The sequence below is a fragment of the Hyaena hyaena genome, unplaced genomic scaffold (genome assembly GCF_003009895.1).
Source record: "Hyaena hyaena isolate Hyena2069 unplaced genomic scaffold, ASM300989v1 scaffold_164, whole genome shotgun sequence".
NCBI lineage: Eukaryota > Metazoa > Chordata > Mammalia > Carnivora > Hyaenidae > Hyaena > Hyaena hyaena.
The window spans coordinates 327,979-616,336 of NW_024080796.1; the positions used below are offsets into that span (position 1 = coordinate 327,979).

Here is a 288,358-nt window from a genome sequence, read left to right on the forward strand (position 1 = left end):
GGAGCCTGGAGGCTGCTTCGGATTCTGTGTCTCTCTCTCTCTCTCTTACTCTACCCTGCTCACTCTCTCTCTCATAAATAAAGACTTTAAAAAAATAAAAAACAAAAAGCAAAAAATACCACAGAGAAATCAAAATGGGAAAATGTTCAACTAAGCCAAAAGAAGGCAGAAAAAAGCAAGCAGAGAAACAAGAAACAGAGAACAGATGGAAAACAAAAAACAAAAGACCTTAATCCATAACATATCAATAATTACATTAAATACAACTGGTTTAAAGACATCAATTAAAAGACAGAGATTGCAGATTGGATTTTAAACTATGACCTTTCCAACAAATCTATTTTGAATAATCACATAGGCAGATTGAAAGTAAAAGGATGGGGAAATATATGTCACTCAGGCATTAATAAAAAGAAAGCAAGAGTGGCTATATTAATATCAGATAAAGTCGACTTCAAAGCCAAGAAAATTACCAGAGACAGAAAGGTACTTTCTACAATGATAAAAGAGTTAATCCACTAAGAAGTCATAGCAACTCTGTGTATGTATGAAGCAACAGAGATGCAAAATATGTGGAGAAAAATTCATAGAAATAGACAAACCCAAAGCTGTAGTTGGAGACTCCAACATCTCTAAATAATTAATATAACAACTAAAGTAAATATCAACAAGGGTGCAGAAGAACTTTCCAACACCATTAGCCAGTAGGTCTCGATTGACATTTATAGAACACCTGACCCAACAACAGATTATACATTCTAATGCACATTCTTTTCAAACGCTCATTGAACACATACAAAATACACTATATATTGGACCATAAACAAATTTAAACGAATTCAAAGAAACTGAAAAAATGGAACAAAGATAAAAAATTAATAACAGAAAGATATTAGGAAAATATCTAAATACTTGGAAACTAAACAACACACTACCAAATAATTTGTGGATCAAACACCTCTCAAGAGAAATCAAAAAGTACATTTAACTGGTTAAAAATGAAAATGTAACATATTAAAATTGGAGAGGCACAGTAAAACAGTGCTAAAAAAATGTATAGCCTAAATGCCTACATTAGAAAAGAGGAAAAGTCTCAAATCAATAATCTAAGCTCCCACCTCAAGGACTTAAAAAAAAAGAAAAAGTAAAATATATTCAAAGCAAGCAGAAGAAAGGAAATATAAAGATAAGGGCAAAAATCAGTGAAATTTAAAACAATGGAGAAAATCAAAAGAATTGGTTCTTTGAAAATACCAATGAAATTGACTAACTTCTAACAAGACTAACAAAGAAAAAGAGGGAGAAGATGCAAATTACCAATATTGGGAATAAAATAGGAGATATCACTATAGACCCTGTAGACATCAAAAGGATAATAAGGGAATTCTACACACACAAATGTGATAACTTTGATGAAATAGACCAATTGCTACACACACACACACACACACACACACACACACACACAACACACACTCTACCACAACTCACCCAAAACGAAATAAGCTATGTGAGTAGCCATAAACCTATAAGGAAATTCAATTCATAATTTTAAAACTCAAAAGAAAGAAATCTCATGGGGTGCCTGGGTGGTTCATTTGGATGGGTGTCTAACTCTTGGTTTTGGCCCAGTTTATAGGTTCGAAGTCTGCATGGGGTTCTATCTCTCTCTCTCTCTTTCTGCACCTTCACCATTCTCTCTCTCCCTCTAATAAATAAATAAACTTAAAAGAAAGAAAGAAAGAAATCTCCAGGCCCAGATGGTTTCACTAGACAACTCTACTTAATGTTTAAAGAATTAATGCCAATTCTACACAATCTCTTCAGAATATAAAAGAGGAAGAAATACTTCCTAAAAACAGACAAAGGCAGAAAGCCAGAAAACTACAGACCAATATTCCTCTTGATTATAGATACAAAATCCTTAAAAAATATATTATCAAATAGAATTCAACAACACATAAAAAGAATTATACACCATGACCAAATGGGGTTTATTCCAGGGATGGAAGGCTGTTTCAATATTCAAAAATTAATCAGTGTAATATTAACAAGCTATAGAAGAAAAATTACATGATCACATCGATTGATGCAGAAAAGACATTTGACAAATTTCATCTATCATGGTAAAAAATTTTTCTGAAAAATATGAATAGAAGGGAAATTTCTCAATTTGGTAAGAGCATCTACCAAAATCTTACAGCAACATTATACTTAATGGTGAAAGGCTGAATGCTTCCCCCACCCCAAGATCAGGAATAATACAAATATATTCACTCTCATCACTCTTATTCAATGTGGTGCTGAAAAGTGTTAGCCTGTGCAATAAGAAAAAAGAAAACAAAGCAAAAAGAAAAAATTTCTTAAAACTCATATTATTAAGTTCAGCAAAGTTGCAAGATATAACATAAACATACAAAAACCAATTTTATGTCTGTATATTATCAGTGGACATGTGGACACCAAAACTGAAAATATAGTACCATTTATCAATCACCCCCCAAATAATGAAAACTTAGATGTAAATCTACCAAAACATAAATAGGACTTCTATGCTTAAAACTATATATACAATGCTGATGAAAAACATTTTTAAAACCTAAATAGAGAGACATAGTGTGTTCATGGACTAGAAGATTTAATATAGATGAAATATAGATATGTAGACAAAGACAGATGAACATAAGTATATAGGGATAATATAGATAATTTAGATAAAGATAGATAAACATAAATGGAATATGGAACATGGATAAAGATGCACCATAGATGTCAATCTTCCCCAAGTTGATTTACATATACAATGCAGGTCCTATCAAAATCCCAGCAAGATTTTTTTTTGTAGATATAGGCAGTTATTCTATAACTTAAATGGAAAGGCAAGGAATTAGAATAGCTAAAAAAATATTTTGAAAAAGAAGAAAAAGAAGTGCCTGGGCGGTTCAGTCGGTTGAGCATCCAACTCTTGATTTTGGCTTGGGTCACTGGGATCAAGCCCTGTGTTGGGCTGCACGCTGAGTGTAGAGACCGTCTACTTGAGATTCTCTCTCTCTGCCCCCCTCCTCCACTTGCACCCTCTCTTTCTAAAAGAAAAAAGAAAAGAAGAAAAAAGTAGAAGGAATTAGTCCATAGTAATCAAGATTGTATGGTATCGGTGGAGTGACAGACCCATAGATCAATGGAACACAATGGAGAAACCAAAAATAGGTACACACAAATATGCCAAACTGATTTTTGACAATATGCAAAAGTAATTCAATGGAGAAAAGATAGCCTTTTCAGCAAATGGTGCTGGAGCAATTGTACATCCTTGACCAGAAAATGAACCTCAACCTAAATCTCACCCCTTATACAAAAATGAACTCAAATGTAAAATGTAAAACCATAAAACATTTAGAAAAAATAGGAGAAAATATTCAGAATCTAGAACTAGGCAGAGATCTTAGCCTTGACACCCAACGCATGATCCATAAAAGGTAAAACTAATTCATTGTACTACATCAAAATTTAAAACATTTGTTCTGTGGAAGACCTTGTTAAGATAACCAGACAAGGTACAGAGTGGGAGAGAAATATGTGAAAACCATATACCTGACCAAGGATGAGTATCTAGAATGTGTCAAGAACTTTCGAAATTCAAGGGTAGAAAAGCAAACAATTCAATGAGAACACAGACAAAACACACAAAGAGACATTTCACCAGAACAGATATACAGATAATAGGTAAGCACGTGAAAAGATGTTCTTCATTATTAGCCACTTATTTTTCAGAAGTCTGCAAGGTTCAGCTAATATAGACCAGGTGACTCTATTGATCTTGGCTGGCCTCACTATGCGTGTGGGGTTTAGCTGATCAAGGCTGGATTCCCCTGTGTCAGCTGGGACCCCATTCCATGTATCTCTCATCCTTATCAGCAAAATACGCATTGAAACCACAGTAAGTAATCATTACATACCTCCCAGTATGGCAAACATAAAAAGTGGTGACAATAAATACCAAATCCTGAACAAAGATGCAGAGAAAATGGATTACTAATACATTGCTGGTGGTAACATAAAATGGTTTCTTTTTAATTGAGCCTTGGGCAATTGAGCACTGGGCATTTATTTCAGAGACATGAAGACTTACATTTACACAAAAATAGTACACCGATGTTTGTAGCAGCTTTATTCATAATAGCTTCAAACTAGGAACAATCCAGATGTCCGTCAACAGATGAATGGTTAAAAAAATGTAGTACATCCACACCTTGGATCACTCTACTCAGCAATAGAAGGTAATAAACTATTGACAGATGTGATAACATAGGTAAATCTCCAGTGAATATTCAGAGTGAGGGAATAAAAAGCCAATTCCAAATGGTTACATCCTATATGATTTCGTTCATATAACATTCTCGACATTGACAAAATGATAGAAACAGAGGTAGATTAGTGTTTCCAGGGGTTACGGAGAGGGTAGTAGCAAGAGGGAAGGGGATGTGGCTATAAATGGCAACATGAGGGATCCTTATGGTGATGAAAGTATTTTGTATCTTGACTCTACCAATGTCAATATCCTGGTAATGATACTGTACTGTAGTTTTGCATGATGTTACCATTGAGGAAAACTGGACGGAGGGTGCATGGGATCTTCTTTTTTTTTTTTTTATGGGATCTTTACTATTTCTTACGAGTGCGTGTAAATCTACATTTATCTCAAAATGAAAAGTTTAATTTTTTAAGTTAAAAGAAAAATTTATTTTTTCAGACGTCTGCAAGGTTCAGCTAATATACACCAGGTGGCTCTGTTGATCTTGGCTGGCCTTATTCATGTGTGGGGGCTGATCTTGGCTGATCAAGGTGGGGTTCCTCTGTGTCAGCTGGGACTCCATTCCACGTATCTGTCATCCTCACCAGGCGAGCCTGGACATGTTGTCATGGCTACTGCACAGTGCACAAGAAAGCAAACTCTAATGGACAAAAGTCCCTCAAGCCTGGGCTTCAGTCTTGACTTTTACATTGTAAGGGCTGAAGCAAGTTACACAATGTAGCCCAGAATCAGGGCAGATCATCCTAGTCGTGAAGGGAGGGCACCACAAAGACATAGGGACACGGGTATAGGGAGCCACGAACAGCTGCGGCCATGAAGGGCTCCCCCACATCATCTGGGATCACCTCGGGGACTGAAACTACCTATTTCTTCCTTCTCATCGGCAGACTGTGACTATTCTCTGTTGTTTCCAGGACTTCACAACAGGGTCTGAGGGTCTCTTTGATAATGAACGTGTCATAGCGGAAGAGAATACATGTTGTCTATAACCATCCTACACTGAGCCAATCTGCCTGGGCATGTCCACAGCCACTGGCCTCCACCTTCCCTGGCCCTGACTCAATCTTTACTTCGTCTGCCGCCCCATCTGATTCTCTTCCCACTCCTTCCGTCCTCTGGAATCCCTGTGGCTTTCCTAGCACTCACCAGACTTGACTTTATCAGAATCCCTGTCCAAAGTCACTGAGATCAGTTCTTTTGGCCTCCACTCCCTCATCTGCAAAAGTGGATTAATAGCACCAACACCACTCTCCATCGGTGTTGACGTGAGGATGAAACAATTTAGCTCACATAATGAGTTTACCCTGCCTGGTGCATGGTAATCCCTCACTAAGTTGTAGTGGCTTTATTGTCTTTTAATGTGGGAGCAAACTGTCGGCAGTTAAAGGAATCCCAGCATTCCTTGTTAGAACTCTGAAAATACTTCCCCATAGAAACACTGTTCTACTCCGTGATTGGATTCTGTACAACTATTATCACCCCTAATCATTCTATGGCCCCGGTGGTTCAGCCTAAGCCTGCAGGTTAGATGGGTTCTCTGGGACTGGCCTGGCAAAACTAATCACCATGAAGAACATTACGGCAAGGAAAAAAGGTAAGTTATAAACAAGTCCCTTACCCATGAACTTTTGAGGGGTGCCTGGGTGGCTCAGTCGGTTGAGCATCTGACTCTTGATTTCAGCTCAAGTCATGATCTCAGGGTCAACAGATAAAGCCCCACATCCAGCTACGAGCTGAGCATGGAGCCTGCTTAGGATTCTCTCTCTCTCTCTCTCTCTCTCTCTCTCTCTTTCTCTCCCTCTGCCCCTCCCTCATTCACATTCCCTAAATAAATAGATAAGTAAAATTTTAAAAATAAAAAAAAACAAATAAACTTTGGAAATAGAACCCACTCTTAAGTTTGATATTACCTAGAAGTGAATGTTATGAAGGCAGAGACTTTGGAGATCGCAAATGTACCAGCCTGACGAATGGTAGCTATTCTGCTGACCTGAACTCTTTGAGCAAGAACCTTATGAATGAGGCCAGATGGCAGAGAGACTCAGGGCCAAGGGTAGGAAGCAGAACTGTGTTGTAAAGAAAACTAGGTAGGCCTTGGGGGAGACGGGTCAATGGGAGACCATGGTCAATTCTTGGGTATGCCATGGCTGGGGAGAAGTCTTAGACAGGAGCCTGAGAGCGATACGAGAGGGGTACCTACTTGATGCAGAGAAGTACATGAAAACAGAAAGGTTGTGGCCAGTAGCTTGTAGAAGTCTGCCTGGGACCCAAACAGGAAAGGAATAGCTAGACCGGAATTTGAAAGTGAAACAGAACGGCCAGAAGAAATAGAAAAACTATAGCTCCAAGCTTAAGAGCCTAGAAGAGATAGATTCAGGGCCTTTATGTGGAAGTGCTCAAAAAGGTTTGAGTATCACTATAACCCAGAAGCTAAGCTCAGAGGTTTCAGCACACAACTGTGAGACACTTGGGACTTTTCACTGCAGTAAAGTTCAGCATGAAGCTGACGTTCTAGGTGCACAGGATGGCGATGAGCAGAACAAGAAACGGTGAGAGGGGGGAATATTGCAAGAAACACAGGCAGTGGGGAGAGGGGCCGGCTTTTTATGGAGGTACCGTCTCTTCTGCACTCTGGACTGGTGAGAGCCAAGCCGAGACCCAGCTGTGCCCGGACTCAGGTCTGCTGGACTTGGTCTCAAACCTGTTAGTGCACCAGGCACCCCTCACATCTGCTGTGTCTGGAACTACACCTGGACCCTAACGTGGCACCAAGATCTTTCAGGATGTTGAAATGCCGCTGGCTAACAGGGAATCTCAGGAATGTATCCTATATTCCCGTCTTCCGCATCCCCAATCCTGATGACACCTTTCCTTGAACAACTTCACTGATAGAATCTCACTTCTCATGAGACACCCATCTTCTTATTAAACGACGGTCATGGGGTGCCTGGGTGGCTCAGTTGGCTAAGCGATCGACTCTTGATTTCAGCTCAGGTCATGATCTCCCATTTCATGAGATCGACGCCCCTATTGGGCTCTGTACTGACAATGTAGATCCTGCTTGGAATTCTCTCTCTCCCTCTCTCTCTACCTCTCCCCAGTGCATGCACACACTCTCTCTCTTTCAAAGTGAATAAACTTAAACTTAAAAAAAAATTAAAAATAAATAAACACTTATCACATGAAGAATTCCCCCCAACCAGATAGATCAGATCCACCCCCTGGAGGCTTCTAGTGCCTGGCCCTTTTTCTGTTCTCCTGAACTAAGAAGCTAAATCTAATCATTCCTCCCCAAGACACCCAGTTCCATTCTGCTAAGTCCTCTCTCTTCTAGGATAAATGGTCCACATTACACAACCTTAAAAACCAAGGCAATGAGCATTTCCTGATGGCCTTCATGTAAGCAGACCCCAGTGCACGTGCAAAGTTGAATAAATTGTCTCTTTGTTCTTTAGGCAAACAAGGTGAAGACAGAAGCGGGGATGGTGAACTCTAATACCAAGAAGACTGATAAGTACTGTAAAAAATGTTCAGAACTTGCTGTGGTGTAGCTATGGGGAAAGCATAGACCAGTTCACCTTGGGGATCTGAAAAGACTTCTAAGAAGAGGTGGGAGTTGAGCTGGGGCTTGAAAGCCTTTGACAAGCAGATGCAGGGAAGGAGGCAGGTGGGGAGTGAAACAAGCAGAGGACATGGGCTTGAGGACCTTGGTTCTCAGCTTCCTACTTGACCTTGAACATATTTAAAATGAAGGCCTTACACGCTCTTACACTGTTGGTGGGAATGTAAACTGGTGCAGCCCCTCTGGAAAACAGGGTGGAGGTTCCTCAAAAAATTAACAATAGAACTCCCCTATGACCCAGAAATAGCACTACTAGGAATTTACCTGAGGGATACAGGGGTGCTGATGCATAGGAGCACATGTACCCCAATGTTCATAGCAGCACTCTCAACAATAGCTAAATCATGGAAAGAGCCTAAGTGTCCATCAACGGACAAATGGATCAAGAAGATATGGTTTATCTATACGATGGAATACTACATGGCAATGAGAAAGAATGAAATCTGGCCATGTGTAGCAGTGTGAATGGAACTTGAGGGTGTTAGGCTGAGTGAAATAAGTCAGAGAAAGGCAGATACCATATGTTTTCACTCATATGTGGAACAAGAGAAACTTAACAGAGGACCATGGGGGAGGGGAAGGGGGAAAATAGTTGGGGAGAGGGAGGGAGGCAAACCATGAGAGACTCTTGAATACTGAGAACAAACTGAGGGCTGATAGGGATGGGGGGAGGGGAAGGGGGGTGATGGGCATGGAGGAGGGCACTTGTTGGGATGAGCACTGGGTGTTATATGGAAATCAATTTGACAATAAACTATAATAAAAATAAATAAACATTAAAAAATTAAAAATAATAAAAATAAAATAAAACAAAGGCCCTAAACTAAATGATCTCTAACGTCTAGTGCTAGAAACCCAGCAGGGTGTGAGTTTGAGCATTCCGATTGAGGCAAGAGTCCAAACCTGTGAAGCCCTGGCCTATCAAGGGAGTGGCGTATGTGTTTGGGACAGGCGGTGAGGGGACAAGGGGAAGATAATTTATTCACTATTCTGCCTGTCACACTGATACAGCACCCCCTCACCATTCTGACTGTGTCATTTTGGGACACTGACAATGTCCTTAGATGGTGTCCTTCTTAGAATAGCAGTTACTATGAGCCAGACACCTTTGGAAGCATTACGTATTTACTTCGATTCTGCACAACAGCCCTGTGAGATAAGTACACGTTTTATTATTCTCATTTTACAGATGAGTAAACAGAGGCACCGAGAGATTAAATAACTTGCCCGAGTTCATTGAGCAAAGATTTGAACTCAGATAGTCTGCTTTCTACTTTACTTCTTCAATAAAAAACACAAGGCCAGGGCTCCTGGGTGACTCAGTCCGACGAGCGGCCAACTCTTGATTTTGGCTCAGGTAAAGATCTCCCAGTTCATGGGATGGAGCCCCCGCATTGGGCTCTGTGTAGGCAACGTGGAGCCTGTTTAGGATTCTCCCTCTGCCTCTCTCTGCCCTGCCCCCACTCACGCTCTCTCTCTCTCTCTCTCTCTCTCAATAAATAAATAAACATTTTTTAAAAACACAAGGGCAGAACTGAGCACAGCTCTGTAGGCATGCTCTACCTCACTAGGGTGACAGTACCGCCACACTGTAGCTTCTTTTGCATTCCCATTAACCCAGCCTGAGGCAACATCAGACGCCATGCCACATCAATGATTCACACTGAGCTGGAAGTTACCTAAAGCCCCTAAAATGTGGGGCGCCTGGGTGGCTCTGTCGGTTAAGCGTCTGACTTCGGCTCAGGTCATGATGTCCCAGTTAGCGGGTCCAAGCCCCGCGTCCGGCTCTGTGCTGACAGCCAGCTCAGAGCCTGGAGCCTGTTTCAGATTCTGTCTCCCTCTCTCTCTGACCCTCCCCTGCTCACACTGTCTCTCTCTCTCAGAAAGAAATAAAACATTTTTTTCAAAAGCCCCTAAAATGCTTTTGACAATAACTGCTCTTAAACCAGGTCATTCCCATTCTGTTCCCATGCAGTTGATTAGTGAATCCCAAACACCAGGCTGTTCGTTAAGCCCTTTAGATGCTCGGCTGTAGCTCCTAGTTTCACCCTACAATAATTTTGAGACACGATATGTTATCCAATGTTCTCATTCCCAGCTTAGTAATAATACAACATGAGCAGCTAATGGTTAGTGGAGGACTCATTAACTAAATATGTTGCACATAGTATCTTCTCTAGCAGTTTCGTCGTTACCTGAAGTCTTTTGTGATTGTTGCTGCTACAATTATGCTCATTTAAGGGAGCAGAAAGTCAAGGCTAGTGAAGTTAAGAAACTTGCTCAACATCCAATCAGGAAGTGACAGACCCAAGGTTCATCCCCAGGATCGTCTGATTCGGGGGTCAGAACTGATTGATACACTTTCCTGCCTCTTTGCATCATCTAGAAACTTGCCATTATCTAAGTCAATCACAAAAAAAAAAGGTCAAACAGAATCAAGGACAGAACTCAGAGGTAAATTATATCATTCCAGGCATATAGGAACCAATTATTCATGTAGTCATACATTGATTGAGGCATTTTTTACATAATGTTGAAAGGCCAGAGAAGTTTAGTGATTTGCCCAAGCTCAGACACTTAGGGAAAAAAGGAGATGAAAAAGAAAACCATCACGGGCACATCGGTGGCTCAGGAGGTTGAGCGTCTGACTCTTGATTCTGGCTGAGGTCATGTTCTCGTGGTTCCTGGGTTAGAGCCCTATGTGGGACTCTGTGCTGACAGTGTGGAACCTCCTTGAGACTCTGTCTCCCTCTCTCTGCCCTTCCCCCCGCTCACTGTGTATCTCTCTCAAAAATAAATAAGTCAACTTTAATACAAAAAAAAAAAAAAAAAAGGAAAACAATCCAGAGCGGTCAGGCTGTTCATTCCCTCAGCACACATGTTGAGTATAAATGAGTATAAATATACCCCCAAAGTGTTGCAATTACAGTGTCACCTAGACTGCAATTCTCCAACTTGTTTGCACATGTCTCATGAACATCTTTGTCAAAAACCTTGCTGGAGCAAATGTGCACTTGATCAAAGACACCCCCTGACCCCTGGGAGATGGGATGAGTTTGCCCTGAAGGACTCTCAGGGAACACACGGAAGGAAGCCCCCATTCTAACAGTTCGTAAATCCTCCTTTTAGTAATGAGGTCTAGGGTGTTGCAGGGAATCACCAGAGGTGAGCTTTCAGGGGGCACGCCGGCTCCCGGAAAACTACACAAGTCATCTCCAGTCATCAGGTGCCACTCGACACTGGCCCCGCGTCTCCCCGCCCTGGTCGACACACCTCCACCATCTCCTCTTGACTGAAAGCTTCAATTTTTCTCAGACATTGCCAACTGAGATTCTTTTCCTTGGTAAGACAAGAGAGAAGTCCAACTGAACCAGAGTGGTTCAGTCTTCTTTCGGCTTTCTGTTGTTGTAAGTGAATCTTAAAAAAAAAAAAAAAAATCCTTTCTTTTATAAACTATTTGTAAAAAAAAAAAAAAAAATCCTTTCTTTTGTCGTTAATATTTTCAAGAACTTCAGCAGAGATGGATGCTCACTCCGGGCCCGTTCCCGTTCCCCTCTTTTGTATTTGCTGTCTGTCCTAGCCAAGGACAGAGACTCTCTTCTTGCCTGAACTTCAGCCAGGCTCCTCTGAGCCCACTGAGGGCCCCATCCTTGGGCATTCTCTCCCAGAGCCCAGCTTGAGCAGGAATGCTTTCAGGTGAGTTTAGCCACAATCTCCCTCCCTGGATAGCAGATCACCCTTGATCTCTCTGACCAGATTCTTCCTTGCCAGCCACCCCCCAGGGAATGTCTGGCCGCCCCGGCCTGCCTCCAGCAAGACGCCTTTCAGGTCAGATTAGTCAGATTCCCCCTTATTCCTGATTCTTCTTCTTGGCAATTTTCTATCCACTGGCCCCATCTACTTTGCCTTGTGGTTAAATTAAGAGCTAAGCCCCACGTCCCTCCCCGCTACTGCAAAACCTCACTGCAGCCCCTACACCTCATCCTGAATATCATCTACCTTATCATTTTAACAAGTTATAGAATAACTTTTTTAACACCTCTTTTGCACACCTTTTAAATGTGTTCATCTTTTGTTTTTAACATCAGTTTATTTTTAGAGAGAGAGAGAGAGAGACAGAGGATCCCCGAGCAGGCTCTGCCCTGTCAGCACAGAGCCTGATGCGGGGTTCAAACTTGATCTGTGAGATCATGACCTGAGCTGAAATTTTAGCTTAACTGACTGAGTCATGCAGGCTCCCCTATACATAGGGCACCTGTGTGGTTCAGTCAGTTAAGTATCCAACTTTGGCTCAGGTTGTGATCTCACGCTTCATGAGTTCGAGCCCTGTGTCAGGCTCTGTGCTAACGACTCGGAGCCTGGAGCTTTCAGAGTCTGTGTCTTTCTCTCACTCTCTGTCCCTCCCCCACTTGCACTCTGTCTCTCTTTCAAAAATAAACATTAAAAAAAATTTTTTTTTAAGTGAGAGCTCATGCAAGAACTTCCTTTTGACCTCAAAATCAAATGTCTTCCCTTCTACTTCTTAGCCAGTAAGAGGCAGAATCGGGATACAGCTCCAAACTGTCTGCCTCTACAGCCTGAGCCCTTATTATACTATATTATTTGTACATGAGTTATTAACTAATCCATTAAAAACAACCAATACCAGAACCTCAAGATCTCTATCCCAATGCCTCTCAAGCAATTAGACAATTAAAGAAGAATCTGAAGGGAACATGAGGTGCAGAGAATTAAGTGATTTAACCGTTAGGAGATAATTTTTTTCAAAGGTAAAATAAACAAAGCTGGGCCCTCGGTAAAGTGGTAAGGAGTTTTAAACAGCAATATACTATTGCTATAGGGAAAAGAGTTCATGTGAACTGAACTAAGCTTCGATTCGCCCAGGGATGAGTGGGTACTTTAAATGGGGACTGAGGGAGGAGAGAGCCAGTAAGCAGAACAGAGTGAAAATGACAAGAAAGGAGAGCTGGCCCATGTGAAACTATCTGGGTTTGTCAGGTTCCTATCCTCCAACAGACACTGGCAGACAGGGGCCCAGGGCTCGGATGTTGTCTCGAACAAACTCAGTTCTCTTGTGATCCTTGAGTTTTCTGGGGCAGCCACTTCAAGGGAGCCGAGCTTAAGGTCATTATAAGGATGCTACCATGTGCTGTTGGAGATTATGTTAGTATTCCACTCAAGTCTTTATAGGCCAAGGTTGAGGCCTAGTCAAACAAGGGCTCAAAGGAGCCTGGCTAGAATGTGGTCAAAGAGAATCTTATGTGGGTCAACTCCTACCAATACAAAAGAATGTGTCAAATATTTTATTTACCTCATGAATGGGTGGTGGGACTGGTATAATATGACAACTAGTTCAAAGGAGAACTCAAAATGCCACACATCTATAGTCAGTTAAGAAATGCTGGAACGGGGAGGCCTGGGTGGCTCAGTCAGTTAAACGTCCGACTTTGGCTTATGTCCTGATCTCACGGTTCGTGGGTTCAAGCCCAGCATCGGGCAGGCTCTGTGCTGACAGCTCAAAGCCTGGAACCTGCTTCGGATTCTGTGTCTCCCTCTCTTTGCTCTTCCCCCACTCATGTTCTGTCTCTTTCTCAAAAATAAACATTAAAAACAAATAAAGAAATGCTGGAATAAATTGACAAATAGAGGCAAACTGGAAAAACAGGTCAATATCCACGGGACAATCAGCAACCCCATTCCACAGGAGTCCATCTGCATTTTAATGGAAGGAGCACTTTGCATTACCACCAGTCTCCTGTAAGTCAGCCTTTGTCTCTACAGAGCTGTAAAATAACCCCATCAGAAGCAAGCAAAGGTGTACACATCTGTAAAATCAAGTAATGTCCAAAGGTGCCAGCATTCCATTGAATGGATATCCAATAATGTCTTTCTGTCCCCTCCAGATCCTCATGGTTTTGCCTCCACCTGTCGTCTCGTTGTTCCATATACCAAACCCAACAGCAGTAAAAGTGCATCCAGAAAATCAAAAAGATGATTGAAAAGCATCAATGGTCAGGGATAGAGCCACACAATGAATATTAAGCAGCCAGTCGGTTTCAGTGGTTAGGTTCCTGACCTCTGAAGCCTGGTGGTCTAGGGTCCCTCAGACCCCAACATGGCCACACGCGGTTGTGTTACACTAGGCACTTTTACTCAGCTTCCCTGTGCCTCAAAGTCCTCAACTGTAACATGGGCATAACAAGAAGTACATATTCCATAGCTGAGTTAATCACTCATAAAGTCTCAGTGAATTACAGATGTCATCCTTACACCTGTGGGAGCCTGTGACCATGAAAGCCCGCCTATCTTTAGTCTACAAGGCAATGCTCAGCGAGGCCAGAATTCTATCTTCAGGATCACAAATTCTACACTAAGGTCAACATTAAGTCTTTCGCCCAAGGTTCCCATTGCTTCTAGTAGAGGAACCAGTTCCTGTCTGCCAAGTGCAAGATTCAAGTGTAAGCAAAAGTTATCACCATTGGCTCCTTTGACTGGAGAGATGACATTAGCGTCAAGTATGAGGTTCTCCTTGTTTATGAGGAGTGTGGAGCCAAAGTCAAGGTAGTGTAAGTCTGCTGTCACAACTAGCCTCTGCTTCTGTGCCAGTGTGGTCTCTGTACCAGAAGCATCATCCATCTTCTCTCCGGTCATAGCAAGACCCCCAAACCAGCACTTCAAATCTTTTATTTTGTCTTCACTCAGACATTCTAACCACCACCTACAGGTTCACCTTGCAGGTGTCGAGGAGGGGAAAAATCTCTTTCCTTGGCCTCTTAGGTACTTCACATATGACCCTGTAAATTAGACAAAGGCAGATTAACAACAGAAAAACAAATCGAAGTTTGCTAACAGGTACAGCTTACATACACATGGGAGAAACTCAGTGATGAGTGACTCAAAAGGGTGGCTAGAACTTGGTGCTTGCATAGCATCTCAACAGAAAACAGTACATCTATACAACTACAGCAAACAAAGAAGCAGTTGTTAACAGACGTGCAAGCACTCGCTGAGGCTATCCCCCGGGGCTCAGAGCAGAGGGAAGAGGCACAAATTCTCATCTGTGAGTCTTACCCAGTAGAAGCTTTTGAGCGCACACTTCCCTATCTGCTGCCCCAGGGTCTTGCTTCTAATTAGCACAAACTTAAGTGTTAACTGCAAGCCTTCCCGGAGCCTGAAAGAGCTGGTGGGCACTTCCCCAGCTTTCTCCCTCCTACCGGCTCCAATGATAAAACCGAGATGCTGGTATCTCCTCGGAAGGATCTTGTCAACACATGTAGTGCCCCAACCTTTAAGGGTGCCGCCTGAGGGATGGGACGCCAAATCACCCAGCTCTGATAGCTGACACAGCTTGCCTCTGCCTCCTCCCTCTAGCCCACTCCTGATCACCGGTATCTCCCTCCCTGGAAGGAATTGTACACATGGCTGGTACCCCAGCTTTTACAGATGCCAGCCAAAGGACAGGCCCCCCCAGATCACCTGGTTCTGAAGGCAAACAGGGCTTGCATTCACAAATCCCACAGGACTGTAGCAAACAATGAAGCGCTTCTTAATGGGTTCAAGAGCATCCACCTTCACAGATACACACCTAGGTCCGGTACGGAGGGAGGGAAGTGGGCAAAAGAGCCCATCTCCCAGTTTCTACCAGAAGAGCCCTACTATATACTTTCCCAGCTGCTGCCACAGGGTCTGGCCCCCAGTCAGCCTGTATCCAGATGCAAACTATGATTTTCCCCTTTGAGACGCTGACAGGTTTTGGCATACCGTCAAGTCCTGGGAGCCACGAAGAAAAAAGCATGGGTAATCACAAAGGTTTGGAAGACAACCAATAACCTTTAGTAAAGAGATTGAATCTGTACTCAAAAACCTCCCAGCAAGGGCGCCTGGGTGGCTCAATCAGTTAAGTGTCTGACTTCAGCTCAGGCTCAGGTCATGATCTCGTGGTTCATGAATTCCAGCCCAGCCCCGGGCTCTTTACTGACAGCTCAGAGCCTGGAGCCTGCTTCAGATTCTGTGTGTCCCTCTCTCTCTGTTCCTCCCCCCCTCTCAAAAATAAACATTAAAAAAAAAAAAAAACCTCCCAGCAAATATAATGAAGATGGCTTCCTTGGTAAATTGTACTAAACACTTAAAGATGAATTAATACCTATCCTTCTCAGTCTCCCAGAAAAACAGAAGACAAGGAAACACTTCCAAACTCATTTTATAATACCAACATTACCCTAACACCAAAACCAGACAAGAACCCTACAAGAAAAGATAATTAAAGGCCACTATTCCTGATGAACATAGACGCAAAAACCCTTTAAAAATGTTGGCAAATTCAACAATGCATTAAATTCAACAATGCCTTAAAAGAATCAATTCACTATCACCAAGTAGGATTTATTCCAGGGATGCCAGAATGGTATCCAATCAATGTGATATACCACATAACGAAAGGAAAGATAAAAATCATGTATCATCTCAATAGATGAAGAGAAAACATTGGACAAAATCCAATTTCTTTCATGATGAAAACTCTCAGCAAATCGGGTATATAAGGAACATACCTCAACATAATAAAGGCCAAATATGACAACCCCACAGCTAGCATCATACTCAGTGGCGGAAACTGAAAGCTTTTCCCCTAAGATCAGGAATAAGACAAGGATGCCCACTCTAGCCACTTCTATTCAACGTAATATTCGAAGTCCCAGCCAGAGCAATTGGGCAAGAAAAAGAAAATCAAAGGTATCCAAATAAGAAAGGAAGAAGTAAAATTGTCTCGGTTTGTAGATGACATATTATTACTCTAAAGACTCCGCCAAACAAACAGACAAACATACAAACCTGTAAGAGGGATACCTGGGCGGCTCAGTCAGTTGGGTGTCCAACTCTTAATCTCAGCTCAGGTCTTGATCTCGGGCGGTGAGTTCAAGCCTCACATTGTGCTCCGCACTAGGCGTGGAGCCTACTTAAAAACAAACAGGGACGCCTGGGTGGCTCCGTCTGTTGAGCATCTGACTCTTGATTTCAGCTCAGGTCATGATCTCACAGTTCATGAGTTCGAGCCCCACGTTGGGCTCTGCTGACGACACAAAGTCCATTTGACATTCTCTCTCCCCCTCTCTCTGCCCCTCCCTTTCTTACTTGCTCTCTCTCCCAAAATAAATAAACAAACAACCTGCTAGAGCTAATAATTCAATAAGGTTTCAGATACAAAACTCAATATACAAAAATCAGTTACATTTATATATACTAACAATGGACTATTGAAAAAAGAAAACAATCCTGTTTACAACATCCCATTTACAATGGCATCAAAAATAAAATAGTTAGGCATGAATTTAACGAAGGAGACAGATTTCATTCAGTTTCATCATTGAGCTGACTGCTCCACTCTGTCTTCCTCTGTCTCTCTCCTCACTCGCATGTGCTCACTCTCTCTCTCTGAAAAGAAAAAAAGAAAAGCCATTCTTAATGTTTTAATACCCCTTAAATTGACTAGACTAGCACATGTTATGTGCAATAAATATTAGTTTGCTGGTTAAAATCTACTTTGAGTCACATAGAACAACTTTCCCATAACCACTGTCCATTTGTTTCTCATGGACTTGTTTGCCCAACATCTAAACGGCCAATTCTTCCTTCACTTTTATGAAATTAGCCTTAATTCCTCTTTCTCCACCTCACACTTCCTTCATCTTCATGTTTTACTGGCCAGATCTCAAGGTTTCATGATCACACGGATGGCCGTAAATGTCTCTTTCGGTTAAGAATCTGGAGAGAATGTGAAATCATATTTAACTATCTTCTTTCATATACATAGAGAATTCTATCTTTAAAACGTGAAAAAAAAAAAAGAGGGTCACCTGGGTGGCTCAGTTGGTTAAGCATCAGGCTTTGGCTCAGGTCATGATCTCATGGTTCATGGGTTTGAGCCCCGCATCGGGCTCTGCACTGACAGCATGGAGCCTGATTTGATCCTCTGCCTTTCTCTCTCTCTCTCTCTCTCTCTCTCTCTCTCTGTCCCTCCCCTGCCTAAAACATTTTTAAAATAATAATAAAATTGGTGAGGAGGGAATGAGTTTTGTGGCTTCTACAACTGGGGTTAGAGTCAGTTTTTCAAGGTTTGCCAGTGGTCCCATTTGAATAGACTGAATCACAGAGGAGGGGTAACATGATATAGTGTGAGGGGCTAGGAGACCAGGGTTCGGATCTCAGCTCAACTGACAGGGACCATTAGCAAAATACGCTGTTTCCCTGAGCCTGTTTCCTCATCTGTAAAATGGGGGCCGTAACACCTGCTTCTCAGTGTCATTAAGATTAAATGTAGACAAGAGCTGTCGTATCCATACTAGGTGGTCAGTAAACATTTGCTGACCCAATGAAATGTAAAGAACTTGAAGAACTACCAGGAAAACACCCACCTAATTGTCCCAAAGGGCAGTGAGAGTTTTTGATAAAGGAGGTAGAACTACTTTTAGTCAAATTACATGGGCAAAGGTCAACCCCTCCTTCAGTTAAAAAGCTGGGGGCAGGGCTTAACCAGGAAGTGGGAGTCTTCCCTAAGCCTTACTTCAGCCTTACTGGTCCCAAACCTGAAGCAGCTACAACCAGATGGGACCTTGGATCGCATGAGCCTCCGTAAATGAGAAGCCCAGAAGCCTGGGTGAAAGTTTCCTCTTCAGTTTTGTGGAGAGAGACTTGGGTATAGAAATACCCTTGCTGCCTACCTTGACCCGAAGCAGGAGAAACCACTGACGGCTCTGTTCCCAGGTAACACCAGGGGGCACCAGCGTTCCCAGGAGGACCCAGTTTGGGTCTTCAGTCCCAGATTTGCTAAGGAGACCAGTCTAACCAGGGGAGCGGTCGGCTTGGTTTATGAAAAAGTTCTTATCATGTGAATCTCGGGAAGCCAGATGACAGCGAAGAGTCTAGTTTGTTGGGGTTTCCAGGAAAACGACAGACAAAGATGTATTAGGTTTCTCTTTCATTTCTCCTTTGCCGTAGAAGGTTTACAGCATACAGAACGGGCTGGATCATGGATAATACTATGCGTTCTCTCTCATCGTGCGACAAGCTGTGTGACGACGTGACAGCCCACTAGTGGCCAGGAGCACACGGACACGCTGTCTCCCTCCCCTAGAGCGGGATGGGGCTGGGACACGGAATCTGGGTTTGCACCCAGGGTGCTGAGCACCTCGTGGGACTGTGGTCTAGCTCTGTCTCTCCCTCCCCTCTAGAAAGCTCCCTCCTGAGTCCCTCCCCCCGCCCCCCGCCCTGTGAGAGCCTCAGTCCTTTGTATAACTAAAGTGCTCTGAGGGTCTGTCTCTCAGGCTAGTTTCTGTTGTGGGAAGTGAAGATATTTTTAGCTCGTTTCACCATTAGGATTACAACACGTGTCGTCCTCGGAGATGGCAAACAGGGGAGAGGTGTGGAGATAGAAACATGTCTGGAGTTCAGGGAGGAAGAAAAAGACAGGTTCTGAAGGGCACAGGGAGGGGCACAGGATGCTGAGGGGAGGCTCAAGGCCACCAGACAAAATTCAGCCCACAGGTCTGGGAACTCCCCTCGGGGACGCGTGTGTCTGCCCGCGGCCCCCGGGCCTCGTCCGCACATCAGAGCCGCCGCTGGAAGCCGCCGCTGTGCTGAGCCCCGCAGGCGCCCTGCGTGGCCTTGGCCTTCGCACGGGGCGGACCTGCACCCAGCAAACTGAGCTCAGTGCGGCCCAGCTTGCCTCGGGCGACCTCCGTGCGGGAACCCGGGGCACGAGTGCTTATCCATTACCTTCCAGAGGAAGGGAAGTGAAATCCAACCTCCACGGTGAATCCACTGCTAAAAATCCCCCGAAGTGTGGCTGTCAGGTGATGACAGCTGAGGAGCTTCCCGAAATTTCGGACTTCCCAGCTGAATATGCAGCGGCGCCCACACAGCCCTCTGCGCAGGGGCTCCCAAAGGGAGAGGGGAGACCCGGGGGACTTTGGCCATTTAGGAGCGAGAGAGGGGAGGAGCCCTCAGGGAGGGAAGAGAGGCCAACCCAGCAGCTGTATGACCTTGCTTGGGAAAGTAGGTTCGCCATAGTGTGTTATGGGTCAGGAGAGCAGACGTAGATAGAGGGCAGGAGGAGCAGGGCTGTGTACCCCGAGCCACTGAGTTAGAATAAGCCTCCCCGGTCTTACTGTGCGGCTGATCCGCCCACTCCAGGCTCTGAACCAGCCTGGGGTGGGGGAGGGGCCACCCAGAGCTGCGGAATATTTATGGTGTGAGTTTCCATAAATTCAAAAGTGGGGCTGGGGCGCCAGGGTGGCTTAGTCGGTTGAGCGTCCGACTTTCGCTCGGGTCATGATCTCGCGGTTCGTGGGTTCGAGCCCCGCGTCGGGCTCTGTGCTGACTGCCAGCTCAGAGCCTGGAGCCTGTTTCAGAGTCTGTGACTCCCTCTCTCTCTGACCCTCCCCTGCTCACACTGTCTCTCTCTCTCTCTCCTGGAAATAAATAAACGATTTAAAAAAAAAATTATTGAGGACCCCAAAGATCTTTTGTTCACGTGGACTATATCAATATTCAACATATTAAAATATTCAACATATTTTAAACCAAGAAATGTTTAAAATGTTTACTTCTTTAAAAATAACAAACTCATTAGGGGCTCCTGGGTGGCTCAGTCAGTTAAGCATCTGACTTTGGGTCAGTTCAGGTCATGATCTCGCGGTTCGTGGGTTCGAGCCCCGCGTCGGGCTCTGTGCTGACTGCCAGCTCGGGGCCTGGAGCCTGTTTCAGTCTGTGACTCCCTCTCTCTCTGACCCTCCCCCGCTCACGCTGTCTCTCTCTCTCTCTCTCTCCTAGAAATAAATAAAACATTAAAAAAAAAGTTAAAAAAAAAAAGTTGGGCTTTGACTTTCCACAAGAATAGCTGAGAGCAGAAGGAATCCAACATGCGATAAACTATGGCTGCTTTAAATTAAGCCTTAGCTACAACGTTAACAGCTCTCCCTTCATTGACAATGCGGGTCAGTAGAGGCGAAGACCCTGCCCTTGTCAAACGCATTTAAAGTGTCTGAACGGATACTTTTATGTCTCCACTATTTTATTTTAGCCCAGGGCTTTCCAGGCCCTGGTCACAGCATCCACACACCCCCTCCCCCCACTTACCCCGCTCTAGGGCTGCCTCACCCGGGCCAAGACCTGAGCTCTGCCGTGCTTTCTGCTTCTCTCTCATTTTCAGACTTGCCCTTTAGCTTGGCCAAGGGCCCCATTCCTTTCTAGCCTGTAACACAACAAAAATCCCTTCTTTCACATGGAAAGACTGTATGCTCCATTGTGACCTCAGTAATTTTCCCCTTTTCTGATCATGCTCCTGAGTCAGCATCCAGCAAACTCTTTTCTTTTCTCTTTCTTTAATGTTTATGTGTTTTTGAAAGAGAACGAGACAGAGCATGAGCAGGGGGAGGGGCAGAGAGAGAGAGAGGGGGAGTCACAGAATCCAAAGTAGGCCCCAGGCTCTGAGCTGTCAGCACAGAGCCCGACTCGTGAACCATGAGATCTTAAAGAAGACCCTACTTCTCTCAGTCAGTCACACACACACACACACACACACACACACACATACACTTTTAAATTTTCTTTTTACTGTTTTATTTTTGAGACAGACAGACGGAGCATGAATAGGGGAGGAGCAGAAAGGGAGACATAGAATCGGAAACAGGGCTTGAACCCATGGACTGTGAGATCATGACCTGAGCCGAAGTCCGACACTTAACTGACTGAGCCACTCAGGCGCGCGTGCACGCGCACGCACACACACACACACACACACACACACACACACACACTATTTTAAAGTCTTCCCACTACACTAGAAAGGTTTGGGGTTTTTTAACTTATGTGCAGGTTCTTCGGAAGCACAGTATGGCTTGAGGAGAGGGCTCGCCTTCCCACCCAGGACACGGTTCTTGCAGGACCTGAGTGCGTTTCCTGCCCGGAACCTTCCTCAGCTGCCTAATTCAAAAGGAACCTTCAAATGTAAAACCTGATCACTTCTCTCCTGACACAGTACAGCTCTGGGCTCAGCTCCTGCCACACCGAGTGGGCTGCCCCAGTTCCGGCCGCCTAGCCTGCTCTTGCCTCACTCTTTCTGGCTTCTTCTCTCCCTTATGTCAGGCTGCTCACTCTCGCCCTTGGTCCATCTCACTCACTCACTTTTATCACCCTTCTCAACATCTTACGTTCCTACGGTTGCCAGATTTGCATAAAAATGCAAGACGTCCACTTTAGTTGGCATTTCAGATAAACAACACTTTTTTTTTTTTAAGTATAAGCCTGTTCCATACAATATTTGGGACATGTTTATACTAAAAAATATTTGCTTATCTGAAATTCAAGTTTAATAGGATGCTCTGTATTTTATCTGGCAGCTCTATAATCATTTTTCCTTCATGCAGCAAATATTTATGGAGAACTTACCATGTGTCAGGCATGGTGCTTGGTGCTAGGAAAGCCAGCCAGGTCCCAGCCTTCATTTCTTACAGAATATATACTTTACATACCCACCCACACACATACACACACTATACACATATATATGTAGACAAGAGGGTGGCTTTTGTGCTAAACCAGATATTTGTATGTCACTAGTTTTCTGAATTGCTGCATTTGAGGAGGTTGCTTTTCTAAACATTAATATTTACTTACAAAAAAGTAACCTATTAAAATAGTATAATTGTAATAAATAATGATGCCAATATTTCTTGAGCATTTATCATCTACCGTCCACTATTTTAAGTGTACACACACATTCTTTGTATCCCCATACAAACTTGAGAAAGCAGGTTTTTTGGTTTGTTTTTGTTTTTTGAGAGAGAGAGAGAGAGAGAGAGAGAGAGAGAGAGACCGTGAGAAGGGGAAGAGGCACAAAGAAAATCGTATGTAAGCTCCATGCCCAGTGCAGAGCTCACCTCCATTCCAGGCTTCATCTGATGACCACCGTGAGATCATGACCTAAGCCGAAATCCAGAGTCAGACACTCAACCAACTGAGCTACCCAGTCGCCCCTAAGTAGGGTTTTTTTTTAAATCCCCATCTTGTAGATGGGAAAACGGGGGCACGAATAAATTAAGAAACGTACCTGGTCACACAGCTAGTAAGCCGATGGCCCGGCATGTGAACTAGGTTAACTACATCAAGAGACCAGCATGTAAACTACTACTTTGTACAGACCAACACTTGTTTTCAGTATTTTCACAGGTTGTCATTTAGTCCTCCTACATGGTCAGTGAGTTAGAGAATGTGAGTCACTTTTTATAAATAGGGAAATAACACCTCAGAGGGGTTAGTGATTGGCTTCAGTCCCCTTACCAATAAGTAAAAAAGCAGGCCTTCAACCCATCTTCTTGCTGCAAATGCTGCACTCTCCCTATACCGTCTGGAGCTTAATTGAAGCAGCAGTGATCCCCGAAGTGAGTTTCATAAATATTCCTTAATGGAAAAAAGGGGGGGAGGGGGCGCCTGGATCGCTCAGTTGGTTAAGCCGCTGACTTCAGCCCAGGTCAGGATCTCTTGGTTCCCCGCATCAGGTTCTGTGCTGACAGCTCAGAGCCTGGAGCCTGCTTCAGATTCTGTGTGTCCCTGTCTCTCTGCTCCTTCCCCACTCATGCTGTGTGTGTGTGTGTCTCTCTCTCTCTCTCTCAAAAATAAACATTTAATAAATAAATAAATATTCCTTACTGAAAGACTTATCCAGGCACTCGTTCAAACACTTAAGTTCTATTCTAGATGCTTTACAAACATTAACTCATTTAAGCTCCAGAACAGTATGAAACGGGTACTGTTAGCATGCCCATTCTCAACATGAGAAACTGAGGCACGGAGGCCAGTCACAGAACTGCCAGTGGTGGAGCCAGGATTTGAACCCAGTCTCTCTCCAAGTAGGAAAAAACGTTCCACAAGTTTCCGTCCAGTGCCTTTTTGCTCCCGGTGTTACCGTAGGCACCGGACATGAGGCTGAGACAGAGGAGCACGTGGCCTCATGGGGTTTATATTCGGCTGAGGATATATACGTATACATATATGTATAGGGGGGCACTAACACCATATCTGGAAGAGGCAAATGGTTGACCTTTGAGACCACGTGGTGGGGGGAGGGGAGAATGTGGGGGGGAGGGAGATGCAAAGGGAATCTATCTCATCATCTCAGTCCTTGGATCGACCTTTCCAAAACCTGCCAGCGACTGTATCACTCTCCCGCTAAAACTTGGGAAAGCTCTCTGCTGCCTGCATCGGCGCTCTTCAAATCTGTGAAAATAACGGGATTTTTTTTCAGATGGGATATTTTTTTTTTTAATTTTTTTTTTAATGTTTTTTATTTATTTCTAGGAGAGAGAGAGAGACAGCGTGAGCAGGGGAGGGTCAGAGAGAGAGGGAGTCACAGACTGAAACAGGCTCCAGGCTCCGAGCTGGCAGTCAGCACAGAGCCCGACGCGGGGCTCGAACCCACGAACCGCGAGATCATGACCCGAGCGAAAGTCGGACGCTCAACCGACTAAGCCACCCAGGCGCCCCTGGATGGGATATTTTAAAGTTTATTTATTGATTTATTTTGAGAGAGAGAGAGGGAGGGAGAGAGAGCACACATGCAAGACTGCGTGCACTAGCGGGGGCGGCGAGAGAGGGAGAGAGAAGCCCAAGAAGGCTCTGACGCAGGGCTCGAACTCACGAACTGTGAGATCATGACCTGAGCCGAAATCAAGAGTCAGAAGCTTAACTGACTGAGCCACCCAGGCGCCCCCAGGTGAAATCTTACACAGAATACCAAGATGGCAGGAGATGGAAGCAGACCTGTGCAAGCCAGTGGAGAGGGTCAAGGATGAAGGAAGAGAGGATGGGAAGGGTCAGAGATCCCAGGTATTTCCCTCCTGAGTTAGCCTCCCCCTCTGCCCACCCACCCTCCCCAAGAAGCCCTTCAACTGCCTCTCGAGGTCTCAGGTCTCGGGCTCCTTTGGGAAGTACTGACTGATCAAAGTGAGAAAACGCGGAGGTTTTTAGTCGCAGGTTCCAAGGCCCCCAGAGTTGGCCCCGCTGCCATTATTTCACTTGCTGTCCCTCCCTCCCCCAACCCCGGCTGTTCAGCCCTCTGGCCACTCTTCAGACACATCCCAGACTCAACCACGGTCTGCCCTCTGCGCACCCTGTTCTTAGCCCCAATACCATTCCCCCGGCCTAAACCCTTTCTGTGTGTCCAGGAGGCTTCGCGTGCTCTGACCCGGTTCCTCCTCCTCTGGAGCTGCCTCTGTGCCTTCTCTCTTCCTCTGCGAGGCTGCGCTTTCAGAAGGAACCCTGGGTTTCCCATGTCTGACTACTCCCTGCTTCTCTGCACGAACAGAATAGGTGCTCAATAAATGTTCGCCGTGATCCACCGGTCTCTCCTGACCTACAGAGAGTAGCGCGCCCACAGGTACAAGGACGCGTGTGGACTTTGTTGCTGCAGGCTCGCCATGTGCACCGTCAGTGCCCGTGACCTGGAGGAGATCCCCCTGGACGACGACGACCCGAACAGCATGGAGTTCAAAATCCTGGCGTTCTACGCCAAACACCACGTCTTCGGGAACACGCATGCCGCCGCCTCGTCAAAGCTGCCCAGAGCGAGAAGTTCGTCCCAGAGAGGACTGGGGAGTTGGCCAGCACACGAGTGGACACAGGTGTCATGGGCTTGGAGAACGTCCCCGTCCACCGAGAAGGCCGCGAACCTGGGCAAGAAAAAGTCGTCCTGGAGAACACTCTTTGGAGTGGCGGAGAGGGAGGAAAATGAACAGAGCCCCCCTATGTTGCATGTCCAGGGTCGGACAGTAGCAGAGTTTCAAGGGCCCAGTCAGCCAAGGACTCGGTCCCTTTCCAACGTGGGACCCCGTATAGAGCATGAAGGTAGGATTTGGGGGATCCTGCTCTCCCACAACAAAATCTTCCCCTTCTTTGTGTGCACAGTGGTTCATCTCCTCCCAGTTGGTAATGTGGTCTGAGGGAGGGCACTCCGTTGTGCCTCGGTTTCCCCACTTGTCAATATTCGATAATAACAGCCTTGCTTTTCTGAAGGCCAAGCAGAAAGTAAGAGAATGGCAGCGAAGGGTGACAGGACTGATTGTCCGGCTCCTCTGTCTATAAATAAGTTTGCTGCCCAAATTCCTGATCCTCTGTGCCAGAGACCAGTATAAAAGAAAGAGCCCTACATAGGGGTTCAGGCTGGCACCCTCCTGGAGGTAAGTTAACTCACCTCTCTGGGCCTTTATTTCCATCTGTACATTGGGATGTCCCACCCTCCCGACCTCTTAGGATGGATGGAAAGATCAGGTAGCTATATACAAAAATACTTCTTCAAAGTATAAAGCACTCTAGGAAAAAGAAAACACACAACTGAGAAGCATTTTGTTAAAACCTTCCCTCAGTGGGACAAAATACATTCTATTGAATAAAACATTTTCGCGAAGGGCTTTACCATGGAGACTTGCCCTCCATCGACCAGCTTCTTGCCCTTCAACAACACCTAGGACCCTCTGCCCAGATTTTAAAAGAAACCCCCCACTCCTGCTGGGCTTGGCGGCTGGGGTAGATTGTCAATAATTAGTCAACAGGTGGCAGTAATGTCTCAATTTTAAAATGGTGTGACTGTCCCGGCTTACTTGGAGCAACAATGCACGCCTGGTAGTTTTTGATCCCTCGTGATGATCAAGGAAATGTTGATTTCCCGCTAGACTTGAAAACTATTAGAACCAGGGGGCACCTGGGTGGCTCAGTCGGTTAAGCGTCTGACTTCAGCTCAGGTCATGATCTCACAGTTCGTGGGTTCGAGCCCCGCGTCGGGCTCTGTGCTGACTGCCAGCTCAGAGCCTGGAGCCTGTTTCAGATTCTGTATCTCCCTCTCTCTCTGACCCTCCCCTGCTCACGCTGTCTCTCTCTCTCTCTCTCTCAGAAATAAATAAAACATTAAAAAAATGTGATAAACTTTTAGAACGAGAGGGGAACTCCTCCTTCCATGTACCGTAGCACAAGCTCCCATTGGGGATGGTAGCTTAGCTCTGGAGCATACAGAACCGTGGGAAAGCACCTAAATAGGCTTCTCTGCTTGGCTCTCCTCTGGATTTTTCCGAGAGACAGAGGCAGCTTTTACAAACTTTAATCTTCTGGTTTCCCGAGACAAATGACACTCTGTATTTCGATAACCTGAAGTGTCATTTGACCTTTTTCACTTACTAAAATTCTGAGATCTTTATGTAGACATAGACACCTCTAGAAGAGTAGGAATGACCCTCCCTAGGGAGGTCTCGCTGTAGACACTTGGGTTCCATGTGTCTTCCCTTCCCACCTCTCCGTAGCCCACTCTCTTACTTGGCCGGTCATGGGGGCAGTCTGGTGGTTTTTCATCGGATGTGGCTCATCTCTTTTGCTACGTAAAACTCAGAGCTTCGCAGCCGGTGTCGCCTGAGTTCTTTTACCTGAAGGTCACAGTTTAGCCCTCGCTGCTGTTTGCAGGACTCAGACACCAGGCTTCAGTGAGAACTGTAAGGTCACGTCACAAGATCGAAGTCTAGAAGCGAGAGGTCTTAGGAGGTAGAGAAACAGGTGTCAGGACCAATCTTAGAAACTACCTGTGAGCCCTTATTTGTCCACAGCTAGGATTCGCTACATGTGGAATGATCCTACTCTGCCATCCCTTGGCTAGTAACTTCCAACCTCAGAGTCACCTCATATGCCAAAGTGGCTGCTGAGATGCCAGCCGTCACCTCTCCATTTCAAGCGGGGAAAAGAGGAAGCAAGTGGTGGGAGGAACAAAAGGGTGTCTTTCTAGAGACTTCAGTTCCGTTTTAGAGAGCTTTCTTGGAACTGCACTCAACTTTTCTTACATCTCACTGGCCACTCTTTACTGTAAAGAAGGCTGGGAAATGTAGTCTGTGCAGCTGAAGGCATTGCTGCCTGTGACACTTCAGGGGTCTCTTGCTAAGGAGGAAGAAAATGGATACTGGGAAGGAAAGAGTGGTCTCAACCATGGAGAAATGGTTGCCCCTTCTCTTTAAAACAAAAGCCTCGCACGGGGGTGGGGCAGGGGGGAACGCCCAGGTGGCTCACTTGGTTGAGAGTCTCATTCTTGGTTTTGGCTCCAGTCCTGATCTCATGGCCCAAATCAGGCTCTACACCACACTGGCAGCTTGGAGGCTGCTTGAGATCCTCTCTCTTTCCCTCTCTCTCTGCACTCCCCCTCTTGCGTTGTGTCTCAAAATAAATAAATGCGCTTTAGAATAAATGAATACATACATCCACAAAACCAATGCCTCCAGCCAAAGGCAGAGCTCCCCCCCCCCCCACAAAGCGGTCTCCTGCTCTCCTTAGACTTACACTGACACCACCTCCCCCCCAAATAGACCCCAAAGGATGGGCAGCCTTCCCGTCCTCTCCCCACCCCCATCCGATTTCCCCTTGCCTGTCAGACGAGATCAACTCCGACAAGAAGGGAATCTTTTCTTCCCTCAGGGTTTAAAATTAAGGTATTTAAAATGGGAATCTTATTAAGAAGGACACTTGTTGGGAAGAGGACTAGGTGTTGTGTGTCAGTGCCGTGTCACTAAATTCTCGGGAAACCAATCCTACCCTATATGGTAACTAACTAGAATTTAAATACAAATTGGGAAGAAAAGAACGAAAGAAGGAAAACGGGCATCTTCCCTAGAGCTAGTTCATCTGAGTCTAAACGTACTCGCTTCTACTTTTTCCTGTACGTCCACCCCTGCCTCCCTCCCTCCGTGCCCACCAATCCATAGAAAGCGAGACACTGTAAGCGACGGAGTCAGATTGGGTATTTCCGGGCCTGCCAATGGTCTTCTGATCGCCCTGCCACATGATGGGGGCTGGAAGATGAGGAGGGACAGCCTTTGGGGACTTCACATGCCTCCTTTGAGTGCAAGATGGACGCAGTGTGGCTTTCCGGTGGGACAGCCATGTGCTGATCACCCCAGACCAGCCGCGCAAGGGTACAGAGGGGGAATAAAAATATCCCCATCTTCTGCCGATACAAGGGAAGGCTCCCGCCAGCCCTGGGATCCAGCCTCCTTGTCAGGGGCCATCGGTGGCCAGCTGGCGGGGCTGCAAATAAGATGGCAAGTATATATTTGGTTTGGGTTTTTTTTTTTTAATGTTTTATTTATTTCTAACACAGAGAGAGAGACAGCATGAGCAGGGGACGGTCAGAGAGAGAGGGAGGCACGGAATCCGAAGCAGGTTCCAGGCTCTGAGCTGTCAGCACAGAGCCCGATGCGGGGCTTGAACCCACAAACCGTGAGATCGTGACCTGAGCCGAAGTTGGACGCTTAACTGACTGAGCCACCCAGGCGCCCCTGGTTTGGTTTTTAAAACGGGAAGGAAAAGCATCAATCTTTCTCTCCTTGACTCTCCAATTCTTTTCAATTCACTCCTTCTTATCTCTTTTTGAACCCTGTGGACCAAACATGAACGCTATGGCCTTTTTAAGAAAACCGTTATGTGTTAGTATTTTAAGGAAGGCACTGAGGACAAACCATTAGTTCCCATGGTCTTCCAGTGATGCCCAGAGGGTGAAGGGAGAGCACTACTCTCTCGTTCCCGGAGGAATCCAGGGAGAGACGGTCCGAAGTCACCTTGGCAGCTCCGTACGATGTCAAAGCATGGGACATGATCTGTCCTGGGACCCAGGCTAGGCCTCTCGTAGCCATCCTGAATTCCTCTGGGCACCCCTAACCTTCCGGCCCAAACCCCACTCTGTTGCTTTCTTCAGGTGTGTGAACAGGGTAGTGTTTTTCAAATATTAATCAGGCTTTGTATGGCATCAAAGACACGGTTTGCATCAATTTCTAAAACTTAAGAACTTAGTGACAAATCAACAGTGAAAATTTTAGTCCCAAATAACTCAGCAATACCACCTGCCCCGCAGCACCTGACCCCTCCCTTCTCCCCCCACCCCCCGCACTTGACCCCATCCCCAACGAGAGCAGAGCTGACTTGTCCCTACACAGGCTAGGACATTCAGTGGGCCACTGCCACTGAAACCTTCATGCCCCCACATGCTTTATTCTAGAGTAACGTGTGCAAATACATACCTCTTGTCCTGGATTATAAATTCTCGAAAGCCAGGGATTGCTCTTTCTGTACCCTGGGGTACATATCGGCGTTAATTGGATGTTTCCTGTTAGACGTGGTGGAGAGAGAAGACGTGTCCCTTTAAGAGCAAGGGGAGTTCAGTGTTGACTTGATAATGGGCTTGAGTAATGAATATGGTCTGAGAGCGGGGATATTTCTCTTTCCTCAGTGACCAACCCCCAAAGGCTTGCCAAACTCTTGAATGCCCTCCTCTGCACGTAGGGGCCAGCTCTCCCAAGATATAAAGGATGTCCAAAAAAAAAAAAAAGAAGAATAAAAATAAAAGCATAATGAGGATTCCCTGAAGCAAAGAACTAAGCACTTTCTTTTGTGTTTCTTCCCTTGCAAAGGGGAAAGGGGACCCTAATTTCACAAGACTTCAAAAAGAGGGTGCAGAAGGGCAATTGTTTCAAGGTGGCAGTCGTTCCTCTGTGTGCTCCGCCCCCATCCCGGCCTCTGCCAGGCAACTGCCAGAGCTTTCTGAAGAATGGCCTCCTCCGCACACACGTACAACACCCCCCAGCCCCCCGCCCCCGGGCAGCTTCCTCTCCCTCTAGGCTGGGCTTTTCGTTTGGGGTGACCGTGCATACCAATGAGCTAGACCAAGGTCTTCTGGTAAGGGCCTCTCAGCACCATTTTGTCTCGTTTCAGCCGAGGACCCCAAAGTCGTTTCCATTGCCAACCGCGTGGCCGAAATTGTGCATTCCTGGCCCCCAGCCGAAGAAGTCCACGGCCAGGCGGGAAGCCACGAGGCCAAGGGCGGTCCTGTCCATCAGTTCCTCCAGCGCCAGGGCCACTGCTCCCAGCCTCGAGCGCCCGGAGCTAAGAAAGGTAAACTCGCCTTCCACGTGCTTGGGTCTTCCACGTCCGGCTATGCATTTGTGGGCTCGGCAATTCAGGGGTCTCTGCTGCCCTGGACGAAGGGCAGGACGGCAGCCTCCCGGAGGCCCCGACCTTTAGCTCTGGAGCCCGGCGCAGGCAAGGGCAGCGTGCCAGCAGATTGAAGCGCCGTGCCGAGCTCACTGCTAAGTGCACAGTCTCGGGCTGAGAGGGAGGAGGGGGCACGGAGCGGGCGCTCAGCCCTGGCCACGGAGGGAAACGCGCTATTGGATGTAATCCTTTGGGCGACGGCCACAGGTCAGTTTGCTCGTGGGAGCTCACCAGGTGTAGACGGAGCCTGGGCCCAGGGACGCATCGCATTGCCCGGGGCTCCTGTGAAAAAGCAGGGCAGCGGCGTCGGACGCCAGGTCGGGCGCACTATGTGAAGCAGAATGAAAAGCGGTGACCAGAGGGGTCACGGAAGCCACAGCAATAGCTCGGCCGGTAGTTCCCAGCAGATGTGCAGGGACTCCTGAGGGGTGGGGGGGGAGCACGGCCACGTGCCACAGCAAGGGAAGTTCAGTCCCACTGGCCCTCACTGGTGACTGTCCCTGCTCATGGCTCTCCTTCCCCAAACTCCAGCCCAGGGGTTGGGGCAGAGGCGGCCCGGGGTCTGCAACAGCCCAAGTACAAGGTGCGGGCTGTGGCGACTCGGAGCCCCAGAAGCAGAGCGGTGAGTCCGCCTGTCTCCAGCTGCATTGTGGGGATCACAAGCTCCCCCCACCCCGCGGCTGGAGGGGGCCTCTACCTTATTGTGATCTCTGGTGTGTCTGGGTGGTGGAGCGTGGACTCCTGAACCGGGCTCAGGCTGAGGCTCTTATTCCGTGTGCACATGAGAAACGCCGGCCCTTGTCACAGTGCCCTCAGAGAGAGAGGCAGCAGCGTCAGATAAAAACTCCCCCCCAGCCCCCGGGGCCGTGGAGACCTGCGTTCTGGCTTCTCCCAGGCGACTTGAGTCTCAGACCTGCCACTTCCCTTGCCTTTCACTAGACCTTCTTGGGATGTGACGGGCTGGATTACTTTCCTGGCCCCCCTTTCCCTCTTCTCTGGAACAAACATGACTCCACGACTTCGAAGATCGTGCGGTCAACGAGAAGTGCTGCTGTATCACTAACTGGCTCTTCTCTGTTTGGATCCTGTTCTGTAGCAATGGCCAGTTTCCTCATGCTCGGTGGGTAGCATGTTTTGAGATAAGAAAAATCAAACCCCACGTGCCCTGTTCCGATGTCCGCACCGCAGGCCAGCGGGAGCTGTGTCTCTACCTGCCTGTCACTTTAGCCTTTGGAGTGGGAGCGCTTCACAACTGTATTTATTTATTCCCTTGTTGTGAAGACAGCATGCAAAATACACACGTTAGTAACTAAAATTAATCAAATAAATCAGATTTGAAAGGTAATGTAAAAAGAATGCACTCGTGGGGAAATGAAGGTGGGTTTAGGAATGAGTTTAATTCCCCAAATGCAAGCCAGGAAGACCGTACCCCTCTCTCAGATGGGGCCCACAAATTCGGCTCTATGCTTTCCAGCAGCACAAAGGGGGACTATGACCAACTGGAATTTATCACGTCCCTGTGGAAAAAGCGGGAGAATCCTACCGACAAAAAAGAAGATTCTCCTAAATGTCTTCAGAGATAGGATGATGTGTTGTGGAGCCAATATCTTCAACCACATTTTTTTAAATGTTTAGCTATTTCTGAGAGAGAGAGACAGAGTGTGAGCTGGGGAAGAGCAGAGAGAAGGGGAGACACAGAATCTGAAGCAGGCTCCAGGCTCTGAGCTGTCAGCACAGAGCCTGATGTGGGGCTTGAACCCGCTAACTGGGACATCATGACCTGAGCCGGAGTCAGATGCTTAACCGACTGAGCCACCCAGGTGCCCCTCAACCACATTCTTCCAGTAAATACAGTGGCACATTTCATGGTGAGAAGTGGGGCGCTGAGGGAAAAAAGAAGAAAGGAGAGGAGGGGTCTGCAGGAGACGGTGTCCAGAGTGGTTTGTGCCTCATCAGATGAAGCGAGGTAAGAGTTAAGTTGCTAAGAATTACAAAGCGCATGTCTCCCTCAATCCCTAATCAGGCTACAAGTGTTGTCCCGGGTGGGGGGGGGAAAGCTAAGATTATATTTTTTCTTAAAAGAACTAACTGGAATTTTCCCCCGACAGATGGAGAAGAGCAAATAATAGCCAAAATCGTTGAGCTGCTGAAATATTCAGGGGATCTGTTGGAAAGAGAGGTATGGAACTTCTTGAACTAATGTGATTTGTTTTCTGGGCCCACGCACTGGGACGGAGAACGGAATCGTACTGCAGATTGTATTCCTCTGCAAGTTCTGGTTTCCACTTAGTCCTAAATTTTATTTCCCTTGGACTCCAAATTCTTCATGCTGGCAGCATCTCAAAAATGAATCACTTTGGAAAACATAAGTAAACCTTCTGGAGCCTCCCTGGAATTTTTGGAAATGAAAAATGTAACTTTGTTATTGCAAGCAAAGACACCAATAAATTAAACTTTGCTGAATAGAATGATGAATCTGGTTCCCGGTGTAACTGATCCTCAGAGAAGCTGAGACTCTTGCGTTTGCCCTGCAGTCTGGACAGCCGTGTCCCACGCCTGCTCCGAGGCTGGAGTCCTTCCCGACACCTCCCCCGAGAGTGGCTGGGCTGTTCTCTGCTCGAGGTCTCTCTTAGCTGTTTGGCCAGGGAGGCCGATTAGAGTTGCTTGGAGAACTTTGGACTTCCTGCCATTTAGAAGTCAAGACCCGTCATTCCCGTCAGGAAAGTGTGAGAGAGCTGGTGAGCAGGCCCCCGAGATTCGGTGCCATTGCCCACAGACTGCCGAGACCCCTGTAGGGCCTGTCAGTCAAGGAGTGACCCGTGGACCCCTCGCCCTGTCCTGCCACCATCAGTAGATGGAAGTCAGGCCCCACGTGGCTGTGCAGGAGGTAAAACAGCACTACCCGGCCAGCCACGCTACCCCGGGCCCAGCTTCTCAGTCGGTCCTCTCTCTATGCCTTTGTGAGCTGTGTGCCCAGAGGATGGTAACCGGGAGGGTGTGTGAGCTTCAAGTCCACACGTGCAGAGAAAGGAAATAGGATGCGGTACGTGACGTAAGGGCACTCCTATTAGTTTCTCCGGAATTAACATCATTGGACAGGAGTTATGGGGCAACTGGTTTTCTCCATTTTAGGAATGAACTTTCTAGCACTCAGGGCTGCCTTGTGAGGGAGTGAGCCTCCTGTCACCCGAAGAGTTACCAGTAGATGCCAATAACAAGCCGGCAGTGCAGTCCTTGTCCTGGGAGGGACCGATTCGAATCCTTGACGATTTTTACAGCTTGAAAGTTCTGTGGCTGTCATGGCAGCCTCCTTCCCAACCTTCCTCAGAAGGGACTTGCGTTGGGTCGTGGAGGCAAGGGACAGGGGGTGATATGAAGCCGACCTTCGTGGTTCAAAAGAGAGATGCTTTCCTCTTCATCCCATAAATTGGCACTTTCAAAAATATCCCTCTGCTCGATGCAGTCTCTTGATGATTTGGGGTGACACGTTACGTTACTTATGCAGAAAATGTGCTTGTTTCTCCAGTAAAGGAGTCCAGTAGGAACACACAGAAGCTGGCTTTGCTGCCTGGGTGTGAGTTCCTACCAGAGTGGCACAGTGGCTCTGTCTAGCCCTAACCCTAACCCTAACCCTAACCCTAGCCCTAACCCTAACCCTAACCCTAGCCCTAGCCCTAACCCTAACCCTAACCCTAACCCTAGCCCTAGGCCTAACCCTAACCCTAACCCTAGCCCTAGCCCTAACCCTAACCCTAACCCTAACCCTAACCCTAACCCTAACCCTAGCCCTAACCCTAACCCTAACCCTAACCCTAACCCTAACCCTAACCCCTAATCTCATGGCTTGCAGAGCACCTGCAAAGCACTCATCCCTGAGGCCACATGCAGGTTCATCTGGCAGCTTCCTGAGATGCCAGAGGCAGGTGCCACCTAAGGGAGCAAGGGGGGAGGGGCCAGGGTGCTCCACGGACGTGTTTCTTCCTGGCATTTGATTCTTCTCCCCTTCCGGTGGAGGCCAGGCTCCTGGCTGCCCACTGGGGTTTTGAGTCTAGCTTCTTCAACCGGGTCATGGATCAAAAGGAGTCCATTCTTGGTATAGAGGACACTAGTCATTCTTGCTTCAGATTTATAATTCAGGCAGGACCCTGTGTCCCGCGGCGGGTGGGGGGGGGGCGGGGGAGGGGGCTGGGCTCACATAAAGGACGCTGCTCCACTGAAATCTTTACCTGGCACCTGACGCATCCCCACCACAGGGATATCCCTTTTGGAAGCAATATTTGTTGAGAACCTGCTTAGCTTGTCATTCCTCAAAGACCAGAGGATTCCCAAATAAACGTTTAGTTTAAGAAATTTCTTAGTTGTCTGACTGGAATCCAGGGTTCTCCACTGCAGGGTTCAGTGGCCCGCTGTTGATTCTCGTGTTAGGCCGTGGAGGCAAGGGCCGCTGACCTCACTAAACGCGTATTCTCTTGTCTACAGTTGAAGAAAGACAAGGCTTTAACGAACAGCCTCCAGGACCTGCTGTGCTACCGTGTTTTCAAGAACATCACAGACCAGTTCCTAAGGGGTGTGGATACCAGGGGAGAATCAGAGGTCAGAGCTCAGGGCTTTAAGGCTGCCCTTGCAATAGACGTCATTGGCAAGCTCACCGCCATCGACAATCACCCCATGAACCGGGTGCTGGGGTTTGGAACCAAGTACCTCAAAGACAGCTTCTCGCCCTGGGTCCAGCAGCACGGTGGATGGGTGAGTGCATCCGATTTCAAAATGAATCTTCCCAGCCTTCAGAGGAGATGGAGTGGAAAGTTGTGGGGGGTTTTCTTTTTTCATTTTTTTTCAACCGAAGGGAACACGTCTTTGAGGCAGTTCTCATGGATTTAGAACAGTTGAGTGGCAAGAGATATATCCCAGTGATGGGAACCTATTTTTAGTGATTATCTTCATCATCGATAAATATTTACTGGACTCCCAAAGGGTACATGGGGTATGTGTGTTGGAGAGGAGGGACTGGTCAGATATAACAGGAAATGAAGAGATGTCGAGATATAAAATGTTTAGATATAATTTGTTCTCACACATTTTGCAGGCAGCAGAAGTCTGGCAGTGAGATGAGGAGAGGAAACAGTTCCTTGTTCTCTTAGCTGCTGACAGGCAGGGAGAGGCACAGCGACCATGATATTTTGTCATTGCCGCTTGGACCCAGCCCTTTTAAAAGGGAGATTTTTTTTTTAATGTTTATTTCTTTTTTATTTTTTTAACATTTATTTCTTTTTGAGAGACAAAGAGACAGAGCATGAGCAGGGGAGTGGCATAGAGAGAGGGAGACACAGAATCGGAAGCAGGCTCCAGGCTCTGAGCTGTCAGCCCAGAGCCGGACACGGGGCTCGAACCCACGAACCGTGAGATCATGACCTGAGCCGAAGTCAGACGCTCAGCCGACTGAGCCACCCAGGTGCCCCTAAAAGGGACATTTGATACAAACCAAAAAGCAAGCCATTATGTCAGTATCTTTTTGTTTAGTTTTAAATAAAGTTTATTTATTTATTTTTAAAGCAGTCTCTATGCCCCACATGGGGCTTGAACTCACAATCCCGAGATCAAGAGTCACCTGCTCTTCTCCACTGAGCCAGCCCGGCGCCCCAGACTTGTATTTGCTTTTAACTGCCTGCCATCAGGCGAAACAGACCTTTCTCACCCCCGACCTTTCTCCTCATTCCTTGAGATTTCCTCAAAGCAGCTATATACTCAGACGGACTCATAAGGTTAACCTTTTCAAAATGCTTTAGCCCGTAGTTTAGTTTAGCCCAAATATCAGTAGGCTCAGGGCCCTTTTTCTTTTTTTCTTTTTTTCTTTTTTTTCCGGTCTGTTCAAACCCTTCCTGGAAGCCCAGGCCTTTGTCCCACGTTATCATTCGTCCTCTTTCCACTAGAAGGGAGCCAGCGTAGCAGGTTTGAGTCTGCTCCACGCAGGGTCAGCATGGCCCTGAGGCCTCCAGTCTTGGTCTCTTGGTTTCCAGAAAGGACATAGAGCTGATCTTGCTAAGGGACTGACGTGCCCGCTGTGGCCTTCAGTGGCTGCCTGTTAGCTTACCTCGTCCTCTGTTCCCTTCTGTTTTCCACGCCTGCACCAGGTATGGGAGCCGTAAGTGGCTGATCTGAACAACTGAGGCTCTTCAGTATTCTCAATTTAAGCTGCCTTAACTCGTGCTAAAAGGAGGGTAGACACCTTGATGTTAATTTTGGCTTTAACTGTTCTTTCTTCCAGAACCCTCTTAAGCCCCTCCTCTGCCCCAGAGCCTTTCCTGACCACCCTAGCTTAAGGGCCTCACCAGCCTCTGACTTCTTACAATACTTCATATCTGCACTAGGATTATATACAGGAAAGAATCATCCCTGTGGGACTTGTTAATACATTTTCCCAAAAAGATTGTAAGTATCAACTGGGCCCAGTTCTCAGAAGTCTAGTTAGTTAGTTAGTGTAGCCGAACTGCTAAAAGTGCTCTATAAAAAATAATCTATGCCGAAAGCACAAACAACAAAAGAAAAAATAAATTGGACTACATCAAATTAAAAATTTTTCTGATTCAGGGGTGCCTGGCTGGCTCAGTCGGTGGAGCATGTGACTCTTGATCTTGGGGTTGTGAGTTTGAGCCCCACATTGGGTATAGAGATTATTTAACAAAATCTTAAAAAAAATTAATTTAAAAAATAAGTCATTTTTTCCTGCTTCAAAGGACACTACCAAGAAAATCAAAAGCCAACACACAGAATGGAACAAAATATGTTCAGATCATTTATCTGAAAGAGAACTTGTTTTCAGAAGATGTAATAGACTCTGACAAGTCGACAGTAAAAAGACAAGAGCCAATTTTGAATAGACATTTCTCCAAAGAAGATACACAAATGGCCAATAAACAATGAAAAGATGCTTGCTTAACGTCTTCATTTCAACATTAGGGGAATGCAAATCAAAACCACAATAAGATATTTCACACCCACTAGCATGGTGTGACAAATGTTGGTGAAGACATGGAGAAATTTGAACCCTCATACATTACTGGTTGAGTTCTAAAATTTTTCCTTTGGAAACAATTTGGCAATCCCCCCAAAATATTAAACATAGAGTTACCAATTCCACTCTTAGATATATACTCAAGAAAATTGGTAACAAATGTTCACATAAAAACTTGTAGATGAATGACCATGGCAGCGTTCGTTATGCATAATACCCTCAAAGTGGAAATACCTCAAGTGTTCATCAGTGATGAATGGTGAATAGCAAACCCAAAGGTGGTATGTCCATAAAGTGGAATATTATTTAGCCATAAAAAGGAATGGAACAGATGGATGAACCTTGAAACCATTATGCTAAGTGAAAGAAGTTAAACAAAAGGGCCATATATTATATGACTCTATTTTCATGAAATGTCCAGAACAGGTGAATTTTCAGAGGCAGATTAGAGGGGAAGAGAGAGAATGGGGAGTGGCTGCTAATGGATAAGGGGTTTCTTTTTGTGTGATGGAAATGTTGTAAAATCAGGCAAATGTACACAATTTTGTGAACATACTAAATGCCCCTGGATTACATATTTTAAAAGGATGAATTCTAGGGTATAGTTCAACAAGTCTGTTGTGAAAAAGTGGTCGTTCTAATTCTAGCAAGCACATAAAATGACAAAAGGAAAAAAGAATACATTTTTATTTACTTATTTTTTAATTTGGCTGCTGGTGCTAGAGAGAAAAACAGTTCTAATTAGGGAAGATCGATGGATTTTTGGTGGAAATAATAAATGGAATTTTCAAGGGCTTCAGAATTTGATGGCATTGTTCCTTATCATTTGTAATTTATTAGTTTACTTGTCCAGGTCATCATAAATCTGAATTTTGAGTCTTGGCCGCAGTTAGGTTTAATTCGGAGCATGTGGCTGGAAATTGGGAGGGGGATGAGAGAGAAAGGACTATAATTTTTCCAAGGCTGATAGAGGAGTTGCAAAAACTAAAGAAGGAAGATGTTGATAAAGGCATATTTATGAGTTGATATGAGCTATGAAAGTATGAAGGAGATGTGACATCTGTGCTCAGTCTTCGTGCACAAGAAAGAAGGATGACGCTGGGTGGCAAGCCTCTAGGGACTTCCATTGGCCTCTGTTATTTTGGTGGTGCTCCAGGGTGTGCTTATAATGGTATGGAAAGAGGAAAATGATTCCTATGCACCACCCAAGGTTCCCAACTCTCTCAGTATTTTGCATTTCATGCAAGTACGTCTAACCTTCTCAACTAAAGTACAAACACAAGGGCAGGTTTATGTATTTTATGCTTGTCTCTCAGAACTTCCATTCTTTCTACATACATCATAGATGTTCAGCCAATACTCTGAGCATAATCAGTCAATCAAGCAGTCAAATGAATGAATAGCAACTGTATCTAAAAAGCATGTTAGGGGTGCCTGGGTGGCCCAGTGGGTTAAGGGTCTGACTCTTGGTTTCGGCTCAGGTCATGGCCTCACAGTTCCTGGGTTCAACCCCCGCATTGGGCTCCATGTTTGGCATTCTCTCTCTCTCCCCCCCCCACCACCCCTCTCCCCCACATGCATACTCTATCTCTCAAAAATAAATAAACTTTAAAAAAATAAAATAAAAAGCATGCTAAAGTAGTTCTCGTGAGACTTTAATTCACCCCTTGGCCATTTTTCCTCACTGTCAAGGACTGTTCAAATGTTACCCTCTGTTCCTGGGACCTCATCCATTTCGCAGAGCTTTGTAGGGAGAGGTTGGTGATCTCCATAACCTTCAACCTTCCAGTATCTACTCTTTTAATTTTCTTTTTTACTCTTTTGAATTTTTTTTTTTCTAGGAGAGAGAGTGAGCGTGAGCAGGGCAGGGTCAGAGAGAGAGGGAGTCACAGACTGAAACAGGCTCCAGGCTCTGAGCGGGCAGTCAGCACAGAGCCCGACGCGGGGCCCGAACCCATGAACCGCGAGATCATGACCTAAGCGAAAGTCGGACGCTCAACCGACTAAGCCACCCAGGCGCCCCTCTCTTTTGAATTTTAAAGACAGCATCAAAGGCCTTTCTCATCTAGCCCGTCAGGCCTGGATGTGTAACATAAGTCCTTCGTATATGTTTTCCTTTCAGGAATACCAAGGCCGCTGCTCATCTTTCCAAAGCTTCCCCCAACCCTAACATAGTCTCTAAAACCCAGACCATGCCTGGGACAAGAGAGCAGAGTTAACAGGTATATGTTTTCAGTTCAACAGTGATTCAAACTTGGAATTTTATGGATCTGTTTCTCTTTTTCCCCTGTAGGAAAATGTACTCGGAATATCACATGAAGAAGTAGACTGAAACATCAGAAGATTTGTAATCCGGAACACTCCTTATGCAGCTAGGATCTTGTCTATGTTGGTCTCGGCATAGGCTATGGGAGAAAATAAACATGTGCAAGGCAGAGGGAGCACTGAAGTTTTCAAAGTCATTGTTCCTGTGAATCCAGAGGCCTGAGGGGAGAGGCCGCGTCCGTCTGCGGCTCATAGAATGTAGTAGCGTGGCCAGTGACATCCCTGTTTTTCAGGTCGTCCAGTGAGTGTGGAAGGAAGTCTGGGAAGACAAGTGGCAATTTTCCTTTCAGATGTTCAGAACGGAGACAGTCATCTTGCCTCTGTGGGCCGCTTTAGGGAAATTCTGTTACAGATATTTGCTGATCTCATGAGGGTGAAATGAGAAATCGTGCATGTGTTTACTCTTTGGTTTTCTAGTACCATTTCTTTTTAAACGACACTTGGGATGGCCTACCAATGACTTGTTTCAAGCTTACCTTTAGGAAGATGTTGCTATTCATGTTGGTAGACATAGTTCAAAGAGACTGTTGAGTTCCCTGCTCTATCCACTGGTTTGGAGAGATACTACCATGTCTGCCTTTGACTCACTTCCCTAGAAAAATGCTTTGGCAGTTTGAAAAACTTCCATTTGGCAGAAAATAATTACTCCTGTCTCCCTCGACAATCTCAGAGACCCCACCTTTATTTCTCAAGGACTCTGAAACTTTCTTTGCTGTTTTTTTTGCGGTAGTGTCATGACCAGTAGCTGTCAAACATGTGGAAGGACCACTGTCAAAAGAGTATCACATGAGGCGCCTGGGTGGCTCAGTCAGTTAAGCGTCCAACTTCGGATCAGGTCATGATCACGCAGTTTGTGAGTCTGAGCCCCACATTGGGCTCTGTGCTGACAGCTCAGAGCCTAGAGCCTGCTTTGGATTCTGTGTCTCCCTCTCTCTCTCAAAAAATAAAATAAAATAAAATAAAATAAAATAAAATAAAATAAAATAAAATAAACATTTAAAAAATTTTAAGGAGTATCTTATGGTTAAAACAAGTAAAACATAATAGTACTAAGATTTCCATGAAGATTGAATGAGTTAATTTATAAAAAGGGCTTACAACGGTGCTTGGTATTTAGTGCTGAGCGCTCACGTATGCTCAATATTAATGTGCTGCTCTCAGCTTAAACGGAAATTTCCCCTCCTCTCAGAGCAGTCCCTGATTGTTTTCCTGAAATTATTACTGTTCAGAGTGAGGTTTTATAGTAAGTGAAATATGTGTCACAACTGCTTAACAAAGGGTAATGATTGAAGCAATAATTTTAAGAATACTATCAAATTATAGTCTTACAAATTTCTGTATCTGTAGCACCCAGCATGTAGCGTGATGTAAAACCGGTGTTTAGCAGACCTTTGATGCACCAGTAAATGAATGAGTTAATCAGACATACTTCCAGCTTCAAGGCAAAATGGGCCTCTCTAGTACCTCATCCCCATCACTACGCTACCCATCGCCATAAAAATGAGTTTTTCTCCTAGACTTGGATATGGGAAAACTGAAAGGAAGCCCATGTCGCCGGAATCACAGGCAAAATCACACTTCAGTCTGGTGTCACCACAGAACACGGATGTCCCCGTCTCCACCAGCGACCCAGAAATGGCGTGCCACTGCTGGCCCCGCCGCTACTGAAAAATGCTGCTGCTACCCCCACTCCCATCTGTCCTCTCTACCGGGAAAAATCATCCCAACCTTGCCTCACTGTCCCCAAGGTAAAAATCCCAGGTGGATTATTTCGCTTAGCTGACCCCGGACCATAGGCCTGTGCAACAGCTGTCAGGAGCTAGGACACTGGGCTTGTCCGACGCTTTCAGTTCATTATGGGAAGAAGGTTCTGTTTACCATATTTAAGTTACATAAGGTAGAGAATTCCCTAAAGAGAGGAGGAGGGCTCAATATGGGTCGTCCCCATTTATAGGGACAAATATCCACTATACAAGTCTTTTTCCCCCACTCCTTCTGCTTACCATGGCCGCAAGAGCCAAAAGAATTTTGAGTGAGTAACAATCAGATGTCGCCAAATTCTTTGTCCAACACCTCGTGTGATGTGGCTTTTGTGTAACTGTTTCTGACTTGTTCATTTGAAAGACTGTAAAAACTTTAAAGAGATCATTAATTAAAGGTATTCTGGTACTTTTTAATCGAAGTACACACAAAAAAGATAACTAATGTTAAACAGTGTTTGGATTGCAATTGTTTTGGTTTTCCTTGTGGAATTAATCTATAGAAACCATACATCATAGGGGCTGATGAGGGGGAAGCCTATGTTTGATCTGTAAAGTGTGACAATCTGAGAAATAAACAGCGACTTGACAGAGCATGAAAGAGGAAGAACAAATGATTAGTAAACCCTGATACCACTGTTGATAAATGGCGGCTTTAGACAATGCTGAATCAAGCCTGGAGCTGTGGGAAAGGGCAAATAAAGAAAGTAAATCAGGTAACAGTGGAAAAAAAATATTCCCTTTCACTTCCTGCCCCCACCCAGAAAGTCATAACGGGTAGGGATAAAGGCATTAGGGATAAAGGAGTTTCCTTTTATGGATGGGACAATGGAGATCACCTCTTCTCCCCCTTTGATCCAACCATCCCACATTATCTATTTGCAACCTTGCATCTCTGAGCCTTTATAACCGTATTTTCTTCCTTTGGTGCGTCTTTGCCGCCTGGTCCCCATACCTCTTATTTCCACTAATTCAATTAACTCCAGCCCATCCTTCCAAATTCCCTCCTGTGGTTCTTCCGGGAAGCATTTGCTAACCCTCCCTTGGCTGCCTCAGGGCTACCACTGGATACCTTCTCCACAGCACACCATTTATAGACAGTAATACTTTATGCCATAAGAACTAATCTTTTGCACTGGCTTATACATGCTTTCGTAAACAAAAATGCTTTTGTAAACAAGTATGATGTCTAGTTTAACTTTGTCTACCTAACGCCTGGCATACTTTGAACGTACAATTGCAAAATCATATACCCTCACCTCGTTGCTCTAGCCGGTAAATCAATGAGATTGCAGTACGGTCCAAGATATGTGTAGTGTTAACAAACTCTCCAGATGTTCTAAGGTGAGCTGCAGCTTTCGGCCAAGATGAAGTAATAGAAACTGAGTTTAAACTCCTGCTTAAAACAACTGAGGGGCGCCTGGGTGGCTCAGCTGGCTAAGCGTCGGACTTTGGCTCAGGTCACGATCTTGCGGTTTGTGGGTTCGAGCCCCACATCAAGCTCTGTGCTGACAGCTAGCTCAGAACCTGGAGCCTGCTTCCGATTCTGTGTCTCCCTCTCTCTCTGACCCTCCTCTGCTCACACCGCCTCTCTCTCTCTCTCAGAAATAAATAAAACATTAAAAAAAATTCTAAAACAACTGAAAAAAAAAAAAAAGACAAACCATATGAAAGAATAGTTTTCAGTTTTCAAGACATTGTGCACCAGGTAATGAAGGAGCAGTCCCTGAGAGGTGAGAAACAGAGTGAGCCCTATGACTGTCCGGGAGTACTGCAAGTAGAGTTTCCGGGCTGTGCTGGAAGGAGGGGAACCCACATAGGGGTCTGCAATCTCCTTGAGTAGAGGAGATAGAGCCTAGGAGTCCAGGAAGGCCAGGGAGCTCGAGTCTGCCGGGCAAATAACGGAGAGAAGAGGATGGCACACAAGGCTTCGGAGATCTACAGGCAGATGCCTTCAATGACATGGAAGTGTTGCTCGTGAATACCGATCAGCATATGCGTGTGAAGAAGCTATCAAAGGCTTGGGAAAGAACCACCTGAAGATAGTGAGGGGAGCACTCTCCACAGTTGACGCAGGGCTAGGAGTAGTGCCTATTTCCACCAGCCAGAATGGGAACACCTCCAAGTTTGCATGGCAATAGGTAGAAGACTCAGAATTTTGCCTCAGCAGAGGGAACAAATAAGCTGTAAACTCAACATACTTCTGGTTCTGTCCAACGAAGGTGAAGAGCAAGAGCCAACAGGATTAAGCTGTTATCAGGTAACTTAGCTGGGTTCCAGAACAAAACTCTTGAATCTTCAGAGGATCAGAAAAATATCCAATACCCAACAAGGTCACATTCACAACGCCTGGCACCCAATTAAAACGTTATGAGGTAGGGAAAGAAGCAGGAAAATGAGACCCAGAGTGAGGAGAAAAATCAAGAAAAACCACTCCAGAAATGTTACAGCCGACATAATGATTAAACAAGGACATTAAAACTACTGTAACTGCATATATTCAATAAACTAGAGGAAAGACTGAGCATGTGAAGAACACAAAGTTACACATATGACTCAAGTCAGAAGAAAACTATAACTCAGAGATGAAAAACACACGGATTGAGTTAACAGCAAGTAGGTATTGTAAAAGAATAAATAAGTTAACTTAAAGATATAGCAATAGATCCAAAATAAAACACAGAAATAAGACTGGAGAGAAAACATTAACAGAGCTACAGTGAATTTGGATGACTTCTACTGGCATAATTTATGTGTAACTGGCTTGAAGGTTTTCCAAATTTGATGAAAACTATAAACGCACAGAACCAAGAAAGTCAGCAAATGCCAAGTACACACACACACACACACACACACACACACACACACACAAAACATGTAGAAACCCACACATCATAAGGCACATCACAAATTGCTCAAAACCAGTGATAAAGAGCAAAATTTAAGTAGCCAGAGAAAAAAGGCACATTACATACAGAAAAAACACAAATAAAAATGACAGCAAACTTTTCTTGGGAAACTATACAAGACAGAAGTAGAGTAGCATCTTTAAAACATCAGAGGAAAAAAAAAAACTGTCAACACAGAATTCTATACCGAACAAAAAGGTGTTTAAAAAAAGAAGGTGAAGTACTTTTTGAGATATACAAAAGTGAAAATCTCCACACTAGCAGAACTGAACTACAAAAATACTAAAGGGAGACCTTTAGGCAGCAGGAAAATTATACCAAACAGAAATCTTATCTATAGAAAAGAAAGAGCATTGTAAATGATAAGTATATAAATATAAGACTCTTTTTCTTATTTAAATCTCTTTAAAGTATAATGGATCTTTTAAGGGAAAAATAACATATTATAGGGTTTATAACATATGTAGAATAAAATATATGACAAAAATAGTACAGAGGCTGTGAATAGAGAGACAGAAATATAATTGTAAGTTTCCAAACTATATGTGAAGTGTATAATTTCACTTGAAAGTAGACTGGTAAATTAAAAATGTATACTATAAATCTAAGAAATCACTGAAACACATACCTACATATACACAGTCACACAAGATTTATAGCTAATAAGGCAACAAAGGTGATAAAATGGAATCATGAAAAACAATCCAAAGATAAAGCAGAAAAGGAGGAAAAGAAGAACAATGGACAGAGAAGACAAAAAATAAATAGCAGGTTGGTATATTAAATCAAATCGTGTCAATAATCACGATAAATGACAATGGTCTAGGGGCGCCTGGGTGGCTCAGTCAGTTAAACATCCGACTCTTGATTTCAGCTGGGTAATGATCTCATGGTTTGTAAGTTCAGGCCCCACCTTAGGCTCTGTGCTAACTGTTCAGAGCCTGCCTGGGATCCTTTCTCTCCCCGTCTCTCTCTGTCTCTTTCCTGCTTGTGCTCTCTATCTCAAAATAAATAAATACATTAAAAGAAAAAAAGAAAGAAAATGGTCTAAACATCCCTATTAAAAGCCAGAGACTAGGGGTTAGATTTTAAAAGCCAGACCTAGGTATATGCATACTACAAAAATCCACTTTAAATATAAAGACATGATTGCATTAAATGTAAAAGGATGGAGGAAGCAGCACTGTGACAATTCTAATCAAAAGAAAGATTGAGTGGCTATATTAACACCAGTCAAGTAGACTTCGGAGCAAAGATTATTAATATTGTTAATTGTCAATTAATAATAAAGGGGCCGATTCATCAAAAGGACATAATGGTTTTAATGTTTATGCATCTTCCAGTGTATGTTTTTGTCCACACCACCAAGAATTCTCTGACACCAGCGGGTTATCCTACAATTCATCTCAATTCAATTATCTGCCCAGGGATACTGTCAAGTCCTACAGGCCAAGTGTTCAGTCCCGTTACACTGGTTGCCACAACACAGACTTCAGACCTCACCTGGGCTCCTGACCAATAGGCTTTCCATCAGAAGTTCCCATGACCTCCTCCTTGGGCTCAATGAATTTGCTAGAACAGCTCACAGAACTCAGGGCAACATTTTACTTACTAGGTTCCTTTATTCTAAAAGGATGCAACTCAGGAACAGCCAGGTGGAAGAGATGCACAGGGCAAGGTGTGGAAAGGAGCATATGGCTTCCATGATCTCTGAGTGCACCACTCTGCCAGCACCTACATGTGTCCACCAACCCGGAAGCTCTCCCAACCCCATTCTTTTGGGTTTTTATGGAGGCCTCATCACATTGGCGTGACTAATTAAATCATCAGCTGTTGCCAATTGATTCAGCCTCCAGCCCTCCCCACTCCTCAGAGGTCAGGAGGTGGTACTGAAAGTTCTACGCCTCTAGTAACAAGGTTGGTTTCCTTGACAACCCGTCCATAGGTTACTTAAGGACTTTCCAAAAGTTGGCTCATTAACATAAAAACAAACACCTTCAAGGCTCTCATCACTTGGGAATTCTTTTTTTTTTACTAATGTTTATTTTTGAGGGGGAAGAGGAGGAGGGCAGAGAAAGAGGGAGACACAGAATCCAAAGCAAGGTCTAGGACCTGAGCTGTCAGCACAGAGCCTGACACGGGGCTTGAACCCATGAACTGTGAAATCCTGACCTGAGCCAAAGTCAGATGCTTAACTAACTGAGCCACCAGGCACCCCTCATCACTTAGGAAATTCTAAGGGTTTCCTTAGTTCTGTGCCAGGAGGAGTAGGCACAAAAACCAAATATATAGATTTCTTATTATAAATCACAGTGTCACAGTCTAATAACAGCTTCAAAGTACACAAAGCAAAAAAAAGAATTGCAAGGAGCATAGACTAGTTCACAATCATGGAGATTTTAAGGCCTCCCCAATAACTGATAGAACAGGTAGACAGATACTCAGTAAGGATACTGTAGACTTCAATGCTGCTGACCCACCCGGCTGATTTGACATCGCAGAGCATTGAAACCAACAATAGTAGAAAACGTTTTTGAGATAGATACAGAACACTTATAAACTATCTTCTGGGTCATAAGACAAATGTCAGTAAACGTAAAAGGATTCACATCATACAAAGTATGTTTGGTGATCGTAGTGGAATTAAATTATAAATCAGTAACAGAAAGACATCCAGAAAATCCCTCCAATGTTTGAAAACCAAATAACCCATGTCTAAATCCCCTGTGGAGTAAGGAATGAATTTGAACTTAAAATAAAAGCAAAGCAGACCAAACTTTATGAGGGGCACTAGAGTAGTACTTAGGGGGAAACTGATAGCACTGAACACCTATAATAAAAAGAACGGTCATTAACTGATGACTTCAGCTGATACCTTAAACTAGAAAAAGCAAATGCAGAGTAGGCATGAGAAAGGAAATAGAGGGGGGATATCTGGGTGGCTCAATCAGTTGAGCATCCAACACTTGCTTTTGGCTCATCATGACATGGAGCTGAGCGTGGAGCTTGCTTAAGATTCTCTCTCTCTCCCTCTCCCTGCCCCTCCCCAGGTCACACGTGCACACACACTCTCTCAAAAAACTTACAAATAAAAAAAATACATAAAAAATTTTAAAAGTTATAAAAGAGAAAAAAATAAGGAGAATCAAAGAAACAGAAAGAATAAAAATTGTGTAAACGCAATGAAACCAAAAGAGGATTTGTTGAGTAGATCAATCAAATCTCTAGCCTGATTATCAGGGGGAAAGGCACAAATTACTAAGAACAGGAATAAAGAGAGGGAACATCACTATAGGTTCTACGGATATTGAAAGGATGATAAGAGATAAGAGAATATCATATGCCAAAAATTCAACAACTTAGGTGAAATGGACAAATCTCTTAAAAGATAAACTACCAAAGTTCACTCAAGAAAAACAGAATGTAGGGGCACCTGGGTGGCTCAGTCGGTTAAGCCTCTGACTCTTGATTTCAGCTCAGGTCATGATCTTGCAGTCCATGAGATGGAGCCTGGCATGGATAGAAGGGAGCCTGCTTAGGATTCTCTCTTTCCTTTCTCTCTGTCCCTCCTCCCCACTCCTGGTGTGTGCTCACTCTCTCTCTAAATAAATAAATTAAATTTAAAATATAGAATGCAAAACTATACATTCCCAAAATGGAAAACATTTTAGCAGTTTCTTTTTTGGCTTTTTTCTTTTTCTTTGGAAGTATAGGATTGCATCTCTTTCTCTGCTTTTATTTATTGTGAACACCCAGTGCTCATCCCAGCAAGTGCCCTTGTCAATGTCTATCACCCATTTACCCCACCCCCATTAGCCCTTAGTGTGTTCCCTGTATTTAAGAGTCTCTTATGGTTTGCCTTCCTCTCTGTTTGTATCTTCTTTTTCCTTCTCTTCCACAGTTTATTAAAAATTGAAGCATCTACCAGATGACCCAACCATTTCACTCTTAATGAATTTATTCAAAAGAAATGAACTGGTCTAAAACTTGTACCAAATATAGTAACTATATTTGTGAAAGCCCTAAATGGAAAACAACCCAAATGTTCATCAACAGATGAATGGATAAACAAATTGTGGTATATCCATACAATGAGATACTATTCATAAATATATGAATATGCAGTATAGAATTAACTATTAGCATATGCTGTAACATGGATGTGAATGAATCTCTAAGTGAAAGGAGCTCAACCAAAACCAAAGAAAGCACACACTATATACTGACATAAAATTATAGAAAATTTTATTGTGACAGGAAACAGGTCATTGGTAGCCTGGAACGGAGGAAGGGAAAGAAGGAATTACACAGGGGCATGAGCATTTGGAGGTGATAGAACTGTTGATTACCTTGTCTTACTAGTTTGTGGGTATACACAATACAAAATTACTGCATACTTCAAGTCCATGCAGTTTATTGTATGTCAATTATACCTCAATAAAGCTGTCATACATTGTTTAAGTGAAGACAAAATAGAAACATTTCAGACAATCAAAAGCACAGCCTGTCATGATTAGATCAATGCTGTAAGATATGCCGAAGGAAATTTCTATAGCGTGAGGAAAATTATATTAGAAACCCAGATCTATAAAAAGGAATGAAGAGCACCAAAATAATATGTAGGTAAATAAAAATATTTTTCTCATCTTTAAATTTTAAAAAAGAGAATTGATTAAAGCAAAAACAATGTATCATGACATAACATGCGCAACATGTATGACAATCAAACACAAAAGACTAGAAGGGAAAAACGAAACAGACGGTTTTAAGGTTTTCATGTTATATGCAAAGTGGTGTATTATTTCAAGTAGACTACAGCAAGTTAAAGATACATGCTGTAAACCATACACCAATGACTACATATGAGCATAGCTAGTAAGTCATTTGTGGAAATAAAATGGAATACTAAAAGATACTCAATTCAAAAGGTGGCCAGAGAAGAGTAAAAAGAAGGAACAGTTGGAACAAAGAGAAAATATCAAAATGGTAGACAAATCCAATCATAGCGATAATCCCATTAAATGGAAATGGCTAAATACTGCAGTTAAAATGCAGAAATAGTATTGATAAAAATGAAGACCCAACTATACTCTATATTTTATGTCTAAACATGAAAGAGAGATAGGTTAAAAGTAAAAGAATAGAAAAATAAATGCAAAACTAGGAAGAAAGCTAGAACGGTATATTAATATCAAAGTAGGCTTTAAGTCGAGGAATATGGCAGCAGAGGGACATTGCATAGCGATAAAAAGGTGAATTATTGACAATTCTAAATTACGCAGAGCTCAAAGCAAAAATTGACAAAACTAAAATGGGAAATAGACAAATCCACAATTAAAGTTGATTTCCACACTTTTCTCCCAGTAACTGATACAACTGAATAGAAAATCAGTAAATATACAGAAGACTTAATGACAGTATAAACCAAACGAATCTAATTGACCTTTTCTGAACACTGTATCCAACAACTGCAGAATACTATAGTTAAATAACAAAAAGTCAACCAAGTAAATTTTGTCATTTTTTTCAACCAAGTACATTTTAATTTTTTTTTTTTTAGTGTTTTTTATTTATTTCTGAGAGAGAGAGAAACAGTGTGAGCAGGGGAAGGTCAGAGAGAGAGAGAGACACACAGAATCTGAAACAGGCTCCAGGCTCTGAGCTGGCTGTCAGCAAGAGCCCGACGCGGGGCTCGAACCCACGGACCATGAGATCATGGCCTGAGCTGAAGTTGGACGCTTAACCGACTGAGCCACCCAGGCGCCCCTCAATCAAGTACATTTTAAAGATCTAATTGGCTTTATTGATCAATTCATGAAATGACAGCGTCCCCTGTAGCAAGTTGAGCAGAGCTCCAAAGGGCCACAGAAAAGGAAAAGGTTTTTAAAGGCAGGACAAGGAAGTCATGAAGAGAAGAAAGGATTCTGTCGGGTGAAGTCACTTTCCTTTGGGGAACAAAAGGATTTTATTTGGCAGATTACCTCATCTACCTTTGGGGAAGGCAGAGGGCCCATGTGACAGATGACCTTATTGGTGCTGACTAGAAAATTCGTGACAGGTTAAGACTGTCCCCCTTTCTGGGGGAGGCTGAAACTACAATTAGGTTAAGCATTACACCCTGGTTTGTTGATGTGGCCTAGCATAAGTGGCTCCATTTTGGACTTGTGATTTTCTTTTTAATACCTCTCAAGTGCTTATAAAACTTTCACTATGATAGACCATAGTCTGGCCGGTAAAACAAGTCTCAATAAACTCTAAAGGGTTAAACTCATACGGAGGACCTATGATCATTATGGAATTAAATCTAAAAACAACAAAATGCTATCTGGAAAATCCCCAAATATGTAGAAATTAAACATACTTTTATGTAATCCATGGCTCAAAGAAGTTACAAGTGAAATTAGAAACTGTTTTGAACTGAATGATAATGAAAACATCAACATTTGTGGGATGCAGCTAAAGCATGCATAGAGAGAAACATACAGCTTCAAATATTTTTATCAGAAAAAAAGTCTAAAATCAGTGACTTAAACTTTCACTAACAAATTGAATCCAAATAAGTTAAAGGAAGGAAATAATGAGCAGACAACGATAAAACAGAAAATGAACACACAATAGAGAATTTTAGAACAAGAGCTGATTTTTAAAAATTTGTTACTATTTTTTAGAGAGAGCGTGCAAGCAGGAGAGGGGCGCAAGGAGAGGGAGGGAGAGAATCTTAAGTAGGCTCCATGCCCAAGCACACACAGCCCAGTGACACAGGGCTCGGTTTCACGCACCGTGAGATCACGACCTGAGCCAAAATCAAGAGTGGGACATTTTACCGACTGAGCCATCCAGGCATCCCAGAGCGGATTTTTTTAAAAAGATCAATCATATTGATACACCCTCAGCTTGACTCACCAAGACACAAATTACCATGTCAGAAATGAAAACAGGAATTGAAAGTAGAAGAGACACAGTTTATGCCAATAAGCTGACAACTTAGAGGAAATGGACAAATTCCTTAAGAGACATAAATGACAAAAACTGACATATAAAAAATATAAATAGCTCCAGATCTACATTGGGTTCTTCAAAACCCTGTCATGAGAATCAAGCACTGCATAAAACCTGATCCCCTTAACCCTTCCCAAGTCCTTCCCAAGAACTTGGGAAAATTCTGTGAGAGCCTAATACCAACAAATACTGAGAGATTAAGTGAGTTCAGACGTGCCTTGGCAGTTAATTAAAATGGAACAAAGATTAGAATCTCAATCTCAATTTAGTGTCCTTTTCACTCCACCCACTGCCAACTGCGTCAGATGAAAATTTGCACTGGCGTTTTTCATACTCAAACTGGACATTTCCCGTCAAGCTTAGGTATTCATCAGTTCATTATTTTGAGGGGGAAAAAGTGGGAGGATATTTAGTACCCGGTGCGCAGTAAATGCTGGACGAATTTTAGCAAAATGATCCTTTATTTTTAGCCTCTTAGTTGGGAAAGACTGGCTTTATATGGTGGTGTTATATGGTGATTAAAGCTGAAATGCTGAATTTACAAATGCAAATCCTTGGTAGAGGATTTTCGGGGGTGGGGGCAGGTGGTGGTGGTGGTGGTGGTATGGAGGCTGCATAGTGGTACAAATAAATGGAACCAGAAATCAGAGCACACTGTACGAAAGGAAAGTATCTACTGAGTCCTTGAGTTGGATCCCCGTAACAAAGATTAAATTAACAAGAGAAAAGCATACAAATGTATATACGTTTTAAGGGACTCAGGAGCCCTCATAAAGAAGCGAAGACCCCAAGAAATGGTTAAACCTGTGTTTTCTGCTAGGTTTGATGAGAACTGGAAAGTCATGGAAAGGTATGAGAGAATGAAGAGTATGAGCTATGTGTAATAAGCGAGGGTGAACTTAGTGAGGCCTGTTTGGTCGGGTTCCTCTTCCGTGTCCCTTTGTCTTCTAAGGCTGCCTCTTTCCTCTCAGTACAGGGAGGGCACTTCTCACGTTGAGGTTTGTGACCTGCTTCAGGGGAAGTTCAGAGGGCCCTTCCTGCACCTGCCATTTCTCAAATTCCTTCAGCTTAAAATACTCACTATGCTAAGGTGCCGTATTTTGGGTTATCATGTCCTGGACCCCCCTCAACAGCAATTCATCCTTTCACTTAAATTTGCAGAAATACTGCAGCTGTACACAAAGCAAAATTAAAAAAAGACTTTGTGTATTAACTTAGCAGAAAACCTACCTGAATAGAGAAGAGTCCGAAACAACTTGCACAGTCCTTCCCACTCTCGGGCCTGCCTTTAAATCAGGCAAAGCAAACATGCTTCTGCCTTTCCTTTCTCGGACTCCACTGGGAATGGCCCAACTTGTCATTTTTGTTTTCCGAAGAAAAGAATGGGAGGGGTCAGCGAAGAAGTCAAGGTAAGCTTACTTACTCAAGAAAGAGAGTCTCCAAGAGAAGACTTTACACTAACATTTGTTCCACTTAACGCCCTGATGTTTGAGCTTAATTAATACCAAATAATAATGCTTTCCTCTCTTCCCATCCAACCAGCAAACTTAGATACAAGGGGAGCTTTGAGTTCTCATTGGGTTTTCCACCCACTCTCATGGTAAGTGTTGTAGGGGAGAATAGTTTTCTGTCTACCCTTCCATTCTCAGCTGAGACCCTTGTGATAAAAAACAGCTGAACAAAACAGACAGAAATTAACACATGTATCGTATGCATTCGTGGGATAGTGCCAGGGAAAAGTGAGAAACTCCCCTAGATGGCTTAGAATTCAGGCTTAAATACCCTATGAATAGGAACAGGGGAGGGAAGATGTTGGCCTCTTAGGGAAGAGTAAGTAGGAAGTGATTTTAGGAGATGAATGGGTCCTTAGAAGAACAGGTGGGAGGTGGGACAGTGTGACGAAGTTTGTCTGGCTATTTTTTCTAGTCTCCTCTCCAGTGGGAAGAATCCATTTAATCAAGCTCCCAGGGAAAGGATTTAGGATTTATGACAACTGTGTTCCTTTTGGAGGATTGGTCTTTAGACAGATTGGGGGAGCTCAGAGAAAGCCTCTATCTGTATTGCTGGTTTTAAAGTGCCCACGTGACTCAGTGGTGTATTCTGAAGGGGTATATTCTGCTGCCCTTTCAGCATCGTCGTATCATAGTGGGCTCTGTGTCAGGAAGGGCACTGTTCATTTTTAAAGCAAATTCCGAGAGCAGGGAGGCTCAGAGTCTACAGCGGGGCTCCTTCCTGGAGTATACTGAAAACAGGAGCAGGAAGCTCAAAACGTTTCCTAATCACAGGTATGGTCTGCACGGAACTATGCGTAAACCTCTCTACCAAGGTTGTATTTTATTTGAAGTACAAACAATAAAAGTGGGTTTGTTGCCTCTGAAGCACAAGTCACATCAATGAACAATCAGCTATTTTAATTTCTTGCCGAAAAGAAATGACACTTTTATTTTCCACTGTTTTATTATAAAAATCAACATTTCATTTGTTACAACTCAGCTTACTGTAATAATCAAAAGGGGATTTATACAAGGTATTTTTATACAGTTTACAATTAAAGCACTTATTTTACAAAAAGGGGGGAGTGAAGAGTGGACAAGGGCTGACCAAATGTTGGCCATTTAAATATAAATACATCCTTGCAAAGCACCATCGTACCAAAGTCCATGAACAAGAAACACCAGCTGACTTTAAGACAATAACAAAGATTAAAGCTTAAGAAAAAATTTAAAAACACAAAGGATAAACATCTGAAAGCAGCACCAGATCCTTCACTTGCAAATAAGGCTAGTCCAGCTTAAGCTCTTGGTATCCTCTCAATTCTTTTTACATTTTCCTAACCCCAGATACTTAATTTCATGCAAAATTAGACTTATTCACTTTCTTTTCCTTCTCACTATTCATATTTATGCATTGCATTGATGTATATATATATATATATATATATATCATACATGTATGACATATATATATATATCCCTGACCTGCTTACATTTGTTTTAAAAAATGGACAGTTAAGCATAAGCAAAAAGCACATTGTCTCTACATCTTTGGTGTAAACTTTTGGGTAAATCCTAGGTAATGGTGGAATCTAAACGTTAGTTTTTGTTAGGTCTATACTCTGAGTACAAGAAAACACACTGTTTATAGTTCTATCTGTAAAGTCATGAGAGCTGTATACAGCAATAAACTTAACAACAGCTTAAGGATGCCTTATGAAAAAGAAAAACTGAGGAAAACTACCTGGACTGAAGGAGGATGAGGACTGCCAGTAAGATCAGAGAATCTACCTCCCCTTCTACTCAGGTGCAGGCTTATTAGTGTCATGAGATGCAGAATCAAGTCCAAGAGAAATATCCTGAGTATATGGATTGACAATGCTTATAATTTAAAAACTACAGATGTAAAATGTTATCCCCCTAAAACTGAAAATTTCAAAAGCCAAATTTTGCAACTAGTATGAAATGATGCCATCCCAGAAGTCAGAAACCACACATATGCTCCCGGTACTTTCTAAAATCATGTGATTTCTCTTGGCTCATTTTAGGCTTCGGATAGAGAAAGGAATACCAAATAAAATCAAGTTTGAGTTTAAGAATTCTGAGAACATGTTTTAAACAACACTTGATTATAAACATATGACTCAGGCCCTGTCTACACTTGGTGTATAGTCTCATTTGTGGATGCCCAAGCATTTGCTGGCCAACTGATATTCACCTGCTCAAATCCACACCCCAAACAGACTACGTTATGTCATTATACAGACTTACAGCTGATTAAAAGGACGGTATATGTGGGGTATGTAAGGCCCAAGATTTTTGCTACTGAATTTTGTCAGATGTGTAATGGTAACCAATACGAAGTTCTTACAACATGCAAATCAATGAAGTGGCAAGTTTCCCCCACCGCAGGAGAAAAAACAATTTTAAAAACTCCATTCCTAGGAATCCAATCGAGGCACATGGCTGACTACTCTAGCACAACTATCACAGAGGAGCCAACCTGCCCAAGGTAAGCCTCTCTGGTACCAGAAGTAGTCAACACTAAGATGACTGGTATCAGGCTACATAAACACACACAGAAGCACTTAACAGCCTAGGTAAGCCATAGCTACTAACTCTACCTGAAGTAGTCTTCATCAACAGGCCTTTATGGCAAAACAAAAAGATTTTACCCCCAAACAAATTGCTACCTAACACAGATGGTACATATTTTTATATATTATCAAAATTGAGTTGGCCTTATACAAATTAATGACTTTAGGGTGTTTTAAAATGAACAAATGTATAATCCTCAGTCAGGCTAAAATTCTACTCAAAAGCTCTGCCCCCCAAATTATTGGCCTGTTGGATGAAAATGTACTGTAAAGTCTTCATTTCTAAATATATATCATCCCTTTAGAATAGATGTTCTCAAGCATCAGATACTACTTGATGGTATATCTCAGAGTATTGTTATATTAAAATTAGAAAACTAAAATAACGAATTTTCTGTTACGTAGACTTCTCATGTATGCTACTATAGAAGGGTGGCAGCAAATGTCAATGTTTCCTTTTTATCTTCAGTTTTCCCAATTAAACCTCTTGTGTTCAATAATCAAGACACTTAAGCTTAACTGTCCATGTAGCCTGAGGGCCAATCTTTCCCTGATTTTTGACAATTCTCTCATTTAAAAGTACCCCCCCCCTCAAATATTAAGAATCCATCTCAACTACCAAGAAAGAGGACTCTGAGATTAAGCGGAACTGCCTTCAAATAATTTCAAACAAATTGGCACACAAATCAGTATTTTGCAAGAAGAGGCCATTGCCATCGCAGTACAAGCACTTGGACTGAGATATAACAAGGCAATATTCTTCTTAATTCGTTATAGTGCAAGTTTCCACATGGGAAGCCCACCAGATAAAGATGCACATTAAAAAATGTAAACATATAGAATTCTCAAATTCTAATTGATACCCAGTTATTGCTAACCTTTCCATCTTCATTTAGGCGTCAGAGGCCCCCGTGTTATTGCTAACCTTTCCATCTTCATTTAGGCGTCAGAGGCCCCCGTGTCACAGAATGCAACTCCAAGTATCCATTCTGTTAGACTGTGAGCACTTTGTTCCACCGACAGGAAGAGTTAATGCAGAACGCTGATGGATCACCAGTTATTTATACGCAAAATCAAGGGCACTTGATTCACAGAAGGTGCCCTCCACAATCTAAGCATTATTCTGAAACCACTACTTTTTTCTCTTCAAAAAGCTTCCTTAGGTATTTTTAATTGCTTAAAACGTTACCTCACCCCTGCCAAAATTCTGAATCTTTTCTTCCATGGTTTTTCTCCTGGGCCCTGAAATCCAGAGAGGCCTCAGCAAGACAGAATTAAAAAAAAACGAAATCATTCAAATAACTGACTGACCAACATCTGTTAAGGTAAAAATATATTAGTTTAAAAACACATTCTGTTTTAGCAGAGAAGTGCTGGAAACATGTAAAAAGCAGGAAACTAACTCCTGGCAAGGCGGCAGAGCAGTGCTAGAATCATCCCACACGTCAGCAGCACCGGAGCCACGCAGGTCAGCCGACGACTAAGAGCCTTCCATTACTCCCCTCCACCTGAATTCTGACAGCTGAGAAGTGAATGGCTGGCCTTCTCATTCAATCCCTATTGTTAAATGTGTTAAATCATCTTAATCCATAACAGGATAAGAGAGAACACACAAAAATATATAAAGAGGTGATTATAAGAATAATTTGTGGATAATTTGAAAACAATCTAACATTCACATTGGGTAACAGGAAGATATTAAAGTCACGTCACACATTAAAAGAGGTACATATGTAGACATCACTCAGAAAAATTGGCCTAAAGAACATGAAAATGTCACAAACAGTTAATAAAGGGAAAACCTAATGATAACCAAAAAATTCTCTTTTTAAATAGATTGTCTCTAACCAGAACATATTTAAATGTGTTACTAGGAAAAAAAAAAAATATATATATATATATATAAATGATTTCATATTGTGGTATTATATGCTGAAAGTACTGCAAGGATATATGATTAATTTACAACAAAACATAATGGTTAAATTTGTAATTCTTAAACATTGCCTATGTGTTGTAAAAATATATTTTAATGAGCATTAAAACAATCTTGGAAGAGGAGCAGTAATATGTCTAACCTTTGATCATTATGCAAAAACAGCAGTCAAATTGAAGAGCTAAGCCTACAGAGGAACAGAGCTAGTAGAAATATTAAAATGAAACCTTAATTTAGAAAATTCCATTTTATCAATCTTCAGGTAAAAAGCTTCTTCAAATAAATTGTGATATCTTGGCAAAATGGCCTACAGAGCTGCTTGGGGAGGAAGCAAGGTAAAAACACCCAGAGAAAAAAATGAATTCTTCTGACAGAGGCCGTGAGCTAAGGTAGAGACAGAAGACTTGCACACACAGAGCCCCACACCGGCTTACCGGACAGCTCATCTCCTACAACAGCAATGCTCACAAGGGATTTTTATAAAGACCTATTTTCCTCACTAAAATAATTGGACTCCTAGAGAAAATAAAGCCCTTTGTCCAAAGTTAGTTTTAATACTTTTTTTCCTTTTGTGATTTCCTAAACTTACTGGCCCTCAAATGTTAGTTAACATGAAGGCTATTTGGCTACTTCCAAGTATCTATGGTTTGCTGCTCTGAGATGGACTTAAATTTTTCTTCTTCTTCTTCTCTTTTTCTCTCTCTTTATTTTTGGTATAATAAATCCCAGACATTCCTGGTCAGTGATGCCTTTAATATTCCTGTTTCCTTTGTACTCAGTCACTTCACTGGGTTTAAGGCATGCTTAGTGTATTTAGTTTGCAAAAATAAAACTTTTAGTACAAATTTATTTTTTATACAAATTTTTATGGCACAAGCAGCAAATCTGCTGTTTTAAGAAAATATATAAATATCCTTTTCTTCTGTACAAATATCTCCAGTATTCCCTACCCCATTTATAATTTTTAACTGTACATGGTCTGCCTCATCTTTCTCTAGTAGCTCCCTCCCCCCCTCCAGATCTCAACCAGATTTGTATTTACATTTTTGCGTTGGAGGCAGTCAGAGGAGGAGGGCCCCTCCTCAGGAGGAGTCTGTGCAGGGGGAGGGGGGCGGAGGGTAGAGGTGATGAGAGTAGCTCCTCTCTGTGTATGGAGAGGGTGGGCAGCTTTCATAGTTCTCTTCTGCTGACAAGTACTGGCTTCGGGGGGTGGGAGGCGGGGGCACAGGCTCTGAGTCATAGTTCAAGTCACTAGTGTAGCCCTTGGCCGTTGCCACGGAGGTCATTCTCCGGCTGGGAGCATAGTCACTGTCACAGACATCTGTGCTGCAGGGTGTGGTAGGGGGTGCAAAGTGCCGGTAGCTATATGGCCTGTAGCTGGTAGAGGAAGAAAACCAAAAGAAGCAGATATTTAGTTTTATAGAAAAGCAGTTTCTTCCCTATCAGAATATAGAAATATTAGATGTAAACTTCACTGAGAAGATAATATGCTACTATAATTTAAAAATTTTTTTAACACGTATTTATTTTTGAGAGACAGAGACAGAGCATGAGCGACAGAAGGGGAGAGAGACAGAGAGGGAGACACAGAACTCACAGCAGGCTCCAGGCTCTGCGCTGTCAGCACAGAGTCCGATGCGGGGCTCGAACCCACGAACTGTGAGATCATGACCCAAACCGAAGTCAGACCTTTAAACGACTGGGCCACCCACGCGCCCCAATACGCTACTACAATTTAAATTTGTACAGACCAGGAGGCAATTTTCAATGGCAAATTAAAGAAAGAAGATAGTATATATTTCCTATCAGCAAATAAAATGGTAGTAGGGCCATTTAAAAATGGATAGGGTGGGAAGGCAGAGGTAAACTCAAGCTAGCCTCTGCATGTGTTCTTACATCTTTAAGTTAAATCGTATGACAGAATATATTCAAAGCTATACTTAATGATCATCACTGGATACTCTGTTCTCTAGTTTGCATTTAGCCCACACAGTGGACGGACCTCACCAGCTCCTGCTGTGCCGCAGTCTGTGAGCAGAACGGGCCCCTACATATGTTACACTACACTCCAACATGTCAGGATTCCTTCAACAGTCCTTAATTGCTCTACATAATTTGCCTGACGAATAATTTAATGATGTCTGATGACTTCATTCCCTCTTTAAAACTCAAATATTGTGCAAGCCAGGCTGAACTCTGGTAGACGGCCCAAGGGGCATATCTATCCCATTACTGTTACTATCAGCAAAGGGGAAGTGCTGTGGTTTGGGGGAAAGAGTTTCAATCCCCTATGTACAGATAAGCACACTGTCTCAACAACAAAATGATAAATTCTAAATATGCACATAGGACCAGTGTAATTTCTAATGTGTATTTCAGAGATCTAATTTATTTCTTGTTGTTCTACCTTTTCAAGTTCATCGAGTTTGCAGCATGGCTAACTAATAAAAAAGGCATTGAAAAGAGACGAACACACTGGTGAAAGGAAGAGCTAACTTCAAAGTGCTAGCTTTTCTATCATTTCCACCTCTATCTGTAATTTCATACAGTGTTTATATTCTAGATAGAGTAGAGCTGGTCTTGTTTCATATTTGTCCCAATCAAGGCTTCTTCATATACTGTCACCAAAGTGACAAAGAGGGGCAAGAGCACATGTAAAGCTGAGGTAACAACCCACAAAACACCTAGTGCTACAAGTGGGCCATAAGATTCCATCCAGACATGGAAACTATCCGCCGGGACCCAGGCTTTTGCCTCAAAACAAATGGGCACCGAAGGGCCACAAGTCACACGACTTGCTGAGCAGGTTCTCAAGCGGTTTTCCCGCCAATATTGACAGGAGGCTACTAGCACTTTTTCCGTTTTAGCTTTCTGTCCAACCAGGTTTGAGCTTTGATGAAATTTCGCGGCTCAACATTTAAAGGGCCCAACATTTCCATTTTCATGTAAAATAAACAAATAATTAAAATCTAGGGGAAAAAGTAAATCAGATCAACAAAATTTCAAATCAACAAAATTCTTTTACATTCCAGTTTAGACAAGAATCTCAACAAACGTGAAAGTGTGGCTCAGAAGAAAGAAACTGAACTTGAGACGTGGGAAATGGTCATATAAGAAATGTTTTTGATGTAATTATGTTCATTTTAATGAAACAATGTTTTATTCAATTTAAAGAAATTAAAAATAAAAATTTGGGGGTCTTTCATTTTGTCTTTTCAGTTTTGAGGTTTCTGCTTTCTCTTTTGGCTTTTTAGAACAAACTAGTGGCAAGGAAAGCAATTTACAATAAAACATCAGTTTGGAATTGAGCCTGTCTTAGCCTTATGTATAAACTGAAATGGGAATTCTGAGTAACTAGTGTCAACAGTTTCACCTGATTTCTATCTAACTGTATGGTCTTATCAGGGCAATTTGACTGGAAGCCTAGGAAACCCCTTATGGAGAAGATAACAGGCGCCTGAGGGACACGATAAACACAGCCCTAGGGTCACAGGGCCCCCGCTGCTGGCTCCTGGCGGCCCCTGGAAGCTGGAAGAGTAAGGGCACAGACACCCGCCCTCCTGCTCAACACGCTCTATGGACTCACATCAGCACAAGGGCAACATTTTCCAACCCTTGTGTCTTGCAAATAGATTTCATTTATTTTAGTGAGTTATGATTTATTCCAGGCAACTTTATGAGGAATTTTTCATTCCAGATGGTAATAAAGTATGTGAAGCAAGGGCTGAACTTAAGCTTCTCTCAACTTCTCTCAAATTCTGTGCTCCTGGCACCCCTGCTATTTCACAGCTCTCACAACTCTCTGAACCCCAGTCCTATGCCAATATTCCATTCCCAGGCCACCAATCAAACCTAACCTGACCTGTAACCCATTTTGAAATCAGTTATTTTGGTGGGTAACTTTTCCTGAGACTACTGCCAAAGCACTGGGGGCTGACTCTACTTTACTACTTTAAAAGTCAGCATTTGTGACTCTCTTTAAAAAAATGTATAATGCCCGAAAGAAGAGGATGTGCAGTAGGGACATCAGCATTATGAAGGCAAGATGCCTAGTCTCTCTCAGTGACCATCATCTGTTTATGCAGGGCCACATCAAACCCACTACTTCTTTCTTCTAATAAATACTTCCACGTATCTTACCTGTAGGACCTATGAGTGGAAGGACTATTTGAAGAATAACCAAATTCCATAGTGTAATGTGATCGCTCTGTGGCTGGGGATGGCGGAGGGTTCAAAATCTAATTAGAAAAATAATTAAATTATTAAAATAACAATAGTCTATGCCAGATAAAGACCATTAGACTTTCTTTACAGTCTCCTCCTTCATCTGTATTCCTTTCCATTATACGTTAGCACAATCTTTCTAAGAACTGACCTCAAACAATGCTTCAGGAGTGGGGCTCTTCACTCCCTAAGACACAATTTCATCACGGCTAAACGGTGCAAGGTGATAAGCAGAAAATCTATACTGTAAGTCACTGGTTTAAGTTCAGCACAACAAGCTCTGATTTTTTAAAATTATAAATGTTTAGAGAAAAATTACTGACTTAGGAGAAATAACATGTGTGCTTCCTTTTTGGGAGGTCATAGAATGAAGGTCGTCCTAAGCCTGTCAGGAGATACAATTCAGTAGTTCTACTTTTACCCAAAATATAAAATTACTGTCTAGTGCTTTCAAATATGCTGGTTACTACACAGTCAACTTAAAGACTTAGAAGTGTTGGCATGGTGGTAGCAAACCCTTCCTACGAGCCTATGTGCCTAAATTGTACACCAAACACCTTTTTAGGTTCCCATCACTGAGCACCTGCATTTAAGGAAGTTAAAAATCTAGGATCCTATTTATCTCAGCATTCAAAGTGAAACGAAGGAAAACAGACTGCTTACTGCAGGGAAGTAAGTGCCTTTGGTGCTTGAAGAACTACTCGATGATGCTCCTGTGACATGAGCTCGGTCATAAGGGGGTCCACTGCTTCCCCCCATGATACTGAGGGAGCTGATCATTGATTTACCTCGAGACATTCCTAAAATGAAGGAGGATAAATACTGAAGATGATTAAGATCTATACAAATTATTTCTATGCATAAAATATTTTTATTTAATAGTAGGATTACAAATACAATTACAAATTACAAATACAAATGGTCTGATTTTAAAACAATCTGTGCTCTCTTTTCCTAAAGTAATTGGAAATACTCAGTGGGGAAGGGAAACGAATGTTCTCTAGAAGTGAACACGTCCACTGAGAGCCGGTCTACAACAAGGCCAACAATAGCTCCCATCCTTTCCCCACAAGGATAGAAACAGAGCTCTTCAAAATAAGAAGTTTTCAACCTTCGAGGATTTGTGGAAGAAAAGGCCTACGGAGAGTGGAGGTTGTGAAGCAGAGCAGATTAAACAATAGTTTTACTCAAAAGGAAACTAAATCCACTTTTAAGGGCATGAATACAAAGTATGGGAGATTACTTTTTCATCTAATGTACGCAAATGTTGTTGGAATCACAGCCACCAATGCTAATGAAGAAATTCTATTTTTCCCAAGTGACTTCCCACACTCCAGTAACTGAAAACAGGTACAGCAAAACAAGGAATCATGATCATTAACAGTTTCAAATCCTATCTGTTTACTTAGAGTTATACCCAGAATAAGTTCTTATTTTCTGAGAGCTTTTGCCTGATACTTCCTTCTCCATATTCATTTAAAAAAAGGGGCGGGGAGGGCTTACTTTCACTATGGGCACCAGAAAGCACGGAAAAGAAAGCTGTACTTCTCTAGAGCAATACAGTCTACTCAAGTACGTAGAATTTCTGGCTACTTGGCTATGCCAAAACAAACCCCATAACATAATATAACCCTCCCTGCTATCAACCCAGCTATTTCCAAATCTTTGTTTGCTGAAAAGTAATCTTAATCTGTTTTTTTGCACCTTCAATTCCTGGCCTCAGTAGCACTGAGGTCCCTTGATAGTGCACCTAAAGGAACTATGGTTTATGACTCTTTACCAAATGTCTAGCTTTTCACTTTCAGTAGAGTACATGCAGAAATGCAGTATATGTAGTACATGTAGTAAATGCAGTCAGTACATATAAATGCGTGTATATGTATTTGCTTTATATTTTTTGGACAATTTCTACTAAGATCTAAGATCTTCTGTACAGAGAGACAGTGCTAAAAGTAAAAGAAAATATTTGTTCTTATAATTTTTTAAACCCAAAGGAGTCTAGTTTGAAACCGACTCTAGGCAGTATCCCTTTACTATAAAGGAAACTTGGGAATCTTGCCAGGACCCAAGACTTGACTCTCAGTCCATCAGTCTTAGCTCACCTGGAAGAGATCCTGACAAAGAACTTGGGTGTGGCACATAACCAAGAGGCACAGAAGCTGGTCCATGAACGACATAGTCATTAGTCATGGTTTCCCCATCTCCCTTCATACGTGGACACAACATTCTCTGGCAGATGAAGTATATGGTTCCAGACACAAAAATGGTGACAATTACTCCAATAACTGAGCCAACTGTATTGGTGGCCTGTGGAGCTGGTTCCTCAGTTGGATCTAAAATGAGAATGCAGTCCAGTTATAAAATGGAGAAACAACTGCAGACTCAGAATAGTTATTATGAACATATGTACACCATGCTTTATGGGTATATAAATACCACTCAAAATCAAAATGAACCATCCTTAAGTGAAGACAGAAATAAAATAATACACTGAGAAGTAGATCTGTAAACTGATAAAAACAAAGATGTAAATGAATCATACTTAATTCTTAAGCTATAAATACAGAGACAGTTAAAATTCATCCTACTTTATTTTTAAATTAAATTAAATTATTAATTTTAAAAAATAATCTCTACACCCAACATGGGGCTCAAACTCCCAACCCTGAGATCAAGAGTCACACGCCCCTCCAAGTGAGCCATCCAGGCGCCCCATCCTACTACTTTATTTTGTATATCATAAAATAACATGGTTATTTTGGAATTTCAGAGAAAATTTTAGGGCCAAAAGGGATATACCTAACAAAGTCAATCGAATGTTTTACCTGGAATAATGAAGAAGCCAACAGCAGCACTGAGCTTGATTTTAGGTTTGAAAAGTGACATACAGGCCTGGTGAAGGGAGACTAGAAGCTAAAGACCAGCATTAGCTCTCAGGCCCAATACGCTGGTGCCTTCAGGGTAAGTCCTGTTGCCTGAGGGCAAGAAACATAAGGACTCTGGTACCTGAGTGCATGAGGACTTAGAAAAGCCAGAGCATGAGAGAACCAGAGGAAGACCCTGCCCATGGCATTCACCTTCACCAGATCCCTGAGCTATCTGAGGCTGCAGAAGCAGGTGGCATCAATATTACAGGTAAAGAGAAAAAGCAAAAGGCCTCAGCATATTTAGAGTGTTACTCTTCTATTGAGAAGGAAAATCCTTCCATTCTGAGTAGTCAGACTGTATCTCGCAACTGTAGATCTTTAAAACACCTTCCTGCTGCTTCATTTTACCTTCATCTCCCACCCACATAGCTAAATTCAGCCTCTAAGGGAGTAAATCAAAGAAATGAAAGAAAATGGTATCATTAAATTACAAATTATGCATGGGCTGCCAGTTACATCTTTTGTTGTGGACTCTCGGGTACAGATGTTCCTAATCCTGTGGGCAGCCATGTATCTTACTCCTTTCCAGTGCACGGGCACTGCTTGCTAATGCCAAGCTTCCAGACACAACAGTTCATCTTCACGATGTCCAATTCTTAGACTCTGGGTCACATCCTAACTCACAGAAATCAAATCTCCTATCTTTACCGCCACAGAGAAACTAGTCTGGCAAAAGTCACAGTTCTCCTATTTGCCATTTTCACTAACTCTTCATCTTAGTGACCTCTCTAAACATTCAGTACTGCTGGCTCTTGTTTTCTTCTCAAATAGGTCTCAACAGTATTCTTCCAAGATACCACTCTCTTAACTTTACTGTCTCTTAGGTGCTCTCCAGAGTCCTTCTATCTTCTACTATTTTCCTCCTCTACGTAACTCTCCCTGAGAGACTTCATCCACTGCTTCAGCTTTATCTTCTTTTTTTTTTTTTTAACATTTATTCATTTTTGAGAGTCAGAGAGAGACCGAGATGAACAGGAGGGGTAGAGAGAGAGGGAGACACAGAATCTGAAGCAGGCCCCAGGCTCTGAGCTGTTAGCACAGAGCCCGACGCGGGGCTCGAACCCAGAACCACGAGATCATGACCTGAGCCGAAGTTGGATGCTTAACTGACTGAGCCACCTAGGTGCCCCCCACTTTAATTATCTTTAATAGTAGAGGCCAAATCTCTCTCCTGAGCTACAGACCCGTACAATCAACAACAACTTCCTGAAGAGCTTCAATGGGGTCTCTCATCAGCAACTTTGAAGCAACCTATCTACACTGCAATCATCTTTGCCAATATTTGACATGTTTCCTAGGTTCTAGGGGTAAAGCAGATCATAAATAAATGCTGGCACCTGTGGCAAATCAAAGGCATTTAAATTAAATTTTAAAAATTAATAAAAAACCTGTATCAGGCAAACATTGCATCTGAGACAAGATATGGAATGGTCCTTCAATTTTCAGTCCCTGCTATATATTCTAGTTAAAGACTCCAGTCACTCAATGAGATAATGAGATACCTGTGAGTTCACCTAAACTTATCAACTACATCCAAGTGGTTACAAAATGCTTTTTACTCTTATTTCTGAGATAAATCTGAAATCTATCCCCTCCTTTCCACCACCTCTGCTCCTCTTGATTTTGATAACCATCTTCTGCCTGAACTACAATTGCCTCCTAAGAATATTTAAATTACAGGCTCCAAGTAATCAGATGGTGAAAAAGATTTAGTGGGTTGCAACAAGCATTTTAAAACAGAAAACTTCAGAAGACGTTCTACATAATATAGGTAGATACTATAGTATGACTTTTGTTTATGTGTGCACCCCCATCTTTGTACTCCTCTTGAGGAGACCAAAAAAGTGTGAAAGCAACCAATTTATCATTACCTGCCTCTAATCTTATAATGGCAATGCGTCTGCTTTTACAGCTTTCACAATTACACAGTCATGCAGGTCCTTCCCTTAGGCTGGACAATTGCTCTCCGTTATTCTGGATACTGTCTAGGCTCTTTAGAAGAGAAGTAAAGTCTTCTATGATCTCACCTTTACTTATGTTCTTTTGCTGACACCCCTCCTCAAGACATAGCTTACATTTTGGCATTCCATTTATATGTGGTTTCCCAGAGGTGCCTATTTCACTGTGCTTCTGAATAGCATATTCTCTCTGCTTGGAATACAGTCTCTCCACTTATCTTTACAATTAACACTGTTCACTGATCAACACCCAATCTTAAGCACCATTTTTCTAAGAGGTCTTCCTTGATGAACCCCATCTTTATTCCTGAAGATCTGACCACTCTCTGTTTTGTGCTACTATTTGTACAGATCTCTACAATAGCAGATTTAGTATCACTTACCACACTCCTTTACCAACAGTATCTACTATGAGCCAAGCTATATATTAATTTTCTCACAACCACCAGGCTAAATAAATATTATCTTGATTTTTAAAGATAAAGAAACTAAAGTTTAACAACAAATAATTTGCTGGTAAGAGGTGGGACCAGATTTCAAATCCATCTCTACCTGGCTTTAAAATCACTATTCTTGGGGTACCTGGGTGGCTCAGTTAAGGGTCCAACTCTTGGCTTTAGCTCAGGTCACAATCTCACGGTTTCATGAGTTCAGGCCCTGCACTAGGCTCTACGGTGGTGGCACAGAGCCTGCTTGGGAGTCTCGCTCTCTCCCTTCTTCTCTACTTCTCCCCCACTCATGCTGTCTCTGTCTCTCTCAAAATAAATAAGCTCAAAAAAAAAAAATAATAAATAAATAAAATCACTATTCTTACTACAACCTCCAAACCATAGAGGACTTCGAGATACCTGGTACAGGAACCATGAACCCTCAGCATACAGCAGGTAAAAGTAAAAGTCTGTTGAATAAATGAATAGGCTCTCAAAGTCTTTAGTAAGAATCCCACTTGAATTATTTAAAAATACCAGCTTAAAGTCTTCATTATGAATAAAGAAGTTTTTTTTTAAATGTTTAGTTTGAGAGAGAGGGAGAGAGAGCAGGGGAGGGACAGAGGGAAGAGAGAAAGAATCCCAAGCAGGCTCTGTGTTGCCAGCAGAAAGCCCGACATGGGACTTGAACTCATTAAACTGTGAAATCATGACCTGAGCTGAGATTAAGAGTTGGATGCTTATAACCAACTAAGCCACCCAGGCTCAGTAAAGAGTGACTATAGAGTTTTAAAATGAATTTTATTTAAATTTCATTAAATCAGTCTGACAGGGTAGACCTGATTTATGCTGAATTCCATTCAGAACTAAGTTTACCAATTTGGGACATATTTTATGTCAGGGCACTGGTCAATAGTTATGAACCCTGAAGAAACTATGGGTTATGTTTCCTAGAGTCTTCAGGCCTAAGGGGTATAAGCTGGCCTAAGTGTCCTCAGGCTGCACTTTAAGGAAGCCATTAAAGACACTGAGAGGGGTGCCTGGGTTGCTCAGTCCAACTTTGGCTCAGGTCATGATCTCGCAGTTTGTGGGTTCGAGCCCCGCGTCGGGCTCTGTGCTGAATGCTTGCTCAGAGCCTGGAGCCTTTTTCAGATTCTGTGTCTCCTTCTCTCTCTGCCCCTCCCCTGCTCATGCTCTGTCTTACTCTCTCAAAAATAAATAAATGTAAAAAAATTTTTTAAAAAATAAGGTCACTGAGAAACTGGTGGAAATGTGTCCAGAAAAAAAATGAGAGATGATAAACATGGGCTAACGTTTAGAAACTCTCAAGCTTATGCCACTAATGGGTTTCTACATATCTAAATCATCTGAGAATTTCCTAACTCTCGTTGTGGCAAAATAATATTTATTCTTCTTTGGTGCTTTCCTAAATGTTTCTGTGAAGATTTCTGTGCATAAGAAAACCACGGTCTTTAAGGAATTATTAAAAGCAAAGCATAAAAAATCCTGGTACAAGTAACTAGCTTAACATTAATGCTTATTTCTTAATAAGGAAATACTAATTGTAAGTGAAACCCATCCAAAGAGAAAAGGAAAAAGTATTTTAAAAATTCTCCCAGAAGAGTAATATGTAAGGTTTTAGTCCTACTTACAACAATCCAGTTCATCTGATTTGTCACTGCAATCCACATTATGATCACATTTCTTATGTTTTCCAATGCACTGACCATTGGAACAGCGGAACTGGTCAATTAAACAAAGCACTGGGAAAAAAATGCAAACAGTTTTCTTATTTTGACTATCATGTAAAGAGAAACTCTGGCAAGAGTCAAAAGTCACTTTCTGGGCACAAATGAAAAACCAATTAGACTTTAAAATATAACTTAAAAATTATTCTCTGGAGATTTCCATTGGTAGAGAGAAAAAAGTGGAAAAAGAAATCCTGCAGGAAATTTCCTATTTTGTTCTCTACATTAAATTGCATCTTTCATTAATAATTCTGTTAGGAATTAAAGAATTTTTTCTACATGAATTTCTAGACACTAAAAAAAATCTAGAGCATTTATTTGCTTGTTTTTACCACGTTAAAGGTTAGTGGTGCAAAGAGGAAAGTGTGAAATTATTTTATATTATAATAAATTAATCCACTACTTTAGGGTCCACTGGAAACAAGGACTATCTTTACATACTGAAGGTCTAATCTTTGGACCTCACTTCTCAGTGTGCAAAGCTTACTAAAGTGTAGTACCTTTTGCATGTTAAGTGAATTAAAACAATAATCTGGAAGAGGCTACCAGACTTCAACATAATCAAGCCAAATGTACCTGAAATAAAACCCAAATTTACCACTGAGCCAAAGCAATACTCTGAATTTCAAACAACTGAACATTAATGGGAAAAAAAGGCAGCCAGGCCCTACGACGTCTCGATACCTTCACAGTTCTTCTCGTCGGACTTATCCTGGCAGTTTGCATCTCCGTTGCATCGGAGGGCACCATCGATACACTGCCCACTGGCACACTGGAACTGGGACTCGGAGCACACGGGGCAGTTGAGCTCGTCACTGTGGTCTTCACACTCAGTAAACCCATCACACCGCCAAGCCACAGGGATACAGTCAATTTCTCCCGTGAAACAAGTAAACTGCTGAGGAGAACATGTTGGGGGCTCTTCAAATGACCAAGGGGGAGGGGAGTGACAAAAACATAATAGTCACACAAAGGTACAAACACACCTGAGTGAAGCTCATTTAATATTAACATATGCAAAACACTTTTTAACATATAAAGTTTGTAAACTATCCCATCAATCAGAGAAGAAATACAATTTTTACACTATAATGTTTAGATTCACGAACTTACAAAACTATAAGGCAGAAGTATTCTCATATATTATAATTCAAGTAGGATTATTTGCAGTCCATTATAATCTCACACATAATTTAGGGATAATCACTATAATTACCAACCTCCAAATATTTTAAGTTAGGCTCAAATTCATAAGTTTTCTAGTGCTGAGACTTTCAGAGTGGTCCAGGAACTCCTGGGGAGGGGATCTACAAGGTCAAAAGCGTTTACAATAATACTGAGATGCCAGTTGCCTTTCTCACTGTATTTGCACTGATGTTACAAAAGGAATGGTGGATAAAAGTCTTGGAACCTTAGCAAATTCAAGGGAGTGGGATCAAACTGTACTAGTAGGCATTACAGTCTACACAGCCACACACTCACAGTTAAAAAAAGCCAGTTTTATTTTTAAATGTTCTTAATGACTCCGTAAAGATATTAACTGTATTAAAGTCAACTCTTTGAAAACATGCTGTCTCCTCATAGTGTTTGATAAAATGCAAAGTATGAATAGAGCTCACGTTGCATACCTAAGTATGAGGATTTCTCCAGGGAAAGCACTTTGAGTTGTAAACTCAACCCAAAATGTAACACCATTTTAATTTTAATTTAAAAGAACTAACAAACTTACAGTTATTTGTACTTGGGTATTTGGTAGGAAGTTTTTAAAAAATGAAACAGTGAGCCTGTTACTTCAAGGAAAATCATGGCAAATCAGAACACTGTAGTTTTAAAGCATAATGTAACACTGGAGCTTTCAACCAGAAATTATAATTTTGGAGAATCTGTATCTAACACGGTAAGCTTGACAGATTCCCAGTACTTAAAAGGTTGGTTTTTTTTTAATGTTTATTTTTGAGAAGGAGAGAGAAGAGAGAGGATGAGGGAGGGGCAGAGAGAGACCAGACAGAGGATCCAAAGGGGACTCCTCACCGATAGCAGAGAGCCAGATGCAGGGCTTGAATCCACAAACTGTGAGATCATGATTGAGTTGAAGTCAGACACTTAACTGACTGAGCCACCCAGGTGTCCCAAAAGTTTTTCTAATGAGACTGGTAGTGATATAAACATGTGGTTTTTTATATTGTATAATGAAATTCATCAAAATGTGAAGGTCTGGGAATTTCCGGTTGAAATTCTAGTATTTCCAAATGACCACTGTAAGGTTACAAAATCAGGTCTGGGTAAAATATCCAATGAGAGGACAAAACAGATCAGTGGAGGTTAATTTAAGAGAGTCGGAGAAGATAATGGTTTCCAATTCCACACTGCAACTAAATCTGCAGTAAACTACCACTTGTCAGTATCTGGTGTAGAATTCAAGATATATGCATAATTATCTGAAAAGACTAATATTATAGTTCTCTGTTTTCCAACTACACTTGAGGCTAAATTTTCTCATATATTTCAACCAAAACTACATATTACAACAGATTGAATGCAGAAGTAGACATGAGAATCTGGCCTAACATTAAAGAGATATACAAAATGTAAAAACAATGCCACACTTTCATTAAAATTATTTTGCTTCCAAAAATATTGTTATTTCTTTTTTAAAATAATTTTTAAATATTTACTTGAGAGAGAGAGAGAGCACTCACAAGCGGGCGAGGGGCAGAGAGGAGGAGAGACAGAATCCTAAGCAGGCTCCACACCATCAGCGCAGAGCCCAATGCCGGGCTTGAACGCACAAACTGCTCAAGATCAAGACTTGGGCACTTACCCAACTGAGTCACCCAGGGGCTCCAAGATAGTTAAAACTTTCTTAACAAGTTTAACTTGAGAACATAAGCGTTTATTATTGTTATTTTTAATAAATATTTTTTAAAGTTCTTGATTTTAAATTCTACTACAGTAAATACAGATAAACATAACCCAAACAAAAGCTGTTTGAGGACCTTGATGATTTTTAAGAATGTAAAAGTTGCTAATGCCACTTTGAGAATTGCCATTCAAGCCCAATTTGTTTATTTTGCAAATGAGGAAACTGAGGCTCAGAGAGACTAAGTGGCTGCCCAAGGTCATAGTGCTTCCTACACACAAGGGTTAATTAAAAATAAAAGATTGGACCAAAAGGACAGCCTCTTTAGTTTTAGCCCATTGCCTTTATATCGCAGTTTTGTGGACTTCATTTAAAAACTTGTCTGTTGGGGCGCCTGGGCGGCTCAGTCGGTTAAGTGTCCAACTTCGGCTCAGGTCATGATTCTACAGTTCGGGGGTTCGAGCCCTGCGTTGGGCTCTGTGCTGACAGCTCAGAGCCCGGAGGCTGTTTCAGATTCTGTATCTCCTTCTCTCTCTGACCCTCCCCTGCTCACACTCTCTCTCTCACACAGAAATAAATAAAACATTAAAGATACATAGATAGACAGACAGATAGATAGATAGATAAAACCTGTTAGTAAATTTTCTACATAACATAACTTTATTAATATGACTATGGATCAGAACCTCTTATCTTTAAAGTAGGGCATACTGGGGCAGCAGCTCGGTGGCTCAGTCGGTTAAGGGTCTGACTCTTGTTTTGGTTCAGGTCATGAGCTCACGGCTTCATGGGTTTAAGCGTCACATCTGGCTCTGTGCCGGCAGCTCAGAGCCTGCTTGGGATTCTCTCTCTCCCCTCTACTGTTTCTCACCTACTCATGCTGTCTCTGTCTCTCTCAAAATAAACAAACAAACAAAACACTTTAAAGTAGAGAATATTGCAAATTACAGGTGAACATGTTACATGGGGAATTTGAAGTATTAATTATAGAGGGAATTTGAGCCTATTATGTATTCAGCACTATACTAGATCATGTGGAGAATAAAAATAGGTAAATAGGATCCATGTCCTTAGAGAGCTTATAATTTAATCTGGGCTGGGAAGAAAGAGACTAATGAATATGAAACAAAACATTACTCTGAACTGTATGTCAGGCAAACTGTAGTAACAAGTGCTACAATCCAGAGAATGGAGAAACAATACTGGCTGGTGAAGGTTTTAAAGATCATGAGAAGATGCTCCTTGAAAAATAAGATTTAGGATGGCATGCAAGAAGAGAAACACATCTCTGAACCACCACAAGTAAATTCACAGAAGCAAAACCGAACAGAACATACAACAGTGATCATTAACTCTAAGCAGCCGAACAAAAATAAAGTGAGATACCGAAGGAGGTGGATCGGTAAGACAGCACAAATGAAAACACATCTTAGGGTCAGGCAGAGGAATTTACCTCCAGTGTATAATAAATGTTAAATAACACACACTCTTATAAGATTTTAAGTAATCCCTATACGCAGCATGGGGCTTAAACTCACAACTCTAAGATCAAGAATCACACCAACCGAGCCAGCCAGGCACCCCCACAAAAAAATGTTATATACAAACACTGGCTACAGTTTTATTCTTAAGAACAGAAAAATGAAAACAATCAAAAGCCACTCAACAGGAGAATAAATATATTTTGGCATATTATACAGTGAAACATCACCAAGCAATAAAAAAGAAAAAAACTACTGATATACTCCACTATATGGCTGAAGCTCAAAAATATTAACCAAGAGAATCAGATACAAAAAGCATACATACATCATGATTCCTTATATAAAATACAAGAACAGATAAAGCTAAGTTATGGGTATAAAAATCAGAATAGTGGTTACTTCTATAAGAGAGCCAGCTGGGAAAGGGCATCAGGGTATTTTTCTTAATGACACACTGGATATATCTTGAATGCTGGTAACCCATTTGTTAAAATGCTCTATTAATGTAATACAAACATTTAAAAAATTTAAATACATACATTGAAAATAATCACTAATATGAAGAAAAAAATCAAAGGCCTTTTTAAAGACATTTCCTTTAAAAAATTTTTTTAATGTTTATTTACTTTTGAAGGAGAGGGAGGGAGACAGAGTGTGAGCAGGGAAGGGGCAGATAGAGAAGGAGACAGTATCCAAAGCAGGCTCCAGGCTCCAAGCTGTCACCACAAAGCATGAGGCGGGGCTTGAACTCACGAACCATGAGATCATGACCCAAGCCAAAGTCGGACGTTTAACCAACCGAGCCACCCAGGCGCCCCTAAAAAGACATTTATTTTCTAAATGGAAGATGGTTATCTCTGACTTAGTTCTACCTATGTCATCATTACATAAAGGTAAGCATTTCTAAGATTTGTCTTATTAGAGTATTACTAATCTAGCACCTTGATATGGAAACACTTGCTATTTTTTTTTATTGTGGTAAAATACATGTAACAAAGTTTACCATTTTAACCATTTTAAAGTATATGGTTCAATGGCAGTAAGTACATTCACATTATTGTGTAACACTTGTTATTCTGGGGGGAAGATATTTCAAGTACCAGAGCTTAACTTTTACTGTGTAAAAGTGTACTGTGTACACATTTGATCTCCCCAACTAAACTATACACTCCATCTCAAAGAGCTTCAAATCTCTTGCAGGCAGGGCAGAGCGCCTCACAGGTGCTACTAAATACACTGTTAATTATTTTTAAAAGTAAAGTTAGAAGAATAAAATATTCTTATAATACCATCTCATCAACAATTTTTCTGAGTGTATAAACCAATCTTTGTTTACAGAAACGTGTATTTAAGTAGTTGTTATCATAGCAGAAAACACCATTAACTCTTTTTTCTACTTGAGCCAAATTTGCTACATTTTTATTTGAGCTTATTGTCAAAATGTTTAATAGCTATATAAACTCAGTTACTTAATTTTCTTATCCTTAGAAATTAGACTGCTTTCACATTTCTGCCACTGTAGAGAAAGAATAGTCTTTTTCTTTCAGTTGAGTTAATTTAGAATTATCCCCAAGAGGATTATTTCGGAATCAAGGGAGTGAATATTACTATGATATTTAATGTTACCACAATATGCTTTGACAAGGGAATGTACCAATTTGTTATGCTCTCATGAGTGATTGAACCATTTTTACTACACCGTTATTATAGTGATCCCTTAAAAAAATTTTTTTTGGTAGGCAAATAAGTAAAAACAATAGGGAACTACTGATAGATCTGAATAAAAGAATATTCTTTTCACTGGATACATTCCCAGCAATGATACCTAAACCTGGTAGAATCTAGAATTCAGTAGATGGAGCATATAAGAGCTAGAATTAGTTCATTTCGTTACTTTCTGGGGTGAAAAAAGCTACTTTATTATTGGGAAATACACTCATACACAAGATGAGTTTCTCCCAATAAGGGCACTTCTGCCTTAGTCTCAAGATTTATTACTTGTCATGATGGATTCACTCTCTGAATAACCCAAAGGGCTAGCATAGTGCAGATGAATGGAATACAGATGACTCATCAAGTTAGGAGAAAGGGCAATTTACTGCCAAAGGACAGAATGCTAATTATGGAACATGTTAACTGGCATTTGGACTTGTACAAGAAAATAATGTATTTACCTCCACATGATAGCTCATCCTGAAGCAGAACCAAGTGCATGGGGCAGGAGCACCGGGTAGTACCATCTCCTTTTACAAGACAAATATGTGAACAGCCACCATTATCCTGAGCACAAGGGTGCTGTCCTGAAAAAAAGAGAAGAGAAAAGTAAAGAGAAAAAGGGAACAGGAGGGACAGTAGGAGAGGGAGAGAGAGAGAAAAAGGAAAGTTGAGGGAGGGAGGAAGGGAAGAAAGGAGTATAGCCCAGTCAATATCAATTATTTATGAACTGCCATGAAAACAAAATGTGAAATTACCTTGGATTTATATATAATTATAATACATATAAAATATATATATATATGCAATAATAATACATAATATGGGGCGCCTGGGTGGCTCAGTTGGTACAGTGTCCAACTTCGGCTCAGGTCATGATCTCATGGTTTGTGGGTTCAAGCCCCGCATCGGGCTCTGTGCTGACAGCTCAGAGCCTGGAGCCTGCTTCAGATTCTGTGTCTCCCTCTCTCTCTGACCCTCCCCTGCTCATGCTGTGTGTGTCTCTCTCTCTCAGAAATAAATAAAACATTAAAAAACATAATAATACATAAAAATATAATTCCTTACTCTAATCGCCACAAAAAAATGCAAGAAAATGAGAGCAATTTTAAAATGCAAAATACTTTTATCTAACCACTGTCTTTACATACTCCTATCTAAAAAAAGTTGATTACTGAAACTAAAAACAATGTTTTAGTTTTAGTTTGGGGAGAATGCAGAAACCTGGATAATATTCTATTTAAAATATAAAAACTCTTCTAAAGATTTTAACTCAGAAATTCTACCTTTATAAAAGATGATTTTACTTAAAAACCTTATTATTTTAATGAAATATAGAAATGATAAAATACAGAAAATTTGAGTTGTTACGTTAAAGAAAAAACTTAAGTTCACATGGATGGCAACCACTCAGAGAAAACAAAAACTATTTGATCAACTGCAAAAGTAACTTGCAGTGTTACAAATGTTCAATTTCCTTATATTTGGGTTAAATTAAACAAAGTTAAGCAACTTTTCAAAGTCTGCCTCACAAATTATGTTTAATGAAGTTGTTTTGAATTTTCTACTTAGCCTGTGTTAAAACTTGACATCTGTCATCAGAATACCAACATGTAATATAGCCACCCACTTATTATCTGCCTTCTCAATAACACATCACCCTGTTGCCAGCATGGGCTGATGTGACTAAAGGACCCAGCTATCTATAAATGAGATGTGCTCTACCATGGATGTCTCCAAGCGGGTATCAGCCATACTATAGTAGAATACACAACCTACATAGCACAAACTTTATTCCACGAGGCTTTGATAAAAATCTCACTCTCTTTAATCTTATTAGAAATTTGAAAAAAGAAAAAAAAAAAAAGGTTCTTCCAAATATAAAACCATACTTAAGTGTTGAATTATTAAAAAAAAGACATTCCCCCTAAAATTCTGAAAACCTCCATGGAGATATTATACAATAAAATAATCATTCATCAACTGAATAAATAGCTTAGAATTTATTACCTTCTTTTTCTAAAGTTTATTTTTGAGAGAAAGGATGAGTTGGGGGGAGATGCAAAGAGAGAGAGACAGGAGATCCAAAGTGGGCTCTGGCCTAACAGCAGAGAGCCCGATGCAGGGCTTGAACTCACAAACTGTAAGATCATGACCTGAGCCAAAGTTGGGACACTCAGCCAACTGAGCCTCCCAGGCACCATGAAATTACTGCCTTATTTCTATTAAGTTTTCAGCAATGAGTCACATGTCATAACTTAAGAGTGACAACAATTGTAATTCTCAAATATCCTGAACTTCTAAAGTTCAGGAACAGTGACAACATAATGAAGACATGAACAAGCAAAGGTGCTCTCCTTCTTTTCTCCTTTCATTCTCCAGTTTGATTTGAAAGCACTGTGCTGAGAAGTTAAGGATTTTCAATAGCTCTCTTTTTAATATTTCATTTAACACTAGGGTTCCTGGTACGATCACATAAAACCCATAGTAGTGATTGCCATGAGGGGTCTTTTGATATTAGTAAGAAATCTGAGCAAGATAATGAGCCATATTAAAAAGTTTCCAGTAAGATTTAAAAAAAAAAAAATCATGGTTACTTTTCTAAGCTGAGAATTAAAAAATTTATCTGGGAGGAAAACAAACAAGCACTTGTTAGGTGTAGTCTTCTGTAAGTTCATTTCGAAACTTTTGAAAACACGAATTATTAGTTTATTTTGTTTTTGCTTATTAAAAAGGTTATTCCAAGGTAACTATATTCATCATTATATAATTTTTGCTTTAATTCAAACTGTGAGGGCAAAAGAAATACATACTTTATACCAATACTCTTCATGGGGCTAAGGTGAGAAAGGAGGCATGACAGGGAGAGTGCTGTATCCGGGGCAGTTTTTGAAAATGAGCAAGACCATTTCTTTCCCCACTGTTGTTTTATAGGGAAAAGATGTTTAATTTGAAAAAGTTCCCAGATGAGTTTGAAGTAAGGTTTTAAAAACACAAGAGTATAAAAATCAGCAAAATTAAAAGTGCATAAATATCTGTTATTAAAAAAAAAAAAAGGCAAGAAGGGACAGAACAACATCTTAATCTCTTACGACAAACAGGAATTCTGCAATTAGCAGTACGTCATCAGCACTTACTATATTCCTGAAGGTTCAGCTCCTTTACTGCATGAATGTCACTAAGCTGGGCAATTCGAGCCTGGACTTTGGTTCTACCCTCTCGACCTGTCATGTCAATTTTTTCAATCATTTGCTGCTGCTTATCAATCCAATATAGCCAGTTTTCAAACACAGTCAGTCCCACGGGCTGCAAGATATTGGAGTCTTCTAATACTATCCGGTTGGCACCTTGGAAGGAGAACATTCAAGAGCAATGATTCATTCATGTGGGTCAAGTCACACATTCAACAATTATTGATCGAAGTTCAGTTAGATTCTAAAAGTACTGAAAAGGAAAATATGGTAAGTTAGCTCTTTATCACAAAAAGTAAAAATTACTCTCAGAAGATATATATATGCCAGAAAACAGATTAGACATTTAAGTACCAACAAAAGCAAGGAAGTACCCAATACATAGTAAATACCTCAGTTCATAGAAACATGGACAAAAACTTAAGGGTAGTTTTCAAATATTTTAAAAAGCAGACTCTATGTTTCAAATTAAATTTTATGAAAAGCTGTAACATATAAAACAGATAAAAATCGTACTTCTCTGGATAAAGCAGAAACAAACAAAACAACAGCAACAAAACCCTGAAGAGCAGGATGCTTCTGATGGGGGCAAGGCATTCACAGAACAAAAGAAAGCTGGGAAAAAAAAATTCAACAAGAGGGTTTGAAGATAAATTTGAAAAACTCAGAAAGGAGAACACAATGAAAAAGAGATGGAAAGTAAAAAAAATACTCTCAACATCTGAGTGAAAGTTCCAGAATGAGAAAACAAATCATTAAAGAAACAACATAAAAGAAAAAAGAAAACTTGAACTCAAGATGTAAGTTTCCAGGGGCACCTGCCTGGGTGGCTCAATTGGTTAAGCGTCCGATTTAGGCTCAGGTCATGATCTCACACAGTTCATGGGTTCGAGCCCCATGTCTGGCTAGTTCAGTTCAGAGCCTAGAACCTGAAGCCTGCTTCAGATTCTATGTCTCCTTCTCCCTCTGCCCCTCCCTTGCTCACGTTGTCTCTCTCTCTCTCAAAAACAAACAAACAAACAAACAAAAAGATGTTAAATTTCCAGATACAACACCTAGTAACCAGTTCAATGAAAGAAAGAAGAAGGAAGTCAGGGAGGGATCACACAAAGGCATGTTATCATTAGGTTCTAGAACATTTAGGAAAATGAGAAGATGTTAAAAGTTTCTGGAGGGGAAAATGAAGGATCAAATACAAATAATCGAGAATCACAACGACATCAAACTTCCCAACCTGAGGTGGCTGAGGACAACAGAGTTCTGCCTTCAAAACTGGGAGATAAAAATAGTTATGAAATGGCAATGAGAAAGAATGAAATCTGGCCATGTGTAGCAACATGGATGGACCTTGAGGGTGTTATGCTGAGCGAAGTAAGTCAGGCAGAGAAGGACAAATATCATATGTTTGCACGTATAGGAGGATTAGGAGGAACTTAACTGAGGACCGTGGGGGAGAAGGGGGGAAATACTGGGAGAGAGGGAGAAAGGCAAACCATGTGAGACTCTTGAATCAGCTGAGAACAAACTGAGGACTGATGGGTGTGGGGGGGAGGGGGGCATGGAGGAGGGCACTTGTGGGGATGAGCCCTGGGTGTTACATGGAAACCAACTTGACAATAAACTATTTGTAAAAAAAATAATAGTAAATAAAAATAAAATAAAAAAATAAAAAATAGTTATGAAACATGAATTCTATACATATCCAAATTATCAATCAAAATGTGAGGGGAAAAAATTCAGACAAATAAATGAAAATTTTTAACCTCCTATGAACCCCTTCCAAGAAGTAATAGAGGATGCAATCTACCAAGAAAAAGAAATTGGCCAGAGAAATGGAATCCAGTAAACAGTGTTCAGCACTAAGGAGAATGGCAGGTGCATTCCCAGGATAATAGTGAAAAGAAGTTGGCCTAAAAAAGCAAACGAATCCAGACTGGAGCAAGATGATAAAGAAATTCAAGAGGTATGCTTTCAATTAAAGAGAAAAAAGATGGACTGCTTGATCCATCTGTATGCACTGAATCAATATTTACATTAGACAAGATTAACTTCAGTGGAAAAAAAGCTACAGAGGGCAACATGGCTAAAGGTAGTATTTTCACAGCCATAAATAACAATTAAGTATGAACTTAAAAATTATGATGTAACTATCCTGGGAGGATAGGAGGAGAGTTCATATGAGTATTTTGGGCTTATATGGTTTAAGGCAGCAAAATCTTTATCTTCCACCTGTAAGTCAACTTGTGATGTGTAAAACTGAAAACCTGAGAAATACCAGTTTTAAGCAAGTTATTTAAAAATAGATGCCTCAGAGCGGGAACTGAGAGTAGGCAGGAGAATGGTAGACTTACTTTCTGTTATAACTAAACAGAAGCATCTGATTTCCACAAATATTTACATGTATTACTTTGATGAGGTTAAGATAAAAATAAGAAGAATGAATTAAAAGGATTAGTTGTGTAAGGATGGTCTCAAGTGGACCACTGAGAAAAAAAAGAGCTGTCACCAGTGTCACTGCAGAGTCCCAGACATGAGAAGGTCCTGATCTCCTTTGATGGCAGTGATAAAAGGAGAAGTAAAATACTGGAATCAACAGTGGAAAGACATACTTGTTTATTCAACAAACTATGCATGTACTAAATGCAGCCCAGTGTAAAAGTGTCTGTGGTCTTCCCAAAATATGAAGCAGAAAGAGATCCCAAGATAAAAGTGTATGATTATCTGTGAATATACAAGGAAGGAAAAAATAAAACTACCAGTTTTACACTAACCTTTTTCAGAAAACAGAAAAAGAGGAAACATTTTATGAGGCCAACATAACCTAAATGGCAAAATGCCAACAAGTACATTGTAAGAAAGGAGAATTATAGGGTAATCATTCTCGTGAACAGATACAAACCCTTAAAACATTAGCAAATCAAATCCAGCAATATATAAAAAGGAAAATGTTATCATTCCAAGTTTGATTTACTCCAGCAAACTAGGAACAAAAGGAACTTTCTTAATCTGATAAAAACATTATCTACAGAAAACCTCAGCAAACATAATAGCTAATCATGAAGCACTGAATGCCTTCCTCTAAATCGAGAATAACAAAACAAAACAAACACACAAGGATTCTATTGTTCTATTCAACACTGTCCTGGAGGTGTCAGCCAGGACCTTGTTCCTACGGTAACAAGGAAAAAGTATTGCAAAAGAAGAAACTAAACTTTCATTATTTGTAGACAAATGGTTCTATGACATACAAAATCCTAAAGAAATCACACATATATGAATTTAACAAGGTCTGTGGGAACAAGCTCAATATAACAGAATAGGAGACAAAAGGAAAACATGTCTATATTCCAGCCACAATCAGAGAATAAAATATCAAAAATTTAGAACACACTTTACTACTAGCATTCAAAAGCTTCAAATACCAAGGAATAACTCCAGTGTAGATGGGAAAGACCTCTATGAAGAAAATGATAAAACACTGAGGGAAATTAAAGTTCTAAATAAATGGAGGGATATGTTCATAATTTGGAAAATATTATAAAAATAATTCTCTCTAAATTGACCTATAAATTCAAAGCAACCCCAGTCAAAATTGTACTAGGTTTCTTTCATTTTTGGTGGAAACTCAGAAGCAAATTCTAGAATGTATTTGGAAATGCAAAAAAAAAAAAAAAATGCAATTAGCCATCTTAAGGAAATAGTAAGGACGAACACTGCCAAATAAATTTGTTATAACATTATAATGATTAAGACAATAAAATATCATGTAAGACAGTGACCAAGGGAACATTAGAAACAAACTCACAGAAATACAGTCACTTCATTTACAACAAAGGTGACATTAGAAAACGGTGGAGAAAGTATGGTCTTCTCAAAAACTGGTGTTAAGTCAAATAGTAATGCAGGGGGTGGGGGGCAGATTTTAACCCCTACCTCACCCCATGCACAAAAATAAATTGCCAATGGATCTAAATGAGAAAAGTTAAGCAAAAAAATTTTAAGGAACAAAACCCACAAAATATCTCTGTGACTTGGCAGTAGGCAAAGGCTTCTTAAATAGAATGTAAAACGTACTAATCATAAGGGGGAAAATTAGTAAACGGTACTGCACTAAAATTAATAACCTTTTCATCTAAGGACACCATTGGAAGACTGAAAAGGTAAATCACAAACTGGAAGATTTATGCAATACATTACCTTTCCCTACAAAGGAAAGTATAAAGATGTACTAAAAATTATCAAACAAGACCTAAACAAATGGAGGGATCTATCACAGGGATGAAAAGACTGAATTTCTTTAATATGCCCATTCTCCTCCAATATATATGTAACTTGATAATGGATTAATAGTCTGAATAAAGAGTTTTTAAAAATCAGTGGTAGAAAAACGGGCAATAGCAATTCACAGAAAAAATGTGAAATTTCTGAAAAAATGTGAAAAAGTAATAGCAATTCACAGAAAAATGAATGACCAATAAATTAATATCAGACAGGGAAATGCAAATTTTATTAATGAGATATACTTTTAAACTGCTGCAACAGTAAAAATTTAGAAGTCTAACAATACCAAACACTGAAGGGACAACTCACACACCTCTGGTGAGTATTTTAAATTGACATAATCACTCTGAAGAGCAATCTGGATATATCTATTCAAGGTGAATATATACATAGCACATTAAATAGCAATTCTAGCGGCGTCTGGGTGGCTCAGTCGGTTAAGCATCTGACTTTGGCTCAGGTCATGATCTCATGATTCGTGGGTTCAAGCTCCGCATGGGGCTCTGTGCTGACAGCTAGCTCAGGGCCTGGAGCCTGTTTTGGATTCTGTGTCTCCCTCTCTCTGACCCTCCCCTGCTCAAGCTGTCTCTCTCAAAAATAAGTAAAACATCAAAAAAAATTTTTTTAATAAAATAAGGAATTACATTTCTTGGTTACCTGAGAGATCACTGCTTTCAATTCTCCGGAGATCGGAATCTGCCCAAAAGAGTTTGCCCAATCTGCTATCAAGGGCTAACGCAACTGGTTTACTTAAGCCACTAAAAAAGAGGACCTCCCGTTCTGTTCCATCCAAAGCAGCCCGTTCAATTTTGGGAGACCTTTCCTGAAGATTGGTAAAATACATATACCTGAAAAGAAAAGAGGAAATAGTAAGTTTATCAAAGTAAGAAACCATACAAAATGAGAATATTCTTAAGATACAAAAAGTAGAATATTTTAAAATCTTATTTTTAAATGTTTTAGAATGTATTTTTTTAAAGGCCATGGGATACCTTTATTACTTTTGATAACAGTAACACAGGGTATACAAAAGTTTTTAAGGAGCTAATTTTCATGAATAAAATGAAATGATAGACACGGGCACACCTATTCTTTTGGAATATTACAATACTTAAATAAAAAAAAATAATCAGAGAGACCTGGACTCAAAATTTTAAATTCCTTCTCCAATTAGTCTAGTTCATAACTAAAAATAAATCATATATAAATTATTTCTTATATTCAACTTTTAAAGGTTATCTATTTCCTGTAACTCTTTTGAAGTAAGCTCCTTCCCTCGCTGAATTCCTTATAATTCATTCAGATGCAAATAAGTACTATTTTATGAAATGTAAAGCTCTGTATTGAATGAAACATATTAGTTCTTGTCATAAAGGAACCTAAAGTCTGTAGAAAATATAACACGGAAAAACAATGATTGAGGTAGAGGACTAAGCATAACAAGAGAGAGGCACAGATACAGAGTGCTGGGTATCTGAGGAAAGGGGAAAACCACACCAGGGTGGGCTGGGCGAGATGGAGAAGCTCCCTGCAGTTCTAATGGTCTCGGATGTATGGGCAGAAATTAGAACTAAAGCAGTAGTGGCAAAGGAAAGAAATTCTAGGCAGTAAAATCAGAGAAAGCAAAAGTATAAGAAAATGCAGGGGCAGGTAGATAGGGAATATTCAGGCTTTTCACTAAAGCACAGGATATTCTAAGGTAAGCTGAAAAGAGCTGAAATGAGCTGAAAAGGAAGGCTGACAAGGGCCTCAGATGCCAAGATCTCTAAATGCAACCTGAGAAACACACCCTTTCTCCGGGTTTACCACAATGGCTCGAGGTCGGTCTTGCTCGCCTTTTAATACCACTCCAATTGATCTCCCATCTAATCTTGTTACATTAATGACATTGGTGGCCTCACAAGTCCAATAAATGTAGCGGCTATAAATATCAATGCTGAGGTCATAGGGTTGTATTTCCAGGTTCTGATTTGGAACTGAGCTCACAACCACAGTAAAACCCTAGGGAAAGAAACAGACACACACACACACACAGAAAATTAGACTCCAATCCAGAGAGCCCTGAGGTGATCGCTCACTACTGCTACCTAGTACAAACCTGAGAAGGAACTCTCAAGTCTCACCAGACATTTCTTAATAATAGATTTTTTTTTTATGGGTAATGTGCTTCTTTGTTATCAGGCATTTTAAAGGTTCCCTTTGGCTATTATGACATGTAGCAGAGGAGGGAGCTGGGGCCGCATTAGTTGCTCTAGGAGGCTGGCAGTGCACTGATGAGAGTGGGAAGGTGGCAGCAGCGTCCTGTAAACTGGATCCAGCTGCAGCTAGAACCGTCCCTACAAGTCCTCCAAAGCAGTGGTTCTCGACCAGGGGCCTCTGGCACGATGGGCAGACATTTTTGACGGCCACATCTATATGGGCACAACTAGTATCTAGCGGGTGGAGGTCAGGGATGCTGTTAAACAGCTTACAGTATATGGGTCATCCCTCCACAACAAAGAGTTATATAGCCTAAAAATGTCAACAGTGCTGAAGGTGAGAAACCGCTTACAAAGACAACAGCAATTAGGGCCAGAAACCACATTGACTTGTCATGTCCTTCTCCAATCCTCAAACCACCAAAAAAAAAAAAAGTTTTTAACAAAACGAAGCAAAACAAAACAGGTTCTGTTTATCTGTTCTATGTGAATAAATTATATTTCATTTACCTGGCAACCCTGAGATAATATATTCCTTAATGAGACTATCTCATTTATGTGCTGTGTCCTTGGCTGTGTAATAACAGCTATAATTTCTATTACTTCTCAGCCTGTGAGTCCTGGTCTACATAGTGTAAGGTGCATCTGTGATATACCATTATAGCTACACCCCTCAATGATCCTTCAACAGCCCCTAAATAAATGATCAACTCACCCTTCTAAACCTCTTAAAAATAATTAATAATGATAGAACTGTTATTTACTGAGTCTATACATACTATGTAACAGATACTGAGCTATATGTTTTACATTGTTTTCAGCTAAAAAGTTCCTAAGAATCTTAGTGACACAGATAGATCAAAACCAAGGTCTATTTAATTTCAAAGCTTCTAACACTCCATGTAAATGAAACCATAATGGAAAAAAATAAACAGATATGAGTGAGTGGCGGTCACAAAGTCATTACCAACATAATGAACCTAAGTTTCCTTATACAATTTTTATTCCAACAGCATCTCCAACAATTAAGATCTTTGATAATGATCAAAGATCATTAGGAGGAAAAAAAGCTGCTAGGTCCAGAATTTCAGGCTCCCTCCCCCGACTCGAGAATTAAGAAAAACAGATTGGTTGGTTAGTCCAATTACTGGGCAAAGGAAACAGAATTTGAACTGAGCCCTGAATTACCTGGCTGCCATCTTCTTGTGCTTTTCGGATCATGTTTTGCCGTGAGTCAATCCAATAGAGTTGCTTGTCCAGTGGGTCATAGTCAATGGCCCGGACATTCCGAAGGCTGTGGATAGGAAGGATGATGTCAGGGCTCTGCTGCTCATCAATCACCATGCGGTTGATGGCACTTTTCTGACTGAAGAGCAGGAAAGTAGTTGGTGCTTAAATAAAGAAAAGAGCAAATTTTAAATACAATTACTCTAAATCTTGTATCACTCAAAGACTTGATCAAACTCTGTTGTCTACATTTCACACAAAACAGACCCAGACGTTAAAGAGGTAAGGTTGAGGACAAAACCCTCTGGCACGTCCCTAGAAATTCTCCTTAAGGTGACACTAATGAGCACTGTTCTACCAAACCAGTTATGAATTTACCCAGTGACATAGGCCCCTAGACTATTTTGTTCCATCTTGTCCACAGTGCTATAAAAGTAGACTTGATTTCAATAAAGCATTTGATAAAGATATCAAAATTCTCCTTGTGTGCCAAGTGAGTAACCCTACTCCTCCATAACTTATTCCATGGGTGGCAGGAAACCTGGGTTTCCACAGGTCAAGGCAGAAATTTCAAGACTGATTTTAGTCTCAGCTCTCTCATTATCTAGTCACTTGATCATAACTAAGTCACTGAACCTCTTTGGGTCAAAGTTTGCTCAACTCTAAAATAAGGTTACAGCTGTCTTGTCCTGCTCATTGAGTTCCTATAAGAATTTTACATTTATGAAGATACTTTAAGAATTAAGGGCGCCTGGGTAACTCAGTTGGTTAAGCCTCCTACTCTTTTTTTTTTTTTTTTTTTTTTTTTAATGTTTTATTTATTTCTAGGAGACAGAGAGAGACAGTGTGAGCAGGGGAGGGTCAGAGAGAGAGGGAGTCACAGACTGAAACAAGCTCCAGGCTCTGAGCTGGCAGTCAGCACAGAGCCCGACGCGGGGCTCGAACCCACGAACCGCGAGATCATGACCCAAGCGAAAGTCGGACGCTTAACCGACTAAGCCACCCAGGCGCCCCAAGCCTCCTACTCTTGATTTCGGCTCGGGTCATGGTCTCAGAGTTCGTGAGTTCAAGCCCCGCTTCGGGCTCTGCACTGTCAATGTGGAGCCTACTTGGGATTCTCTCAGGGCACCTGGGTGGCTCAGTCAGTTGAGCACCTGACTTGGGCTCATTATCTCAGTTTCTGGGTTCAAGCTCTATGTTGGGCTCAGTGCTGACAGCTTGGAGCCTAGAGCCTACTTTGGATTTTATGTCTCCCTCTCCGTCTGCCCCTTGCCTGCTTGTACTCTGTCTCTCTCTCAAGAATAAATAAACATTGGGGCACCTGGGTGGCCCAGTTGGTGGAGTGTCCAACTTCGGTTCAGGTCATGATCTCTCAGTTCATGGGTTCGAGCCCCACGTGGGGCTCTGTGCTGACCGCTCAAAGCCTGGAGCCTCCTTCAGATTCTGTGTCTCCCTCTCTCTTTGCCCCTCCCCTGCTCATGCTCTGTCTTTCTCTCTCTCAAAAATAAACATTAAAAAAAATAAAAATAAACATTTAAAAAATGTAAAGCATTACATCATTTATACTTCAGTAAAAAAGTGTAAGGTGTTATATAAACATAAAGTAAAATAACTATTGTTTATTGTATCAGTAGTAGCAGTAATAAAGTTAGTACTAATAAAAATTAAATTCTCATGGATTGTAATTACAGGTTTTATTTTGCATTGTGTGGATAATTGCAAGGAAAGCCAGTAAAAATCTCTCTCTTGTTTGTTCTCACAGACATGCACCTGCATACACAAAACTAGTAATAACAAACACTTTATATTCATTATCTCTATCCTTATTAAAAAAAAAAACCCCTTGTATTTATATTTAAAAAAAAATATTAATCTGATATCAAGTTGATGTCCTAGGTTAATGAAATGGGGAATGCAATAGAGATAACCCTGGGGACTCAGCCACTGATTACTATGTAGGAAAACGTCTAGAAAACATCAACATTTGGGGCACCTGGGTGGCTCAGTGGGTTAAGTGTTCAACTTCTGCCATCAGCATAACGGCTCAGGTCACGATCTCATGGTTGAGATCAAGACCCACTTGAGATTCTCTCTCTCCCACTTTCTCTGCTCCACCCCTGCACCATCTCTTGCTCAAAAAATAAAATAAAGAAACAGCATTTGACAGTGCTACCAACAACTTCAAAGTCTATTAAGTATTTCGAAGATCTTCATTAAACCATATATAAAAATTCCATAGTTATACTCCATTCTCTTGGTATTCAGTCATCACCTAAATTCAGTAGAATTTTTTTTTCATGGACATAAACATAAATGGCCAATCTAGAAGTCCTTGCTGTATTTCCTCCCAGGGCCCATTCTTCACGACTCCATCAGGTGTGGTTCCCTGGTTTACTGTACATTTACATGCAAATGGCTTAAATCCCAAGGAAACTCATTGGTACTCATAAGAAACTTGGTATTTAGAATACTGAAATTCTTTTGTTTTTTTAAATGAAGCATAACTGACACACAATGCTACGTTCACAACACTGAAATTCTGCCTTATGTAAATTCTTCACTGGCGAGAAGCCCATACCTGGCTTGGAAGATTCAGAAAGGATCCCCAGGACTGCACTGGAACCCTCCATTATCTGGAGTTGGCTCCAACACATACTGGTCTAACAACTTTTAGCAATTTGAGTAGAACACCCACCCTAAGTAGTAAGAATGTGTGTCACAACAGGGTAGCTTTTTTTTCAAAGAATTATTTTTTGGCAGTACCACTTTCTTGTAATTGAATAAAAAAGGGGTGGGGGGAAGCTCTAAAGTTTCCAACACAAAAATCACCACTTAGTACTAAGACATACAATGAGGCTTAGACTCCAGAGTTTTAGTTGCAACTTTTTCTGCCGGGGAAACAATCAAATATATATTTGGCTCCTACCATTTTTACTGGGCACTTTTTTTGTTTGTTTGTTTTTTTTGAGGGGGGCAAGTTTTAGCCTTCAATTAGATAATACAATTAGGTGTTTTAGAAATGTAGATTAAGACAAAGTCAAACACAGCTTCAAATAAATGCTTGTTTTGAAAGGTCTACATATGACAGTAACAGAAGCTGATGTTTTCACTTATTTCAATGAAGACTTGATTCACTCATTCAGCGCTTAAGTGACAAAGAATATGCAATTTTGTAAGCCCAAATCCACCCTAATTTATGTAACCCCTAGCTCCCTCATCTCCTGAAGAACGGTACTTTAAAAACTGTCATACAGGCTGAGTTTTACATTCTCACAATGTAGACAGACGTGGTGTGAAGTAGGAGGGAGGTTTTCAGCTCCTTTCGAAGGTATAATTGTTCACCTGCAGCTTACAGGAAGGCGATGCTCTTGTGGAAGAACTTCATAAACTACAAGGCCAAGTCCATCTCACCTGACTATGCCGTTTGTGCACTGTGCCAAGGGCATGAGGAGGGACCAAAGTCCAGTCCACACTTTATCAGCCAAGCCATGCACCTGTGTGGCTGCAACTGCTGAAAGGAAACCATCTTTTCCTAATTTGCACAAAGGTGCCAAAGAGACCAGCCACCTCAGTACTGAACAAGGGATTACACAATTTGGCTTGTTTCCTCCCTGACTTGATCTCTTTATTCACTCTAATCCAGGGACACTGGCCCCCTAGGTGTCCCTCTAACATGCCGGACATGCTCCTCCTAGGGCCTTTGCATTTGCTGTCTCTTTTGCTTAACAGGTCTTCTCACAGATATCCACATAGCTCATTTCCTCACCTCCTTCAGTTCTTGAAATAATGTCATTTTATCAGTAAGGATTCCTCTGATCATTGTATTTAACTTGCAACCCTCCTCCTCACCCCTTCTTGCTCTTAATATTTCTCCAAAACATTTATCTCCATCTAACCCATGATATAGTTTACTTACTTGGTTTGCTATCTGTCCCACTGGACTATTTCATTCACTGCTACATTTTCTACTGGCTCGAATAATGCCCAGTATGTAGCACACATTCAGTAAATATTCATTGGAAGAATAAATGAATAAACACACAAAGAAATAAGCATTAGATCACAATAACTAAGGGATAGCCCTGTAGCCCCAATTTTGAAAGTAAGAGAATATAATTATTTCAGATAATTGGGAAGGACAAGAAACCAACATTTATTTAGGACCTCCAACATGTCACTCATCTTCTAGATATTAATCCCCAAATTATCATCTCCATTTTTAGGTAAGCAAACTCAGAGAGGTTAACTATCTTCCCCAGGTCACGAAGCTGGTGAATGGAATAGCACATGTATTTTTCCATGTCCTTCCCTGCTTCTTCATTCTTTTAATTTACAATGATTTCTTGAATCATTACCATTTACCAAGCATGGTTCTAGGCACCTAAGATCAGTGAAAAACAAAACAAAACAAAAACACTGCTCCAGGGAGTTTATGTTCCAATAAACAGACAATAAGCAATTAACATAATTAAGAAGTTATAGTATATAAATATGAGGGCACATAAATTATATACGATAACAAAGAATAAGTGTTACAGGAAAAAGAAAAAGTACAGGTAAGGAGATGTGGCAATGCTAACTAGGGTGGAAGGATGATTTGCGATTTTAAATAGGGCAGATCCAGTCTCACTGTGCAGGTCACAATTAAGCAAAGACCTGGAGATGAAGTATATCCATGTAAATATTTGGAGGAAAAACATTCCAAAAGGCAATAAGCAGTACAGTAATCCAGAGCTGAGAGTGACTGGCATATTTGAAAGCAACAAGGCTAGTGTAGCTGTCACGAAGAGAGCAAGGGGGAGAATAGTGAAAGCCAAGGTTAGAGAAGCAAAGGGGAAGGATGCAAACTGTAGGGTGCAGATCACGTAGGAACCGGTACGCCATTATAAGAACTAGGTCTTTACTCTGTATGAAATGGGGAGCCACTGTAAGGTTTTGAGCAGAGAAACAACATGATCTGATTTAGCTTTTGAAACACAGGTCAAACATGAAAAGATGCTCAATATCATTCACCATCAGGGAAATACAAATCAAAACCACACTGAGATACCACCTCACACCTGTCAGAATAGCTAAAATTAACACCACAAGGAACAACAGCTGTCGGGGAGGATGCAGAGAAAAGGGGAACCCTCCCACACTGTTGGCGGGAATGCAAACTGGCGCAACCACTCTGGAAAACAGCATGGGGGTTTCTCAAAAGTTAAAAATAGAACTACCTTCCAATCCAGCAATTGCACTATTAGGTATTCACCCAAAGGATACAAAATTACTAATTCAAAGGGGTTCACATGTCCCAACGTTTACAGCATTATCAACAAACAGCCAAACTATAGAAGGACCCCAAATGTCCACTGACTGAATGGAAGATGTAGTATATATACAATGGAATATTACTCAACCATCAAAAGGAATGAAATCTTGCCATATGCAACAATGTGAATGGAGCTACAGTGTATTAGCTAGGCAAAATAAGTCGGTCAGAGAATGACAAACATCTTATGCTTTCACTCTCATGTGGAATTTAAGAAACAAAACAGATGAACATATGGGAGGGGGGAGTAAAAAGAAAAGAGAAAGGTAAACAAACTATATCTTAAAGATAAAGAACAACCTCAGGATTGATGGAGGGAAGTGGATGAGGGAGGGGCTAGATGGATGATGGGTACTAGGGAAGGCACTTGTTATGATGAACATTGGGTGTTATATGTAAGTGATGAATCACTGAATTCTACTCCTGAAACCACTATTGCACTGTAACTAGAACTTAAATAAAAATCTGAAAAGAATACATACATACATACATACATACATGAAACACAGGTCAAGAAGTAATTTATACACAATGTTAGAAAACTTTCTAAAGGCAAGCACTTTGTGTTAAATTTCTCTCATAATCTGCCTTGGAATCTAATATATCTTTACACAAATATTAAGTAGTACTAATTATAAAAAGAGGACACAACTGGGGCACCTGGATGGCTCAGCAGGTTAAGCACCCGACTCCTGAATTTGGCTCAGGTCATGCATGATCTCAGTTTGTGGGTTTGAGTCCCACATCGGGCTCCACTCTAGAAGCACAGAGCCTGCTTTAGATTATCTTTCCCTCTCTCTCTCTCTGCCTCTCCCCTGCTTGCATTCTCTCATTCTAATATAAATAAGTAAACTTAAAAAAAAAAAAAGACTACACAACAGAAAGCCACTTGAAGCCCTGCTGATCTATCTCCAAAAGGCAGCCAAAGACAAATAGATATGGGGACTCTTGGCACCAATTTCTCACGGCCTTCACTCAGCAACTAATACGCACAAATATATGCAGCAAAAACAATAATGATCTCAAAAGGTCTTTCCATATTCCCTTTGTCTCCATTCTCCATCAGTCATTACTTCTATTTTCTTCCTTCCATTCAACGTCAAACTCCTTGAAAAAGAGAACTACCTCCCTTCCCCGTCCCCACTCACATTCTGACCAACTCTAATCTTTAACCAGTACTTCCCTGCAACTCATCTCTTCAGGGCTACTAATCACCACCTTCTTTAAGAATCCAGTGGACATGATTCTGGGATTCCCCTAACTCAGCCCGTCAACAGCATTCAGCACAGTTCTCGGCTTTGGAATGATCTTATTTCCAGTGCTTTTCCTTTTACCCCTCTGGATGCTACTTTTTGGTGTCCACTGCAAGCTCTCCCTCCTCAGACAGACTCCTTAGGTTACCAGGCCCCTTCCTTTCTCTATACCAGGAGCTGGCAAACTGCAGCCCACAGCTATATCTTGCCCTGCTGTTTTGGAATAGTTTTTTGGATTTCAGACACGTTTTAAAAATGTCTTGTCTATGGCTGCTTTGATGCTACAGTAGACAGAGTTGAACAGGTATGAGAAATTATATGACTCACAAAGCCTAAATGTTTACTCCCTGGCCCTTTACAGAAAGTTTGCAAACTCTAGCTCCATACCCTCTCCCTAAGTAATCTTGCCCATTTTAAATACGTTCTGGCAATTCCAAAATTTATTTATCTTCAACCTCATGTCTCCCCTCTTCTATCGAACTACCTATTAAATGTATCTATGTCAATGTCCCATAGGGAAATTAATATAAACATGCCTAAAATTAAACTTCTCACTCTAGTCTTCTCATCTCCTACCTACTTAACTACTCAAACCAAAACTCTAAAAGTCACCCTTGCCTCCTCCCACTTCTTCTTCTTCACATACAACCTATTGTTCTGCTCATTCTAGCTCCAAAATATACCTTCCACCCATCAGCTTCTCTCTGTCAGCACTGCCACGCCCCAAGCAAACCTACCAGATTACCACAGCAGCCTGGCTGACCTCCCTGCTACCGTAACTCTTTCTCTTCATATCCGTTCTACACAACAATCAAATCATATTCTATCTTAATTTTCACAGCAACTTTACACAGTAGTTACTATTATTGTTATTCCCATTTTACAAAAGAGAAAATTCAGGCTTAAAAAATTTATGTAACTTTAGTAAAACTAAGAACTATTATGTGGCAAAGACTCCACTAAATCTTTAGACTATAAAACTTATATCCTTTCTTTTTTACAACTGAAGGTTTGTGTCAGAATACAATGAATCCTTTCCTATATGACTTCTTATACTTTCAGTCACAGAATAAAGTAATTTCAATAGTTAACTGAACATATAATAGCTATTATTATTATATACATTATTTAACATTGTATGTTAGATTTAAATATGTTATCATGTAGAATATATATTTTAAACTTTTTATACAGTATGTATTTCATATATTTTTACATATTACATTATCATGTCATATATGTGACTAATAACTGAATAATTAATAGCTAATCCAATATCCTATAGCAGTTTTGTTACCAGCTACCAGAGTGAACCATATCGTACACTCCTCTGCCATGAATTTATTCTTTCTGATCGAATTCTCTATTTCTTTATCATATCTAGCAATTTGTTCTAGAAGACATGGGCCTTCTCACATACTTGAGTCATAAACCAGGTTTCCCCAAGCCAACAATGTTTGTTATACATTGTGTCTTGTCATTAGCACAGGTGTGTGGTTAACATGTATTTAATATGTAGTATGTACTGCTAATATTTAAATATCAGAGGATATTGCAGCCAAGAAAAATCTGGATGATGAAAAAGATCTGATAAATCCGCTGGAATTAAGTAGTGACCACCCATTATGCTCCGAACATGTGCTCTTTAGTTGCCCATATATTTACAATATATACCAGGATAAATTTACATAAAAAATAGCATTTTCCACCTGGCCTCTTATACACTTAAATTTTTTACCTTTAGTCTATACTATGAACTTCAAAGGACAAGGAGGTTGTATTCTGAAGATTCTGTTTTACTGTCTGTACTTTATAATAAATATAACATAACAAATATATAATAAATTATATATAGCATGCATGAGTGACAGTCTCAATGAAGCTATGCAACTATGCACTAAATATTTTAGTGCTCAAAAGTAAAAGACTTAATTTTCCTGTATTACCAGTTTTTCCGTAAGAGCAACTGGCTGTCATCAAACAGTAAGTTACAAAAACGTGCATTTTTCCATCTTTAGTCCTTTCCTTTTGTTAAATGATCAACTCTGAACTTCTACAACTTCTTAACTCTAGAAAGAACATGAACTACAGTGTTTTCAAAATCCGGCCTTCTCCCCAAATTCTAGTTTGCCCCAGGGGGGAACGCAGCTTACCACTGCACGTCCTGTTGTCAGCATTAAGAGAGTAGTGGGCAGGGCACCCACAAACAAAACCCCCAACTGGCACAGCCAAGCAGAGGTGGGAGCAGTGCCCATTGCTGGAAGCACACTCATTCCACCCTGCCTGCCGAGAGGAGTGAAAGACGAGGATGTCCATCACATAATCCAAATGGCCCTGAATGATGGTGCGGTTTTGGCCACTGGTTTTGTTGGCACGTTCAATGCTGCGTCGGCTCCAGTCCGTCCAGTAGATGTAATCTTGGTACTGAGTTAAGCCAAAAGGATGAGGCAAGTCATCTGCTATAACTTCCCGGTTGAGTCCTATTTTCAGAAAGGCAGTAGACAGGGGAAAAACAGAGGTATGAAACATGTGAGGGTAAAGAGTTTTATTGGCCAAAAGAAAAAAAGTTGTAACATATAAAATATTACATTTGTAAGCAATTTAAAATAGAACAATTTATTTAAAAGCAATTTTAAAACCAGACCAGTCCTGTGAAATCAATCCATCTGCAGTCTGACCCCATGCCTCAAACCTCCATTCTTGCTTTAAATCTCTTGAGTTTGTTTAAACTCCAAATGGTCTGTTTTGACTGTGATCTTATTTTCTCTCCATAAGGGTTGAACTTTTCGTCTTCCTTCCATACAAAGATGGAAATGCATATACTGTATTTTACTAGTATAAAAAGTCACTTCAGGAATACCTAGGGAGTTATAAATTCCACCACAAGCCCAACAATAATGAAATTTCAACAAAATAAGGAGATGCGAATCCAAGAACCTGGCCCACTATTAATAATAATAAACAGGATACAACGTCAGACAGAGAATCTAGACATTCATATGAATTTCTGTTAATAGTATCTAACCAATGGCAAATAGCAGTTATGGATTTCTGCACAGAAAGAATAACATACTATCTACCTGATGAAAAAAAAAAAAAGTACAGCTTACCAAGCATATTTGAAGATTCTATTAAGTTGGTGTCCAGGTCTGTCCAATATAGCCTCCTTTTAGCATAATCAATAGTTAGGCCGTTTGCCCGCCCCACATTTGGAACTAATGTAGTACGTTCACTTCCATCCATGGCAGCTCTGTCTATCTTAGGTTTTCCACCCCATTCAGTCCAATACATAAATCTAAATTCAAAACAACAGATATGTAACAGGTCACTTTTGATTATTTGGGAGAAAGGGTCACATTCATGCATGGTAACTAAATAAATTTAAAGAAAATATACACTAAATCAAGGAAATCGGTGAAACAAAATCACGGTTATGATTTTTTCAATTATTTTGGCACCCTCAACTAAATATTTTCTCTCATATCCTAAAAAGGAAGTGAGTCAGCTTTCTTTAGTCTTTCCAATGAATCTGTTCCATCCAAAACCCAGGAACTGGAAACAAGCCAGTAATATCCATACTGCAGACTTGCATTTATACGACTAATATTCAAGAAGATACCAAAAACTTACTGGACTCAGAATCTGATTCACTTCCTCATAAAATATTTTTATATCTTTACATATTTCTGAACACAAGTAATTGGAGGTTTTAAATTTTTAGACTAATTTTTCAACTTATATAATCATCTCCCCCCAAAAACAAATTGCAGGAGTGTATCAAAGGAAAAATTAACTAGTCTTTAAATGGAGTTAAAAAGCAAAGTTTGAAATGTATTTGGTCACACAGTCCAAAGGAACATACTATGTGTATAAGAGCAGTGAATCACCCCTTATAGTGTCAGCTGGGCAGTAAACACTACTACTATAATTCCTGTAAAATTTTAGAATACTCTCTTGCTTTTTTCCAAGTTTTTCACATTAACCTTAGAGCAGCCCCACGGTATAGGCTGATATTTATAGATGTAAAGAGGCAAAAGCAATAAAAGAAATGTGAATGATCTAATTTCTTTAACTAAGTCACATGGCAGAGCTAGAACAAGAACCTAATCCTTAGTTAAGTACTTTTCAACTAAACTAGTAAGGTGCTAGTTTTGAGACATTCCAAATACTGAAACTAGAAAAGCACTCCACATGCCAACTCTCATCAAATACCTGAGGACAGACATTTACTCATCAGCCAGTCGGCTGACGGCTGACTTGTAGCAATGCATGAACATGCTTTTTTGAAAATTAACGTTAGTCTTGGGCTTTTGCATTTGCACTTGTCAGCTGACAGACACGTGCACACAAGAAGCAGACAAACAACTGTGAGACAAATGTCACAGTTGCCAGCAGCCAAATAAACTGGAGTCCTTAGTCCCAACTATGAAATTTATCTGTTTGGCAACTAATGCTTAGAGTGAAGACCACCGTAATCCAACCACAACATGTCAGCGCAGAGAAACCGTCTCTGCTATAGCCTTCTAACTAGATGGTAACTAAGTAATAATGGAATTGATGTCATTTCAAGCAATCTATTTTTAATTACAGATAGGGTAAATATGCTTCTGTGTTCACATTGTTAACTTCTGCTTTTAGAAGTGGAATTATTCTTCCAATTTCAGATTTCTTAGCTGTTGGCTTTTTAAAACTTGCTAAATCACATAAGAGGATCACCTATCCTTGAAAAACATTGTGTTGTAAATAATTTTTTTAATTGAAAACAGTTTACTATTTAATATCAAAGTTTCTCTAAGCTTTTAACAAAGATCAAACTAACTGTCCACTTTGAATTAATGAATAGTCTAAAATGGAGCTTTTTAAAATGCAGCTATTTCTTAGTACACGGCATAATTTCAGTGGGTTTTGGAATCTGGTTTAACTTCAGACAGGATGCAAGCAAATGCAAACTTGATATCCTTAAAAAGGCTGTTTATTAGCATACAGATATGATCAATAGTATTTAATTAGTAATCTATCTCACCAATCTTCCTTTACCTAATGTTAATAATGACAAAAGACACAGCTAATAATTAGTTCTAAATCAGTGAAATCTCAACTAATGGGTTTTAAAATAAAGCCTACCTACAGTTTATTGATCAGATTCCTAGTAACCATTATTTAAGACATCAAAAATACAGTCCGTAACTAGGCTATGGGCAACACACTTGCAAAGAATGCATCCATAAAAGCTGTTTACCCTTCAGCAGGGTCCAACGCAAGAGCTCTGGGACTATCTAGGTCTTTCCACACCAAAACTTGTCGGTGCTGCCCGTCCAACTTTGACACCTCAATTCGATTCGTTCCTGTGTCTGCCCAGTACAGGTTCTTCCCAAGCCAGTCTACTGCCATGCCTTCTGGATAATCTAAGCCGAATTCCACCACGTGCTCCAGGGCACTGCCATTCATAAAGGCTCTGCTGATGGTCTGTAAGAATAAGATTAATAACAAAATCACTTGGCTTAAGTATAAAGCACTATCCAGAAAGCAGAGTTCTGGTTTTTGTTGGGTGGGAGGATCCAGAAGCATAGCTTCTTAATACAATTCACATATTTTACAGGCACAGAAAAAGCCTGATGTCAATCTCTAATAAATGCAACTGTGACCTCAAGTCAAGCCAAGGAGAAATTTTTGTAATTTCTTAAGGACCAGAAATTTATTCTAATAAGACAGTGGAATAATTTGCTTTTAAAACCTATTAGTAATCAAGTGGAAAAAATATGACCAGAATGCTGTAGACTCAGAAATGGTGGTCAACTTCCTAAAGGTTCCTGAGAGTATGCCATATCATTGTGTCAATCTGAAAAGATCTCAACAACCCTATATATACGTCATAAATGTATATAACCATTATCAGATTATTACCACTGTAGCTCTGGGTTCCCAAAATTTCATATCATAATTCAAGCCATTAATAATGGCTGCTACTTCTTGGCAAGCACTACCTTAAGCACCTTGTGTATACATATTTCCTCATTTAATCCTCGAAATAGCCCTGCAAGATAGACATTATCTCTATTTTCAAGATGAGAAAACTTAGAAGACCATACAGTACAAGCCAAAATATACTTATTTTACTTCATTTATTCATTCATTTAATAGATTTTACTGAACACCATTAGAATCCAACTCTGGCTCCAACACTCCATAATTTTTGCACATTAGACAAATTTTACACAAATTATCTGAAATAAGCCCAAAACAATCTAGAAGAAGGAAAGATTATTCTCCAGATTTTCTGTTCGGGAGCTCCTTTCTCTTATTGTCTCATAATTGCTTTTCAATATTTATTTTAAGAAAAAGAAAATAAAGGTATATTCTAACTCATAATTGGCATTTTCTACCTCAGCCAGACTACAAAATTTTGTTTAAAATAAGTCAAGTCTCTATAAGCCTTTATATGGGACTTCAATTGTTTACTCTTTAACTGCAAAAAATGTCACTCATTATCCTCAAATGGAATAAAGCAGAGAAAGATTATGTCTTGCAGATTAAGAACACTCAAGCAAAGTATCTTGTATTTTTAAAAAAGCACTTATTTAAACACTGAATGGATGTTCTCCTTGATTTCCTTTAAAAAGTAAAGGACTTGGGGCGCCTGGGTGGCTTAGTCGGTTAAGCGTCCGACTTTCACTTAGGTCACGATCTCGCGGTTCGTGGGTTCGAGCCCCGCTTCGGGCTCTGTGCTGACTGCCAGCTCAGAGCCTGGAGCCTGTTTCAGATTCTGTGTCTCCCTCTCTCTCTGACCCTCCCCTGCTCACGCTGTCTCTCTCTCTCTCTCCTAGAAATAAATTAAAAAATATTAAAAAAAAAAAAAAAAGTAAAGGACTTTTGTTGAATTCTGCCTATTAAACAAGGGGGAGTGATTACAGAATGAATACTGAGAAATTTTAGATGCTCTTTTAGTCTCTGGTTTTGACATTCCAATTCTTTTAGCTAACCTTGAGGGATATATCGGTCCAGTAAATACGGTTGTCTGTCACATCAAAATCCAAAGCAGAAGCTTCTTTGACACCAGTGAGAGGAATGGCCACATTATTATTGTTAGTTTCCAAAGAAATTCGCCTGATATCTGCTCTCCGTGAAAACAAAAGGAAAGCCTCTGGGACAATGCAAGTCTTCATGTCACTGATGAGCTCAAAGCCAATGGGGCAGGCACAACGAAGGCCCTGAGGCCTGTACAGGCAAAGATGGCTACATCCCCCATTTTCCTCTGCGCAAGGGTTGGAACCTAAAAGATACGTTAATTATAAAAGGGCACAGGACACACACATCGACACAATCAACTATTTTCACTTTAAAATGACTAGGCGTGTGGTTCACAAAGACCTATGATTATATCTGCTCCTAAATATAGCTTCAATCCTAATCTCATAGATGAATACTGTGAGGATTAATAGAGAATAAAAAGCCAGGTGCAGTGGCACAGGCCTGTAGTCCCACCTACTCAGGAGGTTGAGGCAGGGGGTCTGCCTGGGCCCAGGAGTTCCAAGTTGTAGCGTATGCACTTTGTTAGGTCGGCTGTGCACACTAGTTAGCATCAATGTGGAACCCTCTGGGGAACGGGGTACCACCAGACTACCTAAGGGCTGTGCGTTGGCCCAAGTTGGAAACGGGACAGGTCAAAACCCATTGCTCAGCAACTGGAAATAAAAGACATGCAAATATTTTCCTTTGTACCCACAGTAAGCTTTAAAATAAGTTATGTTATTCATACAATAGGACAGAATTCTTTTAATGAAGCAGGTGTGTGCGTGTGTATATATGCAGCCCTTCAAGCCAAACTATGTAGCCAGAGTACTAAGCCAACATTTAAGAGGCACATTCCTTGTTGAAAAATAATTAATGGATGATTTCTATATTCTCTCAAAACAGCAACAATTTACAGTGGTGCTTTATAAGCCACTATCTATCTATTCTCATTCTTGGCATCCAACTCTGAAGGAATTTTTGAATTACTTACCGATGATTCGATGAACATTTGTGGCCTTTAGGCCCATGAGGTCAGGAAGTTGATCTATGATGATTTCCCTCTCTGCACTTCGTTTATGTACTCTTTCGATGCTACGCCTCTGCCAGTCAGTCCAGTAAACATAGTCACCCAACAATGTAAACCCAAATATGTGAGGAATTTTGTCTTCCACCAGTACTCGTCTCCCAGTGCCATCAATATTCATAACCTTCGAGTTTAAGTTTAAAGACAAGAGGAAAAGATGTGGACTTATTCTTCAAATGTATATAAAATGACAAATCCAACCGCCTGTTATATCAAAACTGAAAAGTGTCATCTTAGTTATTTTTATTACAGTGCTTTCACAAAATGACAACATGCTAATTTAACAAGAATGATTTCAAATGCTCAGTATAAGCTCATATTTTACCTCCTTTTCTCCATCTCTTATTACCCTTCCTTCTAAAACTTCTGGCAATATTAGCTTTAGTATGTGTCTCTTTTATTAAGTGACTTCGTAAAAATTAAAAATATAGTATCATTACCTTAAATTTGCTTGCACATTTGTTTTTATATTATGATGTACCTTCATATACATTATTTGATTACATATCTTGTTTTATAACATACTTTATTTTTCCTGAAAGTTCTGTTTTACATCTATATGGAAACTGAGATTCATAAAAGATCACACAGCTGAAAACATAGCTAATGTCTTGTTTAGGATGTTTTCCACTTACTATATTTTTGTATTTTACGGTTTTTGTTTGAAAATTTTTTGAAAGCCCAAGATGAAAGGGCTCTTGAAACATCTCTCAAGTCTCCTAAGATTATAATTATAAATGTATCTGGAGTTTATACCACTCTCTGCAACTAAATTTCCAGTAACTAGATGTACCTACCGTCTCCAACTACCCCATTTAACAACATTATTAAATTCATTCTGACCCTCTCATAAACTCAGCAATTTCCGTACAAGTGGCAAAGGCATCTTTTCTGTCTCTGCATTCTAGCAACATGTACTAATCTGTTCTGAAAGACGGAGTCAGTCTGTTAAACCACCAAGTTGGAAGTCCCCAACTAAAACAATTTCTACCATTAAAGTGGCCCGTGTGCCAGGCAAACTGGACTTCAGAAATGTTATTCTGGGGGCGCCTGGGTGGCTTAGTCGGTTAAGCGTCTGACTTTCCGACTTTCGCTTGGGTCATGATCTCGCGGTTTGTGGGTTCGAGCCCCGCGTCGGGCTCTGTGCTGACTGCCAGCTCGGAGCCTGGAGCCTGTTTCAGTCTGTGACTCCCTCTCTCTCTGACCCTCCCCTGCTCACGCTGTNTGATTTTTGCCAGCCTTTTGAAATATTTTGTAGGGGCGCCTGGGTGGCTTAGTCGGTTAAGCGTCCGACTTTCGCTTGGGTCATGATCTCACGGATCGTGGGTTCGAGTCCCGCGTCGGGCTCTGTGCTGACTGCCAGCTCGGAGCCTGGAGCCTGTTTCAGTCTGTGACTCCCTCTCTCTCTGACCCTCCCCTGCTCACGCTGTCTCTCTCTCCTAGAAATAAATAAAACATTTAAAAAAAAAAAAAGAAATGTTATTCTGGTACTAAAATTGTGTACGTGCAAACAGTATCTGTTCCTGCCATGCTACAAACAATATTATGATTTATGCAAGTATTAATTTTTTAGCCATAAAATTAGTAGAGAATAGTCCATAAAAGTCAATACGGTGATTGCCTAAATGTAATGACAACCAGATGTTATCTTTATCTCTTAAAAATTCTTGCTGACCTTCCAAGAACAGCCAAACCTTGAAAACAAAGTACTTAAAAAACTGAGTGAGCAAAACTGTGCTATATCCTTGTATTTTCACAGGTAAATATCAATAAATATTTCATTTATATCTGACAGAAGAGATTATAACTGAATGGTTATCTGTTCATATCAGCTACAACAGGACTTCCATTAAGCCAACTGTATAAATCTTTGTTTAAACAGAGTATTTTTAAAGCATAGCTTTTTTAATGTTTATTTTTTTTATGACTTTTTATTTTTATTTTTTATAATAGTTTATCGTCAAGTTGGTTTCCATATAATACCCAGTGCTCATCCCAACAAGTGCCCTCCTCCATGCCCATCACCCCCCTTCCGCATGTCTCCCCACCCCCATCAGTCCTCAGTTTGTTCTCAGCATTCAAGAATCTCTCATGGTTTGCCTCCCTCCCTCTCCCCAACTATTTTGCCCCTACTTCTCCCCCAGAGTCCTCCATTAAGTTCCTCCTAATCCTCCCATACATGCAAACATATGGTATCTATCCTTCTCTGCCTGACTTATTTCGCTCAGCATAACACCCTCAAGTTCCATCCATGTTGCTACACAGGCCAGATTTCATTCTTTCTCATTGCAATGTAGTATTCCATTGTATAGATAAACCACATCTTCTTGATCCACTCTTCAGTTTAATGTTTATTTTTGAGAGAGAAAGACAGAGACAGAGACAGAGACAGAGAGACAGACGCATGCAGAGTGCAAGCAAGGGAGGAGCACAGAGAGATAAGGAGACAGAATCCAAATCGGACTCCAGGCTCAGAGCTGTCAGCACAGAGCTTGAAGTGGGGCTCAAACTCATGAACCGTGAGATCATGACCTGAGCCAAAGTCAGACACCAAACTGAGCCACCCAGGCACCCCAGAAAACATAGTTTAAAAGAATACTATTCCAATTCCCACCTTAAATACTGTTTAAAGTTAATTTCTCCTTAATTTGAGACATGACTCTTGACTTTTTACATTCGTGTCTTCTTGCAACAGATCATTTCTGGATATATTTGATGTTTATGTTCTATCTTAAAATTACTTTGGTGTTTAAAAGCAAATGATCTAAGCAGAGAAAAAGGGTCAATAATTTGTTTACAAAGCTAACTAGAACGTGACTTCTAGAATAGCAGGAACCTAATTCATCCATTTATGTGCCTGCCATATCTCCTATTAAAGAGTCTGACAAAGAAGTCAATAAATATTTGTTAAGTAATTTTTAAAAGGAGGTAGGTTTCCTAAGACAGTCACTCAAGAAACCTTCCTAAAAATGGAAATGAAAATTTATGTAACCATTATTATCCTTAGATCCTACAGCTTAGCCATTTGAATGAAAGGTATTCTTGCCCAAATTTTAAATCCATGTAGAAAATTTAAATCCATGTAAAAAAAAGTCCACACTACTCCCTACTTTTGGAGAATGGATACATTCCTGAACACTCCTAAAAGCAGAGCTCCAAGAAAGAATTTCTGGCCCCACTGTATACTGACTGGAAACTGTGATCAGAGTGAAAAATCTTTCCTTTACAAGACGTATAACAGAAATGTCTTTATTTTAGGCAGGGAAAGTTTATTTTTTAAAACTCTGTACTTTTATTTTACCTCCATCCAAACACAGAGATTATCTCTTGTCTCCAGCATCTTCTTCTACCCCCTTATGAGAATTTCCTTTCAGTACTATTTCCTTCCTTCCCAAGGACCTTCAATATCTCTCTCTTCATAAGGTCCCTTTTTTCTGCCTTTATCACAACACAATTTCTCCCAACTTAGAAAGACACTGTTTAAAAGTTCAATGATTCTGTTTTTACTGCTATATTCTTCGAATATCTGTAACAGCGCCTCTGCATCTTAAAATTCATTCCCTTACTCTCCTGACTTCCAAACTCTGACTCAGATGAAATAAGTCTACTGAAAATGGTCAGGGACTACCTCCTTGCTTTTCCCAGTTCTTGTGCTCTCTTGCTTTTGTGTCGTTGTTGTTTGTTCTTAAACATTTGATACTCGTAACCAACCACTGAAACTATACACTGGATTTTCATAGCACAATATGACCCTTTTCCTTTTTTTATAGCCAGAACAGCTTTTTCTCTCTTCATTTTACTGAAGAGAGTTCTCCCTTCCTTTTTCAGACCTGGTTGGATATTTTCCAAGGTTTCCTAAGTTCTTCTCTGCAAACTACCTTTTAAAGCTCATCAAATCTTATAGCTCCTACTATTATCTTCTGTAAAAATAATTAAATAAATAATAAATATGGAAAGTTCTAGCATAAGGTCTCATCAGTTTCTACTGCAGTATTTCCAACTGCATCTCCTGGAAAATGTACTGTTACGTCATCTGAAATGTCATATACTTAACAGTGAACTTAAGGGAGTTCACCATCCAATTGGAGAGTTACCAACACACACTGCTAAATAGTATGCACTGTACCACTCTAAAATACTACCTTCTCACAAGCTTAGAGTAGGCACTCTACCTAGGTAGAGTAAATTATGTCTGATTTGATTTTTTTCCTAGTTTCAGTATTATCTTAAATCAATTACTCTGCATTATCTTACATTTAACAAACTAACACTAATTTTGCTGTACTATGCCCCAATACTGACTTTCCTATTAAGATTTATTTGCTCATCTAAAGGTACACACTAAATGCCTAATACTGAGCTTCTTTAGAAGAATAAAATTTACGGGCACCTGAGTGGCTCAATTGGTTAAGCATCCGACTTTGGCTCTAGTTATGGTCTCACGGTGGTTCATGAGTTCAGCTGGTGCTGGGCGCACTGCTGTCAGCCCAGAGGTCACTTTCATTCTTCTCTCTCCCTTTCTCTCTGCCCTTCCACTGCTCATGCTCTCTCTCCCTCTCTCTCAAAAATAAATACGTATTAAAAAATGTTGTGTCAACCTGCAACATTTCTGTTCATTCTAATAAATGAACAGCTTAAAAGATGGCTGTGTAAGCATGAATTTGGATAACAGGCAAAGAATGAAACTGAAAATCACAGTAAGAAAAGTAACAAAACCACAATTTCAAAAGATGCTTTTAGTTTACACAATTGAGCATCTTCTATTTAGTGGATGAGTACTCCATCTGCTCTCTAAAAATCTCTCATGGTTGGCAAACAATGTTCTGGCACACTTGGATTTCAAAATATAAGTCCTATCACTCACTGGGTACCCTTAGGCAATTTCTCACAAGTAAAACAGGAAGAGAATTTGTATCACTGAATTATTTAAGGATTAAAGAAAATAATGTTAACTATATAGCAAAATATCAGATGTATAGATGCTCCATAGATGTTGGTTCTTGCCCTTTAAAATTATTTTAATAAAATGCTTTACTCCCTCTTAGTAAACAGGTCTATTTAAATGGCTGGAATTGATTAAAATGTAGTGCTTCAAAATAAAAACTGATACATCAATATAAAAGAATATGTGGAAATAAAAGACCAAAACAACCACTGAAGAATAAAAACAATACAGAGTCTCCTCCGTCCTGGCAACTAGCGGAAAACTACAGGGCTGCAGCCTTATTCCCATTTCCAACCCCAATTCGTACTGTTTGCTTCCCCCACTTAGATGTACATTAACTAAAACAGCAGATAAAAAGGAGCAAACAGTTTGATAATTCGATCACGTGTATTTTGCTGCACCAGATCCTTGCTCCACCCACCTCCCTCCCAGCCCTAAATCAAACATTAACAAACATATCTAATGAACACAAATCTCCATGAAAGACATCATGATGAATGCTAAGAAGGTTGTAACAGGGCAGTTGCAGCTAAGGGATTACAATTCAGTCGAGGAGATAAACTATATTTACATTAATACCATACACATATGTCCCTCTCTGGCCTATATCTTATCAGAAAAAAGTGTAGGAAATAGCAGGAGCTCAAGTCCATCTTGAAGAATTAGAGGAGTTCTGACAAAGGGAAAGAGAAAAGGATTACTTTAGAATAAAAGAAATCACACGTTAAGACACAGTCAAGGATGCCTTGTGTGACTGACTTTGAAACAAATGCTTTGAGGCAGAAAGAACACAAAAAGGACCCAAAGGAGATAACATTAGATCCCACCCTAGAGCAGGTGTGAAATTTCAGGACGAGACCTCTGAGAGCACCTTACAGGAGAGCAACATGACAAGGTTCTGTTTCAGGAGGATCTCATGGACCTCTGTCACTGTGTTCAGATGGTGCTAAAAATATTCACCTTAAATACAGAATTACAGTTAATAAAACATTTTCAATTAGTGCGGGATGGTGATAGAGGTCCAAATCCCTTATCTGAAATTCTTAGGGCCACATTTCAGATTTCAGATTTACTGTGAAATTTAGAAAGGGGAATACAACGCATATGGCATATTGCCTCTGCCTGGCTCCAAGGAGCACTTGGTTACCAAATACATTATTATTTTTGCAGCAAAAACACATACATATTCCCACAAAAAAAGGATAAATAAAGACTATGGATAGTCTTACACTGCTTCAAGTCAGGTTTTCCACCAAATGAACTACCGGAAAGAAGTTGGTTTTGAGAGCTTTTTCCATTTCAGAATTACACATAAGGGATTAAAGATTAGAAATGCTTTGGTCTAGGCCCTTGTCAAAATGGTGTTTGGATCAATGTTAATGCTGCTTTAAGTGCAAGCCACGGTCTCAGGAAGAAGAAAAAAGGAGCAAAGAACCTATTAAAAATAACAGGTTTTTAGCAACATCTGTCAGAACAACAACAACAAATGGTAATGAAAGTCTTATAAAGACCTTTAGATTAGCACAGTGGCCGGGAACTCAAATACAGTTCCCTAAAAGCCACAACTAAGGATTCTGTAGCTTTACCCACTAGAGCATTAGTCCCTTTCAGCTAATCCTTTTTCTTTCACTTTAAAAGCAAAAACCAGAATTGTTTTTTGTGAGGGTAGGGGGGGAAGGAGGTAAATAAAGTGCATATTAAAGCTAGATATATCACATCTATCTCCACCTAAACCATGAAATTAAGATGTGCTACAGATTTTTAAATGAAATTTTAGAAGCACATTGTTTCCCTTAATTCCCCATCTTCCTTGTAGTTTTTACAATAGGGTTGGGTCTAGAATAGTACTGCCCAAGAGAAATATTTAAGCGTTGTAATTTTAAATTTTCTAGTAGCCACATTTTAAAAAGTAAAAAGAAACAGGTAACATTAACTTTAATACTATTTTTTACCTAATCCAATATATCCAAAATATTTTTATTTCAACATGTACTCAAAACTTAAAAATGTATTACTGAGGGGCACCTGGGTGGCTCAGTTGGTTAAGTGTCAGACTTTAGCTCAGGTAATGACCTCACAGTTCCAGCCTGTGTCAGGCTCTGTACTGACAACTAAGAGCCTGGAGCCTACTCTGGATTCGGTGTCGGTGTCCTCCCCCCGCCCCTTGCATTCTGTCTCTCTCAAAAATAAACATCTAAAAATTAGTTTTAATTTATTAATGAGATTTATGGGTTTCTTTATACTAGGTCTTCTCAGTATGTATGTATTTAACACTTCAAGTATATAGATACTTGAAGTTAGAGTAACCACATTCAGAGTAGCCATATGTGACCACTGGCTACCATAATGGACTGCACAGGATTAGAATTTCATGGTGGCAGCTATCTAGCCTACAACAAATTTAATTTACTCCTTTTTTAGATTACACCACTGTCCTCTCTTACACCCACCTCTGACAAAGGTGCCCTATATACCCTTCAGGCTCAGTAAAGCCACAAACAATGAAATGTCTTCCATTTGGTCTTTACTTCCTCTTCAGCTATACTATAATTAATCCTAACACGGGTTAATATTACTTCAAAAAATGATTTCTGAGGAAAAAATTTAATAGAATTCTAATTCCCCCTCCCCCCCCCCCAGCTTTTATCACATTTGCAAATTCACATTTTAAAGCACTATCTGAGACCTGGAAGAGCAAGGACAAAGGCCTGATTCTTTCATTTCTTTTAGGTTATCTCAACATTTAAATATTAAAACTACAGTTATATTAATAAGATAGTTCTTATCTGTCATCTCCTTTGCTCTCCCACTAAGGGTATTCTAGATTGACCATTTACTAATAATAATGGTTAAAGATGGTGGTTCATGAGAGTCTTTGCTTTACTTATGTCTGACATTTTTCATAATTAAGAAAAAAGGGAGGAAAGATAAGGTGCAAGTCCAAGGGCACTTGAATAATAATAATAGTTGTCATTAATAAATGCTATTACCACTTTTGTTGCTGGTATGATGTGGAAAGCAATTATAAGAATCCTCTGAAGAGATTAAGGGATCAACAGCTTAAACAAAATCTGATTGTGAGACTTTACATCTAAAGAACCATATATTCCCCTTTATACATAGTCCAATGATTACTTTCTGAAATTGTTTCTTTACATTACTTTTGCAGAAGTGACACTTCCATTAGAAAATGACATCTCCCCTAAATACTGCTCTTTTATCAGCTACACAAACTCTTAAGTAGACAGAAGCAACACAGTGAAACAAGAACATACTGCTTTGTCTCAAAGAAAATCACTGTTACATTTCTCATATACAAGTAACAGTTTGGGGCAGGTTACTAGGTTTGCAAATATGGTTTTAAGCTTCTTATGTTTAAAATAACAACACAAATCCTGGTTAAAGCTTGCTTGTACATTCTGAACCCAGAACAAATGAACCATTTTAAGTGATTCCAAAAGATTACCCTTATGCTTTCAAAGTGAAGCCAACACTAATTAAATCTTCTGGCAACTCCTGATGGTGTGCTTTAGTGTATTACCTCAGAGTGGCTTAATTAGTTACACTGAAATTGGGCTTCTGTCACTTCTAAAATCTACCTCCCAAATCTGAACCAGAGTCTCCAGTGGTTTTAACTGCTTCAACCACATTGTGGTAGGGATTTAACTATTCTGAGGCATTCCCAAATATTACAAACCACAATGAGAATATAGACTACAACAGGAAACAGATGTGGGTTAACCAGAATAGCTCCACAGAAAGGAAGTAATAGCAAACCTTCCATAGGTATCATATCTGCTCTTTTGAGCAGTTTCATCAGCTTATTAAATGTCAAGACCAGATTACCCATGAAATTTCGGAACACAGCCAGTCTACTACCAAAGCTGTTGCTACGCAGCTCCACTTGACTAGACACGTTCAGAGATGGACAGCAACAGGACAACCAGGCGGCCATCATAAAATGAGCGAGAGTGGGAACATGACCACCTGAAACAGAAACTTAACATTTTATGTTCACAATGAACCCTTCCTCTTTTAATGTTCCGGCCAATGTCCAAAATAAGTAGGGAATTAAAACTTATACATAAAGAGACAATATACCTCACTGGAGGTTCACTGATAATAGGGTATAAAATAGAATTTCACAGAGGTAGTATTTTTAAAAATGGAATACATATCCAAGGAAATAACAGTTCAATCATGCAGAAGCTTCTTGGGGTGACAAGAGAAATGCTTTGAATCTAGAAGGGGAAATAAAGAGACACCATGTACCTGTATGAGAGAGTTAGGTAAAGGAATTACAGTGTTGCATTTTAAAAGCCTTTTAACCTAGTTTAAGATTTATTGTGTCTCAGTAAATACAAGTGATTTTTAATATGAAAAGAAAAAATATCATAGTTGCATTATGTAGTTTTATTTTTTCAAGGAGTCATGCTCAGAATATTAAACATTTGCAGTTAGTATGCTCTTTTACAGATAGAGCTAAGAATTGCTACTGTGGCCAAAGCTTTCTAAAACCAAAATTACTCAGGAATACTAGAAAACTGAGAACAGATTTTCAGTTGAAAGCATTATTATGATCAACACAATACCACCTTGGTCAGTTATACTCAATAGCTTCATGAGACACTTCTGAGAGCCCCACTGTCCTAGGGCCTTCAAAAAACTCTAATGCACAAAACATTAAGGGAAAACTGCTCTGTTTCCTCTCATTCTTTTCAAGCACAACTAAAATAAATTCTATTTGGAGTCTGAGTAGAAATAATACTCAACACCTTATTACCGAAAGACAAATTACTCCAGTTACCAATGAGCATGCCTTATGTTCAGATACTCTTTAGTTCATTTTAATTTTTTAAAGTTTTTTTTTTTTTTAAAGTAATCTTTACACCCAACATGAGCTCGAACTCATGACCCCAAGATCAAGAGTTGCATGCTCTTCCAACTGAGCCAGCCAGGCGCCCCTCCCCCCAGATATTGGTTTTTAAATACTATTCTTCATTAAAAAGAACCATGGATCCTTGGAGTAAGAGTTGATTCTGGGGCTGAGGCAAGAGAAATAGAAGATAAAGCTGAATACACTGTTGTTCCAAAGGCTTTAAAATAATGGGGGTTCCTTGAAAAACTAAAAATAGAATCACTATATGATCCAGCAATCCCACTCCGGGGTATATATCTAAAAGAAATGAAAACGGGATCTTAGAGATGTCTGTACATCCACGTTCACTGCAGCATTATTCATAACAGCCAAAAGGTTGAACCAACCTAAAAAGCCACTGATGGATGAATGGATAAAGAAAATGTGGTGCCTACATAAATTATTATTCAGACTTTAAAAGGAAGGGAATCTTGTTATATGCTACAAAACAGATGAACTGTGAGGACATTATGCTAAGTGAAATAAGCCAGCAACAACACGACAATACTGTATTATCCCACTCACTCCGCTAGATGATTCCACTTTAGGTATCTAAGAAGTCAAACTCTTTGAGAAAGCAACTAAAACAGTCGTTGCCGGGGGAGGGGGGGGTGAAGGATTTGGAAGAATTTCAGTTTTGCAAAATGAAAAGTTCTAGAGATCTTGTCGTACAACAATGTGTATATATAGTTAACACTACTATACTCTCTGCTTAAAAATGGTTAAGATGGTAGATTTTATAGGAAGTATTTTTTAACCACAATTTCAAAAAAAAGAGATAGAGGCTCATGAAAAGGACACAGGAATCAGCTTGAAGGTGTTCCTAATGCCAATTCAGGATTTTTGCAATAATTTAATGATAATGAAAAATAACCTTATAATATTCTATAATTTTACAGAATAAAATAAATATCCATGGTTCCATACTAATATCTACCTATCTATCTACACACACACACACACACACACACACACACACTCTGCATAAATAGAGGGGAGAGAACAGCTCTTCCTTATAGGTGAATTTCAATTAGTAAATATAACAGAAATAATGGAAATTGTATCAATGTTAATTTCCTGGTGTTGATAATTGTTCTAGGATTATGTAAAATCAAACTGGGTGAAATATTGTTACACATATTCTGTAAGTCTGAAATTATTTCAAAATGAACAGTCTAAAAGAGAGGCAACACAGCACAACACAAGAAGTACTGTATTAGGAAATCAGGAAATTGAAATTCTATTTTTTTTCTAAATACAAAGTTATATGACCTTGGGCAAATAAAAGAAGCTAACTAAGCAAAAACCACCAAAGAATGCTGAATTTTAGGAAGAGAAACCTGGGACACAAAGAACAAATGTCTGTGTGAGCACTGTATCTAGAAAACAGCTAATTTTATGAAAACTCTAAATGGTTTCTTTTATGTAAAAACAACTTTGCAAATCCATGAAACATTGTTTACTTACTATCTTTTTAGCCTAATGAAATCTATTGTGGCATAGAAGGGTTTTTTTCATATTTCAAGGATAACACTAAAGCTAAAATATAAAAGCAATTTTATAAGTCTCAACCAAATATAAAAGCCAAGTCATTGTCAATCCCAAATAAAAAATAAACAACAAAAAAACTCTGAATAGGGGTGATATTAATTGCATAAAGCCTCTAATTTCATTCCTACTTACAAACTCTAGAAGCCTGAAAGATTTCAGTAAATGAAATACTAAATAAATACCAGTCTACTGAAAATTTCACTACAACCAAAGAAATTCTTCTTCTTTTTTTTTAAGTTATTTGAGAGAGAAAAAGAGAGAGAGCATAGTGGGGGAGGGGCAGAGAGAGAGGGAGAGAATTTCAAGTCTGCACTGTCAGAATGGAGCCCAATGCTGGCTATGATCTCAGGAACTGTGGGATCATGACCTGAGCCAAAATCAAGAGTCAGATGCCTAAATGACTGAGCCACCCATGAGCCCTGCCAAAGGAATTCTAATCCTTCTCTGAGATTTAGTTATTTCAGATCAAATCTAACAACAACAACAACAAAATATACATACATATATACATATATATGTGTGTGTATGTGTGTGTGTGTATATATATATGTGTGTGTATATATATATATATATATATATATAATACAATAAATTAACTGTGGGAAATCTAGGAGTTCAACAAAAATAATTACAGGGCCTGCATTATAATATTCTTAGAAGGCCTAAATTTTTTTTAAGTTTATTTTCAGAGAGTGAGTGTGTGAGCATGCACGTGCATGAATGGGGGAGGGGCAGGAGGGGAGAATTCTCACTGTCAGCAGAGCCTGATGTGGGGCTTGATCTAATGACCCTGAGATAGTGGCCTGAGCAAAATTAAGAGTTGGATGCTCAACCAACTGAACCACCCAGGCGCCTTGAAATTTTTAAATTGTAAACTACACTTAAAGTGCACAAAAATACTGAAGGAGAAGCCTTTGTTCATTAGGGATAACTTTAGGAATAACTATTATACAGAATCTTTAAATAGCTGGTAATAATTTTAAATTTAAATAAGTAGTTAAAATACTTATCACTTTTAACTGCTCAATGTTTTATAAACTCTCTCCCAAGAAGTCCCAAAATTGTGGTCTTTGCCATTATATGACTATCTACCCTTTCCAAACCTACTAAAAACAGTAAAAATGAGATCTCTGTGACCCTTGTAAAAGTATAGTAGTTTTCCACCTACAGAGAAATCTCCTGAAAAATAATGTTTTACATAGACTCCATTAGTAAAAAACATTTCCATGTTTGGCCAAGTTTCAAAAAACGGCTTTACACATTTATTTAAACCTACCAAACATGTTAATAATGAAGCAGCTGGTATACAGGTCAATACAAAATATAAACGAATATTAGAAGAAATTGCTTTCAGTAAAGCTGAGTTACTAAAGGGGCGACTGGGTGGCTCAGTCGGTTAAGTGTCTGACTTTAGCTCAGGTCATGATCTCCTGGTCCATGAGTTTGAGCCCTGCATCAGGCTCTGTGTTGACAGCTGAGAGCTTGGAGCCTGCTTTAGATTCTCAGTCTCTCTCTCTCAGCCCCTCTCCCCCTCAAAAATAAATAAACATTAAAAAAGTTTTAAAAGACTGAGTTACTAAAGATTTTGAACCCCCAAAGTGCAAGTTTTCTTCAGTTAAGAAAGATCAAATGTGTAATAAATGAAGAAAAATTTAAAGAAAAAAGAAAATACTTGAGTCATCTGAATACAAAGCAATTCTCCCAAGGCAAAATGTATTATCTGTTCTTAATCTAAAATAACATACAGTTAGTACAAAAAAACACCAGAAAATGTTGTAGCGGGAAGAAACTTAAAGATCATCTGGTTCAAATGATCTTATTGGTCAAAAAACAAAGACCAGATTATTATGTGAATTATCTAAAGTTATCCAGTTAAGTGGAAAAATCAAGAATTAAGGTCAGTATCCAATATTATAAAACGTCTCAATAAAGATCTAGAGATTACCACTCTTAACAACTATACGCCATTACAAACTGTAAAGAAGCTGACTTCTCAAGAAAGTAGGATATTAAAATCAGAACTCTTTTACTTCAGGAGTATAAAAACCAAAGGAACAGAAAAGGTAGACTGAAACTAAAAATATCTCTACGCATATTAAATGGTTTTATACTGAAACATGAGGAGAAGAAGAGTAACAGAACATTTAAAAAATGATCCAAGAGCAAGTTCAAACTTGGTCACTAAAATAACAACATGCATCAGATTCTTCTAATTTACATAGATAAAACCATACTAACTCCTAAGGGAGGCAAAGCATCTTATTTGGTGCGGCTCTAGGATTTGTTGTGGCATTTCAGGAAAGCATGATTACACTCATCATCGAGCAAGTTTCTCTCATTATATATGCGCAATAATTTTTTTAGAGCCAGACAAAGTAGAGTGCATAATGGGACAACAGAGCATATAATTAGATGATGTACTATTTTGGCTGCTGTAGATTGTAACAAGTTAAATAATGTTGCTTGAATTGTACATCAAAAGGTAACCTTCAAGTAGGAATTCAAAAATGTTATCATAAGATATACCCCAAACAGATGCAAGGTAATATAAAAGGACAGTGCCATGTTTACAACGCAACGAATATGAGCCCCTAATCCAGGTATTCTGTTGAGCTAAGGAATATAATGATGGTGTTTATCAATATCATTCTTCAGTTATTATATGTCAGCAAAATGTGGCGAAAAAGTATATATTTACATACATATAGTGGTTTAAATAGTAGAAAGGGGCAAAGATTCAGGTATTTAAGCTCATTATCTTGAATATTTCTCTGAAACTGAAAAATAAAATCAATTTTAAGGAACAGTAAATGTTATAAACTGGCAAAGATTCAAAAGGTACTTGTTGGTACTTGTAATATAATCAAAAGAGTTTTATCTCAATGGCAGATGATTACATTATTTCTTAAGGAAGAATTAATCTTTGAAACAAATGACTAAGAAAAATCATCATAAATGGGCCCTTGTTTGTTTTAACAGACTTTCACAATACACAGGCTAAAAATGCCAGAGAAAGAAATTACTTTACAAAGAAATCTGATTACTTAGAAAACAAATTCCCTTATTAGGTTATTGATAAAATAGAGGAAGTAGTCATGAAGGGAAAATGTAGCCCTGCGATTTCAGGCTTAGAATATAAAATAGGTCATTCACCAATTGCCAACTTTTCAGCACACATCCTACACAATAATACCCCCTTTATTCAAAACTTCTTAATACTCCAAGTTCTAATAATCTGTTTCCCAAAGTTGTGCCAGATGTAATTAGATTTGGACAAAACTACCTACAGACACTCTCTAAAGCAGGGAAACTTACAGAAAGAGATTGAAAACAAATCAAGATGCCCTTAAAGTAGATAAGAAATCTCTCTTTACCTATAACTACCAGGTATTGCTGTGTCTGTCAGCAGAAGCTGAGAAATGAAAGAAGAAAAAATAAAACAAAAAGCATATAATAAAAAAATAAATTACGAGAAAAACTGAACCCAACAATGTCATTTTCAATAAAACCAGTGATTTAAAACACAGTGATTTATTGTCGGTTAAGTAGTATGTAATGAGAAAAGCATCCTCAAAAAAACACAAACAAACCAACACCCAAGCTAATAACATTCTTTTTTCTTTTGTAATTTTTTTCCTTTATGTTTATTTATTTTTGAAAGAGTGAGACTGAGCAAGTGGGGGAGGGGCAGACAGAGAGGGAGACACAGAATCTGAAGCAGGCTCCAGGCTCGAGGCTGTCAGCACAGAGCCCAACGCAGGGCTCGAACCATGAACGCAAAATCATGACCTGAGCTAAATCAATTAGACGCTTAACCGACTGAACTACCCAGGCGCCCCCAACATTCTTAACTTTACATAACGGCAAAAAATGCTTTAAACTTAGAAATTATCAATGATAGGCCTTTGCTACCAAAAAGCAGTATTCCAGTCCCTCAGTGCAACAGATGTTTTTGGTAGTGAAACCTGACCAATCCAAATAAGAATGCTGTTAAGACACAATGTGCTTCTGCCTACTGCAGGGTCTTATGAAATAGATACAAAGGCTTATCTGATGACTGTCCTCTACCAGAATAATAGAAATGATCCTTTCTGCTAATACGTTCTTATGTATTATAAGGAAGCCCCAGAACACTATAGCAATACTTGGGTGGGCATAGAGGTATGGGGTGACGGGGAGCTCAGTGCAGACAAGTAAACTAGAAGCTTGTCTGTAAAAGGTGATGAAATGATTTAAGCATAATGAATAAGAAGCATAAACAAGTACCAGCATGTACCTTTAAAATAACACCTACAGGTAAGTGGTCAGTATCACCTGACAAGTAGGGAAATCAGATATATCCTCACAGACACATTCTTATATTAAAGCATCAGGCAATGTTATGACTGTCTTTTAAAAAATGTGACACCATTAGCAATTCCTCTTTGCAGAAGCTGGTTATAAACCTTAGATAAATCTATTTATTTTTTCTGCCAACTCTGTACAATAAAAAATCAAATCTGAAACCTGCAGCTTTCCAATATACCCAACATCTGGTTATATCACCACTCACACAAAACAGGAGAACCTGATCTAAGCAATCTCCACCAAAGGTGCAGGTAGTGTATCCCTAAGACCCAATCAAAACACAAAAGCTTACTTTGCTACTTATCCCTTATAATTGCTACATATATTTACTAAATGACAATCTTTTCTTTTCAAATGTACTATAAACACATATAGGGTAGTCTGATCCCAAGTAAACGTAATCTTCCAGAAGGGAACAGAGCTACACAACTATTATTTAATATTTTCTTACAGTCCTTGGAAAAAGCAGCTTCCATTCTTGGGAATGACAAAAACCTGAGAAGCTTTCTTCCATTCTTTTTTTTCTTCTTACGTTTATTTATTTTTGAGAGAGTGAGTACAAGTGAGGGAGGGGGGGAGGGAGAGAGAGAGAGAATCCCAAGCGGGCTCCATGCTGTTGCCGCAGAGCCTAAAGTGGGGCTCAAACTCTCCAACTATGAGATCACAGCCTGAGCTGAAATGAAGAGTCAGATGCCCCATTGGCGGAGGCACCAAGGTGCCCCTTTTCCATTCTTTCTTTTTAAACTGTAGTTGATACACAATGCTAACTTAGCTTCAGGTGACTGGCGGAGTCCTAACTGGGAGGATTTCTTAAATGGATGGACTGGAAGGGGGTACTGCCACCTAGCCCAGAACAGGATCGGTAGTTAGCATCACCTGCTACATAACAAAAGCAACTGACCTCCTTATGAAAACCAGCATTTAAAAAATTATGTGTTTTTCCAAAAGTTTTCAAGTTCACTATACCTAACCTACTATCAAGGAAAGTGAGATGAAAAGCTGGTTGTGGCAGCTGCTCCTGTAACCACCACTAGTCTCAGAAAGTGAAACGAAGAATTTTTCTCCCCCAATTATGAAAGATTAATTTAGATGGAGAGCGGTGCTGTTTTCTTAGTATGCCATATACCAGAAATTTTACACATCATCATAAAGAAGAGAATAAATAACAATAACTGCTCTCTTTATCTCCCCGATGTGTCTATGAAAAGAAAAGGACAAAAGCACTGATGCTCGGTTAGAGAAACTTCATCAGAACCTCCAGGGCAAAGAAAATGTGTGTATAATCTGGTGGAGGTAGATATACCACTAACCCCCAGTAATCTGTCAAAAAGAGGACAGACAGCAAACCTGGAAGAAGAGAAACAGATCTGAAAGGCAGGTTTTTAAGGATGCTGATACCACTCAAAGAAGAAGGAAAGGAAGAAAGAAGGAAGTGAGGAACAAATGACACCACTGTATACACATGTACAGCTCAAGAAGACAGAATAGGCCTGAATGAATACCAATTTTACAATCTACTGTATTTACTGTAAACCAAGAAAATAAATCCTATTTAATCAATATTACACACTGTTATATGTGATTCATTCTTATTCTCCAACCCTGTCACTTAGAACCTCCAAAACTTCTCACCTCTCTACCTAAATCCCTGCTAAACTATTAGTGATTTTTGAATACATGTCTATATCTAAAGTACGGAAAGTGACCTGAAGTGTGGAAAATTCCCGGTAAGAAAAAATGTTTTATTTACAATCTAATCAGTCACAGTAACCTTAAAAATATAATACCAAGTATAGAATTTTTTAAATCCCTACAAAATAATAAACCAAGTGTTCTTCTCTACCAACATTCCTGTAGGACATAGGAGCTTTTAACTATTTGTCTAAGAGTAGTAATACCGATACCCTCATATACAGTCCACAGCTGATTAACAATATATATATCTGTGAACTGCTAGGGAAAGGGAATCAATTTGTACTCAGGCTGACCCAAGTGAGGCTAACAGCCTGTCTTAAAAAAAAAAAATTGAAATCATAACTTTGGTCTCATTAGCACTGCACTCTAAGCTGTTAAAGATTCAAACCCTAACTCGGAATTAAGGAGGTGAGACGCAGTGAACCACTAACAACAGGGAGAAAATTTATACAGTTAGGTCTATGCAAAATTTTCTATTAACGCAAACCAGATGCAAGAATAAGAGATGCAGTTTGCAGTATTTGAGCCTTGTGGAATACTAATGGGTTCTTCTATTCCAAGTTTCCATTCTGAAAGGAAGGCCCTTTAATTCATTATTCCCTCAGAGTCCCTGGCACTCCTAAGAATTACCTTTCTAAAATAACTGTTCTAGAGTCCAAATTAGCTATCCATCAGGAGATTATGTGCTGTGGCTCTGAGGAGTCATTCCGAGCCATTCCTTCTATAAGAAGTCACACATCCCTCCAAAGAAATACTGTGAAAGGAACTGTGTTTAAGTATGTGATCCATAAGACCTCTAGCACAGCCAAACTCAAGGTTGTGAAATTTAGAGTTCACATTCAACCTCAATGTATATGCCACTTACAAAATACTGTGATAGCATATTCACCACTGGTTAGTTCCACCATAATTCTATTCTGACTGCCACAACTTAATTCTACCATTTGGTAAATATTTTTCTCCAAGTTTTGGTTAATTAATTTCTTTCTACACAGCTCATATATCAATTTAAAAACTGTTTGCATGCAACCATCTTAACACTTAAAATATGATGCCACCTGCCCCCAACACCAGTAACAAAAGAAAGTTACATATACACGTATGGGCTCTGTTCTCCTGACAGGACTAACCAGCACTCTCAGTGTAGGTCTTACGTAATATTTGCTTTGTGCAGAAACTGTCCCTAGGAAATTCAAGCAGTGGCTTTATCCATAATGAGGAAAATCACTCACATAAGCTTTTAGAACTAGAAATAGAGAAATGTCCACTTCTCATACCAGTATAGGTCAGAAATCTCTTAGGGTTCAGTGAAAAAAATACATAATGCCTAGAATCCTAAAGGTCGAGTAAAACTTCCATAAAAGATACCTCTGGCACCCCGGACAAGAGGCAAGAATATCTGCATCAAACTAACATCAACTCAAAAACCATTATAAAACTGGCTTTAAAATGAAAAAGCAAGAAACAAACCTCAATTTTGTCTGTTTTGGCATCTCCCCAGTATATTTTGTCTTCATCATAATCCAAGGCTAAACCATTTGGCCAACCAAGAGAAGTGTTAACCAGCACTACTCGGTCAGAACCGTCCAGAGCTGCTCGCTCAATTTTCGGGATTTCTCCCCAGTCAGTCCAATACATGTACCTACAGAAGTACACAGAAAATGAGCTAAAAACATAATAAACTATAACTTTCAGATATCCTAACGGTGAGGTCCACCCCTACACTTGTATCAGTTAATACCATAGAAGGGAAAAAAACAGGACTTAAACATACTCAAGAGTTATGTTTAAGACATAAGAGCAGTGTATATGCTTGTAGGAAATTTTCAGATCAAACGGTGTTTTCTAGAACTGATCATGGAAATTCCTTCCAATAATAAGATTTCATTTTTAGTTATGTTTTTCCAAAATATTTTGTGCTCCTTCCCATTAATAATCATCTCTTTTTTCTAAATAATTTTTTATTTAAGTAATCTCTACACCCACCAATGGGCTCAAATTCATGACCCAGAGGATCAAGAGTCGCATGCTCTTCCGACTGAGCCAGCCAGGTGCCCCCGTGAGTTCTTTTTCTTGCCGGCTTGTCATCTCTGACACAAAGAGGCTATCCCAGTCGTAATATTCAGATGACAAACTGAATTCCTAGAAAAACGAACTCTTTCTGTAGTACTAAGTAACTGCTGTGGCTCCTGGGAGGTTAAGTAGCTCTAAGGCATTGATACACACTGAAGTGTAATACTTTTGTCGTTATTTCATTATTTCACCCTCAGAATGAGTCGCATAGTAACAAATAACATTGGTGAGTATATAGAAAGCTATGTTTTCCTTGGACTATGGTCAGGGTGTTGTGACCAAAAAAAATTCTTTTTTTTATATATCTTGGGATATATAAAGTTAGATTATCCTTTACCGTATCATTCTAGAAGGACCAAAAATGGGATGAAATTAAATCTAGGGGAAGAGAAAGAGTTCTGAAAACAATTTCTTTCCACATTTTTCATGGTCATGATGCAACCTCGACAAAATCTGTAGCCAACACCCGATGTCAGCAAGCACTGACTTAATTTATAAAGAAAAACTCTCCAAATCATTCAAGGAAAAAAGACTAACAATTCTTTAACTTGAGATTTTATTCCAATCAGTATGTTCTAAAAATGAATAGCCACTAAAGAGCTGTTTATTGAAAACCAATGCATGCTTCATATTGTTTTTGTCAATGCTTTCAGGGACCTGTGGAAAACAGAAACACCAGGCAAAATTTTCTATCAGCAGAGCTCCTTACCCAACCATGGGATCTAACACAATAGCCCGGGGTTCCTCTAAGTCCTCTGAAATCAAGATCTTCCTCATGGTCCCATTGAGCCTTGTCACTTCTATCCGATCAGTGCCAGTGTCTGTCCAATAAAGATTTCGGGCAACCCAGTCAACAGCAATACCATCAGGATGCGCAATCTGCGCAGTGACCACAAACTGACTGCCAGATCCATCTATGAACGAGCGGCGTATGGCCCTCACTTCATCATCAGTCCAGTAGATATAGCCTTCCACGGGGTCATAATCTATGGCAATGGCATGACGGATGTCTTCTAACTGTAAAACGATGTCTGTGAAATCTGGTGTATCCAAAGAAATGCGTCTTAAGTCTGTCCTTCGGGCTAAAAGCAGTAATTCGGTGGCACCTAGAACAACAAAGTGAAATAAAGAAGAAAAAAACTGAAACCCACAGGCAAAATTTAGTCATTCCAAATAAAGAATGCAGAACTTCTTCAAGAATTGAAAAGTAAAGGAGTACAAAAGAAGATACTCCAGGTCTACTTAGAGTGGAAATGGAAAGTAACACAGTGAACTAGGAATATAGCCTGACTATAAGGCCAAGCTCTGTGATGGCTCAGCTCTCCAAATCAAGTTTTGATTCCTTCTCTATTTTCATTTGTTATATAGGCCCTGAAATGAAGAACAGTTACTTAAAGGTATAATGAATAATGACTAAGTAATGACTAAGAAGAAGTTGAATCCTGAAGGAGGAAGGAGTCATAGGATATAGGTCCTTTGTTCAAGAAGTATGTTTAAAAAGGTAAATAAATCCAAGACAAAAGTCTTTTGTATCTGATGAGAATGTTCTAAAATAAGATTGTGATGGCTGCACAACTGTAAATTAGTAAAAAAAAAAAAAAAAAAAAAAAAACCACACCAACTGAATTCTTTACTTCAAGTGACTGAAATTTATGGCATGTAAATTATATTTCAGTAAAGCTATTTTAGCAAAGAGAACTATAGGTAATGCCTGACATAATTAAGAACAAAGAAGGCTATGGGGAAGGAAAGAGGAGCAGCAAAGAGAGGGAATCAGTTAATGTAACATAGCAGTTAAGGATAAGAGCTGTGGATCTAACAGAACTGGATTCAAGCTCCCATACAAACTTAGGGAAACTTAATCTCTCTAAACCTAGTTTTCTTCATCTGTCTCTCACATGGATGCTGGGAGGATTAAACAATATCAGTGTATGGGCACCTGGGTGGCTCAGTCGGTTAGGTGTCCAATTCCAGTTCAGGTAACGATCTCATCATAGTCTGTGAGTTCAAGCTCCATGGTGGGCTCACTGCTGTCAGCCCAGAGCCCACTTTGGATCCTCTGTCCCTGTCTCTCTCTACCTCCCCCACCCCCACTTGCACTCTCTCTTCTCAAAAATAAACATTAAAAAAAGATCAACTTAAAATTCAGGAATGTACCGAACATACATTTGATAAATATTAGCTAATATATTATCAGTAAAAAAGAAAACACTCAAATTTTTATTTCACTGAGTTTTAAATCAAATTTGTTTATGACATGTTTTAAACTCAAAATAGTATTCAATAAAAACATAGCTGAGAATGAAGACACTAAGCTCAATCTTTTTTTTTGTTTGTTTTGATTTTTAATGTTCAAGTAAGGCACCAGCAAAAAATCATCTAACTATAAAAGACAGTAAGCAAGATGACATCTGAAAGACTGAAAAAAGATTCCCAAAGAAGTGAGTCTAAAAGAAAACACTGGTAGGGCACCTGGGTGGCTCAGCAGTTAAGCATCCAACCTCAGCTCAGATCATGATCTTGTGGTTCATGAGTTTGAGCCCCATGTCGGGCTCTATTGTGACAGCTCAGAGCCTGGAGCCTGCTTCAGATTCTGTGTCTCCCTCTCTCTGCTCCTCCCCGGCTCATGCTCTGTCTCTTTCTCTCAAGAAAAAATATTAAGAAATTTTTTTTAATAAAACACTGATATTAGGCAATCTAGAATTAGAGCTGCAAAAAAATATGAAGAGGAGTCAAGCTCTCAAGATCAACTTTTTGACTTGAGAACTAATTATAAATAAATTTGATCTTAGAGAAAATACAGCCCCAAATACCATAGCAGGCACCAAGCAGGCATAAGTTTGTATCATTCACTGCCTCTGCTAACTACCAAAAAGAGCCAGCCCCAAACTTTGCAAAGAAGTCACAGAAAATGAAGTTAATTTGAGCAAGGTGATCAAAACAGAATAGTCAACTTAAAGCAACTAAATGCCAAACATACATCTAAAATTCAAAACACCAGTTAAACATGTACATTTGCACTGCTGTGAGGGAATAGACAGACCACTATTGCTAAAACAAATCCTCTGTTTTAAAGTCAGGCTACATTTTTTAAACAAAAAAGCAACATAACAAAAACCTTTTGTTTTAAATTGAAACGAAATTATTGTTTGCCATGGAAACCACCTGACGAGAGTCAGCCAGCTTCACCTTTGACTAGGAGGGTAATTTATCAATGCCAAGTCATGACAAATATCCTGTACACCAACTCAATTCCATCTCTCTGACTCCCTGACCCCCTTGCCAGGAACTCTCTAACCACTCTGAAATAAAGACTTCTGCTTTTCACAGTTAGATAAAGAAGCCACTGCTAAATATAACAATTTTCTAACCAGGTCTTGCTGGTGGCTAGAAAACCAGATAGTGATCCACAGGGGTAAGAAAGAAGAGTAATGTTCCATTAACAAGAAAAAGAGAAGAACTGGTGTTCTCCCAAACCACAGGTCTCTCGAAATGTCCTAATTAAACATACTTTTCCAATACACCCTCTCTCTATAGGGAATTGAGAGCGTAAGCAGAAGTGGCAGTGGTTAAGTACAGAAAGAGGGTGTTGTTTGCTTTAAACAGGAGAAAAGGGATTTTTTTCTTCTTCTTCTAAAAGCACTTCTGTTGTTAAAAGGCAATTAAAAATAGCATTCAATAAACTTTTAGAAGATATATCTACCCCATGATAGTCTTTATAGCTGGAAGTTTAATAAACACTGTTTCTTTGCACTGAGGTCCTTCATTTTCAAATGCAGCCTACTGTTAAAAATACTTTAAGAAAAGTAATATTCATCTTCACAAGGATCAGCTGTGATATCAATGGCTGCCATTTCATTAAAAAATGAAATAGCAGCTAATCTTTTTCAAAAACACCATGTTAAAAATTTCGTTGAAATACTAACTTATAAAATAGTATTAAAGAGATGCCCTCAAACACAAAACACCCTTGTTATATAACCAATTGTGAAGGCAGAGATGAAGCAACTACTTTCCCCAAACACTGTAACCTACAGAGCTTATTACAGAGAAATAAATCATAAAAAATTCCAACTGCTATCTAAAAATTTTCCTTCTTGGAGACCGCCTTCTTACCATCTTTGCAGGTTTTTCCATTCTCCAGGAGTTTGACCCCAGTTGGGCAAGCACACTGATAGAAAGGCTTGACTGGAGACATCAAACACAAGTGGGAACAACCACCATTATCAATTCCACATGGATTTGTCGCTGTCAAATATAAATCACACTGATTAAAACCAATGATTATAATGCCCTCCCTCACGCTAGGTACACAAAGGTTAACAACCATAACAAGAGCAACTGTGATAAACCAAATTATTACCAAATGTCATCCAGGTAGCTTGACTACCAAACCATCTGCAAGGAAGGAAGTTAATCAGTGAGAACTGACTTATCATTTTGTACCCTAAAGGGAACACACAAGAAATAAACAGGAGACCCCTGCCCTAAAAGAGCTTACAATCTAGTCTGTATGACAAAATTAACAAATTAGGAAACAATAAAAAACAATGAAATTAAGTGCTATACACTATAGACCTTAAATATTATAGAATCAAATGGAAAATAAATTACTAAGGACTAAAGAAGAAAACTTTCATTGAAGATGTAGGACACGAGGAGTCTTGAAGGACAGGAAGGACAGACAGGAAGACATTTCAAATGTGGTAAAACTCTATGAATAAAAGCTTAGAGACTGTACACTGGGTAAGAGATTAAGGCAAATAGTCTAACTGGATATTAAGGTTTCTATTGACTAATAAGAGCTAAACCTCAGTGAGCACAGAAAATGGGAACAAATTGTGGTGGAGGACACTGGAAGCCAAGAAAACTAATTAGAATGTTGAAAAATCATACTGTGGGAATATTAACATGGAAAAGATCAACACAATAGATTAAAAGAGGGAAAACTGAGAAGTGGAGATTAATTAACACACTTGTAGAAACTATGGAAAGGGATGGACTTAAATAATATTCACAAAAAAAAAAACACAAAATGGAGACCAACAAAATATGAAAGATAAATGAAGCAGTAATAACTGCAAATTCTCGAACTAGTAAAGCAAAGGACTAACAGCACCATTAAACAAAAACAACAGGGAAATTCTCTCATATAGGCTAAGGAAAGGAATAAAAATTCATACATTTTTACAAAAGGCCAACCCATACATTTAAAAACATTTTTATGGACTCACGATCACCAGATTCCAATATAACACATTCAATATTTGACTATCTCCCCCTAAACAGACAGAACTAATACAAAGCAATGCATAATCCAAAAACCCTTCATTTTTGGCTTTGGAACACAATCTGAAATATACTCAGACAAATGCCAGACATTTTATTTATATACAAGTGCCAAACACTTAACATTCTCATATTCCTTTTAAACCTAATTCTATTCCTCTTACAAGAAATTGTTGCCAGCAGCCAAAGCTCAAGTCACTGCAAAGGTTGACCAAAAATAGAAGCAAAACTAAGAAAAAAGGAGGAGAGGGGGAGAGGGAGTGTGCATAGCAAAGCTTAAACAGGTATTTTATTAGGCAACCTGAAGTAGTTACATTCACTAGTTAGATTCACAGAGGTTTCTTTTTAAAAGTTTTTTAAACACACCCATATGAACAAAACCAAACACATTAGAGAGAAATAATACAAACAAGAAATGCATTTATGTACATGCTTAGCTATCTCAGTTTCTTATTTTATTTCTCTCTTCTCTACCACCATCATCCCAGACCCAAACAAAGGGCTGAGTTGGCCAACAGTGATAAATAACAAGCTGCAAATGGTTTAGGCTGCTGCTTGACCTGAATTATATTTTGACATTTTTCCTATGTTTTATTCCTTCCCACTACCTTTGGATACGTCCTTTCTCCTCCTGCCCTCACTGAAGCCAGACATCTGAGTGCTAAAGCTATTCCAACTTGCAATTTAAAAATCAAGATCACTTACCATTTGGCTGCCTCTGTTGGCTGAAGGCATGTATATCCATGGGAGAGAAGATGTTAGAATGGATTTCACGCAGACCCTCGCCAGTGTATTTGTTGCAAGCCAAAATGGAGTGTGTATTCCAGTCAGTCCAGTACAATGTGTCCTCAAATAATGTCAAGGCAAAAGGATGTGGAAGGGAACCTTTAACCACTGCCTGCCTATTAACAAGAAGAGAAAAACTCAAACATTTCTAAAATTTCTTTTATCAAAACTTGATCTTGCCCATTAAAACAATCTTACAGTCCACAATAACACATACAGAACCCAAGTAACACATATCTTAAGCTCAAATACACTTATGAAAAATAAGTCCCAGAGTAAATTTGAACATATTCTCATGGTGTCCAAAACCCCCAAGTACTTGGCAACAGGCCCCACGTTCACTACCAGCTAGCAGAGAGAAGCGCCAAGTATTAGCACTGCAGTCAGTTTCCATCTCTGGGCTCACATCTTTCATCCTTCCACAAAATTCATTAGGAGATAGATGGGCAAAATCGTTGGGACATAGGTGGGCAAAAAGAAAAATCCCAAGGGCTTACAGTTGGCCTGGTGAAGCATTTTTCAATGTGCAATAGGTTTCCCCTTCTTGATGTGTAAAAACAAAGAACCTGAGCCTGTTTCTTCCATCATTTATGGTTTTGATAAACGAAAGTAAAGACATATAATTGAAAGGGCTTAGAAAGGTGTTCTGGTGGAGCTGTTTCTGAGAACCCCAGTTGGCCTCCAGCGAATGACCATCTCTGCTGGTTCTCTGCTTCCTGGCTACTTAACCTCTACAAGTGACGCCCAGCACACAGAACAAGTGCTGCCACAGGCATCGTGGTCGTGAGACAAAGTAGAACCCAAAGTTGCACAAGCAATCCATGCTCCATGAAAGCAAAGACGGAGAGCCTGACGGTGCTCACCCACAGAACTTGGCAGTGTCAGGGAGAATTATTAGTATATACTCCTGAGTAATGAACAAATCATGTTCTGAGTCAAAATAATATTCAAGAAAAAATTCTTTCATGTTTACCTAATATCAAATATAATATTTTTATAAATAGTCTGGGAGGGAGGAATGGAAAATATAAGCAACTGAAGAGAAATAAAGAGCATCACATATTTTAGGAAAGATAATCCAATTTTCAGGTCCTGGACATTACATGATGATCTCAAATACTGAAGAGACCACCAGCATATTAAACTAAATTCAAGAGCAGTAAGATCATTTTTATCTAAGCAGAGTTAATATCTGTTTTTGCACATGGAACGGCCCTAGCTGAAGGTGTTTTAAATTCAGGCTAGATTTTTAAAAAAATGAATACAAGATTAGCATGACTAGTTTACCAAACAAATTTTCTATTTTAGAAACTCATCCCTATTCTTCCAGCCCACATCACCACAATTTTCTCCTCCCATTTTTCTTTTTTCTTCCCTAGCACATTACTTTTCTTTCTTACTTCCCCAAAAGAATTGTCACAATATCAACTTCTGAGGTGCCTTCTTCCACTTTCCAAATGAATGGCTTTATTAAGTTTACTATAGTGATATCATAGTTTTAAGTCCAAATTTAAATAGGTCTACACATTTCACACTAAAATCTACCAAAATTCAGTATGGTAAGACATTAAGAGAGTTCTGAGAAGCTGCCAAGAAAGACAAGCAACCCAAATGAAAAATGAATAGTAAAAAAAACACACAAAAAACAACTAAATTGCTTAGCATTTCAGTGACCATCTTAAAGAGCTGCAAATTCTATAATCAGATCTCTGAAAAACTTTGGGAAGAAAAAAGCCCTTCTAAGTCTTGTATATCATTAAATTAAAAGTTAAAATTCACTCTTTGAAGTAAACACAGGAAAACAGGAAAAATAAAAACCTTCCCCAAAAGATACACTCATTTTTATATACTGACTGAAAAGATTTATATACCGGTCAGAAATCAGATCAACGTGAGTTCAATGGCCCTCTGACACTTAACTACTTACCCCATTTCTGCAAGCTTTATTTTCTTTATCTGTAAATGAAAGATAATCTACCCTCACTGAGTTATCGTAAAGACTAAATGACAACATATGCAAAAGCATTTAGCATTATGCTTGGCCCTTTATGAATTTCATAAATAATCCCTCAGTTGTAGGATATATTTTTCAACATTTTAATATTTCTGAGATGGGGTAACATTTTACAACTGAAGTTGTACATTTCATGTGTTAGTTTGTAAACAAAAAGTTCTTATAATCGATATCACATTAGAGTCAAGTAAATACTAGACTGGCTTATTTATATTCCCAGGATCTCACTGTGCACAAATTAGGTGGAATGACTGGACACTCAGTAAATGTTTGATAAAATTAGATATTGTAAGTGATATATATAATTAACAGAGCTGAACAGAAAGCAGAGTTCAGAAGGTTATCACTTTTTTTTTTTTTTTAATGTTTAGTTTTGAGAGAGACAGACAGACAGAATGCAAGCTGCAGAGAGACAGAGAAGAGAGGGAGACACAGAATCCGAAGCAGACTCCAGGCTCTGAGCTGTCAGGCAGCCCAATGCAGCACTCGAACTCATGCTATGAGATCAGGACTTGAGCCAAAGTCGGTCCCTTAACTGACTGAGCCACCCAGGTGCTCCTCACTGATTCTTAACATGTTCACTGGTCATGTATTGATTCATTCAATCAACAGTGACTTGTTACTCAAAGTGGAGGTAATACATAGTAGCTTCACGTTTCATCTCCTGGTTGGAATTACTAAATAGGCCTACCTCTTGGTTTCTCCCTGGAAACGTAAGTTTCTTCAAGTAACTAATCACGGTACCAAGAACAAACATGGCAGGCAAGATCAAAGCCCAGTTCTTCAGCAGTATATCACAACAATAACAGGAGTTAAAAAATGGATCTCTACTATGAAGACCAAAGGAAAGACGGAGACCCCTGCTGATGTTTTGATTCAGTGCTGGCAACCTCTGAGGGTCATCCCTTCCCTGTATCTGTCATTATCAGCAGTGTAGTGATAGGACTCAACCCACCAATACCCCAAGTACGTGAGCCATTTGCTCTCTCTTTCATATTCCATGCCTCTTTTAAATTCTGCACCAACTGGACTTATCCTTTATAGAACACCTGTGCACTTGCATTCACTTTCTCTGTTTCTGGACCTCTTCCCAGAAAGCTGTCCTCTGCCCCTGTCTCAAAAATTCCCCCACCTGTGTGGGTAATAAATCTTTGTTCAGTCATACCAAAGCACTACCGTCATAAATTTTGACATGTGAACCTAACCTTGGAAGGGAGCTTCTACAGGGAGATTGTTTTAACACCTAAGAAAATGACAGCAGTAGGGGAACCCAGATGGTAAGAATATAAAAGCATTAAGGGTTGAGATTCCAACTCTTGATTTCAGCTCAAGTTATGATCTCACGGTTGTAGGATAGAGCCCCATGTCAGGCTCTATGCTGAGTGTGGAGCCTGCTTAAGATTCTCTACCTCTCCCCCCTCCCCTGGTCACATTCTCTCTCCCTCCCTCCTTCTCTCTCAAATAATAATTAAAAAAAGAGAACATGACAGCAGTGGTATCAGCACAGGTTTTGAAAAATCTCCACAAGTTCTGCACATGAAAACACAGCCAACTATGCAAATAAAGAGCTCTGTTGTGAATGGGTTTTTGGCTTTGCTACCTTGTTTTGTGGTGATATACATATATATATCACCAAAATACAAAAAGGCATGGAAAACTACCAAGAGCCATAAGATCTGATTGGCAATTGGCATCAGCACTTCTGCAGGAAGAATCAGAAAGACAACAGGGCATTTGGGAGACAAAACCAGGAGAACACACACGACAGGCAACAACAGGTAACAACGGAAAGGGGTGCAGACAAATCTGAGAATGTCAGCTGACTAGGAGGGGTTCTGGCCACTCCAAGAATGAGTCCATACAATGAATCCATGGTTGGCACTAAAGGGGCCAGTGCACTGTAACCCACTGTGAACTCCCAAAGCTGACCTTCCAGGGGCCCCTTCCAGACAAAGCTCCATACTGGGGATAAATTACTGGTAGTAGAATGAAAAATGAGCAACGATGGAAAAATAAGGCACAGAAAAAAGTGGGAGAAGGAAACAGAGCCAGGAAATCTCAGAAAGCAAGGTGCCTTTTTTTGAAACACATGCAAGAGAGTTCTGTAAAATTACAAAAGTTAGGATGAACACTGCCTTCTTTGATAAGCTTAAGAAAAACAATTACACATGAAAATTAGACAATAAAGGTATTAAAGGCAAATCCCATTTTAAAAGTTAGTATTCAAGAGGCACCTGAGTGGCTCAGTCGGTTAAGCACCCAACTTCAGTTCAGGTCATGATCTCACTGTTGGTGGGTTTGAGCCCCACATCAGGCTCTGTGCTGACAGCTCAGAGCCTGGAGCCTGCTTCGGATTCTGTGTCTCCCTCTCTCTCTGGCCCTCCCCTGCTCACACTCTGCTGCTTTCTCTCAATAAACATTAAAAAAATATACTATTCAGGGGCACCTGGGTGGCTTAGTCGGTTAAGCGTCCGACTTTCGCTTAGGTCATGATCTCGCGGTTCGTGGGTTAGGGCCCCGCGTCGGGCTCTGTGCTGACTGCCAGCTCAGAGCCTGGAGCCTGTTTCAGTCTGTGACTCCCTCTCTCTCTGACCCTCCCCTGCTCACGCTGTCTCTCTCTCTCCTAGAAATAAATAAAAACCTTAAAAAAAATAAAAATTAAAAAAAAATATACTATTCACATTCAGATTATATTATTTATATCTTCAATTTCTATTTAATAGCATAACTGTTGATCATACTCTTTTCTTATACTTTCCATTTTTATTCTTTCCTTACACTCCTCCTCCCTCCTTTTTCGTAGACTTTCCCCACTAGAGTGAATTTACATGCTCCTTTTATGTCTCTAGGGGTTTGGAGGTGTTTTACTCAGTTACCTTTATGTTTTAAAATCATATTTGGTCTTATTTTAGATGATAACTTCAAGAGTAAGACAATATCTACTGACACTGCCATATATAAGGTAAGACGTTAATACAGTTTTATTCCTGCATGTCTGTCTTCTTCATCTGACCATCCAATTATCACTTCTCATTTTTGACTGGTAACGCCTGGTACTTAGATGCTTATTATGTACTTTTTTAAATCTTCTTTTTCAAAATATCTTACAGCTTCATTAAGTTTTAAAAGCACATTAACAACAACTACTAGATTTAACCCCATGTTTAACTGGTTTCATTCTTCACAAATATTTAATTATCTGACTTCCTCACTCAAGGTCTACATTTTAATTCTGAATTATATCAAGTAACTTTTCCAGAAAGAGCAATATACACAGTGTATTTTGATTCCTTGCTAATGTCTTCCTGTTGCAGTAACACTAACAACCCCTGCATCAACCTTTAGATCTCAGATCTTTCATTGTTTTCATCTCTGCTTCTCCACATTGTGGGATTTCTAAAGGTTAAATTCCACTTCACTGATTTGATTCCTTTTTAGTCATCTGTCTAGTCCCTCACTGCTTAAACTGTTTTTAAACAATCATTTTATCGTCATTCTGTTTTTACTGATCTGAAATGTATTCTTTCATACTACTTACTCTATTCTCATGTATACTATGTCCTCTTGAACTCTGATATTTTCAATTTGCAGCTTTAATTTGGAAATCAAGTCACACAAGGTCAGGGGGCAGGGATTTGAGGCTAGCAATAATAGCATATTCATGTATTGTTTTTTCATGTTTCTGGTAGCACCAAGCAGTCTGTTAATATAGTGAGCCTGCTTATTCTCTTGACAACATTGTGCTCACTCACAGCCAGCTGTAACTACACCTCTGACCTTTGCCTAACATGCTCAATCATGTCAAGTATGGTTGCCATAATACAGATGTCCTTCAGTACCTGGTGTGTTTCCCAAAAGTGATAACATAATCCAGATTATCCCTACCTTGTACCCCATCCCACACTTCTTCCTCCTCATCAACCTCACTCCGGTCATTTCTGGAGAGCCATGGTTATTACTGCTTATTTGAGTAAATCTCTTCAACTTGGCTTCCTTGGGAAGCATATTCTTCACAAGCTCAGTAAGTGATGACCTGTGTCAATCTGCCTGGGTCTGAGGGGTTTCCTGAAACCCAGGCCAAAAACGATGGTTATCACACAACAGCTCAGTCAGACTAGGACATCTTTCAATCTTGAACCCTGCAGAAATTCTTCAAGGTTTCTAGTGTGTTGCTATCTTTGCCTAAGTCTCTGGCATTGATGCAAAATTCCCCTATGTTTATAGTTCATGGCTTTAATAATCATTAACTTGATAATAACTATAAATCTGTATCTTCCTCTAAGACTGCTCTGCTGAGCTACAGGCTCATATAGTCAAAGCTCTACAGACTTCATTAACCACAGTTTTCTCTAAGCAACTCAAACATGTCCAAAGCTGAACTCAACTCTCTTCCCACATTAAAGTAAAGAAAGGAAAAACAATCTATCCTATTTTTCTGAATCCATCTCAAGTAAGTGGCACTTTCATCTAACCAGCCATTCAAAGCAAAAACAGGAGTCATCATAGAGATCTTGAGGGAGCAACAGGTAGTTTATCAGGATTGGGCATAGTATATTAGGGAGGAAATGGTGAGAACATTTGTCTAAAATGAGAGAAAGGAATTAGATCATTTAAGTCACAATTAAGAGTTTGTACTTCACCTGAGAATAATGATGATTTACTGGAAAATTTAAGGAAGTAAACTAAATATAACTAATCTTTAAACCATTTTCTTCACAATCATAAAATTGAGATTTCTTTTTGAAAATCTCCAAAGACTACTACTACTTTTCAGGATAAAATCCAAATGCCTTATCTTAGAATATGAGGCCCACATGATCTGGCTCCTATCCATCTTCCTAGACTTGCCTCCAACCATTCCCCCACATTTCCTACTGCTGCTGAATAACGCTCACAAAACAAAGTGTTCTTTAATAACCTTAACTTAAAAACCTGACTCTAGGGGCGGCTGGGTGAGCTAAGTGTCTGACTCTTGATTTTAGCTTAGGTCATGATTTCATAGTTCCTGACACTGAGCCCCATGTTGAGCTCTGCAATGACAACATGGAGCCTGCTTAGGACTCATATTCTCTCTCTCTCTCTCTCTCTCTCTCTCTCTCTCTCTCTCTCTCTCCTCCACCTCCCTCCCTCCCTCCACCCCTTCCCCACTTGTGCTCTCTCACAAAATAAAGGAATAAACTTTAAAAAAACAAAAGAAACAACAACAACTAAAACCCTGACTCTAGCCATTAGGAATTATTTTCCATAGAGAGGGCTTTTATTATTCCCTCAAGATTTTACTCTTTTTCTTCAGTGTCTGTCAAGGAAGGTTAAAATAGTATATGTATACCCTTGATAACATGCTTTAAAGTCAGTTAACTATACATATACCTGTTTCTGAACTGTATTCTGTTCCACTGATCTCTATCCTTAGATTTAATACCTCATTTTTTAATTACTCTAGCTTTACAGTAAGTCTTGAAATCAAGTTGAAAAATGTCACACATTTTTTAAATCTTAAAAAAAATCAACTGAACTATTTTAATGGGTCCTGGGCATAACCATACAAATTTTAGATTCAATTTGTCATTTATTAAAAAAAAAAAAAAAAAGGTGTCCATGCACATGTACACACATACACACTCTCTCAAAACTCTTGGAATTAAAAAAAATTTTTTTTAATGTTTACTTATTTTTGAGAGAGAGCATGTGAGGGGCAAAGAGAGAGGGAGACACAGAATCCGAAGCGGGCTCCAGACTCCAAGTTGTCAGCACAGAACCCAATGTGGGGCTCAAACTCACGAACCATGAGATCATTACCTGAGCCAAAGTGTATGCTCAACTGACTGAGCCACCCAGGTGCCCCCCAAAAAAACTCTTGGAATTTTTGTTAAGACTGTATTGAATCTATAGACCAGTTTAGGGAGAAATACCATCTTACCAATACAGTTGAGCCTGAACAAGGCAAGGGGTTAAGGGGCACTGACCCCGAACACAGTGGAAACTCCAAACATAATTTCTGACTCCTCAAAAACTTAACTACCAATAGCTTACTGTCCATTGATCAAAAGTATTACTGATAACATAAAGAGCCAATTTACACATTTTGTATATGTACTATATTCTTATAATAAAGGAAGCTAAAGAAAATGCTATTCAGAAAATCATAAGGAAGACAAATACATTTATTGTACTGTATTTATAAAAATCTACATATAAGTGGACCTGTGTAGTTCAAACCCGTGTTATTCAAGAGTCAAGTGGATATTGATAATTTTTTCTTAAAAACTAAATACTGCAGACTTCCCACTGCTGCAACTGGAGATGAAAAAACTATGTATTTTATAACTCACAAAGTAGGTAATAGTAGGTAGTAAGGGCACCTAGGTGGATCAGTCGTTTAAGTATCCAACTTAGCTCAGGTCAAGATCTCACGATTTGTGAGTTTGAGTCCCACGTTGGGCTCTGTGCTGACAGATCAGAGCTTGGAGCCTGCTTTGGACTGTGTCTCCCTCTCTCTCTGCCTCGCCCCCGCTTGCACTTGGTTTCTCAAAAATGAATAAACATTAAAAAATAAAATAAAGTCTTACAGGTAACGTACTTTCTGCAGAGTGTTTAGGAGGCATTATTAATGCATGTTAGGAAATGCATATGAGAGCTTTGAGTTATCTATGTCCAAAAATAACTGATATACTTACAACTATATTCCACAGCTTATATGAAGACTGTTTGACATGAGATATACAAATATAGAATAACTAAGTATATGCTATAAATTCCTGTTTATTTTCTGTTAAGGAAGAGAGGCAAGAAAGAATCTTTGAAGCTCATCATGGAAACTGTACAGCTTGTGTGGGTTTTCCAGATTTGGAATCAACAATTATGTAGCTTTCCCCAGAACTGAATGGTAAGACTCTTTTTTACTTTTGTGAGATTTCTTTGCAGAACATAACAGATCTAAGGTTATTATTCTCAACTGATGATCAATTAAGCTTACTCCTTCTAAGATCAAAGTGCAATCATTCAAGTGTTTGGATAGCTTTCTGACAAATGCACTGGTGTTCATCTCAAAAGGAGTTCAGGAAGTGTGAAAGTTTAAAGATAAACCCATTATCAATGGAAGGGTGACTAAAAAGCTCATGCCTTGCTAATGACTAATTTAAAAGAACCATTTTTCATAAAGAATAGCACACAATTATTATTCTATAATAAATAATATCAACTGATACACATTTACTGAATACCTAGTAAGTACTAAGTACTATGGTCTACTACCTGCTCTTATCAAAAGCAACTGATGATTAAAGGAAGACCATTTAAGGGATATAGACTATACTCCTTCCCTGGGTACTCCAAGGCCTATCCTTAGTTTAACTTCCAGTAGATTTCTATCTTGAATAACATTAGCTTACTCATTTGTAGAATCACCTCTACTGAATTTGCCCCCAATTCTAAACAGAGACCACAATGGGACATTAATATAAAACTATCATACACAAAAAACTGCAACTTTTTAATCCATCACATCACTCCATGTGAAAATTTTCTTCTCAAATTTAATCTGATGTGAGGCGCCTGGGTGGCTCAGCTGGTTAAGCATCCGACTTCAGCTCAGGTCATGATCTTGCATGATCAGGTCATGATCTTGTGGGTTCAAGCCCCGCATCGGGCTCTGTGCTGACAGCTCAGAGCCTGAAGCCTGCTTCAGATTCTGTGTCTCCCTCTCTCTCTCTCTCTCTCAGAAATAAACATTTAAAAAATACTTTAAAAAAATTTAATCTGAAGAAAACATTCTCTTGCAAAGAACTTATAAGCTTCCACCTTTCCAATATTGTGTACTGGCAATTAATTTTACTCTATTCTGTTGAGAAGCTTAAAGATGACTTGTTTTTAACCTTTTTATTAGAAGATAAGGCTGATACAGAAAAACCCACAGAAGATAAATGCATAATTTAATGAGTTATTATACGGCAAACACCCCAAAACCTTCACCTAAATGAGGAAATAAATTTGCCAACCACTCAGAAGGTTCTTCATGGACCTGTACCAACCCTTCCCTCTCCTCAAAAGAATCATTATTCTGAGTTTACAGTAATCACTTCCTTCTCTTTACAGTTTTATTAGCCAGGTGTGAATCCACAGGAAAGTGTAACCTTGACCACCTTTTTTTCATTTACTAAGTCTGTTAAGTCGTATTTTTTAAGAGCAGCTTTAGGTTCACAGCAAAACTGAGGGGAAGGTATAGAAAATTTTCCATATACCTCCTACCCCCACAAATGCACAGTCTCCATCAACGTTCCCCAAAGGTACCAGAGTGGTACTTTTTTACACTTGATGAATCTATACTAACATATCATAATCACCCTAAGTCCATAGCTTACATGACGGTCCACTCTTGGATGTTGTCCATTCTACAGGTTTGGACAAATGCCTAACATGTATCCATCATTATAGTATCATACAGAATTATTCTCTCTACCTAAAAACCTGTGCTCGGCCTATGCATCTCTCCCTCAACCCCCTCTTCAGTCCCTTTTAATCTACAGGTTCCATCATCATTCTTCACAGTTCATCTGTTGAAGGACCTGGGTTATATTTGATCTCTATGTCCATATCCACTGATGCATACTCATAGAGCAGTTCGGTTATATTTCTCTGTTTTCTGTTTTTCTGGCAAATTTCCTGCAAACTCAAAGTTCAGTCAGATGCATCCTGAACTGATACCTTTGGCAAAATGAAAGATGGTGCACTTTTCTTTCATGAGCAGGCAAATAATGTCTTTTCCTGGTGGTGATGTTAGCACCCATTGACGTTCACTGCCTACATCCAATATTTCATTGGAAGTTATAAAATGCTGATATGCTAATTTTATCATTTATTTTTCATGTATTACTGGGAATAGCTCTCTCATGTCTACTATTTTGTAAACTACCACTAGCTTCAGGTAGGAAAGGGAAAATAAATTGCTTCTTTCCCTTTATTACTAACATTAGAAGTAATGATGAATTGTTTCCCTGTCATCCTCTCAAACTGATCTCTTCTTTTCTATAGTATCATCCTGAACTCAAGGATTTAAACATACTTGATGAGTTTCTTTCCATCTTTGACCTGAGAGGCACTTGTCAAATTACTTCTCCAGGCTTACTAAAATGACCCCAGCAAAAAGTAATAGACTCTTTGCTATCTGGTACGACAAATGTTCCAGCTTATCTTGTACATTTCTTACCTTAGACAAAATCAACCATTTCACCTGAAAGGTAGGATTTCTTTTAAGGTGGAACAGTTTTCCAAGATTATAATATAGGTACTTTTTTTCCTATTTCTCTTTAGCAGTCATAGTTAGGAAATAAACACATATAAAATACCTATTGAGCTCATGGCAATACTTCCAATTATAATGCAGAATTATCAGTTTTCCTTACTTAACCTCTACAATATTACATTTATTTCACTTCCTCCACACTGAAAACCCTGCCTATGCAAGGGCAACAGAATTAATACACCAATGATTACTCACCTACTTAATCCAAAATCTCAAAAAAAAAAAAAAAAAACAAACCCTCAGAACTGAGCATTAATACCAATACACCAATGTAGTTACTATGAAGAGTTTAACAAAATATCTGCATATAGCACCCTCTATTCTTGCTCTATTTTTTATAGTGGTACCTTAACTATCTTACCTAAACATGTAATTGTTACATACCATAACCCTCTCGATTTCAATCCTCCTTTAGTTTTCATACTACAAGTAATTATATAATTAATACTCTTCACCAAGCCTTTTTTTTTTTTTAATGTCTTGCTCATCATTTTGGTTGTCTAAAGCTCAGTCACTGGCGCATTTTCAAGAATGACTCAGGGAAAAAGTATTTCTTGACTTCCTGCTTGGTGGTAATAGTGTTATCTATAGCTTTATAAGAGAAAGCCAGTTATGATGGATAAAAAAGAAACTGCCTCACATTTTTACTCGAGTATGCTGAAAATATTATTCTACTTAATTCTGACATGAAGTGAAACTGTGAGAAAGTCTGATGCGAATTCAATTTTCTTTTCCTTTTAAATTTATGTTAGAGATCAAGAGAGTATTTTTTCTCTATAGAGTAATGTTACCACAATATGTCCTGGTGTTGTTTGCTTCAACTACTATTCTCAGGTACACAGTGTTCTCTTTTGAGCTATACTTTCATATCTTGTTTTAACTTTTCCTGAATTACAGTTTTTCTTACGTGTTCTATTCCCTTGCTTTGGTTATCTTCCTAAAAGAAGGATCTTTTATCTCTGTTGTTGTTTCTTCTTTGACTGTCTTCAATATTTGTCACTTCTCTCACACCTTTTTAAAATTTTTACATTTCACCTTGGTCTTTAAATTTTTCCTCCTTTTCAACTACTACTTAAAGATCTTTTCTGTTTATTCACTCTTGTGTCCCTTCTAGTTTAGCTATTTTTCTCAAATAACTTTTCTTCACTTATAAATTTTAGTTCTATCATTTCATTTCTGAACTTTCTCATTTTAATTTATTTTGATCTTTGACATGTGACATTGGTGTCTCAATCTGATTGTGCATTTTTAAATGGAGGTTTGATCTGCCCTACTGGCATATCTTTATGGGAGAGTTTTCTACGTAAGGACATTATTCTCTTCCTCATCCTTTTTCTTCGGCTTTATTGAAGTATAACTGACATAAAATTAAAAGGCATTTAAAGTGTACATGAGAGGGGGAAAGAGGTGATGGGCATGAAGAAGGGCATTTGTTGGAATAAGCACTGGGTGTTATATGGAAACCAACTTGACAATAAACAAAAAAAAATAAAGTAAAAAAAATAAAGTGCACATAGTGATGATACAACATAGACACGACATATACATAAATTGTAAAATGATCCCCCACATCTAGTTAATTATCACATCTCATGTATTTTTTGGTTTTGTTTGTTTTTCTTTTTGTTGGGGAGGGAGAAACATTTAGCAAATTTCAATTATATAGTACAATGTTATCAAGTATAAGGACAATGTTATGTATTAAATCCTCAAACCTTATTCATCTTCAATCTGAAAGTTTATATTACCTTTTACAAAACCTCTTCCTATTTACCTCACCCCTCATCCCCTGCAGCCACTTTTCTTCTCTTTGTCTCTATGAAATTAATTTTAGAAAGATTCCACATACATCTGATACCACATACATTTGTCTTTCTCTACTTGGTTCATTTCACTAAGTCTAATGGCCTCAAGGTCCACCCATTTATCAATCACAAACAGCAGGATGTCCTTCCTTCTTGTGGCTGAATGATATTGCATTGGATGTATACATACCATCACCTTCTTTATTCATCCACTGACAAACATAAATATTTCCAATGTACTGGGTATTATGAATAATGCTGCTATGAACATGGGAATGCAGATATCTCAAGATTCTATGTTGACTTCCTTTGGATATACACCCCAAAGTGGGATTACTGGATCACACAGTAATAATATTTTTAATTTTTTGAGGAGCCTCCATACTGTTCTCCATGCTAGCTGTACCAATATACAATCCCATCAACAGTGCAAAAGGGTTCCCTTTTCTTGACATCTTTGCCAATACTTACCTCAACTTTTTGATAACAGAAATTCTAAGAAGTGTGAGGTGATAACTAACTCTAGTTTTAATTTGCATTTCCCTGAGGATTAGTTATGTTGAGCACCTTTTCACATGCCTAATGGCCATCTCCAAGTCCTCTTTGGAAAAATTAAGTTCCTTTGAGCTTTTTTTTTTTTTAAAGTAGGCTTCATGTGCCTCAGGGAGCCAATACAGGGCTTGACCTCAGGACCTTGAGATCAAGATGTGAGCTGAGATCAAAAGTCAGATGCAGTCTTGATAAACTGTATGTTTCTAGGAATTTATCCATTTCTTCTAGGTTATTCAATTTGTCTGGCATATACTTGTTCACAGTAGTCTCCTCTGATCCTTTGTATTTGTGTGGTCTCAGTTGTAATGTCTACTCTTTCACTTCTGATTTTATTTCAGTCTTCTTTTTTGTTGTTAAGTCTAGCTAAAAGTTTCTCTATTCCAAAAGAGCTCTTAACTTGATTAGATAGAGCTTTTCTATTGTCTTTATAGTGTCTATTTCTTGAATTTCCACTCTAATTCTTTGGTATTTCCTTCTAGAAATTCTGGGCTTAGAATGTTCTTCTTTATCTAGTTCTTTGAGGAATCAATTTAGATTGAGATCTTTTGCTTCTTACTATAGGCATTTATCCCTATGAACTTCCCTCTTAGAACCGCTTTTGTTGTATCTCTTAAGTTTTGAGATGCTGCATTTGCATTTTCATTGGTCTCAGATATTTTTTATTTCCCTTTTGATTTCTTCCTTGACCCACAGATTATTCAGCCACCACATATCTGTAAATTTTCCAATTTTCTTTTTTTCAATTGAGGAATAATTGACATACATTATATTAGTTTCGGGTTCAATATAAGCATTCAATGTTTGTATATATTTTGAAATGAGCACCACAGTAAGTCTAGTTAATATCTATCACCACATACAGTTACAAAACATTTTTCTTGTAATGAGAACATTTAAGATTTACTCTTGGGCCCCTGGGTGACTCAGCTGGTTAAACATCCAATCTTGATTTCAGCTCAGGTCATGATCTTATGGTTTGTGAGACAGAGGCCCGTGTTGGAGCAGAGCCCACTTGAGATTCTCTCTCTCCCTCCCTCTGCCCTTCCCCTGCTCACTCACTCTCTCTCAAAATATATAAATAAACATTAAAAAAAGATTTATTCATAATAACTTTCAAGCATCCAATACAGTATTATGAACTGTAATCACCATGCTGTACATTACGTCTCCCTGACTTATTTTATAACTAAAATTTGTACCTTTTTCTTTTGACTCCTGTCATCCATTTTGCCCATGCCCCTCCACCTGCCTCTGGCAACCACCAATATGTTCTCTGTATCTATAAGCTTGGTTTTGTTTTTTTACATTCTACACATAAGTGAGTTCATATGGTATTTGTCTTTCTCTAACTTCTTTCACTTAGCATAATGCCCTTAAGGCCCATCCATGTTCACTCTAATGGTAAAATGTCATTCTTCTTAAAATTGACTAATATTCTTTTTTGGAATTCACCTCATTTTCTTCATCCATCCATCCATCCACCCATCCATCAAAGGGTACTCAGGTTATTTCCATATCTTGGCTATTATAAATAATGCTATAATAAACATGGGGGTGTATATATATTTTAAGCTAGTATTTTTGTTTTCTTCAAATAATCAGAAGTAGAATTGCCGGATCACATGGTAGTTCTATTTTTAATTTTTTGAGGAACTTTCATACTGTTTACCACAGTGGCTGTCCCAGTTTACATTCCCACCAACAGGGCACGAGAGTTCCCTTTTCTCCACATCCTCGCCAACACTTGTTATTTCTTGTCTTTTTCATAACAGCCATTCCAACAGGTATGAGGTGATAATTCTCCACTTTTCTTTTTGTAACTGATTTCTACTTTCATACCATTGTACTCAGTAAAATGCCAGATAGGATTTTAACCTTCTTAAATTTATTAACATTTGTCTGTGGACTAACATAACATCTATTTTGGAGAATGTTCCATATGTACTTAAGAAAAATGTGTGTTCTGGTGCTGCTGGATGAAATGTTTTTAAATATCTCTTAAGTCCACCTAGTCTAACAAGTAATTTAAGTCCTATTGATTTTCTGCCTCAATGACCTTTAAAGCTAAAGTGAGTCTTTTGTAGGCAGAATATAGTGAGACTTGTGTTTTTATCCATTCAGCCACTCTATGAGTTTTCATTAAAGAATTTCTATATGAAGTAAAAATTGATAGGTATAGACTTAATATTGCCATTTAGTTCATTGTGTTCTGGCTGTTTTGTATTTCATTTGTTCTTCTCTTGCTCTCTTACTTTGTGATTTGATCTTCTAGAGCAGTATGCTTAGATTCCTATTAATCTTTTCTCTATATACAATAGATTTTTGCTTTTGGTTACCAAGAAGCTTATGTAGGACATCTATCCCAGCAGGGCTCAGCACAGACAAAATAATCAGAATCACCCATATCCCAATCTTTCCCTGTAGGAAGTCTATTTCCCTGAAAGAAACCTGATGTAAGGCTTCTAATTTAGCAGATATCCAGGGGCTGACAACAATCATCCCAGGAGACCAGGGAGGTCTGCAGACACCACCTCCACCTTTTCTCTGTAGCCCAATCCAAATCTCCAGTATCTCCACACAATCAGCTTACATACACATTTGAAGCCTCAGCTTTTACAGATGCCACCCAAGGGATGGGACTCTGGATCACCTGTCTCTGAAAGCTAACAGGGTTTTACATTTATAAGTTGCACAGGGCTATACCAATGAAGGAGTCCTTAATGGGTATATACACCTGTATACCCAGGCTGTATACCTGGGCCCGATGCAAAAGGAGCAGGCAAAAATGTCCATCTCCAAGTCTCTCCCTGTAAGGTCCCTAAATTGTATACTTTCCCAGTTACTTCCCAGGGGATCCAGCTTCCAATCAGCCTGCATGTGCTGATGATGATCCTTCCCTCTGGAACACCTGATAAATCTGAGCACACTCTCAACTACTGGGAGCCACTAAGAAAAAAGTAGGCAGTTTGGGGGGCTGCCTGGGTGGCTCAGTCAGTTAAACGTCCAACTCTTAATCTTGGCTCAGGTCAAAATCTCACGGTTTGTGAATTCGAGCCCCGCATCAGGCTCTGTACTGATGGTGCACAGCCTGCTTGGGATTCTGTCTCTCCTTTTCTCTGTCTCTCCACCCACCGCTTGTGTTCTCTCTCTCAAAATAAATAAATAAACAAACAAACAAAAAAGAAGGCAGTTTGGGCAATAACACACGTTTGAGAGACAACCAAGAACTCACATCAGGCTGGTTGATAAGGTTCATGTCCTACAGAACACCATTCCATCAAAACTAGGGAGGTGTGGGTTTTGTTTGTTTTTGATCTAATGTGTAGAAACTAACACAGAGTCAAGAAATATGAAGAAACAGAAGAATATGTTCCAAACAAAAGAGCAAGACAAAACTCCAGAAACAGAGCTTAATGAAACAAAGATACACGATTTATTTGATAAAGAGTTCAAAATAACAGTCTTAAAGATGTTCACCTAGGTGAGCAGAACAATGCATGAAAAAAGTGAGAATTTTAACAGAGAGAGAAAATACAGGAAAGCACCAACAAAAATTATAGAGCTGAAGAATACAATATCTGAACTGAAAAATTCAAGAGAGGAGTTCAACATCAGACTAGATCAAGTAGAAGAAAGTAAATTCAAAGACAGGGCAGTAGAAGTCATCCAAAGAAACAGAAAGAAAAAACAATAAAAGTGAAAACAGCTTAGGGGGCTTTTTTAAATTTACTTTTTTTATTTTTGGAGACAGAGAGAGAGCACAAGCAGGGGAGGGGAAGAGAGAGAGGGAAAGACTCCCAAGCAGGCTCTGCGCTGTCAGTGCAGAGCCCAACACAGGGTTCGATCCCACAAACTGTGAGATCACAACCTGAGCCAAAATTAAGAGTCAGATGTTTAGCCGACTAAGCCACCCAGGTGTCCCAGATAGCTAAGGGAATTTTAGGAGACCAGCAAGTAGACCACTACTCCCATGGTAAGGGTCCCAGAAGGAGAGGACAAAAACCAAGGGTCAGGAAGTTTACTGAAAGAAAACGCCTGAAAACTGCCCTAATGTGGGAAAAGAAATAGACACCCAGATACAAGAAGCCCAGAAAGTTTCAAAAAAGATGAATCCAAAAAATCCTAATCCAAGATACATTTTAATTAAATTGTCAAACTTTAAAGACACAAAAGAGTCTCTTAAAAACAAAAGGAGAAAAAGAACTTGCTTCACACAAGGGAATCCTCGTAAGACCATCAGCATATTTTTCAGGAGAAACTTTGGAAGCCAGGAGAGGATGGCAAAATATATTCAAAGTGCCAGAAAGAGGGGGAACTGTCAACCAAGAATACTCTACCTGGCAAAGCTGTCTGAATGGAAGGAGAAATAAAGAATTTTCTAGAAAAGGAAAAGCAGGAGGAGTTTACCACCACTAGATCAGCCTTACAAGAAATGTTAAGAGGACTTCTCCAAGCTAAAACAAAAGAGCGTTAATTATTAACAAGAACACACAAAAGTATAAATCTCACTGGTAAAAAGTAAATATACGGGTAAATTCAGAATACTTTAATTTTGTAACACTGGTGGGTAAATCACTTATAAATCTAGTATGAAGGTTAAAAAATAAAAGTAGTAAAAGTAACTATAACGTATTAATGGATAAACAAGGTAAAAAGATGCAAATTGTGACAGAAACACTAAATGTGGGAGGGAGAGTAAAAACTATAAAGCTAAGATGCGTTCAAAGCTGTTATTAGCTTAAAATAGTTATAAATGTCAAATATTCTTTATAATAATTTTAGGTGAGATTTTACCTTGATACTGTTGTGTCTCTCATGTTTATGGAAAATTAGTTTTCCTGAATTTTTAGAAGATGGTGATCAAGGTAGTTTTTCTAGATTTACAGAACTCACTTGTCTGTTGTTTTCCTGTAATGTTAAACAATATGGCAGCTTCCTTTCTGAGACCTCCCAGCAGTTCCTCTGCTAATTCTTATCTGAACTTTCCCTTTTCTTCCTCCTCTGATCCTCTAATTTTTCCCTATTCTGCTCCATTTGATGCTAATATTGTATTCAATTTTGTTTCCACTCAGTGCAGTACTCTGTACTGGTAGAGAACTCTAGCAGCTCTGTTTCAAGAATTCTCTGGAGCCAGACTGCTCTATCTTCTTCTGGCTTTACCATGAACACACTGTACTTGGCCGATACTAGAATATCATTGGAGTATCAGCCATCGTCTCATTTCAGCTGCTGCTCTTAATATAGTCCACCAGTCCACCAAACTGTCTACTAAACAGTTGAAGCTATTTTGGAGGTCTCCTGTTTTTAAGTTCTATGAAATACCCCATTCAACTCTCTCTGCTTACTCCTGTACAACTAATACTATGGAGGTCTTGTGGCTGTTAGTGGTCTGCTCTTAGCTGCTTTTACTTCTGGATGCCTGATGTTAGTTTTATGGTACGCTTCTGGGTTTGCTATGTAGTTTAATTAGTTTTTGTGTGAGTATTCTGATAAAGTAAAAAAAAACAAAAGACAAAAAAAACACACCTATGGTATGACCACATTTACTTCTCAGCATCTCTCCCAAAGCCAAATTTGAAGTTCAAATAAAGCAATTATGTTTTTATATTCATCATATACTTCTTCTTTCCTTGATTTATTTCTAATTGTTATTAAACCATCTTGTAAGTCATTTCATTCTTTTTCAAAACAAAGCAAAAAAATCTTCCAACTCCATAGTTACAAAAACTTTATTTTAACAAATTATTTAAATCTTTCATGATTTTCAATACTTCTAAATGCTTCCTGAGTCATGGTTCAGATAACTTACAAATGTTTACACTTGGAAAAATTCCTTCAACTATCTAAGGGTTCTCTGTTTCTCTTGAGGTCTTAAGAATGAGACCACTAGAAAACAAAATAATCATTCAAACACAAGAACATATATAGAAAGTGTCCTTAAAATTCTGAACATGATCTGACAAGAAATTCCATGCTTATGGGGCGCCTGGGTGGCTCAGTCCATTAAGCGTCCGACTACAGCTCAGGTCATGATCTCACGGTTTGTGGGTTCAAGCCCCACGTTGGGCTCTGTGCTGACTGCCAGCTCAGAGCCTGGAGCCTGTTTCAGAGTCTGTGTCTCCCTCTCTCTCTGACCCTCCCCTGCTCTGGCTGTCTCTCTCTCTCTCTCTCTCAGAAATGAATAAAAACATTAAAAAGAAAAAAAAAAGAAAGAAATTCCATGCTTGTGTTTTATAACTTTGTCTTCTTTGAATACTGGTATGCCGCACGCATTCAGATTTTCTCCTAGTCTAGGGGTCAGCAAACTACAGCCCACTGATTTATCATATGTTTTGTAAATAAAGTTTTACTGAAATACAGCCAAGCCCATCCCTTACGTGTGTGTGTGTGTGTGTTTTACAAGAGAGTATGACTAGGGAAGGGGGTAGTAGGAGAGAGAGAGAGAGAGAGAAAGAGTCTCAAGCAGGCTCATGCTCAACATGGAGCCCAACGAGGGGCTTGATCCCACAACCCAAATCAAGATTATGAGATTATGACCTGAACCAAAATCAAGAGTTCGATGCTCAATCCACTGAACCAACCAGATGCCCCTTTGTAAAAAAAAAAAAAAAAAAAAAAAAAAAAAATTTTTTTTTAACTTATACATTATCTGCAGCTGCTTTCACACCACAACAGCATAGGCAGGCAGTTGCAAAAGAGATCATATAACCCACAAAGCCTAAAATATTTGCTGTCTGCCCCACTGCTAGTCTCAAGATGTATCAGGTGAGCTTCCACGGGCAGCACCTGGGGGCTCTATGGGTAATTCTGAGTAGGATGACTGTGGTACTGGGTGTCCAGAACACTGCAGGATATTTAGCATCTCTGCCCCCCCCCATAAATTAAATGCTAACAGCACTTTCAGCCCTTGTTAACCCAAATTCCCCACACTATGGGAGAGAGTAGAAGTAATATCCTTGATTGAGAAGCACTGAAGAACTAAATTAGCTCAGAGTTTAAAAAAAAGAAGAAAAGAAAAGAAAAAATATAGTCCATACATTCTAAATCCTATCAAGATAGATGAAACATAGTTACCTTTTGTCAAGAGCAAACTAAAAGTCTACGCTTCTTCCTCTTTGACACTTGGCCAACAATACATAAATCCATTCATATTAAAATTAGGCTTTTATAATTTGATTATGATATCAAAACACTATGATGTTTACTTAAAGTTTAAAAATAAACTTAACAATCTTACCGATTTGTTCCATCCAGATTTGATTTGTGGATGAAATTGAGTTTTGCATCTGCCCAATAAAGCTTCTGTTCTTCATAATCCAAAGTCAGTCCATTTGGCCAGTAAATTTCAGTGTTTATTATAATGAAGCGATTTGAACCATCCATTCCAGCACGTTCTATCTTTGGTACTTCTCCCCAGTCTGTCCAGTACATGAACCTAAAAACCATATAAACATATAAACCCATGGCATAAGCAGGGTAATACCCAAGTATTTTATAACTATCACGATTAGATAAAGAAAGCTCCCTCAGGAACACTAAAATTAAAACCCCTGGGTATTATCAAAATTTTAATAATTTACCTTTTTGTCACCACCATAGTAATGACTGAATCAGGCAAGTACTGTCAAGCATGCAAAAACCATGTGATCAAAGTTTATTAAGAAAAAGGGTATTCACACTCTCAGTGTATCTCCCCACAGGTTACTTATTAATGACAAGGGGAAAACAGTAACTTTAGAGAAAATAAACTTGGTGAATACTACCTTAAACACATCACCTAAGTTTATATCATCAATGAGAGGGAACAAACTGGTGTCACATACATGATACACTGGAAAGGATATGCCATCTTTCATGCAGATTCTCTTACATAGTATCTGCCAAAAAATGTATAACCTGAACACAATTATGAAGAAGTGGAGAAAACAAAATTGTGAAACATTCTATAAAACAAATGGCCTTTGAAAATATCAATGTCATGAAAGTCAAAGGAAGGCTGAGAAGCTAATCCAGATTAGAGGAGAATAATAAGACATGGTAACTACATAAAGTGCATGGTTGCGCTGATTAGTTGAGGAAAATGCTATGAAAACATTGTTAGGAAACTGGGAAAATCTAGGGGACTATCAAATTATATAATAGAAATGTACTAATGTTACTTTCCTAAATATGATCTTTGTACTGTGTGGTTAGGAGTTTATTGTACCATTTTTGCTTCTATTCTACAAGTTTGAAATTTTTTTCAAAATAAAAAAATGGAAGTCTATGAATAATAGTCACTTTCCAGAGGAGAAAAGAAAACTTTCCTTGTTAAAAGTAAAATTCTTAATGTGTTACATTTCAATTAAAGGCATATTTTTAAAAAGTTAAAGACAGTACTCTGAATTAGATATGAGGTACTCAAATAAACATGTTCAAACAATTGAAATTCAGGTATAAATTTTACTCAAAAAAAGTATTGGAATGGTAATACGAAAATGATTCCACTTGTACAAGTAGATATGTCATATAAACTGCTTCCTCAGGGGAATTATGGGAAGAGAGTATCAGGTAGAGGACAGAACACTTCCTAGATACAAGGCATTGTGCTAATGGTTTTACATAATCTCATTTATACCTTATAGCAGTGTTATGAAATATTATTTGTCCATCACTGTATTTCAGATGAAACAACTCAGAAAAGATAGCATATTGCTTAAAGTCACACAGCTAATTAATGTGGAACAGAAATTCAAACCCACCTCTCCCAGATTCCAAAGTCAATGCTTTTGCCAAAGGTCAGCTTGATTTGTAAGGAATAGAGAAGGCAGTGTCCCCTAAAATGAGGATACTGACTGGATATTGTCCAGAATGAGGAAGAGAATGATCAGATTTGTGCAAGATAAAATTATATAAAAAAGTGAGTCAGACAATTTTAGACCATCTTAAAAATTTCTTGGTTTTGTTCTAAGAGCAACATATAAACACTTGAAGACTTTTAAGAATAGATGTGAAATCACTAGCTTTGTGAGGTTTGGAGGAGTGGAGCAGCCAAGGGGGAGGAGAGTGGCTGTAGTATAGAAAAAGACTGGAGACAAACAAGAAGAAGAAAAAAAAAAAAAAAAGAATACAGAGAGCCCAAAGCTCCCAAAACGGCTCTGTGAGGAACTCAGCAAATCCTCTCCTCTAAAACCAAAAGAGAAAAGACCAAAAAACAGACAGTCAAAAGTAATTAGAGTCTCTGAAAACTGATCAAAGGGTAAATGAGAAGCATTTATTCAGGAAAATCTACTACATCTCAGGAGGAAATGTGATATTTCAGCCAGAAGTTATGAACACCCCATCCACCCTGCTGAGCGTGTGGCACACCTTAGCAGACATGGCAGACCCTAAAACTTGTCAGCTAACTGGCCCTGCAAGAGGAAACTGACTTTACTTGAAGCAAGTAATGGAAAAGCCTATGCCCAGGGATGCTGTCAAAAACAGGAGTGCTCTCCATGGCAAACACATCAGAGAGGGCTATTATCTCAAGCAATACTGATCCAAAAATATAACGTAATGTGAGTAAATTTTACTTTATTTTTTTGTAACGGATGTAAGACTTTACTAGATACAGAATGCTCAGTTTCATCAATCATCAGGGAAATGCAAATTAAAACCACAGTGAGATACCACCGAACACCCACTAGAATGGTTAACATTTAAGACTAACAATACTAGGGCTCCTGGGTGACTCAATTGGTTGCGTGTCCGACTCCTGATTTGGGCTCAGGTCACAATCCCAGAGTCGTGGGATCAGGCTACGAGCAGGGTTTGGAGCCTCCTTGAGATTCTCTCTCTCTCTCTCTCTCTCTCTCTCTCTCTCTCTCTCTCTGTCCCTCTCCGCCATTTGTGTGCTCTCTATAAAATGAAATAAAAAATAAAATAAAACATTAAAAAAATACAAGACTAATAATACTAAGTGTTGGTGAGAATGGAGCAAGTGGAACTCTCATACACCACTAGTATAATCACTCTGGAAAACAGTCTGGCAGTTTCTTATAAAGTTAAATATACATCTAACTCTATGAACCAGCAATTCTACCTTTAGCTATTTATCCAAGGGAAATGAAAACATATCCACAAATAACCCAGTTAAGAAATGGGCAGATAGCATGAATAGAGACACTCTTCCAAAGAAGATATCCAGATGGCTAACAGACACATGAAAAAATGCTCAACATCACTAAGGGAAATACAAATCAAAACCACAACCTCACACTTGTCAGAATGGCTAAAATTAACAACACAAGAAACAACAGGTGTTGGTGAGAATGCAGAGAAAGGGGAATCCTGTGGCACTGTTGGTGGGAATGCAAACTGATAGAGCCACTCTAGAGAACAGTATGGAGGTTTCTCCAGAAACTAAAAATACAACTATCCAGCAACTGAACTACTAGGTATTCACCCAATGGATACAAAAATACTGATTCAAAGTGCTACATGCACCTCAGTGTTTAAAGCAGCATTATCAACAATAGACAAACTACAGAGAGTGCCCAATGTCCATCAACTGATGAATGGATAAAGATGTGGTGTACACACACACACACACACACACACACACACACACACACAGAGAGAGGGGGGGGGGGGGGGGGAATATTACTCAGCCATCAAGAAGAATGAAATCTTGCCATTTGCAATGATGTGGATGGAGTTAGAAAATATGCTAAGTGAAATAAGTCAATCATAGAAAGACAAATACCATATTATTTCACTCATGTGGAATTTAAGAAACAAAACAGATGAACCTATGGGAAGGCAGGGGAGGTGGGGAGAGAAGAGATGGAAATAAACAAACCACATGAGACTTAATGACAAAGGACAAACTGAGAGTTACTGGAGGGAAGGTAGATGGGGAAAAGGCAAAATAGGTGATGAACATTAAGAAGGGCACTTGTTAGGATAAGCACTGGGTGTTATATGTAAGTGACAAATCAATGTAAGTGACAAATCACTGAATTCTACTCCTGAAACCAATCTGCACTTTATATTAATCAACTGAACTTTACATTTAGAAAAAAAGACATTATCTACACAACAATTTTACATGCTAGTTCACAGAAACTTTACTCATAATAGCTAAAGTCTAGAAACAACACAAATATCCATTAATAGGATGATATACAAATTCTGGTATATTCATGCAATGGAATTCTACTTAGCAATACAAAACAACAACAACAACAACATTACACTCAATAAAAGGATGAATTTTTAAAATTAGTATGAACAAAAGCAGCCAGACTCAAAAGAGTACCTACTTCATGACTCTTTTCTATGAAGTTCCAGGTTCGCAAAACTAATCTATAGTGACAGAAATCAGTAGTTACTAGGTAGAAGCAGAGGTTGACTTGAAAGGGGCTCAGGCAGCTTTCTGGAATGATGTGATGAAAAATTTAGTGGGAGTAATGGTAGGCATATACATGTACTAAAACACCAAGCTACAAATGTAAAAATATGCAAATTTCCGTATATAAATTGTATCTCAATAAAAGTCCTTAAAGCACAAATAAGATGCAGCCCCCTGGGTGGCTCAGACGGTTGAGCCAGGTCCTCATCTCACAGCTGGAGCCTCACAACGGGCTCTGTGCCAACAGCTCAAAGTCTGGAGCCTGCTTTGGATTCTGGGTCTCCCTCTCACTCTGCCCCTCCCCAAATCGCGCTCTCTCTCTCTCTCTCTCTCTCTCAAAGATAAACATTTTTTTAAAATGCTAGGGGCATCTAGGTAGCTCAGTCGATTAAACATCTGACTTTGGCTCAAGTCATTATTTCATGGTTTGTGGGTTCGAGTCCCACATCAGACTTTATGCTGACAGCTCCGAGCCTAGAGCCTGCTTCAGGTTCTGAGTCTCCATCTCCTTCTGCTCCTCCCTCACTCATGCCCTATCTCTGTCTCTCAAAAATAAATAAATGTTTTAAAAAAATGCTAAAGCTAATTCAAAGGTTCCTTCCTTTCTATAGAAGCCTTTCCTAGCTTGCCCTGAGTTACTCCCTCCGAGGTGCTCCCACAGCACGTTTCACTGTGCTATAGTACTTATCCCAAGTTGTATATAAACTATGAAGAATTCACATGGACTGATCATAAGTGATTTTACAGATTATCAAGGTGTACATAGCAGTAAGTGTACTATTTTGTACAATAAAATTTAGGTAGCTCTACAAGTTGTCATTTTCCTAAATAAGTATTAAACTTAGAATAAGAATTCAGTGTCTAGTTTTTGGTGAAATAAAAAGTTGCTACCGTGAGGGGAATCCAACATGGCATAGAAGCACGGGGAACGGAAGTTCCCTCATCTCTCACACACAGCAGTGTTGAGGCCAAAGGACTTTTGAATTCCAAGAGTCCCGGCCTCAGAGTGACAGGGACATCTCCAAGAGCCCATGGGAACAACCTGGAAGGCCACAGGTGCGTAACTGCAAACTGAGGAGATAAAACAGGCAGCGCAGGCACAGAGGGAAGGGATCCCCCTTCTGTGGAGAGACAAAGGGAAAAGAAAGAGAGGCTGTGAAAGTGTAGGACTATATTTGCACAAGAGAAAAACCATGGACCTGGATCAGAGGAAAATGAAGATCCTATTTCTAACTGCAGGGCTTTCTCCGGACTGGGGCTGGCTGCCCTGTTCACGTACCTGGGGAAGAGGGGAGCCAACCCCTGGCTCAGTAACTAGTTCAGAGACGCAGTCTGCAGTGGGAAAAAGCAAGCCTCTCCCTCCAGTGCTGTGGGAAGAAGGTGTATAACCGTTCAAAGGACAAAAGACCCTGCGCCCAGCAGCCAGAGGCCAGGGTGGAAGGCACTTCCCCGAAGCGGGGGCACGTAGCGGGACCCTTTACAACACGGAGGTCTGAATCCCAGCCTAGCAGTAGGGAGGTGCCAGGGAGGTGAAGGGAGTCCGGGGAGCAGGACAAACTGCCTCATTCGCACCCGCACAGCACTGTCAGGAGGCCACTCATGGGTGGGGGCGGAGTGGTACTCCCCCGGAATTGGGGCATGCAGAGCTGGACCCCTTAAGACATCTGGGTTTGAATCCCAGATGAGCCCCTGGGAGAAGCACAAGAGACTGTGGGTGAAAGAGGCGGCGGGGAACCAGCCTGCTCACACCTGCTCAGCACTGTGAGGATGGCCTGAACAGAGTGGTTTGGGACACCTGGTCTGGGGAGGAGAGACTGGGATGTCGCCATTTTTCTCCCCATCACCAACAAGGTGGGGCTTCAGGGATCCAACAGCGGGCCCACAGTGGAGGTGGGACCATCTACACCAAACCACGCCCCTCCGTGCCTGGTAAGTGTCTATCTACCAGAGCAAGGCGGAACGCTGACCAACCAGACAGCCCCTCCTCCAGACCAGTGCTGCCACTACCAGGTCCAAGACACCCAGAGGTTTTGCATTTTCTGATTTAATTCTTGGACAATTCTTATTATACATATTTTCCCCCTTCCCTTTCTCCTTTTTATTTCTTTTCTCCTCTAGTTTGGCTATTCCGGTTGTTGGTTTGTTTAAGAAGACATATTTAATCTATTCTCTTTACACATGTTCTCTATCTCTTTTATGTTCCTCTCCCTCTCTCTGGATTAAGCCATATAGTTTCTCTGCCTGGTCAATTTTCTTTTCTTTTCTTTCCCTGCCCCCGTGATTTCTCTCTTTGTATGGGTTAAGGCCTCTACCACCACTACCAACCAGCCCCCTTTTTTCTTTCTTTCTTTTTAAAACAATTTTTTTTCCAGGGTTACTTCAATGAACAAATCAAAGCACACCTGGTGGAGGGTCCAAACCATCAGTACGAGTAGGGAGATAAAGCAACCAGAGTCACAACAACAGAGAGCATGTAGCACCTTTCAAAAGACACTTTCTGTGGGACGCCTGGGTGGCTTAGTCGGTTAAGCGTCCGACTTTCACTTAGGTCACGATCTCGCGGTTCGTGGGTTCGAGCCCCGCGTCGGGCTCTGTGCTGACTGCCAGCTCAGAGCCTGGAGCCTGTTTCAGAGTCTGTAACTCCCTCTCTCTCTGACTCTCCCCTGCTCACGCTGTCTCTCTCTCTCCTAGAAAGAAATAAATAAAAAAATAAAATAAAATAAAACAAAAGACACTTCCTGAAAGGCCAAGCCCTGGACAGTGTATGACCCCTCTTTAATACAGTAGTGCTCACAGGTGCAGGATACATAACAAGCTTTTAAAACACATAAAGGACAGCAAACTAGCCAAAATGAAGAAACAGAAGAATTCTCCTCAAAAGAAATTCCAGGAAGAAATGACAGCTAAAGAACTGATCAAAACAGATATAAACAATATAAGTGAACAAGAATTAATAATAATAGTCAGAAGATTAATTGCTGGGCTTGGAAAAAAGCATAGAAGACAGCAGAGAATCTATAGCTGCAGAGATCAAGGAACTAAAAAATAGTCATGATGAATTAAAAAATGCTGTGAATGAGGTGAATAAACTGGAGGTGGTGACAACAAGGATTGAAGAGGCAGAGGGAAGAATAGTGAACTAGAAGACAAAATTATGGGAAAAGATGAAGCTGAGAAAAAGAAAAAAAATTCTAGACCATGAGGGAGAATAAGAGAACTAAGTGATTCAATGAACCATAATAATATCTGTATCATAGGAGTTCCATAAGAAGAAGAAGAGAGAGAGAAAGGGACAGAAAGTGTACTTAAACAAATCATAGCTGAGAACTTCCCCAATCTGGGAAAGGAAACAGACACTGAAATCCAGGAGGCACAGAGAACTTCCTTCAGACCTAACAGAAATCAATCTTCTGCAGGACATATCATAGTGAAACTAGTAAAATACCAAAGATAAAGAGAGAATTCTGAAAGCAGCTAGGATAAATGGGCCTTAACCCACAAAGGTAGACACATCAAGGGTAGTAGCAGACCGATCTACTAAAACTTGGCAGGCCAGAAGGAAGTGGCAGGAAATGTTCAATGTGCTGAATAGGAAAAATATGCAGCCAAGAATCCTTTATCCACCAAGGCTGTCAGTCAGAAGAGGAGAGAGAAAGGTTTTCCCAGACAAACAAAACCTGAAGGAATTCATCACCACTAAACCAGCCCTATAAGAGATCCTGGTGGGGGGGGCGGGGGGGAGGAGGGGGGCGCGGGGACGGACTCTAAGTGGAATGTTACAAAGACTATAAAGGATCAGAGACATCACCACAAGCATGAAACCTACAGATAACACAATGACACTAAATCCATATCTTTCAATAATAACACTGAATGTAAATGGACTTAATGCTCGAATCAAAAAACAAGGGTATCAGAATGGATTAAAAAAAACAAGACCCATCTATTTGCTGTCTACAAGAGACCCATTTTAGACCTGAGGACACCTTCAGATTGAAAGTGAGGAGATGGAGAACCATCTATCATGCTACGCAAAGTCAAAAGAAAGTTGGAGCCATATTTGTATCAGACAAACTAGATTTTAAACTAAAGGCTGTAACAAGAGATGAAGAAGGGCATCATAATAATAGAGGTCTAGCCATCAAGAAGAGCTAACAATTATAAATGTTTCTTCCCCTAACTAGGTACACCCAAATATATATATATATATATATATATATATATGTATGTATCAATCACAAACATATGCAATCTTATTGATAAGAATGTGGTAATTGCAGGGGACTTTAATACTCCACTTATAGCAATGGACTGATCATCTAAACAGAAAATAAAGAAACAGTGGCCCTGAATGATAAACTCGACCCAGATAGACTTGAGAGATATATTCATAACTTTTCATCCAAAAGCAGAATACACATTCTTCTCTAGTGCACATGGAATATTCTCCAAGATAGATCACATATGGGATCACAAAACAGTCCTCAATAAATAAAAAAGAATTGAGATGATACCATGCACATTTTTAGATCACAATGCTATGAAACCTGAAATCAACCACAGGAATAAGTTTGGAAAACCTCCAAATGCAGGGAGGTTAAAGAATATCCTACTAAAGAATGAATGGGTCAATAAGACAATTAAAGAAGAAATTTAAAAATATATGGAAACATATGAAAATGAAAACACAGAAGTCCAAACCCTTTGGGATGCAGCAAAGGCAGTCCTAAGAGGAAAATACACTGCAATCCAGGACTATCTCAAGAAACAAGAAAAATCCCAAATACCAAATCTAACAGCACACCTAAAGGAACTAGAAGGAGAGCAGCTAGAATACCCCAAACCCAGCAGAAGAAGAGAAATAATAAAATCAGAGCAGAAATAAATAATACAGAATCCAAAAAAAAACAGAACAGATCAATGGAACTAAGAGCTGGTTTTTTTGAAAAAATAAACAAAACTGATAAATCCCTAGACAGACTTCTCAAAAAGAAAAGAGGACCCAAATAGATAAAAATCACGAATGAAACTGGACTTATCACAACCAACCCCTCAGAAATACAAACAATTATTAGAGAATACTATGAAAAATTACATGCCAACAAACTGGACAACTTGGAAGAAATGGACAAATGCCTAGACACCCACACACTACCAAAACTCAAACAGGAAGAAATAGAAAATTTGAACAGACCTATAACTAGTGAAGAAATTGAATCACTTATCAAAAATCTCCCAAAAAATAAGAGTCCTGGGCCAGATGGTTTCCCAAGGGAATTCTACCAGACATTTAAAGCAGAGTTAATACCCATCCTTCTCAAGCTGTTTCAAAAAATAGAAATGGAAGGAAAACTTCCAGACCCCTTCTATGAAACCTTGATTCCCAAACCAGCAGAGACCCTATTTAAAAAGAGAATTACAGGACAATATTTCCTGATGAACATGGATGCGAAAATTCTCAACAAGATACTGGCAAATCAAATTCAACAGCATATAAAAAGAAATACTCACCATGATCAAGTGGAATTCATTCCTGGGCTGCAGGACTGGTTCAATATTTTCAAATCAATCAATGTGATACATCACATTAATAAAAGAAAGGATAAGAAACATATGATCCTGTCAATAGATGCAGAAAAAGCATTTGACAAAATACAGCATCCTTTCTTAATAAGAACCCTCAAGGAAGCCAAGATAGAAGGAACATACCTAAACATCATAAAAGCCATGTATGAAAAGCCCACAGCTAATATCATTCTCAAAGGGGAAAACATGAGAACTTTCCCCGAGATCAGGAACATGACAGGAATGTCCACTTTCATAAGTGCTGTTTAACACAGTGTTGAAGTCTTAGCCTCAGCAATCAAACAAAATGAAATAAAAGGCATCAAAATTGGCAAAGAAGTCAGGAAGTCAAATTTTCACTTTTTTGCAGATGACATGATACTCTACATGGAAAACTCCAAAGATCCCACCAAAAGCTGCTGGAACTGATATAAGAATTCACCAAAGTCGAAGGATACAAAATCAGTGTATAGAAATCAATTGCATGGGGCGCCTGGGTGGCTTAGTCGGTTAAGCTTCCGACTTTCGCTTAGGTCATGATCTCGCGGTTCGTGGGTTCAAGCCCCGCGTCGGGCTCTGTGCTGACTGCCAGCTCAGAGCCTGGAGCCTGTTTTGGAGTCTGTGACTCCTTCTCTCTCTGACCCTCTCTTGCTCACGCTGTCTCTCTCTCTCTCCTAGAAATAAATAAAAAACATTTAAAAAATTAAAAAAAAAAAAGAAATCAATTGCATTTCTATACACCAAGAATGAAGCAACAGAAAGAGAAATCAAGACACCGATCCCATTTATAACTGCACCAAGAACCATAAAATATCTAGGAATAAACATAACCAAGATATATGCTGAAAACTATAGAAGACTTCTGAAGGAAACTGAAAAAAGACAAAAGGAAATGATACTTAATCAAGCTAGTAAATGTTAACAGTTGTCAATGAAAGCTTACCAGAGGAACAATACTTTTATTTAGGCAGTTCCCAAAATGAGAAATAGCATTCCAGGAAGACACAGCATGTGCTGAAGACATCAGAAGTCATGACACATTCAAGAAAGAGCATGACTGGTAAAGCTGCAGAATGTAGTGTATTGTGGGGGGCACCTGGCCACAAAAGAAATCCCATAGAAGGGATCTATTCTGCTGTGCAAAGAAGCCTGAACTGCATGACCTGTAGGTTATGCAAAAGTATTTAAGACTCTATACAGAAAATTAGTGCAGTAAGATTATCCTTTTAATCACTAGTGATAAGGTGAAGAAATTAAAGAAAAGTAAAACACAAAACTTCTGAAATATTCCAAATGAGAACTGATGAAAACAAAAGTGGAAAGATGGATCAATGTAGGAGAAGAAAGATAAATGACAGCAGGATGGCTCTCAAGAGTTGGCAAATGTGAGGGGTGCCTGGGTGGCTCAGTTGGTTAGGCGTCCGACTTTGGCTCAGGTCATGATCTTGCAGTTGATGAGTTCAAGCCCCGCATCAGGCTCTGTGCGGACAGCTCAGAACCTGGAGCCTGCTTCTGATTCTGTCTCTCCCTGGCTCTCCGGCCCTCCCCTGCTCACGCTCTCTGCCCCACCCCCCAAAAAAGAAATAAACATGAAAAAAAAGAGTTGGCAAATGTGAATGAGTGTCATTCAACAAACTATGAAATAGAGACAGAGTTTAGGGGGCAATATGATGACTTCAGAGAAGGATGAAATGGGCATCTTTACCTCATTGTTTTTCCTTCTACAACCAGGGAACCAGTCAATAGAGTAAAAGAAAAATTAGTGTAAAAGTCAGGAGAGTTGGTCAGAAAAGGTAAATAAAATAAAAAGGATCTTACTAGTAAAACAAAGAAAAAAAAGTTGGACTACAGGAATAGGGCAAAAGTAACTGCAATAAAAAGCTTCATGTGAAACCAAACCAGCCCCAAAGTGTAAGTCATGCCACAATCTAAGAACATAATGTGATAGATATAAGGTGAAACTATAATCAGTGAAAAAAATTGTGACTACTCTAATGAGAGTGGGAAAAAAAGGTGTCATGCGAAATTCATACTCGCTTCCTCTTCCAGATCCCTGAACCAGCTCTATCTTACTTTGGTTAGTAAATTACGCTTTGAAGTAAAGTGGAGGTTGGAGGATTCAAGGATATGTTTCCTGATAGAAACTACAAAGAAAAAAAGAACTGTGAAGAAACCCGCTATAATTCTATGCTTTCCCTCTACTTGACTGTGATCATATGATCATATAATATTTTAATAAGTGGTGATTAAAAGACAGTGAAAACATTTACTTTAGAGGATTTGTTTTTAAAGAAAATGTACAGTAACCAGATGAAAAAGATTCTACTACTAAGGGACAAGAAAGAACAAGGGTATGGCTTCCATCATAACAGAATTCTACATATATAAACTGGTTATCCTGGAGAAAACTAGGTTGATAAGAATGACCTTTAAACACCCCAGTCTAGTTAACTAATTTTAAAAAGTTAGACATAATATAAAGAATAAACTTAATTCAGAAATAATACTAATATTCCATTAGAAAGTTTATAAACCTAGAAATAAACAACATACTAAATCCATTTAATTCCCTACTATTATCAAACAAAATGCTAACTATAGTACAGGCATACCTTGTTAAATTGCGTTTCACAGATACTATGTTTTTTTTGTTTTGTTTTTATAAATTAAAGGTTTGTTACAACACTATATCATGAAAGTCTATGAGAACCATTTTCCAACAGCACTTTCTCACCTCATGTCTGTCACACTTTAGTAATTCTACAAATATTTCAACTTTTCATCACTATTATATTTGTTATGGTGATCTGTGATCATCACTCACTTTGAAAGCTCAAATGGTGTAAGCATTTTTTAGCAACATTTTTTAATTAAGGTATATACATTGTTTAGACAAAATGTTAGTGCACATTTAATAGACTACAGTATAGTGTAATTATTTTATGTGTACTGGCAAACCAAAAAGTTCACTTGACTCACTTCACTGTGATACTCATTTTACTTCTGTAGTATGGAACTGGACCCCCAATATCTCCAAGTTATGCATTTTCCCAAATTTCTGTTATCTACAATCCTTTCTGTAGAAATCATAGGTGATTTATTCTGAGGTCCTCTAAATAAAATAAAAAGATATTAACTGTCTAGAATGCCTCTCTCCTCCTTCTATACTCTCATAAATATATTGATTCTTCAGAGAAGTTCAAATGTCACCATATCTTGGTGAAGAACTTCATGGCTCCCTCAAGCACACTGTCCCCTGTACATAAAATATTAGGACTGTTCACACATTTCCCACTCCTCTATATTCCAGGTCCTTGTCTTACTATTGTATCCCCTATCATAAAGCAATCATAATGGCAAGTATATGTATAGTCAACACTCAAATGCTTAAGAATGGTTTGCATTCACCTGCTCTTGGGCCATTTTGTACATGTGTATTATTACAGAGACCATAACCTTAAAAAATAAAGGCAGAATTTTATTTTAATGAATATCATTATTCCTCTACTATGTTTCAGTTACAGGCTGTTTGCTATTCCTTGAATGTGCAACGGCATGAGAGAGTCTGGGACATAGTCTTCCCACTGACTAAAAACTCCGTATCATCTCCATACCTTGTCCCCCTGTAAACAACTGCTCAGCTAGAAAACACCAACCTGAAACAGCCCCCAAAACAAAACTGAACCCTCTCTCCTTTGTTCCCCTACCGTACAGATTGCTAAGACACTACCTGTAATGCTTTACTGCAACAGTACTTCCCTAAATTTAAAACTGGTTTATACCTAATAAATCTATGTAATTAGTCTATTCAATACACATTTTGCTACTAGGTCATCTCAGAGGGTATGCTAGAATATCTCATCACTCAAAGCCAAAAGTCATACACAGACAGCTTCACGGACTTCTTTTAATGGCCTAGTTAAGAGTATTTATTTTTTCAAGGCAAAATTATTTCAGTCATGCCTTTAATTACTGACTGATATATTGTAGGAATCCCAAAATTAGTTTTTAAGGAGAATCTTGCCTTTACACTTGAGTTATTTCCTCAGTTCACCTCTCCAGCTCATCTTACCTGCTTTTATGAAATTGCACTTTGCCCTGATGCAGCAGGGATAAATGCCAAGGAAATCTGTCACTATAGGTATTATAATGGTATTGTTCATTACCATTATATAGCAGCTTTCTTATGAGGACTAATGGGGGTAAAAATTTCAGGGTAAAAATCAGTTTCATTATTAGGAGTAAAGATGATTTCTCAAAGAATGACATCTACCTAAAGAACATTAACTTTTATAATTGGATTTTTCTTTTTTAGATTGGCTTAGATTATTCCTGGGGCCCATTCCAGTTACAAAATTTATAGTTCTATTAACTCTCTTCTTTATATCCACCATCATACCTCATCACTCTTTCAATATTAAAAAGGGGGAAAAAATAAAAACTACTCAAATCATGGCAAAAATAGCCACAAATCCTATGATCATTCACTTACAAAATTTCTGCCATGGATACCTTGCATTTTAGGGGGCCATCTAGTATCTAAACTACCTATCCCAGGGTCGTGGGATCAAGCCCTATGTCCGGCTCCACATGAGCATGGAGTCCACTTAAGATTCTCTTTTCCTTTGTCCCTCTCCCCCACTTGCTCTCTAAAAATAAAAAATAAACTGTGAACACAAACAGGAATTTTTAGATCCAAACACCACCCAAAACCATCACTTTAACTCTTCTCCCAACAAAGCCTCCTATGTTACAACTACCCCATCCCCAACATCTTACAAATGGCATTTTTCAAATACTTCACAGCTCTTCCTTCAATCTACCAGGACTCCTCTCATAAGGGCCAATGTCAACATTCATGAGAATGACTGGCAGAGAACTACCAAGGAAATGACATCCTGAACCTTCCATCTTTACACTTATGTAAAACATTATCTTAATGAAAACTGATATAGAGAGAACAATCTGTGTCAGAGAAGCCAACTTAACATTAAAATTTGATATTTATGTCACCGTAAACAATGAAACAATAAACTGTAAATGAAAGAAAACTCAGCCAAACTGTCTGATTTACTCACACTTTCATAACCTAAAACCCAATAATCAGTCCTTGAATATTCAGAAACTAGAAATGTAAATGTAACAATTATGCTATGGTCTGAAAAGTCTGTCCCCCTCAAAATTCATATGTTGAAATCTCAATTCCCAATGTGATGGTATTAGGAAGGAAGGCTTCTGGGGGTAAATAGTCATGAGGGTAGAGCCCTCATAAATAAGATTACTGCCCTTACTAAAAAGGCCCAAGAAAGCTCCTTGTCTCTTCTACCTTGTGAGGTTTCAGTGAAAAACAGCCATCTAGAAAGCAGGCCCTCAGCAGACACCAAATCTGGCAGCACCTTGATCTTACCTTCTAACCTCCAGAACTGTGAGAAGTAAATTTCTGCTATTTTTAAGTCACCAGAATGGTATTTTGTTATAGAAGCCTGAAGAGACTAATACAAATTTTCTTTAACACAATGTTTCTTAGACTGTGTTCCCTACTCCACACAAATACACACTAATGATGATGACGATGCCACCATCACCACCAGCAGGATGAAATACCTAAAGCATAAATTTTCAATCCCAGCAGCATTTGGGAATGACTTCAGAAACTTAAAAAAAATATCAGGAAAAGAAAAAAAGAAACTCCTAAAAATATCAGTAACTTGGGCTCTTCCATCAGAGATTCTGATTAACTTGGTCTGGGTTGGGACCCAAGCATCAGTATTGTCTAAAACCACCTTGACCTTTCACCCAGCACAGCGTTCCATCATAGCACAATGTCAGGCCCCAACAGGGACCTGTTGAAGGCAGGTGCAAAAGGCAAGGATGATGGCTTCAGGGAAGCAGAATATGCTGCCATCAACTCCATGGTGGACCAGATCAACTCCTGTCTTGGACCACCTGGGAGGAGAAAAACAATCACCTCCATGCCCACCTCCAAGAGCTGCTTGAGTCCAACCAGCAGATAGGCCTTGCATTCCAGCAGCAGCTCAGGAAGGCTCCTAACAATGCTAGTTCCTAGGCTCTGGGAGCCACCAACCAGCCACAACCCTGCCTCCCTGGGTTAGGTTCTAGCCTGGGCACTCACAACCTGGCTTAGATACCTTCTCATGGGCTGGCCTGCAGGTCTCCTGGTGAGTCTGCCTGCCTCGGCCACCCACCACCACCCAGCATCCTCTCCTAGGGTCAGGTGTGAACTTGCAAACCACCCACCTTGCCTGTCTGCCCAATTCCAGGGCACTCCCCACTCTGTCCAAGCCTTGAGCATCCACATTAAACAGTCTCCAACAAAAAAATAAATAAAAATAAAAGTTCCTCAAGGAATTCTAATTCACTTAGGGCTCTCAGAACTAGTGAAGAAGAATCTGACTTTCTGAAGCATCTGTTTATCCTTAGTACTGCACTCTGTTCTTTTACAGCGGTATTAATGTATTTAACTCACTAATCAGCCCTAAATATTAGTTAAAAACTAGCTTTTAAAGCTATGGAAGATCATGTAAGGAGGAAAAGCACCAAATTACTTCCCACACAACAGTCTTCCATATTTTCCTCAAAAGTTTTATAACTTGAGAAGCAGAATTTTTAGATTTCACAATTACTGATTAAATTTTACTGAGTATAAATATCCAAATATCTGAAGATAAAAATAGACTGTGAAATTTCTATTACAAATTTTCACGATTTTAGTATCCAATTCTTTACATATATAAATACTTAGTGGTAACCCTCAGTGGAGGTTTTAGTTTGCTTATTCACTCAATATATTATACACACCAGAGTGTTAATTTACTTATAAGATACGAACAAATGAATATAATAAATATCCTTTAAAAGCTTCTATTCTCAGTTTAGAAAATGCTGCCAAAATGGTAAAAGAGGTATTATGTTAAGTTACCTATGAATTTTCATTAAAATATACACAATACAAATAGTGTAGTCACTTTGACACTGTATTACTTTGACACTGGGTGACCTATATCTACCATAGCTATCCTAGACAAAGTATGAAAAAGATCACAAAACTAATGCTTTGTTGTTGTTGTTATTTTAGAGAGACAGACAGACAGACAGACAGCACATGCAAGCGAGGGAGAGGGGCAAAGAGAGAGAGGTATAGAATTCCAATCAGGCTCCAGGCTCAGCTGAGAGCCCAACACATGACTCAATCCCACAACCCTGGGACATAACCTAAATCGAAATCAGGAGTCAGGCTCTTAACTGACTGAGCCTCCCTGGTGCCCCACAAAACTAATGTATTTTAAAATAATCATACTTTTTTTTGTTTTTTCCTTCAAGTAGGTCAAGTCAAATAGGAGAAGTCATCATGCCTTCAACAAAACTGCATTTCTTAGGGGCGCCTGGGTGGCTTAGTCGGTTAAGCGTCCGACTTTCGCTTAGGTCATGATCTCGCGGTTCGTGGGTTCGAGCCCCGCATCGGGCTCTGTGCTGACTGCCAGCTCGGAGCCTGGAGCCTGTTTCAGTCTGTGACTCCCTCTCTCTCTGACCCTCCCCTGCTCATGCTGTCTCTCTCTCTCCTAGAAATAAATAAAAAATATAAAAACAAACAAACAAACAAAAAAAAAACTGCATTTCTTAAAAACCAATTAATAATTCTGAGATTTCACCCGGGAAAACTAGTATAGTTCCAAATGTTTAAACACTCCTGAAAATGAAAAGCCATCACTTTACTCTCTTTCAAATCCACATAAATCAGCAGGGAAAAGTCTGCGATCTTAATCAGACATCCACAGTAGACCCACTCTTTGTCGGGGGAGGGGGGAGGGGGCATTAAGATTCTTTGAGAAAATTACTGACTCCATTTTTTTCTGAGACTCCAAAACTCAGAATGAAATAGCAGCTAGAAGATCTCCAGTCTTCTGATAATGGTGCTAATTTTAGAGCTACCCGGATACTAACTAGGGCCGAAAGGCAAGAATTAGTTACTTCCAATTTCACCCTTGAATCAAACAAGTCAAAGAAAAAACTTCAAGGTTGCCACAGAAAAAAACAGAAACAGTCATTTAATACTTATTTTTAGAACATCAAAATATGTATTTTAAATAGGATGACTTCATAAAGATTTAGTTTGCAAAAGAATATAAAGCAACAGGTATGATATAAATTTGCTATTAAGTCCTCTATAAACACTACTTTAAAAATCAAAGAGTATGTAAAAGAATCATCCACCAAGATCAAGTGGGATTCATTCCGGGGTTACAGGGCTGGTTCAACATTCGCAAATCAATCAATGTGATACATCCCATCAACAAAAGAAAAGATAAAAACCATATGATCCTGTCGATAGATGCAGAAAAAGCATTTGACAAAATACAACATCCCTTCTTAATAAAGACTCTAGAGAAAGTTGGGAGAGAAGGAACTTACTTAAACATCATAAAACATCATAAAAACATTACTTAAAAACATCATCTATGACAAGCCTTCAGCTAACATCATCCTCAACGGGGAAAAACTGAGAGCTTTCCCTCTGAGATCAGGAACACGACAGGGATGTCCACTCTCACCACTGCTGTTTAACATAGTGCTGGAAGTCCTAGCATCAGCCATCAGACAACAAATGGAAATCAAAGGCATGAGAACTGGAAAAGAGGAAGTCAAACTTTCACTTTTTGCAGACGACATGATACTTCTACATAGAAGACCCGACAGTCTCCACCAAAAGCCTATTGGAACTGATCCAAGAATTCAGCACAGTTGCAGGTACAAAATCAACGTACAGAAACTGGTTGCCTTTTTATACATCAACAATGAAGCAACAGAAAGAGAAATCAAGAAACTGATCCCATTCACAATTGCACAAAAAACCATAAAATACCTAGGAATAAACCTAACCAAGGATACAAAAGATCTGTATGATGAAAACTATAGAAAACTTATGAAGGACATTGAAGAAGACATAAAGAAATGGAAAAACATTCCATGCTCATGGATAGGAAGAATAAATATAGTTAAAACGTCATTACTACCCAAAGCAATCTACACACTGAATGCAATTCCAATCAAAATTGCACCAGCATACTTCTCAAAGCTAGAGCAAACTATCTAAAAATTTGTATGGAACCACAAAAGACCCCGAATAGCCAAAGTAATACTGAAAAATAAAACCAAAACGGGAAGGATCACAATCCCAGACTTTAGCCTCTACTACAAAGCTGTCACCATCAAGACACTATGGTATTGGCACAAAAACATACACATTGACCAATGGAACAGAATTGAGAACTCAGAGGTGGACCCAAAAGTATACAGCCAACTAATCTTTGACAAAGCAGGAAAGAATATCCAATGGAAAAAAGACAGCCTATTTAACAGATGGTGATGGGAGAACTGGACAGCAACATGCAGAAGAATGAAACTAGATCAATTTCTCACACCATACACAAAAAATAAACTCAAAATGGATAAAGGACCCGAATGTGAGACAGGAAACCATCAAAACCCTAGAGGAGAAAGCGGGAAACAACTTCCTTGACCTCCACCGCAGCAACCTCTTACCTGACACATCCCCCAAAGCAAGGGAATCAAGAGCAAAAATAAACGATTGGGACCTCATCCAGATTAAAAGCTTCAGCAAAGGAAACAACCCAAAAAACTAATAGGCAACCAACAAAATGGGAAAAGATAGTTGCAAATGACATATCAGATAAAGGGATAATATCCAAAATCTATAAGGAACTCAACAAACTCCAAACCCAAAAAACAAACAAACCAGTGAAGAAATGGGCAGAAGATACGAACAGACACGTCTCCAAACAGGACATCCAGATGGCCAACAGACACATGAAACGATGCTCAGCATCCCTCCTCATCAGGGAAATACACATCAAAACCACACTGAGATACGACCTCACGCCAGTCAGAGTGGCTAAAATGAGCAAATCAAAGGATTCTAGATGCTGGCAAGGATGTGGAGAAATGGGCACCCTCCTACACTGTTGGTGGGGAATGTAAACTGGCACAGCTCCTCTGGAAAACAGTGTGGAGGTTCCTCAAAAAATTAACAATAGAACTCCCCTATGACCCAGCAATAGCACTGCTAGGAATTTACCCAAGGGATACAGGAGTGCTGATGCACAGGGGCACATGGACCCCAATGTTCACAGCAGCACTCTCAACAACAGCCAAAACGTGGAAAGAGCCTAAGTGTCCATCAACGGACGAATGGATCAAGAAGATGTGGTTTATCTATACCATGGAATACTACATGACGATGAGAAACAATGAAATCTGGCCTTGTGTAACAACATAGATGGACCTTGAGGGTGTTAAGGTATAAGTCAGGCAGAGAAGGACAAATATCATATGTTTGCACCTATAGGAGGATTAGGAGGAACTTAAAGGAGGACCATGGGGGAGAAGAAGGGGGGAAATAGTGGGGGAAAGGGGGAGAGGCAAACCATGAAAGACTCTTGAATGCTGACAAAAACTGAGGACTGATGGATGTGGGGGGGGAAAGGGGGATGGGCACGGAGAGGGACATTTGTGGGGATGAGCACTGGGTGTTATATGGAAACAACTTGACAATAAACTATTTGTAAAAAAAAAAAAAAAAAAAATCAAAGAGTACGTTTCAGTAGGCATTCATTAATCTACCAGAGATGGAAAGCAGGCAGAAAAGAAGGACAAAATCATTTGAAAACTACAGAATAAAATTTTCCTTAAACTGAAATAACTGACAAAAAAAATGGGACCAGACTGAGGAACTAATTTCTAATCCAACTCTCAAAACTTATCAAATTGAAAATCTAGTGTATATTTTTAAAACTCATGGTGGGAGGCAGGTTCTCTTTAGAGTTTCACACTACTTCACATCCCCAAAAACAATTAAAGAATTAAGTATGATGTATGGTGCAAGGAAGGAGGCAACCAGTATGGACAGCAATCTGTACTGGTAATCGTCTATGCCTAGCTTGTATATATAGTAGGCATACCATTATTATTATGTTATTCTTTTTATCTCAATTTTAAAAATAATGTCTTGCAGGTTGGAAAGAATGAATGAGAACTTAAACTCATGATAATAACAATATATAAGACAGAAGGGTAATAAGCAGAGGAAAAGTAAATATACATGTAAAAAAAATCCCAGGTTTTTAAAAAATTCTCAAAAAGACTGCAAATTTATAGACAGAAAAAACTGACAAAAATAATAAGAAAGAAAGAAGACTAAAGAAATGGGCAGAACAAATAGAAAACAAAATGTCAGCTATTAATCCAAATATATGAGCAATTACAGTAAGCACAAGTTGTAAAAGGACTTTAAAAAGCTTCAGTAGACAGGCATCTGGGTGGCTCAGTAGGTTAAGCATCTGACTTCAGCTCAGGTCAATCTCACAGCTTGTAAATTCGAGCCCCACACTGGGCTCTGTGCTGACAGCTCAGAGCCTGGAGCCTACTTTGGATTCTGTGGTCTCCTTCTCTCTCTGCCCCGCCCCCCCACCTGTGTTCTGTCTCTCTGTCTCTCAAAAATAAATAAATGCAGTTTTAAAAATTTAAAAACAGAAAAAAGCTTCAGCAGAAGACAAACTTTAACAATGGATTTAAAATCAACCCCAAAACTCCAACTTTACGCTACTTAAAAAAGAAATACCTAGAAAATATAAACACAGAAAAAGTATAAAGAGGCAAAACTATAAATGAAGCAAAACTTACCAGAGAAAAGTGGATATAGCAAGCAATACCTAACAAAACTCTAGGGCAAAATGCATTAGTAGCAACTAAGTCAATAAATAATGGTATGAGGTACATCAGAAAGAAATTTCTTTATCTACCTGTATTTGAAAACACAGCTTCAATGGACATAAAGCAAAACCGGCATATCTATATAAAGAAATTATCAAATTAATTACCAAGCGAGAGATTTTTAATACACTTCTCTTAGCAATAAATCAGAGACTTAAATATCAGGAATCAGAAGATTTCAACAGAACAAATGAATTTGGTTTAATGGACACATCTAGAACACTGCACTCAAAAAACACAGAATATACCATCTTCCAAGCACACATGGAATATTTTTTTTTTTTAGGATTTTTAACATTTTTTTTAAAGTAGCCTCTACACTCAACATAGGGCTTGAACTCACAACTCCAAAACCAAGAGTCATGCCCCACATGGAATTATTTTTTTAAGTTTACTTATTTATTTTGAGAGAGAAGGAGAGAGAGAGAATGGGAGCACATGCACTCGGGGACAGGGCAAGGAGTAAGGGAGAGAGAAAAATCCCAAGCAGGCTCCCCCCTGTCAGTGCAGAACCCTACAGAGGCTGGATCCCAAGAACTGTGAGATCATGACCTGAGCCAAAACCAAGAGTCAGAGGCTCAACTGCAGGAGCCACCCAGATGCCCAATATTTTTTCAGTATAACCACACGCTGGACCATAACGCAAACCTTAAGTATAGGACTACTGTACATGCCACATAGTAACTGTAATTAATTAATCTAGAAATATTAACTAGGAAAAATCCACAGGTCTCAAAATGAAGATTTACATTTCTAAAAAGCAAAACACAGTTCAAGGAAATCTCAATGGAAATTGTAAATTTCCATTATTAGATTATTACTAAATTATTAGATGCAAATAATGAAACTTTGATGTACAGGTAAAAACAGCACTAAAAATGTTTAAATTATAAAAGCAAAAAGACTGAAAAGTAAACAGCTAACCCAAAGAAAGTATAAGAAAAATAAAAGGAGAAGAAATCCCTAAAGTAAAAAAATAAAAATAAAAAAAGTACCACAGAGAAAAGTGTAGGAAAAAACATGATCTTATAAAACTATATCAATACAAGTTTTTAGCCTGAATAAGTTACAACTATGAATAAAATCATAAATTCATCTTTCCCAGGTGGGAAAAAAATGGAGGAAGAACATAGCCCAGATATCTACTGGTAAATTCTCTAAAATTTTCAAAGACCAAATAATTCTAACCTAAGACAAAAACTATTAAAACGTACAGGAAAAGAAAACACTCCAAAAAAGCAAAATAAACAGTCTTCACCAGTACATACAGAATATTCACAAGAACTGATATCATACATAGTACGTTCTCTGGCCACAAGAAAATTAAAGTAGAATATATGAGAAAGATATCTACAAAATCCTAAAAATCTGGAAATTAACCAATACACTTCTGAACACATAAGTACAGTAAATGATTAACTTTTTCCTTAGAGAGGGCTAGCCTTTGCCCTCAGCCAGTGTGAGGTAATCTCTAAACCCCTGAACTGTCTTCACTGGTAACAGTGCCTTTTTGTTAATCCAAGGCCATGAGCCACCTCAGATAATCTAGGCTAACAATGTGATTTATAGCAGGGTCTTTGGGCCACTCAGCGTAAACCCAACCTGCGGGGGGGGGCTAGAGACTACAGTCAGCAAAGCAGGAAGTAATCATGTCTACATGACCAAACCCTAATCAAACACACACCAAGTCTCAGGTGACTTCCCTGGTTGGCATTACTCTGCATGCTGGCAAACACTTCTGGGAGAAGTGAGCCACACACCTAACTCCACTGGGAGAAGACAACTGGAGGCTCTGCACTTGGAACTTCCTTGCACCCTGTCCTGTGCACCTCTTTCCCTGGCTGATTTTCATTTGTACTGAAATTAACCATAACTAGCATGTAACACTTTCAGTGAATTCTGGAAGTCCTGGTGAATTACTGAACCTAAAGGTAGTCATAAGACCCTCAATCTGCAGCTCGTGTCAAAAGAGAGAGTGGTTTTAGGGATGAGGGGATAGTAAAATAGGTAATGGGGATTAAGAGTTATAAACTTATGGTTATAAATAAGTAAGTCACAGGCATGAAAAGTACAACATGAGGAATATATATAATACTATAGTAACTTTTTACATTGACAGATGGTAACTACACTTACCACAGTGAGCATTTCATAATGTATACATAATTGTTGAATCATTATGCTGTACATTTGAAACTAATATAATATTTTATGTCAACTATGCTTCAATTTAAAAAATAAGATCTGGGGCGCCTGGGTGGCCTAGTCGGTTAAGCGTCCAACTTTCGCTTAGGCCATGATCTCGCGGTTCGTGGGTTCAAGCCCCGCGTCAGGCTCTGTGCTGACTGCCAGCTCAGAGCCTGGAGCCTGTTTCAGAGTCTGTGTCTCCCTCTCTCTCTGACCCTCCCCTGCTCACACTGTCTCTCTCTCTCCTAGAAATAAATAAAAAAATATTAAAACAAAAAAAAGATCTACGGATTAAATTTAAAAGCTTTAGAAGGGCAGCTGGGTGGCTCCATCAGTTTCGGCTCAGGTCATGATCTCACAGTTCACGGGATTAAGTCCTTCATCAGGCTCTGCACTGCCAGAAGTTTAAGATTCTCTCTCTGTCTCTACTCTTCCCCCACTCACACACGTGCACACCCACACTCTATCAAAATAAATATTAAAAATAAATAAAAGCTTTAGAAAGATCTGTATTTGTAAATAAATGGAATGTAATTTTTTAAATTCTGTCTAAAAAGCCTAGTAGTTTATGTTTTATTGGCCATACCCTGACTAATATGCCAACCCAGGTAGAGCCTAGGTTGGTGACTTTACCCAGGGATTAACCAGCCCTGAGAATGGGGGCCATGTGCCCCCTAGACACCACTAGGTGTCTAGTTCATCATGAAATGAACATGCCATATTCTCTGAATTCTGCAAAGTGGCTCTGAATAAAAAGCTGATTGACAGTGTTTAACACACACACACACACACACACACACACACACACAAGATACCATTACATACATGTAAAAATGGTTTAAAGAAAACTGACAGTATCAAGTACTGGTGAGGATGCAAAGCAACTGGAACTCTCATACATTGCTAGAGGAAATGAAAAATGGCAAAGCAACTCTGGCAAAATTTCAGTTTCTTACAAAGTTAATTCTAGTCACCACAGAACCCAGCATCTGACTCCTGGATATTTACCCAAGAGTAATGAAAGAGGAATAAAAACTTAGGCCTGCACATAGTAGGAATAGTTATAGCAGCTTTATTTGTGACTGCCAAAACTGGAAACAACCCAAATATTCTTGAACTAATTAGTGGATAAACAAAATGTAAGGCATCCATACAATCTTACTCAGCCACAACAACAAAAACTACTGATACAGACAACAACACAGATAAACCTCAAATGCATCATGCGGCCTCAAGGAAGCCAATCTCAAAAGGCTACATACTGTATGATTCCATTTATATGACATTCTGGAAAAGGCAAAACTACAGGAACAGAAAACAAGTCAGTAACTGCAAGGAGCTGAGAGTGGGGCAAGAAGGGAAGTACAAATAAGCACAAAAAAAATTGGGGGGGCGGTAACACAACAGTTCTAGATCTCAGTTGTGGTGCTGATATCTACCAAGATTCTCTGACTAAACTCTATCTAGGCTCCACTGAGTCCTTTCTCAGCTAGGCTTCAACTCGGGCCTACAAAGATTTGAACAAAATACTAACATAGTTTCTAATAGCTCAAGGCTGCATCCCTAAAATGACCCTAGCCCCTCATAAAGTGCCTGCCTGAGAAAACTCATTGCTGCCCAAAGAATTTACTGTTTGTTCCAGCCAACACCTGAACACAGGGCCCCTGTCTGCCAGTCTCTGTGGGAGGGTAAGAGCCTTGGATAAGTGCCAGTTAACCAATCCAGATTTCGCACAGCCCAACTTCCTCTTCCAGTGTTTTATAATTTATCATTCCCCTGACTCTACTGAACCCCTGCTTACACCCTCTCCCTGCTCCCTCATTCTCCCTTTAAAACACTGAGTCACCCATGTACAAATTAGAGTTCCATTTACACTGCACCCTCTTCCATACTGCAGTGATACATTACTAATTGAAACCTGTCCTTACCATTTTAACTAGGGTCCAGTATTGTTCATCTTTGACAATACACAATTGTATGCATTTGTCAAAATTCACAATATCATATTCTAAAAAAGAAAGTGAATTTTACTGTATGTAAAATTATACTTCAATTACAAGAAGCAAGCAAACCAACAAAAGAAACAAGTTTCTGAACCATCAGCTTCTGAACCATAATTCACTTCATGAATATGTCAAAGAAAAATCATATGATTAGCTGAAATGCAGAATAGCCACAACAAACATCAATTCTAGAATTTTTGCTTGTATCAACAACTGAATGCATACATCCTTTATCTCTAAAGCAAAAATGGCAAACTATGACCAGGGGTTCAAATCTATCCCATGTTTTGTTTTTGTATGGCCCTATGAGCTAAGAATGGTTTTTTCATTTTTAAAGGGTTGTGAAAGGAAGGAAGGAAGGAAGGAAGGAAGGAAGGAAGGAAGGAAGGAAGGAAGGAAGGAAGGAAGGGGAAGGGAGGGAGGGAGAGGGGGAGAGTAGGAAAGAAAAGAAAGAAAAGGGAAAGGGGAAGGGAAGGGAAGGAAAGAGGAAGGAAGGAAGGTAGGAAGAAAAGAGGAGAGGAGAGGAAAGGAAAGGAAACATACAACAGAGACCATATGTGGACAACAAAGACTAAAATGTTTATACTCTGGACATTTCTAGAAAACTTTTGGCCATCCTTTGCTCTAAAGCCTTGCAACTCAAAATACAGACCATGTACCAACAGCCCCAAAAAATCTAAAGTTCCATCCAAAAGTACTAAAGCAGAATCTGCACTGTAAGAATAAAACCAAAGTATTACATTTCCATAGAAATGGGTCTTTGGAGTATCAGAAAATACACAGTAAATACATAATAACAGAAGTGGTATATACAACTCTAGGAAACACTAAGCAATATTTCTAGTATAAAATACACCAATTCAGATAAAGCATCAATCAAATCTCAATGCTACTGTGACTGTATTTTCTGAACCCAAAATTATAGTTGATACAATCCAACACCAAGATAAAATATTTTAAATCATTCTCCCAGAAAATGTGGAAATAAGCATGTATAATAAAAAAAAATACAAAGATGCTCCAAGGTTTTTAAGAAATATTTCCCTAATTATTTTATTCAAGCCCTTCATTTCATCAAAAGAAAAAACAGGACTCGGAATTTCCCAAGACTTTATATGGCATACTATAGTCATTTATCTTAGCCTCAGAATGACTTGAAAATGGTCATTCTAGGGGCGCCTGGGTGGCTTAGTCGGTTAAGCGTCCGACTTTCGCTTAGGTCATGATCTCGTGGTTCGTGGGTTCGAGCCCCGCCATCGGGCTCTGTGCTGACTGCCAGCTCAGAGCCTGGAGCCTGTTTCAGAGTCTGTGTCTCCCTCTCTCTCTGACCCTCCCCTGCTCACGCTGTCTCTCTCTCTCTCCTAGAAATAAATTAAAAAAAAAAAAAAGAAAATGGTCATTCTACAAGTCTTGCCACAAACTTTTTACTTGAAAATTAGGTACAAGTATTAGCTACATTGAAACTCTGTTGCTGATCCATAAAACTAATAGGCAACCCACGCAATGGGAAAAGATAGTTGCAAATGACATATCAGATAAAGGGCTAGTATCCAAAATCTATAAGGAACTCATCAAACTCCAAACCCAAAAAACAAACAATCCAGTGAAGAAATGGGCAGAAGATACGAACAGACACGTCTCCAAACAGGACATCCAGATGGCCAACAGACACATGAAACGATGCTCAGCATCCCTCCTCATCAGGGAAATACAAATCAAAACCACACTGAGATACGACCTCACGCCAGTCAGAGTGGCTAAAATGAGCAAATCAAAGGATTCTAGATGCTGGCAAGGATGTGGAGAAATGGGCACCCTCCTACACTGTTGGTGGGAATGTAAACTGGCACAGCTCCTCTGGAAAACAGTGTGGAGGTTCCTCAAAAAATTAACAATAGAACTCCCCTATGACCCAGCAATAGCACTGCTAGGAATTTACCCAAGGGATACAGGAGTGCTGATGCACAGGGGCACATGGACCCCAATGCTCACAGCAGCACTCTCAACAACAGCCAAAACGTGGAAAGAGCCTAAGTGTCCATCAACGGACGAATGGATCAAGAAGATGTGGTTTATCTATACAATAGAATACTACATGGCAATGAGAAAGAATGAAATCTGGCCATGTGTAGCAACGTGGATGGACCTTGAGGGTGTTATGCTGAGCGAAATAAGTCACGCAGAGAAGGACAGATACCATATGGTTGCACCTATAGGAGGATTAGGAGGAATTTAATGGAGGACCGTGGGGGAGAAGAAGGGAAGAAACGGGGAGAGGGAGGGAGGCAAACCATGAGAGACTCTTGAATGCTGAGGACTAATGGGTATGGGGGAGAGCGGAAGGGGGGTGATGGGCATGGAGGAGGGCACTTGTTGGGATGAGCACTGGGTGTTGTATGGAAACCAACATGACAATAAACTATTAAAAAAAACAACAACAACTGTTGCTGTATTTTCCTGGGAATGAGAAAGAGAGACAGAGACAGAGAGGGAAGGAGGGAGGGAGGGAAGGTAGGGGGAGGGAGAGGGAGAGAGAGAGAGAAGCATTCCACATATATTTAACAGTGATTTAAATAAAACTGCAAATACTATAAAATGGAATCATTACGATTAAGGGTTATGTATTTGTATCAATACAAATCACCTTCATATCCAAAGTCATTCAACAACATGATTGCTAATACACAGGTTTGGAGTTAGGGCTCTCCCACATTCATTCTGTGAGATCTGACAAATCCTACAATACTTTTGAAAGCAAATGTTGAAAATTATTAACTATAATATACTTTTCTACTACTAGTTCTACCTTAAATATAAAAAACTGTGCATTAATTCCAGGGCTGAATTTTTTTTACTTTTAATTGCTTCGATGTGAATGAACTAAACTCACTTAAAATGTACACCGTGTATCAAGTTAAACATGAGCTCATATTTAGTTCTTCAATTCTAATTCACTACCACAAGGATCATCCTTCCCCTTGTTTATATGCACCTTCCAACCACAACTAAGAAATGTGGTTCCTACCACATATGATCTATTTTACTGAACTGTTGAATTCTAGCATGCAGTCACAGCTACGGGAGCCAACACAGACAACCAGAGTTCACTGCCTATGTGCAGTTCCTTTTGCCTTTAGTCTTTTAGGTTCCATGCATTTCCAAAGTTAATTAGGTCAGCACCTTTCCTCCCCAACTTTGTTCAGGGAGATTCTTTCCTAATTTCTAAGAGAACTAGATTCTTCTGTCTCAATCTGCAATCTACTAAGATCCTAAATGTTTTTTTTTAATTTGCATACATTAAGGTTCACTTTCTGAGTTAAAGTTCTATGGGTTTTGACAAATGCACAGTGTGCTTTTTTATGATGCTTCTCATCTTCTATAAATATTTATAAAACATCCTACAAACAATTTTATCACTCATTCTACATGCAGCACACACATTTCCAAAGTCATCCTCAATTCTACTAAAGAGGATACAGAGTTTACATGTTTGTATTCTTATCTCCATGCACATACCACTTTTTCCACAATCTCTGAGGAGACTTATTTCAGAAAGCTTTGCTTTCAGATTACTAACAGTTGTCTACTCATGATTAGGCTTCAAAGAAAGACTGTTACGGTTATATAAGAAAACAGATTTCATTTTATTTTACAACAAAGTTCTGAGAGTTTTACTCACACTTTTATCATTAGTAAACTAATGAAAGTGTATAAAGACAGTTATGAGTTCATTTTGTTGATTTCACTCCATTTTGGTCTTTGTATAAATTGATATGATCCAGATTTGCTTATTCAGTCTCACTGTAAAGATTTTTAAACAAAGTCAGTCTGGTCTAAACAGTATCTGCTTACTGCAGATAAAGCTTATTCTAATAAATAACAATATTATTAGTTCAGGGAATACCAATGGTTCAGGGAATTTGAGGACATAAGTAAGATACAAGAGCACACAGGTTCTACCCCCTAAAGCTTGCCCCAATCCAGACAAAAATCTCTGAATATTCCTAGAACTCATCTATCAAAACTAAAATTTGAGATTATACTATGAAGATCTTCCTTGTTAACAAATATCATATTTTCTCATAATTCATGTATTCATATCTTCAATGCGAAAAAAGCAAATTTTTGACTTCCAACTTACAGTCCAGTGTGTAAGCAGCTCAGAAGTCATCACTCCATTCTAATGACCAGCAAAAACCTGAACTGAAAAACCAACAATTCTTAGATCCATCAGAGAGGCAGGGTCACAGAGCAAACTGCTGTCCTCAAAACTGGACAAGCAAATCCAGAATATCACAACTTACAAGAGCAGAAACCCATAAACAGAAATCTCCAGGAGAAGTAGTACTAGGATAGGAAAACCTAAACTGTATTTGACTTGTAAAAGGCTTAGCATAGACAAATCTGAAAGTTAAAAATTCCAAAGGGAGTCAATCATGAGGGGGTCCTCACACTTCTGTAAGTTTTACCTCTAAGACCTCTACCAGGTCCTCCCAGTGAAGATCAAAGAAAAATCACCTCATGCTTCCAGCAGGGGGAAGGAGATAAACTAACCGTTTTTAAATATATCAACACATTATATACTCTTCTTAACAAGGCCTGCCCTCAAGGGAAATAAATTTACCAGAGCCTAACCTATTGGGATTTTATCAGATAACCCACTTAAGGGAAGGGAATTACCCAACTCCAGAATACTGTACCCATCCTGCCCCACCTAAGGAGGAAAAACTCTAAAGCATTTGAAGCTCACAGCTCAGGATCACTGGCTCACTAAAAAACTGGGCCCTAATTGCAATCCTTATCAAACTAACACCAACATTCTTCAAAGAGCTAAAACAAACAATCCTAAAATGTGTATGGAATCAGAAAAGACCCCAAATAAGCAAGCAATCTTGAAGAAGAAAACCAAAGCTGGAGACATCACAATTCTGGACTTCAAGCTGTATTACAAAGCTGTAATCATCAAGACAGTATGGTACTGGCACAAAACACACACTCAGATCAACGGAACGGAATAGAGAACCCAGAAATAGACTCACAAACGTATGGCCTACTAATCTTTGACAAAGCAAGAAAGAATATCCAGTGGAATAAACACAGCCTCTTCACCAAATGGTGCTGGGAAAACTGGACAGCAACATGCACAAAAATGAACCTGGACCACTTGCTTACACCATACACAAAAAGAAAGTCAAAATGGATGAAATACCTAAATGTAAGACAGGAAGCCACCAAAATCCTAGAGGAGAAAACAGGCAAGAACCCCTTTGACCTTGGCCTTAGCAACTTCTAACTCCACATGTCTCCGGAGGTAAGGGAAACCAAAGCAAAAATGAACTATTGGGACTCATCAAGATGAAAACCTTTCTGCACAGCAAAGGAAACAATCATCAAAACTAAAAGGCAAACCAATAGGATGGGAGAAAATGTTTATAAATGACATATCAGATAAAGGGTTAGTATCCAAAATCTATTAAGAACTTATCAAACACAACACCCCAAAAAATAAATAATCCAGTGAAAAAATGGACAGAAGACATGAAATAGACACTTCTCCAAAGAAGACATCCAGATGACCAACCAACACATAAAAAAATGCTCAACATCACTCATCATCAGGAAAATACAAATCAGGCAACAGCAGATGTTGGTGAGGATGTGGAGAAAGGGGAATCTTATTGCACTATTGGTGGGAATGCAAACTGGTACAACTGCTCTGGAAAACAGTATGGAGGTTCCTCAAAAAATTAAAAATAGAACTACCCTATGATTCAGCAGTTGCACGACTAGGTATTTATACAAGGGATACAGGTGTGCTGTTTCGAACATGCACCCCAATGTTTATAGCAGCACTATGGACAATAGCCAAAGTATGGAAAGAGCCCACATGTCCATCAATGAACATGAATGGATGATAGGACATGAATGGATAAAGAAGATGTGGGGTGTGTGTGTGTGTGTGTGTGTGTGTGTGCATGCGCGTGCGCTGGAGTATTACTCGGCAATCAAAAGAATGAAATCTTGCCATATGCAACTATGTGGGTGGAACTACAGGATATTATGCTAAATGAAATTAGAGAAAAACAAGTATCACATGACTTCACTCATATGAGGAATTTATGATACAAAACAGATGAACATAAGGGAAAGGAAGCAAAAATAATATAAAAACAGGGAGGGGGACGAAACTTAAGAGACTCAAATATGGAGAACAAACAGAGGGTTTCTGGAGGGGTTGTGGGAGGGGGGATGGGCTAAATGGGTAAAGAGCACTAAGGAATTTACTCCTGAAATCATTGCTGCACTATATGCTAACTAACTTGATGTAAATTAAAAACACACACACAAACACACAAAACTGGGCCCTAATCAAAGTATTATAGAATGTTTCTCCCCTACCAAGACCTCAACACATTACTGAAGGCCAATTTACTGCAATCCCTTTTACCTAGTATAGTATAGCTGGCTTTCAACAAAAAATTATAAGGCATACTAAAGAGAAAAGTTTTTTGAAAAGACACAGAAAGCATCAGAAACAGAATCAGATATGGCAGGAATGTTGGAATTACCAGACTACGAATTTAAACAATAATTAATATGCCAAGGACTCTAATGGAAAAGATAGGCAACATGTAAGAAGAGATCAGGAATATGCCCCAAAAGATGGAAAGTCTAAGAACCAAAAAAAAAAAAAAAAAAAAAAAAAAGAAAGAGAGAGAGATCAAAAACACTATAACAGAAATAAATCTCTTTAATGGACTCAACAGTAGACAGTACACAGCTGAAGAAAGAATCTCTGAGCTTACAGACAGGTCTATAGAAAGAGCCAAAGAGAAAAAAAACGAGGGTGGGGGGGTAAAAACAGAACAGAATATCCAAGAGCTGGGGGACAACTACAAAATAGCATAAAGATGTAACATATACACAACAGGAATACCAGAAGGAAAAGAAAAAAAGGAATACGTGAGGCAATGATGACAGAATTTCTCCAAATTAATGTCAGATACCAAACCACAGGTCCAAGAAGCTCAAAGAACAGGAAAGCAGCAATAATTAAAGCAGCAAAATTTAAAAAAATAGTAATAACCTACACCTAAAGATATCATATTTAAACTCTGGAAATTCAAAAGACATAGAAAAAAATCTTGGGGGAAAAAAACCCAGAAGGAAAAAAAAAAAAAAAAAACACCTCAGGTACAGATGAGCAAAGATATGAATGACCTCAAAAACCAGGCAAACAAGAAGAGATTGGAGTGAAATATTTAGAGAGGTGAGAGGTCCAAAGAAACCTACCAACCTAGAATTCTGTACCCTGCAAAATTATCCTTCAAAAGTAAAAAAAAAAAAAAAAAAGAAAAAACCTTCCCAAACAAAAATTGAGGGAATTTTTGCCTGTAGACCTGCCTTGCAAGAAGTTCTGAAAAGAGAACAAAAGTGATATAAATAAACTCAGAACTACATTAAAGAGGGGCGCCTGGGTGGCTTAGTCGGTTAAGCGTCCGACTTTCGCTTAGGTCATGATCTCGCGGTTCGTGGGTTCGAGCCCCGCGTCGGGCTCTGTGCTGCCAGCTCGGAGCCTGGAGCCTGTTTCAGTCTGTGACTCCCTCTCTCTCTGACCCTCCCCTGCTCACGCTGTCTCTCTCTCTCTCTCTCTCCTAGAAATAAATAAAACATAAAAAAAAAAACTACATTAAAGAAAGGAAGAGCATTAGAGAAGAAATAAGGTGAATATAAAATAAAAACTTTTACTACAGAAGGGAGGAATTAGATATATTTTGTCCCAGGAGCGAGGAGGTGAGGGAGTGTTGGTGGCTTGGTGGGTTAGGCCTCCAACTTCGGCTCAGGTCATGATCTTGCAGTTTGTGGGTTTGAGCCCCGTGTCAGCCTCTGTGCTGACAGCTCAGAGCCTGGAGCCTGCTTCGGATTCTGTGTCTTTCTCTGTCCCTCCTCCACTCACGCTCTCTGTCTCTCTCTTTTTTTAAAAAAGAATGAAAGAAAGATTTTGTCCCACTCAATTTTGCTGTGAACCTAAAATTTCTCTTTAAAAAGTCTACAAAAAAACAGGTGGGACATATTATACTAAGCAAAATAAGTCAGTCAAAGAAAGACAAATACCATGATTTCACTCACGTGTGGAATTTAAGAAACACAACAGACGAACATAGGGGAAGGGAAGAAAAAATAAGATAAAAACAGAGAGGGAGGCAAACCCTAAGAGACTCTTAAATACAGAGAACAAACAGGGTTGCTGGAGGGGTGTTGGGTCAGGAGGTTGGGCTAAATGGGTGATAAGCATTAAAGAGGGGACTTGTTGGGAGGAGCACTATGTGTTATATTTAAGTGATGAATCACTAAATTCTACTTCTGAAACATATAGTTAACTATATGTTAACTAATTTGAACTTAAATGAAAATTTAAAAATAAAAATAATTTTTAAAAAAAGGTGGAGCACCTGGGTGGCTCAGTCAGTTAAGCATCTGACTCCTGGTTTCGCCTCAGGTCATGATCTCGGGGTTCCTTAGTTCGAGCCCCACATCAGGCTCTGCACTGGCAGCGCAGAGACTGCTTGGGATTCTCTCCCTCTCCCTCTCTGCCCCTTCCGTGCTCACATGCACGTGCATGCTCTCTCTCTCTCAAAATAAATAAACTTAAAAAAAAGGCAAATCCCTTGTGCTTCAGTTTGCTGTTCTATAAAGCTTAGTACTCATTTGTACTGGTCAGTTAGACTGGCACAAAATCTTCAACTGACACCTTTTCCCAAAGGCAGCTAAATTATGTATTCACAGGAAGGAATAAAAAACAGAGCCTGAAAGAAATAAATGTTATTCCTAAAATGTAACAAGTGGGTGTCTCCAGTAATGGGATGAGCTGACAGCAGAATGAGGCTCTCTGCTTGGGTCTTCTCCACAGCAGTCACAGTATTTTTCCCCTAGGCTTCAGACTCAGAATCTGCTTTGGGAGACTCTGTCCTTCTCCAGAGAGTGCAATAAACTGGCAATAGGTCCTAGAGAGGCAGGAGAGAAGCATTCACAGCATTCAGGGATGCATCAAGGAAGCTGATCCAAAAGGAGTGGAAGCTACTGAGCCCTGCTCCAAGGACACTATACTGGGATGTGATGCTGGAGAAATGTGGCAGCAGATCGCACGGATGGATCCATTTTGTAAACCCAAACTCATCGTTCAGCATGAAGGGAAGAGAACAACCCTACACAGAGGAAAGAAAACATCTAATGAGATTTGTATCTCCTGTATCCAAACTGGGTTATGATTATCTGAGGACTTTATTTGAGCCAGGTGAGGAGACAAAGCCAATTTACATCCCTTAGTATAAGTGTAGTGCAAGACAAGACTAGCATGCACTGTCCTCAAATATGTATAATCCAGACATGGTACAAAAATACAATTATCTCTGTAAGTGTAACAGACATCTAGGTACTAAGAGAAATTAAAAGTCCATTCTTTGTACCAGAAAGATTACATAAACTAGAAAAATTCCAAGTTTATAAAAAAGCTTTAAAAATTCCCAGGGGCGCATGCGTGGCTCAGTTGGTTAAGCGTCCGATTTCGGTTCAGGTCATGATCTCACGGTTCGTGGGTTCAAGCCCTGTGTCGGGCTCTGTGCTGACAGCCAGCTCAGAGCCTGGAGCCTGCTTCAGATTCTGTGTCTCCCTCTCTCTCTGACCCTCCCCTGCTTCTGCTTGCTCACGCTCTCTTTCTCTTTCTCTCTCAGAAATAAATAAAACATTTAAAAAATAAATAAAAATGAAAAATTCCCAGTAAACTTTAACTTTACAATTTCTTCACCAAAAATTTAAAAACAAAATTAGATCCTTCAGGGACTTTTGTCATTTTTCAAAATTACCCTGAATTCAAAATTTCCAGAAACAGCTAGAGTTGCCAACACAAAGCATCATGGGGGCAATGAATATCAAATAAGTTATCAAGAGTTATATCTGCATTGGAAAGGTAAGTGAAGGACACTTCCAGCACTAAATATATAATATATGGGCACCTGGGTGGCTCAGTTGGTTGAGCAACCAACTCCTGATTTTGGATCAGGTCAGATCCCAAGGCTGTGGGATCAAGCCCCATGTCAGGCTCTGCGCTGCTAAAAATAAAAGCCCGAGTGTCAGTTATACTAAGGTGTCACACTTCATAAAAAGTAATGTATAACTCTGATACTTTTAAGACAGAGTTCATCTTTAAAGGGCATTGGGCACCAGCCAACAAGGTGTAAACTTTTTAAAGATCTATCAGTAGAATAAAAACGTCAGACTGCAGCAGAATAGAGATTTTAGGATGCAGGGGAAAAAAAGAAAATTCCTGAGTAAAAAAGAGCATTCTCCATATTCTCTGTTAGGATACGACTTACACATTTTCTCTTATTAGAATGAAGAATATCTGACACTGAGGCTTGACACCTCCCTCTTAAACCAGTTACTTAAATATTAGACTACAAAGTCAACTCTTTGACTACATCACTTTATCTTTCCAAAAATAAAAATAATTGGGGTACACATATTAAAAAGTAGGTTTGGTTTAGCTTGTTTTTTGTTTTTGTTTGGGCAGTTAACCTAGCTTAGAAACCTATGATTACCTAAATGTACTTAACAATAAAGTTGCTAAATTCAACTAGCTGTGTAATATAATCTGTAAAAGCTTTATATCAGCATCATATTTAAAAGCCAATTTTAGTATCCTTAGGAAATGCAAGAGTGTTTGGTAAATGTCTCCTGTGGCTTCTCACAGGCCAGGCTACAGGCTTATAAAGAAGAAATCGTCGGCAACAATTATTACTAACTCTCAATTATGTGGTCTATTTGGCCCCTAATTTATTTTGGCTTCAATGGGTTCTATTTTGGCTTTGACTTAAGTGAAGATAAACATTCTTACTTGATACTGAAGAATTAAATATATATGGTTACAGCGCCAGTTTGCAGTAGTATTCACATCTGCTATTCATCAAAAATCATGAACCAGTACCAGGTTGTTAAATGCTGTTCACTAGTTTCCATACAAATGTAATTTTATTGTTGTATCTGGCCTGATATCCACTGCAATACTTTTGGGAAAATAAATTTTAAATGAAGCGAAGGGTAGAAGACAGGCTTTATTTTAATTAGGAAGTAATTACAGTAAGTAAAGAAACTGTTAAGTTTTCAAAACATCAAAATTTCTTATAACAGCAAGTAAAAATACCTCAAATGACAATCAGACTAGGTATCCACCATTTTAGACAAATTTACTATAATCCAAAGCATAATAATGACTACAATTTAGGTAAGGATAAAATAATAAATTTTCAAAATATTCACAAACCCCTAATCTGTTCTCCATTCTGAATCCAGTTTCCCCCCCAAAAATATTCAAAAGTACTCAGTTTCAATAAACCTAAACTGGTGGAGGTTTTACACCCTTTACAAGATGTAATTACACAGAAAGGTGGCTTATAAAGAAAACATTTAAAATCGAGTCATAAAAACTAAATGAGCCAGATCTATACTAGATCATAAATCATGTCACGATCCTTGAAGTTACTTATTTCATCCTACCTATAATTAAAAGTCACTAATACACATATTACTAAGTATGAATAATGCTTATCATACACATATATCCACAATAAGAAAAGGCAATATTTAAAAACTTGAAAGTTAGAATTTCTATGCCTGGTAATTTAATAACAAAATAAGCAAAAAACTGGGGCACCTGAGAGGTGCTCAGTTGGTTGGGTGTCCAACTTCAGCTCAGGTCATAATCTCGTGGTCTTTGAGATCAAGCCCCTCATCGGGCTTTGTGCTGACAGCTCAGAGCGTGGAGCCTGCTTCGCATTCTGTGTCTCCCTCTCTCTCCGCCCCTCCCCACTCATTCTCTGTCTCTCTCTGTCTCTTTCTCTCTCTCAAAAATGAATAAATGTTGAAAAAAATTTTTTTAAATAAGCAGAAAATCCTCCTTTTACAAAACCTCTAGAAGCACTGGTTAGTCTTTTTATTTGATTTACACACTGCTGTGGTCTGAATGTTTGTGTCCCCTCAAAATTCTTATGTTGAAATTCTAACCCTCAAAGGTGATAAGATGTGGAGCCTTTGGGAGGTGCTTAGTCATGAGGACAGAGCTACAAAAAAAGCCCTACATTGTTCCACCATGTAAGGACACAGCAAGAAGGCACCAATTATGAACCGGAAAGAGGGCTCTCACCAGAAAAGAGATCATGCTGGCACTCTAATCTTAGAATTCTCAGCCTCCAGAATTGTAAGCAATAAATTTCTGTCATTATAAGCCACTCAGTATTTTGTTATAGCAGCCCAAACAGACCAAGTAAGACATACATATACACAAAATAAAACTACATAAACACACTTTTAAATATAGAGCTAAGTATCATGAAAGTAGGAAGAAGTCTCTAGAGAGCCAAAAATGGACAGGGAGGTAAAAAGCAGTCCATGCTTGATGCTACAGCAACCCTTTAGGATTTTCTCATTTCAGAAACAGGGGGACTTCTGTTTCAGCAGCAAAATAGGGAAGATAAGGCCTTGATACATAAAAAAAACACAGTGTGAGAAAATTCTTGCACAAAGCAAAGACTTCCAGGGAACAAAGAAGTACAAAAATCTGCCACTGGCAGAGGAAGGCAAAGAAGCTTCTCAGTCTTGGCCCAGGTTCTGAAAAGGTGGGAGAAATGAATAAAGACTTTGTAACCACAACATTGTCCTCATATAGGTTTAGGGGTTGAATTAATTCTCTATATATGGTATAGGAACTTAGAACCCCAAAAATTATATGTAAAAAATGATCTCTGCTTCAACAAGGTGATAACATAGGTGTACAGATCTGCCAAAGCTGCACAAACAAGGTCTGTGCATTTTACTGTATAGAAATTATATTTCAATTTAAAAATAAAAAAAAAGTTGTCCCTGGAAACCTTGTAGGGTGCTTAGCAGAAACAAACTAAAACCTCTCTGGAGCAATATGCACCCCCAGGAGGCCAGGAACTCCTCTGAAGATCAGCTCACAATCCAAAACTATTACAATACCTAAGGAAACAGTTCACCTTAAGCAAGAAATAGCAAATATAACAAAGCACAGAAGTGAATTTCTAAGAACTTTAGACAACTGAACAATCTGATAGATTATAAATATTTAAAGTGACTAAAACACATAAAAGATGGAACACAAGAGATAAAATATCATAAAACAGTAACAGATATTTTTAACAAAAGAATACAAAAAAAAAGTGTGGTGGCTGTTAGAACAATCAGTAGATGAAGAACTGGATACTGGCTTGGCACAAAAGGGTCACCCCACAGATTATGTGAAGGATAGAAAAGGAAAAACTCAGCTTTATAATAAAGATACTAACTTTCAGCATCTGGACCTACTGAACAATCTTAGTATCACTACAAGTAGGACAAGATATGTCCTTTCTGATGTGATGAATACAAAGTGCTTAGTACTATCTAGGAAGCATTCATGCAGAATGTTGAATTTGTCACTAAGTCTTCTATTTTAAATTTCATTTTATAAAAAATATAAAGGGATAAAAATAAGTCAAACATCACAAGGATCTCTTAGAAAATCCAAAATCTTAACACATTCTACTGGACAACAGTAGAATCTTTCCAATTAAGCAACAGGATGAGAGAAAGAAAAAAAAAAAAGGTAAGGGAGGTGGATAAGACCAGGCTTCTCACTATCATGGAATGGACCAAAAGAGGAAAGGGAAGAAGCTAGTATGTAATTTGTGGTGGTGGACTGGGAACTGGAGATATCAACATGAACTCAAGTTTTTTTCATAGGTAGACAAAGATGAACACACAGAGAACTATAAGAGAACGCTCATCTGTGCAAAAAGAAATTCAAGATAAAGCCAAAAATTACTGAGAGTAAAATACCTATAAATAAGAGGGAACAGACTGGACAGGAAAGGGGAATAGGAGCAGGGTAAAAGAGGTGGGGAAGAAGGACACTACTCAGAGTATAACCTTTTTGTGTTATTTCTAACTCTTAAAAATACAGCAATTGTTTGACATAACTCCAGTATAAACTAATACTTAAAATCAGCTAGGATATAGGGGAACATTCAAAATGGAATACAAGCAGTAATAATTGTATTAGAAATGAAGAACACAGCCACACTGCAATAGATAAGAAATTACCTAAATAAACTTCAAAGACAGTATTTTGACTCTGTGGACAAAAGTGTCATAGTACTGTATTCTAGACAGTAAATTTGTTTCTCATAAGAGTATAGATTAGCAATTCTGAAACCCTTGCACACTAGGTTTGCACACAATATATACAAAAATATACTGTGGATAAGACCAGGTCTCTCAATATCACAGAACAGACCGAAAGAGGAAAGGGACAAGACTGTAATATAATTTTGCAGCAATGGATTGGAATAATTGGAGCAATGGATCCCAACATGAACTACTTCTTTAATATGTAGACAAAGGTGAAAACACACAGAACTATGTGTATTGTACACATCCAGGTATTTCTTAATTCTGTGTACTGAGAGAGCTTAAAAGCAATGAAAACCTAGTAGCAATGAACACACTTAACTTCCAGATCTTAGTTTCTAAATACCATTTTCCAGGAGCACCTGGAGGGCTCAGTCAGTTAAGTATCTGACTTCAGCTCAAGTCATGATCTCATAGTTTGTGGTTTCGAGCCCTGTGTCAGGCACTATGCTGACAGCTCAAAGCCTGGAGCCTGCTTTAGACTCTGTGTCTCCCTCTCTGTCTGCCCCTCCCTGGCTTGCACTCTGTCTTTGTCTCTCTCTTTCAAAAATAAATAAACAAAAAAAATTTTTTTAAATAAATAAATAGCATTTTCCAATAAAAGGAGACAGAGCTCCTTGCAGAAATGGTTGATCCCAAGCATGAAGTAGAAAAAGGACAAGATAAGCCTGAAACATCTTCCATGCTCAGATCATTAAAAAGTAATTTAAAAATGAGGAGGACCTATCAAAAGGACAAAGACAAATTTGAAGGAGCTCCCAATGGCCAAATCTGGGACAGTTTAAGCAAAAAATGATGACAATAATGGACTATATCAAATTAAACAAATGCCCATGACCCTCCTACACTGTTGGTGGGAATATAAACTGGTGCGGCCCCTCTGGAAAACAGTGTGGAGGTTCCTCAAAAATTAACAATAGAACTCCTCTATGGCCCAGCTAGGAATTTACCCAAGGGATACAGGAGTGCTGATGCATAGGGACATGTGTACCCCAATGTTCATAGCAACACTCTCAACAATAGCCAAAACATGGAAAGAACCTAAGCGTCCATCAACTGATGAATGGATCAAGAAGATGTGGTTTATCTGTACGATGGAATACTACATGGCAATGAGAAAGAATGAAATCTGGCCATTTGTAGCAACGTGGATGGAACTACAGCATGTTACGCTGAGTGAAATAAGTCAGGCAGAGGACAGATACCATATGTTTGCACATATAGGTGAATTAGGAGGAAGTTAACGGAGGACCATGGGGGAGGAGAAGGGAAAAATAGTTGGGGAGAGGGAGGGAGGCAAACCATGAGAGGCTCTTGAATGCTGAGAACTGAGGGCTGATGGGGGTGGGGGAGAAGGGAAGGGGGGTGATGGGCATGGAGGAGGGCACTTGTTGGGATGAGCACTGGGTGTTATATGGAAACCAACTTGACAATAAACTAGTTAAGAAAAAAAAGGAAACGCCCATACTAACATAACGTCCATACTAACATAAACAATACATAAATAAATGAGAACAAGACCTCTTCATTAAAGTAGAATTTAATTATACATGTGGAAGAAACAATGGAACTAGAAAAACTACCATGTGGCAATACCACGCAATAACTGTTGCAGGCAAAAGCCATCAAAGAATGCCTAAATTGGTGAATAAAAGTATGATGAGAAACAAGATAACTGCATAGCTTCCAATATTTATCATAAGGAAAATAACAGTAAACACAGTTAAAAAAATAAAAAAAAAAACCCACACTCTGGCAGACAACACCATAAGTAATCAAATACAACATCACCAGGATACGTATCATGTACTACTGACAGGATGCCGGAAGAAGAGCACATATCACTTCTGTGGTATTCCTGCCAAAAAAGTATAACCTTAATCAAATCATAAGAAAACATCAGAGAAACCCAAACTGAGAGACATTCTACAAAATGACTGTCCAGTAATGTCCAAAAGGTCAAGGTTATGAAGACAAAGACTGCTAAAATGTCCCAGATTAGAAGAGACTACAGAGATACCAACTAAATGCACTACGGGATCCTAGACCAGAAGGGCACCAGAAGGAAAACTGGAGAAATTTAAATATGGTATACAGAATAGTTAATAATATTATACCAACATTAATTTCTTGGTCTATGTAACTGTTCTATGGTTAAATAAAATGTTAATATTAAGGTATGCTGGGTGTACTAATTTTGTAATTTTATAAGTCTAAAATTATTGGTACACTATTCTACTTTCATGTATGCTGACATTTTCTAATAGTAAGTCTTTTAAATGAGGAGCACAAAGAGCCTCTAGAAAAGCAAAGTACAGTCACTGATATTAAAAGCTGAACTGATTCATTAAACTGCAAAATTAGGCACACCTGAGGAAACAATTAGTTACCAGAAGACAAGTAAAAAAATAAGCCACAGACTAGCCCAGAGAAATAAAGAGACAATATGAAAGCAAGATTAAGAGGCATGGAGCATAAAGGAGTTCCAAAGGATTTTAAGGATGATGAACGAAAAGTAAAAAATAATGGATAATAAGTTTCTAGAACTACCAAATAATAATTAGATTTTACAAACATGAGTTCTAAGAAGGATTTAAAAAAAAAATCGAGCTACATCTAGACACAGTGTAAGAAAAGCTGCAAAATAGGGGCGCCTGGATGGCTTAGTCGGTTAAGCGTCCGACTTTCGCTCGGGTCATGATCTCGCGGTTCATGGGTTCGAGCCCCGCGTCGGGCTCTGTGCTGACTGCCAGCTCAGAGCCTGGAGCCTGTTTCAGTCTGTGACTCCCTCTCTCTCTGACCCTCCCCTGCTCAAGCTGTCTCTCTCTCTCTCTCCTAGAAATAAATAAAAAAACATTTAAAAATTTAAAAAAAAAAAAGAAAAGCTGCAAAATATCAAAACTTAAGCTGTGCTTATGGGTTGCTTTTAAAGAAGTAGGAAAAAAAAAATAAAAACCGATAAAGCACTTACAAAGCAACGTTAATTAGAAAATAGCAGACCTCTCATAGCAACAATTAAAACCATAACACCCTCCTACAACTGAATGAAAATAACTATTGCCCAGATTCTATAATCAACTAATTATCATTCACAAATGAGAGCAAACTAAATACATTTTCAGATGAAGACCAAGAGTTTATCATTAATCAACTTTTGCTAAAAGAAACTGAAGAACATACTTCAATAGAAGGAATCTATTGGATTAAGTGGATTAATCAAATGGATTAAGTAGATGCAAAAAGCAATGGTAAAATAAAAAATGATAGCATAAAAATCAAAAAAAGAATTTACAAAAATCTTCCTTTAAATAAAGCTACCATGTTGCGTTTTTAAAGTAATTCGATTTGCAAAACAAAACAAAAAAACACGGCTTTAAACAAGACACTTTTCATGAAGAAAAAAAGCACCAAATGTGGGACTGGAAAATCTCAGCTAAGAATCTGGCTTTCTTGGCACGTCTGGGTGGCTCCGTTGGTTAGGCATCCAATGCTTGATTTCAGCTCAGGTCATGATCCCACGGTGATGAGATTGATCCTGGCATCAAGCTCTGTGCCGAGCATGAAGTCTGCTTAAGATATTCTCTCTCTCTCTCTCTCTCTCTATCTCCTGCATCCCACCCTGCCCCCTCTGCCCCTTCCCCTGCTCGCTCGCACTCTCTCTCTCTCTCAAATTACAAAAAAAAAAATTTTTTTTTTATTAGAATCTGGCTGTCTCTTATTTTAGGTAAGGTCTTGGTTTCTTTAACGAAAAAGTGAAAGCTTTTAGCTGTAAGTTCCTCAAGATTCCCTACCAGTTCTAGGGTTTAATGGGTAGAAAATAGGCTCCCCCAGTTTGCCAGGACACTTTTCAAAACTGTAAGTTGTTGAAAGTATGGAGCAAGATCTTTCATACAGAGAACCAGTGTTTTAAAGCAAAGTCTAGTCTTCATATTTTAGGATAACTGGCTATCTGCTTCTATGCAAAAGCTATGGAAATAGATATAATCCCAGGGAAAGAATAAAGAAAATGATGTACTTTTACTATTCCATATTTTAAGAGCTAATGAAGGAAGGAAAAGGGTGGCCCAAGTGGTAGGAAAACCAAAGAGTATAAAAATCAGGAAGTCTTAAGAGAAAAACTTCTAAAAGGAACACAGTGTCAATATTAAATGATGTGAAAAATACTAAAGACAATTATTTTATTCCTACTTCACAAATCAACTATCTGGCAAACTCCGTCCAAAATCTTAAAGGCTCAATGGCACAAATACTTGGTGCCTGTCAAAAGTAATTTACTATAATTTCTTTTTTTTTTTTTTAAATTTTTTTTTTTAATGTTTTATTTATTTCTAGGAGGGAGAGAGAGAGAGAGAGAGAGAGACAGCGTGAGCAGGGGAGGGTCAGAGAGAGAGGGAGTCACAGACTCTGAAACAGGCTCCAGGCTCTGAGCTGGCAGTCAGCACAGAGTCCGATGCGGGGCTCGAACCCACGAACTGCGAGATCATGACCCAAGCGAAAGTCGGACGCTTAACCGACTAAGCCACCCAGGCGCCCCAATTTACTATAATTTCTAAAGAGCCAGTAGTCATACTGGAATACAGCAAGGGTACCTAAGATCACCAAAATACAGACAGCCAATACTCAGTTCAAGGTAGCCTGTTGTTCACTCTCAACAAAATTTTATTCTTCTTTCTGCTAAGGCTGAGTTAAAAGGGCAGTGCTGAAAGCAAGGAAAGCTTTTATTTAAAAGAAAAACTATTAAGAGACTGGGCAACGTGGATGGAACTGGAGGATATTATGCTAAGTGAAATAAGTCAGTCAGAGAAAGACAAATACCATATGTTTTCACTTGTATGTGGATCTTGAGAAACTTAACAGAGGATCATGGGGGATGGGAAGGGGGAAAAAATTACAGAGAGGAATGGAGGCAGGCAAACCATTAAGAGACTCTTAAATACAGAGAACTGAGGATTCACTGGGCGGTGGGGAGAGAGGAAAGTGGGTGATGGACATTGAGGAAGGGCACTTGGGATAAGCACTGGGTGTTGTATGGAAACCAATCTGACAATAAATTATATTTAAAAAAAAAAAAAGACTGGGCTGGATAAAGTCATTTAGTTATACTGCAAATATTCCCTTTTACTGTTCCCTCAATAAAAGTGGGCCTGGAGATACAGAACATAAAAAAAACTTGACTACATAATTAAAACTCGGTCTAAGACACGGTAATGGATATCAGATATAAAAATTGGATGAGAGTTAAGATTTTGTTTTTAAGTAAAGAGAAGAGCCCTACACTAACATTTGAAAATATACACATACACACACTTGTTTATTTTTAAAAAGTTTTCATTTTCAGGACCTTGCAACATATCCCAGAGGCTGATAAAGCCAAACCAATAATCCAGATTTCCTGGATTAGTGGCTTTTCTAATACATTTCTCTTAAATTTTGTATAATAATCTCAAAAACCTCACCTCCCAAACATATATTTAATCTATATAATCTGCCTGAAAGTAATTTGCTATCTTTTTCATTCTTCAAACAAAAAGAACCTTTGGCAGTTTAAAGTATTTTCCAATTTACACCAAGTAGAACTGGCAAACTGGTTTTACGGATTAAACAGCCCAAAAAAAAAAAAAAGGAGGTTGAGTGTGATGACCTACACAATAAGGGCATTAGAAACAAATTTTAAGGATTTGTTCTGCACAGGGGCACCTGGGTGGCTCAGTCAGTTAAACGTCTGACTTTGGCTCAGGTCATGAACTCAAGCTTTGTGAGTTCCAGCCCCGCACCAAACTCTCTGCTATCAGCACAGAGCCCACTTCAGATCCTTCAGATCCTCCATCCCCTTCTCCCTCTGCCTCTCCCCCAACTTGTGCACACACACTCTCTCTCTCTTACTTTCTCTCTCAAAAATAAAAAAAAAAAAAACATTTTAAAAATATTTTTAAAACTTTTTAAAAAGAATCTCTTCTGCAGAAATAATTCTAAGTGTAACATACACTAAATTATGGAATTGAATGTGTAATTGTAAAGTAAATAATTTTAAATTAATAGAGTACTTATTTAAACATCTTCACTTTTTAAGCTTAAACAATGTCAAAACTGAAAGAAACCCATCATTTTAGAGATGAGAAAATTGAAGTCCAAAAAGATAAAGTGACTTAATAGATAAGTAAGAGAGCTACATGGGACATAAAACGAGCTCCAGTGAGTCTGTTTCTATAAAATAATAAGCTTGATGAATTGAATCAAAAAGACTAAAAATCTTAAATATGTTTTAAATAAACAATTATAATCAAAACCATACTGAGGTAGAATTCATGAGATGATGATAAAATTTACATTTGCTCAGAAAACACTTTCTCCTCCAACAAGGAAAACCAATAGGATTATGAAAGAAAATATAAAGTCCAGTCACTCAAAAAATATTTATTTAACACCTTCTATGTGGCAAGAATGATTTAGTCACCTGGAACATACCAGTGTAGAAAATACTTTTAAACATACTCAGGCTCTGACAATTAAATGTATATAATTGTTGGGGGAAGTATACATTATTCTTTTTCCAATGAGTTAGTTCTGTAAGCATTTTTAAAGCAGAACTCTTGGTACTATAAATATTCATGATAAAAATATATTTAAAAATATGTATCATTCACAGTGGTTCAGTATGAATTCACTTCAGACTGAATCACTAAAGTTTTACTTTGTCAAAAATATCCAAAAAGATCTGAAATATGAACAGATCCTTAACAAACAAGAAACCCTTAAAACTGCTTTATTTGTACCTGAAACAGCTGGCCCTCAACATCACCAAGATTAGTACAGTCACTGTGGAACAGACCAAGGAACTCCACAATTAGAGCAGCCACACGGTCAGAAATACCTCTCACAATAAAGTAAGAATACTACTTTCTCTAAGTATGGTTGTTCATTTCTGGAACAATTTGTATACACACATTATCCTGTTCCTTATTCTGAATTCTACACTGCCATCACTCAAAAGGGAAAAAAAAATCTCAGACTAACAGAGGCCAAATTTAGGGAGGGAAATAAAAATCTTCCTTCAGTCTAGGCTAAATGGACTGATTACACAAAGAACTCCATACATCCGAAAGCACACAGATGTCTGCACTAGTTCCCAGGGCGCAAACAATACCAGTCATTCAATAGCTTTCCTTTTACATTAGCTGATGTGAGAGAGCTCAGTCAGCTCTTCTGAACCTCATAACCCAGGATATTGGAACTCTGATAAAGCCTACATTTTTCTTCAGCACTGTTTTCATGTACTTTCTCTGGAAAGTAAACTTCATTTCCCCCCTCCCCCAAAAATAAATCTGGAAATCATCTCTTCTGTTTGATAAGTGATGTACTCAATCTAAAATTACTTTTCCAGTAAAACCACAATCCTTAACATAAATCTAAGATCAACACTGAAGACTGATAGAATATGTTTTTAAATGCATGAGTTTAAAATATAATTTTATACTCCATCATGCTAACTACCAAGTGTATACCATTTGGCTGCATTCTATTTATTTCCAGTTGTGTAATTTAAAAAATAGCCACAATAGGACACATAACTTTCCAAAAATTAAAAAAGATTTTTAGGATGGGGGAGTAATTTACACACACACTCCTACACATAGGCAACACTAACCACAACCTTCAAAAATAATGAAAAAATATTTCATTGAGTGTCTCACCAAACTTTAGGCCTCATGAAAAAGTCTTCACTCAACATCCCTTAGAAGCTTAAATAACACTACTTTCTACTTTCAAAGCACACTTCTATTGATTCTTCCAGTAATATTCTTGATCAGCTGAGTCTTTGGTGGTTTCTCATCTTCAATATCAGGGAAGTTACCCACAGAAAAACTACAATGTATTTTTTAACCATATGGTAAACTTACTTCCTAAGACACTTATCGGACCTGACACCCACAAGTAAACTCATTAGTTTTAGGGCACAAAATGAGAATGACTCATTTAATCATTAAATTATTAGATCCTAAATAGTCCACAGAGTTACCTACAAATTCAGCTCCCTTCAATATGTACTAGCATATTATCCCTTACATGATGTACTAGCATATTATCCCTTATAGAAATGATCTATAGGCTGCTCCAGAACTGTGGTAATCGAGCTCTTTTATCCACCCACCCATCCTCCGTAAGAGCCCTTGTGACCCTTCCAGTTTTCTTTAACACTCTTCCCCCCTCCACATACACGCTACATAATGCAAATAAACAGGCTTTTGAAAAAGGGAAAGTTCTCTCTCCCAAGTTTTCTGTCCTTAAATACACTGTAAATCCTTAAAGATATTCTCCCCTTCTCTCCAAAAAGAGCACAGAAAGCAGAGAGAGCTCTAAACATACTATTTAACAGATATTTGGCTAAATTTCCATCATCACCCTTACAGTTACATAATTAAGTTTGCCAAAAAAAAAATTTTTTTTAAGAACTATTTATCTTTTTACCAAGTTCCACTGAAAGCACCAAAACCCTGTGTGCTTGGTAACCTCACAAACATTTCAACACTCTCTGAGACTCACAAACTGTTGGAAAAACACAGATTTCATTTGTCGAAAATATCTTTCAAGTTTTCAACAACCAAATTCTTCAATCAGTACAGTTTACGGCATATCCAACATCTGTGACCTCCTCCTCAGGACACTCAACCCTTTTTCCTACCTCTAGAACCACTGTATTTTCTCATGCTTTATTAAGAGACCATCCTGACTTTAGCAGATACCTTGTAATTCCCTCTCTAAAACTTATACAATTTTTAATATATATTATACAGATAGATGTGTGTGCTTGTTCCAGAAATTCTCATTTTAAAGTTTCACTACATTGTTGCCCATGTTATCCTTCATGGTCAGACAAATCTTTTCATTTTCCTACAACACAGCATCTTCTTTAAACTTTGTCAACAAGTAAGGCTTGATATCAAGACAAAGGAGCATACGGGGCACCTGGGTGGCTCAGTCAGTTAAGCGTCCAACTTTGGCTCAGGTCATGATCTCACAGTTCGTGGGTTCAAGCCCTGCATCAAGCTCTGTGCTGACAGCCAGCTCAGAGCCAGAGCCTGTTTCAGATTCTGTGTCTCCCTCTCCCTCTGACCCTCCCCTGCTCATGCTGTCTCTGTCTCTCTCAGAAATAAAAAAAAATTTTAAAAAATTTTTTAATTAAAAAAAAGGACATTTCTTCCTTTCATTTTCTTCCCCAAGTTCTATTAAATAACATTAACCCACTCCCTTCTATAAATGAGTTTGATTTCTTAATTTTTTTAATGTTTATTTATCTTTGAGAGAGAGAATGACAGAGAGCAAGCAGGGGAGGGGCAGAAAGAGAGGGAGACGAAGATCTGAAGCAGGTTCCAGGCTCTGAGCTGTCAGCACAGAGGCCGACACGGTGCTCAAACTCACAAACCGTGAGATCATGACCTGAGCCGAAGTCAGGCGCTTAACCATCTAAGCCACCCAGGCACCTCTATAAATGAACTTTAAAGCATTCCAACATACTTGGAAGTCAAAGAAAACAAAGTGTTAAAATGGTTATTTGTAGGTTATTTATTTTTATATTTTAAATTACAAGTAACTCATCTCAGGTTCATGTTTAGATGATTATCTACACCTACTATGACAGACCCTGGCATGACAACATATTCAATAAGTATCAAGGAATGGCATATGGTAGAAGTGAAGGAGAGTTAAAGCATGTAATGACACTATTCACATTTTCTAATGGGATTTACCATTGGCTTTAAGTTTCCTTTCTCACTAGAAAATAAATCTTTACAGTAAATCTGTTTAAAAATGGCTTATTTAACAACTTAATTTTTATTTTTCATTCAATACTGACATATTAAATTATTAAATAATAGTTCAAGGTTTAATAAAAAGACACTAGTATTACAAATGATTGCATATACAATGAAAGCTATAAGATCCATAAATCCGTAGGATTTTTTTATATTATCTTGAGCTATCAAATACTACTCTTGTTAGGTCTTCATTCCTTCTTCTGTGCTTTCTAATTATCCTCTCATACTTATTAAATGCAGAAAACAAACCAAGAACTGTATAAATAGCTGTCCCATAAGTGATATTAGAAACTATTTACAGAAACATCTTAAAGGACACAACATAATTTCCCACATTCAAGTCTATTTGAAGAGAAGCTCAAAGAATCTAAAATTGGGTTTTTGACCTTTCTTTTCTCTTGGGGCTGGGGGAAGTAATCTATGCTAGCAGAAAGAAACCAGGAAATGGAGGGGCGTCTGGGTGGCTCAGTCAGTTGAGCGTCCGACTTCGGCTCAGGTCATGACCTCACAGTCTGTGGGTTCGAGCTCCGCTTCAAGCTCTGTGCTGACAGCTCAGGGCCTGGAGCCTGCCTCAGAATCTGTGTCTCCCTCTCTCTCTGCCCTTCCCCTCCTCACTCTCTGTCTCTGTCTCTCAAAATAAAATAAAGACGTAAGTTGGTTGTTTTTTTTTTAAAGAAACCAGGAAATGGAGATGCAACAGCCTTTATACATTGCACAAAACTTACCCACTTGAAGGATCTAAGGCAATAGCTCTGGGTTGATCCAACTCTTGCCAAAATAAAACTTTTCGTAAAGATCCATCTAAATTAGAAACTTCAATCCGATTTGTTTCAGAATCTGTCCAGTATAATTTTTCTCCAAGCCAATCGCATGCCAGCCCATCAGGGGACAATAATCCAGAGACAACAACATTCTGTACACTCTCAGTTTTGTTAAATTCTGTTCGTTTAATGGCTTCTTCGCTGACATCACTCCAGTATATCAAGCTATGACCAAACACAAAGTCCACCGCAGCTGCATCCTCCAAGCCTCCAACTACAATCGTAGCATTCTCTTTGCCATTCGTAGCATCAACCAATCGCAAGTCCCGTCTGTTTGCATAAAGCAACAAAGGGGCCGCTAGAACAAAAAAAAAAAAGAGAGAAATAAGTAAGAAGAAAGGAAATGTAATGGCTCTTGTAAGTTGAGTTTCAAATCAACATTAGTGAACAAATACTATCAAAAATAAGAGTAAATAAATCTATAGAAGACTGTCTTAAAATCTTTTCACAAAATACTGTTTTTGCAACACTTAAATACAAAAAGTTGCAAGAGCAAGGAATTAATTCTACTAGGACAGTTTTTTTTGTTGAAATATTCTGTCACATAAAATTAAAAAGCCTGGCCGTTCCAAGAATTCCCAACGATGGAGCCAGCAGAACATTCACACTCTACTGGGGAGAATGTAAAATGGTCCAGCCACTTTGGAAATTAGTTTGGCAGTTTCATAAAAGGTTAAACATACAACCTACCATATGATTCAGCCATTCCATGCCTAGGTATTTACTCAAGAGAAACAAAACCGTATGTCAATACAAAGTCCTGTATATAAATGTTCACAGCAGCTTATCGACAGCAGCAGTCATCAACAAACTAACAGATCAACAAACTGTGATACATCCATAAAATAAAAAGTAATGAATTATTTGTACATGTAATACGGAATCTCATATAGAATGTGAATCTCAAAATAATTATGTAGAGTGAAAAAAGTCACACCAAAAAAAAAAAAAAAGAGAGAGAGAACATGGATTACATGACTGCATTTAGAAAATTTTAGAACATTCAAATTATTGTCAAAAAGCAGCAAATCAGTGACTGTCTAGAGGTGGACAGAGAGGGTAAAAAACAACAGGGATTATACAGGGAACATTATAAAGAGGCATGAGGAAACCTGTTGGTAATAGGTATATCAGGTTGGATATGATGACAGCTCCAAAGATATATACATATCAAAAATAATTAAACATTATACTTTCCATACACACAATGTACTGTACCATCAATTATGTCTTAATTAACCTGTTAAGTAAACAGTCTAGAAGAGATAGTTCTTGGGGCGCCTGGGTGGCTTAGTCGGTTAAGCGTCCGACTTTCGCTTAGGTCATGATCTCACGGTTCGTGGGTTCGAGCCCCGCGTCGGGCTCTGTGCTGACTGCCAGCTCAGAGCTTAGAGCCTGTTTCAGTCTGTGACTCCCTCTCTCTCTGACCCTCCCCTGCTCACTCTCTCTTTCTAGAAATAAATAAAAAAAACCTTAAAAAAAAATTAAAAAAAAAAAGAGATAGTTCTTAACACAACTATTTTATTGTTTTACATTATCAGAATGACCTCTGATACGACCAAAGACCAAAATTAAATATAAAGCTTATCCTAAAGAAATAATATTTATCTTCGAGAAGGCTGAAGTTGTTAGGATTGAAGTTGTATAAATTCCATGGTTTGGGGTTTTCTATGTTATCTATTCCAAGTTCCTGATATTCAGTTTCCAGGTACCATTAGTAATTAAAGCTCTATACTGTAACAATCCAACACAACTTTCTGTGATAACAGAAATATACTCTCCCCAGTACCCAGTGGCCACATATGGCTAGGGAGCACCTAAAATGTGGCTACTATGACCAAGAAATTAAATCTTTAGTTTTATTGGATCTTAATTCATTTACAATTGAATAGACAAGTGGCTGTATTAGATAGCACAGATCTAAAGGCTGAGATAACACAAATGAGGGAAGAAAAGTAATACCAGAGTTATACAATAACCTACACAATCTTCTCCCACAATTACTTACTAAAGGTCTAAAAGTGTGTCATCCAAAGCCAATTCCAAGTACCATTTAAAAGTAATTGCTATCTCTTTTTTATGCTTTTACGGTGCTCAAAAAAGCATAAAGAAAAAAAGATGTTTAAGCCAGTTTATGGATTATGGCTGCCAAATGGGAGTTATAAAATCCACCAGTTTCATCTGTAATGTAAATTTCCCTTCTAACAAAGCTTAAATTCAACTTTCTTAGTCAAAAACAAATAGGTGGATGGATTTTTTTTTAAGTAACAAAGAGCTCTTTCTGCTTATTCTGTACATCTAATACTGTTATTGAAAACTTATAAATCTCCCTCACAGATTCACTTTTAACTAATTCATGCCTTCACTCATCATACTGATTTATCTGCACCCACAGTGTCCAGTGCACTTATATCGAGCCCCTGGTATTAGAGCCAGTTCAAAAAAATCAGAAAGAGTCTCTATTAGTGAAGAGCACAAGGCTAAGCCTGAGCACTTACAATTTAAAATCCAAAACTGGTAATAATCTGATATTTATTGAGCACCTTTCTTTACGGCAGTATCCTTGGAAAACTGTGTCCCAAATGTGCAGATGGCATTAGGTATTAGAGAAATCTGATAAGTCTGTTTATGATTTTCAAGTCAAACATTTATACTGAACACTTGGTCTACAAAATCCAAAGAACCCTTTTAAGACCTCAAAAGCCTAAGTACAAGGGGAATAAACGAAGGTTGGGGTGAGGAACAAGCTAACCTCTTCTGACCTCGCAGTACTGTTTATAATTACAATTTCTAAAGGACTATACTTAGGGACCCCTGCTGTCTCAGTTACTACAGCATGCAACTCCTGATCTCAGCATTGTGAGTTCGAGCCCCATGTTGGGTGTGGAGATGACTTAAAAATAAGATCTTTAAAAATAGAGAGAGAGAGAGAGAGAGAGAGAGAGGAAGGAAGGAAGGAAGGAAGGAAGGAACGAACGAACGAACGAACAGAAACCTACCAACTGTTAAAAGGAAATCCTAGAGTTCACCCTAACAAGGTAAATGCCACGTATCCCTAACATCTTAATTTAAACTTCTCAAAAATCTCTACATGTCCAACCCATCTTCCTTTATCTTGTCCACAATCTCAAATAACAAGTTACCCTTTCTCCTTTATAAGGTTAAAGCAATACTTCTAATTCAACCTCCCTACTTCCTCTCTGCAACTTTGTTCTATGGATTATTCCCTATTTCTCAGATCTTCAAGGACTCCTGCCAGGTCCGTGCTATCAAAAAACTTTAATATCCCTAAGCCTGCTATCACCAAGAGAATTATATTTCTCCTAACCACAAATCTTACAACATTGCATACACTTCATACCACCACCTCTTGGTCTAATTTAGACTAACTCTCCACCCATCTCTCAACTATACTTGCTCCAAGTCTTCCTAACCAAATCCAATGGCCTTTTCTCAGTCCTTATTCTTTTTTTTTTTTTTTTCCAGTTTTTGGGTTTATTTATCTACCTTTCTTTTCTTTTTTTTTTACAAATAGTTTACTGTCAAATTAGTTTCCACATAACACCCAGTGCTCATTCCCACAAGTGCCCTCCTCCATGCCCATCCCCCCATCTCAGTCCTCATTCTTGAACTCTATTTAGCATTCAACAATGTTGACCATATCCCTACCTATACAGAATGTTCTCCTTATATATACTATACTGTTATTCCTATTTTTCTGGTCATGCTTCATCTGCCTTTTAGTTTAAAATCTTCCCTCCACTTCTCAAATTTGGATATCCCCAAAATTCTCTATTGTTCCTGAAATGCAAAAGTGTAGTAGAGAAAGCCAAGTTCATCTGGTCAACAAAGCAACTCTATTCAGGAAATTATTAAATCATCATCTCCACCCTAACCTTCACTATTACACCTATAACCTCTTGTTGGCTATCTCTTCTAGCCATTAAATTAAATTCATCGTCTGCCCCCCAATCCACCAAAAACAAAACAAAACTTCAAGAGTCAACAGTACCACCATTTTTCTTATCTCACTGGTACACTATGGAACCCTTTTTGACACCTTCCTTCTCCCCCAGTCTGCCAATTACTATCTTGCTGATCCTTCTTTAGGATGTCCTTAAATCTGTTTCTTTTCCATTTTTAGAACCACTATCCTAAACTACTTTAATAGTAAATGATCTCAACTCTCCCAACTCTTTTCCACTTCCAATACTTCTACTGTATCTCATTCAAAAACGTTTTGGATTTCCTTTGCCTAAAATAAAAAGCCTCAATACTTCAGGCCACCACCGGGTGACTTCTACCTATGACCCTAACTTACTTTCATAGTCTCTGGATCATACAAACTGGTTTTTAACACACTGACTGTGAGTACATCATATTACATCACCACAGTGTATTCATTTTCCTGCCTACTCCATACTTCTCTCTCATTATCCCAGCAAGCAAGTTCTTCAAGACCAGATTCAGATCTTATCTAATCAATCACTCTTTCCTATTGTCTTAGCTTTCCTTCTTTAAGCCCTTACAGTCTTTACCATTTATTTGATATTAGCATTTTTAAAAATATATTTACTACTACCCCTTGTCAACAGCAGCAATATCTTAAACTAAGTTTATCCTCAATCCCTGGCAGAGTTCACTGCCTGACAATAAAATGGTAAACATATCTACTAATATCTAATAGGTATTTTCCAGAACCTGTACTAATATCTAAAAGGTATTTTCCAGAACCAATATATCTGCCATAAACCCAAAAGGATTTTACATTAAGTACTGGCCGAGTGCTCACAAATGCCATTACTTACCTATTGACTTGTCCAAAGTCTAGTAAAGTTTACCTCATACTGCTAAACTCTGGCTAGCTCTCAACTTAAGCAAGACAATGGAGAACATCCTCTCTTAAGGACTCATTCTGAGCATAAGGTGACCACAGACGAAAAAAAAAAAAAAGACAAAAAAACCATCTCCTGTTAAATTACCATACTCATGTCATCAGCTAATCCCCATCAGTTTATCCCACTCTCTCACAAAGATCCTGCTGGCATTATTCACTTGTGCCTATAAGAAAAAGCCTTTTAGGGGTGCCTGGGTGGCTCAGTCGGTTGAACTGTCCGACTTCGGCTCAGTTCATGATCTCACGGGTCATAAGATGGAGCCCCACACTGGGGGAGCATGAGCCCCACTCTGGATGAGCACTGGGGGAGCACAAGCCCTGTTTTGGGTGGGCCCTGCTTCTCTGTCTCCTCTCCCTGCCCCTCACTCACTCACACCCTCTCATAAATAAATACAGTTCTAATAATGATATGGTGAAGTTAATAACCAGTATCAATAAAACTGTGAGCAGTGCCATTCAAGTAGCCTCTTAATAGAACCCCACTGGGGAGACACACTCAACAAAACTTCTCTGATGCTTAATCTTCATAACAAAAACAATGAAGTCATCATATTTGCATATAATATTTTGTATTTTAAAGAACAGTTTAACACCCATGATTCCATTTGGTTTCCAAGTCCTCCCTGTGAGGGTTTTGAGTCAGGTGTCTCTACCTCACTGGTAATTAAGAGAATTAAGACACAAAGAAGTGTCCTATCCACAATCACAGAGCCAGTCAGTAAGGAACCCAAAGTTCTTCTAGGTTCTATATTTTCTTACAAAAATCTGCTCATTCTGACACCTACCGACAGTGCTTTCCCATTAACAGAATTCTACTTTTCCAGAATAATGCCAAAAATGCCAATAGAATACAGTTATACACATTATGATGACAATGACAGCAGCATGCTTAGTGCTTTACATGTAGTCTCTAATTTTTACAACAACCTGTAAGGTAGGTGGTATCATTATGCCAATTTTACAGATGAAGAAACCAAGAATCAGTGATGTTAACTACCTAACTCAAGACCATCCAAATAATAAGTTTATGATGTGGAGAACAAATTGAACCCCAGGTCTGATTCCAAAGCTGGACTCCAAACAACAACCCAAATTTCCTCAGGTCTCGGTGCCTAAGGCTCTCAGCTACCTCTCGTGTAGTCAGTACAAGTCAAACCTGATATAAGCTTAGTGTGCACTAGTTGTTTCAATGAATCCTTCGTAATCTTTTTTAAAAAAACTTTTATTTATGCAGAGCAAGAAAACTGAAGCATAGATAACACACGTTATATTACTTCCAGGTGTACGACATGATGATTTCAAAAGTCTACGCCATGCTCATCACAAGCGTAGTCACCATCACTACAAAACGCCATAATACTTTAATGTATGTTTTTCAACGCAACATATGTGTTATATGTATATAAAATACTTTGCTACCTCCAAATGGTATTACCAATTATAATTTTAGATTATAAAATCCACTAAATGAATTCTATACTAATTGCCTTAAAAGTACATAATTGTTCATATAAGTTGAATATTCCTAAGATTCCCAAAATTTAAGGAAATTAAACTTCCTTTACTTTCGAAAGTATTTTTTATAGAAACTATCCCACGTATTTTAAGAATCCAAGGTAACACATATTTAAGTAAATCTTTGGCAAATGAGACTAGTTCAATATTGATGGTATAATAAAAACAGCTATGTCTTCTGAGTTACAGACATAAAATTAAGACAGAATATATTTTTATCCTACCTGGATATGTTCTTCCTAAACTTTTATAGGTTTACTAACAGAATAAACTAGCTTTACATATAAATTTGTATTTAGCCAAGTTGTTCTGACAAATATTATTTCAGTTAGTAACTACTAACTGGTTTGTAATAAACCAACCTGAAGATAGTTTACAAAATATTTTCTTTATTTAAAACATAAAAACTATGCTGGGGCACCTGGATAGCTCAGTTGGTTAAGCATCCAACTTCCGCTCAGGTCATGACCTCACGGTTTGTGGGTTGGAGCCCAGCACAAGGCTCTGTGCTGACAGGTCAGAGTCTGGAGCCTGCTTCAGATTCTATGTCTCCCTTTCTCTCTGTCCCTACCCTGTTCACACTCTCTCTCTCAAAAATAAACATTAAAAAATTTTTTTATAAAAAGTAAGAACTATGCTAAGTTAATTCACCAATATTTATTAAATACCAAGGTCATTTCTATAAGATAGAATAAAGCATAAGTATTTCAAGTTTATATATATTTTTTACCCCTTACTTTGAGGGTACCAAGCAGCTATATATATATTTTTGAGTTTACTTATAAGCATATTTATTTTTGCCACATTGAGAACTGTATGGCTATAAAAAGTTGTAAGATATATATTCATAACCTCTGCCAGTCTACTGCAAAATGACGGTGCATGACGGTTCAGTTATCCAACTCTATAAAATAGCAGTTATTATTAAGTCATAATCTTATATTTATTTTTTAATGTTTATTTATTTTTCACAGAGTGAGCAAGGGTGCACAGGGGATGGACAGAGAGAGAGAGGGAGAGAATCTCAAGCAGGCCCCAATCTGTCAGCTCAAAGCCCAACACAGGGCTTGATCTCATGATCCATGAGATCATGACCCGAGCCAAAATCAAGAGTTGGTCACTTAAACAACTGAGTCACCGAGGTGCCCCCATACTCTTATATTTAAATGAGATTGTACTAGGGAGAAAAAGTGACAGAAAAGAACAACTTTGTATACAGGTGTGCAGGATGTGTTTTTATTAAGGAAAAAGAAAATAGTCCCAAAGTAAAATGACTAATTGTTCCAGAAGAGAAAGAGGAAAATGCAAGACAACATCTGAATGGAAACAAAAAGTTATAAAAAGTTTATGAAAAAGAACTTTTTTTTGTTGTGGTCAAAACTGGCTAAGATTTGGGGCGCCTGGGTGGCTTAGTCGGTTAAGCGTCCGACTTTCGCTTAGGTCATGATCTCGCGGTTCGTGGGTTCGAGCCCCGCATCGAGCTCTGTGCTGACTGCCAGCTCAGAGCCTGAAGCCTGTTTCAGTCTGTGACTCCCTCTCTCTCTGACCCTCCCCTGCTCACGCTGTCTCTCTCTCTCTCTCCTAGAAATAAATAAAACAATAAAAAAAAAATTTTTTTTTTAAAAAAACTGGCTAAGATTTGATGGGTTTATTTGTAACATTTTCAAAAAGTGCTTTAGTATCAAATATTGTTACTTGCAGAAAAATAAAATTCAGTCTATTAAAATGACAAAATTTTCTTGGGTTATTGGTCTGCTCTTAATAAAAACAAAACAAGACTATAAAATACAAAAAACAAAGGGGCCTGGATGGCTTAGTCAGTAGCACGTGTGATTCTTGATCTCAGGGTCAGGAGTTCAAGCCCCACATTGGGCATGGAACCTACTTTAAATAAATACATTTTATAAAGATATATATACATAGAACAAGCTGGTGGTTGCCAGAGAGAAGGTGGATGGGAGAATGAGAAAAAAATGAAGAACATTAAGAGATACAAACCTCTAAATAAATTTATAAAATAAGTAAGTCACAGAGATGACAAGTACAGCATAGGGAATATAGCCAATAATATTGTAGTAACAATGTTCAGTGAAAGAGGTGACGACACTTAGCATGGTAATAAGCACTGAGTAATGTACACAATTGTCAAATCATTATGCTATATACCTGAAACTAATATAACACGGCATGGCAATTATCCTTCAATACTAAATTTTTCCTCCAAGTTCAATCCAAGATTCCTTATAAAAATGTTCAGCAAAGCAAACTTATTATAAGGCCTGTACCTACACAAATAATCAGGTCAAATCTAATGATATCAACTTCACAATGACTCTTCTTCTACCCTGTTATGGACTGAATGTTTGTGTCTCCGAAAACTCTTATGTTGAAACCTTACCCCACTATGTAAAGGTATTAGGAGATGAGGCCTTTGGGGACTAATTAGGATTACACAAAGTCATAAGGGTGGAGTCCTCATGAATGGGATTAGTACTCTTTCAAGAGTTGAGAGCTTGTTTCCTCTCTCTGCTATCCACCATGTGAGGATACAGAGAGGTCAGTAGTCTGCAATCCATAGATGATCCTCAACCAGAAACTGATCATGTTGGCACCTTGATCTTGGACTTTCAGCCTCCAGAACCATGAGAAATAAATTTCTGTTGTTTATAAGCCACCCAAACTATACTATTTTTGTTATAGCAAAAAGCTGCAAGCCTTAGCGGACTAAAACATATCCGTAACAGCGAAAAACTCTGTTTTGAACAGGGGGACTAATCAAGTGCTCACAAATGCTCATTACTTAATCCACTGACTTGACTTGATCAAACTTTAGTCAGGCTTTTCCCCTTTCCCACAAGCCCCTAGACTTTGGCTTGCCTTAAGTTTAAGTAGATGCGGGGGCGCCTGGGTGGCTTAGTCCGTTAAGTGTCCGACTTTCGCTTAGGTCATGATCTCGCGGTTCGTGGGTTCGAGCCCTGCGTCGGGCTCTGTGCTGCCTGCCAGCTGAGAGCCTGGAGCCTGTTTCAGTCTGTGACTCCCTCTCTCTCTGACCCTCCCCTGCTCACGCTGTCTCTCTCTCTCTCCCCTAGAAATAAATTTTTTTAAAAAATTTAAAAAAAAAAAAAAAAAAAAAAGTAGATGCATAACTTCCTCTCTTAACAGCTCATTCTATGCATCTACTGACCAAAGGGGGAAAACAAATCCAGTTAAACTATCCTGATCACACAATCTGCTCACCGCACCCATGTACTCACCTCTTTACAAAGCTCCTACTGGCCCTGCTTATCCTTCTCTGTAAAAGTTTTTTTCTGTTTGATTTGAGACACTTGGAGATCTTTTAGTCAAAGCATTCTCCCTATTGTAATAATCTTTTCAAATAGTCTCTCCTTACCTAAATCAGGACCAGTTTTATTTAACACTATTATGACCATCCACCTATTGCAAACTCTAAAACAAAACTGACATTTATTTTCCTCTATTAAAAATGACTGGCATAGGGGCACCTAGGTGGCTCAGTCAGTTAAGCACCCAATTTCAACTCAGGTCATGATCTCATGGCCTGTGAGTTCGAGCCCCATGTCAGGCTCTGCGCTGACAGCTCAGACCCTGGGGCCTGCTTCAGATTCTGTCTCTCCCTCTCTGCCCCTCTGTCACGTGTGCGGTCTCTCTCTCTCAGATACAAATAAACATTTAAAAAATTTTCTTAATGACTGGTATCATTTTCAAAACTGTAATAAGGCCCAGGCAAAATCAGGTACATACAGAAAGCACTGCATGTTAAATTACTGTCCAGAGTACCAGCAATCTGGCCTTACATTAATCATTCACCTTTCTCCTTCATAAAATGAAGAATTTGGGCCAGTTAATTTCTAATATCCTTCTATCCTATTAATCTAACATGAATTTGGCAAAAAAAGTTCAACTGAGATAGCGTTCTCTCTACTGCTGGTGAACTATTGAGTCCTTCTCCAGCAGAAAAAGAGGAACTTAGACATTTTTTAATGTCTATTTCTATAACTTCAGAAAGAGATTTCAGTAATCATTTCTCAAGATACAGATCCCAATGATCAAAACCACACTCAATTGAAAATACTTCACATATCCATACAATGGAATATTATTCAGCCATAAAAAAGAAGTACTGATACATGCTATAAACATGAATGAACCTTGAAAACATTATGTTAAGTGAAAGCCAGGCACCAAAGGCTACATGTTATACGATTCCTTTTATATGAAATATTCAGAATTGGCAAATCCACAGAGACAGAAAAGTAGATTACTCATTACCAGAGGCTGGGGGAAAGGGGAAATGCAAAATGACTACTAAGGGGTATGGAGTTACTTTCTGGGGTGATGAAATGTTATGGGATTAGACAGTGGTGACAGCTGTACAAACCTGTGAATATACTAGAAACCACTGAACTGGACACTTTAAAATGGAGAACTTTATGTGAAGTATATCTTTAAAAAAAAAAAAAAAACAGGATTAAAAAGTACTTTAGTATGCTTATATTACCAATGAAAGAGTTATATCCTAAAACCAGACAACATATTACATAATCCATATTTCAAATTCAGTCTCCAATATAAACATGCTGATTTATTTGAATAGTTTTTCAGAAACACACTGCTGATTTATTTCTGATTAGTTTCTCAGATAGAAACACACTGATTTATTTCTGATTAAGTTTTCTCTACCTCATTTGTGCTAAAAAAATTACAGTAGCTACAAATTTATACCATGTCTAATAAATGATTTGAGACAAAACACAAAATGAAGCTCCAAACAGACTGTATAAATGCCATAAAAACTCACATCTTTTTATACTGCTTTAAATGTAAAATTTAGAATACCTAATACAGGCAAAGCTCTGGTACATGGTAGTACTGAAGGAAAAAAATATCTATTCCTGAAACACTTTATATCTAACAAAGAGCTGTTGTCTTCACTGACATAAATCAAGAAACCTACAAATAAAGACCATATAATGTGTAGCTAAGAGTTCACGTTAATGAAGTTCAGATGTTAGCTTTCCCAGACTTGCAAAATACAGAATCTTTAAACTGGATATATGGATACACTTAAATTCCATCTCCCAGTAAAGCTGGACAATAATGAGAAAGACTCCTATCCCTATATCCTGTGACTCTGGTCTAGGAATGATCAAGTCTAGGATGATAAATGGTCTAGGATGACTAACCAAGACCACTGAGAAAATGGCTTCCTGGACAAACATATATAATTTGATAAAGGTACCATTTTCCAGTAACTGAGTGACTATTTTCTTGAAAAACATGACTAATGCAAATCATATTCACCTCTATATTTTTATTTTTACTGAAAACGTAATCAATAACTTTAGGCCTAATGTCAATTTATAACTTAAAAGTTCACTTAATTAATAAATTTTTTCACCTAAAAATGTGATTTCACTTTGCATCCCCAATCTCCTGCCCAAGTAAGATATCACAGAAACAAAAATTAGCAAGTTACATTACAGCTAAAAGGATCACAGTATTGAAGTACCACTAATTTTCAATAGAGCCCAGACACATTTTAATATTTTCTAGTCTCACATCTGAGTATCTTGAACCTTTTGTGAGGATAGTCAACTGCCACAAATAACACAGCTGAGAAACAAAGTGTGTGCTAATAATTTCAAATAACACTGTTTTCCTCATATTTATTACAAAGTATATTTTAAATTAGTAATTCCAAGGGGAAATATCCTATTCTTAGGTTACCTGGTTTACGTAATTTCAAAGTTATTCACATGGAGTGGTGTTCTATTCATTAAGGTAAGGCTCATTTTACAGAAGATACATAAAAACTCTCATATGAAGAGCAAAACATGGAGGCGCCTGAGTGGCTCAGTTAAGCATCTACCTTGGGCTCAGGTCATGATCTCATGGTTCGTGAGCTCAAGCCCCATGTGGGCCTCTATGCTGTCTGCAAAGAGACCGCTTTAGATCCTCTATCTCCTCCCCCCTCCCCAACTTGCACGTGCATGCATGCGTTTTCTCTCAAAAATAATAAAAATAAATATACTTTTTTAAAAACAGTAAAACATACAAAGCAAGGCTCATTTTACAGAAAGTACATTAGAAACTTTCACATGAAAAGTGAAACATGCAATGACAACTCAGTATAGCATTTACCCATCCTGCAGAGAGAAGTCCATGACAGTAATTTTAAAATGTTGTTAACAAAACAATAGAATAAAATAAAAATTTCTTGGAGCACCTGGATGGCTCAATTAAGCGGCCAACTTTTGATTTCAGCTCAGGTCATGATCTCACCATTTCTGGGTTCAAGCCCCCATCGGACTCTACACTGACGGCACAGTGGCTGCTTGGGATTCTCTCTCCCTCTCTTCTGCCCTTCCCATGCCTGTAGTCTATCTCTCTTTCTCTCAAAAGAAATAAACATTTTTTTAAATTTTCTCAATGTTTTGATAAAATACTTTGCCCATATTTAACTCTTAAACCGTAAGTATCACAATCAACTGCACTATTTATCCTCTACTTTATCTAAAATAGTCACCTGAAACAGTGTTAAGTAAAGCTGCAATCCTTTAGAAGGTAAAGTAAATTTAATAGATAGTGGCCATCTTCATTATATAAAAACCTTAAAAAAATTTTTTTAATAAAATAAAATAAATCAGAAGTGGGGCGCCTGGCTGGCTCAGACAGTAGAGCACGCTCTTGATCTCGGGGTCACGAGTCTGAGTCCCATGTTGGGGGTAGAAAATATTTTAAAAAATAAATAAAAACTTAAAGAAGAAAATATCAGAAATAAAGGTATTTCATGCAGTTTTTGTATCAGTTGCAAAAGAGTCAAAAAAGTTCAAAAACCACTGGCCTAAAATTACTGACTCCCCAAACAGTGCCTGGCACTTAAATGTTTTACTAGTCTTTCTTGAAAATTAATGTTTCTTTTATTTTAGCCATCTTAATATCAGCAACCATTTATTCAAAGTCTACTACTGACTGTGCACCATACTCTCCCTCTGCAAATATCCCATCATTTCTCGTAGAAATCTTATAAGGTGTTTACTCCTACTTAACAGGAGAGGAAACTAAAACTAAGTAACTTGTCCAAGGCTACATAAAGTAGCAGAATATCTGAACTTGGTTTATCCACAAAGCCTCTATCTTCCTGCCCCTCTTTATATCTTCTCTGAGTATAACCTTGCAATGAAGTTTCCGTGATGAAATTAAATTTTCAAGAGTATCTACCAATGACCTAACTAGGTTATTGTGTTACTTATTTTTCCAATCTGCTCAAATTATAAGCTCACATAAAATATTTTCATTTATATACCCTCCACAGAATCTTCTTTGATATTCAAAAGAGTCTATTCTGAGAGCCAAACCATATATAACTATATAGAAACAAGATTTCACTACAGCAAATGGAAAAACCTCCAATTAAAGCAAAACAGGGGCGCCTGGGTGGTTCAGCTGGTTAAGCATCCAACTCTGGACTTCAGCTCAGGTCATGAACTCACAGTTCATGAGTTCAAGCCCCACATCGGGCTGTGCACTAACAGCACAGAGCCTACTTGGGATTCTCTCTCTCCGCCCCTCCCGTTTGTGCCTGCATGCGTGCGCATGCTCTCTCTCAAAATAAACAAACTTTAAAAAAAAGGGCAAACAAAAAAGTCTCTAAAAAACCAAACCTATGGGAAAAATCTGTTAGGCCTCAAATAACAAAGAGCTGAAACCTTACTCATAACCAATCAAATTATTCCTTAGCCAGATGAGCAAACCTAAAGCCAAGTGAGTAGGAATGAAAGTATCAGATTTAACTATATGAAATTATCATCGAGTATCAGTCAGATTAGGGGTGCTTGGGCAGCTCAGTTGGTTAAGCGTCATCTCTTGACTTCAGCTCAGGTCATGATCTCATGGTCTGTGGGTTCAAGCCCCACACTGGGCACTGCACTGGCAGCGCAAATCCTGCTTGGGATTCTCTCCCTCTCTCTCTGCCCCTCCCCTGCTCAGGTATGCTCGCTCTCTCTCTCTCTCTCTCTCTGAAAATAAACTTTACAAAAAGGTATCAATCAATCAACCTAATGCTCAAAAGGTCATCCAGTCTAGCTCTCTTCAGGTGTGTTGCTTAGATCAAAGGTTCAGCAGAATGTTAAAAGGATTTATGGAAAAAAATACTATCAAGCTTGGAAAATAATGAGTTAAAATTAAAATTGGTCTCTTCACATTCCCTCAGAGATCTTAACATGTGCAGGTGAATTATGCATCTCTGTATACCCAATGAAAATAAGGTATACAGAGATTAAATGACTTATCCAAGGTCACAACACAGCTAGCTAATGGCAAACTTAGAAAGAGAACCTAATTCTCCTGATACCCACTCCAAAATTCACTCTACCTCCTCAAGATTTTGTTAAACTTGCTATTAAAGAAAAAGCTTTTCCAAGGACCACTTCTACAAAATATAAGATAGAAAACACTAGTGACTTGTTTGTACAGTGTTTACCACCATCTCACCAAAACTAATAATATTTTCTAAAAAACTAAGTAGCAAGAAATTTTTATGAAACAACAAAACTTCCCCAACATAAGTTGGGACATTGTATTTACCGATTATACACACAATGGTATTCTAACATTTATATTCATATAAAGATATCTGCTCTAGAAAATCAGATATATAATCTTTTCTGATCAGTACCTGGATGGAACTGAGAGAGCACTAAGGATGGCAACGGAAGTTGTGAGGTCCATCAGAACATGGACATAGCTATTTTGCTCACCACTGTACCATCAGAGCCTGATATAGAGTAGGCAGGTATTCCCATATGTATTTGCTAAAGGAATGAACAAATCCTTATCATTAATAAATCCTACCAATAAATCCTTACCATCCCTCTACCATTAATTAGCTGTAGGAGCTTGATCAAATCACAATCTCTTTGATTCTGAGTATCCCCACTTGCAAAGGAAGCAGTTAGACCAGATCAAGATCTCTTCTATGCATAAGAATTTGTAAATCTTACACAAATTAGATCTTAAATTCCTGGCATTTGAGGATATGTCCACAATAAAAAATTATAACAAAAAATAAAATTAGCAAATCACCTGATATTCATCATTTCACTCAATATGCGCGTTTAACATGCAAATTAGATCAGTATTACTGCCTACATTTTACAGGTAAAGAAACAGACCCAAAGAAATTGACTGACTAGACCAGAACCATAAAGTTATTAAATAGAAAACCATGGACTTTGAACCCAAGACTTCAGTGCTGAAATCCCCAAATCTTTCCATGACACTTTGTCCTCAGATGATAGGGGTTAGGGATGCAACCCAGATGATGACGGCATTATTCCTTGGCTTTCAGCTACTGACTTAACAGCGCTACAGGACAAAAGGTCTCCTGAACTCTCTCATCATTCCATCATCCCAATATTAACTTCTCTTAACAACTCCTCTAAGGAAAAACAATTATCTTAAAGCAACAAGTTAATCACATTTTTCTCCTCAGAGTCCAAGGTTAACTCATGCCACCATTATAACAGAGAATGACATCATCAAGGAAAGAAGAGAATCTAAAATATGAATAAAAACATTTCACATCTAAAGACTATATTTTAGTTCACATCATATGTACTCACAGTCCAGTACTGCTGTTAAATTCAAAGACCACCTTATACCATTATGATGCTACATTAAGACGCAAGGTCTGCTTTAGGAAATTTGCTAGTAGAAATGAGGCAGTTTAAACCATTAACTCTTTGAGGCCTGGTTACATAACACCAAACTTCTAGTTAATACTTCATGTACAATTTCTCTAAACTCCAGTGAGGAACAAACCCAACTCGAGGCTCAAAGTTGGTGTTAAACCAATGGCATTTACGTCACACCCTTACCCTCCAAGAAATACAACCGGGCAACCAGAAGCATCCCAGGTTATGGACTTAAATTTCCCCAAGACCTTAACCAATCAGCTGACTCTCACATTTAACTACTAACTTTCTGTCTTAAAATATATGCACATTTTCAAATACGTTTCTCACAACTAGAGCAAAATCCCCTTTCAGCAAAGAGTATACGATAATGGAATACACATAACTTAGTAAGCCTCTCAAGTACACAACACTGCATTAAATTCCCTGCCAGGAAAATTAAGCGAGCACTCTCTTTCTGGGGTGACATGTGAAAACAGTTTGGAATATGCTGACAGTGAGTCATAATTATTAAGTATAAGTACATATAACGTGCAGACGTAATAATCCTGCAAAAGAGTAACTACGGAAAAAAAATTCCTTCCCCCCCCCCCTCAAAAAAAGGTCAATCGTATTCATCCAACACAAACATACACACACAGCATATTGGGCTCATCTGCACCAGATCGTGAGTTACTATGGTGCCCTGTAAACTTCAAGTTTTGGAGGCTTAACAAAAGTTTAGCTTGTTAAATGAAGGGCTCAACATCTCCAGGGACTCAAGAGGTCCTACACCTGAAAAGAATGTACCATGAGCACGTGAGAATTTTAACAAAACCAAAGCCACAGCCACTGCAACGATCTGAACGTAAATTCCTCTGCTGGTAAGAGCGCTCAACAGCACCAGACTCATCACCACTTTCACACTGATAAGTTTGAGACGAGCTGCTGAAATCTTGCGGGCCAATCAAAAACCTTAGTGAACTGTCACAAAATAAAAGTCACAGCGTGTGTGACAGCTTTCCAGGGCAATTCCAAAAACCACGGGGCCATCGAATTTATGCGATTCTCGGAGCAAAAGATCTAGGAGAGCCCCCGTTTTGGGGGGTTTTTGTTTGTTTCTTGGGTTTTTTTTTTTTTGTTTTGTTTTTACCGAAGTGCCAAGCAGTGCCCCGGGGGAGCGCAGCAAATGATAACTTCGGTCCCAGGACGGGCTCCTCGTCCCACGAGGATGACTCTTCTGCTTCGTGCCAACTGTACACTCGCAGGCTCCGAAAACAGGGGCAAGTCCTGAATACCAGGGGTTACAAGGGCAACGTTTCTATTTTCTTGTGGGCCAAGCTCGGAAGATCCCCGGCGCTGAAACGCTCGCCCTATGACCTCGGAGTCCCTTCCCAACTGTGCTCTCACCCGGGATCGTTAGAGCCCCGACGGCGGCCAATTACTAGCCGTAACAAGGCCTGGAAAAATAGCAAGAGGGCTCTGAAAGTTCACGTTCAGAGACACAGAAAAGGCGAGGGGCTTCGAGGGCGAAGAGCAACGCCGACGCATCTGCGGCTCCAACGTTTTCAAAGCCAAAATCCGTACAAAGCGCCTTCCCCCGGAGGGCTCCCGGCAGAAGGGGACGCACGGAGCCGCAGTCAGGGCGACAGGACGGAGCCCCGGGGGCTCACCGAGACGGGCAGCCCGGAGGAGGGTCCGGAGCCCCGGCGAGGGGTCCGCGTCGTGGCCGGCGCAGCGCACAGCCCCTTCTCCCGGGCCCCTTTCCCTCTCCTTCCCCACGACCAGGCCTCTCCCGGCTCCTCTTCCCCTTCGCCTCCCTCCCTCCCTCCCTCCCCCTCCCCCCAGACGCGCACACACACAAAACAAGGCCACCCCCCCCAAAACCCCACCAACTTTCCCGCTCCCCCCTCCCTTTCCCACCTCTCAGGAGCGCACAGAAACTGCAGGCCAGGAGGCTCCTCAGGACGGCCCCCATCTTCCCTTCTCGCGGTCTCTCCTCTCACCGGCGAGGGGCGGCCAGAAAAGGGGGAGGCGAGGAGCCGGGGCGGCCGCCGCAGCGGCAGGTCTGCACGCTCATGCTTCCCGGCTTTCCGGAGAGGGAGAGGGAGAGAAGAAAGAAAGGCGCACGTCACGGCTCCGCGCGCGCCGCCGCCGCCGCCGCCCTCTCTACCGCGCCGCTCCGCCGGGGGCTCGCGCGACGCCAGCGTCTGCTTCCATCCCGCCGCCTCCTCCGCCGGCGCCCCGCTTCCCCCGCGCAGTTCCTCATTCAGCCTCTTCCTCTCACGCAGCGGCGCAGGGATACCGCGGGCCCGCCGCCGCGCCGGGTCGCCGCGAAGGTCTCCCTGCGCGCGGGGAGCCCCTCCCTCGGCGCCGCCTCTCCTGCGGCCACGGAAGAAGGTGGGGGGCCGCGCGCGCGGCCTCTGCTCGGAGACCCCGGGAGATGTGCCAGGCGAGCGGAGGCGAGCTGGAGGGAAAAGGCCTCCCGCCGGCGCATTCCTAGGGGATTCTTTCCTGGGCCGGCCGCTGCGGCCCTCCCCGCGGAGGGCGTGAAGCGACGTCGAACAACATCGGCCCGGCGTGGTCGGGACTACTTTCTGCCGCTCGGCCGGGCCGCCGCCTGCTCCGCTCTTTGTGCGGCGGCCGCCGGCCGAGCCAGGTGGCGGTCCGGGCCCCCCGCTGCCCGGCCCCTGGGCCTGGGACGGACTGCAGCCGGCGCGCGGGGTCCGGCACCCGGGGGCGAGCTCGAGCTTGGGAGCTTGGAAATGGGTTTAAGCCGCATACACCCGCTCTAAACGTGGGTATGGTGAAGGATGTTCGAACGCCAGCTCCACGCAGAGATTTTCATTTGCTTGTGGCTTTCCAGAGTTACAGACCGTCCCCAGAAGTAGGTCCCACAAGGACTAAAGATTTCTAAGCGGCCAGGTGAAATTCCAAGATAGATGCGTCAGCACCTAAGACAGAGCAAAGGGACAATCGGTAATGACTGTGCCTGGGGTTTTACAAATTGCGTTTATAGGTAAATGTTTGGCTTTTTTTTTTTTTTTTTTTTAATGATCAGCTCGCAGCTTGAGGAAGAAAAGATTCACCAGAATGTCAGCCTGGTTTTGCACAGCCTCTGCTGGCGTAACGGCTCAGACATCCACCCCTGAAGAGAAGTGACAAGTTCAGCTGAGGGAACTCCAGCCGGAGTTCACCATAATGGAGCCCTCAGGTGAATTCTGTCCAGCTGTCACAGGCCCTTACCTGGGGGGGGGGGGGGGGAGGAGCAAGCGAGGAACTCCCACAACGTTACTAATACAAAAATTCCCCGTTAACTGCAAGACCTCCTGCGGATGCCTGAAACCGTGGATAGCCCCCAGCCCTTCGTGCCGTGTTTTTCCCTATGCATATATACCCACGAAGAGGTTAACAGCAATAACTAACCATGAAATAGAACAATTCCAACAATACACTGTAATAAAAGGTGACTATGGTGTCTCAAGCCATCTGACTGTACTGTCCTCCCTCTTCTCGGGATGATGTGAAATGATCAAATGTCTACGTGAAAGATGAAGGGAAGGGAAGTGATGCAAACTTTGTGACGAAGCCGTACGCTAGTCGTGTACCTCAGTGACACTGAAGTTCACTAAGGGTTTGCACGCACATTGTCGAATTGGGACACTCAAAACTAGCCTGGAGTGAGGCAGGATTTGTTACTTATTATCTTCATTGCACAGAGGAGGAAGATGAGGGGTTCGAGGACTTACCCAAGGTCATTCAAGCCCAGCCCAGGTCTTTCAACTCCAGACACTGCTTCTTCCAAGAAATTCGTGCTGAGCTTCTTCCAAGAAATTCGTGCTGAGCCAAGTGAGGCAGGGCTGTAAGCAGACAGAGGGCAGACTGCGTCAAATCACTTTCCCCGAGATTCACCTGAGAAAGTCTAGCTACCACCGATTTAAATTACCTTCTTCCAAGAACCATGTCAAGACTGCAGATTTTGCCTACTGGCCTCCTCAGAACAGATAACTGTGAACCAGGTTTTCCATCACTAGCCTAGAAAGTATATTCCTGAGAAGCTAGTGAGGCTTCTCACTAGAGAAGATGTAGTGGAGAAGAGAAAGCATGAGCTTTGGATCCAGACCCTACCAGTTACAACTATATAACTAGTTGTTATAGATCCAGACCCTACTAGTTACAACAGATACAACTAACGGCACAAAGATGTACACAATGTACACAACCCACTGCACCTCAGTTTTCTCATCTGTACAATGAGGATGATGCCTCCTTCAGGTTTGTAGTAAGGATTAAATTCAGTAATATATTAGACTGCCTGGGTGGCCCAGTTGGTTAAGCATCCAGCTTCGGCTCAGGTCACAATTTCACGGTTTGTGGCTTCAAGCACTGCATTGGGCTCAGTGCTGACAGCTCAGAGCCCGGGGCCTGCTTGCTTCAGATTCTGTGTCTCCCTCTCTCTCTGTCCCTCCGCCGCTCATTCTCTCTCTGTCTCTGTCTCTCTCTCTCTCTCTCTGTCTCTCTCTTTCTCTCAAGTAAATAAAAATTTTTTTAAATTTAAATAATATACACTATATTGATAAATAATAAATATATAATACATGCTCAGTAAATAATCATTTCCTTTCTCAACTTCAAGGTGAATGGTGTCAAAATAACTTGGAATCCTTGGAACAAATAGAAGAGGGGGGGAAATCACATGCTCAAAATGCGTATTGCAGGATCATTTATAATTGGAGGTAGATAACTGTGAACGTGATGAAAATTAACCTTCACTTAAATTCAGTGACAATTAAGCTTCACTTTCACAGGCCCCTTCCAAACCCCGGGAGGGGCCCTAACAAGGCATTCACAAAGTTTGCGGAAGTAAGGGTGTTTTTTGTACTCTTTTTCTGAAAACATCTCTCAAAATTGTCTAAGTTTCAGGTTCCCTAAAACCTGGCTATATTCCTACTTATAATAGGAAACCCCGGGTACAACATAAGTCTGTTCCCTACATAAGTAGGGAAAGGAAGTATCGTACAGTGATGAAAAGTGATGGTTCAGACGACCACACAACAGTGCTGGAAAATGTTTACAGTTAGTTAAACTTAAAACCATGTGAAAGTGCACTTACGTTTTCATTACAGATGGGTAAAATATAAACATAAGCATATATTATAAATATATATTTTTTATTTACCACATATTTGAACAAAGACCAAAACTAAATAGTAAGTACATTAAAACAGGTGCTAGGATGGTAAAGTAACATGAGATTTATTTTACTTTTTATTTCTTAAATTTCTGTTAATTTATTCTTCTGTTTTTTTTGCCCATTTTTTAAAGGGTACTTCAGTGAGAAATCTCCGTAGCTTAGGGTTAAACCCTAGCCTGGACATCATTCTCACTACTTAACTAATTTATTTTTTGCATTCATTCAAATGCCTATCAAATATTCAATGCCAGTCACTGTGTTATGTGTTGGGGCTGCAAAGATGAGATTCATCAAGGCCCCTGCCATCCAGAAGCTTACAACTGTGTTTGGAAACGCTAACTGATAAATCATTAAAATGTTGAAATTGCTATGGTGTAGATGTGCCGCATATCATTAAGGAACTCGAGGGTCTGCCTGAAGTGTTCGTCTGCCTGCACCATTTTAAAAAAGGAAAATAACCCTAGAGCTGAGGCTTGAAATTCAAGTCGGAGTTTGTCAGGCCAACAAGACTGACAAGGAATTCCAAGCAGAAGGGTAGCAGGTGCAGAGGCACTGAATTATTAGAGAGCTTGGCATGTTGGAGATTTGAAAGTAGATCCCTATAGCTGAAGCATAGGGTGCTTTTAGAGAATGTCAAAAAATGAGGCAGACCACTAAGTAGATATTGGATACATGAATAGATGTTTAAGTCATGATGAGTCTTAGATTTTACCTGTTGACAGTGGACTTCAAAGCATTTTTCTCATGGTAGAGGATTGATTTATTTACATGTTAAATAATTTCTCTGACTGCAGTGGATAATAGATATCCACTATTACGTGGATAATAGAAGGGAGGCAGGGTGAAAATTAGGAAGACCAAGGAGGAAGTTATTTTTAGCCTATGGAAGAGATGGTCAGAATTGCAACCCTGGGCATTGAAGAGATCATGGATTTGAGAATAATGGGGTGGAAACCACAGGGCTTGGGAACCTATCAGATGTGAATTGAGAGAAAAAGAGAAGTTGAGAAGTAGTCTAGGGTGAAATTCCAGGTTTCTAAGTTATGCACCCAAGTGAATGAGAGCCTCATTTACTAAGAAAAGAAATGCATACGGAGGATTTCAGAAGAGATGATAAGTTAAACAATGGGTCTTTTATATTGGTCCCAGCTGTAAAACTTCCAGCTGGAGATATCCAGTACACAGTTTGGATGGAGAAGTTTGGACTCAGGAAAGGAGTGGAAAATACAGCTATGTTCGGTGATGATTATGGAGTTTGTACACTACACAATCTAGGAATGTGCTGTAGAATATTGAATAGCGAATGAATAGCTACTACCACGATTTCCTGGAGGATGGCAGTAAGACGTCTGCAGGAAGGGAAGGCATTTTCTTAATTCAGGTGAAGTCAACTTTAGGCCACCTCACTGGTGGGCTGAGGGTAGAGATTATAGCTTTATAGCTGAAGCCGTAAACTTACTGAGGGGGAGCAGGGAGTATTCATTGTGGCTAGAAAAATGAGTCAGGGCAGATCCATGTGGAATACAAGTATTGAGGAATGAATAGAAGAAGAGAAGCTAGAGACAGAAACCAGAAGGGCACAGGCGGAAACTGGTTGAAGAGCTGTGGCGAGGGTAGGTGTGGACAATGATGGCGGATACGGGGTATGGTGGAGAAGTCGGCTATGAGAAGCACTGGAACAAGGCCGCTGTGGCTTATGACTTCCAGAAAGCTCATTGATGGGAACATACATTATGCCCACATTTTAGGAAGGCAATCTAGGAGTAAAATATACACAACTCTTGTTTTCTTATGTGGGGGGACAGGGGTGCGTGGACCCACGTGGGGGAGGGACAGAGAGAGAGGAAGAGAGACTCTTAAACAGGCTTCCCACCAGGCCAGGAGCCTGCACCAGGGCTTCATCTCAGGACCACGAGATTGTGACCCAAACCCAAATCGAGTCAATGCTTAGCTCACTGAACCAACCAGGTGGCCCATTATACACACCCTTTAAAAATTTTTTGTTTGTTTGTTGATTTTGTGTGTGAGAGAGAAAGAGAGCATGAGAGGTGGAGGGACAGAGAGGGGAGAATCCCAAACAGGCTCTGCACCACTAGCACAGAGCTCTCTGTGGGCCTCAAACTCAGGAACCCGTGAGATCATGACCTGAGACAAAATCAAGAGCCGGGCACTCAACTGACTGAGCCATTCACGTGTCCTTCAATATACACCTCTTTTAAAATAGAATCCCACCTCTTGGAATTTATCCAAAGAACAAAATTTCTAGAGATGTGTGTACATAGATATTCAGTACAACGTTGTAATGGAAAATGAACAAAACAAACCAAGCTGACAAATATGGTAGTTTTATATGGTTCAATCTAATGCATTCTAAAAAAAATCTGAATGCATTCAATAGAGAATAGTTGAATAAATAATGGTATATCCTTACTGTGGAATACTATACGGCTGTTAAAAAGAATTGTGTAGATTTAGATGTATTGATTTGGAAATGTAGCCTTGGTATACTATTAACTGAAGAACAAGTTAGGAAACAGTATGTTCTGTGTGATGGAATTGTTCTTTTTTTTTTTAATTTTTTTAATGTTTTATTTATTTCTAGGAGAGAGAGAGAGAGAGACAGCGTGAGCAGGGGAGGGTCAGAGAGAGAGGGAGTGACAGACTCTGAAACAGGCTCCAGGCTCTGAGCTGGCAGTCAGCACAGAGCCCGACGCGGGGCTCGAACCCACGAACCGCGAGATCATGACCTAAGTGAAAGTCGGACGCTCAACCGACTAAGCCACCCAGGCGCCCCTGGAATTGTTCTTTAGAAGAAAAGAAGGATGGGACACCTGGGTGGCTCAGTCAGTTGAGTGTCCGACTTCGGCTCAGGTCATGATCTCACGGTTCGTGGGCCCCGCGTCGGGCTCTGTGCTGACAGCTCAGAGCCTGGAGCCTGTTTCAGATTCTGTACCTCCCTCTCTCTCTGACCCTCCCCAGCTTATTCTTTTTTTTTATATTTTATTTTTTTTAATGTTTTAGTTATTTCTGAGAGACAGAGAGAGAAAGACAGCATGAGCAGGGGAGGGTCAGAAAGAAGGAGATACAGAATCAGAAGCAGGCTCCAGGCTCTGAGCTAGCTGTCAGCACAGAGCCTGACACGGGGCTCGATCCCACGAACCGTGAGATCATGACCTGAGCCGAAGTTGGACGCTTAACCGACTGAGCCACCCAGGCGCCCCTCTCCCCTGCTTATTCTCTCTCTCTCTCTCTCTCTCTCTCTCAGAAATAAATAAAATGTTAGAAAGAAAGAAAGAAAGAAAGAAAGAAAGAAAGAAAGAAAGAAAGAAAGAGAGAAAGAAAGAGAGGAAGGAAGGAAGGAAGGAAGGAAGGAAGGAAGGAAGGAAGGAAGGAAGGAAGGAAGGAAAAGAAAAGAATGAAGGGAGGAAGAGAAAGGGAGAGTGCAGGATGAATTGGCCTTGGATGAGGGGAGGAGGAAGAGGCCTATCAAAAGCTGCTGAAGTTCCAGCTCCCTTCTTCCACCCCTACTTTCATAGGCTTCTTCCAGAGGTGCTGGAAGGGACCATGACAATGATATAACTTGGTCATATGCTCTTGTAAAATTTGCCAAGGCAAGTTTCTTTTCTTTAATTCTTTTTTTCTTAATTCCCCCTTTCCCAGTTGTATATGCTCAGGTACCACAAAACCCAAAGCTGCCCCTTGTAGCCGTAGGTTTGGGAGCAGTAGGATAACAGAGACAAAAATCGGAAAGAGTTTACATTTGATGGCCTTTATTTTCTTAATATAGTAGTCCCCACCCCCCCTTACCTGAAGTTTCACTTTCTCTGGTTTCGGTTACCCATAGCCAACCACAGTCTCTAACATCAGGAAATCGAGACCAGTGGTCTAATGTTAGGTCACAATGTCATTCACCTCACTTCATCTCATCTCATCACGTGAGCATTTTATCATCTCACGTCAGGACAAGCAGAAGACTAAGTGTAGTATAATACAATATTTGGGGAGACCAAGATCAGTGCACCCAACTTTTATTACAGTATGTTGTAATATTGTTGCGTTTCTTTAAGTAAGCTCTGTGCCCAACATGGGGCTTGAACTCATGACCATGAGATCAAGATCCTATGCCCCACTAACAGAGCCAGACAGGCACCCCTGTTCTGTTGTATTATTAGTGTTGTTGTTGATCTCTTACTGCACCTAATTCGTAAGTTAAACTTTTATGTTTAGGAAAAAACATAGTACATAGAGGGTTCAGTACTATCCATGGTTTCAGGCACCCCCTGGGGGGTTTGGAATGTTTCCCCCACGGTAAGGGGGAACCACTGTAGTCAAAAAGCTAAGTTTGGGGCGCCTGGGTGGCTCAGTCAGTTGAGCATCTGACTCTCGATTTTGGCTCAGGACACAGTCTCATGGTTCATGAGGTTGATCCCTGTGTCAAGCTCTGCGCTAGCAGCCCAAAGCCTGCTTGGGATCCCTCCTCTCTCTCTGCTGCTCCCCTGCTCGCACTCTCTCTTTCTCTCTCAAGATAAATAAGTAAACATTTAAACAAATAAATAAATTAGAAGTTTTTTTTTAAAAATATTATGAGCACTGAAACATGGTTGAAGAAGTTTGTTATGTTTTAATTTGCCCTTGCCTGTCCTTCTCTCCATGGTGCAGTAGCAATGTTGAAGGTGGCAACCAGGGTTCCCAGTGAGACGGAGAAAAGGGCATAAAGAATATTTGAAGAAGGGGGCCACCTAGGTGGCTCAGTCAGTTAAGCTTCCGACTTCAGCTCAGGTCATGATCTCACAGTTCATGGGTTCGAGCCCTACATCGGGCTCTGTGCTGACAGCTTGGAGCCTGGAGCCTGTTTCAGATTCTGTGTCTCCCTCTCTCTCTGCCCCTCCCCCACTCACACTCTGTCTTTCTCTCTCAAAAAATGACGAAACAATTAAAAACTATATTTGAAGAAATAAGAGTCAAAAACTTCCCATATTTGATAAACTAGATAAATCTACATGTCTAGGTATCTCAACACATACAAAGAAGTTACAAATAGAGAGAAAACACTAGAACAGATGCTGTGATTCTGTATTGGTATTGGATGTATTGGTATGAATTTATGGTTTTCAATATACGTGGATCAGTATAGAAATAAACATAGCTGTAAATGAATATGTGACCGTGTGTGTGTATGTGCATATTCCCTAGCTCTGTCCACCAAGCAGATGTGTCAGTTCATGTTTACTAAGAAGGAGTTACCAAGACAAGATTAGATGTGCAAGAGATATATAGGAGGAGTGTGACAGCCTCCAAGGTGGCCCCCAAGAATTCTTACTTCTTGGCATTCTCACCCCTGGGAAGTCCCCTCCTGTGCCACATACAGTTGACCTATTGCTGCAATGACACGGTGTGAATTTAAGGTTAGACAATACAAGACATGGTGGTGTTAAAAAGAACTTCAACTGGGTAAATTTTAAAGATGTTATTGGCAGGGTGCCTGGGTGGCTCAATCAGTTAAGCGTCCAACTTCAGCTCAGGTCATGATCTCGCAGTCTATGGGTTCGAGCTCCACATCAGGTTCAGTGCTGACAGCTCAGAGCCTGAATTCTGCTTCAGATTCTGTGTCTCCCTCTCTCTCTCTATCCCTCCCCCACTCGTGCTCTGTCTCTGTCTCTCTCTCAAAAATAATAAGTAAACATTTTAAAAAAGATGTTATTAGCTTTCCAGGATTCATGAATGGGGCAGCAACCCATGTTGCAGATAGAAAGGAGCTCCAAGGAGCTGTACAAAATTGGGAGACTTTTATCAGTGGAAGGGAGTGGGATAAATGAGTTATACTAGCAGAATAGCTGATCCATTGTGGACACTTTCCTTTGAGGAATGGAAAGGGTCTGTCAGGCAGATTACCTCACCAATGCTGACCGGGCAATTCCTGATTGGTTTAAGATTCCATTTCTGGGAGAGGACAGAACTGTAAGTTTCAGTTTGGTGACACGGGACTTAGCATAAGCGACTCCATTTTGGACCTGTTGTCTTGGTTTTTTTTTTTTTTAATATTTTTATTTATTTCTAGGAAAGAGAGAGAGAGAGACAGCGTGAGCAGGGGAGGGTCAGAGAGAGAGGGAGACACAGACTCTGAAATAGGCTCCAGGCTCTGAGCCGGCAGTCAGCACAGAGCCCGATGCAGGGCTCGAACCCACGAACCGCGAGATCATGACCTAAGCGAAAGTCGGACGCTTAACCGACTAAGCCACCCAGGCGCCCCAAGTTGTCTTGTTTTTAACAGTGGCTCCACCTTCCCTCAGAGCACTTGCTGTAGGGGGAAAATCAGCTGTCATGTCACAAGGACACTCAAGTGAGCCTAAGGAATGGTCCTTGTAGTGAGGAACTGAGACCTCCTGCCAACAGCCAACTGAGTCATCTTGGAAATAGATCCTTCAGTGTCTAGTCAAGCCATCAGATGACTGTGCTGTGGCTGACATCTTGACGGCAACATCATGTGAGATTCCAGACCAGCCAGTCTGCTCTTGAATTTCCGACTCACAAAACTATGCAATAATAAATATGTATTTTGTCTTAACCTAATATCTTTTGAGAATAATTGCTACACAGTGATAGGTAACTAATACAAGCAAGAAAGGAGAAGGGAGAGAGATCCTTCAGACTGAGATGTATTCTGACAATTGTGGAGGGAGATGAGGAAGGAAGGTTGGGTGTAGGACAGTCTTGAACAGCCACGTGGTTCCAAGAATGGATTTACTGAGTAGATGGGGCGTTCTCAAGCCCAAGTTGCCCCTTGAAGAATTCCTGTGTCTGCCAGAATGGGCCCACTGAGCCTGCTGTGCTTAAGCATGGACTGGGAGTAACCCCTGGGGAATATGACCTGAGTACAAACAGGTGATAGATCCGGGGGTGGTACTTGGGGCTGTCAGTCAAATATGTTGCCGGTAGCAGGAGATCTGAGTGACACATTTTTAAAAAAATTTTTAATGTTTATTTATTTTTGGGAGAGAGAGAGAGACAAGTAAGAGCAGAGGAGGGGCAGAAAGAGAGGGAGACCTAGAATCCGAGGCAGGCTCCAGGCTCCAAGCTGTCAGCACAGAACCTGACATGGGGCTCAAACTCACAAACTGTGAGATTGTGACCTGAGCTGAAGTCAGTCTCTCAACCAACGGAACCACCCAGATGCCCCCAAGTGACACATTTTTATAGGCACCACAGCAAGTTTAAGGGTGATGACAGCCTGATACCAGTGAGCACAGCTTGTGCCAAGATCTTGGCTTCTAAATAACCCTTTTCTTTGAGAGGAACCAGGACTCCTTAGAAAAATGACTGATCTCACATCTGGGGCAGGGAGAGTATTAGCCTGGAACACTTTGTTGTGACAGAGCAAGGAAGGGCTCAAGGAATGATGTGAAAGTGTCAAAAGGACATAGAAGCCAACTTGAAGAGCCTTCCATCAGCCAAGTCAGGAACAAATTGAGCATCAAAATTAAAAATGACAGTAAAACGTCATCACCCATTGAATAAAATAGAAAATTACGAGTATGAAGCCATAAATAAATGAGTACATCAAAAACTTGCTGAAGAATGGGATGTTTACATGGTTTCACTAAAAAGAATATTTTCACGGAGGATATTCCTGGCAGATTTTACCTTAAGCAAGGAATCAAAGTGAACGTTATTAGTAATGGGACAGATTGAAATTATGTGCCACCTGATGGGACATAAGGAGATGAAAGCAGCATCACTCTATGATATTTCTGCCAAGGTCGTATAACCTGATTATCCTCCTAAGGAAACACCACCAAAACCCAGATGAAGGGACAAGTTACAAGATAACTAAAAAAAGTCAAGGTCATGAAAGTCAAAGAAAGACTGGGGAATTGTTTCAGGCAGAGGGAGAGGACAGAGACAGGACAACTCAGAGCAGTGTGTGATTCTGAACCTGTTGCTAGAAAACACATCATTGAGACCATTGGCAGAATGTGAGTAGAGTCTGCGGCTTAGAGAGCAGCCATGTATTAGTGTTAATTGTCTGGGTTTTTTTATCTTTCACAGTTTATTGTCAAGTTGGTTTCCATATAACACCCAGTGCTCATCCCAACTAGTGCCCTCCTCCATGCCCATCACCCCCCTTCCCCTCTCCCCCACCGCCCCCCCTGTCAGCCCTCAGTTTGTTCTCAGCATTCAAGAGTCTCTCATGGTTTGCATCACTCCCTATCCCCCACAATTTAACCCCTTCTTCTCCCAAATGGTCCTCAATTAAGTTCCTCCTAATCCTCCTATATGTGCAACCATATGGTATCTGTCCTTCTCTGCCTGACTTATCTTGCTCAGTATAACACCCTCAAGGTCCATCCATGTTGCTACGCATGGCCAGATTTCATTCTTTCTCATTGCCATGTAGTATTCCATGGTATAGATAAACCACATCTTCTTGATCCATTCGTCCATTGATGGACACTTAGGCCCTTTCCATGTTTTGGCTATTGTTGAGAGCGTTGCTATGAACACTGGGGCACATGTGCCCCTGTGCATCAGCACTCCTGTATCCCTTGGGTAAATTCCTAGCAGTGCTATTGCTGGGTCATAGGGGAGTTCTATTGTTAATTTTTTGAGGAACCTCCACACTGTTTTCCAGAGGAGCTGTGCCAGTTTACATTCCCACCAACAGTGTAGGAGGGTGCCCGTGTCTCCACATCCTCGCCAGCATCTAGCGTCCTCTGATTTGCTCATTTTAGCCACTCTGACGGGCGTGAGGTGGCATCTCAGTGCGGCTTTGATTTGTATCTCCTTGATGAGGAGGGATGCCGAGCATCGTTTCATGTGTCTGTTGGCCATCTGGATGTCCTGTTTGGAGAAGTGTCTGTTCATGTCTTCTGTCCATTTCTTCACTGGATTGTTTTTCGGGTGTGGAGTTTGGAGAGCTCCTTATAGATTTTGGATACTAGCCCTTTATCTGATATGTCATTTGCAGCTATCTTTTCCCACTCCATCGGTTGCCCATTAGTTTTATGGATTGTTTCCTTTGCCGTGCAGAAGCTTTTTATCTTGATGAGGTCCCAGTAGTTCATTTTTGCTCTTGATTCCCTTGCCTTTGGGGATGTGTCAAGTAAGAAGTTGCTGTGATGGAGGTCAAGGAAGTTGTTTCCTGCTTTCTCCTCTAGGGTTTTGATGGTTTCCTGTCTCACGTTCAGGCCCTTTATCCATTTTGAGTTTATTTTTGTGTTTGGTGTGAGAAGGTGATCTAGTTTCATTCTTCTGCATGTTGCTGCCTGGTTCTCCCAGCACCATCTGTTAAAGAGGCTGTCTTTTTTCCATTGGATACTCTTTCCCGCTTTGTCAAAGATTAGTTGGCCATACATTTGTGGGTTCAATTCTGAGTTCTCTATTCTATTCCATTGGTTTATGTGTCAGTTTTTGTGCCAATACCATACTGACTTGATGATTACAGCTTTGTGGTAGAGGCTAAAGTCTGGGATTGTGATGCCTCCCATTTTGGTTTTCTTCTTCAATATTACTTTGGCTATTCGAGGTCTTTTGTGGTTCCGTACAAATTTTAGGATAGTTTGTTCTAGCTTTGAGAGGAATGCCGGTGCAATTTTGTTTGGGATTGCATTGATTGTGTAGACTCCTTTGGGTGGTAATGACAGTTTAACAATATTTATTCTTCCGATTATGAGCATGGAATGTTTTTCCATTTCTTTGTGTCTTCTTCAATTTCCTTCATAGGAATAGGAATTTCCTTCCTTTCTATAGTTTTCATCATACAGATCTCCTATATCTTTGGTTAGGTTTATTACTAGGTATTTTATAGTTTTTTGTGCAATTGTGAATGGGATCAGTTTCTTGATTTCTCTTTCTGTTGCTTCATTATTGGTGTATAAAAATGCAACTGATTTATATATATTGATTTTGTACCCTGAGACTTTACTGAATTCATGGATCAATTCAAGTAGGATTCTGGTAGAGTCTATAAGGTTTTCTAAGAAGAGTATCATGTCATCTGCGAAAAGTGAAAGTTTGACTTCTTCTTTGCCTGTTAATTGTCTGATTTTAATGGTTGCATTGTGATTATATAGGAGAGAGTCTTTGTCTTTAGGAAAATGTATTTGTGGACAATAGGGCCTCAGGTCTGTACTCTCTAATGGTTAAGGACAAAAAGTTCTTTGTACTGTACCTAACTTTTTTTTTTTTTAACTTTGTGAATGTTTCAAAATAAAGAAGAAATAAAAGTACTTATGGTATTTGAAAGATAAATGTGTCAGAAATATAAGGTTTTATTATTTAAATCCAGAGAGTCCTTCCACGTTTCTTAACTTGGTGAATAACTGCCCTTTGCTTTTCTTCTCATCCGAGATTACTGCAGTTCATTCACAAGACTGAATGGAATCTTAACATTTAAACACCTAATCGCTTTCTTTCATCTTTGGCACACATGAACTGGATTTCCCCACATGTATGAGTCACCTGATAACAAATTTCCCAGCTTAAGTAGGTTTAAAACTGCACTATTAGTAAAGCAGCATTGTGAATTGTGTCTCAGCTTCAAAATTTATAGTAACAACGTGTTTTTAGCATTCATGTTCTTTCTCAACATACACATTTTTCCTTCATGCCGTAAAACGTTTCTCTGGTGTTGAAAAGTTTTCATGCAGTTATGCCATCAGAAAGCCCCTCCCCCACTTCTCACTCCCAGAAAATCAGACAGCTTGGTGTGTTTTTAGCTTTAATTTGAATTATAAAACACTGCATTCTTTGAGTTTCCCCACAAAGTGAAATAAAAGAAATATGCAATTGCTAGTCAAGTGCATAGGTCTAGATAAATAAAACGTGCTCTTAACCCCTTCCCCTGACCTTGCCATTTTTTTTTTATTAAAAAAAATTGTGGTTTAATGTTTTTATTTACTTTTGAGAGAGAGCAGCACAGAGTAGAAGCAGGGAGGAACAGAGAGAGAGGGAGACACAGAATCTGAAGCTGGTCCAGGCTCTGAGCTTTCAGTACAGACGCAGGGGTAGAACTCCTGAACAGTGAGATCATGACATAGACTGCAGTCAGATGTTTAACCAACTGAGCCACCCAGGCGCTCCAACCTTACCATTTCTGAGGATGAGGATCTAGAGGAAGAAGAAGAAGGGAAGAAGAAATTCCTTTTCCTTCACTGTTGTCAGAGTCTTTTCAATTTGGAGGCATTTGAACCAAATTTCTGCCTTGGCGAAAAAGAAAAAAAAATCATTCCTTACCAAAATTTAGTTTATCCGAAAATGTTTGAGCAGATTCCCTAGACCAGTGATTCTCAATGGTGGGAGACGAGGGTGGATTTTGCCCCCTCTCCCAGACTCTTAGCCATGCCTAGAGGCATATTAGATGGTCAGAACTAGGGGTGGGAGATACTACTGGCATCTTGTGGGTAGAGGCCGGGCGCGTTGCTAAAAGGCCTGCAATCACAGGATGGTCTTAAAACAAAGAATTGCTAGTGCCAGGATTGAGAAACCCTACCCAAGATGAAAACAGGGAAGAGAGAAGGCTAGGGAAGAAAAAAAGAAAACAAAACAAGAAACAAACACAAAACACAAAAGACCTAATAATCAAACTATGAATTTTACACAGATGTATAAAATAATACAGATTTTTAGGGGTTGCATTCCTATTTGGTGGCCTTTTGGTATATTGCTAAGAGGCCATTTAAGGCCATTTTGAGTTTTGCCAAGACCATATTTTTTTTATCAGTTCATTTGCCAAGTATTTCTTGAGCACCTAGTATGTGCCAGACACTGAGGATGCAAAGTTGGATGAATGTCTCAGTTCCCTGGAGGAGCTAAGAGCTTTTAGCAGTGGAAATATCTTTCAGTGAAGAAGTATGATACGAACGGCAAGAGCTGAGAAGGCAAGTAAAAGATTTATCACGGACCTTCTCTAAGCCAAGCACTTCCTCTTGAGTAATTCTCATATCAGTCCTCTTCCGTGAGTACTATTTCCATTTCACAAGAGAAGAAGCTGTGAGATTAATAGCGAGAGCTAACAAGCCTATGCCAGGCACCGTGTTCAGTGGTTTTAATATGTTAACTCATTTTATCCTCACAACTACCCTATGACGTCAGTACTAACCTCATTACCCCCTTTTGACATATTTAGGGACCAAGAGCTTAGTCCATGTTCCCATCTCCAAGCTGTCTGGCTCTGGAGGCTATGCTCTTCACAACCCACTGCAGGGCTTTTCTTATGTCTTGCACCAAAGAGTAAATGGCCCATCTGGATATAAAAGCCGAAACATGACTTAAAACCCAATGCTCTTGTCTGTGCCACAGCATTACATGCTCCCTGTGCTAGAAAAGTACCCAAGATGCTTTGGGCTCACTGATGCCTGACTTTGCGCGGGGAAGTCCAAGTAGACTTCACGTTGGAGGTAGCATCTGAGCCCATACGGGAAGTCTAAGGAGGGAAGTCGGCAAAAGGGAGAGCACAGGCCGGCAGACAAGTCCCACCGTGGCTGCTAGCAGTTTGTTGTGGCAGCAGTGCAGCAAGCACTGGAGGCGACCTGGAGAGGGAGGCAGGGGCCTGATCAAGAGGTGTGAGTTGTGTCCCACGGGCAAAAGGGAATTCCAAAAAGGCCATGACCTGACTTGATATCAACCCTTAGAATGGCATTTTTGGGATCTAGAACAAATTGCTCCCATTCCTTTCTGTCCCCATACCCCTCTCTTGTTCTTTTTAATCCCGCTTGCCTGGTTTGGATGTTTATGATATGGGGGAAGAGAAGGAAGGATCTGGACTGCCTCTCCCTTGGCAATTGTCCCCAGCCACTCTGAATCCCACTGGAGCCAGCTGACCTACAGGCGTTTTAATGATGACAGCACTGGTAAAAAAGCAGGCAGCCTTGTAATGCAATTACAACCCAAATTACACTCTCTAGATTGATGTGGTTGGATCTATTTTTGAGTTTGATAGGGCCCCTATTAGTAAGACTCATATAGTACTTTATGGCTTACAAAGCTTTTTCACATGCACTCTGTTGTTTGATCATCAAAACAAACCAAGGAGGTAGGTATTATCCCATTTCACAGATGTGGAAGTTGAAGCTTACAGAATGTGTGTGAGTAAGTGGAAACAATGGACACAGAACTCCAGACTTCAAGACTTACCCTCCTTGCCTTCTTGCCTTTCCTTCCTCCCTCTTTAATAGTGTTTTTTTTAATGTGTGTTTTAATATCCCCACTTGTGTGGGACAGCAAAAGCCAGGAGGCTTGACTTTGCCTTCCCTTCTCCTGGGCCCCTTTCTTGTTAATGCAGCCATGTAAGATTTTCCCAAATATATCCTGTCGCCTTTAGTGACATCTTGATGGACATCTGATGGCTCAAATATGTACTTCTTTTTATGGCACAGTTGACCTTCTGCACTCTGGCCTCTATCCAAGTACAACCAACCATCCTGGTTTGTCTAGAACAGAGGGACCAGGGACTTTCAGTGCTAAAACAGAGACCATTCTGGGGAAGGCCAGACAGGTAGTCACCCTCTAGCCCCCTCTCCAGCTCTTAATGTGCTTCTCTCCAATGCTGAGTTTTGAGAATCTCCATTTCCAGCATTTGCTGTCCTGTTTGAACTCCCTGTCTTTGATTATGCTATTCCTTTCACCAGAAACATATACCCCCCCTTTTCTCTCAGCTACTTTAATACTTTAAGTACATCTTCTGGGTTCTGAGGAGAAGGTACTAATTTCTCCAGGAGACCTCCCCTGATCTAAACGTCCTTTTTTGGGCTTCCACATTACCCCCATACAGACCTTCACCATAGCATTGAATTTCACTCTATTTAAATCGTTTGTGGAGACATGGCTGGTGCGGTCAGTGGAACATGTGACTCTTGATCTCAGGGTTGTGAGTTCGAGCTCCAGATCGGGTGTGGAGATTGCTTAACAATAAAAAAATCTTGGTGGGGGGGGCACCTGGGTGGCTTCGTCAGTTGAGCGTCCGACTTTCGCTTAGGTCATGATCTCGCGGTTGGTGGGTTCGTGCTGACAGCCAGCTCAGAGCCTGGAGCCTGTTTCAGAGTCTGTGACTCCCTCTCTCTCTGACCGTCCCCTGCTCACGCTGTCTCTCTCTCTCTCTCCTAGAAATAAATAAAAAAAAAAATTAAAAAAAAAATCTTGGGGCCCTTGGGTGGCTCAGTTGGTTAAGCATCTGACTCTTGATTTTGGCTCAGGTCATGATCGCACAGTTTGTGAGCTCCTAGTTAGACCTCCTAGTGACTTCCACGGTAGACCTCCTAGTCCGCCTGCAATTCTATGTACCTTCCTCAGGACCAGAAGTGCCTCAGAGTATGAGTCTACCTGAGCCCACAGGCACCCACTGCTCCATTAGGCTGGACGAGCAAAGAGGGAAACATTTCCTGACAGAAAAAACCTCGAGTAGTTTAATGGCAGAGGCACACATACAGATAGGTATTTTATAAACAATCGACTGGCACGGTAGTTCTAGTTCTCAAACCTGAGCACACACCAGAATCGACTGCCTGGCTTGTTATACAGACTGCTGGGTCTGATTCAGTTGGTCTGAAGTTCGCCTCTCTGACAAGTTCCCAGGTGGCACTGCTGGACCGGGGACAGGATTCTGAAGACCACCACCTTCGCACCCATTCCACATCTCTCTCCTCAACCTGCCCGTCCTTTCACTGAGCCAAACCTGGTCGCCCATGATCCAAGAGCTCTGGTGACAAAAACGCCTTCCCTTGATAGAGCAACTCCTTAACTTTGCTTTATTTCTTTTTCTTGCACACGGTTACAATTGTTTATACTGACCAATGTCACGTCTTTACCATTCCTTCCCTCTGTTAATGTCCTGTAACCTTTCTGCTACTCTGTCCACGACTTGACTGTTCTTAAAGATTATTCGTAACTTTATGACCGCTGGGCATATGTTAGATAGGCAACTGCATTTGCAGTGGCCATGAAGGAGGTTGGGACTGATTTTTGTTTCTTTTTGCTTTAGGTAGGATCCTGAAAAACATCTCTCTTCCTGTTTTCACGTAGAGAAACCTAATTTCTCCTTGCTGTTTTTCACCCAGTAGAGTTAAAAATAGCGTGGATCTATTTATCGTATGCCAATTTCCCTTAGGATGTCTGCAGATGTTAACAGATACTTCAAAGTGAACAAAGAAACCTCAGATTTTCACATTGGAGAGGGCGGAGAATGCAAGGGCCTTGATCCCTGGTAACTAACTTGGTTGGGTATCATCATCCTTGTTTTCACTGCTAAGAATTTTTTTCATAATGAGAATACAAATTATTTTAAGTTTATTATTATTATTCTTTTTTAGTAACCTTTGCACCCAACGTGGGGCTCAAACTCATGACCCCAAGATCAAGAGTCCCATTCTCTTCCAACTGACCCAGCCATGCACCCCGAGAATACAAATACTTTAATTTTAATTTTAATAGTAATTTTAGTTCTACAGTAAATTCACAGGCATTAATTCATTCACTACCAAAAATGTATACTTCTCAGAACTCAGACACACAGGTAATTTAACAAGATGTGTTTGACATAAGAATGAATTCAACAGGGGCGCCTGGGTGGCTCAGTTGGTTAAGCATCCAACCTCGGCTCAGGTCATTGAGGAGCCTGAAATTAAGTCCTCCGTTAGAAACAACCTCAGGCTGCACGTAGTCCCAGTTCCAGGAAAAGCCTCAGCTGAAGCCACCCTTGGACCGCCCTCCGATCTGCCAATCAAAAGAAATGTGTAACATTCCTATAGTCTTGGAGACGAGTCAGGGCTGGGAACTGCAGGTAATTACTTTGTACAGACTTGCCAATCAATCACTGCTTGCAGAATCCCTGCGTAGATTCTCTGAGCCCACCTCATAATTGGTCATTTTAAAAGACTCTCAAAGGTAATGAATGGGTCCCACCAAAAGTAACAAAAAACTCGCAGATACTGAATGGTCAAAACTGTTACTATGCTGTTACTATGGGCATTGTACAATTATGATTGGTGCTTATGTAATGATGCAAAACGTACAACGTGTGCACGGAAACACCCCAGCCCTTCCCCCATAAAAACCCTGCTAACCACTGTTAAGGGCTTCACATTGCTGCAGCTGTGCAAGAAGAAAGGTGAGCCCCTGCTCGAGCTTGTAATAAAGACCCTTTTGTTCTTGAATCGGTGCCGGCTCCTTGGAGGTCTCTGGGGACTCGCGATTCGGGCATAACAGTCATGATCTCACGGTTCACTGACAGCTAGCTCAGAGCCTAGAGCCTGTTTCAGATTCTGTGTCTCCCACTCTCTCTGACCCTCCCCTACTCTCTCTCTCTCTCTCTCTCAGAAATAAATAAAACATTAAAAAATTAAAAAAAAAAAAGAATGAGTTCAACTGGCATGTAAAAGAGAAATTATATGTATTTATAAGGGCAGAGAGGACTTCAGGTCATCAGATTGCATTAGCGATATTGGAGTAGTAGATTCATTTACTGAGTCATCAAAAATACTAACTGAGCACCTCTCAAACACGGCAGTTAAATAATGCAGGTGGATACTTAAAAAAAAAAATAGAGCTTGAAGTCAGTTACATTTCAAGGAAGTGTAGTATGGTTGAAGACACTAGACATATACATAGGGAAAACTAATTAATAGTGGAAAACAAGCACAAAATATTTTTTTAAGTTTATTTATTTTTGAGAATGAGAGCACACATGAGCTGGGGAGGCTCAGAGAGAGAGGGAGAGAGGGAATCCCAAGCAGGTTCCACGCTGTCAGCACAGAGCCCAACCCAGGGCTCAACCTTGCGAACCCATGAGATCATGATCTGCTCTGAAATCAAGAGTCAGATGCTTAACCGACTGAACCACCCAGTGTCACACAATCACAAGAGATTTTTGAGAGGCAGAGGACCAGCTGCACAGTGGGGACAATAAGTATTAGGAGCTTATGGTCACTACTTGATTTCATGAAGCAAGTGAGATTCCTTCCTCGGGAGCTTAGAGAGGGGGAGGAGAGGGGGATGGGTGCAGATGATCACAGTATGACAAAAGGGGGAGAAGAATGGGGAGGAATATTTTATTTAAGGAAGATCTGAGAGCACAAGGATGTTCGGGGATCGATGAATAAGCCAGTCTGCCTAGAGCAGAGATTTCAGCAAGGGAGTCGAATTTTAGTGGCATTAGAAAGTATCTGAGACCTGGGAGAAATAGAGACAGGAAGGTTTAACTGATTAGCATCTAGGAAAGTTGAAAATGCACATACCCTCATATGTACTGGTCAGCATCTTGCAAGAAGCAGAACGTACTCTCACCTTGGGTTATTGAGGACCATTTGCAAGAACACAGGTAGAGTTAATGGAAATTTTAAAAAATCAATGCGGGTAGCAGTAGCAGGGAAGTTTGGGGAACTTCATGGCTATCACTAGGTCTGAAGGGGAAAAGAGAGAGGAATTGGTCACCAGATCCCCAGAACCCAAGAAACAACAGTCTTAGGGAAACTTAGGGAGCTTTAGGGAGAGGAATGTAGCCAACCCACAGAGACTCAGCAGGGTAGAGACCAGGGGAATAATTGCACTGATCTCAACCCCCTTTCCTCCTACCCACCCACTCCCCTGCTTTCCTGCTAGCACCTGCCACTGGCAGAGGGAAAGGGCATCCATTGATGTAATCCATAAAGGTCAGCTTCCTGGGGTGCAGAACAGAGGAGAGGAGAGAGTGGAACTGAGGGGCAAACGGAACACCTGGCATACCACAATTCTGCTTCCAGGTTTGTGCCCTATAGAAACTCCACGTGTGTGAAAGGACATGCACAAATATTGTCTTGCAGCATTTCTCACAGTAGCCATAAGCTAGAGGGAAACCTTCATTCATAAGGGGCTAGAAAAATTGAGTTATATTCATTTGTTAGAATATAGTGCAGCCATTAAAATGAATGAACTGGATTGATAGAAGTGTGCACGTGAGTGTGTGTGTTGTAGAGATACATGCAGCATGACAGATAACTGTATAAAAATAATTAATAACAAACAGGGGCACCTGGGTAGCTCCATTGGTTAAGCATCCGACTTTGGCTCAGGTCATGATCTCACAGTTCACAAGTTCGAGCCCCACATCGAGCTCTATGCTGACAGCTCAGAGCCTGGAGCCTGCTTCAGTTTCTGTGTCTCCATTGCACTCTCAAAAATACACATTACAAAACCTTTTTTGAAAATAACATTAAAAATATTTAAAACAAACAGAAAAAGCAATTGTCGTCTGTTATTTATACGCATACACATGTAGTAGAAATATAAAAACCTGAGTGGAAGGATACGTGAAGTCAGAGACCAGAATTATGATGGTTTCCTTTGGTAAAAGAGGAAAAGGGAGTGATATTGAGGGAGGTGGAAAAAGGACTTTCATCTATATTTTCTATTTTAGAAATGTTTGAGGCAAATATGACAAGTCTAGTGATAACTGTTCTGAAGGAAAAGAAAAGGCAGCGGAAGGAGATAGAGAACCTGGTAGATCATACTTAAAATGTAGATAGAGTGGTTACAAAAGGCCTTTCTGCGTAGGTGACATTAGAGCGAGGGCCCAAATGCAGGGAGGGCAAAGCACGTGAGTAGCCGGGCGCCACGATGGCAGGCTTGGGGGGCAGCCAGTGCAAGCAATGAGCAGGCAGTGTGTTTGGTCTGTTCAATGGTGAGGCCAGTGCGCACGGAGGACGGTGAGGCTGGGTGCCCATGGAGGAGGTAAGTAAGCCAAGGGGAAGGTCATAGGAAAGAGCTCAGAGGCTCCGGCTCGGGGCCAGTCTGGTGGGCCTGGTAATGAAGATGGTGTGAGGGATGAGGAAAGGAGAGAAGGAAAAAAGGGGAGTAGCTAAGAAAGAGGGGTAGAAGGGGGCCAGTTAAGTGGGCAGCCTCCCCTCAGGGGAACATGATTGGGGCTGCCCCTTCACAGAGCAGGAAGCAGATACCAGTCATGAGGTTAAAATATATGTTAATCTAAATTAATAATTTAAAATATATTAAAGTTTATATATTTATTTTGAGGGAGAGATTATGAGCGAGAGTGGGGGAAGGTTAGAGAGAGAGGGAAAGAGAATCCTAAGCAGGCTCCCTGCTCTCAGTGCAGACACCAATATGGGGCTTGAACTCAAACCATGAGATCATGACCTGAGTCAAAATCACGAGTCGAACCCTGAACCAACTGAGCCGCCCAGGTGCCCCTATACCTATATATTTAATTTTTAATGTATTGAGGTGAAATCCACCTAACACATGGTTAGCCATCTTAAGTGAACAATTCAGTGGCATTTAGTACATCCAAAGCGTTGTGCACCCACAACCTGTCTAGTCCCAAAGCATTTCCATCACGCCGAAATAAAACTCCATACCCATGACGCCCTTTCTCCCCACTTCCTCCTCCACCCAGGCCCTGGCAACCGCCAATCTGCACGCCATCTCTGTGGATTTACCTGTCCTAGATGTGTCACGTAAACGGAATCACCCAATGTAAACTTTTCTGTCGGGTTACTTTCACATAGTATGTTTTCAGGTTCATCCATGTTATAGCATGGATCAGTACTTCTTTTCTCTTTATGGCTCCATCATATCTCATTTATACATGTTTGCCGTCATGATTTTGATAACTTTAATGGTAGTAAAATACACACGACATAAAATTTACTATCTTAACCATTCTTTTTAAAAATTTTTTAAATGTTTATTTTGAGAGAGAGAGAGAGAGCCCTAGCAGGGGAGGGGCAGAGAGAGGGAGACAGAGAACCCAAAGCAGGCTCCACAGTTCAGTGTAGAGCCTGATGTGGGGCTCCAGCTCATGAACTGTGAGATCATGATCTGAGCTGAAACCAAGAGCTGGACACTCACCCGATTGGCCACCTAGGCACCGCCCATCATAACTTTTCTTACGTGTACAATTCAGTGGCATTAAGTACATTTACATTGTTATACAACTGACATCACCATGCATCTCAAAACATTTTCTTCTTCTCAAACTGAGAAGCATCCATTAAAAGATATCTCTCAATTCCTCCTTCCCCAGTCCCTGGCAACTGCCATTCTACTTCCTATTTCTGTGAAGATACTCTAGGTATCTTACATGAGTGGAATCACACAGTATTTACCTTTTTGTAACTGGCTTATTTCACTTAACGTAATGTCCTCAAGGCTCATCCACACAGTAACATGTGTCAGAATTTCCTCCCTTTTTAAGGCTGAATAATATTCCATTCCAAAGGTGTACACCATGTTTTGGTTATCCATTCAGCTGTTGATGGGCCCTTAGACACTTGGATTTTTTTCCACCTTTTGGCTTTTGCCAATAATGCTGCTATGAATGGCATACAAAAATCTGTTCACCCATAATGCTAATGGGTGTACAAATATCTGTTCAAGCTCCTGCTTTCAGTTCATTTGTATATTGTATTACAGTTCTCCAGAGAAACAATAGGAAACTGTATACATATATATAACAATGGAAATTATATAGGTAATGAGATGTATTATAAGGGATTGGCTGATATGATTGCGGAGAAGTCTCCATGTGCCATCTACAAGTTGGAGATCAGGGAAGCTAGTAGTGTAGTTCTTTTTAAAATTTTTTTAATGTTTTATTTATTTTTGAGAGAGAGAGAGACAGAGCATGAGCAGGGGAGGGACAGAGAGAGAGGGAGACATAGAATCTGAAGACAGACTCCAGGCCCTGAGCTAGCTGTCAGCACAGAGCCCAATGCGGGGCTTGAACTCATGAACCGTGAGATCATGACCTGAGCCAAAGTCAGACGCTTAACCGACTGAGACACCCAGGCGCCCCAGTGTAGTTCTAATCCAAGTCTGACAGCCTGAGAACCAGGAGCACTGATGATGTTAAGTCCCATTCTGAGAGCAGCTCAACCATCAGGCAGAGAGAGAGAATTCTTCCTCCACATTTGTTGTGTTCAGATCCTCAACAGATTGAATGGTGACCATTCACATTGGGAAGGGTCATCTGCATTACTCAGCCCAACTGTTCAAATGCTAATCTCTTCTAGAAACAACCTACAGACACACCCAGAAATATTGTTGAATAGGACATCTGGGCACCCTGTGACCCAACTAAGTTGACCCATCTCAGGTGTATACCCAGAAGTGAACCATCACAGGTATATACCCAGAAGTGGAATTACTGCATCAGATGGTAATTCTATTTTTATTTTATTCTTCTTCTTCTTCTTTAAATTTAATTAATTTTTAAGTAGGCTTCATGCCCAGTGCAGAGCACAACTCAGGGCCTCAACTCATAACTCTGAGTTCAAGACTTGAGCCGAGATGAAGAGTCGGATGCTTAATCCACCAAACCATCCAGGTACCCCAGTGATTCTATTTTTAAATTTTTGAGGAACTACCACTCTGTTTTCCCATAATTGCTATGTCATATTTCATTCTACCAATGTGTGGTCATGGTATTTTAATTTTTTTCCAATTCAGTGTGTGTAGGGAGGACTGGGCAGTTCTGGAGCAGAAAATCACCTGCACATTGCCTCATGGGTCTCCCTTGTTGGCTCAAGAGGGCAGGCAGATCAGAGTAAGCCAGTTATAAATAACTGAGAGTTTGGGACAGGAAAACACAGAAGTTGGTAGTGGTAGAAAAGGTTTGAAATCAGGACCAATGGATCAGTTGGGGACTTGGAATCGATGATGCCTTTTGGAAAAAGACAGAGGCTGGCTAGAATCAAAAAGTTGTATAATAAGTGTTGAAAAGGATATGGAGAAATCAGGACCCTTAACACTGCTGGTCAGAATGTAACATGGTGCACCTGCTTTGGAAAGCAGCCTGGCAGTTCAAAAATGTTTAGAGTTACCATATGAACCAGCAATCCCTCAGGTATATACACAAGAGAAATGAAAGTTTACTCCCACTTAAAAATGTGTACACAAATGTTTAGGGTAGCATTATTCACAATAGACAAAGGGTAGAAAGAACCCAAGTGTCCTTCAACTGCAAATAGATAAATAAAATGTAATATGGCCATAATTAGAATATTATTCAGGCATAAAAAGAAATGAAGTACTGACATAGGCTACAACATGAATGAACCTTGAAAACATTAGGCTAGGGGCACTTGGGTGGCTCAGTCAGTTAAGTGTCTGACTTCGGCTCAGGTCATGATCTTGCAGTCTGTGAGGTCGAGCCCCACGTCTGTGCTGACAGCTCAGAGCCTGGAGCCTGCTTCAGATTCTGTCTCCCTCTCTCTGCCCCCCTCTCTCTCTCAAAAATAAATAAACCTTAAAAACCAAAATTAAAAAAAAAAGAAAACATTATGCTAAGTGAGACAAACCAGTCACAAAATTCCACATATTTATTATATGATCCCATTCTTCTGCAATGTCCAGAACAGGGAGAAGCGATAGAAGGTAAGTTAGTGGTTGCTTAAGGTTGAGGGGGGAGAAGGGGAAGATCTACAGAGGTGATAGCCAAACAGTGTGGGCTTTCATTTGGAGATGATGAAAATGTTTTAAAACTGACTACAGGGATGTTTGCACATATTTGTGAATATACTAAAAACCACAGAATTACATACTGCAGTTGGGTGTAATTGTAATCGTAAATGAGTGAACTGCCTGGTATGTGAATTATAAACAAAGTTGCTTAAAATAAAAGAGGGACATTACAAAATAGAGCTTTGCCTTCATGGGTGACTAGTTATAAGGGCTACAAAGAGAATGCCAAGTATCAATTCATTATGATGGGGGAAATGTGACGGTGATTTCCGCTGATGGAAATAGGACAGTGTGGAAACTGAAAGAATAAAAATGCAGTTTGGAGGAAGAGGTTAAGAAAAAAAATATCAGGGCATTGTAAGTTATTTTTAGGCTGATTTGAATTTTACTAGCTTCTTTCCTAGAAGCTTCCAGCAAATAGGTTCTTCACATGTTTTCCTATCTCATGGGCAGATATGAAGTCAGGGTCCTGAAGTGAACACCTCCGACTCAATCTAGGTGTTACAGAGATGTTAATTACCCCTCAGTTTCCACACTAACCTTTTTCCTTTCCACAGAAGACCCAGCACCTTCCTCCATTTTTAGCTGAGAATAGGCCACTGGCCAGTTTCTCTTTTGGGTGAACAGGATCAAGCGACTAAATTCAGGTCGATGGGATGGGAGAGAAAGGGATGTGTGCAACTTCTAGATCGCCCCCTTAAAGGCCAACAATGCTTGCAGTGAACTCTCTTCGCCCTTCCTGCAGACTGGAACTCAGAGGTGGAGCTGAGCCAGTCTCCACCACCAGAGAAGGGCACCTCAGGAGATGGTGGCGCAGAAAAATGAAAGTAATCTGTGTTACTTAATGGCAGGTGGCACAGAATTACCCAGCTAGCCCTAGATCTCTGACCACTGACTTTCATGAGAGTTAGAAGTGAATTTCCATCTTATTTAAAGCACTATTTTTGGGTCTCTTTTGTTACCATAGCTCGGTCTCTACCCAAATGAATACAAGAGGGGACTGGAATGAGCTGATTGGCTTAATCAGATTCAGGCTTACCTCTGGGGCTTGGGGGCGGGGTCAGCTTCCCCTGAAGCACTGGCTTCATAGGAAAAGGTGAACATCTGAATGAAAAAAAAAAAATCAAGGAGCTTTTCCAAAGAAGAAGAGGGGATGGACATCCAGCAACCCAAAGCAGCAACTGTCCACTTACAGCATAGAACAGAAAGTCTCCACATTGATACCGTTGTCATTTTGGGTTGGATAATTTGAGGCGTGGGGAGGCTCGGGGGTGCTGTTCTGTTCTTTGTAAGACGTTAGCAGCATCCCTGGCCTCTCCTCACTATATGCCACCACCACCCCTCCCCACCTTCTACCTCCTTCATGAAACCTAAAAATGCCTCCAGACTTTGCCAAACATTCCCTGCAGGCAAAAATCTCCCCTGGTTGAAAATGTTGCTTTTGAAAGAGCCTTGAATTGCTTTTTCTGTCTCTCCCCTCTAGTCTTTTCCCCATATAGCTGGTTGATTTTCTTTTGTAACAAGGACAGGCCGTACTTGGAAATAATGACTTTACTGTGTGCTCGTAGGGTAAAATCTAAACTCTCAAGCAAGGTTTACCAAAGCCCCTCAAAAACTACCTGGCTAGTCTCGTATGCATTCCTATTCCCGATACCCATTGCTCTAAGTGACAGTGAATTTCTCACTGCTCTCAAAGGTGCCACACTTTTTTTCCTCACTTGCATTTGTACGTACTATTCTCTCTGCCTGGGGTGCCATTCTCTACCTTTGTCTTAGGGGAACTCCCATGTACTCTTCAAGACCCGACTTGAACATGACTTCCCCTATTAGAAAAAAAAAAAAAGGCCTTAAACTTCCTAAGAAAACCCCATTTCTCCATGCTACTTTGTCCATACTTCCAGGGTTATGCGTAGCACTATTTCTTATCATTGGGTACCGTCTTTGAATCAGCAGTGCCCAACCCAATGCCTGACGCAGAGAAGTTGCTTGGTCGCTGCATGCTAAACAGATGAGGGAAATGAGGAAAATTGTCGCAGCAGTACCTTTGAATTTTACCAATAAAAACCGTGGCTTGGCCAGACATCATTGGCTTCTATTAACTCAGACTCCATTGACAACAGGTGTCTCTGTCACTGACCTGGAAAGCAGGTGGAAGGCTAACCTCAGGGAGGTGAATGCTCTCAGCACTGTGCCTCGGTAGCCCATGGATCAGTGAGCATGGGTGTTTAAACAGTAATTTCCAGCCGCTGCTGCCAGAGAGAGATTGGAGGATGTTCCACAGAAATTATCATGTTATAGTTTGTTACACAGGAACCTCCGTGAGGTTTGCATCGAGAGCATGGGCTCAGTCTTTTCAAACAAATCCATTTGTCTGCTATCTTGATTTAAGGAATTAAAAATACATGTTTTAGACATCTAGCTATATCTAGTTCCTGAAGGACCATAGGCGTCCTCCATAAGTATCTAAAAATTCTAGTGTCCAGATAGCACAAAAATGAGAAGAGTAGGTCTTTTTGCAGAATTACAAGGCTCATTTTAATCTTACTGGATCACATGTCTCCCTCCACTGTAGGGTATCAGAATATGCCCATTACACCCTAGAGTCTGCCTCCCAACTTCCTTTCTGCTTCTCATTAGTAGTCTCCTCCTCACGAGCCTGGCAGAATAATCTTTCTGTTAACACAAATATGCCATGTTGGGAACTGTAGAGCCTGTTAAAGATAACACAAACCTGCAGTTGGGCCTGAGAATAAAAACAATGGCAGAAATGATCCACCATCCCCCAGTGAGTTTTTTAAATCTAAAAACCTTGATTCTATATTAGCTTCATGGCACAAATATCCACTCTATAATATGAATGAGCCAGATGGAAATTCAAGAGGGAGAAAGAGGGGGAAGGGCAGGGGGAAAGAGAGTCCCTTGAGTTGGGGAGTGATAGGAACTCTTAAGGTCTACTGTTGGGGATGTCTTGCCCAGATCCTGTGGACCTCAACACTGCCTGCACAGTAGGACCATGTGGGGAGCTTAAAAGATACAGAGGCACTGGGGGGCCTGGAGGGTCAGTTGGTTAAGCCTCTGACTCTTGGTTTCAACTCAGGTCATGATCTCACGATTCCTGAGTTCTAGCCTCACGTTGGGCTCTGTGCTGACAGCGCAGAGCCTGCTTGGGATTCTCTCCTTTTTTCTCTCTGCCCTTTCCCGTCTCTCTCTATTTCTCTCAAAATGAATAAATAAACTTAAAAATTTTTTTAATTAAAAAAAAAATACAGAGGCCCTAGCCCCAGCTGAATCGGAAATTCCAAGGATAGTTGGAATAATCAGTGTTTAAATAAAATCCAACCACATATCTGGAGTCTGAAAATCTTATTTCATAAACACATCGCCTACCTCCATGTGAGGAAAGCAGAGTGCCGTGTCTCCCTCTCTCTCTGCCCCTCCCCTGCTTGTGCTCTCTCTCTCTCTCAAAAATCAATAAACATTAAAACAAGAAAGTAAACCCTGATTTGAATCCCTCTGATTCCAATAGAGACCAAGAAAGGGCAGTAAAGCCTCATTTGTACAGGCTGCACATACAGGTGTGGTGCAGACGAGGAGCTCCAGGTGAAAAAGCCTTGCCCGAAGATAACACAATCAGCATGTCACTGTGAGTTCCCCTTGACCGAGGCTCTCGCAGGTCTAGTGAGAATGTGTCCCAGGTGGACTTTACTGAAGAATTTCTAGGCTTGGTCCATTAGGCAAAACATTTCTGAGGAAACATTTGTTTCTGAGGAATGTTGACTTTTACCTACATATACTCAAGTCCCCATTTGATGAGAGTCGAAATGGCAATAACACTAATAACAGTAGCGACTTCAACTTATTTCTACTACGTAGGCTCTGTGCTGGGTATTTCATCTGCCGTATTTTATTTAATCATCTCCACCATTACCCTGTGAGGTAGAAAATAGCACAAGTTCACTTGGCTGAGCTGAGTATGTCTGAGCTAGGTCTTTCCAGTGTGTCTCAGAAACCAAGGTTTTCCTATTATTTGCCGTTAAAGTTTATTTATTTATTTATTTATTTATTTATTTATTTATTTTGAGAGAGAGAGAGAGAGAGAGAGAATCCTAACCAGGCTCTGCACTGTCAGCATGGAGCCTGATACGGGGCTCAAACTCACAAACCATGAGATCGTGACCTGAGCCAAAATCAAGAGTCTGACGCTTCATGGACTGAGCCACCCAGGTGCCCCTCCCATTTTTATCTACGGCCTCTTGAAGTGGGGAACTATGTGCTCTGGTTTCTTCGTTGCCTCAGATTACCCACAAATTCCATACCTGGGATTGGTGCCTGAGTGCCTGCTGCTGAAACTGTCTGTTGCCAACGGCCTCCTTGGCCTTCTTCCAATCACCTGCTCCCGCCCGCTGCGGCTCGGCTTGGGCTGACCTTCAGATCCTACCGGGGCTTGGTTTGTAGAAGTCAAAGTCCACCTGTCTTTTCCCCTTATGCTCATCTTTTGGCCTTGGCATTTTCTCCAAGGTTTACACCCTCAGCCATGCACCTATGTCAGGTCAGGGGCCTCCATCTGTTCCCACTGGGTTTCCATGATTTCTGGCCTATCCTGGTCGTAGTTTATGAACAAGATGTTTTACGAAAGAGATGAATTTTCAGCCTCCAGACACATGATTGGATATTGAAGCAGTGGCTATATAAATTGTCATATTTATAAGTGCGGTGGCAAATTCTCCTTCTCCAAAATAATGTAAATTGTGGATCCTTGTCTTTTTGGAAGGCTGGAAGCTTCTGCATTAAAAATATAAATACAGTAAGTGTTTTAAAAATAACATTTGTGTTTTTCTAATTATAAAAATGATATTTGACTTTTTTATAGAAAACACGTGAAATACAGATAAATATAAAGACACAAAATCACTCAAAGTCCAATTACCCTAAGATGGCTAATCACCATGAGCGGTTTAATGTATTTGGTAAATTTTCTTTAAGCCTTTACACACACACAAACACACACACATACAAAACTGGGATTATACCTAATAATGTCTCCTATTTCAATTAATATTATCCTGCCAGCATTTTCCCATATCATTAACATCCTTTCCCCCCAGATTTATTGAAGTATAATTGTCAAATAAATTTATAACATATTTAAAATATACAACATGATTCGTGAAATATATTTGTTGAAATCAAATCAAACTACAAATAAAATTAACATCCACCACCTCACAGTTATTTTGTTTTATATGTAAGAATGCTGACGATCTACTCATAGTAAATTTCAAGTATACAGTATTATTTACCATTGTCACTATTCTGCATTAGATCCTCAGAACTTGCTTATCTTACACCTGAAAGTTTGTACCCTTTGACCAACATCCTTCCACCTCCCCCATCCCCCGCCCCAGCTCCTAGCAACTACTGTTCTCTTAAAAAAATTTTTTTTAAATGTTTTGTTTATTTGAGAGAGAGAGAGCGCAACAGAGCATGAATGGGGGAGGGGCAGAACAAGAGGGAGACACAGAATTAGAAGCAGGCTCCAGGCTCTGAGCTGTCAGCACAGAGCCTGACGTGGGGCTCAAACCCACGAACTGTGGGATCATGACCTGAGCCAAAGTCGGATGCTCAATGGACTGAGACACCCAGGCGCCCCTGGCAACTACTGTTCGATGAGTTTGACCTTTTCTTTTCTTTTCTGTTGTCTTGTCTTGTCTCTCTTTCTTTTAGATTCTACATCTAAGAGATACTATGGAGTACTTGTCTTTCTCTTTCTGGTTTATTCCACTTAGCTTAATGCCCTTTATGTTCATCCATGTTTTTGCAAATGGTAGGATTTCCTTTTCTTTTTTAAGGCTGAATAATATTCATTGTATATTTAGATATATATCACATTTTCTTTTCCACTCATCCGTCGATGGGCATGTAGGTGGTTCCCATATCTTGGCTATTGTGAATACTGCTGCAATGAACATGGGGGTGTGTATATCTCTTTAAAATAGTGATTTTATTTCCCTTGGGAATATACCCAGAAGTGGGATTGCTGGATCAAATGGTAGTTCTATTTTTAATTCTTTGAGGACCCTCCACACTGGTTTTCAAAGTGGCTGCACCAGTTTACATTCCCACCAGCAGTGCACAAGTGTTGCCTCTTCTTCAAATCTTTGCCAGCATTTGTTATTTCTTGTCTTTTTTGTAGTAGCCGTTCTGACTGGTGTGAGGCAATGTCTCATTATGGTTTTTATATGAATCTCCCTGATGATTATTGACGATGAGCACCTTTTCATGTACCGGGTGGCCATTTGTATATCTTCTTTGGAAAAATGTCTATGCAGGTCCTTTGCCCATTTTTTAATCAGGTTATTTGGGTTTCGTTTTGTTTTTGTTATTGAGTTGTAAGAGGTCTCTATATATTTTGGGTTTTAACCCCTTATCAGATAAGTGATTTATAGTTCTTTTTCCCATTCCTTAGGTGGTCTTCCTGTTTTGTTAATGGTTCCGTTGCTGTGCAGAACCTTTTCAGTTTGATGTCGTCTCATTTGTTTATTTTTGCTTTTGTTGCCAGTGCTTCAGGTGCCATGTCCAAAAACTCATTGGCAAAACCAACGTTAAGGAGTTTTGCCCTATGTTTTCTTCTGGAAATTTTATGGTTTGAGGTATTAAAGTCTTTAATCTATTTTGAGTTGATTTTTGTGTTTGGTGTCAGATAAGCATCCAATTTCATTCTTAGCATGTAAAAACAGTGTCATCCCAACACCACTTACTGAAGACCATCCTTTATTCATCCGGGTATTCTTGGCACCTTTATCTAAAATTAGTTTGAGATGGGGCGCCTGAGTGGCTTAGTCGGTTAAGCGTCCGACTTTCGCTTAGGTCATGATCTCGCGGTTCGTGGGTTTGAGCCCCGCGTCGGGCTCTGTGCTGACTGCCAGCTCAGAGCCTGGAGCCTGTTTCAGAGTCTGTGTCTCCCTCTCTCTCTGACCCTCCCCTGCTCATGCTATCTCTCTCTCTCCTAGAAATAAATAAAAATATTAAAAAAAAAAAATTAGTTTGAGGGCACCTGGGTGGCTCACTTTAGTGTCCGACTTCGGCTCAGGTCATCATCTCACGGTTCATGAGTTCCAGCCCTGCGTCAGGCTCTGTACTAACAGCTCAGAGCCTGGAGCCTGCTTGGGATTCTGTGTCTCCTTCTGTCTCTACCCCTCTCCCGCTCACTCTCAGCCTCTCTCTCAAAAATAAACATTAAAAAAATTTTTTAAATAAAATAAGTGTGTCTGTATTCATTAAAATTCTTTGAAAATACGTTCAGTAACTGTATAGTAGTCTACCTTATGAATGTAGTATGAAATATGTGACTAATCCTCCTCAGAGACTCAGGTTGATTATATTGATAAATGTGCTGCAATGAACATACTATGCATGAATTTTCCTGTGCAATTTTATGTTCTAGATTACTGGGACAAAAGGTAATATTGCCTAAAGCAGTGGTTGATAACTTTTTTAGTCTCAAGACCCCTTTACACTCTTAACTATTGTTGAGGACCTAAAGGGATTTTGTTTATATTGGTTATAGCTATTAATATTTATGATATTAGAGGTTAAAAATGAGAAATTTAAATAATATTTATTTAAAATATTTAAAATTTCACTTAAAAATAAGAAGAAACACTTTTTTTTGTTTTGAAGAAATGGGTGAATTGGTGTGAGGTAGTGAGAGGCAGAAACCAAGTACACAGTTTTCCACTAGGGGCCTGAAGAAATACCCACGATTCTACTAGTCTGGCCACAGAGATGGAAAATAGAGAAGCAGCGGTGTGGGGGGCCTTAATGGAGGTAGAAGTGGGGAAGATGGGGAGTCTGATGAGAGTATCAGCCGGACTTCTCACAGGATACCTGGAAAATGTTTAAGATTCTAGGCCACTAGGTAAAACTTCAAAGGTATAATCTTCCTTCTCACGCTTCTAGAATGTCTTCGAAATTACCTGCTTCATGGAGTTAAAAATACCTGCTTTATAGGGTCCTTGTACAAACTTAAGCCACTGTGTTTTTTTTTTAAGATTTTGTTTTAAGATTGTGGGGCTTGAACCCACAACCCTGAGATCAAGAGTTGCATGTTCCACTGACTCAGCCAGAAGCCCCTAGCCATTTATTTTTATCTTTATTTATTTTTGTTTGTTTAATGTTTTATTTATTTATTTTGAGAGACAGAGAGAGCGTGAGAAAGGGAGGGGCGGAGCGAGGGAGAGAGAAGGAGAATCCCAAGCAGGCTCTGCACCTGTCAGTGCAGAGCCTGACACAAGGCTTGAGTTCATGAACCATGAGATCATGACCCGAGCAGAAATCAAGAGTCAGATGCTCAACCAGCTGAGCCACCCAGGTGCCCCCCAAGCCGTTTATTTTTAAAAACCATAAAATGAGCTACACTACACAGATAGGGATTCTCAGCCTATTCGTGAGGAAATTGGGAAGTTATAGGACTTGTCTCAGGCTGGGGTGGGGAATGGACTCAATAGAATCACCACACTGAGAACCCAGCTGCCCCAGGGGCCAGTCTGGTGGTATGCCCATTGATTCCGTAGAGTCAGTACTATTAGTTCGGGAGTCTGTCTTCGAAAGTCGCTGCTTCTAAAAGTGATTGAAATGTGTAAAAAGTACAAGCTACTTCCTAGACTCCTAGCCATCTGTGGGTATTTGGATCCCTCCCACCTTTCATTTTCCACTGAAGGACTGAATATACAAAGAGGCAATGGCCCAGTATATGATCTATGTGACAGTAGAGCTCTGACCCACATCCTCTTCTGCAATCAGCTGTAGAAGCCAAGGAATTAACCTACCAACTCAGGATCCCCGCCCCTCTTTCCAACCAGGACCAACTTGAGAAAGCCAAATAAGCTCCCCAAACCAATCCCATGAGATCTCCTGCTTCTAGAGAGCCCACCTCCACCTTCCTCGTGCCAACAAACTCCAACTGGAGATTACTTGAAGCCTTCCCTTTTTTTTTTTTTTTTTTTTCACTTTAGACCCTCGCTACTCCCCCGCCTGGCTGGCATCTCTGCCAAGTGCAAGAGATGGTGGCTGACTCCCTTACTATAGCAAGCTCTGAAAAAATAACCTCTGTGCTCATTTGGCATGCCTTCATTTATTTCCACACCACTGAGTGAATAATGAAGGATGTTATAAAGCCAAGTTATGAAAAAAGCATCAGTTATTGCACATTTGTAAAGTGCTTTACGATCATTTTTAGTAAACACCTTGTGAAATACTGATGCCCCCATTCTAGAGCTGAGAAAATTGAGAGAGAACCGGGAGATGAAGTGATTTTGCCCAGAGCTGGGATCAGAACATACACTCCTCGCTGTGTTTGAGGTCTGTTGTTTATCCACTGAGCTCAGGCTGCACTTTGGAATCATTACCATTTTAAAGCATTTCACTCCGGGTAGAATGAGTATTAAGAAGTGGATCGCATTTCAGCCTGGCAGACGCTAAAGTATTGTTTTTAGTTTGTTTTTCTAAGTTTTAGTAGACGACATATGGGCTCCATTAACTTTACTGTGTCGCACAATTCAGAAGATAGTTTCTCTTCCAAAATATTTTTTGCCGTAATTTCACATTTTAAAGTTCAGCACACACCATCAACCCTTGATACTTGTTTTCCTCAAAGTTGTGCTCTTCCCCTCTCCCCTGCACGCGGGGGAGGAGTCGAGGTCACAAATCCGGCCAGGGGTGGGTTGTGTCATGGCCACTTCGTAGGAGGAGGGAGGAAGCCGGTGACTGTGCCTGAGCTGGACAAAGTCCTCCTGATGCAAAGGCTTTCCTTTTTTCTTTCTCCTTTTTTTGTAAGATAAGAAGCTTTTTGGTCCCCCACCCCTGCCAAGTCTTAAGATTGTTAATGATGTTGGGGCGCCTGGGTGGCTCAGTTGGTTCAGCATCTGATTCTTGATCTCGGCTCAGGTCTTGATCTCAGGGGCGTGAGTTCAAACCCCACGCTGGACCCTGTGCTGGGCATGAAGCCTACTTAAACTACACTAAAATAAAAAATAAACAAAAGATTGCTGATGATGTTGACCGAAGGCGATGTGAAGAAAACTGAGATATGGAGAACCTACCTGGAACAGGGGAAGAACAGTCTGGAAGGCAGAGGCAGGTAGGAAGGGACAGTCCTTTGTAGCTCCTTGTTCATCTCTTCCCTGGAAAGCTCAGAAAGGAGGAGGTGTGGCCACAGCGTCGGCCCTGTGTGCCACTGCACCTGGTCAGCCCAGTGTGGACACCTTAGTGGTCTGTCAGGGGACATTGGCCAAGGCCGATCAATTTAACACCATGCATACTTCATTAAATGTTAACCAATGACATCAATCCACTGGCTAATGGTTCATCTGCTCAGTCCCTGGAATCCTCTCTTTCACCTTTTCTCCCTCCCATCCTCACTTATAAAGTAGCTCCAAATCCTATTTCTTCTACATTATCCTTTCAGATTTCTTCATTTTGGGGGCGCCTGGGTGGCTCAGTTGTTTAAGCGTCTGACTTCAGCTCAGGTCATGATCTCATGGTTCGTGAGTTTGAGCCCCGCATCGGGTTCTGTGCTGACGACTCAGAACCTGGAGCCTGTTTCAGGTCCTGTGTCTCCCTCTCTCCCAATCTCTTTCTGTCCCTCCCCCACTTGTGCGCTCGCTCTCTCTCTCTCTCTCTCTCTCTCAAAAATAAAAAATAATCATTAAAAATTTTTAAGAAAGATTTCCTCTTTTTGGGTTGTTTTTTTTTTAAGTTTATATAGGTCACCTTGGGTGGCTCGTTCGGTTAAGCGTCCAACTGTTGATTTTGACTCGGGTCATGATCTTACAGTTTGTGAGTTCCAGCCCTGCGCCAGGCACAGAACCTGCTTGGGATTTCTCTCTCCCTTCTCTCTCTGCCCCTCCCTGGCTTGCTCTCTCTTAAAACGAAATAAACATAAAAAACCGTAAAGCTTATTACGCATGGGTGTGCATCAGAGGCCCACCAGTGTGTGTGGTCAGGCACGTGCTGTGACAGCTGGTAAGGGTCTCCCTTTTCCCTCTGATGGTGCCAGCAGGTGGCTCGCAGGGACTGTGAGAACCGGTCAAGTCTCAGGAGACAGGTGGCTCCGGCAGAGCCCGCCGGCTCCCGGTGTCTCCCATTTTACCTGGGAGCCGTGCCACGGAAGGCAGAGGGGCTACTGGAGGGGAACGAGGGGCTCAAGGCCTGAGGAGTTGAGGGCGGTGCTGGCAAGGAAAGGAAGGCAGCGAGGGATGGGGGGCGGCCTCGGCCAGAACTATGGAAGAGCCCGCCGCCATTCCTAACTTGTACCATTTTTGACTTGCTGCATTTGGGCCTCCTTTCACCCCACAGTAGACAGGCCAAACACCTTAGAGTTTAGAACCCTACAAGACGCTGCAAGTAACTGCTGTTTACTGATCACCTAGTCAATGCACAGGACAGCAGCAGCTGTCACAGCAGCAGAAAAGGCAAGGACGGCAAGGCAGAGGCAAGGTTGGCAAGTCCCTCTATTCTCTGAACTGTACCTTTCTTAGCCTTTAATGCACTGTAATTAGGACTTGGTGAGAAAGGAAAAATAGGCATGAGCTGTAGCCACAGGTGGCAAATAATAAATGACACTAACTAACAAGTAAGAAGAAGGGGATGATCACGCACTAACCTTCCAGGCACTTTTCAGTACTGCTGCGAAGACAAATCATCCACATAAAAAGATGAATACAAGAAGTTGCAGAGGCAATTTTGTTGGCCCTTGATAAAGACAGTATTTTAACATAATCGTTGAGATAGAATTTAGTCTTTAACAACTCCTGTGTGTCCTTATTTTCTATGATCTAGATGTAAATGTATATTTCCCATTGAGAAAAGATGAAAACCAGTATTACTAAAGACATTATAAATTGCATAGTGTGCAATGAGATCGAAACTCAAAATTGGACTGCAGTCCCCTCCTTGGGGCACTTGGCTGACTCAGTGGGTAGAGCATGCGGCTCTTGATCTCAGAGTTGTAAGTTCAAACCCTATGCTGGGTGTAGAGATTACTTAAAAATAAAATCTTTAGGGGAGCCAGGGTAGCTCAGTCGGTTAAACGTCTGACTCTTGACTGCAGTTCAGTTAATGATCTCACAATTTGGGAGTTCGAGCCCCATGTTGGGCTGACAGCTCACAGACTGGAGCCTGCTTTGGATTCTCTTTCCTCTCTCTCTGTCCCTCCCCTGCTTGTGTCCTCTCTCTCTCTCTCTCTCTCTCAAAAATAAATAAATAAACTTCAAAAAACAAAATAAAATCTTTTTTAATGTTTACTCTTTTATTTTTAATTTTTTTAATGTTTATTTATTTTTGAGAGACAGAGGGAGGCTGAGTGTGAGTGGGGGAAGGGCAGAGAGAGGAAGACACAGAATCTGAAGGGGGCTCCAGGCTCTGAGCTGTCAGCACAGAGCCCAGTGCGGGGCCGGAACCCACGAGCTGCAAGATCATGACCTGCGCCAAAGTCAAATGCTTAACTGACTGAGCCACCTGGGCATCCCTAAAATCAAATCTTAAAAAAATAATTGGAACCGTCCTCTCCCCTAATGTCTGGGTGAGTGTTATACTAGTTACATTATTTCTATAGGGACACACTGCTGTTGACAGTAGTGCAAGGTGGTGGAGAGAATATTGAATCAGAAGGGTCTTGGTTTCAGTTTTGACTCTCGCTAATCACCATCGTAATTTGGGGACAGATAACTTAGATTCTGAGCCTGTTTTTGGCTGTTGGAGCACTCTAAAATTTACCTTTCAAATTACCCAAAAAATATAAGAGCACAAACAAAACAAATTCCGTCAGCTCACCCTCTCTACGGGCTAAGTAAACTGTACTACCTCAATTCTAAGGAGAGAAATAAACAAAATCGCAATGCTTATCCTCAGCACATGGTCTTAATTAAAAATAAAAGTATATACTTCGGTACTGTGTACCTGGATTGTATCCCAAACTCCTAAAAAATGTGTGCAAGTGGGGTCTTGACTGGGTTTTCTCTTCATGATATAGAAGCTGTTGCATGTACAGCTGATCACGTTACTGTCCATTGCTGAAAGGAATGAACTGTAAAGAACAGGCTTTAAAATTCACACATGATCATTTATCCTGTCTACCATGTGCCAGGCACACTATTAAGGGTGGAGGAATCAGAGTAACATAGCTCTGATGCATCAGTGTAGCTGTGGAATATGTAAACTGATACATTAGGAGATACTATGCGAGTGTCCTGCTAATGGTATAAATCAACAGCCATGCCAGAAATCTGCGAGGAAGAAGACTCTCCTGGGGGACCCTGGGAAGACTGCGGTGGAGGTGATGTTTGAGTGGAGTCTTGAGAGATGGGTGGAAATTTGCCAGGTGAAGAAAGAGAAGGGTATTTACGAGCAGTGGGAATAGCATGGCTCGTGAAAGTGCCTGGCACGTTTGAGAAATGGTGAAGAGAGATGTGCAGCTGCTGCCCGATTTGTGTGAGGGGGGGATGTAGATGGATGGATCGCTTGGGGCTAGCCCATGGGAAGCCTTATTATGCCACACTCAGTGGCTAATCACCCCCGCAGGTAATGGGAGGCCACAGAGGTGTAGTGCGGGATGTTGTGTGTTATGCTTTGTTTGTTTTTAAGATTTTATTCTTATTTGTAAAATGTTTTCAAAGTTTATTTTTATTTTTGAGAGAGAAAGACAGAGAGGGAGAACAGGGGGAGGGGCGGAGAGAGACACACACACAGGCTCCGAAGCAGGCTCCAGGATCTGAGCTGTCAGCACAGAGCCCAATGCGGGGCTGGAACCCGCGGACTGCAAGATCATGATCTGAACTGAAGTTGGACCCTCAACTGACGGAGCCACCCAGGTGCCCCAAGATTTTATTTTTTAAGTAATCTCTACCCAGTGTGGGGCTTGAACTTATAACCCTGAGATCAAGAGTTACTCACAACACCGAGTGAGCCAGCCAGGCACCCCATGTATGTGTGCACATAAGGTAATGGGAGGTCATGGGGAGGGAGTGTGTAATGAGGGAGTGAGGGAAAACAGGTTAGGAGACAAATAGGAGGTGGCAGTGGGAAGGGCTGGCTCTGAGACGCATTTCTGAAAGGGAAGCGACAATATGTGGTGAACACTGGATGTGAAGGCCGAGGAAGAGGCAGAAACGGAGTATGACTTTGAAGTTGCTCAATGCAAGGGAGACTGGGTGGCTGGAGGCACTGTTAATTGAGGTGCAAGGGCAAGTAACCAGGTGGATTCTCTACTCCAGGGTCCTCCTGACTGGAGAGTGACCACTAACATTGGCACAGGTGGTCAGGGACCAAACAAGAAGACAGGATGTCAGCACCTGAGAAAGCGGAGGAAGCCTGCCCCAGAATGAAACCACTGACCTTAACTGTCATGCTTTGGGCTCAAGGGAAAACACCCTTTAAAAGCTCTTTAAACAGTTTTGAATGGTTCTCTTCAGCGCCCTTGAAAAGCTGTTCTCTAGGATCTCTCCCGTCTACTGCATACCTCTTTTTTGGTTACACTGTGTATCATCTCCTGTTGAAAGAATGTGGAGTGGGAATGTCAGAGTCAGACTCCCCAGGCAAGTGACCTGAGGCAACGCGCTTAAATGTCCCTGTGTTTCAGAAGGTTTCTAATCTGCCAAAAAAGTTCTTCATGAGGCTATCACAGGAATGATACGAGTTTGAATATAAGAAAGTGTGCCTGGCACCTAGTCAAGTACCTGATAAGTACTTGATGTCATTATTGATAAGTCACGGAATACTCAACTAAAAATGGTAAACGTGTCAGAGACATATTACGGAACAAGATTGGAGGCAGGCAGTTCCAGAGCTGGTGCCGGTGCCTGATAACCAAGTTGTCAAGGACCAGACTCTTCCCAAATCCCACTTTGCCATGCTCAGCTTGTTACTGATTTCTCCCCTCATGGTAGCAGAAAGGCTGCCGTAGCTTCAAGTATCAAGCCCTTACTCAACCAACATTCCAAGCAGGAAACAAGGGGTGGGGGTCGGGGCTTTCTTCTTTGTGCCACCCTCACTTATCAAGGAGGAGAATCTTTCCTGGAAGTCCCCAGTAGGTTTCCTTTCAGCTAGAACCGGGCCACAGGCCCATCCCTAACTTCAAGAGAGCCCGGAAAAGAATCTGACACTTCTAACCTACAACAAATGAATCAAAAGTGGAATTGGGGTTGGCTGTTGCTTGTGGTGCCTGCCACAGTCTGAGAACCAAAGAGTTCCAAGGATGGCTCACTCAGGCCAGGGGTAATGGAGAAACAAGGACATAAATGTATTTATTCAGAGTGAGTCAGCCACAGGGTTCACCTTTCAGAGGCCATCGGCTTTTTTAAAAATACTTTTTTAACCCAAGTGAGTGTCCTATTTTGGTAAAATATGGAGAGAGGACATTTTTGAGTGTCCTTTCTAGTATTCTTGCTTCTTTCTAGGCTGTCACCATCCCTAGGAGGGGGCTCATCATTCAGTCCACCTTGTTTAAAAGGTTGGCCAGGCCATTCACTGTTAAAATTACTTACAAGAAAGCACAGGCCAGCTTCTTCCCCGTCCCGGTCCCTTGCGGCAGTCTCAGCCTCTAAGACAGGTGTCAGGGGCAGGGAGAGCTGTGTGAGAAGAGCTACTCTTTCCTCCTTAGAAGTATGTCTTAAATCCAGCTCTCCCACTGCAATCCACATCCCCACACTCCCTGATGGAATCTGGGCCTCAAGCATCCCTCACCCGGGCTCCCGTTCGGGTTCCTCATTTGCAAGAAAGAAGGTAATGCAGTAAGGTGGACAGAGAGCTACGAAAGAACCAGAAGAAAACTTTTATAAGCACCCATAGAAAGCCTTATTTCCACTATCCAATTCTGTTAACAAAGACGAGGAGAAATTTTGAAATTCCAAGGCACTTAGTTACTAATCTGATTCTGGCCTGCGTGTGGATATTCAATAAATACTTGTTAAATTAAATTGATTCAAGGTTTTATTTATTCAACCTACTTAAAGCTTATGCAAACCCCTTGGAGATTTGTGTCAAGCTGTTAAGTTGGAAAATATATGAAAGGTAGTATTTTCACTAGGCCAGCTTTCCTCATAATGAGCTTTATGAGCTGTGTGTGTGTGTGTGTGTGTGTGTGTGTGTGTGTGTGTCCAGGAGAAGGGAGCAGAAGGAGGAGGTGAGGAAGAACCAGGAGGAAAGCCTGTTTCTGTCATTTCCTGTATTTGTCTTCATTGCTATACTTATAAACCAGCTACTGCCCTCTAGCGTTCACTGTATAAAGCTCCCTCCCAAATTCCGTTTGTATCTTTAAAAACCCTGGTGACTCCAGGAAGGGACAACCTCTTCTTTTGCAGGTAAGCAAACTGAAGTCCAGGGACTGAGGTGTGAAACTGACCCAGGCAGCTTCCTGGATTCTTAGTCACCTCACTGTAACTCGTCCGGCAAACTATTTTTATTAAAGGCATTGCTCAGGCATTTCAATAACTAATCAATAAAAATTACAGCATACTTACCGGATATCTGAAACTGATATAACACTGCACGTTAACCGTACTGGAATTAAAAATAAATGAATTTTTTAAATGCATGTAAAAATTACAGCTTAGTAATCATTTAACAATAATTTTAAGCATTATCTATTATTTCCAGTGTTATTCCACAGAGAGCCAAAATTGACTATTGGCAAAATTTACATAAGGATTTATAAATAACACTGTCATGTTTTAAACTGGGTAAAGTTTAGAAAATTCCTGTATTACTTTTTTTGGGGAGTGGGGGGAATAATTAACTAGAATGGACCCAAAGTAGGTTTGGCTCCTTAACAAAGGTGACTTATCACTGTCTCCATGTAGATTAATCTTCTGCTAGAATTCTCCCAAAGGAACCTCTTTGTTCACTGATGGGAAAAGGGGGAGGGGTATCATTTTAACTTAGAACACATATTTTCGTCATTTAATCATTTTGGTGGTGGAAATAAATGGAAAGTTACCCAGCTGGACATATCACTTACAAGAACATTACTGAGTAACAAAAGATTTATTCAAATATTTAATTGGAAGGAAATACATCTGGAATAAGTTTTATTGGAATTCATATAAAAAGGAGAGTAAATCCATTAGCATTAATATCATAAACAGTTGACTTTATCTGGAAACAGCAATGCTAATGAACTGCAGCCTAGAAGTCCCAGCCACTTCTTGCAAACAGCCAGTCATTTTTGAATTTATATGCCAATTATACTTTATTGCTTTAGGTAGAGCTTTGTTTTCAGCGAATACTTTAGAGATAGATCACTCATATAATCTAATTTGTTTTCTTTCTCCCATTGTCTTAAAAAAAAAAAAAAAAACGAGCAAAAAGAAAGTGGTAGGGGGCATTTGCCTGTCTTCAAGATACTCCTGCTAAGATCAGCGAGTGAGCAGAAAGTCACTGTGTTCGAGCTACCGGGAAGCTCATGGATTAAGAGACATCTAGCTTCCCCCTTAGATGTCAACATAGATCCCATTAATCAAATAATCAAGTCTTGAATAGCGTCTCCTGCGGAGAGATTCTGAGAAGATTCTACCCAAGAGGACAAGCCCTATGGCTAGGAACAGAACGCCAAAGAGCAGGGTTCCGATGAGGAGCCATTTTTCAAAGGGAAGGCTGTGCTGACTTTCTGGAACACTCTTCAGGGAGGAACCACCTGGACTGGCCTTCCCATTCTCCTGGGAAGCAGTCTGGTTCGGAGCAGAAGAATCCACATTTGACAGAAGCAGTGTGGCTGCGGAAGAAGCCACAGTTGACAAAGAAAGCGTGGCAGGGTTATAGGCATCCTCTGTGTTCAAAGACAGGTCGGAAATTTCTCTAACGGGCACTGTTTCTGGGGGGCCTTTCCCATCGGTAGGCGCCTCAAAGATGGTGTTTGAAATTGCTGCTGTGGTAGTCACGCTGGCTTTGGGTGTAACCACAGCACGTGCCAACATTGTGGATGAGAGGCTTGTGGGGGGCTGAGACGTGGCCACAGCGAGGGGCAGAGCTGAGGGGACCCCCTCTGGCTCAGAAGTCACAGAAGGTATCACTGGCGCATTGGCGGTGGGGGGGAACGCAGGCTTTGGGGTGACAGAGGTGATCCGCGGAGAGGAAACAGCCACGGTAGTGGGGAGCGTGGTCACCTTTTCAGGCGGCAGATGAACTCTGTTTTGTTCTGAGGAAAACCGTGAACTCTGAGAATGGCCTTTTTCTTTATAAGCAGAGAACTGTGTACTCGCTTGATCGATCTCGAACAGTTTCTCCGAGTGACGTGAGGATCCCAGCTTCTGCAAAAGGGCCCCTTGCCGTAAGCTGCCAGTGGGCTCTGAAGACCTTGTCACAGGAGGGGGTGTGGGAGTGACTGCCTGCGGAGACAGGCCACGGACCAGGAGAGGACCCTCCTGGGTTGACTCTCGGCTTGGCAAATGAGTTGTGGCCAGAGCTGGAAAGCCTGAAAACGCAGAGAAAATTTAAAGGGAGATTTAAATGTTTCCACGCGAAGGCAGTTTACAAAAGAGACAAACGTATCGGCTTGTTCAGTAACTCCCCAAACTGTTGAAACTTGACATTTCATAGAAACTGGCGCAAAATGGAAAAAAACAAATTGCTAAATCCGAATCTGATGACACCGCCTCTCTACCAGATGCTGTGGCTTGTTTCTGGAGTGGTGGGACAGCGGCGAAACGCGTGGAGGAGGGCCGGGCAAGTGAAGGAAGGGCAGGGAGGAGCAGAGCAAGGGAGCTAAGAGGAGTTCAGGACCCGCCGCAGGAGGCGTAGGGAGATGGGGACGCTGAGGGGGCCGCAGCCAGGGACGGGCTGGGCCAGGGCGACGGGGCTCAAGACGAGGCGCAGAGAGAAGCTCCCCGGGAAGCCTGCAGTCTCTGGGAGAGACTTCATAGCGAGGGCACCCGCGGGCAAGAAAGGCAAGGGGGAGAGGAGGCGAGTCCTGCAACCTGCCTGCAACGGGGGGAAGGTCTGGCTCCTCCCAGGGCACGGAGGCCGAGGCCACAGCAGGGCAGCCGCAGACGGCTGAGGACACTGTCCAGTCCAAAGCCGTTTCAGCGCCACACGCCGGGGAGGGGCGCCGTTCATTTGGGAGATTTCATTGTGACTCTTGAAGACTAAAATTTCAGAGCCAAAGTCTTAGAGTCTGAGGACAATGGGACCACATTTGAAATTAGGATGGCCCCAAGTGCTGACAGAAAGAGCCGAAAATCACCCAGTTCTGAGTGCCGGCTGCGGAGAGACCAGCCTCGCCCACATCCTCCTCACGGGTGACAAAAAAGCTTAGAATTGTGCTCGTAGTGTCACACGCCATTCATCACAGCTCAAACTGGAAAGGCTTGCGGGAGCCATCAGGGCAGGGAAGGATCATGTGAATTGCTCTGTATCACTCTGCTACTTGGCTGATCGTTTGCACTTGGATCTGAACTGCGGAAAACACAACGAAGGAAGAAAAGGAATTTCTTAGCATTTACTGGTTCATGCTTCCCTGTTCGCTTTCTCCCTTTCTTCTTCAACTCCTCTCGACGCGAGGGTCTGAACTAGACCCCGCGCTCTTCTCTGCTAACAAACACGCAGAGGCGACCTCTGATTTGTATGAAACTTGACTACTCTGTAAGCAGCACACCTGGAAGAGGTCCTTTAGAAGTGTCACTCGTTAATCCACCTAGGACAGGGGTCAGCAAATTATGGCCCCAGGGCCAAATGTAGCTTGCCACTTCTCTTCGTGTGACTTGTAAGCTAATTTTTAAATGGCTGACAGAAATAAAAAGGAATACTATTTTGTGACACATGAAAATTATATAAAATTCAAATTTCAGGGTCCATAAGTAAAGCTTTATTGGCATGTAACCATGCTCATTTGTGTATTCATCATCTGTGGGCACTTCACACTGTAAGGACAGAGGGGAGTAGGTACAACAGATTGCATATGTCCCATGAAACCTAAAATACTGGCCTGAAGAGGCGCCTGGGTGTCTCAGTCAGTCAAGCGTCTGACTTCGGCTCAGGTCGCGATCTCACGGGTTCATGAGTTTGAGCCCCGCAATCGGGCTCTTTGCTGACAGCTCAGAGCCTGGAGCCTGCTTCAGATTCCGTGTCTCCCTCTCTCTCTCTGCCCTTCCCCCGCTCACACTCCATCTCTCAAAAATAAACATTAAAAAAAAAAAACTGGCCTAGAAAGCCTAAAATACTTCTCATTTGGCCCTTGACAGAAGAAGTCTGCAGACACCTGGTCTCGCATATAATTTCCTCCAAAATAGAATTTGGACGATTGAAATTCCTCTTTCCGCCAACAATGCTGGAGAAAGTTTCTGCAGCAGGTGAGATCACAATGATAGATATAATATCACCATGAGATAAACCGCATCTATATTTTGAGGCAGCATCAGATATTTTTCAAAAAGAACAGGACTCAACATATTCCATTTTAAAGCTAAAAAAGAAAAAGACTAAGTAAATGCTCCATGATATGTGTGAGCTCAGAACTTAAATAAAGCCATTGACCCAAACAGCTGCTTTCTTTCTCAAGAACGCTAGCTCATAAATAAAGCAAAGCAAGGGCTAGTCCCGTTTCTTGATAAGATTCATCTACTGGCAAAGATCCTAGAAGCACGCACGAGTCCTCCGCACCTGCTCCCTTCACCTCACCCACTGATGTTTGTCATTGGGGTGTGGTGGTGCTTCTCGCTCGGGCAGAGATGAGCCAGCGGGGACTGCAAAACAGCCCTGTGCCCTCAATCCCTCTTTTGAGTTTCATTTTCAAGTGACTTGATGAAATAATAAACTTAGGGACTGACGACTACTTGAAAGCCAGCTGAGCAAACAGACCCCCAATGTATTCTGTCTCTGGATTCCCCTATTCTAGTCCTTGGTAGAAATGACATACTACAAAGCTGAAAAAAAATTAAATAATTCCAAGTTGCAATGGTTTTACGGAATGAACAGAGTACACTGTCATCTTTCAAACTTTTGGTCTGTAAATATTAGCCCATCCGTTATAGGAAATGGAATTCATCTGGAGACAAACCACCAAATAGATATCTATTAACGTCACTCTAAACAGGAAGCAGATAATTTATTTTTGCGGCGACTCTCAATCCGTCAACATGGGCAGATTCATAAAGAGAATTACAAACACAGTTTGTAAACATCCTGCAGATATAAAGCCTGCTGCACACGATGTCCAGAGTCAATCTGCTTTGGGCTGATGGCGCTCCCTGGTGGCTGCCACAGGAACTGTTTGACTCTAATTCGACTATGCGACCTTCACAGTCTCACAGAAAAGATTTACACACATGCCAAGTTGCCTTTTCTCCCACTTCCACTGGAGAGAATCTTTACCTCATAGTCCCTCTTTTACACATGGATTATAAAAGCAACAACATTACAGAAGTATATAGGAATTATAAAACAAATTCAACTACGGTTTTTATCATTATGTCCCAGCAACTATTAACATTTCCGTATGCCTTAAAGTTAAATTTTTTTTCATGTAATTGAAAAACAACGGGGTGTTTTTCACCTGGACTTTTGTTTCTTTCTATACCTCAAACTTATTTTTTTAAGTTTATTTATTATGAGGCAGAGGGTGGGAGAGAGAGAGCAGGGAGAGAGAATCCCAAGCAGGCTCTACACCATCAGCACAGAGCCTGACGTGGTACTCGAACCCGCGAACCACGAGATCCTGACCTGAGCTGAAATCGAGGGTGGGACGCTCAACCTCTTCCAAGTGGATCCATCACATTTTACACCCAGCCATTCTCAGGCAATTGGACATTTATGTTCCTCCTGGTTTTTCACTTTGTAAACTAATTTCACAAAAAAAAAAACATGCTTCAAACCAATAGCTTTTTCTTGTTTTGGTCTTGTTTCTTTAGATGTTATGGACGTAGAATTGCTAGATTAAGTTGCCTATAGTTTCTTTAATATTGTGCTTTAGTCATGAAATAGAGGACAGACACAGGGAAATGCGCTGATAGTGTAAGCAGAGACAGAACGAAGAAGAGGTAGTGACAAGGGGTATCGGGCGGAACGTTACAGTCCAACTTCCACGTGATGGAAGAAGAAACGTTCCGATTAGCATCTTGAGCCCTGACCTCTTTGGAAACTAAGACTGGAATATCCATTTCCTGCCGAATTGCCACCCCTGGCCATCAAACAGGCTCTGCAGTGTTCCAGGTGATCAAAGAGGAACAGCAAGAAGTATCACCGCCACACTGTAGGCGCCAGTATTTTTAGCCTGGATGCTTTACACACAGCGTAAAATGAAGGAGCCACACAGATCTGGGGCAGCCGCCCTGGTCACCAAAGCCCCAAAAGGGCAGGACAAGACAGTGTCCACCATGAAGTTAGGTCTTAAGTGTTTTCAAAAGCCTAATTTGTTCTATGCCTAGTGTTTTTTTAAAAAAATCAGTATCTAAAAAAAAATGTTTCTTTTGAGAGAGCGTGTACGCAAGCAGGGCGATGGGCAGAAAGAGAGGGAAAAAGAGAATCCCAAGCAGGTGATGTGGGGCTCGAACTCATGAGCCACAAGATCATGACCACAGTTTCGGCTCAGGCAGTTTGTGAGTTCAAGCCCCATGTCGCCTGCTTGGGATTCTCTCTCTCCCTCTCTTTCTGCCCTATCATCCCGCCTGCACGCACACTCTCTCTCTCAAAATAAATAGACTTTAAAAAACTTTTTTTAAATAAAAAATTGTAAGTATACAGTTCAGCGGCACTGAGAATATTCACATTTCTCTGCATCACCCTCATCCATCTCCAGAACTTTCTTCATCTAGCAAAACCAAAACTTTTGCACCTTATGCCGGTTTTGTTATAGGCTTTATGTCACTACTTAGGAAGAGTTTACACAAATAATTTGTGCTTCATGCTCCTGCTTTAGGGAATGTTTGGTACCTCTGGCTCATTAACCAAAACTCAGACACAGGCTTACCCAGCAGACAAAGTGTGAGTCTGAGCCCAGGTACCCGGGCATCATTCCCCAAAGTCCCTCACACATAAAACAGTCACAAGGCAGCCCCCTCCCAACCCTAAAACCAGCCTCCTTAATCTTCCCCAGCTCAGCAGTTGGTACCACCATCCATGTGGACACTGAACCCCCAAACCAGGAAAGCGGGACTCAATTCCAATGCTTCTCTTCTCCATGTCGCCACCCCCATCCCACACCATCGGCTCCACCTCCGAAACAGCTGTATGTTTACTACTCTCGACCTCGTTGGCCACCTCCCTGGTCCACAATGTCACGGCCTTTCACTTGGATCTTGCCTCTGCCTCCTACCCGGGCTTCCCACTTCCTCTCTTGCTGCTGCATTGTCGTCCTTCCCCAGTAGAGCACTCACAGTGAGCTTTAGGAAATCGCCTTGAAAACACCATGTTACCTGCCCACTCAGAAATTTCCCATGGCTTCCCATTAGACACCGAAAATAAGAACTTCTTCCCCTGGCATACAAAGTTTTATGTGATCTCCCCACTTTTCATACTTCTTGCATATCAAGGGAAAATCCCAAACTATTCAGGGCTTGATCCCACGAACCATGAGATCGTGACCTGAACCAAAGGCAGACCCTAGGCCAGCTGAGGCACCCAGGTGCCCCTGTATCTCTCTCTTCATATGGTTCACTGTGAGTCAGCCAGCTGAGACCGGTCACTCCCAAACCATTCTGCCTCAGGATATCGAAATAGGCCACTTCCTCTGCCTGTAGGTCTTCCCAGATCGTCTCACATCTGGCTTCTTACTGTTCAGTTCTCAGTTGAGGGGTTACTTCTTCACGGATGCTTCTAATCAAGGGGGTCCACTCAGTGACCATCTATTACATTGTCTTAGCCCAACCGTCAGTGTAAGACTTGTGGACTATATTTTTCTATATTACTTATTTAGGACGGTTATCGTCTCTCCCTCCTAAAACAGAAGCTCCATAGGTAAGAACCTTGTTTTCTATGTTGAGTGTTACATTTTTGTGTTCTTGGGGTGGAAAAAGTATTTGGCACAGATAGGAGATGCTAGATAACATTTGCTGTTTATTGAATAAATAAACAAATAGAATATTATTATAGCCAACGATATAATGACAAAAACTTTCTAAAACTTAAAGAAAAGGACACCTGATACCGAAAACATTTCACCCTGAACATTAACAAGCCGGGGTGCGGTGACTCGGTCAGTTAAGTGGCCAACTCTTGGGTTTGGCTCAGGCCACGATCTCACAGTTTCATGAGTTCAAGCCCCACGTCAGGCTGTGCACTGCAGGTGTGGAGCCTGGTTGGGATTCCCTCACTCTCCCTCTCTCTCCGCCCCTTCCCTGCTCATGCTGTCTGTCTTACTCAAAACTAAATAAATAAATAAATAAGCTTAAAAAAATTAACAAGCCAAAATCTCACCAAGACATACCCAAATTATATTATTTTTGTTTATTTTCTATATTCTGAACAAATATGTTTGGAATGGAGGCTGTATTTCCAGTACCTGGCACAGAATTTGGCACAGGGTAGATGCTTAGTAAGTATTTCTTGAATGAACCTCCTCCCAGGTCTAGGTAATAAAATCCAGTGCATTTGATTTCACATAACATGATTATAAAATAATTAGAACCTAAAGACAAATGTACTAGAATTTTATATACTCACATAATAAAATAAAATTTTAATGTTATTTATTTTTAAGAGCGAGAGAGAGCACAAGTGGGGGAGGGACAGAGAGAGGGGAAGACACAGAATCTGAAGCAGCCTCCCAGCTCTGAGCTGTCAGCACAGAGCCTGACATGGGGCTCGAACCTATGGACCGGACCGTGAGATCATGACCTGAGCCAAAGTTGGACGCTTTACCAACTGAGCCACCCAGGGGCGCCAGGTCTTCTCTTTTAAAACAGTTGCTCTGGACTGTGGAGACCTTATTCCAAGTGCTGCTTACATTGTTCTAAGTAATTTGAAGTGCTTCAAAATGAAAGGTCTGTGTGCCTTCTATCTCAAGAAGGTAGAAACAAAAGCTAAACAACACAAAATACCATCCTTCAGAATCTTTCATTGGAAAAAAGATATTTGGTTGAATAGACTGAATTTTAAATCATGAGAGTTTTCTGGTGTGCCTCTATATTTGTGACTACTTTTGGTAGTTTTACTTAGATTCTTTTATAGAAATTCTTTCATATGAACCATATCCTTAAATAATTCCAATCCCCAAAGAAAAGGAATAAGGTTTTTATTACCTCTAATTATCCTGTAACTCATAAGTCCCTTTGCTGGTTTCAGTGGACAGGCCTCCTCAGTGGGACAGAAAAACAGGTAACAGTTGGGCTGTCTCGTTGTTTTTCGAGTGTCGAAGATCATCAAGTTACACGCTTTGTCTCCTGCAATGAAAGATACCGTAAGCATAACATTGAAATAGGATATTCTAAAGAAGACGGCAATGATTTATTCTGCTGCCCAACACAAATACCTTTGTTCATGTTGTTCATTTGCTTGCTGACCACTAATTCATTTCCTCTTCCTTAGTCACTTAAAGCAATTTGTAAAGACATTGGCTTAAAAAATCTGAATTAAGGTAATTTTGGCAAAACCAACTTTGAATAGTACATTTAATTCTTTTTTAAATGCATTTAATTCTTTAGATAAGCTTTCTATTTGCTCAAATATCCAACAAAATATACACAGAAATACTGACTTTGCGATCTTTATACAACTCACAACTGAGTTGGAACTTAAGAAATGGATCTAACCTAATGATTTCATGTACCTCTCATATTCCGAAGACAAGACACCTATCAAGCCAAGAGTCTGGCTTGCTTGAGTACAGTTCCTAAATTTAGCATCACACCATCATGATCTCCTTCCACAAAGCACCTGAGTAGTGTATGGAATACAAAGTCTAGTTTTTACTTGTATCGATGCCATTCTTCTTTTGATTTTTCTTCTTTGCATTTCTACTCTCCCTTATTTCTGCTTTTCCATTATCTCCTTCCTGACTTTTTACTCTTAACTTCCATTTCTTGCTTCTTTTTCTCTTCCACTTATGCCCAATCAAAATTATTCTTTCTATTCATCATGACCTAGAGTTGGCTTTGGTCTGCATCTGGTACAGTCTCATATCTTGGCCTACAACCCTTGAGGAATCAGTATATCCCTGGTCAGGATGATAATTTTTTTATAATGCTTTTTTATTTGCTTTTGAGACACAGAGAGTGTGTGAGCAGGCAAAGGGCACAGAATCTGAAGCAGGCTCTAGGCTCTGGGGCTCAAACTCACAGACTATGAGATCATGACTTGAGTCGAGGTTGGACACTTAACCAACTGAGACAGCCAGGCGCCCCAGGATGAAGGTTAAGAGGCACATAGGCATGCTCTTTCTCAACACAAACACACACACACACACACACACACACACGTATGTACACAACCATGTATAAACTAACTTTGTTGTGGTAGTCATTTCACAATATATAGATATAACAAATCACCATGCAATTTTCACAATGTTACAAGCCAAATATATCTCAATAAAGCCAGGAGAAAATATTCTGCATAACTGGCCATCAGCACCACTTCCTCAAATCAGACAATGGTGGGGCTCAACCTTGACTCCTGCATTCGGAAAAAAGACTGAGAGGTTTTATCTGCAGGGGTTTTATTACGTCGTCTCTCTACCAGGCAACAAGAAAGGTACTTTGGCTTTTCCTTTCTCAGCAATGGGATAATTCTGCAATACCATTTTTGGGGGGCACATGGGTAAAGGAGAAGGTCCATAAGGCCCCCAAGTTGTATGCAAAATGTTGTGTCTTTTGTACTTATGGGCATTTTTCTTTTTTTGTTTTTAAATACAATTTTTATTTTATTTTATTCTTGAGAGAGACAGACAGACCATGAGCAGGGGAGGGGCAGGGAGAGAGAAAGAGGGAGACACAGAATCCAAAGCAGGCTCCAGGCTCTGAGCTGTCAGCACAGAGCCGGACGCAGGGCTCGAACTCACGGACCATGAGATCATGACCTGAGCTGAAACTGGTTACTCCACCAACTGAGCCACCCAGGTGCCCCTGGGCATTTTTCTAAAATCTGTGGCGATGAGCAAATTATCAAAGCACTTAAAGACCATTGCTCAATAAATGAGGAAACAGTCTGAGATCTGTTAAATGAGACTTGCAATTACCTCTACTTACAGTAAAGCAGTAACAGCAATTCTGCTTATACGATAAAGCATCAAACCCTCATTCCTCACTAAACACCTGTTATGGAACTGAAAAGAAATGCAAGCTTTCCTGTGTTGCCAGCAAACACCCACACAGCATTCTGTCCTGTTTGCAAATGATTTGCTATTTTACATAAATGTTGACATCAACATTTAAAGAAAAACTGGAAATTTAAATTAAATCTCTGTAATTTCCATAAAGTACTTCTATAGTGAATGTCAAAGCACACCGCTGGGTTTGAGAAAACCATTGAAAGTTTTTTTCCTCCTGATGTCAAGTACATGGTATCTTTTCCACACAAATGCTCCAATTCTCCAAGACACTGACTGAATGTCTTATGATTCAATTATTTTTTTTGATTTTTATTTTATTTTAATTTTTTAACGTTTATTTATTTTTGAGAAACAGAGAGAGAGCACAAGCAGGGGAGGGGGAGAGAGAGAATGAGACACAAAATTTGAAGTAGTCCCAGGCTCCGAGCTGTCAGCACAAAGCCTGATGCAGGGCTCAAACCCACAAACTAGGAGATCATGACCTGAGCCGAAGTCAGACACTTAACTGACTGAGCCACCCAGGTGTCCCTCTTTTTTTTTTATGTTTATTTATTTTTGAGAGACAGAGTGCAAGCAGGGGAGGGGCAGAAGAGTGGGGGAGACGTCGAATCCAAAGCAGGCTCTGAGCTGTCAGCATGGAGCCTGACGCGGGGCTCAAAACCAGGAACCATGAGATCATGACCTGAGCCGAAGTCGGATGCTTAATTGACTGAACCACCCACCCAGACGCCCCGATTCAATTCAGTTCATACACTAACGACCTGGAGTTAGCATCAGACGCCACAGATTTAAGGGCTCAGTCCTGTAAGACTGCCCTCACTTGGAGGCCAGTCAAAAGTACCAGCTCTCAGGTTACTCACACTTCTGCCCAACTTGGCTATAAATCCAGGTTCCCGCCACCCCTACTTAAGGTTGAAAATTTGCTAGAACTCACAGAACTCAGGAAAAGGCTATACTTACTATTATAGTTTGGCATTAAAGACACAAATGAATAGCCAAACACAGCGTACATAGGGCAAGGTCCAGAAGGGTCCTGAGTGCAGAAGCTTCCGTCCCGCTGTACCTGGTGTGCACAATCCTCTTGCACACACAGATGTGTCTGCCAACTTGGAAGCCCCCTAAACCCGTGTTTAGGGACTTTTTAAGGAGATTTCATCATGTGGGCACAACTGATTAAAAAAATCATTGGCCACTGGTGACTGAATTCAACCTCCCCTTATTCCCTACCTAGAGGGGGAAGGGGAGCTGAAAGTTTCAAATTTCTAACCAAGACTTGGTCTTTCCAGTGACGAGTTCCCATCCCGAAGCTATCCAGGGAGTCACCAAGAGTCATAACTCAGGTGTGGTTGAAAGGGGCTCATAATGAATAACAAAAGAAGCTGGTAGCCTCAGGAAATGACAAGGTTTTGGGGAGCTCTGTGCCAAGAACCGGAACAAAGACTATAGGCATACATTTCTGACTTTGCCACACCCATCATAGCAAGAAGAGAAACCAAAGATACAAGAGAAAACATATGATTCAGTTGGTCAGTTAAGTCAGGTAAGAACCATTAGCCCAGCGTTGACTAGCTCTTCTAGGCTCCTTGACAGCAAGGCCTTGTCCATGTTATTCATTGTTTTGTCTCCAACACAACATGGCATTCAGTGCTCAATAAATTTGGTGTGGGTGTTTTCTGTGGTTGTTTGCTTATTTTTCATGCAGGGAATTAGGACAGGGTCATAACTGAAAAATGACCCCTGTTTTACTCGGATAAACATTTCTCAAGTCTGGAACTTGAAACATGCAAAGGTATGGTTCAAACGCACGGGCCTGTTTCCTCTGTGTCATGTGACTGGGTCAGTCCAAACAATTTCCCATGTCCCTTAAGGGTTTTTGTTTCCAATATCTCAGATGCCTGTTAGAACATAACACCAATGGTTCTGATCCTTTTTTCTACCTGGACGCCTGGGTGATATGTACATACACTCGTCAGCAACTTTGACTCAGCTTAGGGGAGGGGAGGACACCCTTGTGTCACATTTTCCCAGTGATTTTGTTACCCACATTTCTACCCCACTGAGAATCAGTAGTATAAACTAGGCAGCCACATCAGCCAGCTACTTATATCACAAAACACGTAAAATGAAGAGTTACCAAGGGACTATTACTTACCTGTTATATTTTTTGTTGAACAGCAAGAATTAATGCAGTCTTCCTGAGTTAATGTATGTATGGGTTCATTGCCTCTAATTCCTTTAGAAAGAGATGACTGGATGTCAATGACAACATCTTCTAGGCTTGTGGTGGGGCAGTTCTGACCGGTGGACAGCCTTAGGGTCAGGAAACAAATCATTACAAAAGTGTAAGTCAAGCTCCATTCTTCCCTACAGAACATTTTAAATTTCAGTTTAGCCTTAGTCTTCCAAGGTCAAGGATAATCCTCTGGTCTGAGTTTGCTTCAAGAAGATTGTACAGATCATGGAATTTCTCTCTAGAACAAAAATAGAAAATCATCACTGAGTTTTGTTTCTTTTAGTAAATGTCACGAAGATACATTTCATTTCCTTCAAGTCAGCGACTCATGATTTATGCAACAGAAGTAAATAAGCATTTTTTAATGTTTCACTTTTAATACATCAAGACAACCTTCATTAAAAACTTGGTAGAGAACTAATTAGCAGAAACACACATACTATCCCGTCAGTGCTTAAAAGCTGCCCAATGTCTACAAGGAAGAGATATAAACAGGAGGCCTGTCCCCAAAGTGCTAGAACACTTCGTCCTCTTGCTTCTCTGAACCAGGAGGGAGAGGACACAAAATCTCTAGACATCCATGAACCACTGATAATAGGCTTGAACAGAGTTTCTTCTCAGTATTAACAACGAGCATTAAAAAAATTTTTTTTTAATGTTTTTATTTTTGAGAGATAGAGACAGCATGAGCAGGGGAGGGACAGAGAGAGAGAGGGAGTCACAGACTGAATCAGGCTCCAGGCTCTGAGCTGGCAGTCAGCACAGAGCCCGACGCGGGGCTCGAACCCACGAACTGCGAGATCATGATCTGAGCCAAAGTCGGACGCTCAACTGACTGAGCCACGCAGGCGCCCCAACAACAAGTATTTTTAAATCACCTACTAGGTGATAGGCAATGTGCTATGAAATATACATATACTATCCCATTTAATCCTTACACTAGGACTGCAGAAAAAAAAAGTTACTATTTTTCACATTTTATAGATGAGGAAACTGAGGCTGCCTTTCTTGTGGCTGCCTCTCCTCAAGTATCAAATCAGAGACAGGTAATTCTAATAATCTAATTCTAAGACTTAGCCGGTCAACAAAAGGAATTCAGTCATTTTCGGAATACAAATTGTTCACTGAATCATAGTGTAGAGCAGAATTACTGCTTCATCAATTTCCTTCTTCTTCTGCCATGAACCCAAACCCTTTGGTAGTCTGGTGAAGCTTAGGGTCTCTTCTGAGAAATAGGTTTTAAATTATAAAATTATAAAATTATAAAATTATATATATATGAGGGGTGCCTAGTGGCTCAGTCAGTTGAGTGTCCAGCTCTTGATTTTGGCTCAGGTCACCATCCCAGGGTAGTGGGATTGAGCCCCGTGTCCAGTTCTGTGCTGAGTGTGCAGCCTGCATAAGATTCTCTCTCTTTCTCTCTCTGCCCCTCTCCTTCTTTGCCCCTTTCCCTGCTCGCATGCTCTCTCTCCCTCTAAAAAGCAAAACAAAACAAAAACAAAACTCCCCTATAAATTCTTTAAAGAAATAAATTAATAAAATAACACACATTTTATAGGTGGTTTTTTTTTTTGATAGGTTGCATTTCATTAAAATTAAAACATTTGCTCTGCTCAAGACACTGTTCAGAGAATATAACGATAAGCCACAGACTGGGAGAAATATTTGCAAACCACGTATCTGATAAAGGACTAGTAGCTAAAATATACAAAGAGCTCTTAGAACACAATCCAATTAAAAATGGGCAAAGCTGGGGCACGTGGGTGGCTCTGTTGGTTAAGTGCCTAACTCTCGGATTTGGTTCAGGTCATGGTCTCACAGTTCCTGGGATCAAGCCCCACCTGGATCTCAAAGGAGATGTATAGATGACAAGTACACATATGAGGAGGTGCTCAACATCATAATCATTAAGGAACTGCAAATTCAAACGACAAGATACCACTACACACCTATTAGAAATGACTAAAATCTAAAAAACTGACAAAAACAAATCCTAAAAAAAAATCTATGTTTAAATGTTTATAGTAACTTCATGTATCATTGCCCAAAACCGGAAACAACCAAGACATCTTTCAATAGGTGAATGGATGGGGCACCTGGGTGGCTCAGTCGGTTGGGTACCTGACATCAGATCAGGTCATGGTCTCACGGTCCATGGGTTCGAGCACCGCGTCAGGCACTGTGCTAACAGTGCTAGCTCAGAGCCTGGAGTCTGCTTCTGATTCTGTATCTCCCTCCTTCTCTCCTGCTCTGTCTCTTTCTCAAGAATGCATAAACATTTAGAAAAAATTTTAATAGGTGAATGGATAAACCAAATGTGGTACATCGTTATAATGGAATATTATTCAGTAGTAAAAAGAAATGAACTATCAAGCCACGGAAGGATATAGAGGAACCATAATTGCATATTGCTAAGTGAAAGAGGCCGGTCGGAAAGATAAGACTTCTTGTCAACTCTATGACATTCTGGAAAAGGCAAAACTACATCAACGGTAAAAATATCAGTGGTTGCCAGGAGGAGGAAGAGAACAACGAATCGGTGGAACGCGGGGTTTCTAGAGTAGTGAAATTGTTCCAAATGGTACTGTAATGGTAGATACACATCTTCACATTTGTCAAGACCGTACAACATAGTGATCCCTAATATTGGGGAGCCTGGCTGGCTCAGTCTGTGGAGCATGGAACTCTTGATCCCTAGGTCGTGAGTTCAAGCACCACATTGGGTGTAGACTACATAATAACAAAATCTTAAAAAAAAAATAGTGATCCCTAATATAAACAAATAGACTTCAAAACAACAAAATAGTAAAAAAAAAAAAAATTGTTAAGAAGAGCATACATTACCCATATACAGTAACCATAGTAACCGCACAAGTCCAATAGCTTCCTAGCTGTTGTGTCCAACTTTCATAACAGTCAAATAATAAGTAACATTTATGTTTCTCTCCTGCCAGTCTCTATGCTAAGCACTTTACATGTATCCTGTCATTTAATCCTTACGGGAATCCTAATGAGATAGATTCACCATCCTTATGAGATAGATCCCATTATTAACCCCATTTTCACTCAAAATAGAAACAATTGTGGGATATCCGTGCTTCCTTATTAACCTCTCGAGTAACAAGCGGTACATCTAATAACTACCATACTTTTGAAGTGCTGTTGAATGCACATGATACTTGAGATCTGTGTAATGAGTAATATGAAACGAAAACACCTGTGATTTCTCCTGTGGCAAATTGCAGCTGGTCTAACTCTACCAAGGCTTTTGATCACATGCCTCTTTGAGGCAATGTTACATCTCAGTTAGCGGCTACTAAAATAATACATTTTTCCGCTGCAGTTCACAGACTTTCAGCGAACGAACTATGGCTTCTCCAGGTTAAGAATCCTGGCACAAGTGACTTTTTTTATGCTGCCACGTTTTGCAAATCTCTTTTCTAGCCCTAAAGAAAACCAGACAGTAGCAAAAGAGGGTAACCAGGCCAATGTCTTACTTTGCATGGATTACGACAGAATCTCTCCTCAAGCGTTTGCAAAGAAACCAGAACTATGAGAGAGGATGGGATAGGGACTGTGAAGTACTGAAGAGTCCATCTCCCTAAAGATACGGAACCACTATTCTTCTTCTAATCATTATTACTTAGGCCTTAAGGGCCCACAGTCCAGTTGATTTGTGTTGAAAGGGTGAAAAAGACACAGGTGCGAGGAAGTTCAGGCGGCACTGAACTTGACAGGCCTTACTACAGTCACTAAAAAGCCCTCGGACAAAACCGCGTCGGAGACTGGAAATCGGTTTCTTTCCCTCCTTTTGAGGACACGCAGGTGGCTTCCTGAGCATTCTTCGGTCTCTCCTGATGACGTGGAGCCAGGGCCGCTTCGCACAGGTGCTGCTGCGCGAGCCTGGAGATCCCTCCTGGGGCCCGCAAGCCCCCGCGCAGCCCCTGCTCGCCCCACTCCGGCCCCGGCGCCCCCCGGGGAGACGGAGGGGCCTCGCCCAGGGTCGGCGGGGGGGGGCGGGGGGGGCGGGCGGTGAGGCCTTTACCTGGTGGCGCCAGACCTGGGGACCCCCGTGTCCCACCCGCTCGAGGGCAGCCCCGGGCGCCCCCGAGGGAGAGCTGCAGGTCCGCGCGAGGGTCCCGGCGACGGCGGCAGGGATGCTCCGCAGCGCCCGGCCGGCCCGCGGGGTGTGTGCCTCCCCAGTTCCTGCTTCCGTTGCGGCGGCAGAAAGTTGGCCGGGGGCGGGGGAGGGGAGGGCACATTCCTGCCCTGCAACCCGGAGCTGCTTCCCGGCCACTGGGAGCGCGGTCCTCGGGTGCCCCTCCCCGCGGCGGCTGCAGGCGCCGGGCCCCCTGCGGCCCCCCCCTACCCGGCCCCCCTGCGGCCCCCCCCACCCGGCCCCCTGCGGGCCCCCCTACCCGGCCCCCCTGCGGCCCTGCGAGGGGCGCGGGCGGGACCGCGGGGGGGGGGGGGGTCCCGCAGAGCCGCACCGGCTCCCGCGCCTTCCCGAGGCCGCAGGACGCGCGACCGCCCCGCGGAAAGTCAGATGGTGCGAATCGTGTGGCCTGACGTCTGCCTCTCCCTCTGGGGGCTGCTCTCGCTCCCCTCTCCCCAGAGGCAACCTCTCAGTGCGGTGTCTCCCCCCAGGAGTTCTCGGTGCTTTCTGTCTGGGGCCTGCCTGTGAGAATCTTCTGCCGGTAATTCCAGGCACGGAAGGTCCTCTGTTACAGTTGGCAGTTCTGGAGTTAACATCACGCGCAAGCCAAGCCTCAACGAAGGCATTTGGATTCTGCCCGAATTTACTGTTTATGTTTATAGGTATACATAATAATGAATATAATGGTGACTGCTGTAGTTTTTTTTTTATGTTTATTTATTTTTGAGAGAGAGACAGTATGAGCAGAAGTGGAGCAGAGAGAGAGGGAGACACAGAATCAGAAGCAGGCTCGAGGCTTCAAGCTGTCAGCACAGAGCCCAACGCGGGGCTCGAACCCACAAACCTATAGATCATGAGCTGAGCGGAAATCGGATGCTCAACCAACTGAGCCACCCAGGCGCCCCCCTGCTATAATTACTAAAATGTATCCCCTCACATTTAGCGAAGTACCTGGTACTTAATAGATACTCAATACATATTTAACTAAAATATATTTGTTCAATGAATAAGTGGGAAAGAATAGGGCATAGGTTGTAGAAGTGTTTCTGAATCAGTGCTTGGTCACCCACACCTCTGTGTACTGCAAACAGATGCAACTTTACCAAACCTCTGATACTTAACTCTCCAAAGGTTTAGAGCTTAGACAACATCTCCAACTGGTGTTTGTGAAGAACTTTCAAACCTAAAGCTCTAAGCCATTGTAATTTATTATGCTGGGTGTGATACAGCCAACAGCGATGACCTGGTTTTAACAGAGAGCTACAGGAGGCGTAGGTTGACTGAGAATCCCTGGGGACAGAGGTTGCGTGAAACTAATTCTACCAGTTGTACCAGATGACCTTGTCTAGAATTACAATAATGTTGCAAATACTTGGCTTTAAAGAGTTATCAAAGGAGGGGTGCTTGGGTGGCTCAGTTGGTTAAGCGCCTGACCTCAGGCCATGATCTCATGGTTTGTGGGTTCAAGCCCCCCATCGGGCTCTGTGCTGACAGCTAGCTCAGAGCCTGGAGCCTGTCTTGGGATTCTGTATCTCCCTCTCTCTCTGACCTGCCCCTGCTCTAGCTGTCTCTCCCTCTCTCTCAAAAATAAATAAAACATTTTTAAAAAATAAAGGGTTATCAAAGGAAACTCCAGAGTGATTTCCCATTGGAGTCATCTTCCTGTTGCAGCAAAAGACTGATGTAAACAATACATTTTATTTCAGCAGATGATATACTTGAGGGTCTTGCTAGGTATAGGTCACATTCTTTGAATCTCCTTTTATAGCACAGTCCCCGCTAGGCACTAATGAGACCTGTCCTTCACTTAGAAGCTTGAGATGTAGGGTTTTAAACAATAACCGAGCTATCGTTGAAGCGACATATTATTTTTTCAGTTATGACAGCGAACGGAGGACATTGATGAAAATAATGATTAAAGAAAACTCTTTCTATTGATATGAACTACATGTTTAAATTAGAAATGATCTCTTTTCATCTCATTGCCTGAAAAGATTCTTGATCCTCTTCTCCTGATACTTAGAAGTCCCATTTATGTGGAGGCAGATATTTTTAAAAAGTATTTTATTCAGAAAACATGGATTAAACACTTGCAGGAGAAATTAAAGACCAATAAGACATTGGATGTACCTTCAAGATGCTTATAGTGGAGAAGACAATCAAATTAATTATTGTGTAAAGAATAAATGTAATGGGGCACCTGGGTGGCTTAGTCGGTTGAGCGTCGGACTTTCGCTTAGGTCTTGATCTCACGGTTCGTGGGTTTGAGCCCCGCGTCGGGCTCTGTGCTGACTGCCAGCTCAGAGCCTGGAGCCTGTTTCAGTCTGTGACTCCCTCTCTCTCTGACCCTCCCCTGCTCACGCTGTCTCTCTCTCTCTCTCCTAGAAATATATAAAACATTAAAAAAGAAAAAGAATAAATGTGGGGCGCCTGGGTGGCTTAGTCGGTTAAGCGTCCGACTTTCGCTTAGGTCATGATCTCGCGGTTCGTGGGTTCGAGCCCCGCGTCGGGCTCTGTGCTGACTGCCAGCTCAGAGCCTGGAGCCTGTTTCAGTCTGTGACTCCCTCTCTCTCTGACCCTCCTCTGCTCACGCTGTCTGTCTCTCTCTCTCCTAGAAATAAAATAAAACATTAAAAAAAAAAAAAAATTTAAAAAAAAAAAAAAAGAAAGAAAAAGAATAAATGTAATGATAGGAGATGCTAACTAAGGAACATATAATCTGGACTTCTGGGAGGAAATTAAAAATTCCATCTTTTTTAAAAAAGTTTAGAGAGAGAGAGAACGTGGGCAGGGGAGAGGCAGAGAGAGAAGGAGAGAATCCCAAGTGGGCTCCACACTCTTAGTGCAGAGCCCAACATGGTGCTCCACCTCACAAACCATGAAATCCCAGCCTGAGCTGAAATCAGTCGGATGCTTAACTGGCTGAACCACCCAGGCGCCCCTCAATCTTTTTTTTTTTTCCAAAGACTTTATATTTTTAGAGCAGGTTTAGGTTCATAGTAAAATTGAGAGGAAGGTTCCCATATACCTCTTGCCCCCACACATGCATAGCCTTCCCCATTATCAACATCCTCCATCAGAGAGGTACATTTCTTACCTGTTGGATCCACACTGACACATCACAAATTACACAAAGTCCACTGTCTACCTATGTTCACTCGTACTGTATTACACTCTATGGATTTGGACAAATGTAGAGTATCATACAAAGTATTTTCCTTTCATTCAGAGTATTTTCCTTGCCCTAACGGCCCTTTGTGCTCAGCCCATTCATCCCTCACACTCTTCACAACCCCTGACAATCACGGGTCTTTTTATTGCCATAGTTTTGCCTTTAACCAATGTCATATAGTCAGAATCATATAGTATGTAGCCTGACAGAATCGGACCTTTAACTTAGTAATAGACATTTAAGTTTCCTCCATGTCCTCTCATGGCTTAATAGCTCATTTCTTTTTTTCTTAATGTTTATTTTAATGTCTAACGTTTTTATTTTTTAATGTTTATCAATGTTTAATATTTATTTTTAATGGTTTATTTAATGTTTATTTAATGTTTAATGTTTGTTTATTTTTGAAAGAGGGAGAAACAGAGCATGAGTAGGAGAGAGGCAGAGAGGGAGGGAGACACAGAATCTGAAATAGGCTCCAGGCTCTGAGCTGTCAGCACAGAGCCGGAGGCAAGGCTCCAACCCATGAGCTGTGAGATGATGACCTGAGCCCTAGCTGGACACTTAACCGACTGAGCCACCCAGGGGCCCCAACAGCTCCTTTCTTTTTAGCATTGAATAATAAACATTCTATTGTTTAGATGTACTAATTTGTTTATCCTTTCACATACTGAAAGGCATCTTGGTTGCTTCCAAGTTTTGGCAATCATGACTAAAACTGCTATAAGCATCCACGTGTAGGTTTTGGGTGGACATAAGTTAACCTTGAAGGGTGAAGTTAAGTTAGCTAGAGGGAGAGAAAAAGGCTGAATATTCCAGGCAGAGACAATGGCATGAGTATTCAGAGAATTTTATCTTGACTGGTACAAAGTTTCCCTGTGTATAGGCAGGAATAGAGAAAAAAGGCTGGGGTCAGAGCAAGAAGGTGTTCATGTGCCAAATTGTAAAGTTTATCCTCAAGCCGTAGGGAGTTACGGAAGGTTTTTATAGGGCATTTGTAGGTCCAGAGAACTTATTAATATTCTAAAAATTGTGTCTGCCAGCCACATGTAGAATGGATTGAAGGAGGTAAAGCCAGAGGCCTACTGTTTTCCAGTATATTGAAGAAGGGAGGAGGCCCTGAACAGGGCGTGGGGATAGAAGATAAATTAAGGAGGGAGGCTCTCCAGACTTGGGACTGGTTGGATGTGATGGTAGTGGTAAACAGATTTATGGCCTAGGAAACTGGATGGAGTGCCAGGCAATATAAAGATATAGGAGGAGCAGTCGGGAATGGATAAAACCATAATGAGTTTCAGAGAATTTGAATCCTGGTTTTATTACTTATTAGCTTAATGGTCAAGAATAACCTTCTTAAAAAAAAATAAACTCTTTAACTCTATGTAAAATCAAGAAAGTGTTGTCTACTTTGCAGGCCGGTCACGCTGGACCAATATTAGGAAAGTACTTTATAAACCTAAAAAGACGGTTCAATTGTTATTTATTGCGTGTGTAAGTCACATAGTTGCTGTCCATGTGGAATTGATTTTAAAGGTGCTAAAAGGCATCACTCCCAAATGTCTTCTACCTCTAAAGCCCCTCCAGCAGAATCCTTGAATTAGAAATGCCCAATTCATTTTCTTGCCAGCAGACTGTAAGCTTCCTAAGGATGGGGACTGGGTTCTTTTGGATCATTTATTCCTAGCCTCTAGCAAGTGCCTGACTCATAATAGGCTACCAATAAAGGCCAAGTAAAGGAATAAAGACATTTTATCTTTCTTTTTTTAGTTTATTTATTTTGAGAGAGAGGGCAGGGACTGGCACAGCGGAGGGCAGAGAGGGAGGGAGAGGGAGCATCCCAATCAGGCACCACGCTGACAGCAGGGCTTAGATCCGCAGACAGTGAGATCGTGACCTGAGTCGAAATCAAGAGTCAGACACTCAACCAACTGAGCCACTCAGGTGTCCCAAGAAATTTTATCTTTCTATATCTTTTCTCTGAGAACACCTTTACTGAGATAGAATTCACATACCATACAATTCACCTAATTAACCTGTATGATTTAGTGGTTTTTAACATATTCACAGGGTTGTACAACCATTACAATACATCTTGAACATTTTCATCACTTCCAGAAAGAAACCCATACATCCATTAACCGTCACTTCCCTTTTTCCTTTTCACACCCCGCCTGCTCAGCCCTAGGCCACCACTACTCTATTTTCGTGTCTGTAGTGCCTCTTCTGGGTATTTCATATAAATGGAATCTACAATATGTGATCTTTTGTGATGGGCCCTTTTCCAATAGAATGTTTTTAAGGTTTATCCCTATTGTAGCACGTTTTAGTACTTCATTCGTTAGTGAAGGGCAAATACTATTCTATTATATGGATCTACCACATTGTATTTACCCGTTCTGAAAAAAATGGTAATGTAGGAAATCTCAGCCTCTGTCCCCCCAAAAGATAAATCGTTAGACAGTTACCTACAATGAAAGCAGCTCTGGGAGACCTCTGGAGTTTACTCAAGAAACATCAACAACACAGTACACCAAAAAACTTGAGAATAATCACACATGCGGAGAAGGAAGATAGCTTCATTTTAATTGCATCATCCTATCCTCTAAGCCGGCACTGCTCAGCACCAAGAGGAAACCTCCCAGCTAGAAAGAGTTCTCCTTGGGGCACCTGGGTGGCTTGGTTGGTTGAGGGTTCAACTTCGGCTCAGGTCACGATCTCACAGTTTGTGAGTTTGAGCCCTAGTTCGGGCTCTTGCTGACAGCTCAGAGCCTGGAGCCTGCTTTAGATTCCGTGTCTCCCTCTCTCTCTGCCCCTCCCTGCTCGCACTGTCTCTCTCTCTCAATAATAAACATTAAGGGGCGCCTGGGTGGCTCAGTTGGTTAAGCCTCCGACTTCAGCTTAAGTCATGATCTCACAGTTCATGAGTTCAAGCTGAGCTGGCTTTGAACGAGCTTTGTGCTGACTTTGGGCGAGCTCAGAGCCTGGAGCCTGCTTTGGCTTCTGTGTCTCCCTCTCTCTCTCTGCCCCTCCCCCACTCTTGCTCTCTTCTCTGTCTCTCAAAAATAAATAAAAGTTAAGAAAAATAAAAAACAAACATTAAAAAATTAGAAAGAGTTCTCCTTGCCAGGAAAGGAAGAGTGGAGTGCATAACCAGCTTCCCCAGACTTTCAGGAGAGTGCACAAAGGTCCCACCTCAATCTCACCCCTCCCAGTCTGGCACAGGTGAGACAAATAGACATATAGAAGCTGCTAGGCACAAGGTCTTCCTTGGTGCCACGCAACTGGAGCAATCATGGTTCATAGTGACCTGCTTTGGACCCAAACCAAGCAGCTTCTGCCGCTGAAGACGCCAATGGCTAGTGCAAAGGGCCACGGACCCCCTTGCAGATCCTGCCAGCTTCTGCCTCACAGGCATTCGTATTCACTAGCATCTTCCACCTGATTCCATCCCTGCTCCCTCCTACCTTCAGCCCAGCCCAGGAACCACAGTGGAAGCCAGCCTAGGCAGCTGTGCAAGTGCAAGACGCCCGCCTAGACCCCCGTGATCTCCATCGTGTGTGTGCACTCAGGGCTAGTCCCTCTAGCTGCATGCTTGCACACCACCTGCCTGATAGCCGTAGGCAGACTCCACCGCTGTGCGCATGCCTGAAGGGAGGGAGCTCAGCCACAGGCGAGCACACTGATAGCCAGGGCCTTTGCAGCTGTTTGTGGGGCTGGACCTCTTCTGTCATGGACTGTCTTCTGTCATGGCCTGTGTCGCTGTGCTTACCTGCAGCTAGACCCTTCAGCTGTGCTCCTGGACACCTCTAGACCTACCCCCGGCCACTGGTCTCCACTGCTATGCACCTGACAAGATCTAGCAGCCATGTCAGTGGCTGCCCCCAGCCAGGGTCCCTGCAGCTGCCATTGAGCATGTAGTTGACACTGGCCCTTACTGCCTGCCCTGGCTTGGACTGCTCCATGCATGTCTGTAGCTGGCCCCTCACAGCCAAGTGCATATATACGACACACTACCACGTGCCCCTTCTCCTGACAAAGTTCCTAGCTGCTGGACGTAGAGGTGCTGCTGAGCACCCCAACTGCCCTTGCAGACACTGCAAACTGCTGCAGTGTTCACCAGATGGTTGTTAATGCTTTGGACCCCAGTGGTCTAAGACAAAGAGACATCATGCCTTCTCCTTCCCAGAACCAGAGCTGCCACACACCTCCACACTTGGTATTGTGCACCACTAGACCTAGGGTCACAGAAAGTTCTAACATGCCCTCACCCACAGGTGAGAGTCTTCTTTTATCAAAGTCAGTCCATAAAGTTTGGAGGTGACTGTTTCTTTAAATGTGCAGATGCCTACGTAAGAATACGGGAATCATGAAGAATCAGGGATACATGACTTTAGCAAAGGAACACAATCCATTTCCAGTAACTAGTCTCCAGAGGAAATGGAGAGCCAGGCATTGTTCAAGAAAGCAAAATAATTGTTCTAAAGATGTTCAGAGAGCAAGAGTACATGAATGAACGATTTAATGATATCAGGGAAACAATACAGGAACATAATGAGAAGTTCAGCAAAGATATAAAAAACATTAAAAAGAACCAAACAAATTCTGGAGCTGAAAAATATAATGATTGAATTGAAGAATTTAGTACAGAGCTGCAAGCTTGGACTTGATCAAACAGAGGAACGAATCAATGAACTAGAAGACAGATCAATTGAAATCACCCAATCAGAGGAGAAAAAAGAAAAAAAGAATGAAAAGGAATGAAGAAAGTCCCTATGGGACTTTGGGGCACCATTAAGAGAAACAATGTATATATCATGGGAATTCTAGGAAGAGAAAAGGGGAGGAAAGGGGGTAGAAAGTTTCTTTAAAGAAATGATGGTTGAGAATTTTCCAAACCTGGGGAGAAATTTGGATATCCAAGATTATGAAGCTAATAGGTCAACCCAAAATTTCAATCCAAAACAATCTCCTCCAGGGGCGCCTGGGTGGCTTAGTCGGTTGAGCGTCCGACTTTCGCTTGGGTCATGATCTCGCGGTTCGTGGGTTCGAGCCCCGCGTCGGGCTCTGTGCTGACTGCCAGCTCAGAGCCTGGAGCCTGTTTCAGTCTGTGACTCCCTCTCTCTCTGACCCTCCCCTGCTCACGTGGTCTCTCTCTCTCTCTCCTAGAAATAAATAAAACATTTAAAAAAAAAAACAAAAAAAAAACAAAACAATCTCCTCCAACACATGCTATAATTAAAACTAATATCAAAAACAAAGATAATTTTTTTAAGTTTATTGTTGAAAGAGAGTGAGTGTGCACGGGTGTGTGCAAGCAGGGGAGGGGAAGGGGCAGAGAGAGAATCCCAAGCAGGCTCCCCACTGCCGGCATGGAGCCTGGTGTGGGGCTTGAACCCATGAAACCATGAGATCATGACCTGAGCTGAACCAGGAGTTGGATGCTCAACCTACTAAGCCACCCATATAGGAGTTCTATAAGGTGAGATTTTTTCGGCAGCAACCTCGCAGGCCAGGAGAGAATAGGATGATATATTTGATCATTCGTCAGTTGAGAATTTTAGAATGTTCACTTTAGAATGAAGTGTTCACCCAATGGGAAGCATAAAAAAATCTACCACATCAGGGTGGATTAAGGCATGGAACACAAGATAAATATAGTCTCATGTGGGAAAGGGGAAACAAGAACCAGAATGAGTTGTACTCTCTCTTTTGCCCACCCCCAAAGAGGGCAAACCTGGGAGAGGAGTTAGGGGCTCTCCAGGAAGGAATGGTCCATCAGCTTGATGGCTTATGCAAATCTCAAGACCATAGTCAAATACCACCTCCTAGGAGCCTCCTTGATCTCTTGGGCAGTTTTTAGTTCTTTCTTCATATTCCCACCAAATACTGAATTTACATTCATTTGCAATTTTCTCAGAGTATTGCAATGGTGACTAGAGGAAAAAGTATGGGTTTGAAATCAGACAGTCCTAAATCCTGGTTCTACCATTTACTACCTGAGGAAGGTTACCTGTTTGTGGGCTGTAGGGCTGCTTTGAAAGTTCAATGAGGTGACACAGGGCAAATGTCTAGGATACTGTAGAATAGAAGGGGCTTAATCGTACAATTCATTTGGCATTCCTTCTGAGATTATATTTATAAATAAAAAATGTTAGAGCATTTGCTTGAAATTTCCTGAAAGAAATGATATAAAATGAGTTGTAAAATTCTGAGAACCACAAAGCCACCCAACTCCTTGGTGGCATTGCCTTGCCAGGTCTCTGTCGTTGGTCTGCCCAAACTTACAGCTCCCATTTTGCATCCTTTGTACTCCTCCCTCACCTTTGCTGGTTTTGGAACGGCCTGTGGATAATTGCCAAGGTTCGCAGAAAATGCCTAGTTATAGGGGCATCCATGTCCCTTTGAGGATACACACACCCTAACATGTGAATCAGTATTTTCCTTTTTTTTAATTGTTAAAAAATGTTTTTATTTTTGAGACAGAGAGACAGAGCACAAGTCGGGGAGGGGCAAAGAGAGGTGGAGACAGATAATCTAAGCAGGCTCCAGGCTCTGAGCTGTCAGCACGGAAACTGACGTGGGGCTCAGAACTCCCGAGCTGTGAGTTTATGACCTGAGCTGACGTGGGATGCTTAATGGACTGAGCCACCCAGGTGCTCTGAATCAGTATTTTCAATTTCTTCATTTATCTCTCATTTCCAGCTCCTTCCTTCACCATCTATATTTTTTATGGTTGTCCACTGCCAAATGCCTACGTTCTGAAACTGAAATAGGAGCTCTGCGTCCAGACAGTTGTGAATTCTAACCCTAAATCTATCTGGCACCTTTCTTTCTCCACCTGTAAACAAGATTTAAAATTTTGCAATATATACAAATACTGAATCATTACGCTGTACACCTGAAGCTAATAGAATTTGTCAATTTTATCTTAACAAAACAATCCCCACGCCCCATTTTACAAAGTTCTAACAATATAGTGCCAACAGATGGGTGATACTTAAAGGCGACGCATCCTTACAGTAGGGAAGGCCTTACTCTTTAGGGGCGGTGGTTCGGGCTTTGAGGTGGCGGGGCCCTTTAAGGGTGGTTACACTCTCCCCGCCCTTCCTGGGGCGGGGGCGCGGTGGTGTGTGTGTCGGCGGGGGGGGGGGGGGCCGGGGGTGGCCTCCAACCCGGAACTGACGGCCGCGCGCACCCGGCGCGGCCAATCCGCGTCCCGGAAGGAGCGAGCTTGCGGCGCCGGAGCGAGTGAGTGAAAGCGGCGCCGCCCGCCGGCCGCGGGCGCGGCTGAAGCCGGGCGCCCTCCACCTCCTGCCCTTAGGGTCCCCCAAAGAGCGCGGGCAAACACGGCGTGCAGCCGCGCTGCGCCGCTGGGCTCGTCGGTCCCCCAATAGGGCGTCCCATCCCCCTCCGCCGGCGCACCTGAGTGGGCTGGGCGCGTCGTCCCCACAGTCGGCCCTGCTGCGGCGCCCACGTTTGGTGTAGCATCCCCGTGTCGGTCCCCGGCCCCTGCCCGGTCGTCCCGCCGCCGCAGCGGTGACCGCCTGGCCCGCCGTGCCTCCGCTGCCCGCGCTGCCGTCGCCATGGGCAGTGAGCAGAGCTCCGAGGTCGAGAGCCGACCCAGCGATCTGAACTCCTCAGGTCGGTGTCCTAACTCCCAGCCTCCTCCCGCCGGCCTCGTCCGCGGGCGGAGGCGGCTGCCTCCCAACCCAGGGGGGGCTAGGGCCGTGGACACGAACGCACGGAGAGCCCTCACCGCACTTTTTTCTTGAGAAAGAGAAAAAAGTCACCGTCTGTCCTAGTCGTCGTTCCCCTGACGGGGGTGCCTGGGACTGCAAGCTCAGTCAGCGTGTGCGCCCACGCCCCTTGCTTGTTGTCAAAACAGCCGTTTCTCCCAGCTTTGCCTCCTCTTGAAAAGACCGAATTAACTTTTGGCCTGAGTAGTCGTGACTGACACAGATTTGGCTCACACAGCAGATGGACCGGAGACGGGATCTCTAAGAACGTGTGCCGTTTCAGAAAGGATGTTTTTAACCCTTGGGTGCAAACATCTCCAGAAACTGCATTTTCTCTTAAGAAGGTGTCGCGACTCGCTTTCTATTATGATAGGAGTTGGCCAGCACCGCACGCTCCGGTGTTTTTCTCTATTTTCACCCTGTTCGTATTTTTAAGATTTCTCCCGGCATTTGAGTTAGGAATGGGAAGATTATTGTGCTAGGAATATAGTAAGCAGTCGATAAATAAAACAGTTGATACTTAATTGAGGATTCAGTGCTCCGTTGTTGTCTGGCGACCAACTCGAGCACAACTGGCCCTGCTTGAGATTCTAATCCAAATTGGATTAAATCTGGGGTCTGAATATAACAGTTTCAGGTGTACAGTCTAATGATTAGATACTTGTATGTATTATAACACTTTAAACCCTGTTTTACGCTTGCACAAAGAAAGGTGCTAGAGACATTGAGTCTACGGCTGTCTTTAATTCCTGGTAGGATCTGTAATTCAGAAACGTAGAAGCTGACAGAGGATTAGTCCACACTAAAGTGTGTCCTTTAAGACTGGTTCCTCATTTGGGAGGCTAGATTGGGACACATTTTAGTGGTGAGCAGCCTCCACTAGCTTTGCTACATTCTTTTTTTTTTTTTTTAATGTTTTATTTATTTCTAGGAGAGAGAGAGAGACAGCGTGAGCAGGGGAGGGTCAGAGAGAGAGGGAGTCACAGACTGAAACAGGCTCCAGGCTCTGAGCTGGCAGTCTGCACAGAGCCCGACGCGGGGCTCGAACCCACGAACCGCGCGATCATGACCTAAGTGAAAGTTGGACGCTTAACCGACTAAGCCACCCAGGCGCCCCGCTACATTCTTGTTTCCTTGGAAGACTTGTTATATCTGATCTGGTACAGCAAACACAGTAATAGTTCTTACTGTTTATTTTCTTGCCCCATGTCCTGCTAGAAGCCTATTTGAGGGGAAGAAGCATGGCATCTTAAAAATTCTGCTTGCTCACCTACTAACCAACAGCATGAGCTCTAACTGGTACTGTAGCAAACTCCCCAAGAGCAGAGGTTAGAATTTGTCCGATTCCCCTGTGCTAAGTGGTTTGCATACTTATATATCTAATCCTCACCCAGCCCCATTTTACAGGCAAGGTGATAGAGGTTAGTTAGAATCTAGTGAAATCTGTTTTCCCGGTGGGGTCTGGGGAAGAAGAAATCAGTTACTTTGTAGTAAGAAAGATTTTTGGCTTGGGATTTGTGACATGTAAGTAAATTAGCAAAAGAGGTTAAGAGATACTTCCTGACAAGCAAGAAAAGTAGCAGAGATTCTAAAAGAGGGGCTGCCAAGCCACGGAGGTTCTAGCCTCCAGGAACCAGGGCACTTCTGCGGCACCCCTGCATCAACCTTTGAGACGTAACTGTGATGAGCCTACAAATAGTACCATCTAGAGGGTAAACTGCTTTAAAGGTTTATTCTTGCCCCAACCTGGAGGATATCGAGGAGAGGAAGGTATCTTGGTCTAGAAAGTTGTTGGTAGTTTGAATCAGTTCCTCCCAATGCTTTGCTTTCTTGCAACAGACCTGAAATTGACCTACCTCTCTAGGGGTCCTACAAATTTCTGACTTTGGCTTCAGCCTAGAATGGTCCTCCTGTTTATTCTTCTTAGACTAATGCTGGTAATTGTAAGGGTCAGGGGGTCGATGCCTCAGGAGTAGACCCATCTCATATAGGGCTGAGAACTACGGATTTTTCCCTCACGAATAGGATCTATTAAATACACCTGGCTTGC

The 288,358-nt window shown here is 40.6% G+C and overlaps 4 protein-coding genes, 1 long non-coding RNA gene and 1 pseudogene across 14 annotated transcripts in view; 4 read left to right on the forward strand and 2 right to left on the reverse strand.

Moving 5' to 3' along the window:
• Positions 1 to 5,742: 5,742 nt before the first annotated feature.
• On the forward strand, positions 5,743 to 40,733 carry BCL2L14 (BCL2 like 14). Of its 7 annotated transcripts, none has more exons than XM_039239930.1 (8): positions 5,743 to 5,906; positions 7,768 to 7,776; positions 25,396 to 25,829; positions 30,717 to 30,896; positions 33,104 to 33,174; positions 35,475 to 35,741; positions 37,261 to 37,424; positions 40,301 to 40,733. In XM_039239930.1, exons 3-7 carry the CDS (start codon positions 25,403 to 25,405, stop codon positions 37,402 to 37,404), a joined length of 1,089 nt encoding a protein of 362 aa, XP_039095861.1. In that variant the 5' UTR covers positions 5,743 to 5,906; positions 7,768 to 7,776; positions 25,396 to 25,402; the 3' UTR covers positions 37,405 to 37,424; positions 40,301 to 40,733. The 7 variants fall into 7 exon arrangements, with proteins under 7 accessions (XP_039095861.1, XP_039095858.1, XP_039095859.1 ...); XM_039239927.1 differs by having other exon boundaries at positions 5,744 to 5,906; positions 7,768 to 7,826; XM_039239928.1 differs by lacking the exon at positions 40,301 to 40,733 and adding an exon at positions 37,730 to 37,895 and having other exon boundaries at positions 5,744 to 5,906; positions 7,768 to 7,826.
• LRP6 (LDL receptor related protein 6) lies at positions 36,621 to 216,297 on the reverse strand. Of its 3 annotated transcripts, none has more exons than XM_039239926.1 (24): positions 216,051 to 216,297; positions 197,925 to 198,318; positions 147,441 to 147,638; positions 126,451 to 126,647; positions 124,573 to 124,704; positions 121,166 to 121,562; positions 119,854 to 120,025; positions 100,835 to 101,051; positions 99,813 to 100,102; positions 98,072 to 98,298; positions 95,943 to 96,127; positions 94,986 to 95,312; positions 86,227 to 86,429; positions 84,630 to 84,841; positions 83,498 to 83,688; positions 78,506 to 78,715; positions 75,830 to 75,955; positions 69,996 to 70,232; positions 69,216 to 69,326; positions 64,353 to 64,583; positions 62,914 to 63,050; positions 62,167 to 62,264; positions 59,069 to 59,403; positions 36,621 to 37,202 (listed from the first exon to the last, which is right to left on the reverse strand). In XM_039239926.1, exons 1-23 carry the CDS (start codon positions 216,103 to 216,105, stop codon positions 59,109 to 59,111), a joined length of 4,842 nt encoding a protein of 1,613 aa, XP_039095857.1. In that variant the 5' UTR covers positions 216,106 to 216,297; the 3' UTR covers positions 36,621 to 37,202; positions 59,069 to 59,108. The 3 variants fall into 3 exon arrangements, 2 of the variants coding, with proteins under 2 accessions (XP_039095857.1, XP_039095856.1); XR_005529788.1 differs by lacking the exon at positions 36,621 to 37,202 and adding an exon at positions 54,445 to 56,968 and having other exon boundaries at positions 57,016 to 59,403; XM_039239925.1 differs by lacking the exon at positions 36,621 to 37,202 and having other exon boundaries at positions 57,009 to 59,403.
• LOC120236880 lies at positions 162,965 to 163,209 on the forward strand (annotated as a pseudogene).
• Positions 216,298 to 217,187: 890 nt separating the features above from the next.
• On the forward strand, positions 217,188 to 217,615 carry LOC120236878. The gene is made up of 2 exons (XR_005529789.1): positions 217,188 to 217,341; positions 217,452 to 217,615. It is a non-coding gene; the product is annotated as an uncharacterized LOC120236878 (long non-coding RNA).
• Positions 217,616 to 258,785: 41,170 nt separating this feature from the next.
• On the reverse strand, positions 258,786 to 275,478 carry MANSC1 (MANSC domain containing 1). The gene is made up of 4 exons (XM_039239969.1): positions 275,293 to 275,478; positions 271,167 to 271,485; positions 266,988 to 267,128; positions 258,786 to 260,230 (listed from the first exon to the last, which is right to left on the reverse strand). The coding sequence occupies exons 2-4, from the start codon at positions 271,387 to 271,389 to the stop codon at positions 259,251 to 259,253; spliced, it is 1,344 nt and encodes a 447-aa protein (XP_039095900.1). The 5' UTR covers positions 271,390 to 271,485; positions 275,293 to 275,478; the 3' UTR covers positions 258,786 to 259,250.
• A 10,289-nt stretch (positions 275,479 to 285,767) lies between these two features.
• The window catches only part of BORCS5 (BLOC-1 related complex subunit 5), a 98,635-nt gene continuing 96,044 nt past the window's right edge, over positions 285,768 to 288,358 (forward strand). The window contains exon 1 of one of the 2 annotated variants that reach the window (XM_039239961.1): positions 285,768 to 285,820. In XM_039239961.1, coding sequence (XP_039095892.1) covers position 285,820 — 1 coding nt within the window. In that variant the 5' untranslated portion in view covers positions 285,768 to 285,819. The other variant, XM_039239960.1, reaches the window with a different exon arrangement.

Excerpts from the sequence above, each read along its gene's own strand:
- LRP6 (XM_039239926.1), bottom strand. The coding sequence starts at position 216,105 with ATGGGGGCCGTCCTGAGGAGCCTCCTGGCCTGCAGTTTCTGTGCGCTC. Across the intron at positions 126,648-147,440 it reads AATCTGGATGGAACAAATCG|GCAGGCAGTGGTTAAAGGTT; the intron begins GTAAGATTGTTA and ends TCTTGTTAATAG. Across the intron at positions 62,265-62,913 it reads AAGGCACTTACTTCCCTGCA|ATTTTGAACCCTCCGCCATC; the intron begins GTAAGCAGTCTG and ends TTTTCTAATTAG.
- BCL2L14 (XM_039239927.1), top strand. The coding sequence starts at position 7,795 with ATGGTGAACTCTAATACCAAGAAGACTGATAA. Across the intron at positions 7,827-25,395 it reads AATACCAAGAAGACTGATAA|GCTCGCCATGTGCACCGTCA; the intron begins GTACTGTAAAAA and ends TTGTTGCTGCAG. Across the intron at positions 30,897-33,103 it reads AGCGCCCGGAGCTAAGAAAG|ATGGAGAAGAGCAAATAATA; the intron begins GTAAACTCGCCT and ends TTCCCCCGACAG.
- MANSC1 (XM_039239969.1), bottom strand. The coding sequence starts at position 271,389 with ATGTTCTGTAGGGAAGAATGGAGCTTGACTTACACTTTTGTAATGATT. Across the intron at positions 267,129-271,166 it reads TTCAACAAAAAATATAACAG|GAGACAAAGCGTGTAACTTG; the intron begins GTAAGTAATAGT and ends CTTTCATTGCAG. Across the intron at positions 260,231-266,987 it reads GAGTTACAGGATAATTAGAG|GCTTTCCAGCTCTGGCCACA; the intron begins GTAATAAAAACC and ends CTGCGTTTTCAG.